This window comes from Dermacentor albipictus, unplaced genomic scaffold, assembly GCF_038994185.2.
Source record: "Dermacentor albipictus isolate Rhodes 1998 colony unplaced genomic scaffold, USDA_Dalb.pri_finalv2 scaffold_11, whole genome shotgun sequence".
Taxonomy (NCBI): Eukaryota; Metazoa; Arthropoda; class Arachnida; order Ixodida; family Ixodidae; genus Dermacentor; species Dermacentor albipictus.
The window spans coordinates 1918146-2164498 of NW_027225565.1; the positions used below are offsets into that span (position 1 = coordinate 1918146).

The following is a 246353-nucleotide window of genomic DNA, read 5'->3' on the forward strand; positions in this document are numbered from 1 at the left end:
TTACTACAAGCTCTTTAAAGGTGGTCACAAGAGAGATGCTGGATTTAATGAGGAACTATAGAGGTTAAAGGCAGCCATGAAAATGTATTAAGAAATTATGCAATGCATAGCATTTACTCAGTTCAGAGAGCTTCCAAAGTTGCCATAAGGCCTTGATATCTGTGGATGAGGGAACAGTTGTAGCTCTATTTGGAGCATGAGAAATCAACATTAAGATCGAAACATAAGTAACAACTCGTAATGCAATTGAAAAATCTTACTGTACTTTTAAAAAGACAGTGAAATGAAATTAGTGACACAATTTCCTTTTCTTTTCACCTCATTTAGGTTCAATATACTGATTTTAGTAACACAAAAAAGCAGAGTGGTGAAGCACATGAGAAAAATGCTAGTCTGTTTTTATATTCTACCTTCTCTAGATTCAAAGTTAAGTAAAGTTAACTTAGAAAGATACGGTGAAGCCGTTGCTTTAGCCTGTATGGTGCATAACAGCAGCAATCGCCAGACTAGCTGCTTGGGTTTACACTGCCTTATTTGTATTGTATACCTTTTAAGTACTGAGCTACTGGAAGATTGATTAAGGTGACCAACATGCTGAACCGGTTGTTTACTGAGTAAAATACATGGAGAAGGGGGGAAAGATAGGACAGAGCACAAGGGATGTATTCCGTGTCCACCTAGTGGAAATGTCCATTTCATCCACTCCTGAAGTTCTGATTGGCTGGGCTGGGGTATGCATGAGAAGGAGACCTGCTCCCCCAGCTAATTTGCACTTCAGCAGAAGAGGATATGGACATATCCATTAGAAGAATACTTACAAAGCTTTTTAATAAAGTACTTCTGTAACCAACATGCCTGCTATGCCATCCTTGCTTTCAACGTCTGTCTTAGTAAAAGTGTGAAAGAATCAGGTTTGTACATGAAACGTTTTCCTGAGGCTGTGTGCCTTGAAGCCCATAGTGGTAGTCACAGGAAACGGGAGTGGATCCAGAGTAGCACCAAAGGGCAAGCCTTCATCGAAACAAATATGGAGGGAAGTGACTGCGTGCTCAACCTTGTCAGCTCACAAGTTTGCCAAGACCAAGTGATACCATAGGTTGATGAAGCCTACATGGTTAATGTATAACCGCTTAGGCCAAAATTATTTAGATACTTTTTATGAGGACTACATATTTACTGGAAATCTCAAATTAATTATGTTAGTGCAGAATACCTTCCACTAGTTGTGACGTCCTTGAAAGAATGAAAATGTTTGAGTTGTACCTGTGTGGTGCATGAAGTTATTTAAAAAAAAAGCTCAGCAATGGAAACAAAATGCAAAGAGTAGTATTCGAAATAAATTGCCACTTCTTTAGGGCTAGATGAATTCAAAGAATATTAATAAGGAAATGAAGATCGGGCATACATTTCGGCTCCCACTTGAAAGCCTTGTTCACAAAGATTGCTAACAAAGCTCCACTTGAGCCAGTTCTTATTTTTAATTTTATAATTGGCATCTAATTTTAAACTACTTACCGTGCCTCTTTCGACCAAACCAGACAGGCTGCGGTGAAACTCTTCACTACTTCAATGCGAATAATTGGAGGTTGGCAAATACATTTTTCCAATAGGAATAGTAGGTAACGAATAGTCAAACACTGATGCATACAGTTACAGCAGGCATATTTATCTTGGAATTAAGCACCACGCTTACATTGTCTAGTAAAAAAAGAACAGCTATCAAGGAAGATTAGGATTATTTTTAAGCAAAAGTAATTATACCTCATATACTTGAAGCAGATGTAGTGCTTCTGAAGAATCACGTCCAAACTGCACACACTAAAATATTAAGCTGGAATATTAAAAAGACAAGTACATGTTTTGCTCGCCAAGTGACTTTTAGTGTGCTCAATTATGTAAAGTGTGCTATTATATGATTGATGTAATTTGCTAATGTAAAGAAAGAACAAGCCAGGTTCTCTTGCTTCATATATATGCGCTGAATCAAGAAGGTAATTAAAGAAAAAGAACACAAGAAATAAATACAAATATTTGAGTGCTTTCTGGCATAAAATAATTCTCATGTAAGCCACATAACATGCTTTCCGAAGCATCCCCTACCTTAACTTCCAGCTGCATCACATGAAGGCACTTTCGAAGAACACACATGCTTCATGATCATTCACTGTGTTAGTGACTCCCACTGAAGTACACCGAGAACATATCTGGACATTGCATTCAGTAGCTGATGTAAAGTGAAAAGAGTGCTGCTTGTAGGTATGAATGAACCAAGTGAATAAGAAATGTAGGTTCTCAAACTTCTAGTAGTAAGTGTGGTAGCACTTAAAAAAATCATATTGCAACTAAAAATTCCAACACATGATGAAATAACTAAAATAGCTAGGGAGAGTTTAATAGACCAATAAACAGGAAACTGCAAATTCCCAACATTTCTTAATACTTTTCTTCACACGTACTCACCTTATAAGTATTACTTCCCTTAATGCTGAAACCTCTGCCTAAATTTAATAATTGCCCATTCTCGCTGCTTCGCTCATCCTGATTGACATCTTGCACAAAGATTGGCAAAAGTAGCTGAGCATGTGCATGTGTTGTGAGGCAAGCTGCCCACATCTAGTAGCCGCATGCCAATTTCTCAGAATGGATGAAAGGGATCATCCACGCCGCCGTGATGATCCGTATAACGTGCAAGTGCATTAACATCGTCCAGTGGCGCACCAACTATTTCTGGTGTCGGGGGGGGGGATGAAACAGCAGGCGTTCTAGACTTTCGCTCTCTCTCCATCTCTGTGTATACGTATTGTAACAGGCGTGCTCGTCTCAGCAACGTAGGCACGCCGTCTGGAAAAGATCCGCTGACGCAATGCAGCCACAGCCCGAACAACTGACAGAGCGAGACACACGAACGTCAGCTTGTTTCTCTGTGCTGGCACAGAGCTGGCGCCGAAGTACTCCTGTACAACACTCCCCCGGTAGAAAGGAGCCAACCTGGTGACCTAGGCAGAAGACAGCACAGGCGGGTTGTAGCATGGCTTAAGCCGAGCGACATGAACTGTTTCGCGCCCTCGGAAACGATTGTCGGGAGCTGGCTCGACCGGCTCGGTGACATAGTTCACGGCCGACGTTTGCTCTAGGACTCTGTAAGGACCGTGTTATTTGGACAAGAGCTTAATAGAAATGCCGAGAGTGACGTACGGAACCCATAGCCAAACCAGCATTCTGGGGGAATAGTGCGCAATAGATGCAGAGGCGTCATGGCGAGATTTTTGACGACGCTGGTCTTGCGTGGTAAATGAACGCGCCAGTTGACGACATTCTTTTGCACAAGCAGCCGCTTCAGAAATAGGTTTCGCTTCATAAACGTCACGTCGGTATGGCAGAATTGTGTCTATGAAGTATGATGGTTAACGTCCAAAGAGAAGAAAGAAAGCTGAAAAACCAGTGGTAGCTTGGGTGGCAGAGCAATAAGCGTAGATTTTAAATGGAAGTACCCGGTCCCAATTCGGGCGATGGTCCGACACGTACATCGCCAGCATGTTGGCAAGGGTACGATTGAAACGTTCCGCCATGCCGTTAGTCTGAGGATCATAGGCTGAGGCGGTGCGATGTACAATCTGATATTACTTTAAGAAGGCTTCGATGACGTTTGAGAGGAACACGCGGCCACGGTCGCTTAGCAATTCATGCGGGAGGTCATGTCGCAGAATGACGTGATAAAAAAACGTCTTTGGCGGTGGCGTTTGACAGCGACGATGTTTCAGCATACCGTGTGAGGTGGTCAACGGCAACAATGACCCACCTGCTCCCGTCAGGTGTGTTCGGAAGGGGACCGAAAATATCTACTCCAACGCGGTCGAATGGGCGGGAAGGCCAATGCAATGGCTGTAGAGGACCGGCGGTGCTGTGAGGAGGTGTCCTACGGCACTCACACGTAGGGCATTACCGAACATACTGGCGAACGTAGCGATACATGCCACGCTAATAGTACCGTAGGCGAAGACTGGAGTGTGTCCTGAATGTGCCAACGTGACCAAATTGGGGTTCATCGTGGAAGACGCTTCAAATGTCCGAGCGCAGATGACGAGGAATAACAAGCAGCCACCTGCGGTGATAGGGTAAGTAATTGCGACGGTACAACAAGCCTTCGCGAACGGGAAAGTGTGGAGCTTGACGACGAAGGGTGCGTGAGAGCGAGTCAGGCGAAGATCGAGATATATGGTCAAGGAGCGAAGCAACCCAGGGATCTTTGCGCTGTTCCGCCATCATGTCGGTGATGGTAAGGGATGACGAATCGCAGGTGGAAGTTCAGTAGAGAGGCTCTGAAGGCAGGGGCGAACGGGCGAGGGCGTCAGCGTCCGAGTGTTTTCTTCGCGGAGCGATAAATGACACGAATGTCATATTCTTGAAGGCGTAAAGCCCAGTGAGGGAGGCGTCCGGTGGGATCTTGCAATGACGATTCCCAACACAGGCCATGGTGGTCGGTGACAACGTCAAACTGACGACCGTAAAGCTATGTACGAAATTGGCCGTTTGCCCAAACAATAGCCAAGCATTCCTTTTTCGTTATGGAGTACTTTGACTCTGCGTTTGTTAGTGTACAGCTGACATATGCCACAACATATTCATCAAAGCCACGCTTGCATTGGGCGAGTAGGGCACCAAGTCCGATACCACTAGCGTCCGTGTGGATTTCAGTAGGTGCGGTAGGATCAAAGTGACGCAGTAATGGAGGGGATGTGAGGAGTCGGTGAAGTGTTGTAAATGACTGATCCATACTAGAGATTCCAAGCCGAGAGGTCAGTGCTGCCGGCAGGTAGCTGCATAAAGGGGACGATAATGGAGGCGAAATTGTGCATGAAACACCGGCAATACGAGTTCAAGCCGATGAAGCTACGGAGCTCCTTTAGAGTGCACGGCTTGGGATAGTCAGGAACCGCACGAAGCTTCGCAGGATCTGGTAAGATGCCTTTTTTCGTGACTACGTGGCCTAAGATAGTAAGTTTACGGGCGCCACAATTACATTTCTTTCAAGTTTAGCTGTTCTCCAGTGGAAGTGAGACACTCCAGAACTTGGTCAAAGCGAGTGGTGTGAGATCACAAACTCTGAAAAAAATACTACTATATCGTGTAAGTAGGCACAGATATGCCTGCCATATGAATGCTCTGATAATAGAGTCCATCATCCTCTCGAAAGTAGCAGGCGCGTTGCAAAGGCCGAAAGGCATCACATTAAATTCATATAAACCATCAGGGGTGAAAAAAGACGTTTTTTGCCGGTCCGATTCAGCCATGGGCACTTACCAGTAGCGGTAGCGCAGATCCAGCGACGAAAAATATTCGATACCTTGACGGCAATCCAAGGCGTCGTCATTAAGCGGTAGCGGATAGACATCCTTGCGTGTAATCTCATTTAGTCGGCGGCAATCGACGCAAAGCCTAATCTAACCATCCTAATTGCGCACCAACACGACCGGAGAAGCCAAGGGACTGTGGGATTATTGAACCACGCCACGTTTCGGCATATCATCGACGTGGTTGCTGATAACGTGGCGTTCGGTCAGTGATACCCGGTAGGCACGCTGGCGCAGTGTTTTTTACCTAACCGATACCAGTTTGTATATGCTAACAACCTTACATCTTGCGTTTCCTCCGTCCTATCTGGTGTACCTCAGGGCACTGTTCTTCGGTCACTCCTATTTATAATCTACGTTAATGACCTGCCATTCACTGTAACCTGTGTAATACGTCTTTTCGCTGATGATTGTGTCCTATACCTCCCTATCAATACTGTCGCTGACGTCTCTTCCCTTCTGGAGGACCTCTTTCATATTCAAGACTGGTGTGCTACATTGCTCATGTCCCTAAATGTTAGTAAGACTGTACACATTTCATTCCATCGTCGACCTGACTACATCCCCCCGGCCTACAAGATTAACAACTGTACTATATCTACTACCGACTTCTTCAAGTACTTAGGAATTCACCTCTGCAATGATTTGACTTGGACAACTCATGGAAGCTACATAATTATTTCAGCTAACAAAATTCTTGGTTATCTTCGGCATAATCTCATCATGGAACGACCACCCGTGAAATCAGTTGCTAATAAAACGCTTGTGCGACCAACACTTGAATATGCTTGTGCCATTGTGGTGACGAGCGACCACGTAGACCGGTAAAGCCTTGGGCTCTCACAGGAGAGAAAGAACCGACGCTCGATGTAGCACTCCTTTTTTTAATCTCCTTCGGAACGCTAGCCCGTGCCGGAGCGTGCCAGCCGCTCGTGCCTCGTGTCGACGCGAGCGTCTACGTCATCTTTTGTGCGACGCCGATACTGCTGCTGCTGCAGAGGGCTCTCCCTCTAGAGAGGAGGAAAGTTCGACGAACGATAGAAAGTCCACGTGACGCGGCGTGTCTTGGCGTTGATCTGGGGTGTCACGTGAGCAGGCGGCGGCGAAGGATGCAGCAGGGTCGTGTCGCATAATGGTGGAGCTGATGGCGCGGGTGCTTCGATGTAGGTGGGTTTGAGACGTTCCAGGGCAATTGTGTCTGATCGGCCGTTGACATTCACAGCAAACGCCGTCGGACGACGCTCTAGAACACAATATGGCCCGGAGTAGTGTGGTTGCACAGGCTTCCGCAGGGCACAGTTACGCACGAAACCGTGGGTAGTAGAGGTGAGTGCGGGAAAAACGTACGGCGGCCTTGCTTCTTGTGAACGTGTAGGCATGGGGCGTATCTGGCTGAAGAAAGCTTGCAGTTCGGCAACGTATTTGGCAAGTGATGGCATAGGCGTTTTGGGGGTGGCGACAAAGAAATCGCACGGAAGGCGTAGGTGAATGCCGTAAACTAGCTCAGCACAGGAGCAACCAAGGTCGCTCTAGAGTGCGGCTCTGATGCCAAGTAAGACGAGGGGCAAATGCAGGACCGGCTTCTCCGGCGATGCATGTGCCATATGGGAGGCCTTGAGATCCCGGTGAAAACGTTCAACTAGTCAATTGGACTGCGGGTGGTAAGCAGTTGAGCGAAAACGTGTCGTTCCGAGTAGTTTGAGTAGCTCGTTGAACAGTGCTGAGTCAAACTGCCGACCGCGATCTGTGATTATTGTGGATGGGCAGCCGGACCTTGCCATCCACGTAGACACGAAAGCTGCAGCAACAGTGGGCGCTGAGATGTCAGATATAGGTGTAGCTTCTGGCCACCGACTATAACGGTCGATGCATGTCAGTATGTAGCAGTAACCTTTCGAAGGTGGGAGAGGGCCGACGAGGTCCATGTGTACGGCGTCAAAACGAGCATCCGGTGGAAGAAAAGACTTGACAGGCGGAATGGGGTGACGCTGGGTCTTTGAACGTTGACACGACAAAGAGCAGCGAACCCAATCTCGAACTTGCGCGTTTAGCCGAGGCCAGACGAAAAGACTGGAAAGAAGCTTCTGTGTCGCGCGTATGCCAGGGTGCGACAGGTTGTGCACGGTTTCGAATAGACATCTGCGAAGGGATGCCGGAATGTATGGTCTAGGTGTGTCGTTAGAAGTGTCGCAGACGACGGACCTACTATCTGGGGTCACAACGACGTCTTCAAATTTCAGGGACGTTGATGAATTCCGGAGTTTACGAAGTTCAATGTCGTCACGCTGTTCACTGGCGAGTAAGTCGGCCTCGATGATGAAAGGTTCCGATGTGGAAACGTGGAAACGACATTGACACGGCTCAGAACGTCGGCTGGAACGTTGTCGGCGCCCTTGATGTGGCGGAACGTTGTTGTGAACTCGGAGATGTAGAAAAGGGGTCGAATCTCGTGGGGCGAGTAACAGGGCGCCAAACGATTCGTTGCGTGCACAAGGGGCTTGTGGTCAGTGAAGACAGTGAATGCACGGCCTTCGAGGAATTGGCGAAAATGTTTGATAGCCAGGTAAACAGCGAGTAATTCACGGCCGAACACGCTGTAGCGGGACTGCGCAGGCTTCAGTTTCTTGGAGAAAAAAGCGAGTGGATGCCATGCATTGTTGATGAATTGCTGGAGAACGGCCCCAATGGCGGCGTTTGAAGCGTCGGTCATGATGGCAGGGAGCGCGTCTGGCTTTGGGTGTCTAAGCAGCGTGGCGTCGGTGAGGGCAGACTTGACTCTTGTGAAAGCGTCGGTGGCCTCTTCAGTGCACTGAAGCACTTGTTTACGTTTGTTTACCAGGAGAGCGTCTAGCGGAGCCCTACGTCATGCGCACTCGGGAATGAATCGGTGGTAGAAATTGACGAATCCGAGAAATTGCCGAATTTTGGTGAGTGTGGTTGGTCAAGGAAGGTTTTCGATGACGCTAATCTTGGATGGCAGAGGTCGAATGCCGTTAGCGTAGACGATATGACCGAGGAGCTCGAGTTCGGGTCGACCGAATTCACTCTTGGCGGCGTTGATGAGAATTCCTTTACTGGCAAGGCATGAAAACAACAACTGCAAGTGGTGAAGATGTTCTTCTGCCGAAGAGCTTGTGACGAGAACAGCGTCAATGTATGCAAAAACGAAAGGCAAACCTCAGGTGACGGAATCGATGAAACGCTGAAAGGATTGGCCCGCGTTCCGTAAACCGAAAGGCATGCGGTGAAATTTGAAAAGACCGAAGGGTGTGGTGATGGCGGTCTTGGGAATGTCTTCTTCAGCGACAGTTGTTGATGGCAGGCGCGAACACGATCAATCTTAGAAAAGATCATCGCACCATGCAACGCTACCGTGAAGTCCTGAATGTTCGGTTGAGGGCAGCGATCAGGAACTGCGACGTTATTGTGTGTCTGGTAATCGCCGCATGGGCGCCAGTCTCCCGTCTTCTTAGGCACCATGTGAAGCGGTGATGCCCAGTTACTGGAGGAAGGGTGGATGATGCCAAGTTGTAGCATGAGTTCGAACTCCGCGCGAGCGATCTTGAGTTTCTCCGGGGACAGTCGCCGGGGTCGAAAATAGACCGGTGGGCCGGAGGTGACGATGTGATGGTACACGTCATGTTGCACCGGTTGCGTCCAGTCCGGCAGGCGCATCAATGTGGAAAGCTCACGTAGGAGCGCGGCGACAGGTTCGTCCAACATGGCAGAAATAGGCGCTATGGGCGATGTGCCTGATGATGGGATGCCGGGAACGGATAGCTGGGTCACGGAGTCGATGAGACGGCGTCGTTGGATGTCCACAAGGAGTCCGTAGTTATGCAAGAAGTCTGCTCCAATGACTGCACGACGGACGTCTGCAACCAGGAAAATCCAGCGGAACGCTCGTCGAAGGCCAAGGTTTAGCATGACGGAGCGTGACGAGAAAACGAATCCTGGTGCTGTTGACGGCTTGCAAAAATGACACAGGTGTCGCTTTTCGGTCGGAGTGCTGTGCGGGGAGAATGCCGACGTCTGCACCTGTGTCGACTAAGAATCGTTGTAACTGTAATCGTTATACCGTAACTGTCCGTCACGTAGGAAAGGCGACTTGTGTGTTGGGCCGGACCACTCGTCACCGTTAGACGTCGGCCGGCCTGTTTCCCTGCCAAGCGTAGGGACGCCGACAGTGACGAGCGTCGTTTCCAAAACGGCGGTGGTAGTAGCAAACGCCAGGCATTGTAGTTGAGGTTTCATTGCGGGTGTCCGTGTGTCTTGATCTGCTGGAACTACGGCTGCGTAGGCGACGAGATGTGTGGCGATGTTCCGCTCCACAGATGATGCGTTCCAGGCGCTCACACAAGGAGTCGAGCGGAGATTGCACTGCGGAAGAGCAGGGAAGAGTTTGCAGAGCGGTTGTATTGTCACCCAGAGACGGTGCCGTGGTTGCGATGGTTGGGGTGGCTACTTCCATGACTTTGTCGGCCAAAGTGGCAAGGCCGGTAAGGTCCATCAGCCAGGACCATCTGCCCGTTAGCCGGGAGTCGTTGCAAAAACAATTCGCGCAACAGCGTGTCGTCGATGGATCTGGCGTTTTTTCCGAGCAGCTGGCTCATTCGGCGAAGAAGTTGACTAGGGCGTCGGTCGCCGAGTTCTTCAGCGGACAGAAGCTGCTGGATGCGAGAACGTTGTGAAGATGCTGTGCGCTGTAGCAGTGTTGCCTTGAGATCGTCATAGGCGGCGGCAGACAATGTGGAGTTCAACAATTCTGCTACCTCGTCAATGGCGGCGGGCGAGAGCGCTGCGACGGCGTAATGGAACTTCGAGGATTGAGAGTGGATACCAGCGTATTGAAATTGCGCTTCGGCCTGAAGAAACGACGCCGAAGGATGCTGGTCCCAGTACTGTGGGAGGCGGACAGCGATGGCGGAACAGGAGGGCTCACCGCGTTCCTCGGAAGGGTTCTGGCCATGAGCTCTCATAGCGTTGGTCTGGTCCATGGTCGTCTCTACCACAGGAGCTTATGGCAGTATAACGTCCGGGTCCCCAAACTGTGGTGACGAGCGACCACGTAGACCGGTAAAGTCTCGGGCTCTCACAGGAGAGAAAGAACCGACACTCGATCTCTTAGAGTAGCATTCCTTTTTTTAATCTCCTTCGGAACGCTAGCCCGCGCCGGAGCGTGCCAGCCGCTCGTGCCTCGTGTCGACGCGAGCGTCTGCGTCATCTCTCGTGCGACGCCGATGCTCTCGTGCGACGCCGACCGTTACCAAACTAATATCCCCTAAAGCCCTTGAAAGTGTTCAGAACCGTACTGCTAGATTTCTTCTTACAGATTACTGATATCACACTAGGGTTTCATCACTATAATCTAAACTACACCTATCGCCTCTTGCCTTTCTTCGTCGCATCTCTCGCCTATGCCTCTACCACGTTTTTTTTTTATTCCATAGCTCGGCCAGCTGGTGCAGCTGGCTCATCGTGTTCGTCGAAGAGGCCATCCGAAATCGGTAATCCCACCACAAGGCCGCACTACTACGCTCCTGCAGTCAATCTTCGTCCGAACTGCCCGAGACTGGAATGGCCGTCCCAGACAAACTGCACTCATCCGCGATACAGCATGCTTTAGATCTGCAATTGAGTGTTCCGACTCATCTTTCTAATTTTATCATCATCAATCCCACCTTTTTCGTGCCCACCCCTCATGTAATGTCCTATTTGGGCCCTTGAGGTATTAATAAAAAAAAGAATATATCGCTCGGCCCTCGGAACATTGTTTCGTACGTCGAACAAATATAAACACCGTGCCTCGCATATTTTACCGAGGATACCGGGTGGAAACAGCCAAATACTGTGTATAACGCATAAATATTGGGATCAAGTGATCAGTCGCTTACTGTTTTCAGAGTACGTAAGAAATATACACAGTGCAAATTTGCGGTACACATCACTAAATAGTGGCCCGCATTTTTTAAACACACGATATACCTGCTGTGTTTGCTCCTGCCGGGAAACATGCAATAGTGTAGCTCCTATTTAGAAACAGCCTGAAAATGAAATCATCAGTCAAAAGTGACACATGTGTTTAGAAATAGCTCAGTGTTCTATTGGTATTCAAATGGCTTTGCGAGTTGGAGAAATGTCATTTTCACGTGCATATCTGCGATAAGTCGTGATTACGCAGTGAAATTCGACAGTTATGCGTGTAAGAGGTTTGATTAGATTTCTTATTGGGATAAGATACTGAAAAAGCAACGCTCCAACGGGCCGAGACTAAATTATTACAGCAGTTGACAATCCAGACAATCCAACAATATTATGCCGTAAGTCACACCAATCGTTGGGTGCGGCTGATTATATTATTTTATCCGCACCTTCCACTCACCTCGAGATTAAATGTAGCAAGCTGATTGTGTTTTAAACTACGGATATAGGGGTGCCAAAAAAACTGGGCATTATGCAAGATCCGCAAACTAATCGAATGGGAACTGCCCAGCGCTACACGTTATCCGCAGCGCGAGCGTCTATGGAGAATCCCGCGCGTCGCCTGCTACAGGGCGTCCCGAGAAGGCACAAAAGACGAGCGTCGTTGTCCAAGCAAGGATATACGTAGTAAAGAAAAGCATTAGTTACGTGGTCACTCTAGTAAGAAACAAAATTCAGCTTGAGCTGTTTTTAATAGACTTTTCTGCTTGCAGCCGAATATGCCGTTGCCCTCTTTCAAAAGTGCGGGGGGCCGCAAATGACATACTTTGCCCCCCCCCACATTTTGCAATAAAGGGAAAGTGCCCCCCTTGCCCCCCTCCCCCCCAGTAAGTACGCCTATGGCATCGTTGCAGCGCGCCCTACGTGTGCTGCATATTCGAGTGTAAGCGTGCGAGGGTGAGCCGACGATGGCGGCTGAATCTCGCGCGCGCAAGGCTGGAAAGCGGGGAGGAAGCGCGCCGTGTTCCGTCCCGCGCAAGGTACGCGGGGGGGGGGGGGAATTGGAGGACAGCTGTGGCGGCGGCTGCGTATGGTGCGGCCGCACAGGCCCTTTGTTCAAAGCGATCTGCCATGAGTACAGAGCCTAGGTGCACCGAGGGCTAATGGATTCGTCGCTTCGCCGCTTAGTTCGCGTCGAAGTGAGAGGCAGCACGGAGGTCAATCCGCTCGCTTCTGCTGCCGCGCTTTCTCGCTCCGGCGTTTTGACAGCGAGTGCGCGAGGTTATCGAGTGAGATGTGTTCATGTTTGATTGTGCGCGCCTGACAGCATACTTGTTAAATTAGTTATTAAGCGAATGTTTACAAGTTAAAACGGTCAATAAAACTAGTATCAAAACTTGGTATAGCAGGCCACTCGTTTGCTATCGCAATTGATCCTTGGCTTTTTGTGTGAAACTGACTATTTCCATGTGATCGGGTTTTCGTGATGAAGCAATGTGTCAGGAGTTTACTACGCAGCCAACGTGTACTTCAATTCGTGCTGACCACTCAAAAAAAGTAGCCATTCTTTTTTGCTCAACCAATCTATTTCTACCTTGTTTTTGCCGAAGACTGCGTAGAGAGAGAGATGAGCTTCTTCCTTCCATTGTTGCTACAGAAGGCAGCACTTCCTTCAAGTGTGCAATCACTGACCACTTTTTGAAGTACCTTGAATTGTTGTTATCGCTGTTTTGTTACTTTATCTTCATATAAGTTTCTTTTGGCAAATGTGTTGGACCCACCGTTCTGTAACGCTTGAGGGGCCTTGAGGGTATACTAATGAATAAATAAATGAATAAAGAAATTAATAAATACATAAATAACTAAAATAAATAAATAATTAAAATAAATAAATAGCTTGTGCGTTGGCGGCCTTAGCTGGCGGCATTAAGACAACCAGGTTTATTCATTCATATCTTCCCTTTTACTGTCTGATGAGCAAATCGAGAAGAAGGTGAAAGCGAGAGCCAACGTTTGGACAGCTCGACATGTCACTTTAAAGGAAAGTTTTTCAAGACAATGCCTTGAAAAAAAAAAAACAAGTCCACTTGTCGAAACTTTGGCTCCCGCTTCTACCTTCTTCTCGTTTTGCTCATTGTCTTGAGTTTCCGTCTCCCACTTTCCCCCTGTTTTCTCTGGAGCTTTACTGCTTGCTAATTTATATACAGCCCTGTGGAATAAACTTCTACATCGATTTGCGTGCCCAGGGGGACATAAATCGTTTTCCCTATCTCTCGATTGCAGATATGTATACAGTTGTAAGGTAGTTTTCCATTTAGAAGTCATGTTGAATAGCGCGAATAACACAAGGACACGAGGAAACAAAACCGCAGACAACAGTGCTCGTCTGTGGTATTTGTTTCCTTGTGTCCTTATTTTATTCGCGCTGCTCATTGTCAGTTCTAAATATGAACCAACTAGCCCTCATCAAGATCTTATTAATAGTTTTCTAGTTGAGGACTTAACTTTGTGATACTCTATTCGACTGAACTCGAAAATACGAGTACATTATTCGAAAAGTATTACTGGAAACAAATTGAAAAATGTGTAAGATGGAATATCATACTTAATAGCAGGCTGGGCAGAGGTGATTATGCTCTCGGAGTGAGTTAGTTGGCGAGTCTAGTACATAAGAGCACATTGTATGTATGTGCGTTTATTATATGGAGCACATGTATTGCGCATATGATTCTTTAGAACAGGTAACCATCGCAATAAGCTTTATACAAAGTATGCCATTTGTGTTCATAGTAACAATGCAGTATTTATATGCCATATGATAAGAAACACTACAGGTGCGGATATCTTTAACAACATTGGCAAGCGACCCCTTTGTACCTCTAACTGCACATGTAGTTTCGGACACATGGCCATACGTCTCTGTGCCCGGCACTGCCGTCAACTGCGCAATTTATTATACAATATAACATTTGCAATACTGTATATTATATAACGTAATAATATTGCTGCCATCAACACAAGCAATATTAATACCGAATATTGCCAGATTTTTGTAAACTTTTTTCATCATTATGAACATCAAATGGCAATGTAATTGCGGTGCACTGGTAATGGCGTCTTTTGGGCGGAACATAACCATTGTATTATGCGAGCAATTCACGAATACCTAGCTTGAAGCTAGCAGTTCGCATTAATTGCCGTTTGGTGCATGATCATATATAAAAGTTATGAAGGGCATCCTTTGAATTTATTCTTATTCTATAAACCTGACAAGTGCGCATCAAATAGAATGTACCAGTCCATTGCTTTTCCTCCTTTTAAAAAAAAGTTTGGATTAACATAATTCGGGTAAACCCGAAAACACGAGCAGATGTTATGATTGGCGTAGTCTGCGCGCACATTTCAGGAAAGCTGCGTGCAACTGATGGTCACAAGAACAAAAATGCAGGCCCGTGAGCTCACAGAGGACATGTCTATTTTCTTCTATCACGACAGAAAAATTCCATTTAAGGTGCTCTTCAGACCTTCAGTCACCGCAGTTTGAATTGTGCCTTATGTTCATGATGGATTCCCTTCAGTAGCAATTTCATATGCAGAAAGAAAAAGAAACCACGCACTGATGGACCGTTTGAATATGAGTGATGTGGTATAGCAAAGAAACATGGCGATACAGTTGTGAGGGGCCGTATTGGCAAATGAGAAGCGCTGTCCAGATGAGACATCAGGAGACAGCCCCCAAATCGCTTCCCGCAAACGGTTTAACACATCAATGTCAGTATGATTTTACTGTCCTGCGGGTGCGTATTCCTGCTGCGCCAAACCTCTAGCATAAAAAAGTTTATGAATATTTTCTTTGGTTTTGATGTTTGTAGCTTACCTGATTGACTGTCGAATATTACACATGCTGCGTGGCCCTGCTTCAAAAATTAGTCCCGCCCCATACACGCACTATGAAACTTTCGCTGTCGCTTTCAATAAGAACATTGTACGGAAACAAATGCTGAAAAGGCAAAAAAAAATTTTATTGCCAATATAAAGCACTACATTTCAGTTCACAACCCGAGCTGCCACTCATGCAATAATTATTGTGCGAGAAAGTGTGAAAGGTTATGGCGTCTCGGGAGCACCACCGGGCTTTTCACACTTCCAAACGCTTCCACTTTTTTCTTTTGCACTCTTTAGATTGTGCACTTTCGACTGCTCTGATGGATTTTGTGTGCCAAAGTTTGGCAGAATGTCCTTCCGAAGAGCGCCCAGTAGCCCAATGAAAGGTGCATAAATGACGGGCTGCGACCGCAAGTGAAACAGTTATACGATGATCAGCTTACAATGCAATAAAACAAACAAATGTTGAAGTAGACACTTAGAAACATCGTTGGTCAATATTTCTGACATTGACCAGCGTATATCAGCTGTCATGTCATCTGCTAATAGCTTTTTCAACCAATATTGCCTCCCAACCAGCGCATCACCGGCATTGGCAGCCAATGAGTCAACTTCTTTAGAGGAGTTACACCTTCACTACGCCATACGACACTTGTAGCTTGTTGCCGGTGATACTAGTAGCAATTAAACCAACTTTCAATAATGCTTAACACATATGTGGGATCACATCTGGCGCTTTCCGAAAGTTCAGCAGCAGTTGTTCTTCGGGTATCTCTCTGTTCGCCGGCTATTGCGTTTCCGTTTCTAGGAAACGATTACGTAAGATCTGATGATAGACATTCATGTTCAATTTCAGTTGTTCTGTTATCATTGGTTCCGAAACACGGTGATCTTTATTTGACAACCGCCTTACACGTGCTCCGTTTACTGCTATGTGGCACTGACAGGTGGCCGACCCTGGAATCGTTTTGCACCCAATCTCGCCTCGCCTACCCCCCCCCCCCCGCGAATGTATTGTGCCATTGAAAGCCACAGCTTTTCGATAATGCTTCGCCACCATGTACTTTCTTAATCACATTCCATGTTTCACAATGGGTTTTCTCCAGCCACACACATAAATCATAAATCTCTACAGAATTCCTGCTCCTCAAGTGACTCATGTAACGTTTACCTAAGTGCGCCATCAAGCGAACAGTGAGTTGGTACACACAACCTTACCGCCTAGCGAGTTTACATGAACATTTATTCAAGCCTATTCAAGACTCTTCTGGCCACATACAGACCGATTCAATAACACAAATTTCTTGAGTTTAAACAACGTAAAATAACAAAATGTGTCCTTGAGCATTTCTGACACAGCATATATATTTAATATGCGCTTGGGCAATTACTCAAGGTTTCCCTCAATGGGGGGGGGGGGGGGGGGGGGCTGGGCAGATCAGGACCCATAAGTAAAGACTGCTTATAGTCTAAATAAATGCTTTCTGCGCATCAACCCCTCATATGTTTTGTCAAGGGATAAAAGGGCTGTTTGCTGCTTAGACATCATTTTTGAATAATACTCTTCCGCTCTCTTATATTTAACTGACTCTTCGAAACATCTATGCAAAAATGGTTCGGATAACATACACTGTCAAAACCACACGTTTCGTAGATTAGATCAACAGAGTGCGCAGCTTAAACAGCACATTGGTACTGCAACGGCCCTATGCTCAGCGTATGTGCTTATTAGCGCCGCTGCATGAGACACCCTCGAAAACTGTACAAGGTGCGCACACTTAGCGCATGAAAAGAACCACGCCCCGCTAGACGAACACGGCGTCGAATCGTTTTGTACCTTGCACCAAGCGATGCAGTTGTGACTGTCCAAATCACTTAAAGGTGGTGAATGTCTGCACTCGTAGTTCTAGTCATGAACCGGTGTGGTGGCGTAGGGACTTTGGTGTTGCGATGCTAAGCCCGAGGGTGCGGGATGAAATCCTTGCCCCGGCGGCCGCATTCCGATGTGGGAGAAATGCAAAATCACCCGTGTATCGTGCATTGAGATCACAATAAAGAACCACAGGTGGTCAACTTGAATCAGAATTCCTCCCGTTGCAGCGAGCCTCGTGATCGAAATGATGGTTTTGATACGCAACACCCGAGAATGTATTTTGCTTTTGTATTTCGAGTAATGAGCTACCGAAAAGTTCGAAAAAAGGTCTTATGGCCTAAGCACGAGACAACTAATTAAGATGGCCACTACAGTCAACGCGACGAGGAGTAAATATGTTGACGCATATGTCAAGAATCCACGACTTGGCGACTTCCCCTTGCATTCACACTCGTGGTAGGAAGTCTGCTTCACTTCCTCCCAGGGCCCCCAGGAACAGTTGTTGACCTCGGGAAACCCCCTTGGGTTCGTGTCATGTTCCTTCGGCCGCACTGCAACAGCTGCGTAGAACTCAAGCTTCTCCAATAGGTTGGCGACCACCTGCGAAGCACGAGGGTCATGATGTTTTCAACCAGCCCGTCAATATAGAGCCAACGCAACATAGAACTGACGTACGTTACACCATATTTCCCTATGAAAAAAAAGGAAGTTATATAAAATGTTTGCTTCCAAAGCAACTATGACGAAATACGATTTGCGCAAAACTAGGCCACCACACATCTAAATGATACGTAGACGACGTATGCATAATCGGCTCTCAGAGTGGTTCACTGACGTACAATGTCTCTGGTACTCAAACAGGGGCGTGGAAGGCCACACAAATTCCATTATAGTAGCGAAAGCAACATACTATTATACCGGATCTTTTCTTTTTGTTTACAAATGCAGAAAATGTAAAAATAATAAAGCAGCATATATCGCGGTGACTGATTTGATAAAGTTTCTCAGAAACATAACACTTTGAAGCTATCCCGTCTCAATTTAATCCTCTTTTTTATGACTGGAAAAAAACCTTTCGCAACCAACTTCTGACACTTCGTTTGTGCTAATAATTATTGATCGCCCATGTGTCCAGTTAACTCAGGTGTAGCACAGCAGACTCTCCTCAGCCCTCTCATTTTTATTCACCTAAACGAGTTTACCTTTTTCCATATAACACTCGTATATGTGCAGACGAGTGCGTTCTCTAGCGTCGTATACTTGAAAGCTTACAACATTCAATTCATCCTCCCTTAACCTGTATTCAATTATGGTGTGAGAAGTGGTTATTGTGCTTAAACGTAAAAATCCGGACAAATCTGATTACACCGCAGACTACCTTACCAGCCGCACTAGTACTCCATTGTCCGACTCCACATGCTGAGAAGATAGCATTTAGGCATTTAGTCAGTTCTTTTCAACGTCGTCATGTTAATCAAAGCCTGGAACTACACTGACTTGCAGCACAAGTCGACGAGGAAAATGTACTGTGGTCTGTGAACTGCGAAGTAGACGCTGCGAAATATGAATTGGATACGTTCATGGGTACTCTACAGGGTGTTTCACGTAACTTGGCCAATCTTTAAAAATTTGCAAAAGGCTACGCAGCTGGACTGAACGAAAGTATTGCTGTTATAGTATTGCATCGAAAGTATTGCATCGTGTAGATGAAATACCTGGTGCGTATACCGCGTGACATAGCCCTGCTATGGCATCAACGCCGGCCACTGAGTAGATATTATTGAGCCTGGCGGGCCGCTTTCGGATCCGGTTGCTCAGAAGGATAACAGTGCGCATGCGCACTCGGACGAGCTTCTGAACACTATCAGTACATTACGTTGTTTGATGCGCGTGCCCTCCCTCCCGCCATGTTCGGCAGAACGCACGAAATGATGCACCCGAACGAACTTAGGCATTCCTCCATATCTGGTGGAGCATTTGGCAGTTAAGTTGAATGACACTTGGCGGCAGTAGGGCAGGAAGCGAAAGCGTCACGAATACTCACATATCCAGCCGTTTCCGGCTACTTACACTCGTTTTTTAAAGCGAAAGCCCTACTACGCCACGTATTTCAAGATCATCGCGTCGCAATGAACTTGACCCGCCGGAGCGCGAGTGTGGCAAGTGTGACGTCAAGCCACGTGATCCGCTGTGCAGAGGCGTTAAAGGTGCCTTCGCCTTGAGACCCTCCGCTGCAGCACCATGGGACTAGGAGAGAGTTAAAAGACTGCTTCGCCGGCGCTTGTTTGCTCAGCCATGCCATGAATGGTGCGCCGGCTGGGCCGTCTGCGCGTGCGCTTCAGCGCTAGCGACATGCTGAATCCAATCATCTGGTAGATATTGCTAGACGGCAGGCTGCGAATTCTCAAGCAAAGGCAAAGTTGCCTGCTGAAACACCGGAGCAAAGAGAGGCCAGATTAGCACGTTATAGAGAAACTTACCGAGCGCATAAGCGTGCCAAGATCTAAGCTACTGCAACCGCCGCCGTTGCTCAGCAAGACGATCAACAAGGAGGATACGAAGCCGTGTATGCAAGCAATGACACTCATAAAAAACATTTGATGAAACCTACCCTTCGGTTGGCGGCAAGCTCGACTGCTACGGCCAGGTTTCACAGCGACTTGACGGAGAAACCCTCCGGTAGCGTGTGTAACGTGTGTTAAATAATGTGGCCTAACTTTTTTGAAACCCTGTGTGCATAGCCTTTGCGAAACCAAGCCAAACAGCCCTTTCGCTCGTGTTTACTAGGTTTACAAAAGTTAAACCTCAGCCAATTCTTTATATGTTCAATTGATGGCTAGTGCTACGCATTCTCGGCATGGCGAGGTATAATTAAATATGATTTTCGTGTTAATACGACATCCAGAAGTAACCTTGTATTTAAAACGTGACCTACCAAAGGTCAAACACTTTTCTCATACATTTGTAGCCTCATCAATTGGACCCATCAAAGGAGAGTGTAAATCGGTGGGAATGAGGTGCTCGAAAGGTGTTTACTTATCTTAGGAAAAGAAAGGATGGTATAACATTGTTTGCAAGGACGCAACTAACCTAATCACTCTTCCTTCACCCACAATCACGTGAAACTTTTAAGGAAGTTTGGCACATGTAAACCTAGCTGGTGACATAATTCTTAACACAAGCTCACATTTAAAAACTCTGTCAACGCTGATCCAGAGGAACGAGAAATAAATATGTTTTAGGTCAGGGTCTGCTCTGTATACTTTTAAAGAATAATCATGAAGGAATGCAGTAACGAACTTAATAAAAAATCGCTAGAAAACTAGTACAAGTCGCCTTCTAATACACCATAGGAATTTCAATCTTAGACTGTGGTACCGGCATCGGTGGCTCCTTTCCTTACCGACGGCCGCTGTGTTGCCAGATTGATCACCTCGCATGGGTCGCGGGACAGGTCGAAGAGGTAAGTGCCCTGGTAAAGCCCGACTGCAGAGACAGAAACGTTTGCCAAATCGCAATGCACCATGGCTTGCTGACGCCATCCTTCAGGAGCGATGAACAAACCATCTTCGCCATGTACTTTCTGCAGTGTCTTCCACGACAGCGACGATGTCATCCGCGAGTCGAGGTAAGCCGCCGCAGTGTTTACGTCGTGACACCAAGGCTGCTTGTTTCCGGGCGTTGGGACATGTTGTTGAAGCCCGGGGTCTTTGAAGGGATTAATCTCCTGACGCCCCTCAGGCTTCTCTATCAAAACGAGCTTGTAGTCGCCATCTCGGTAGGCCGACAGACCGGAGTCTCTGTCGCTGTTTACAAGAAACTCACGGCGAGGCCAAGACTCCGTTTCGCTGCTCTTCGCTGCTGACAAAGCCGGCCACAAGTTGAGCCCATCAATGGCACCCAAGTCGGAGACCTTGCCACCTGGGTGAAATGAAAAACGTGCATTTACGTTGTTCTCGCACTACAGCAAAATCCTACAGTTAGTGCAAAACATTCTCCTATCCTACACTGTTTCAGATCTTTGGTTTCAGTGCATTGGATTTAGGGTTTGCATGTACAGCAAACGAACAGTGTGACATAATTTTTTTCTCCGTTATCGTTACCTAAGCCCACCGTTATTATAGTGCGCTCAATATATGACGCATTATATAACGTTATCAGATCGCGAGCTTTCTAAATTGATATAATTATATACTTTTCATCTTTCGAAATTAAGGTGGTCTGACATAAAACAGTATCCTACCACTACTTTTTCAAAATCTTTATTATGACTTTATTGTGGGGCAACTAATGGCAAACCTATAAGAACTAAATCTATGAGCACTATATATTCGATCTTAAAAATATAGGGCTTTACGTGCATAACCACGGTCTCATTAGAGGCACACCGTAACACGAGACTCCGGATTAATTTTCACCACCTGGGGTTCTTTAAGACACACTTAAATCAAGTACAAGGGTGTTTGTGCATTTCACCTCCATCGAAATGCGGCTTCCGTGGCCGGGATTTGATCGCGTGACCTCGTCCTTAGCAACGCCACACCAAAGCCACTAAGCAACCACGGCAGGTATAGTCGAACTTGTCTTCCCACAATGTCCTCATCTGACTGTTGACTTAGGCAGCCCGACATAACAGAGACGGAGGGGAAGAAAACACAAACAAATCCCATCTTACTCATTCCTTAACCCTTTCGAAGGTCGCTCGCCAACTTTTCTCTTCTCTAAACCGCCTCAGCGTAACCAGATAAGATCAGATGAGAAGATTGTTGATAAAAAAGCTGCAGTTGCCCCGGAAGGTGAAGCACCGATTGCGGTAGCATATCAGTAGAGTGCTATGCGAAGTAAGGATAGCAGTTTTATTGGCCGTACAAAGTTGTAAACATTGGCTTGCCAAATTACTAAATTAACAATTATATAATCTGTAAGCGCGACAGAACGAGGACGCGGAAAGAAACATACCCAGCAACAGCACTGCCTCTGTGGGTCTGTTTCTTTGAACTTCCTCGTTCAGTCACGCTTACATAATTGATCATGGATTCAAACCAACCAGCCCACGAACGTGTTTAGCTAATTTAACATAGTGTCACGCGCGCACCGGTAAACATGAAAACATCTCTCTCCATGAACGCGGAAACTCGCTGTCAATATGCTGGAGTGGGTAATCGCAACAGCTGCAGCGGTCGAATTGACATTCGTGAATACCTCGCTTCAACGCCAACTAGACGTCGTAAGCACAGCGCATACGAAGAGACCGGCACTGCGCACGCCCTACAAACATCCCAGATTGATTTGATGATAGGGCAAGTGCGGGGGCGCGCGTTGGCCACATCGCAGAACATCGCCAGCCACAGGGGTCGACGAGGTTTCCGTTAGGCTGATTAATGAACTAGGACCAACAAGTAAGAAAACTCTGGTGAAAGCAGTGGAAAAATCTTGAACAGATAAACAAATACCAGACAGTTTGCCACAAAGTAGAATGAACTTAATTTATAAAGGTAACAGGGAGAACAACAAAATTCACTCCTATAGACCGTTGATCATAACATCGGTAATATACAGACCAGGAATGCAGGCACTTAAATTAAAGCTTCAAGTATCGGCAGAGAATAATGGCATTTTGGCAGAACTTCAGAATGGCTTCAGAATAGGTAGGCGTTTAGATGATAACTTATTTATTCTTAACGATAGGGACGCGGCACCACGAGTTGGTCGAATTACACTCCCTTTCGACTGGCGTACTTTCTATATAGGACGCCTGCCCTCTTGTAGAACGTTCCGTTCTGTTTGGCCACACCTTCTTTCGCGCCTGGCCTTAGGTTCCGCAGGGTGGAATCTTTTTCCTGTTCAGCAATCAATGTGGCAGGGCTTACATTTAATAACTTTCTTCTACATTCGGCCTCTCGAGAAATTTCAGGCTCCGGTGCATTCTTGACCTCTTCATTAGCTAGTGTACCTTCTGCAATATCCCCTATAGGGCTGTCCTGTTTGGTGCTGATTGGCGAATCCTCCGTAAAACCTGTTTCCTCCACCACTGCACATTTGTACACCGCCTTGGCGGCGAGCTCCCTTGAGTTGGAACGAGTTAAGGCCTGTACTATTCCCTCACTCAAACCGATTCCCCTACGTCGTAGCAAATACTCGGATTTCTTAGAAAACCAGTATGGATACTGTGATGGGAGAGGTGCCGAGACGGTGGTTTCAGTGTCCACGACTCGAAAAGTGCCTTCGATGCGAATCTTTGCCACAGGAAGACAAACACTGGAGTCCTCTACGGCTTGCAGTATCCAAGCACGATCTACCGTGAACTGGCTTTCCTCTACATACGACGGCGGCACCACGTCCATTTTGTGGCTGCCGATTCGCGAAGCACCCGACACGGTTTACCGTTTACCATGAGGTCTCGAAGGCACGGTTTTAGCATGTTCACATTTTCCTCGCTAGTACTTAGTGTCATGACCACTAGTTTGAGACCCCACGGAGATATGCCCCGTTTGCTGGCAGTTGTAGCAAATTAGTGGTTTCTTTGCCTCGAAAGCTTTTTTCTTTCGCCTTTCTGCCCTCTGTTCGGGTGACTCGTCCGTTCCCTTGCTGTTGTTGTCACTATTTTTCCCCGAATCTGACCTTTAATTGATTTATACTGACTCGACTTTGACCATCGCTCTGGCTTGCGGAGTCTGTATTTATTCATCTCCTTCTTGGGACCTTCTTTGCCTTCGAACGCACGGCGAGTTACGTACTCCTCAGCGGGATCGGCCGCTCTCGTGATAGTGTCCATGCATCACCTATCCTGAACCCAATACGTGATGTTTTCTGGCAGCCGGTGGCAGAACTGTTCTAATGCAACGCGCTGCAGTGTCATTTCGGCGTCGCCGAATGCACCCTCTTCTCTGAGCCATTCTTTCAGGTTTACCTCTAAGGTGTATGCGAAATCTGAGTATGACCCACTTTTGGTCTTCTTGACCTCCCCGAATATTCGCCTGAATGCTTCTGCTGATAATCCATACTTTTTAAGCAGGCTCGCTTTCATTTTATCGAACTTCATTGCTTCTTTCCCCATGCGGGCATTGATATCAGCTACCTCACGTAGTAGCAACGTAAGCAAGCGTTGCAGCCATTTTGCCTTCTCACCCGCACGCTCAAACTGCACCAGAAAAATACATATGCCCCCTCCTACTGCGTAAGCTGCCATCAAGTCTGTAATTCGGTGATCGCTTTTTCGTGCCTCTGTGCTACGTCTTTCAGTATTTTGATCCTTCAGAAACTCAATATCTAGGTGCCTCATTTCGAGTGCCATACGGTCGCGCTCTTCTTTGGCCTCACATGCTCCCCGCTCGCGCTCTTCTTGTTCTTTTAGGCACTTATGCTCTTCCACCTTATCCGCAATGCTCCCTAGGCGTTCCTTCAGTTCATCGTCGTCTGCCATGATCGCTTCGATCGCCTCAATGATCTCTGACTTTCTTTTCGATTCGGCAATTTGGTGGTTAAACGCTCTGGCCAAGTTAAACAATTCCGGCTTCTTAAGTGCCTTCAAGTTCATGCCTGCCCTTAGTGCTGCTAACTTTTCACTCTATAACAACTTCAATGTATTCAAAACTTCCGTAAACGGTTAAAGAAAAATGAACGCTTTGTACTTGCGCCCAAAATACCTAAAGCCAAGTGATATCTGAGCGGAGAAAAGCCATGCATTCACCATATGCGGTCATGAATCCTGACACCTTCCTTTCGAACGTTGTTACGAGGACAAAGAGGAGACGATCTCTTAGATGTCGTCCAAAGCTGGGGTACGTTGAGTATTAAAGAGTACGTTGTGGGGTCACTTAAATAGGCCCGCTGAAATCGTAGGCGGGACCTTGCTCACGTCAACGTCACGTGACATTCACTGAGTCTGGTCGGGGATGGGCGGCTGATCCTTTCTCCTAGGCGACGTTCCACGTGCTTCCCTCCTCTGGCGACAACCCGCGGGTCTTGTTTGGTTTGCGAAAAGGGTCTCCTCTAGAGTCGGACAGTTCGCGGAAAGGGTGCTCCCCTAGAATCGCACAGTTTGTGAAAAGGGTTCTCCCCTAGAGTCGCACAGTTCGTGAAAACGGTTCTCCCCTAGAGCCACACACACACAAAGGTGCCTGTAATCAGTGCGGGGCCTGCCAGACGGGCAACCACTCGAGACAACCATACCAAATTAGGAATCTATCCTCCGTTTTGGTTAGGCATGATCTTTAGGCATGTTAGGCATCTTTAAGCAGGTTAGGCATGATCGTGTTACACGCCAAGCGTAACAATGGGTAGTGTGTTCGAGAGCAGCGTGAGTCTCCATTGTCAGAGTACCCTTGTCAAGGCCTTTGTTTTCCCAATCATCCAGCCATTTCAAAAGCATGTGCAAGAAGTCGATTTTTGGATTGTTGTCAACGGAGAACTCTGGTTGTTGGAACTGGTCTCTCAGCCGTTTTCTCTTGCACGGAGTTTTCAACTTTAGAATTTTCCACCACTTGAGTTTGTTCTCAATGAATGTAGCAGTGGCCTCAAAAGAGAGTAGGCTGTGCTTTGCTCCAAGATCACATAACGCTTCAGGTAAGGAAATAATTCAATATTTGTAAGGCAAGCTTTACGTTCTGACTTTCAATGTGCGAAAGGCAGAAGGCTTTTCTCTACAGCCCCTAGCCACGTTTCAGCAGCTGGTCATACTGTTTGCTGTGAAGATCCTCGATTGTCGTAAATAAGGCTGTTTGATTGCGCTTTGACTGGCGCGCATCTGATCGGATCTCAGGGAAGTAGCAGCAAACTTGGTCATTCTTCTGGTTGATCCATTTATTTCGTATGCATTTTAGTATGTGTCCCGGTTCTATAACAAAGAACAGCGGCCTTGCAGGGTCTGACGGGCGTTGATACACAATTCTGTTAGACGGAAGCGATTCGAAGAGGGACATCGCTTTATGTTCACAGACTTGTCGCTCACGACGCACACAACTCGGTAACCAATATTTTCCATCCCGCAAATAACATATTTAACCCTCTTGTGCAGGAACCCTACCTCTACTCTGTGCAGTGGCACGATGTGCGCAAGTTATTTGAATATGCACGTCAGGCTGCGCACCATGAGAACATGCGCACAGTTTGCAGCTTCATTTGCAGCGCCGGTAATATTGCCCCCTTTCTAGTCAAAGTTGGGTTTTATATGTATTTCGTCTCCCATAACTGTGACAAAGCGCTGGTCATCTTTCAGGTCAAGAATTTTTCTCGTCATGTAACGGAGGCATGCATTGCTCTGATGCTCTTGTTGAGGGCTTATGCCATAAGACGAGCACACTGGTCTGATCGTCATAGGATGCAGCAAGGTCATGCTGGCATGGCTGCATATGTAAGCATACGCATGGGGTGATATAGTGAAAAAAATGCAGCAGAACACCACGAAATCAGCAGAGTATCGTCTGAGCTGTTTTATCGATAGGTACCTAGCGACTTGTTCTTTCAAAAAATGGACTGCAGTCGGCGTCGTCTTCTGCTTGGGACGTCGAAAACTGATACAGGAGTAAACAAACAGCCTCGCGAATTTGTGCCACTGAGTTGCACATCTGATCACAGTCCCACTTCCCGTTGCCTTCAAAGAGTTCCACGATACCCCTTTTACCGTTAGCAATTTCGGCAACGCAGATTTGTGCCTAGCTTTCTTAAAGCCGCTTTCATAACATGTAGCGTCACACTGGCCTTCTTTCACGCAAACAGAGTATTTGGGCCACGATGCTTCATCGTCGACGATGTGAATGAGAAGAAGCGTTTCATTTTTTTTTCTATTACGTCCGAAAACTGCATCGCTTGGTTCCTCAAGTGGTTGGTAAGCTCACTCAAAGAAGTTCCTTTATCCTCCTCGCGTGCTCCTTTAAACGGCCCGTTGGGTTTAGCGACGGCTTTCTGGAGGGCAGCATGCTCTATGCGCGCGCGCTTAGAGTCAGGGTCTTCCGTTTACGCAGCTTTCCTAGCCATGTAGCTCGGACAAATCGGGAACTTCGACGGCACAGCGTCCGGCCGAAGGCGCACATAGAGGCACTAAGATAGTGGCACTGTGATGGTGTGGCGAGTGGCTTGATCGGTATGCGAGGCTACTCGGATAATGTCCTCCTCCGTGAAGTTCAAACCGCATACCTTGAAATAAACTTTACCTCCAATGAGCAAACCCATGGGCACTTTACATATAGAAGTGCGGCTTGTGAGCCATCTACAGCTCTATGTATATCTTCTTTCAATGAAATTGTAGCAGCACCAACGAGGCAATGCACCGACAGATGGGACAGAGCTACCACCGACGCCGTCCGCGTTCCCCGCGTTCACGCCAAACGAGCCCAATTTACGATATGCAATTGCGCAAACCCAAGTAAACGCAAATCTACAACAGGAACCTGTTGTATCAAAAACGTAGCGTGATGGAGAAGAGGCAGCGACTTCCGACGCTACACGACGAGTGAGCCCAACTCTCCTTCCCGTGTCTAAACTTGCCGAGCCGCCGTCACAGACGCTCGGTGCAGTTAGGGAAACTGCGCGCGTTCAGCGTGAACACGGAGAAACGCGGATGGAACGCGGACGACGTCGGCGGTAGCTCTGTCCCATCTTTCGGTGTGTTGCCTCGTTGGTGCTGCTACAAAATAACAATGCTATACCAAAAAATTAAGCTTACCCTGGAATTCTCGGTGACCGAAAGGTTTTCCTGCGTCACATCGCGTATTCAAGCATTCCTCAGTGTTTCTTTCCTCAGAAATTAGAACACGGGCACCTTCGTTTCCCCGGCGTAGTTGCCGCGGCATTGCGGTACACAGCCCTTTTCACGTCATTTCAGTGTCCTTCCTTTCACATTTCTAAAGTTCGCAGACACGGAAACACTCACAGCTACACGCAAAACACGAGTAACTGAACGGAGAAGAGATGCACGTCCACAAAGACGCGCCGGGGAATGTCAATGCCGCGGGACAGCAGGGTGTCTTTTCAGCCGAACGTGTGGTACATCGACATCGCCGTGACTGGGCGAACTGTTTTGCCACCACATGCGACCGCCCCATCTACGGACGTAGTACGAGTGGAAAGGGCGAAAAACTAAGGCCTTCTCCCTTTCCAGTTGGTGTTGGATTGAGCCGCGTCCGCCAGCTCAACCTCGCACGGTATCGCTCGCACATCCAGCAAACGGCGCGAGGGACAATTTTGACGCCCTTTGACTTTGTACGGAACCTGACGGTGACGCCAACGGCATTAATGCGTCTCAAGTGTCCATATACTTGCTATCGCAATAAAAACTAATATGGTTTATTTCCTGTGAGAGTGTACACAATTGCGCAGAAACACCTCAGCAAGGGCACGCAGGGTGATTGTAAAATTTTTAGTTCCCTTTAACAAAACCTTGATTTTACGCTTACTAATCTGCCAAAAGATTAAATTACAGAAATTTAAATCTGACTCTCTTGGCCTTGTAAGGCGTGTCAAGTGATAGGTTAACATAGGATTTTAATATAGCCAATCTGTAATAGATATGAAGTAAGGGTTCCTTCAGGTGAGGGTTCCTTTGGGGTTCCTGAATCATCTGGGCACGAAGGCCACATCACCGCAGCAGTTGCAAGTTCCCCTCCCTCGATATACTAGAGGCGCAGCTACCGCTTATCTGTCTTGCACCTGGCGTGGAGGCACGTGGTCACTCATAGAATGATCGACCACCGGGCGTCGCAGGCCACTTTCCACATCTTAGGCTGGTTTCTGATTGCAAACCTGCCTTTAACAAAAAAGGTGAGCGTTACTTTACGTCATACGCCAGAAAAGCCAGGGATAGGCAGCGCTACCGTAATCTAACAAATTATGAGAAGCAAGAATGGTTTGCTCGCTAACGCGCAAAGGAGGAGCTGCCATAAAATGCTTCGCAACACGATGATTTCTCTTCAGAAAGTTCTGTCCTTCTTTTTTTTTCAATAACTCAAACGATGACTGTGTTTTCCAATGTTTCCTCTGTTGATTGAATATGGTGTAATAAACTTTCTTGCATTAGAAGCAGTGCTCCTAAAATCTTTTGTTGTGCTGAGCATAATTGAAATATGAAAATATCTTCCTCATGTTGAGCCTATGGCATAAACTAAAAGCTTGTAATATTAGAGAAGTGTACATTTCGTTTAGAGATTTTTCCACATGCCATCAATTCAGGTCAGAATCTAGCGACTGGAAGTTGGAAGCCAATGGGATCCCATTTGGCTCAGCATTGTAAAACATGCAAATGCAAACCCATGTTTCGTGATACCACAATTTTGAAAAATAGCCGTGACACCACCGCCCGAGAGTTATCGGAAGCATTTTTCATTAATTCATTGGAGTCACAGTGCATTAGTGTGCCTTCCTTAACGCTATACAGCGCTGAATTTCGTTTTTTGGATTCTGTCGCATGAGTGCGCTCTTTGGATCGGATGTTGTTGGTGGCTCCACCGCATGGTGCTCACTGCGCATGTTCCTCTGGTTTGAGCGGTCTATAAAGGAGTGACGCAATAAAATGATGTCGGTTGAGAGTAGCGCCTTGTCCTGTCGTCTTTCTTGTGTGTGTCGTTTTGCGCTAAACAAAGTATTCATGGATTCGCACCAACTAGCCCGCCAACGCATTGTGCTGAACTATCCCTACCAGTTGCGCCACTGACGTCGCGGGCTTTCTCTTGCGTGACATTATCTTACTTCATGGCACCTCGCGACAGCTGCTTACTGACCGTGGTCATAACTTGCTCTCGAAAGTTATCGCCGACATTGTGCGTTCTTGCTCCACTCAACACAAGCTGATACCTCATACCATCCTCAAACCAATGACCTCACAGAGCGGTTAAACCTTACTCTTACCGATATGCTATCCAAGTACGTTTCCAAGGACCACCACGACTGGAACATTGCCCTTCTTTATGCCACACTTGTGTACAATTCTTCCCGGCACGACACCGCCGGATTTTCTCCATTTTACCTACTGTACACTCGCGAACCTACCTTGCCCCTTGACACGGCACTTCCTCCTGCTGCGATCTCAACAAGCGAGTACGCGCGCGACGCCATAGCCCTCACCGACCATGCACTCCAGCTTGCCCGTGCTTGACTGACGGCCTCGCAAACCACTCAGCAGCGTCAGTACAACGCCCGCCACCGTGATGTACAGTTTTCGCCTGGTGCGCTCGTGCTCCTGTGGTCGCCCTCTCGTCACGTCGGACTTTCAGAAAAGCTCCTTTTGCGATATACAGGGCCCTACCACGTGCTACGCCAGGTGACGCCTCTGACGTACGAAATCGCTCCTGTGAGCTCAACCTCGTCCTCTATTCTCGCATCTAGTGATGTCGTGCACGTCAGTAGGCTCAAAGCCTACTACACTGCTTACGAGTCCGGCCTTTAGTCGCTCCGGGACGGCGCTTTTGCCGCCGGGGGTAGTGCTACGTACGGAACAGTATTTCCTATGACGAAGAGGCGAGCTGTGAGAAGACGATGACGATTAGAGGCTAGCGCGGGCTGTTGCATCTTGGCCAAGTGCGGCGTATTTTCTTGTAAATATACTTGTATATAGCTTTTTGTCTGCGTCTTCCTACGCAACAATATTATTGTTGTTTCTGGGGCATCCTACCAAGCCTTCTCAATTACAACACATCGAGCCACCCGACTAAAAAATTTCACTGGTAGTTCTTGTCACTTTCTGCGTGCTCCTCTGCATGCCAAAATCTATCGTATAGTAGAGACGTCCAAAATGATTTTGACCACTAGAGTTTCCGGTGTACCAGAATCACAGCAGCAAGGTATGTTAGACATATGTCCATTGAAACCCCACCACTGTCGCTGGAATGTCAGCCGTCGACTGAGTTGGCAATATCTAATATATATTTTATGTGTTTTTTTTTCAGGGCACTTGGAAATTTGCCTCTCATGAATTTTTGACGTCGTCTTTTGAGCGTCACACCAGATTAGTGGGATTACAAGCCACACAGCGAAAGAAGGGCAGCTATAGCCAGTCTTTGCTTCAGTGCGCGCTAGCAGTGCGAGCATGCGCGTGAGGCTGCCGCGCGGCGTTCTGCAATTTAAAAACCAAAAAAAGGAAAAGAACGCACAGCAAATTAATCTAAAGTAACGTATAAGCAGTCGTATAAGGCAGTTATTTTCAAGGATCACAATTTTTTAGCTAGTTACTGAGTCTATTTATGTAACAGTTTTCCACAATTGGTGGCAAAAAATTAGGGAAACTATGTTGTAGTGCTAGAGATGCACTGCAACATGCAGCTCTAGCCTCTACAGCGTCGCACCCAATGTATTGACTGAGTACAGATAGTAGGCTCGCTCGCTTTCGCACCAGTGATAATCTGTTTTTCTGGAGCGCAGCTCTTAGGTGCCCGTACCTGCAGAGAGCGTCGGCGTCCGCGAGGGTCTAACCGAGTGAACGAGCACAGCGAACGGCGGAGACCAATGAGAGCGGTCCCTTCACTGACGTGCGCGCAGCAAACTGGCGTCATCCGGACCCACCCGACCGCTAAATGCATATTCGTATGTGCTGAAGGATAGAAGGGTTCCAATCCGGGCCAGTTGGTACATGGTTAAAGGAAAAAAATCAGTCAAAACACAAAGGACAAGAGGATAGGTTCACACCACAACGACTGGTGATAACCTGTTTCGTATGTTTCGTGGTGATAACCTGTTATGTGCTCTTAGCCGAACCGCCCGTTTCGTACTATCGTCTGCTCGCGTCAGCTCTCGCTCGCGCTGGTTTGATTTGCTTGGTCTGGTCTCGTTTGCGCTTGTTTCTATTGTCATGGTTTGCGGTTTTGTATTCAGATTGTATACGCGACTCGAATTGTGTAGTACTTCCTGGAAGCCACGTGGCACCAGCGATTCCACCGAAACCTTAGACGAGTCACCTATAAAAGCGGACACGCTTGACACGCAGATCCGATTTTCAACGATTGACGACTCTGCTACATGTTTCTCTAAAATCCTTTGCCTCCATGTATTGCGTAATGAAAACACGTGTAACACTGTGCTCCAATTTCGCATTAGAGAGTATCGCATTCATCCGTGAACTTTTTTTTTTTTGCTCTCAGTAATTTTCAGTTCCATTCTAGGGGAAATGCCCCCGAACTTCATTACCGGCAGCCGAGTAGAGCGTTGGCATCCAGTCGATGACGTGCACCAGCTGCGGCAGGACAATGCGTGGACCGGGCCTCAGAAGTGGACTCCAAACTAGGGCGGGCACGCGGACGCCTCCTTCCCAGAGGGTGCCCTTTGTGCCGCGCAGCGGCCAGTTGGAGCCAGTATTGGAAGACAGGCCCCAAGGAATACCACCGTTGTCACTGGCGAACACCAGCAACGTGTTGGATAACATGCCACGACCATGTAGTGCATTCACTACGCGGCCCACGGACTCGTCTAGCACATCCAAGGTACCTAAGAGAGCGTCGAAGAAATACGGTTAGAATGTTTACATGTATATTCGCACACTGCGGCCATCACGCTTATAGGAGAGCCATAATGAAAGTGATACGCAACAATTCTTGACAAGCTATTATGCTGCACTGAAAGTGAAACTTTCTTTCTAAGTTTTTAAAACTTTTGTTCATTTTCCTTCATAGTGGCCAATCCAGTGCATACATTTTCCCAACTGATCCGGCAGCTAGAATATATCCCTCTCATAGAAATGTGTTGTAGCCTTGTAGAGAAAGCAAAGCACTACTGCGTGGAAAGCCTCTGGTGTCTCGTATTGTTGGCATCTCATTTGATCGCATTTGATGAGGATGCGGCAGTATTTCCCATCAAGTTTATCAATTAATTATCTCTATTTCCAAACGCGAAGAGTGAGAACAAATATTTTCGTGTTGCATGATCACGGTTTTGCGGGTCTCATACCGCCCAATGATCGAACGTAAATTTGCAGTGTTTCAGGATCTGAGCGGCATTGGTTTACTCCTAACCTAACGTTTAAATCGTTCCCTGAACTGCACTGGGCTCAATTTTATAGCGTTCTCGCTATTTCAGTTACAGTTACTCGCGTTTCCGCTTTGCTGATTGCAATAATCGCCTGCATGGTGGCTTCAGTCATGTATGTTAGGGTTACTATACCTATGCTGATCCTAAATACTCGTCTGGTTACCTTTAATGGGACTGGTCCATCTTGCCACTCTTCAAGCTCAGTCACTCATTATCGTATGGGAGCGTCAGTCTGTTATAAATTAATGTAGTTGAACTTTTCTCTTTCATTTATATAGCGTGCTCATGGCTAGATTAGGCATCAATCGTCACTTACAGCGTATACATAGACGGAGGACAAAAAAGGACGATGTAGACAAGCGCTGACTTCCAACTGATTTTTATTTTCAGAAACAAACGTATATACCCTGAAACACCAAGACAAAAGCGCCCTCTACAACCAGCAACCCGACATGAGAATTCATTCAGAATTTATTACCTAAGATGATCGAGAGCGCATGTGCGACGTCACAAAATGACGGGCTTTTCTTAAGAGCGCTAGCACTTTACATATATTGTAACAGGATAGCTTACTAACAAGGTCAAATGCAGTTTCTGGGTAGTGTCCCTGGAGGCTCAAATAACAACCATATGAAGTGCATTTTACGCGATAGAAATTAGTTATCTTTCGTAACCTAAAAAGATAAAATATCCTAAGCATGCGTTTTAATTACGAGTGCCATCAAAGAGGGCACGCAGAATGCATGACCTCCACAATTTTGGACGCCACATTATAGGATTTCTCGATTAACATTCCTCCATCCTCCCTAAATGCACATGAAGCACACCCGCGCAATACTTATATCTCATCAGTTCGTGACAAAGATCCGGTAAGCGCTCCGGGGCAGTAGTCATGTCTGCTGCAAAGTGCGTCGTCGAGGTGAACGCCTTCGTAAATATTGTTCCGTGTTCGGTGCATCGTGCTCACTTGAGAACAAATTTCCCCATTTCACCGATAATTAGTACCTTCGCTTAGGGGATGAAGTTATCCGCCTGCTGAGGGACAGACGGAAAACAGTTATTCCGCAGTTCACAGCAGCATTTAAACGAAGGCCAATCTTGAGCATTGTTTTATAAGCATTTGTTGGATCTTATGACTTGGGTTGGTGGGCCGTACGAAGGTACTTTGCATAGGAACTGGTTAGCGTCGCCAATTACTCGCGGTCGTGGAGACTGCGCCTCCTAAAATGCCAACATATTTTGAACAATATTATAAAATACGAACCAATTACTTCAAAAAATAGGGGCCGTATAACGTAAACTATTCCAATATATTTTTATTTCAATCTCCTGACGTCAAATTTGCGTAATCACCGACGCAAGCATCGGACGCTCACCCGCAGGGTTGTCTGAGCCAACCAATCAAACGCTCTCCTCCATCACAGGAGGTTACTTTTGTTTGCTTGAAAAACGAATAACATTGCCTGCACTGAGCGGCTCGTCTTATCTAATTGGCTCACAAGAGACGAGGAGCATGCTCAAGTGGAAAGGGATTCAATGGCGCCTAGCCACTGCACTGAATATCGATAACCGGGTGAAGAGGGTGGAGCCGGCGTCTGCGATTGGTCCGTTTTCTCTTACTTAGCTTGCGGTGGCTCGCCGACAATTGCGGCGGCATGCTACGGAAGCTTAAGAATGACGCCAAATCGGATCCTCAGCAAAGAAGAGCTGGCAGAACGAGGTCGTAAACATGCCGAAAGTTCTAGAAAACGTTACACGGCCACGCAAAAACTTTTATTACACGAAAATGAACCCATGCTCTCCGTTAGTGGTGAGTAGCCAGTGCCAGAACGATCGGCGGCAGCCATCTTTTATTCCTTTCGGAACAGGGCAGCCTGCGGCTATTCAGAAGAAAATTCAGTTTTTTTCGGCATATTAATGCATCTTTATCGCGTACACGTCACTTTGGCGCGGTGAGATCTTGCGGTTTTGTGAAGTCGCGTGAGAGGCAGATGAAGTGGGTGCAGCCCGAAAACTTTTGACGAATAGCCGATAGCCGAGGGCTAATGGCAAAACGGCGTTGAATCAGAAATAACTATTTTTGTTTTGTTCGGCCAAATTATGCATACTCAGTGTGTACACGTCATATCAGATTGGGAGCTATTGAGGTTTTCTTGACGTCGCATGACAGACGGGAAATGGGGTGGCCCCAAAAAAGTTTTTGACCAATCACGGTGGGCTGATTGCAGAATTGGAATAGAAAAGTTTGGAATAGTTTTACGTTATAGCACCCTAGGTTAACAATGTTAACAATGTTTTCTTGAAGAAGCGAATACCGCATGTACTTTAATACGGTTTCCTGCGCGATCGACTTACCAGCCAAAAGGGTCCGGTTTCTGTCTCCAATGTAAGGGAACTTGGCCAGATTCTCTTCCGGGGCGTCTACGGTGAGGGCGTCCGTCTGCCCATGTGCCGCCAATGTGCTCAAGTACATGAACATGGGCTGCGATGGCGAAAGATTAAGAGGTCCTTTAAAGTTAAGCGCCAAAGGCAAATATGACTTTTGATAGGTAAAAGCACCGCCACGGCCGCATTGGTTTCGTACCTATGGCGTTCTGCCGATCCTTAATTCGTTCAATCAGCCGCCTATAGCCGAATGCTCGCTGGAGTCACTTGATAGCGTCATAGTTAATGTGCTTGACGTGCTCTGCCAAATTTGCACTCGCATCTATTTCACTTCATTCGTGGGCATTAGATATCGCTCCATCCTTCATTACCATGCATTGGTGAGTGAGATATAAATATTGGCATTCTACTCAGATATGTATAGGTCGTGCCGGTGCTGGCTTAGGCGAACGCGACTCTGAAATTTCTTGCCGCCCTCTGAAAATGTCAAGGCAGGCTTACTCGCAGCGCATGGCTTCGCGACCATAACCACATCAGCTGGGATGGTAATTTCTGGGCCACTTCGCGCTGCCCATCGTCTTCATTGGCACCCATAGGGTACCTGCACGTACACATGAAAGGGCGCCGTAGCCCACCGCCTCCTCTCCCCTTTCGTCTTCTCATTATAAATTACGCAGTGGCCAAAACTGGCGCTTATCTCTTGGCCTTTCCCCCTACTTATCCAGGGCGACACCTAGTTGTCCGCTGAACCAGGTGCGTTCGGCAGTAGGGGTTAACCGGGGATTGGGTTGCCAGCAAGGACCGAAGGGTGCATGCAAAGTGCGAGCCTGCTTGGGCTTGCAAAACGTGTTTTACCATGTATAATACTTCGCTTTGTGTCTGGACCACTTTGAGGAACAGCTGGATTCTCAGCTTTGCTAACTTGAAGAGCCACACTCATCTGATCGTAACTCTCTCATTGTGTCCTGCTCCAGGGCCCCGCATGCTATGCTTTCCGATCTCGGTATGATTGCATCTTCTTCCAATAAAACAATCCGTTGGCTCTCTCGGTGACCTAGTCTCGTCTTGTGTATGTACACCGTTTTTCCGTAAGCGCCGCCATGTTGTGAACGCGGTGGCGCCGCCTATGAGCAGTCACCTAGAGCCATACTGGCTTGGTTGAAAGTGGTGTTTTGCATGGTAAGTATACGCTGGGCGGTAGGTTCCGGCGTTTGTTTTCGCGGTCGTGCGGTCTGTTCAGTATGACCTGCGTCTTCTACGTGGTAAATGGTTCTGTGAGACGCGCTGGAGTGGCTTAAGGCGTCATGGCCGGAATTTCTGCTGGCGTTGAGGTGGATGCAACACGCAGCGCGATGTGTGCGCTCATATTTGAGCCTACAATCAGCCTCCGAGATCAACTGTGTATTTCTCGATGTTTCATTCACTAATATGCCCTTATTGCAGTATTATCCTCTATTTCTAAGCTGCGGTTTAGGAGCCATGAAGCATACGCGACGATTGTAACAGCGTGGGTACCGTTCTTCTAAGATAGGAGCTGTGCTGTTACACTTTGACATGCGTTCAAACTGTTCGCTGCAGGTTAAAGTGCGTGACTACTTGGTTCGATGGATGAGATTCCCGCCGCTGAATAAAATAGTTTCGGCAAGTAATAGCAACATACCTTACAGTCTGAATTAAGCTTATCCAGCAAACCGAATATTTACGAACTGTGTGAGTGTCCTAAGCAGTGGTAGGTGTTGGATTACAGGTATCTTTGTTCTATATACCGCATGGTTCAAGCATATGACATCAAGGGTTATATATCTATAAATGTTTTATAGCTCGTTTTCACTTGCATTTTCGAGAAAGAGGATGATAACCGAAGTTTTTTTTCGGCTGTATTCGTACCGCTCTCTACGACGCACTGCCTCGTATTACGGAAATTTTGTCTTCAAAAATAGCCATCGCATTCTTTTTATGCGATCCCTCATATATTATGGCTGTACACAGGCCAAAGAGGCAATGCCGAAGCGCACAGCTTACATATGTATCGTGCAGGGGAACCAACCGCAGTGATCGCTGTGTTGAGCAGCGCCATCGGCCTCATGCAGGAAGGCTAGCGCAAACATAGTAATGTCAAGCCTACTAGACTTGAAATGCGCGAGAACGATGCCGGGGCATCACAAATATTTGATAGCGCCTGCCGCTTAGATGTTTCGTGGTTGCCTTAGGTTGGCCGTGCACGAGCAAGCGCTCTTATGTTTTACTCCCTACGCCAAGCGATCAGACAGTTCAGACAGACATTTACCATTTAATGCTGGTAATACAGAGACACCGGTTTTCTCTGTTGAATTAAAACCAATATAAGCAAAATAGTTCAAAACACATACACACACCACGACTGATAACGTGCGTACACCACGGCTGATAAAACGAGTCACATTTTTGTGCTCCCAAGACGTATTTCCGCCTACTGTAGTTGCCGATGCACCGAAAAGCTTCCCTGACGACCTTATATCAACGAACATGGTGTAAATTTCACGAAGTACGATCTAAAACATCTCGAAGTTGTTCCGCAGCAAGCGACAGCAATACTTTCAAGCAGCGCCGCGCCGGATCGCCCAAGCCCAAATGGTCCACGTGCGTGTGCTACTTGGACGACGTTATAGTATTCTCCCCAACGTTCGCTACGCACCTCGAGCGCCTCTCAGCAGTCCTGGATGTTTTTCTTTGAGCCGGTCTGCAACTCAACGCATCGAAGTGCCAATTCGGCCATCCGCTGATTACCGTCCTTGGGCATCTCGTTGACGCAAACAGAGTGCAACCGGACTGAGGCAAGATCCATGCTGTTAGGCACTTCCCTGTTCTGAAGTGTGTCAAGGATGTGCACAGCTTCATCGGCCTTTGTTCGTACCTCCGCCGTCTCGTGAAAACTTTCGCGCCTTAGCACGACCACTAACCCAGCCTGCGAGTAACAGCGCTAAATGTAGACAAGAGACGAGACAAGAAGACACCACAAGCGCTGTGGTGTGTTCTTGTGCTCCGCTCTTGTCTACATTTTGCGCTGTTACTCGCAGGATGGAAAACCAACAAGCCCAAGCTGCTATTCTAGCACTAACCCAGCTTTTCAGAAAAGGCGCCCCTTTCCAGTGGGGCGATAACGAGGCCTCTGCATTCTCTTATTTATTCGACCTTCTCACAACGCCTCCTGTTCTGGCCCATTTCGATCCTTCTGCGCCTACCGAAGTCCGTACTGATGCCAGCGGTCGCAGAATGGTCGCAGTACTGGCCCAACGCCAGCGCGCAACGACCGTGTTATCGCTTACGCCAGCAGGCTCCTCCCACCCTCGGAGCGCAACTATTTCATAACTGAGCGTGAGTGTCTGGCCCTAGTTTGGGCAGTTGTGAAGTTCCACCCAAACTTATATGGCCGACCTCTTTCCGTTGTCAAAGACCATCACACGCTTTGCTGGTTATGCTCACTGAAAGATCCTTCAGGAAGACTTGGTCGTTGGGCCTCACGCCTCCAAAGAATATTCGTATACTGTCACCTACAAATCTGGCCGACTACACAAGGACGCTGATGGTCTGTCTCGCTATCCGGTAGACGAGCCTGACGATACCGATAGTAGTACCGCCAACGGCATTTTCTCTGTGTCTTCCTTCGCTAACATCGCTGATGAACTGTACCGAGACCTATCGCTGCGAGCACTCATTGAGCGTCTGTGCTCTACACCTGCCGACGCATCCGCTCACCGATATGTTCTACAGGGCGGCATTCTTTACCGAAGGAACTTCCTCCCTGACGGATCTGATCTTCTCCTTGTGGTGCCAAAACATCTACGACCGACTGTGGTCTTTGAGATGCATGACGCACATACTGCAGGGCATCTTGGGGTAACCCGCACGTACGACCGCGTCCACCGCCGCTTCTATTGGCCTGATCTTGCTCGCACTGTCCGACGCTATGTTGCTGCCTGTGATGCCTGCCGGCGTCGCAAAACACCTCGGGTGCTACCTGCCGGTCAGCTCCAGCCCATCGCCGTCCCTGTGGAACCGTTCTTTCGTGTTAGATTATACCTCGTCGGTCCCTTTCCCAGGTCATCCTCTAGTGAACAAATGGGTAGCCGTCGCAACTGATTGCGTCACCCGATATGCTATCATGTGGGCTCTCCCTACGAGTTGCGCCACTGACGTCGCGGGCTTTTTCTTGCGTGACATTATCTTACTTCATGGCGCCCCGCGACAGCTGCTTACTGACCGTGGTCGTAACTTGCTCTCGAAAGTTATCGCCGACAATGTGCGTTCCTGCTCCACTCAAAACAAGCTGACTACCTCATACCATCTTCAAACCAATGGCCTCACAAAGCGGTTAAACCGTACTTGTACCGGTGTGCTGTCCAAGTACACTTCCAAGGACCACGACGAATGGAATATTGCCCTTCTTTATGCCACACTTGCGTACAATTCTTCCCGGCACGACACCGCAGGATTTGCTCCATTTTACCTACTGTACGGTCGCGAACCTACCTCGCCCCTTGACACGGCACTTCCTCCTGCTGCGATCTCAACAAGCGAGTATGTGCGCGACGCCATAACCCTCGCCGACCATGCACACCAGCTTGCCCGTGCTCGACTGACGGCCCCGCAAACCACTCAGCAGCGTCAGTACAACGCCCGCCAGTGCGCTCGTGCTCCTGTGGTGGCGCTCTCGTCACGTCGGACTTTCAGAAAAGCTCCTTTCGTGATACACAGGGCCCTACCGCGTGCTGCGCGAGGTGACGCCTGTGACGTACGAAATTCCTCCTATGTGTTCAACCTCGTCCTCTACTCGGGCATCTAGTGCTGTTGTGCACGTCAGTAGGCTCAAGGCCTACTACATTGCTTCCGAGTCCGGCCTTTAGTCGCTCCGGGACGGCGGTTTTGCCGCCGGGGGTAGTGCTACGGAACAGAATTTGCAATGACGAAGAGGCGAGCAGTGAGAAGACGACGACGATGATTGGAGGTTATCGCGGGCTGTTGCCTCTTGGCCAAGTGCGGCGTATTCCCTTGTAAATATACTTGTATTTAGCTTTTCATCGGCGTCTTCCTGGGTAATAGTATTCTTGTTGGGAAGAAGGAGACGCAGGTGAGTGCTCTCACAGCAAAAGAGATTTCCTTTTTTAAGCGAGGAAGAGCTTTCATTCATACCTCAAAGAAGCTACCCCAGTGTGGCGCGCCACAGCGGTCTCAAAAGTCTACAGGGGTCACAGTCAGTGCTCCCGTAACAAATCCATCCACCCCCTTGGTGACAGGTGCGAGTGCTGGACGATCATCATCAAAGACGGGCCTGCAGAGAGCTGTTCCGCAGCTCGCAAGGCTAACTCGAACGCCCAGGCTCGAGAAGCGTTAAAGGCGCGCGCCTCTCGATCACCCAGCGCCTCGGAGAAGGCGACCGACCTCGCACCCAAAACCGCGGCGTCATCGGCGCCAAAAGAACAGCGCTCAGCTGAGAACTCTAACGACAAGCTACTAGTAGCTGCACCAAAAAAGAGTAGGTAACCTGAGTGGTTGCCGCCCTTCAAACGAGTACTCTTCCTTAACGCATGCCACCTCTTACTTTTAGGTTCACGCACATCTGTAGATTTTTTTTTTAATTCATAATGGTGGCCTTCATCAAACATTGAAACTGAAGACGTGTCTACACAATCTGGGTGACATCAAAGACATCATCAAGTTTTTGCCTGAGGTACTCTATCTAAAACGAATTTAGATTCAAAAATAGTCAAATGCTTAAAGGTGTGACCACTTCCAGCCGTTTGTTAGGATGAGCCACTGTAGCCGTGAAGGGCGGCATTCCTACCTGAAATGTCCAATTGAATACGTCTTCCACGGATGCAGCCATCAGCTGTCTGTTTCACAAGACCACCACTATTTGTTCACTGTACCGTCCACCCCGTACATATTTCACTATTAAACACTTTAAAAATTGAACAAAACAGTTACCACAGCCCTTTGTTTGATAGGAGAGGGTAATGCTCACTGTACTATTTGGGACAGTGACGAAACTGATCAAAGAGGGCAATTCGTTGAAAATCTCATTTTCTGTAATATCTGCCTCTTAAATTCAAGTGCAACGACCTATTTTTTACCGACCTCACGCACTTTTAGCTGTTTAGAAATTTGCTTTATGCTCAACGTCTCTTTTTAGGGATCTTATATTGGAAGGCCTCGACATATCATGTGGTAGTGAACTCTTGCTCACAATCAACAAATTCACCATCGCCAGGAGAAAATGCAGCTAGCTAACTGGCCGGTTTTTATGGATGGCGTGAAGTTTGGAGGTGTCTTTCGCTGGACTTGAACGTTCACAAACTTAACGAAAAGTTCACTGAGGTTATAATTTCAAGTGGAGAAAAGGAGACACCTCAGCCATTCGGTTCTGTGCGCAAGTTAAATCCATGGTGGGCAGACGAGTGTATACATCTAAAAACATAATATAAGGCCTTGAGAATTCTACGAAGATACCCGACCTATAGTATCACCCTAGGCTTCAAACAGATCAATGTTCAAGGACGATTTATCCTAAAAATGGCGGAGAAATCTTCATGGAAAAATACATATCTTCAATGAATAGTTCCGTCACATCTCAACAAATTCGGGACAAGGTGAGGAAGATTGGAGGACAGTACTCGATCCCACAGAGTACCCCTACTTAAGTGTTCAGTCACAGAAGCAACACTACAAGACTAGGCCAACATATCTTACGAACACTTCTACAGCTATAAAGCTCAGCGAATTACTCAAATACATATTTAAACTACAAGGAGTTGACTAAAAACAGAGACTACTAGCTGCGCTTCAAATGAACTTTATAATAACTAAAAAAAAGGGCAACACGTCTTGACCTTGTCCGCTATCCAATGCTGGTAAAGCTATTGCCAGCATTGTAAGAGGGGCTTCTTGAATTTTTCAGAAAAAATATGAGGAACGGTGGTAATGCCTAAAGAATGGGAAAATGCATCAATTGTGCCATTTCTAAAATCTGGTAAACCCTCAGCATCCACGAGTAGCTACAGGCTTATTACACTAACAAGTTGTCTAGCATAATCACATTACAGCATCAACAACATAAGATTCAATCTCATCCTTCGATCAAGTCACCTAATAGACCCTCACCAGTGCGGATTACATAAAGGCTACTCCACCCCTGACTATCTCAACCGACCAGAACATGAAATTGGATATGTGTTTCTGCAGAAACAAGACTGTATCGCTGTTTTCTTTGATTTAGTGACAGCGTCTATATGAAATTTTGAGACTCTTGAGTGACATGAGAATTTGTGCCAGAATGCTAAACAGCCTATCTGATTTCATGTCAAATAGAACATTTAAAGCACGTCTCTGCACAATGCTTTCACGTACATTCAAACAAGAAAATGGTGTTGCACGAGGTTGCATTTCACTGCAATACATTTCATAGTCAAAGTGAACTCTGTTAATAAACCCATTCCATCCTCTGGAATACAGAAATATACTTCGTGGCTGCATGTGGCTTCCCGTGCCTCAAGTATATCAACCTGCGAAAGATAACTACTAATACATTAAATAATCTCCAACAATCGGTTGAGAAAAATTGGTTCCGCTTCTCCACCCAAAAAGCTGTTACAGTTCTAATTTCATAGAATTTCGTTCTGAAAGAAATGACGCAACGTTGCCGGTCAAAAAAGATTGACCGGCAACGTATTTCATGCATTAGGGCGTAAGTTTCGTCATAAAACTGAACTTCATTGCCCACATTAAGACAACAAAAATTAAGGCAGATATAGCACCAAATTTTCTTAAATTGTTATCGCACAAGCACTGAGGATCTGAGTGAACATGCCTACTACGCATTTTCCGGTCCCTGTATGTAGCGTCCGTGACTATGTTTGTGTAGTTTATGGCGCAATGTAATGTGATCATACCCATTAAACTACTTCACTCCATTCATAATCTCAGCCAGCAACTGGGAAGCCCTGGCCACAGAACACCGGCTGTTCTAAGTTTATACGTTGACTATAATGAGCCTTCCTTACAGCACCACATAGCACATCTTACCCTTTCCTATATACTGAGAATTTGGTCATCACCACAACAAATATGCTAAAACAGTGTCACACAATGGAACACACGGTGACAATACACCAATAAACAGAACATAATTCGGCCACCTGTCTCACGAGACGAGGAATACTGCCACATTGATGATATTTCTCACGAGGTCCTGCAGGTCGCTGAAAGGACACAAAGACTGTGGCCCCATGGAGCGATTTTATAAAGCTATGTGATTGGATACTAAATAATATAATGAAAACAGACACCCCTAAAGAGCATATCATGATAAAGTTCCGCGCTATTCAGGAAAAATATAAATACCACACATAATTTTACCCCGATGGTTGTACAACAACAGAAAACGGGGTGTGGGGACCGCAACGAAAAATCGGAAAATTAGTATACGGATACGTAATTTTTCCTCAGCCTTTACCACCAAAGGTTATGCAATATGGATGGCTGTAAAAAGTTATCACCAACAAGGAGAAGAATGCTATCATTTTTAAACATTCGTTAAGTGCACTCAAAGCTTCAAATTTAAACTCCCAGTGTGAACCCCTGCTTGTCAATATATTAGACATGGTGGTTTATAACAAATACGGATGAACCATACGATTTTATTGGACCTCAAGCCATGCATGAATAGCAGGGAATGAAGTAGCAGATAGATGCAGGTTCATTACAGCGTACAACAGCTTAACACAGACAACACTTCCATACAAAGACAGTCGTGAGTCGTTGGAACATTTAACTTTTAGTGATGAGTCAGCGCTCGTGTTACGTCTTTCTTCTTTGTCCGTGTTTGATGCGCGCGCTGTAAGTAATAAAGCAGATGCACTGACTCGCTCAGCTACCAGTCGCACTACAGTTATGAGGAATGCAAAGGCCCCGGCATTAAAAGGCAATAAGAATGGGACTCATGCATAGATAACAAGTTTCATGTAACTAAACCCCTGCTTGGCGAGTGAAAGTCGTGCAGCCACCAGGGACGGTTCTATGAGGTAATCGTATGTCGACATACAATTGGGCACAATCATCTGGCACGCAGTTTTCCACTTCGAAAAGAAAATGTGGTAATTTGCCAGAAGTTCTATGAAACTCTTGCGGTAATGCACGTTGTTATTACATGTCCCCATATTGAAACTGAAGGACGCAAACTCTTCCACAACTTTGCATATAACTTGCACCGTTACACCGCGCATCAATATTTAGTGATGACCCGCTAGTGCCATTCAGTGACTTATTCAACTTTTTAACTGAAGTTGGGGTATTCACGTAGCCTATAAAATAATGGAGTTATTGCTGCCTTAAATTTGAATTTCTAATATGTGTAGGTAGTGCAGCATGGCCTTAGTCGCTTTTGCGCTATTAAACCGGAAATGACTAATTGTAGCAGTCAGAGGAGGTAACTTTATATGTAACTAGTTCCGCTGTGGCGAAAAATTCAAGTTCTCAACCCTCTCCAAATTAAGCCTTTAGATTGAATGTCTGTGCTCTTGGGGTTCTAACATATGCAAGGCCAACAATCATTTAGCAATAGACTCAATTACTTTCTTGATATTTTGCAATAAAACTGGTAAAAACGGGATTCTCAGGTTCGCCAAGCTTATGTAATTTATAGTGACGTCTTTGATCCCCAGGATGCCATGAGAAGACAGAATAACCGAAGCGCCAGCTGAACAGGAAACGCTATCGCCGACGAAATGTTTTTTAACAGCAACGTTTTCAAGTCACTTGATTGGCAAATGGCCTTCAGAATACATAAATGATGAATAATACAATAAAAAATATTTTGTGAAATATTCGGGGCACGTTTGCGCAGAAGACTGCAGGAGGCTTCTAACAACAGGCGAGTAAACGTTTTCTGAATAATAAGTGTTTGAATTTACCATACATTAATTGCGAACTGTTTTGTCACTTGTGGTAGAAAGTAAAATATGATATGCATGGTAACAGGCTAATGTTGGCATGCGTGCTTCATTTAGAACTGATGACCCGCATTCTGTTTCTTACGAGTGCTCTTATCGAACCATCCAGAAATAAAGAAAGCAAGACTGAGCCTTTAATCCTTCGATGCCCGAAACTTCACTGAATAAGATAAACGAAAACGCGGGATTGCTTTACAGCCCATAGGGCATAACCAATGTGGTGTTAGAAAAAATTATCGCCATTTCGGAAGAGACAATAAGGTGCTGCTCCTGGGCAACCGTGGCCACTTGCGGTCGTGCTACTGGGGGAATAACGTGGAAAAATGGCTTCTTGACAGAACACACAAATGTATCTTGTTTTCGGCGCAATAGATAAAAGTATGCCCATGTGCGCAGTGCCCGTAATCTTGTTAAATTGAAACTTATGAGTTATATTGTTCTGCAATATTTAGGCTGCCTCGGGGCTACAGGATGAGTGATATGCTTCAATGAAACAACTAAAAAATCAGCCATAGCCTCTGATTTTCTGGGTCCTCCAGGGCGCTGTAGAGACTGACATCTGACAATTTCTTTCCATTTGGAAGTATGATGATCTCTTTGATTTACCCTTGTGTTAAATATCTGCTTCTTCGCCTCTCTCTCCTCCTCCTCCACCTAGCATATAACAAAAACACATTATGAAATATTTGGAAATTATTATTCGTGATCTGCTTTACGTTGCACCACTAGTGTTCCCTTAGGCAGAGTAAACAAAAAATTATTTAGAAAGCACCTATTTTTCTTGTGACAGCACAAATATACTTAAATACTGTTGACACGTGGTTTGTAGGACGAAACTTCTGTGCGTCCATTGTTCTCCCAGAACATTGAGTAGTTATTGGGCGGCCTGTTTCACGTTGCAACGTTGAAAATATACAGGCGTATCGTGAATTATCTTTAAGGGTATCAGTTCAGAGTAGTTTGCAAGAAAAACATATTGCTTAATTTGATGCTCCTGGGAAGGGCTGGGCATGAAAGAAATAACTGCGCTTTTTGATGCAGGAGCAGTAAACAAAGGCTAACCTTGTTGGTGTCGTGATGAGAGATGATGTCTACAGCTCTGTCCACGATGAGGTGGGTATCGTAAGCACCTCCCGCGTCACTCACAAGGTTTTCATTGTCCCAGAAGTCGAAGCCGCATTTGTTGGCCTGTGCGTCAATAGAAAGAAAAAAAGAACATGAGCGTCTTCATATGAGAAAGCAACGGAATTGCACTATGAGCCCTGATATTCATAGCCTAAGGCGCTCAGGTAACTGGAAAATGAGTTAGCATCATTATGGTAGGTGGAAGTACTGGTTAGCATGAAATACGTTTGCTGAGATCCCCGTATGAACTACATCTAAGGTTTCAAAGCTTCGAAACCGTCTCTATGATTTTTATCCATTTCTCTGTTTCATCATTATCCGCAGTAGAGAATATAACATGAAATCGTTCGTGTGCTGACACTATGTGATTGGGATAATTTTGCTTGGCGATGCAAGCGCGTTTTACGGAGCAAATTATGGCGCAACTCATCTCACGTTGACTGTTGATGTTAATGCAACAACATCGTCTTTCTGAAGTTAAATTTACTGATATTCTATAGTGGTCATTCTTATGCATCTATTGATTCGGTTATACACGACATATCTGCCCAGTCTACCGCGTCATTCGCTTGCCAAGGGCGCCCATGAGCATGGCGGCATGCTCCTGACTGTATGGCGCCGGCGTAGTGACAGCGATTAAATGACAATGACATGGTGACAACCAGATGAAGATTCCTAAATGATCACAATGGTAAAATTACAACAGTGTGACGATGACGACATGAGGACCACAGAATGACTACCGGTTTGTGATAGTATGACGACGATGGTGTGAGAGTGACGGCATGACGAGAGTTGGATGACGAAGCTGGAGTGACGACTATGGCAAGACCATGACGATGGCAGTATGACAACGGATGCATATAGCGACTGACTCATGCCGAAACATTAACGATGATGGAATGACAACGGTAGTATGGTAACAATGGTATGACGAAGCATAATTACGATAGATTGCCGAAGAATGATTGATGTCGATGAAACAACGACTGAGTAGGAAGACGACGGCAAGACAACAATGAGACGATGCTGTGGAAGTGATAACGATGGCCAAACGACGAGGTCATGATGCCAATGGTATGACGACGACCGTTTGACGACGGCGGCGTGATGATGACGGCATGATGTTAGTCATATGCTGTTTGAATGATGGTGATGGAACGACCACAACGGCATCATGACGAAGGTAGGACAACAAATGCATAGTGACAACTGTTTCACTAGACAATGGCCACCATGGCATGAAACGGTATCACGACAATGACATGACGACAATTCTACCCCGAAACCTGTGTGACGACGATGCATGACAAGAGTCGCATGAGGAAGCTGGAGTGAGGACAATGGATTCACCCCGACCGCATTACGAAGGTGATGCTACAAGTGCACGACGACAAAGACATGACGAAAGTCGAATGACAAAAATGGACGGAGGACGAGATGGAATGATGACGATGAAACTACCACGATGGCATCGCAACCACTACCACGTGCATAGCGGCTCAACCAGGTAGGCGAAAACTTGCACCACAGGGTCAACTTAAGAGGGTAAATTAGATAGATAGATAGATAGATAGATAGATAGATAGATAGATAGATAGATAGATAGATAGATAGATAGATAGATAGATAGATAGATAGATAGATGGATAGATAGATAGATAGATAGATAGATAGATAGATAGATAGATAGATAGATAGATAGATAGATAGATAGATAGATAGATAGATAGATAGATAGATAGATAGATAGATAGATAGATAGATAGATAGATAGATAGATAGGATAGATAGATAGATAGATAGATTAAAAAAGCGGCGCGGTGGCGTAGAGGTAGAACACCCGCCACGCGTGCAAGAGGCCCGTGGTTCGAATCCCAGTGCCGGCAATTTTCCACCGGATTAAAAAAAAAATCCACGTGTTGATGAAATTGCACAAGCACGCCTGGAGTGTGGCCTGATCCCGGTGACCAGAACCGGTAACGAGCTCCCTCACCAGAGCAGGATTGGCCACCCTGGTGCAGTATTGGCCACAACCTCCTATATGAACATCACAATCAAACCCCGGCCCTCAGTCCCCAGCAGCTGCGAAGCAACTGGCCACGGCGGCAGTCAGACCTGCGACGCAGCAGAGGGTGCTAAGAATCACTGGCTCCGGACAGGCCGCCATTGGAATATGAACCTGGCAACGTTTAACGCTAGAACGTTATCTAGTCAGGCGAGTCTAGCAGTGCTACTGGAGGAATCAGAGGGTAGTAAGTGGGATATAATAGGGCTCAGGGAAGCTAGAAGGCCAAAAGAAGCATATACAGTTCTAAAAAGCGAGCACGTTGTTAGGTATGGTCAGGCACCACGGGTGATACGTCATCCCCTTACCCTCTACTTGGTCGGACCCCACGGCGCCGAAGAGGTCATTCACCCGATCTTCTCCCAGGATTCGTCGAAAAGAGGATCGACTTCTCCTTCCCGGGCTCGGTAATGCAGGAGGAGGGGCCCTCTCTCTGTGCCTGTCACGTGTCATCGACGGAAAAAAGATCCCGCCCACACGATTGTACAGAGCCTATTTAGGGGCTCCGAAATGTACTTGGGATATACTTCATACTTCTTACATCATGCTTTTCTTATTTTTTTTAACTGCCTTTGAACAAACAGTGCAAGTTTAGCACTAGCAAATCGTCGTCTCGCCCTTGCTCGGTCGCCATTGTCTACCGGATGCCTGCAGCCCGCCGACAACGCTACGCTACTCAATAAGTAATGTCGGTCGAGCTTCGATAGGCAGGCGCCGCTACTTCTCGGCAGCAGTACGGTAGGCTACCCTGGAGTATGCAAGAAACAGGTTGCTAGCAGTGGGATCGCCTACAAACGCAACAAACTGGTTGCTAACGGTGGGATCGCCCCTGAGGTGCAACAACGTCCTGTGCTACCGGGGCTTAGCAGAGAGAAGAGAACTAGGAGTCAGATTCCTGATTAATAAGAATATGGCTGGTAACATACAGGAATTCTATAGCATTAACGAGAGGGTGGCGGGTCTTGTTGTGAAACCTAATAAGAGGTACAAAATGAAGATTGTACAGGTCTACGCCCCTACATCCAGTCATGATGACCAGGAAGTCGAAAGCTTCTATGCAGACGTGGAATCGGTGATGGGAAGAGTGAAAACTAAATACACTATACGAATGGGCGACTTTAATGCCAAGGTAGGCAAGAAGCAGGCTGGAGACAAGGCAGTGGTGGAATATGGCATAGGCACTAGGAATAGCAGGGGAGAATTATTAGTAGAGTTTGCGGAACAGAATAATATATCATTCACTCGCCACTTCCGCAATCGGGATAGCCGAAAGTGGACGTGGGGGAGCCCGAACGGTGAGACTAGAAATGAAATGGACTTCATACTATGCGCAAACCCTGGCATCATACAAGATGTGGACGTGCTCGGCAAGGTGCGCTGCAGTGACCACAGGATGGTAAGAACTCGAGTCCTAGACCTAGGCCTAGACCTAGACCTGAGCAGGGAACGGAAGAAACTGGTACATAAGAAGCCGATTAATGAGTTAGCGGTAAGAGGCAAAATAGAGGAATTCCAGATCAAGCTACAGAACAGGTATTTCGCTTTAACTCAGGAAGAGTACCTTAGTGTTGAAGCAATGAACGACAATCTTGTGGGCATCATTAGGGAGTGTGCAATGGAAGTAAGTGGTAACTCCGTTAGGCAGGATAAAAGCAAACTATCGCAGGAGACGAAAGATCTGATCAAGAAACGCCAATGTATGAAATCATCCTACAGCTAGAATAGTACTGGCAGAACTTTTGAAGTTAATCAACAAGCTTGAGACCGCTGACATAAGGAAGTATAATATGGATAGAATTGAACATGCTCTCAGGAATGGAGGAAGCCTAAAAACAATGAAGAAGAAACTAGGAATTGGCAAGAACCAGATGTATATAATATAATATAAATATATATAATCTATATCTCATCCATATATCTCATCCATATAAAAACCATCCATAAAAACCATCATCCATATAAATATATCTCATCCATATAAATATAATATGGATGAGATAGTTCAAGTGGCTGAGGCGTTCTATAGAGATTTATACAGTACCAGTGGCACCCACGACGATAATGGAAGAGAAAATAGTCTAGGGGAATTCGAAATCTCAAAGGTAACGCCGGAAGAAGTAAAGGAAGCCTTGGGAGTTATGCAAAGGGGGAAGGCAGCTGGGGAGGATGAGCTAACAGCAGATTTGTTGAAGGATGGTGGACAGATTGTTCTAGAGAAACTGTCCACCCTGTATACGCAATGCCTCATAACCTCGAAGGTACCGGAATCTTGGAAGAACGTTAACATAATCCTAATCCATAAGAAAGGGGACGCCAAAGACGTGAAAAATTATAGAGCGATCAGCTTACTGTCCGTTGCCTACAAACTATTTACTAAGGTAATCGCAAATAGAATCAGCAACACCTTAGACTTCTGTCAAGCAAAGGACCAGGCAGGATTCCGTAAAGCTACTCAACAATAGATCGTATTCACACTATCACTCAGGTGATAGAAAAATATGCGGAATATAACCAACCCTTATATATAGCTTTCATAGATTACGAGAAAGCGTTTGATTCTGTCGAAACCTCAGCAGTCATGGAGGCATTACGGAATCAGGGTGTAGACGAGCCATATCTAAAAATATTGAAAGATATCTATAGCGGCTCCACAGCCACCGTAGTCCTCCATAAGGAAAGCAACAAAATCCCAATAAAGAAAGGAGTCAGGCAGGGAGATACAATATCTCCAATGCTATTCACAGCGTGTTAACAGGAGGTATTCAGAGACTTGGATTGGAAAGAAGTGGGGTTAAAGGTAATGGAGAATACCTTAGTAACTTGCGATTCGCTGATGATATTGCCTTGCTTAGTAACTCAGGGGACCAATTGCAATGCATGCTGACTGACCTGGTAAGGCAAAGCAGAAGAGTGGGTCTAAAAATTAATCTGCAGAAAACTAAAGTAATGCTTAACAGTCTCGGAAGAGAACAGCAATTTACAATAGGCAGCGAGGCACTGGAAATGGTAAGAGAATACATATACTTAGGGCAAGTAGTGACGGCGGATCCGGATCATGAGACGGAAATAATCAGAAGAATAAGAATGGGCTGGGGTGCGTTTAGCAGTCATTCTCAGACTATGAACAGCAGGTTGCCATTGTCCCTCAAGAGAAAACTATATAATAGCTGTGTCTTACCAGTACTCACCTACAAGGCAGAAACCTGGAGGCTTACGAAAAGGGTTCTACTCAAATTGAGGACGACGCAGCGAGCTATGGAATGAAGAATGATAGGTGTATTTTTAAGGGATAAGAAAAGAGCAGATTGGGTGAGGGAACAAACGCGAGTTAATGACATCTTAGTTGAAATCAAGAAAGAGAAATGGGCATGGGCAGGACACGTCATGAGGAGGGAAGATAACCGATGGTCATTAAGAGTTACGGAATGGATTCCAAGGGAAGGGAAGCGCAGCAGAGGGCGTCAGAAAGGTAGGTGGGTGGATGAGATTAAGAAGTTTGCAAGGACTACATGGCCACAATTAGTACATGACCGGGGTAGTTGGAGAAGTATGGGAGTGGCCTTTGCCCTGCAGTGGGCGTAACCAGTCTGCTGCTGCTGCTGATGATGATAGATAGATAGATAGATAGATAGATAGATAGATAGATAGATAGATAGATAGATAGATAGATAGATAGATAGATAGATAGATAGATAGATAGATAGATAGATAGATAGATAGATAGATAGATAGATAGATAGATAGATAGATAGATAGATAGATAGATAGATAGATAGATAGAAAGATAGATAGATAGATAGATAGATAGATTCAGTTGCCTACAATGTACAAGAGGGAACCATGGCGCTCAAATCGTTGAGCAAACATGGTTATGATGGACGTACATGATTTTGTCTGATCTTCGTGCTTGTTGGTTCAGACGTTCTTTTGGCTTTGTTTTTACGCTTTGTCTGCCTTCATCGTCATAAATTGCAGAGGAATCTATTCTCCTTGAAGTCGTCAGGCCTGCCAGTCAACTGACGACTCGAGGTAGCCTAGGCCAATCGCGTGAGGCAAAACTGAATGTTAAATAACGCGCGTTTGGAACGACTATTTCCGATCGCACCCTGCAATGATAAATAAGTACGCGTGCTAATACCTTACGTATCGTATAACTGTCATGCAAAACGATAATATTTTGTACCAAACGCATTTCGGCGTTAGTTATTTTTGTGGCAGCGTGAGAAAGTTTACGCGATACTGGTTGACGTCTTGCAGTTCCTAGTTACTTATTACAGTGGCAATCAACAGATGGCATACACATGTGTTATTTCATTCACTGTCGTGTTACATTGCTTGTTAAAATGAAGAAGGATAGGAACATCGCATAAAATATTAGTTCTGCAATCGTAAGCGCTTTGTATAACTTAATGACACTATTTTAAATAGTACATTAGAAATACCTTTTGGTGCCCCGCAATGTGCGGAGTTCGCCTCTTCACGTCGCAAGCAACGCCTACACACATAGGAATACAGGATATCCTGATGCTTTTACGACAATGCAGCTGTCTGGCATTACACAGTTTACTTTCCTATCAATACTGCGTTCTCTCTTCTCTGAGAGTGTCAAATGGTGATTTCTCTACCATGGTGAGAAAAAGTGAGCAATGCGGATACACCTTTCAGAAATATTATCTCGGAAAGGACTGCAAGTAAATCCCGAGTGCTAGTATGCTATGGCCATTAACGATTGGTCCAATCTTTATAGTTGATGCATCTTTAGCAGACAAGCTATGATGCCATTTATAGCAATGTATATTCGCGTACATTATTTTCAGGTTTGAACCGAAACTATCGATACTTACGAGGGATGGTGCTGTTTGCAGTGAATGGCGATTCTACAAGGCTTTCCACAGATAATCACTCGTAGCGGAAGTCTTTTTAAAAATTATTGTGTTCAAATACAACCACCTGTGTCATAAAGATCCCTTCAGTGAAGCAGCAGTACTGACGTCATCAGAATAAACATTGCTTTGTAAACATTGAACATTGCATTTGCATTATGATTCATGTTCCTTGTTCTCGAACAAATTTGCTGTAAGAAGATTCTACTCGAGCATACAACCAGAAGTTGACAGTGAATGATATGTATTTTGATGTTCAACGATGAAACACCTGGTGCCAAAAAACATGAAATACAATATGAAAAATTGATAAGAAACTAGCCCCAGAACTGATTGAACACCGATGAACTCACAAAGTTAAGCATCTGGTTAAAGTAGTACTTCTCCATGTTGAGGTGACCAAAGAAATTATCGAAGCCCCGTCGTGTCGGCGTGTATAGAATGCTCGAGGATCCAAGGTGCCACTGCGAGGAAATTGTACGATTCAAGAACACATTTGACGCAAATGAAACGCATTATTTGTTTGGCAAACATTTGAGCGCCAGCAGACGAGGTCCGAAGGTATACGTGGACAAGCCAATGCTATGTCCACGTTTTCTTTCCGTCCTCGTCTGCTGGCGCTAAAAAAAAAATTTCCAAGCTAGAGTAACACGCCAAACATACAGCACTACTACATTATTTCTGTGATTTTGCATTACTTTTTGGATTTACTCCATCCTTGGCGGCTGTAGTATAGAAGCTTAAGCGCCATGGTCACGCCTTTATTATCGAGTACATACGAACCCATAGCCCACATGCAGAATTGCCGTGAGCCATCCGGCACTATGACAATCGTAGCAGTGCATTGAAAAGTATAACACCCACTGTAGTGACGAACCCGCACACAAATTATCTGATTGACAGCTTTCTCACTGCCTCAGTTTTGAAGCATAAACGGAAAAGGAGAAAGTAGCCCACTGGCGATGGCTAATCAATGTCCTCAAGACGTAGCTTCCTATATATATTGTGCTTTAATAACTGTATGATTTTCATGTGCCTATTGCGCAACTGTTTTTCGAATAAAAACATACGTGGTTGAAATGGGTCTTATCATAGGTTGCAACACTCGTTATTCTCGTGTGCATGCTGCTTCCAGCAAAAATAGAGACATCTTAAAATACAGATATCGAGTGCGTCCAACTACCTTCACAGTTCTACCATTACCACTACCGATAGCGGCCTCCACCGACTACGCATGCCATGAAAAACGTGCTCATGCATAGACGTTGGGATGTGGTAGAGGTAACGCTATGCTAATATAATCTGTTATTGTTTCTAGGACTGGCAATCTTTAGTTCTCTTCCCAAATAGATTAGCACCAATAATAACGCTGCAAGACGGTTTGCACGCCTTTAACCTAGGGCGGTAACTCGGCGACTATGGCACTTCCCTTTAAGGACAAGGTCGCGGGATTGATTCTGGCCGCCGATGCCGCACTCCGACCGGGCCGAAATACAAAAATGATTGTGTACCGTACAATATGCGCAGGGTAAATAACTCGACGTTGTGAAAATTATTCTGACTCTCCCACTGTGGCATGCCTAACAATGACATAGTGGTTTTCGCGCTTAAAACCTCACAACTGATTCGACTTTTTTCCATCGTTTGATTATAATACTCTCACTCATTATACTAGCTCATCACCCTAAAGCAGCGCTACTTACGTCTAAAAGGTATACGTACTTTTCCTATGGCATGTGTCTGGTAGCCGAGCTTTTTGAGCTGTTCGGCAATGGTTGGAACGGTGAGGTTCAAGCCTCCCTGCTCACCGGGAAGCAAAACGTCGTGCTGGAGACCTGCATGTGCGTTTAAGATACTCGCGATGTCACAATCGGTGCACCCAAAAGCATCAAGATTAGAACAAGAAACCCGGGCCGGAATCCTAAAACGGTTCCGAAAGCGAACGGTTCTCCCTGCGTGGTGGCGTAGTGCCTATGGCGTTACGCTACTAAGCCCCAGGACACGGGATCGAATGCCGGCCGAGGCGGCCGCACTTCAATGGGGATGAAATACGAAAATGCCGGTCTACCGCGCATTTGATGCACCTTAATGAACCCCAGTTGGTCATAACCAATCCGGAGCCCCTCATTACGGCGTGCCTCATAATCTTAACTTCGATTTTGCACGTAAAACCCCAGATTTCTCTTTCTTTTTTCTTTCATTTCCTATTTTTAGCGAACGGGTAAGTTCACCCGTTGCGTCACTAAAAAGCACGCTCTCCAGCCGGAGGTGCAAGGCAAGGACGCGGCCAAATTACGATAGGGTGCCGCCTCTGATGTACGCGTCATCATATTGCGCGCTAGTCGAAGAACTCCAGAATGCTTCTGCTTCCCCATTAAACGTAAAATATAAATTAATTATTAGGTAGCGCAAGTTTGAAGTATAAGCATGCGGCGCAGGGTGTTTACGCAATGCTTGAAGTAATAATTTTTTTTTCATTATTGGCCGACAGGTGCGGCTGCAAACGCCACGTGGACTGCTACCAGGAGCTTGCTTGATGCATGCACCAGACACAAACTGCAAGCACTTCCAAAGTAGAAAGTACAAGAGAACCTTTGCGTCATCAGCTCGGACATGACTGGCAAACCACCGTACTGCCGGTATCGCGGCGATCTTCCTCTCGGCACATCGCATCATAAACACAATGGAAAATTGAATCTGCTACGGAGTTTATTGACCGTTAGCGAGAAGCCGTACGCAGGGTCACGTTGGGTCGAGAGCAGAGCAGCCGAGCAGTCCCAGCCAAACGGAAACGCGAGCTGCAACACTGATAGCTCATTCCTCTTCCTCTTCAGCAGGCAAGCACCAGGAGCGATGGTCGAGCTCTCTTCTCCATTACAAATGGAACAATGCATACGGTTCCTGTATTGCCTGCGCGGAGAGCGCGGTGCTGACGGCGGGCACATCCCTGTGCAATCGAAAACGAAAGTGTGGCACTCTCGAACTAGTGCAATGTGGGCAGCGAAATCGGAGATCTCTACGCTCTCATTGTCATCGCTCTACACTCTTATCAGCCATGCACAGGAAGCGCTGGTGCTGCCTGAGTTGAACCCTCCTAGCTGCTGAATGGTGATGTGCGCGTTATCGACGCTGGCGATAGCATTCGCTATTCGATCTCGAGAAACAAATTTCATAAACATAAACATTTCCTTGACATAAAGTCTGGCAGATCAAGCTACAGAACAGGCATTCGGCTTTAGCTCAGGAAGAGGACCTTAGTGTTGAAGCAATGAAATACAATCTTGTGGGCTTCATTAAGGAGTGCGCAATGGAAGTCGGTGGTAAATCTGTTAGGCAGAATACCAGTAAACTATCGCAGGAGACGAAAGATATGATCAAGAAACGCCAATGTATGAAAGCCTCTAACCCTACATCTAGAATAGAACTGGCAGAACTTTCGAAGTTAATCAACAAGCGTAAGACAGCTGACATAGGGAAGTACAATATAGATAGAATTGAACATGCTCTCAGGAACGGAGGAAGCCTAAAAGCAGCGAAGAAGAAACTAGGCATTGGCAAGAATGAGAGGTATGCGTAAAGAGACAAAGCCGGCAATATCATTGCTAATATGGATCAGATAGTTCAAGTGGCTGAGGAGTTCTATAGAGATTTATACAGTACCAGTGGCACCCACGACGGTAATGGAAGAGAAAATAGTCTAGAGGAATTCTAAATCCCACAGGTAACGTCGGAAAAAGCAAAGAAAGCATTGGGAGATACGCAAAGGGGGAAGGCAGCTGGGGAGGATCAGGTAACAGCAGATTTGTTGAAGGATGGTGGACAGATTGTTCTAGAGAAGCTGGCCACCCTGTATACGCAATGCCTCATGACCTCGAGCGTACCGGAATCTTGGAAGAACGCTAACATAATCCTAATCCATAAGAAAGGGGACGCCAAAGACTTGAAAAATTATAGACCGATCAGCTTACTGTCCGTTACCTACATACTATCATACTAGGTAATCGCTAATAGAATCAGGAACACCTTAGACTTCTGCAAAGCAAAGGACCAGGCAGGATTCCGTAAAGGCTACTCAACAATAGACCACATTCACACTATCAATCAGGTGATATAGAAATGTGCGGAATATAACCAACCCTTCTGTACTTATAACGGCTCCACAGCCACCGTAGTCTTCCATAAGGAAAGCAACAAAATCCCAATAAAGAAAGGCGTCAGGCAGGGAGATACGATCTCTCCAATGCTATTCACAGCGTGTTTACAGGAGGTATTCAGAGGCCTGGATTGGGAAGAATTGGTGATAAAAGTTAATGGAGAATATCTTAGTAACTTGGGATTCGCTGATGATATTGCCTTGCTAAGTAACTCAGGGGACCAACTGCAATGCATGCTCACTGACCTGGAGAGGCAAAGCAAAAGAGTGGGTCTAAAAATTAATTTGCAGAAAACTAAAGTAATGTTTAACAATATCGGACGAGAACAGCAATTTACAATAGGTATTGAGGCAATGGAAGTGATGAGGGAGTACATCTACTTAGGACAGGTAATGACTGCGGATCCAGATCATGAGACGGAAATAATCAGAATGGGCTGGGGTGCGTTTGGCAGGCATTATCAGATCATGAAGAGCAGGTTGCCATTATCCCCCAAGAGAAAAGTGTATAATAGCTGTGTGTTACCAGTACTCACCGACGAGGCAGAAACCTGGAGGCTTACGAAAAGGTTCTACTCAAATTGAGGACGACGCAACGAGCTATGGAAAGAAGAATGATGGGTGTAACCTTAAGCGATAAGAAAAGAGCAGATTGGGTGAGGGAACAAACGCGAGGTAATGACATCTTAGTTGAAATGAAGAAAAAAAATGGGCATGGGCAGGACATTTAATGAGGAGGGAAGATAACCGATGGTCATTCAGGGTTACGAACTGGATTCCAAGGGAATGGAAGCGTAGCAGGGGGCGGCAGAAAGTTAGGTGGGCGGATGAGATGAAGAAGTTTGCAGGGACGACATGGCCACAGTTAGTAGATGACCGGGGTTGTTGGAGAAGTATGGGAGAGGTCTTTGCCCTGCAGTTGGCGTAACTAGGCTGATTATTATTATTATTATTATTATTATTATTATTATTATTATTATTATTATTATTATTATTATTATTATTATTTAAGCAGGATTAGCAGGTTCCAGATTAATTTTATTCAGATACGAGTAGAAATGGCACTGATAGTCCGGTGCGCACACGTACCTTTGAACTTCTTTACATTCAATTACATTAGCATGTTCTTACACCAACCAATTACTAAATAGTCCAAAATAAATAAAAGAATATTAGTGTCATTGTTAGTAAACATTTAACGATATATCACGCAATCACCGGCAACAAGTGAATGCGAGACGTCAACGAAGATGGAGGGTCGTTAATATAAATCAGGAAATGTACGGCATTTAGTACTGATCGCTGAACCTTACCAGAGCGAACCTCAATGATGAGTCGTAATTATTAGCAGTAACCAATTTATAGGGGTTATTAAGACAAAGTCAGTGCATTTCAGCATGGTAAGGGTATTTCTATTTCAGATTATTGCCAAGCTTTGAAAAATTCAGCTTGAAAAGAAGTACCTTGTGGCAAAACTTGTCCAACGCCTTGCGAAAATAAATCGATGGAGTCAGCTCAGGAAGGACGATTTAAAATATAGTGTGATCTATAAGTAGAATGTATAATTCGGGTTTCACATGTGTACGTTTGGCCAAAACCATGCTGACATTGACTGCTAGGCTAAACGCGTCACTTTTATCGCATCCACTAAAACAACCAATAAACGAAGTTTTAGCCCACCGTGTTGTCATAATAAACGTAGTTAACTTCGGAAATAAACTTTTTACTTCTTTGTGAGATTTTCAGCTCTGCTTTTACTGTTTTACATAGTGTAGGTGAGTAGATGTGTTTACGATTGCTGCAAAATATTTGTCAGCATTTCCGAACTAAAGGTGCTAGTGCTTGTTAACATTTGGTTAATAATGTACGTACTATTATACGCGGGCGCAGAATCAAGAGACCAATCATCAGTTATCTTTGCAGCACCCTAGGCATAAATTGTTATGGGATGCATATTAAAAAACTTGTATTGTTTTTTTTGTGTGATAGATGAATGTTCGATGAAACGGAACAATTCTTTGGAAATGATTCGTTAAGAACGATTGCGCAAATGTCGCTTGCGTTGACGTCACCTAACGCCTCTTAAAAGATGATGCAGTTATCTCAAGAGGTATGAATGAGAGGCTAGAGTTTTCAGACATCTGAATGAACCATTTCAGGTAAGGTATGAGATCTATAGATTTATTATGGTCTCTAGAATTGTTTAGTGCAGGTAAGTACACTTCATTGGCAGTGTTGTAGGATTCCAACGTGTTTTTCTCGCAGATGATTTAGCTAAACGATACAGTCATTTCTTTCTGTTAGACAGGCACTTGAATAAATGTTGTACCGGAGGGTTTGCTGCTCAGAAGTTATCACACCATTAAGAATGTACTTTATTCTTATTAGGAGTGCCTAGTCTACAATAGGAGTGGCAGTTTGGGCCACGTTGGTAATATATCAAAACGCTAAAGAAGCTAGAACTCGAAAAAAAGGGCACGTGTACGCAAACATACACACGCGCTACTTCGAACAATTTATTATACTGTTGCTATTATTAGCTATTATTATCCTGGTATTATTAGCCTGTTGCTAATTTATACCGAATTGATATCAACGTAATCTGCGCAAATCAGTGCGCAGAATGGAAAATCCACGCCAAGGCTTGAAAACCTATCAGTTCAAAGTATTCCCTGTTGGCACACCCAGAAAATTCAATTATAGTGCTGCTAGCGTGATAGATCCCGTGCTTAGACACAGTTCACCGGGCTTTTTGGTATCTTCTGCTCGGTTAATGTCTCTTGTAAGCTGATTATTTCTCCGGCCAACGTTTCTGCAGGTGTGGAACAACAGATAATCACCACAGGCCGTATGATGCACCAGAAGAAAGCCACTGGCAAAGATTTTTTTCGAGTCTAAGAGTGCTATCACAACGAATCGTACTGGTTTCTACCGGTTTGCCCAACGTAGCTGTGACCACATGAGATGGTTACGCGAAAAACGACATTCTCAGAAAACAATCTACAACATTGTTCTCGTTTTTTTTTTGGCCGCACAAAAATCCAAACCGCACAACAGCGCGTTTGGATTCTTAATCTTTCACAGCTGGTTCAGCTTGTTAGGTCCGGAGAGGACCACACGCGCATATGCGTGCCGATATATTTTTTCTGTAATTATGGAAGACAGTGTATATACACGACACCAAACTTATGCTGCTCCCTCGCTCACTGGCCCTGGCCGCAGATTGCTCAGCAATATGACTGTCTCAATATTTGATCAGTCGCCGAAACCAGCAATAGCTGATCTGGGGATGGCCTTCGTCAACCTGCCTCTTTCCTTGGGGGTCCAAACGACTTTTTTAATTCATTCTCGAAATAAAAATATTATGGCAGAGACTCCCTTCTGGTGAATTGTCATATCGTGCGTAGCATTCTGCGTAACCAGTACTTCGGAAGCCTACGCTCTATCCTTGAAACCGACACTGTCGTACTTTAAGGGAAAAGCAACTCCAAAGAATACCACGCAGCCTATGATGATCTCCCCAGTAAACTCGGTTCTACCACCAACGCTGTTTTTGGTGAATAAAAGAAATGTTGCAGTGCTTTTTTTTTTTCATATAATTTGCCCACTGACACGTTCGCCTGACACGTTCTCCCGGTTGTAAGAGACGCAATTATCGGGTTGCTTGCGTTTTCCGTGCGTTCCTTGCATGCGCCAGCTCTTGCATGCGTTATAACCGCACCTCGACAAGGCTAAATGGAAATGCACAAAGCATCTCAGCATACTCGCTTCCCGCCAGGAATTCTTAAGGGTGTTCTATGCCACTTTTCCATGCATGCAGTTGTGACGTAATGGCTTTAATATCGGGCTTCTGCACCAGACATCGTGTGTTAAATCCTGGCGTCGAACAGGTTCAATGGTGTTTATTTATAAAGCATCACTTTGTTTTGAACGATGAGCTTGCAAAGTCACGAAGCCGTCTAAAGCCAAAAGGGCGAAGTTTGGGCAGATATAGGCGCTTGTTTCTGTCGTCTCCTTGTCCTCATTTAGAGTGATGCTCAAATAACATTTAGCATAAGCTGTGACCAACTACCCCAAACCAGTACCCTACTAAAATTATGTACTAACCATTGCTCCTATGCTTGCCTACAAAATATTGCGTCGCTGGTTCGCGCGCCCGCAAGTAAGGGGCGGTATAAGTGTACAGAAGTTTCCGTATTTACAGAAATTGACCTATTCATTCCTAGATAGCGATGCGTAATTTTTAGGACACGAAACCGGAAGTACGTACGCTACGGAGCATAAAAGAAATCCTGACGCCTAGCCAGCGAAAGCTATGTCACAGAGCCCTTATCAGTGGGTATCAAACTTATCGAAAGCGATCCAATGCTTATCAACGTTATCTAGTGTGGTCCAACCCTTATAAGCCATCATCGGTCCTTATCATTTGAATTTCATCGGACTTGGGCCCACCCTTACCACCCTTATCAGTGCTTATGAGCCTGACAAGGAAAGCTTCGACCATTATAAGCCCCTATGGCTAGTTAGAACCTTATCCATCCACGCCGAACCGTTATAAACCGTACAGTGAGACCCATATAACACCTCATCAGTCGTTATCACCCTTACCAACTCATTGAATGCTTATCAGTGTGTTGCGCAAAGTGAAGCGCATGAGCCTTCAGAAGTCGATGGCATTTGGGTCGGTGAAGAAACGACGCACCGGAACGCGCATCTCGCAAACACAGAAACGCGTAGGGGATGTGGCGTGCTTTGCATTAGTTTTTCCAAAATTGTAATTTACCTATGTCTGCAATGCCCCAGGTAGGCTCTAAATGTGGTCCTAGAGATCAATTTTATTCCACCATTACCAAAGCTTTCAAGAAAGTCTTCATCAAAACTGTTTTCATTTGACATTTGTTTTGTGCCGCCGGTACAACAGATTCATATGGTCCAGGTATATTCACGTGTGCAAGCGTGGGCGTTTAGAGCAGGTTGTCAACCATGACAAGAAACAGCCCATATTGAAACCAGGTATTCATAGGAAGGGTTACCGAACTTAACTTAAAGAAAAAAGTCTTGCTCCCTGGAGGAATGATCATTCTACGGACACGCCTAAGTACAACCCCCCCCCCCCCATCTAGGTAATAACATTACGAATGAGGCGCACGATAATTGGCCACTGGAAACAATGTGTTTATGGATATGTCCCAAAGTTCGTGCCCGTGTCTATCGCGACATGACCGTTGCCGCTGCAACCGCAGCGCCGCTTATACGGTGGTGGGGAGGCAACCTCCCTATTGTTTCGGAGCTTGCTGGACCGGTTGGTCACGTGGGTCCCCAGAGCGTGACGAGGGACGAGCTAGATGCGCGAGCGGGCAGAGTAGTTTGGAAGACGGCTTGGTCGTGCGCCAAGAGATAGCTGAAGGTGTGGTCGGCAGGCTGTAACCCCCAGGCCAGAGTCTTCGCTGGTAGATCGACAGACGGTGGAAGTCCGCCAAGATCTTCGGCAGGAAGGTACCAGCAACCCGACGCTCTTCAAATCAGGATCTCGGCGAGCACGCCCCAGATAAGCCTCGTGTTCCAACCTGCTCTCAGAACTTTCCGCCGGACTCTTTCTTTTTTTAATCGCGTTTCATCTTTCATATTCTTATTCATCGCACGTTCATTTTTGTAAGTTCTGTTAGTGTAGTGTTTGCCGCGTTTATTGTGGCGTGTATTTTTAAGTTGCCCCGCGTATTTTTTTATCATATCGTGAGTGTTGGAAATTCCCACGTGGAGGGCTTTGTGTCGCGCGTCACGTGAGAGTTGGCGTTGCGTGTGGCCCGCATGCTCCGCGAAGCTTGGTGCTATCTGCTTACAGTTTTCTTATTCTTTTGTTTTATCATGTCGCTGGCATGATTTTATTTTATTAAATTGAGCGTTTGTTTTTACACCGCCTCCCGTCTCATGATTCTGGTCCACAGTCGATCAGGCGTGGACCTTATCGCCGGTCAGCAGTCGAACCATCCGTAAATGCACACAGGGGAGGTTTGTTGTCACCCCATCTTCATCGGTTCCGAGAGTGCAAGTAATCATAGCCCAATCTTTGACAGAACGCAGCGGAAACTTCTTTGCGGGAGGCAGTGAAAATATAATCCATACTAAAACAAGCCTTAAGAAAGTGAAAGTCTTCAACAACCACCTTCTAGAAGTCCTAAGGAGCCGGTGGTGCATATCTGACAGATGATGGCGCAACTATTTTAGGAAAGTAATTGATAAGTCGCAGTTCTGACGTCTCTCTTAGAAATGGACTGTTTCATTACCAAAGAAGAATAACCGGGAAAAAGTTGCCCCCAAAAAGATGATCCAGGCCAAGACCCCCACTCTCAAGAGAAAAACTAAGATTATCATGCCGTGTGCCTCTAGATGTGAGCGCCATACATAGGTACCGAACACACGATGCAAAGCTTCCAACCTAAGCCGCGAGCAGTGTCATACCTGCAGGACATAAATCGAGCTGGTAGAAACACTTTGCAGCCTTCAGCTCGGCAAATTATAGAGAACTGCCACCCCTTCCAGTTGTTAACCTTACGTTGCGCTGCAACTTCGGCGAACCTATGTGGATTACAATTGCGGTAATGAGAGAGTGGTACACCTTGGTACTTAAAGCCTTACCTCCACTGAATACTTGCGAAGTGGGTTGGCATCGCACACCATAGACCAAACCAGTATTCTGAACTCTTCTCAAATTCACTGCTGCATCAGAAGCTGAGCAAAACTGTTGTGTTATGGCAAGGGCAGCCTACACTATTCTTGTCAGCATATAAGAAGGCTATGCCATCTGCATAGGCAAGTGGCCGGACCTCATTGTGTAATAATGTAAACCCGTCAAAGGTATGATCCTTCATAATTAGTGTGAAGAGTGGTTCCAAGTGCAAAGCCTAATAAAAGAGGAGACAAGGGACAACCTTGCCATACCTATGTTGTCAGGTTGATAGATTTGGATCGACAACTGCCTCTTGTGTCCACATGCTGAAACGATTGATCACTGTTTTATAGGTCGTAGAGAGGTCGTGTTCTTCTGGGACATTCTCCAAAGAACACCGAAAAAATATTTCAATATCACACCACATACAAGTCATTGGATACCTTTTAAGGGTCCCTGTGACCCACGATCTGATATGGTTACGTGAAGCTGATGCACAAGTCTATTTACAATATATTTACACGCAGACCTACAGTGGCCAAGATGGCGACCCCAATTCAACTGGCGGCGTGTCGTTTACCTGGTCTTCAGCGCAGCCACGCTGTGGCGGCTGTTTGTTCTGTAACATCACCCCCGCGTTAGAATCAGCGTCCTGGTGCTTAAGCTTACATCCATGGTGAAATGTGTGTAGTAGGGCTTAAGCCTCGCTGCGTGAACGATGTCACTTGCAGCTGACAACGACGCGGAGGTTTGGGCAGGTAGAATTCCTTATGTGACATCGGTAACTTGTCGCACCGCATGGTATGGACCAGTGTAAACCGGCAGCAGCTTTTCGGAAAGGCCCACAAGGCGGATGGGTGACAAGAGAAACACCAGAGAACCCGGAGAAAACTGCACGTCGTGATGGTGGCGAGCACAGAGGCGTCGCTCATGCTCCTGTGAGGCCTCTAGACTAGTAGGGGTGAGCTGCCGCACTGGTCTGTGCGTGCAATTGGGTCGCGGGCTTATTCAGGGGCAGAACGTGCAGGAGAGAGCAGCAAGGTCCCCAGGGGAAACGCGGGTTATCGGCCGTATAATATATAGAATCGTGAATAGCCATCGGTGTCGTGACGCGATGAATTATACTCGAACGTCACATATGATAAATTAAGATCCCAGTCGTGGTAGTCGGCCACAACTTACTTCGAAAACATGTCAGTGATGGTGCTGTTGAGGCGCTCCGTGAGGCCGTTGATCTGTGGGCGGCAGGACGTGATGAATTTGTACGTTGTCGAGCAGGAGCGGAAAATGTTGTCAATGACTGTCGAGAGACTGCTACGGCTACGATCAGTTAGTAATTGGCGCGGAGCACCGTGCGTTAAAATGAAGTCGCAGAGTAGAAAGTTAATGATGTCAGTAGCTCAACTTGTCGTTAAGGCTCTTGTGACGGCGTACCGCGTAGCGTAATTGGTAGCGACGGCGACCAATTTATTTCAGGAGCCCGACAGAGGAAACGGCTAAGAAGGTGTAGACCAACACGGAAAAAGGGTTCGGGCGGGACGTGGATTGGTTGGCGACATCCAGCTGGAAACACGGAAGGCTTCTTCCGGTGCTAACAAGGCTCACATGCGGCGACGTAACGCTGCACGGAGCAGGCGAGACCTGGCCAACAGAAGCGACGGTGTAAAGGGTCGTATTTGCGCGACACACCCAAGTGCTCACCCAAGCACGTGCGTGAAGTTGGCGGAGCACAGTCGAACGCAGGTGTAATGGGATGGCGAACAGAAGTTGAGGGCCGTGTGGATCAAAATTACGGTGGTATAGCATCCCCTCCTTGAGGAGAAACATCTGTAGAGAGCTGTCACCAGGGGTTGTGTACAGCCGGTCAACGAGGGCCCATAAAGAAGGATCACGGCGTTTCTAGTTGTCGGTTTAAAGCAACTGGGACACAAAGAAAAGGCAAGCGGTGGTGGTAGCCTCTGCAGGTTCATCCCCGGGGTAGCGGGCAATCAATCGGCATTCTGGTGCAAGCGTACCGTCTTATGTACGACGGAGAAAACATGTTCTTGCAGGCACAAAGCCTAGCGAGCCAGTCACCCTATGGGTTCCTTGAGCGAGGATAGGCCGCAAAGAGCGAGGTGGTCAGCGATGACACAGAATGGGGGTCCGTGCAATTATGAACAATACTTCAAACCCTGCCCACACAAGAGTGAAGTACTCGTGCTCTGTGATCGAGTTATTGCGTTCGGCGGGTGATAGAAGACGGTTGGCACAGGCTATAACGCGATCATATCGAACCTGGCATTGCACTAACACTGCGTCTACGCCGTGATCAATGGCATCCGTTCAAACTTCCGTTGAGGCTGACGTGCCAATGTGGGCCAAGATTGGAGGGGTTGTAAGGAGGGTAGTGAGGTGAAAAAAAGACGCGGCATTATCAGGACCCCAAGAAAACGGGACGCCTTTCTTCAAGGGGTAAGCAAGGAGACGTGCAACTGTCGCAAAATCCTGTACAAAGCACTGGAAATAGGCGCACAATCCTACAAAACTACAGACGTCCCTTGTAGACTGCGGGGCAGGAAAGCTCGTCATGGCGCGAAATTCGTCCGGATCAGGTCGCACGCCTCAAGCTGTCCAAGGACGCTGATTTGGCTGCGAGAGAAGTAATATTTAAAAGAGTTCAAATGGAGACCCGTCCGGCGGAACACATCAATAATTACTGAGAGACGATCGAGATGCGTGTCGAAGATGGGCGAGAAAACGATGACCACGTCCAGATTGCACAAACAGGTGCCCCCGAAGCAAAGATTCCATCATTCGTTCGAAGGTGGCGGGCACGTTACAGAGACCGAAAGGCATAACCTTTAACTGATAAAGACCATCAGGGGTAATAAATGCAGTCTTCTCTCGGTCCATGTCGTCGTGGGCAATCTGCCAGTAGCCGGACCCTAGGTACATAGAAGAAAAATAGGTGGCACCGTACAGGCAGTACAGAGCGTTCAGTAAGCGGCAAAGTGTAAACGTCCTTTTTTTTCGTATGAACTTGTTCAGGTGGCAATAATCTACACAAAATCACCATGTTCCATTCTTCTTTTTGAAAAGTACGACCGGAGAAGCGCAGGGACAACAGAAAGGCTCGATAATGCCATTGGCAAGCATCTTTGTTAATTCCTGTTAGAGAACTGCATGTTCCGACGCAGAAACACGATATGAGCGTCGGTGACTAAGGTTCGCATCGGCAGTATTTTTGCGACGGGTCACGACAGACGTTTTACCTAAGGGTCAATTCGCAGTCAAAAATGTCGGGATAGTCTTCAAGAACGCGTTAGAGGGCTCCGACTTGAGCAGGTTTAAGGTCAGAGCAAAGCATTTCTGTCAAGTAGAGGGAACTGCCGTGGGATGACGTCGCGGTACGGGTTCAGCTGCAAAAAGCTTCGACGGGCTCGACCTGATCATCCTGCAGAGTGTTAATCTTAGCCAATGAAGTCCCTTGTGGACGTACTAGCGCAAAATTTATGAGGGGAAGGCAGGTGCGGTTGCCAGTAATTGTCAGCAGAGTGTGCGAAACGGTAACACCATGCGTGAGCATAACGGCCGGAATTGGCACGACCATGTAATGGCCGTCAAGTATAGGTGGTGTGCAAAATGAGTGGACGTGTGTCACAGATTTTGATCGGAGACGAATAAAATCCATGCAGCTTAAACTGTTTTAAGGAGTGTCCACAGGGTCGGCAAGAATAAGCAAATCAAGGTGAAGTCATCCGGCAGAAAGTCAATCAGGGCAGAAGGAATGGCAAGAAAATCCAGACTGTGAATGAGTTCGCCGGGGCAATGCTTCATGACTGTAGAGAGAGCGGCGGTGGTTCTTTCAGCGATGGTGAGTCGGGCAGAGCACATGCCTGCTATAGCGACAGTCCCCCATTGGGCGACTCTTACGGCTCGGTTTGGGGCAGGTGTCAGAAGTTTCTTGAGCTGAAGACGAAGAGCATCATTCATATTGGACACATGTGTCCCGGTGTCAATCAACGCGCACACAGGAACATAGTCCCCAAGAGCGTCCAACAGATTCTGGTTCGTGGGTACGGCCAAGCGAGGATTTTGTGTCAAAATCGTGAAGGCATCTCCACTTCCGGAAGCTGCACTGTCTAGTTTTCCGATCGGGGGTGCTACGAATATGTTGGAGAAGGAGAACGGCGGAACGGAGGTGTCAAGAGTGACAAGTGTCAACAAAGAAGGAAGACGAGGTAGAAGGAGTGGAGCGAGCGCGTGGAGCTGCCATCTTGGCGAAGGGGCGCGCGCAGGGAAGGACGTGGTGGCCAGCGCGCAGCGTTCCAGGAGAAGACGGCCGGAGATCGCCTCTCTGGGTCCTGCCGCAGTTCCTAGGCGACACATCGACGTCCCACCCGAGTACCAGGCTCGGCGAAGAGATGTCCGACTTCCCCGGAACTACCGCTGGCCCGGACCTACCTGCCAGGACACGTCAGCGTTTGTGCCGCTGAACCTAGACGCGCGGAGGCTTGCTACAGCCAGTCACCGTCCCGTCTAGAGAACTAAGCTGGGCCGGCACGCACCAGGAGCGCCAGCCGGCACGAGCCCCGCTCTGCCGGAGCGCGACAGCTCCTCAGCAACTGTGCCTTCGTCACGTCAGCCGGGGCATCGGTGACGCCGGACACCAGCAACGACTGAAGACGACCAGATTACAACGATGGACCACAGAGCGGGGGGACGCCGATGTCCGCCTCGAACAGAACCGGTACTGTAAGCGCCTCTACTACAGCGAATAGAAGATCGCCGCACAGACGTTAGTAAACGCGCTAGTGCGAGCGTAAAGCTTAGAAAGGGAGGACACATTCCGTGTGCAATAAGTGTCAAACCTTAGCGTGTGTTACTTTTCTTAAAAGTCCATATTGAATGAATGTTGTGTGTGCTACAACTTGCGTTCATGTGTTCCTTCCGCCCGCTCAAGCAAGCGTACCAGGCGTTAACGTGTGCATGACAGGAGGCGAACGGGATTGACGGCAGGAGGGAGAAGGTGAGCGGTTGTAGTGGTGTCCGGTCAGAGATTGCGCAGGGTCAGATGATTGGTAGAGCATGGAAGGAGTGAACGAAAACGACCAACTAGAGGGAAGAGCGTGGCTAGCAAAAGAATGGCGTGTCGGAAAAGTCCAGCGGTGGCGGCAGGGGCGTGCGATATGGCCGATTCATCGGCAGTTAGCACATATCAGCTTGTTGTCAATGATGCGCCGTTCGGACGCGTTGCGATTTCCTTCAGAGTAGTAAGAGAAGCGTGGTTGGACTGCGGGTGAGTAAAAAGGTTCAGAGCGCACGAGACGAACGGCGCGAAGACCGACCTTGGATTATTTTTGGCGCACGACGGTCTCGATCGAGGAAATGGTCGCCAGAGAAGGATTAGATGACGAGAAGAAGTACCCGCCTCACGACGAATGATGCGGGTTAAGTTGTCACATCGTAAAGGCTGGGGAGAGAAGTCGTCACAAGATGACGCAGTGCTGTGTTGTGAAGGCGCGTGATGTGTTGGGATACTCGGTGGCTTTTAGCATGCTCCAGACGGCGGCATTTTGTGAAGATCGCGTCGATCCTGGTGACGTAGGTAAATACGAGCAGACTGAAGGCGTTGTAATTCCTTTGAGGACGTGACTAACCTTATCGTCCTGCTACATGTTCTGGTCAGCCTTCCTACAGAGGGGTAAGACGTCGAGAATGTACCACCCATAGGACTCGGTCGACATGTGGACGCGTGCGGCAAGGGCCTTCTTTGCATTGAGTTGGCGACCAAATTGGTTGCCAAATAGGTCGTGGAGCTTCTCTTTAGAGGGATTCTAGTTCGTGATCCCCTCTTCGTGGGCCTGGAACCATGCCCGTGCTCTGCCGTCGAGATAGAAAAGAACGTTTGCAAGCATAATAATCGGATCCTACCTGTAACTTGTCCTGACACGGTCGCACAACTGGAGCCAGTTGTAAACATCAGGACTGCTGGCACCTGTGAAAATTCCAAAATACCGAGATGGTGAATTGGTGACGTAGGTCGTGGCTTCAGTTGGAGAGGTTTGCGTAGATGAAGTGCCGCAAGTAGGAGCCGACTTTGCATTGTCGGCGTAGTGACCGCTGCGAAGCTCCATGGCGGGTATGGGGAACATCCACCTCCTGCAAATTTTGTTGCCTGTAGCTGATGCACAAGTCTACTTACAATATGTTTACATGTGCACCTACACTGGCCAAGATTGGGAACCTAAATCAATCGGAGACACGTGGTGTTCCTTCTCTTCAGTGCAGCCACACTGCGGCGGATGTTCCGTATCAATGTGTTCATCGTACTTGGCCTACATAGCCTTTGGTGTAGTAGAATGCGGGACAGGCTCACAGAACTATCGCGAAGCACTCGTTACTTTTTCGGGAATCTGCTGCCTACACACATAGTGTACACGCTGCACAAGAAGCAGCGCTGGACGGAATGCCCTCATTAGACGTTTGCATCTACTTGCCTCACTTTTGAATGGGGTTTCAGTCACCTTATGGTTCTGTAGCGCTTCTTAGTTCCCTGAAAATTCTGCTCCCATGTAATTGAGGGGAAAAAGTGGCTGTTTAGCATAATGGGTAAGACACTCGACTTATGAGCATGGCATCGTAGGTTCGAAACTCACCGCGAATGTCTCTCCTTTCAAATTCATTTTGTTTTATACTCATTTCATTATAGCGATTTGTCTTAAGTGGCCGATGGACAGACTGACGGAAGGGTCTCCTGATTGGGCAGGCGTAGAAATGCTTACGCATTTAAAACTTTGCTGGTGGCTTTCTTGCGATGATTTGTAAGCTCCTCGCAGCTCCAATTCGTTGTTTCATTGGTGCTGATTTGTTGGCGAAAGCAAGGATCAGCTTACAATTAGAACAATGGGAAAAGAAGAGATTGAAAAGTGGGGCTAAGTGTGTGTAAGCATGCCATATAAAACGCTAATAGCAAACGAAACTGATTTTCCGGGTGTGCGAACGCGGAATATATAGAACCGATATCCTATCAATGAGTTAGTGAGAAAACTTTATTACGAAACAGAACTATTTGCGTCCAGCGAGTTAGTGGGCTGGGGCACCCGCCGAGGTTACGGCCAAGAGTTCTTGCCTCTCGGCGGCTTCGTTGGCCCGCTGGACTGCCCAGAGCTGGTCTTCCAGGTTCGAGCTGAGCAGCGCGGCCTGCCATCGCGCGCGGAGGCTGTTGATGGAGGCTTCGCTCGCATTGTCCTATATTAGTTCCAGGCATTCCCATAGCATGTGTTCTAGCGTGGCTTTGGTGCCACACAATTTGTATCTATATGTTGTGTATATGTTTGGATAAATAGCGTGCATTAGTATCGGGCTCTTGTATGATTTGGTTTGTGGTTATCACCACTGGACAGCTTGTGATATAGTGAGTTGTGGACGGGGTGGCGGATAAGTGCATCTTTGCATCTTGTAATGGTTGGTGATGTCGTTGAACCTGGTCATTCTGTCTTCCCATTCCCATACTGCGGAGGGCCCTGTCGAGCGGTCTAGGTTCGTCGCAGCTCGGAAAGGTATTCCTCGAGCTACTATGTGTGCCGCCACCTTAGGGTTGTCCTCTCCCGTTGAGTCGGTGTTGTGGGCGGTTATCCATAGGATTTGGACGCATATGTCTTCCCTTGTTGGTTTGCCTTTTCTGAGTATGGTTAGCACCTCAGCTGAGATCCGGCCGTTCGCGAATTTGCGTACTGCCGTCTGGGAACCGCTGATTATATAGTAGGCGTTGGTTTGTGCTATGGCTAACGCTATAGCCGCTTCTTCCGCCGTTTCGAGGCGGGTTGTGTTTATAGTCAAGCTTGTGCAGCGTTGTCTGTTGTGGTTAAGTACTGCTGTGACAAAGCTGTCAAGCCTTTAAGTTTTTTTTCAGTTCTGCGCGCTGATTTACTACGATTACATCGATGTCAGTTGTGTATAATATAGCAACAGGATCCCAAGAATAAACTGCTAGAACTAGCGTCTGTGCGTATGTGTAAGTATGCCTTTTTTGTCTGTGTCCCCTCTCTCCCTGTTTGGCGCTTCTTTAACGTTCTTATAGTCAACATATAAATTCCAGTTAGACTGGACAGAATGTTTATCAACATCAATAAAAATAGTATCAAATGAAGACGTTTCATTTTTGTGTCTTAAAAGTTAGCTTTCCCATAATCATGCCGAACTTTCTTTTGCAGTTTTTGGAAGCAGGCATTAATACAAAAAGTGACTACGGAACGCTCACTAATGTCAGGTAAGTATGGTATAGAGCAGGGCTTTCCAAACTACGGCCCGCGAAGGCCCCCTCACCGGCGCGCTACCGTGAATGGTTCATCTGACGACAGCCGACCCGCCGGAGTGCCCAAAGCTTCAAGTGCACTTCCGCCTGCAAGCGGGGCTCTTCCATAAAACCTTGTGCTATTGCACTTTTTCTTGGTTATCAGCTTTAGATTACTTAGATGATGACGCCACGAGTCCACGTCATTTAAGGCAGCACCAACAAATCAGAAGTCTCATGCGACCACCGCGTCACAAGCGCGTCAGGCTACAATTAGCCAGTCCGAGCCACCACATCAAAACACGCGACGAAGCTTTTTGGACTTCTCCATTATAGGTGAGAAATACACGTACCGAGTTGAAAAAGGAACTGTAGGGGAAATGAAAGTGTTGAAGTTGGCGGATTCTCAATGCCAGTATTTCTACACTGCAAGATTTACGAGCAGGCTCCCTATGGAAAATACGTGAACGTGTCCTGTGATCTGGAATCTTTTGTTTCAGCGACTAACGTATAAGGTGGCATGGGCTCAATTATCACCAGTGTCCTCAATTTCAAAAGGTGATGGGATCTGATTAAGTAACGTACCGCACGGCAGTTCGATGAATGAGCTGCGTAATTTTGTTTTATCTCGTTTCTATAAACTTAGGGACGCAATAGATACTTTCATGCATACAAAGGTTTGTACCAAGCCACTCTATTGCCCCGTTACGAGAGGCTCTATAAGTTGTCCTTTGCGCCGCTTTAACGGATCACATAATCTAAATGGGAAGCTGCAAGGAGCGGTACACCTAATTCCTGACCTATACGGGTGCCTAAAAGACTTCGGAATGAAACTAGTTTTTTGAGAGGCAGATCGCAGTTGAAAAACACCACAGGACATTTCAGTCTGTCGTATATGGAGACGTTCTGTTTCTGACGTTCTGTTGCCTGTAGTGTGACGTCCTGCACTCGGACGTTCTGTAGTTCTTGATAACTATTTAATTAGAATTGACAGAGACCTGTTTAGGGCTATGCAAATTTGTTAGTGCAAAAAAGTAAAAAAAAAAGAACTTTGCCGGGGATTTGAACTTGCGACCGGACGATCCCAACCCAGCATCTTACCACTGTACACACCGAATATGACTATACATGCCTATTTTTCCCATTTCAACTGTAAGAATCTCTGTCAGCGTTGATGTTTACATTTTCATGTTCAGAGCCGAGGTGCACTTTCACTCCGCCGCGTCAACTGTCGCCTTTCTAGAATAGCAAAAGTGTTGTTACCATGAACAAGTACGTCGTGGAAGGCTAGACCATCGATTTTGCTTTACGATGTCTATATCAGTTAAGAAATTCAGAAATATACAGGCGCGACCAATGCCACTGTCGGGTTGTTGCTGCTAATTTCGACAGTGGTCTCTCGCTCTTTACACTTTTGAGTGTGCATATAGTTCATGTGTTCAGTGAAAAATAGCTAAATAAACATTCGTGGATAAGTGTTCATTTAGTCAGCATGCCATTTTCTCACGGGAGCGCCTTGCCAGAGCTCCACCACCAGAGCGAGACAAATTTTTGCGCAACTTTGTGGAGCAACCCAAAACTCCTTTCACGCCTAGCAAAAGCTTATGAAATATTTCTGGGAAATTAACTAATGTATCAGCGTAACAGCACGTGTCAGTCTAGAGCCCTGTGTGCCACATCTTAGCAAATGAAACAGAATGGATACGCAGCCGTTCCCACAGATGCTATGATTTTAATCAGCGGCTGATTTTGAGGAGGCCGGTTGGGCATTGCTGATGACTCGTTGTCAGGGGACAAAAACGGCAATGCGCCGCGTCGACTTTAATACCGGTGTCGGTGCTATCAGCCTTAGCCAGTTCAGAGAACGCATCAATGATTACTGCGCAAGAGAAATGTACAGTGCACGCCACCGATGTGGAACTGACATAAAATTTTAAAGTGTCGCGACGGAAAGCGCTTCTGTGGTGGCGTCTGGACTTATGTCGTTAAGATAGAAAGTGGCACATTTCTAATGCCAGGAGAGAAAATGTCTGTCGTCGCGACAGGGAGTTCTTGTTGGGACGTCAAAATCGCTGTCGCGATAGAAAGTTGTTGCGACTTCAGAACCCTTGTTGTCGTGGCAGGGCGTTTCTATTGCGACTTCCGAACATTTGGTCGTTGTGACGGAATGTATCCGTTGCGACGTCAGAATTTCTGTCGCAACGTCAGAATCACTGTCGCGATTGAAAGATGTTGTTGCAACAGCACGTTTCTGTTGCAACAGAAGCTCTTGGTTTTGGTTTTCGCGACTGAATATATCTGTTGCGACGTAAGAATTTCTATCGTAATGTCAGAAATCTCTGTCGCAACCGCAGAAACATCACGGACTTCTGTCGTACGACAGAAATTTGGGTAATCGCGACAGAAATTTCTGTAGTTGCGACAGAAATTTCTGTTGTCTTTTTCAACTTTGACGTAAAATCAAAAGAGGGAGTATTTCAGCTTCTGCTCAGGGATTACTGCAAGGACAAACAAGAGATTTCTTTCTTCCTCCTACTAAATTCGGCGACAATCCTCGGTGATCTGAAACAACAACTTTGCTAGCAATTGTCTGACGTTGATGCCAGGATGCATATATATGTCACAAAGTTCATTTGGCTACGATATCAATGAACTGCCAGGTTTCTTTCACTTACTACTATATTAACTGCAGCAAACGACATCTTCAAGGACAAGCACAAAGAACCAATCCCATAAATTTATATAAAATATTAGGCTCTGAACAGTTCCCAAGGCTAAAGCAATTTGCCCTCCCGTACATGTGAATTTTTATCACTACCTATGTTTGCAAGCAAGCTTTCACTAAAAGGAAAAACATGATATAAACGTGTAGAAGGTCAATTTATCTATTGAACACCCGAGTTCTGTACGTATTACTAGCTCCTGAAGCTTCCCGCCACATTTTACAGTAATAATAAGGTCGAAGCATGAGGTCCAGAACTTACATTAGCTAACTCCTGCGTCTTCGCAACGGGACGCAATTCTCATGGATTCAAATACAGTGCATTCCAATTAGAAACCTGTGTGGCAGAACGTTGTCGTCACACCCTTATACATTTTCTCATAACTTAATAGTTCAAATACTCGAATATGCGTGTTTGACTATTTTCTTCCTCTCTAATTTTTTGGGATAAAATTTCTGCTCCACATTTATTGCCGTGATTACTACCTCCGATATTTTTGTTTAAAAGGTGTATGTGTTTAATTCTGTTGCAAGTTCTATTTCTTATTACTAGTGCCTGTTTAATAGTACAGTCAGACGTCAACATTCGGCGAATATCTGCCTGGTTTGGGACACTTAAATGAATGAGAAGTAAAAATTGAGCTACACTTTCTTTTAAAAAAACTCACGTTTCGGAGCTGAACTGGCGCCTTCAGGTTTACGACTCGCGGTTTACATAATAATCACGCTGTAATTTTGTGACAAAGGACACATCCATGATGAGTCTATGACACTTTAGTGTGCGTAGAAACCTTACAATAATTGCAGAGAATAATAGATAAATTGAACACGGTTCGCATGGCAATAACAACCTGTGAAAGCACTGAAACGGGTGACGAAGTACAATACGCATGAAACGAGAGAAAAATTACATAGCCACGAAGGCGTTAAATTTGGACTAAAGAATGATGATCACCGCTTATTGCAGCGCGCCAAATATAATACATTGTCCTATCGGAAAGAAAGAGCAGGGAAAGTCCAACTAAAATTTGTTTTAAAAAAACCCCGACGTTTCGGAGACGACCGGCCCCATCTGCAGGGTTGAGATGGGGCGAGGCATGCCGTGCTTATATGCGTTTTCGGCGCTATGCCAGGCGCGCAGACACTTTTCCTAAGCCTTTGGAGTGAATGGCGGGAAGTGTTCCTGACAAACGATTGGTGCTACCCGACGTCTTCTGGGCATGCGAAGATTTCAAAAGGAGCTGTCACTAGTGGCTGTTTCCTCTCTCCAAGACAACAGCGCGCCATCGTAATTAATCTGGTTATCAAAAATCTCGCAATATTCTGCCACAGCACCGCCTTATTTGTTTAGGTGGCAAAGGTCATTCTTGCGATGACGAATTCTTTCCGGAAAGTTTTAGTTTCGCCAATATACGACGGGAGCCATCCGGTGGGGGTAATCTTGTATGCAATCCCTTGCGCCTTTTCTACAGGAGCAAGGTGTTTTCGACAAGGGAGGAGACTAATAACCGTAGACAGAGGCTTATGAGCGACATGAACTCCTGCCCATTGTAGCAGAAGGCTAATGTCACGCTGACGCCCTGAACGTATGGTATCGAAGCACAGCACCGTGGCCTGGGTGGTGCAGCAGCCGCCGTCTTCCTTCATTTCTTGTCGGCACAATGCACGGTGAATGAATGCCTTTGTATAACCGTTCATCCTAAGGTCACGGGTTACTGAGTACTTTCATTTCTTTTGGGGATGCCGTAACAAGCACCTTCTTTCAGCCCTCTTGAGGAGGTTTCGGAAAAAGGAATACTTATTGCTGGTACGGTGATTAGAATGACAGGAAAGATATCGTCCTCTATTTGTCAGTTTTCTGAAACCGCAAAAGAAGACCGGAAAAGAAGAAGAGAACCAGAATTTTCATGTTCCAGCGTAAACTGTATAGCCGGCTATAGAGTTCAAGTTCGCGACCAATTTGTCCACCTAAGATGACATCACGACGCAAAAAAAAAATGCCCACGTAGCACACGAACATTTTCGTCTTGGGACTGAAAGTGCAAAGCGCCTGCTTTTCTATGTCCTCCTTGGCCAGTGCAGCGACTGTGACCGAGAATGCGGCACCGACAACAGTTCCAGTAGTCTGTTTAATTGATTTCGGAGAGGTAAGTGCATGAAAGGCAGAATTTAAATAATGGACAGATGTGATTAATAGAAAGAGGAATGTGGTCTTTCAGTGTCGGGTGGTGGTCGAACACACAGCGTGTCATAGAAAGCTCGGGGAGCACACACACACTAGTGAACAGAGATACCGCATCAAAGGATATGATGCCGTCGTTTTCCTCAGTACTCACGATGGACGCCATTTCCACGAAGTACCCTGAGTGGCGAATGCAGGCTTCTGTTTTACCGTTGAGAGGAAAGAGTATCTTATGAAGGTAGGTGGACAAGGCTCCTAGGAGGGAGCAGGCAAAATCTACTATAGAGTGTAGAGCAATTCCTGTTTTAAGTATCTTAGGGAGGCAGTAGAAGCTTGGGTGCACGCATTCCTGTCCACGCGCTGTGATAGGGTACCCCCTTCCCCGCCTTGGACCGCATGCCCGGTATCGCACAATCTCCGGTACCGGCGCACACATTGCTGTCACTTATAGAGGCGAAAGGTGGCCAGAGTACCCCCCGAGAATGCATGCACGGTACTGCACTATCTCCAGGATAGTGCACGCATTTATATCACCTATACGGACGGAGGCCGGCCAGGGTACCCCCCTCCCCCTCCCCGGGTCGCACGCAGGGGATGCATACAGGGGTTAGAGGTAAACAGCTTCGCTGTAAATTGTTTCAGTGAAGCTCCAGACTGTAATATTGTTGTAATCACTAAAATTGCCCGTTTAAATGGCTAGCATTATGTGCGTCGCACTACAGACCATGCCCAGACCATTATGTGGCTTCAATAGAGCAGCGCCGGTGCATCGGTTTGAGTACATGGCCCGTAAACAGAATGTCATAAGTGCAGCAAGGACTTTAGTTATGTGTCATGAGCCCAGACCAATCTTTTCATTCCCCTAACAGCGTTTTTGATGCAAAAGAAGCCGACAGACAGCCATCCTGAGCGAGGACCACGCTTATAAAATAAAATGGCTATTGCCAATAACATAATCAGTGGGCGATTCATTAGCGACGTATACACGATGTTGAACAGTCTTTTTTCACGCAGCTTCTTGCCTGCCTTAGTTGTCCGGTCCTGAGCGAGCATTCTGTGCAGAATCCGGTTTCTTCAATGGCCACTGGCATATTGACTACCACAGTTCACGCGCACATTTCGAATCCCTTGGGCAACAGAACGCTTGTGTCACCGGTGGAAGGTAATCTCGGCTCGTCAACCTGTCTGCCGGAATCCTGCTGACCGAAAATCGACATGAATTTCACGTATGTGACGTTCCCTATGGTCTTCCAAGTTCCGAGCTCCGCAGCCGTGTGATGTCGGTACCTGTGGGTATGAAGGTGCCGGCAGCAGTAACGGATACACGATGCTGATGCGGTTCTTTTCACGCAGGTGTGTTACCTTAAAGACGCTTGTTCCATTCGCTGCGATAACCGTTGCCTGTTGCTGTTCCCTCGCCCTCGTGGGCATGACCATCGAGAAAGAAATTTAACAAGAGGAAACACTAGGCAAAAACTACCAACAGGGAATACGTCCCACCTAGTGTTAATCCCATCCGTCAGCTGACGCGAGCATGGAAAAAAAAGGATATCAAATGAATTTAGACAAAGTTTTATTGTTTTATTCTTTCCTGCTAAAACTGAAATTTTATGCCTATAAATGAGCTTATACGTTGCGACTTCTCTTTTTTGCGTTACCTAGCAACGAGCTAGCGGCCCGCCAGACGCACCATATGCATGCGTCACGCGACAGACATGCCACCGAAGCGAGCGAGGCCGGCGGCACATGCGAAGTTCGCCTGTTCGGCGACCCGTTTCTCTTGGACGTAGCCTGATTGTTGGGCTCCCGGTGTATTCTTGCGTTCGTTGTGCACTTCAACATGGTGCCACTGCACTATTGGACCAGGGCAAGGTGAGAAATATTTTTTGACAGTCTGCGACGCATTCCAACCAATTTAGGCTTTTATGGCACGGAACCGAGAGTCACGACGCAGTTTGTGAAAAACAGATTGGTTGTCCTGTCGTAGTTAATTTGAGTCAGTAACTCGTACTAGGAGATGTTTCCGACACTTTCTATGAGCCCCAGCATTATTTTAACTTTTTCCAGTAATTTTTGGCAGGCTCGCCGCACCCGCCTTTGTGACGCAGTTAGTTTCGCGTGTACTGAATCTTGACGAAGTTTTGTCCGTTTGTCTGACCTAAAACAATATATTAAATAATTTTGTCATTTGTTGGGATACTTTTCAGGCACGCTGACCACACCTCGCGCCGTGACGCAGTTAGCAAAATGCAACTTGGTCGTCGAAAGAAAGTAAGTTTGGTGTGTACTGAATCTCTGTGGGACAACTTTGTGACGCTTTCTGTGGCCTCGCGTCAACACATACCTTCTTTCGGTTCTCATGCTTGCAAAAACGCGACGAGCGATTGCCAGAAGTGACAACACTGAAATGTGTTGTTTGCGCCAGCAGAACGCGCAAAAGATAACGCATAGGAGGTCAAAAACCAAGAACTTAAAAATTTTGTCTTCTGAACGACTGAAAACAGGCTTTACAACCACGCATTTCTAATGAGTGCGAGTAGGAGGAATTCTGCAAGCGTCTAGCATTGTCTGGCTGAGAGCCTTCTGTATATGTAGCCTACCATCACCTCGGCTGAGGCCCAGTGGTTTTTGAAACGCGCAGTCACCCGTGTATTTGTGCTTTTAAGGTGCACAAAATGATGACCGGGAAATTGGAACGCTTGGGCAGATCAGATGCTTTCATATTTTGTGGTATTCTGTGGGATAAGTCGAGTATTTTCTACGCCATGTGTGCGCAGAAGCGAATTGCTTTGGTTTCTAATGCCACCAATTCTCGGCTTTAGCACGCTTCACCTCTACACACAGAATTCCTAAAAGGTTAAAACATCAAAAATACACATGCTTGTATTTTTTTCACCTAATGCCATTCGGTGGAGCTTCGTACAAGAACTACTGCTGCTAACCTGGCGCCACAACGTTGGATAAACCCACAAAAAGTCCGCAATGAGCATCTATACAGAGCAAAAGAAACACTCCTTATTTACAATGCGTCTTGCATCTGCTTTGAATAATTGCACGTGACACAAAGTCACTGGAGGCTTCTAAAGATCGTTCCCAATCATTTGTACTAAATAAGACGCTTCCGTACTAAGTACGCACGTGGTTCAGCAGCAGAAGCACACACACACACACACACACACACACAAAAATGGCGCACCTATTAGCGCTACCGGTGCAATGTGTCCTAGATGTGTTGAAAACACGCGTGCCCAAAACCGAAACCAGAAAGGTTTAATCCTAGCCGCTTGGTGCTCGACAGTCCATTCGGCCGCTGGGCTCTTTACGAGAGTCCGCTCTTGTTGAATATATTTTTTATGGTATCGCCTTGATCATTTTCGCTTATATTCTCTTGTACTAAATAGGTTCAGCGACTTCCTTTTAAGGAGAGATATTGATATCAGGCCGCTTGGAGTGTGGCCTGATCCCGGTGACCAGAACCGGTAACGCATCCCCTCAACAGAGCACGATTGCCCACCCTGGTGCAGTACTTGGCCACAACCTCCCATATGAACACAACATGAAGCTACAGAACAGGTATTCGGCTTTAACTCAGGAAGAGGACCTTAGTGTTGAAGCAATAAAGGACAATCTTGTGGGTATCATTAAAGAGTGTGCAATGGAAGTCGGTGGTAACACCGTTAGGCAGGATACCAGTAAACTATCGCAGGAGATGAAAGATCTGATCAAGAAATGTCAATGTATGAAAGCGTCTAACCCTCCAGCTAGAATAGAACTCGCAGAACTTTTGAAGTTAATCAACAAGCGTAAGACAGCTGACATAAGGAAGTACAATATGGACAGAATTGAGCATGCTCTCAGGAACGGAGGAAGCCTGAAAGCAGTGAAGAAGAAACTAGGAATTGGCAAGAATCAGATGTATGCGTTAAGAGACAAAGCCGGCAATCTCATTACTAATATGGATGAGATAGTTCAAGTGGCTGAGGAGTTCCATAGAGATTTATACAGTACCAGTGGCACCCACGACGATAGTGGATGCGAGAATAGTCTAGAGGAATTCGAAATCCCACAGGTAACGCCGGAAGACGTAACGAAAGCCTTGGGAGCTATGCAAAGGGCGAAGGCAGCTGGGGAGGATCAGGTAACAGCAGATTTGTTGAAGGATGGTTGGCATATTGTACTAGAGAAACTGTCCACCCTGTATACGCAATGCCTCATGACCTCGAGCGTACCGGAATCTTGGAAGAACGCTAACATAATCCTAATCCATAAGAAAGGGGATGCCAAAGACGTGAAAAATTATAGACCGATCAGCTTACTGTCCGTTGCCTACAAACTATTTACTAAGGTAATAGCAAATACAATCAGGAACACCTTAGACTTCTGTCAAGCAAAGGACAAGGCATGATTCCGTAAAGGGTGCTCAACAATAGACCATATTCACACTATCAATCAGGTGATAGAGAAATGTGCGGAATATAACCAACCCTTATATATAGCTTTCATTGATTACGAGAAAGCTTTTGATTCTGTTGAAACCTCAACAGTCATGGAGGCATTCCGTAATCAGGGTGTAGACGACCCGTATGTAAAAATACTGAAAAACATCTATAGCAGCTCCACAGCCACCGTAGTCCTCCATAAAGAAAGCAAGAAAATCCCAATAAAGAAAGGCGTCAGGGAGGGAGATACGATCTCTCCAATCTTATCCACAGCGTGTTTACAGGAGGTATTCAGAGACCTGGATTGGGAAGAATTGAGGATAAAAGTTAATGGAGAATACCTTAGTAACTTGCGATTCGCTCATGATATTGCCTTACTTAGTAACTCAGGGGACACATTGCAATGCATGCTCACTGACCTGGAGAGGCAAAGCAGAAGAGTGGGTCTAAAAATTAATCTGCAGAAAACTAAAGTAATGTTTAACAGTCTCGGAAGAGAACAGCAATTTACAATAGGTAACGAGGCACTGGAAGTGGTAAGGGAATACATCTACTTAGGGCAGGTAGCGACCGCGGATCCGGATCATGAGACGGAAATAATCAGAAGACTAAGAATGGGCTGGGGTGCGTTTGGCAGGCATTCTCAGATCATGAACAGCAGGTTGCCATTATCCCTCAAGAGAAAAGTGTAAAATAGCTGTGTCTTACCAGTACTCACCTACGGCGCAGAAACCTGAAGGCTTGCGAAAATGGTTCTACTCAAATTGAGGACGACGCAACGAGCTATGGAAAGAAGAATGATGGGTGTAACGCTAACGGATAAGAAAAGAGCAGATTGGGTGAGGGAACAATCGCGAGTTAAAGACATCTTAGTTGAAATCAAGAAAAAGAAATGGGCATGGGCAGGACGAGTAATGAGGAGGCAAGATAACCGATGGTCATTAAGGGTTACGGACTACATTCTAAGGGAAGGGAAGCGTAGCATGGGGTGGCAGAAAGTTAGGTGGGTGGATGAGATTAAGAAGTTTGCAGGGACGACATGGCCAGAATTAGTACATGACCGGGGTTGTTGGAGAAGTATGGGAGAGGCCTGTGCCCTGCAGTGGGCGTAACCAGGCTGATGATGATGATTGAGCGAAATCCTAGCCCTTGCAATACTGCTAATAATGTGGGACCTGGAAGTAACCTGAATCCCGATCGAACGGATGCCGCTGGAACAAGTACTTCGAATGTTGATTGCGCGGTAGATACCGACAAACTTTCAAGTGCCGATATGTTTGCAAGACTGCCTGCTAGTCAGGAACAAATGTCTTCTGATATTAGGTTACTCCGATAGTCTCTTGATTCACGTTTCGAGGCGCTGGAATCTCATGTTAATGCCTTTGAATCTGTTTCGTGAGTAGATAGCTCTGCGCAAATGAGAAATGATGTGCGTTCTTTGCCTCAAGTTAACACTACCGTCTCATGCATAAATGTCAAACATAAGCAGCTTCGGAATAACTTCACTGACACATTGAATAAGCTTGTTTTGAACGTTGATTATTTGGAAAATCGGTCGCGTCGAAATAACGTCATCTTGCATGGATTACCTGAAGTGCAAAACGAAAAAAACGTAGCCCTCCTTCCAAGGGTGTCTTTGTGGTCCTTGGATGTGCTTAAAACGCAGTACCCGCGCACTGACAGATTGCACAGAATTCGTGTCGCTTTCGGAACTAATGCACGTCCTGTGATCATTAAGTTAGTCAAGTTTCATTAAAATAGAGGTACTCAGCTCAAAGGCACTTGCTACACCATTAGGAAAGACTTTTCGAACTGTGTGCGCATAATCCGCAAGATGCTACGGGACGCTACGAAATTCTTTCATAATGATCAGTCTTCTCTACGGATACGCTTTGAGCATGCGTTCATCAATAACGTACCTTATAACTGAGATGAATGTACTAAAAACTTCTCAAATCAGCCAGCCGCACGTCAGATGCTGGCGCACATAATTCCACCCATAATACTAGACGAAATTATCTTACTTCACATAGCAACCTACAAGTTCTTAACCTCAATGCCAGGAGCTTGCTTAATAACCTGACTGACTTTTTTCCGCGCTCGTTACTTGTCTCTCTCCTCATATAAAAGACGTCATAGAAACGTGGATACACGATGACATGCACGATGAAGATATAGCGCCGCCTGGTTTGGATCTTGTTAGAGTTGATAGGAAACATGGCCCAGGAGGTGGTGCAACCCTTTTCCTGAAATGTGACCTACAATATTCTGTAACCCATGCTCCAATTTAACCAGAATATGCTTGGTGTAAAGTATACCTTGGAAAGAGGTAATAGTCTGCATCTTATATCGCCGTCCCGGTTCAACTCCTGAGCTCTTATCTAGTCTGAATACGTTTTTACACGAGCGAAGCTTCAGACAAACTGCTCGTGGGTGATTTTAATGCTTCCGATATATCATGGGCGTCATTAGCACTGCCTCGTCGGGGAGTCCGCTCATCGAAGAAGCTTCTAGAGCTGCGACAGTCGACCGGTCTTAAAGAAAAAGTAGACCAGCCTAGCAGAGGTGAAGCCCTTCTATATCTAGTATTTCTCAGCCAACGCCTTGTGTATGGCGGTTTCGAATGCGAACTCACTGAATGTATCTCGAACTATCGAGAAGTTTCCCTTTGTAATTATCTTATCGTAAAAAAGCCCCACATTTCGTATACCTCACTTTCGAACTTCGATCGTACGGATGATGCTTCCCTCAATGATACCTTGAATGAAAATTTCGACTACTTTGGGAAAATGAGTGCTGGCAGTGATGTTAATGATTTAGTTTCGATTTTCAAAAACCTTATTTTCACATGCATTAACCGTTTTGTCCTTGTTAAAACGAAGAAAAAGACTGAGCTAAACCATGCACCATAAGAAATATTTTACCCTGGTCGCGACGTGTCAATAAACCACGGCGCTCAAAGGGGAGTATTGATCTCACTAAAACTACAATGTTTACCCAGGGGAAGGAGGAACTTCAAGTTAAATTGCCGAAAGACCTCTATTTCAGAGTAGCATTGCCTCAGCTTCTTAAATGCAATCCAAAAAAAATTTTGCCATCCGCCTTTCCTAGTGAGACATATAATACTTTTTTAATTCATGAGGAGTCTACTACAGGTTTTCCACTCAATTTATTCCAAGCCCCAGTGGGCTTTCCACATTGACACAGCTCATTGAGACATTGCACGATTTTTACAAAGCTATGGACAACCGTGAACAAATGGATGTTATATGCGTTGATTTTGCCAAAGCCTTTGATAAGGTTCCCCATCGTAAATTACTTTTTAAACTCTACAAAGCAGGTATAAATGGCGACGTTCTAAAATGGATTGAAAATATTTACCTAACCGCAAGCAGGCAGTTCGCGTTGATGGTTCCGAGTCTGGTTTTGTAGATGTATATTCAGGAGTACCACAGGGGTCCGTGTTAGGGCCAACACTCTTTCTGCTTTGCATCAATGATGTAGCAACCGCTTTAGATAGTTCTGCTAAGATAAAACTCTTTGCAGATGACTGCTTGATTTTTGCGCCGGTATCTTGTTTAGAGGATCAGATTAAGCTCAACCGAAACCTTCAGGCGTTTGGGAGTTGGTGTGACAAGTGGGAAATGCGAATCAATTTTGATAAGACCACACACACGCATATCACTGCAAAAAAGAATATTTTTACTTTTCAGTACGATATTCAAGGCTACAATCTAGTTAATGTTCCTTGTTTCAAATATATTGGTGTCTCTATTTCGCATGATTTAAAATGGCACAATCAAGTAGAAAGAGTGTGCTCTGCGGCACAGAAGAAATTGGGTTTTTTAAGAGCAAAACTGGGGAGGGCAACAAAAGATGTTAAACTGCTGGCTTACAGATCTCTTATTCGACCATCCCTAGAATATGCGTTAGTAGCATGGGCGCCCCATCAAAAGGTAATGTGGGCCAAAATAGATAAGGTGCAACGCCGGGCAGCGCGCTTTATTTGCTCGAAATATAGAAGGACAGAGTCAGTTTCGGCGATGTTAAAGTCTTGCGGTCTTGAACTATTGGAAGATCGGTGCAAGAAGCAGAGATTAAAAACGTTATTTCAAATAATTCATGGTGAACTAAAAATTAATAAAGAGTTGAATGTAAAACCTCCAGGCAGACTGAGCTCCCGCTTAAGTCATAGTGAAGCTATTAAACCGTACTTGTCCCGAACCAATGCCTTTCGTTGTTCGTTCTTCCCAGATTCAATAGAGCTGTGGAACAAGCTGCCTGCAGAAATTGTTCGCAGTTCTGATACTGCATTGTTTACAAATGCAATCAAGGCTCTTTACTAAAACTGTACCATGTGGATATTGTAAAGTGTTTTTCTTTGTTTTTTTTTCTCTTTTTCCTTTTTTTCTGTTTGTGTGCGTGCGGCAGCTGGTTGAACATTTGAATACATGCCTTACAGTCTGTATATAGTATCTTGTATTGTATCCGTAGGACACTGTAGTGTATGTGCATATTTCTTTTGTATCTGGCTGTCGTGCATGAACGTATATGTAACATCCCTCCCTGTTATGACCCTCATCTGAGGGTTGACAGTATTTCTAAATACATAAATAAATAAATAATTTAATCCGAGCGCCAGTCAATTTAATCCAAGCGCTTGTGATTGTAATCCGAGCGCCACTGAATTTAATCCAAGGACCACATAATTTAACCCAAACGCCAGCCGAAATAATCCAAACGCCAGTGAATTTAATCCAGGCATAACAGAATTCAAGAATCTTTGAATTTCAAGATTTCTGAACATTCGTGAACATATAACAAGATAATAGCTTCAAAATGAAAGGGCGAGGTAAGAGACCAGTAGGTATCCTGCCACGTGAATAACGACAACTCTGGGAACTTTTTATTTTCTACTTTGTTATGAGAGCGACACAGCAGATGACAATTCACGAAATCGATTGAGAGGAAGCGTCACCATGAGTAGGTTGAGTTAATGATACACATGCTATTTTGTCAAGGCTATGAAACGGACCAATAACGAGTGATTCGATGATAATCACTAGGCCCTCGACTGGAGGCTTCTTTCGTTAGTGAATACTATTCATTATTTTACTTCATGACGCTATGCTACATAAAAGTACAAGAACACCGAACAGAGCTTATTGCTAGTTATCATTAATGGCTGTGCGATGTGAAATGGCAATGTTTACTCATTAAAACTCTCATTTATTGACACTTTCATTTATACCATTGACGCCGTGCATGAATGATAGCTGTGACCATCCCATTACACAAAGTTATTCTTCATCAATAGGTAATCAATCTTAGTATCTCCTATAGTTAATAAATAAAAGTTATGGAATCGCTGTCTGAATGACATTTAAATTTATATATATGACGCTATTCTGCATGAAAATTGGAGAACATCGCAGTGAGCGCATCACTAATGATCACTAAAAACTCGGTGGTATCAGTTAACACGGGTAACACAAAAGTGCTCATCTTGTTACAGCTTGATTGATACTACTGACGGCACTCACGAGTGAAAGCTGTCTCAGTGATATTAAAATAGGTGAATACTATTCACCAGTGACTTGGCCAACGAGTTTATAGTAGGCATCGTGAGTCACTGGTTTCATCGCATTTCATTGGCTATATATGAAGTTATGTTGTGCAAAACACCGAGAACCCTGAACTGCGCATGATATTTCACTTGTGCTCCCTCGTGACTCGACCAAATAATTTTGGTGTGTTATGCAAATAAATGTTCTTCATGAGCAGTTTAGTCGTATCGATGACAAGGTGTTCGATTATAGGCTGCGTATATCGAGTAGAATAGTGCATCGTTAATCGCTAACGACAGAAGCCTCCCGGCGAGGGCCTAGTGATTATCATCGAATCACTCGTTATTGATCCGTGTCATAGCCATGACGAAATAGCATGTGTATCATTAACTCAATGTACTCATGGTGACGTTTCCTCTCAATCTATTTCGAGAATTGTCATCTGCTGTGTCGCTCTCATAACAAAGTAGAAAATAAAAAGTTCCCAAAGTTGTCGTTAGTCACGTGGCAGGATACCTACTGGTCTCTCATCTCGCTCTTTCATTTTCAAAGTATTATCTCGTAATACGTTCGCAAATGTTCAGAGGTCTTGAAATTCAAAGATTCTGGAATTCTGTTATGCCTGGAATAAATTCACTGGCGTTTGTTTCTTTTAAATTGAGTGGTGCTTGGATTGAATTGGAGTGGCGCTTGGAATAAATTGTCTGGCGCTCGCATTAACTTGACTGGCGCAAGGATTAAATTGACTGGAGCTTGGATTAAATTGAGCAGGAAAACCTGTAGTAACTCCGATACAATAGCATCTGCCTTTAACTCATATTTTCAATCCCTTTTTACTGAAGATAACCTCGAACTTCCTTCTTTTCAATGTGGTACAGCTTCAACAATTAGTGCATCTCGATGTATAACTTGACGGTGCTCTTAATTTAGTATTAAAGCTTGATGGTAAGATTTCCTGTGGTCCTCACGGCATTTATAATGTTTTCCATGTTCGTTAGTCACTTTGGAGTAGTCGTTATCTTACAGTTATGTTGGTACACAGGTTAATGCAATTTTAATAGTTTTTTCTAAAGCGTTCCACATTCTGGTTCACCATAATATGCTGTTTAAACTCAACCTCATCCTAAATAATCCCAAACTAGTTGACTAGATTGCCAGTTTTCCGTCTGAATGTTCCCAATATGTATGCTATTATGCTTCTGACTCCCCTATTACTAATGTTTCCTCTGCCGTGCCACAGGGTGCAGTCCTCGGCCCACTTTCTATTCTACATTAATGACTTGCCAAAAAATATAATTACTAACATACGTCTCTTTGCTGAAGATTGAGTCCTGTGGTTACCATAATATTAAATCCCCTGAAGATCATAGTGTTCTTAACGACGCATGTTCACACTTCGACGCATGTGCAACACCTGGCAACTCAGTATAAACGTCACTAAACGTGTTTTGACGAAATGCACTAAGCATTTAACTCCTTCCGTTTTCCCTTACCAATTCAGTTACTCTTTTCTACTAAGAGTACCCGTATATAGAGGCATCGGACTCTTATTCTCTCACGACATACGTTGCAGCAAGCATAGTATTGACGTAATAACTACCAAATCACTTAAAAACTTGGCTATCTCCAACGCTCCCTTAGTGTCGCCCCTCAAGAAACTAAATTGCTAACATACAAAACAATAATCCACCCAATCCTTGAATATGCATGAATAGTTTGGAAAAACGATATAAACAAGATTGAGTCGGTACAAAAGAAAGCTGTTGGTTGTATGTACCGTCACTAGAACCACGTTTTTTTTTTACCTTCTGCTAACTTCTCTAATCTCAACTTGACCACACAGGTAACACGTCGACACAACAAAAGCATAAAGTTCCTGCACACCTTAATTAACTGCCCACGCTGCACCCGCTTAGATAAATACTTTAGACTTTCTGAACCTTCCCGCACCCGTAGCTCTCACGACCTAAATATTTTGCCACTGCAAACCAGAACTGACATGTATAAACATAACTTTTTTTCCCTGAACAGTTGAACGTTGGAATGCATTGCCTTGTAATGTTCGTACATTGCTCCTGGCCAACGTTTTTGTCTGCAATTGACATATAATGTTATCGCCACTCCCCTTATAGCCCAAGATGGGTTGCAGTGTGTAAAAATAACTTAATAAAATGAATAAATAATGCGTTAGCTGTGCCAAACGCGCAATAACGTGCTTCACTGCTCACTCGAATATTACATACTCATTTTAGCGGCACATGAAAGTACCAGTTATATTATTGAATGTCATTCAAATCTCATTCTTGAAATGTGCGTGCGATAAGTGTGATCAGAATACGGAGTATGCGATAAAACGAAGCCGAGACTTTTCATGCCGCACCCGCTGGAAACAGAAGACGTGGCTACACTAGACGTCTAGAGTTGTTAGAGTTAAAGAGACGTTGTTAGAGTTAACAGGAGTTCACTGGGCCACAGTTTCATTAACTTTTTGGGAGTCTTGATCTTAACATTTGCGAATCACGGTGTGCAATACTAAAAAACTGAATGTGCGTTTGATGTGTGAACATATGTATTTGCCCTCCTTTGTCGATGAAGACTTACCCATTCTCATGGCATAGATTCCAGTCATGAGAGATGACCGGGAGGGTGAGCATGTTTGAAGAGTGTAGTACTGGCTCAGCAGGATTCCTTGGGCAGCCAGTGCGTCCAAGTTTGGCGTAGGGATCTGACATGACCCGAACAGGCTTGTGTCGGCCCAGCCCTGCGTGCACATGAAGATTGGATGGTAACATACACGGTGTCACCAGTGCCGGCACATTTAGAGCTGGCAGGATAGTTCTAAACACTACAAAATGAGCAAGAAAATGCACTATTCCCAGCTAGCACTGCATAAGGATTGAATCTTTAAAAAAATGTAAGGCATTTTACTTGAAAATAATTAAATGCCTTCTGTTCACCGTCGCCTTGATCAGTCGCCAGTAATATTTTCCGTGGTGACATTCAGTTTAATAATAAATTCTGTTTTGTGAATTAATGTTCTGATTGCTGCTCTTATTACTAGCGCCAGTACAGAAATTGTAGATATTTAGGAGTGTCACGGTGCGGCATTATTCGATTCGGCGAAGCACCGTTCAACGGGCGCCAAAAGGGTCGTAGTAATAGGAACCGGCGAGCAAAACGGTTATTGCCGGCCACTCGCACAAGCGACCGAAAGAAGTCGAAGGTAGGTTTAGAGATTATTAGATTTTTGTCGTCGGTGTGACCGTGGCGCCCCGACAGCTTTTTGTAGGAGCACCTGTGCATTCTCTGCCCCGCGCGTGCAATGAGATGCTTACTAAGAAGGCCGGGGGGGGGGGGGTGCGAATATTCCGAAATATGTGGTGTGTATGCACAGTCCTGTGTCCACGAAGTGCTGACAGTGTATGGAGTACCTCTGTGCAATGCTGTGTCCACGAATTGCTCACAGTGTATGTGTGCCGACAGCGCCATAAGTCCAGCTGCCGTAGTTTCTCCTGTGTTTGCGAGGGGACAATGGAGGCTCGCCACGGACTCAAGGGTGTGGGTGTGTGGTGCAATACGTGTGAGCCAACTCTATCAGCGGAGGGGGAGCCCCCATTCCCTCGCACTTAATTAAAGGGGCGCGTACAAGACCTTAGGAGGAGCTGGTATACAATTGGGTGAACTTGATTGCATCGTCACCAATATCTGCCGTCCTCCAACCGATTGAACTAGGCAAAGGAGAAGTTCTTTAAACGCAGGTTTTAGACCAAGCTAAGCCGTCTAGAAGCTGAGCCTACAATCTGCTGAAAAGCGTGAAGGAGCTAGTGCAGTCCAGTATCGCTTGGGCCGCCTAGCCGCGTCTGAATTGCGATTTGCTAGTTGGCGTAACAGACGACAAACCGACCTCTGCAAGGAAGCTCACGGTAGTTCCCCTCAAGTTAGCTCAACCTGCTCGAGGGAAAACGTCAGACCTATACACCCGGGAAACCCAGCCCAGCAATCGCATCCACCGCAACGAGATCGGCCTACCAGCGTTCTTCGGGAAAGCTCTGCCGCCTACTCCACGCTTTATGAACTTGCTGCAACTGCCCGGCCATGCGTACGCCATCATTCGTGTTCTTTTGAACTCTCGTTAGTTGATCACCGTTAAGTGTGTTTTGTGTAGTGTTATTTGCTACATTTACTGTTAACTGTTCGTTGTATTTCTTCTGTTTTCATCATTGATCTGGATTAAGTGCATGTGTTTCAGTATTCTTGTGTTTTTTGTTTCTTTCATTCTTTGTGCCATTGTCAATCGATAAATATTTTTTTCTGCCTTATTCACGACTCTGACCCATTCGCTGTCATCGCTCGAGTACAGAACGACCAACCGGCTTGTATACCCCGTCGATGACTTCACACCGACTGCGAACGGATGACAAGCCGTTCTAAATGGGATGTTTGCACCCCGGTAATATTTGCGGGTTTTATTTTTTCAGGCTGAGAATGCAGGCCCCCGAAGTCAGGAAAATATCACGTGCCTACAGCCTTGCACAAGCATTTGAATGTCTAATAGTTTAGAATCCGATCGAATTAATCAACGTGATTTTAGAACTCAGCGGCTTCACTTCAATAATATGAATATGTCTCCTAAAGAAAATATTCACCACAGTTGTACAGTGAAATTTCGAGAGTTGGCCAGTCAAAATTTTGACATCTCATGCAACTGATGGCTGTGTAATTCACTATTACACAAGAAAGAGTAAAATTGTGCAATCTATCTCAAACCATTTTTAAGATTCCCTTAAAAGGGCCATGTATGATCCCTTCAAAACTGAGAACGCACTGGAATGAGTGCGATGTATTTCAAAACTATTTTCTCAGAAGGTGTCACACAACCAGCGAACAAGGCGCCAACGCCAGGCCAAGTTCCAAAGCCGTCTTATCAGCTTCCGAAAGTAACCCCACGAAAGCACGTACAATTAATAAGGGGATCTCTGGTGCGCCAACGAAGGCCGGTTGTGGTTCAAAGGCTGAGTCAAAGCCCAGAGGTGCAGAAATTCAACAAAATATATTCTTCAAATAAGGCGGTTACATGCACAGATGCACAATTCGGCTAGGCACATCAGAATACATTTGAAATGGGGTGAACAAAACTATGAGAAATAATTAACGACAAGCACTAAGAGTTTGACACATACAGTACAGAACAAATAGGGGCAATAGTGTCCCCTCGTATTAGCTCATGGTGCTCTTGAGCCAGATATCCTCCGCGTCATCACCACCATCATCATCAGCCTGGTTACGCCCACTGCAGGGCAAAGGCCTCTCCCACACTTCTCCAACTATCCCGGTCATGTACTAATTGTGGCCATGTTATCCCTGTAATTTCTTAATCTGATCCGCATACCTAACTTTCCGCCGCCTCCTGCTACGCTTCCCTTCTCTTGGAATCCAGTCCGTAACCCTTAATGACCATCGGTTATCTTCCTCCTCATTATATGTCCTGCCCATGCCCATTCCTTTTTCCTGATTTCAACTAACATGTCCTTAACTCGCGTTTGTTCCCTCACTCAATCTGCTCTTTTCTTATGCCTTAACGTTACACCCATCATTCTTCTTTCCATAGCTCGTTGCGTCGTCCTTAATTTAAGTAGAACTCTTTTCGTAAGTACAGACACCTCCGGCACCGTGAACACCACTATCTGTACCTGATGGCAGAGCTCGCGCAAGTGGTCCACGACCTTCTTCAAGCGCTGCGCTAGTCCTGTCTCTTTCCTGTTTAGGACTTCATTTAGCCCACCTGCTACTATGACAAGGTTGCACACGTGTGCACTTTCCGCGAGCTCCATGACAGAACCCAGCGTCCACCCCGGCAATGTCCCTACTGTCCCTCTTTCATCGCCTTTGACCCTCTCCACAATTGCTTCTGAGTGACTATCTAGGTTTGAGTCGCCGGCGATAATCACCATTTCCTTCTATGCTACCTCTCCCTGCTTCCCTTTGTCCTTTTCAGCGTGATTCGGATATACAAAGGACACTGACCGATGCACTCCTGCACTTTCCACGTGGCGGCCTCAAGGTAGGTATTTGGAAAGATTGGATCCGCTTTGTAGACGATCACAAGGAAGAAGACAGGACAGACGCAAAATAACTGCGGTTTATTCGAGGGAAACACTCAAATATCAGACCATGCCAGTGCAGGCGCATCAAGGTATCAGCAGCAGAAAAGAAGAGGAAAAACACAAAACTAGAAAAAACCAATGGCGTGGCTCAGCTAATCATATTATCTAGGAAACGTGCCTCCCTATTGTAAAGCATGATCAATGTAATATTTATAATATATTATATTATATACCTCTAGAAGTTCCTGTGCTTTTTCGTTACTGCACTTGTGCAGGATCTTAACCTGGTTGAGCAGAAGCCTGCATTTATGATCATGGGTAAATGACGTTTCTCCCGGTTTTTAATTCACCTTTCGTGTGCTCGGATTCGCACGTTCAAACAACGGCCCGTCTGGCCTATGTAAGTTTTGCCGAATGTCAGGGGAATCTGATAACGCCAACTTGGCAATCTACATGGGGGTTCTTGTGTTTCACGCCGCAGCCACCTTGCTTCTTTCTGGCGTGAAGTCTCCCAATGCGGGCGCAAAGGTGACTCAGCTTGCAAGGAGCCGAGAAAAGGAGTGGGACACCGTGCTTGGTTGCTATCTTCTTCAGATTGTGTGCAGTTGTATGGACATATGGAATTAGGACTGGCTTTGAAGCTTTGTTGGTAACATCAGAGTTTACTTTTTGAGGCGCTTTTAGCCTCTTTTCGAGCGTTTCAACCACTGCCAGCACAACCACATCAAGGAATCCAGCCTCTTTCAGCCTAGAAATTTGCATGTCGAAGCTGGCCTGCATCGCATGCGTACATGGCTTCTTCAGAGATTGCTCAATAATCTGTATACCAATGGCCCTGTCGGTGATTTTAGAGTGAGCTGAATCATAGGGTAACAGTTATTTTTGTGTGCGAGGGTAGAAAGAGCAACAAACGTGCTCTTTTCCAAAGGTAAGTTTGAGGTCAAGGAACTGCAGAATGTTATGGACAGGGAGCTCATGTGTGAAGGCTAGACCTAAGGCATTATTCTCAAAGAGATTTAAAATGTCCGCAATGGCATCGTCATACATAGAATGATTTCGTTCATTCAGCAGCACAAGAAAATCGTCAACATACCTGAAAACGTGTGCTACTTTGCCTTTGTCAAGTACACCAAAGAAGGCGCTCTTTCCCGCTAACTCCTCACCGCGTTACACGCATTCCACGTACTTTGCTGGCACTCCCTCCCCTGTCACGTCGGGGCACTGCGTTCCATTGTCACGACCATTTTCGTTCACAATGGCGGCCCTGTTCAGCTTTTCCTCGGCTGCTTCAAGTCTTTTTTCCACCGCCTTGCGTGCATCACGGTCTATATTTAGCTCATTTTTGAGCTCTTCAGCCTGTTTGAGAAGCTTTTTCTGGAAAGTCTCAATTTTGTCCAGCGTAGCTTCGACATCACAATGCGTGCCGATTTTCATTCGTCCCCTCATCTGTCTTGAGGAACCCCCCACGCACTGCCTGGTTTCCCGGCTTTCCTGCCATGTATTGCATGGCTTTTTCTAAAGCAAATACTATAATACTATAATATTGCAGAGCGCGTGCCTTCTGTCAAAATAGCCATACCCACAGGATCTAAATCCTCGAAATGTCGCAAAGTGATTCTCACCAATGTTTTACAAGCAATTAGCGCCACAGAGACTTAAGGAATGACACGTTGGTCAAATGGTTCTGCGAGACGTACTCAAGTGGTTTAAGCCGGTATGGCCGGGCTTTCTGCTGCCGTTGAGGCGGATGAAGCATGCTGCGTGATGTATGCACGCATTTTTGAGCCTTCATTCAGCCTCGGAGATCAATTGTGTATTTCTGAAAGTTCCATTCACTAATGTGACCTTATTGCAGTATTATGTTCTAGTTCTAAGCTGCGGCTTAGGAGCAATGAAACATACGCGATGACCGTAACAGCGTGGATGCCGTGCTGCTACGATAGGAGCTGTGCTGTTATACTTTGCGAAGCGTTCAAACTGTTATATTCAGATTACATTGCGTCACTACTTGGTTCGGTGCATGAGGTTTCCACCCATGAATAAAATAGTTTTCGTTAGTACGTTACAGTGTGAACTGTACTTGTCCAGCAAGGCGACCGTTTACGAACTGGGTGAGCGTCCTAAGTAGTGGTAGGTGCTGGATTAAAGATATCTTTGTTCTCTATAGCTCTTGGTCCAAGCATGCGGCATCAACCTTTATGCGGCCGTTGTGCGCCTGACTATGCGAAGTCGTATTGCGGCGTTAGCACGTTTTCTATTTATTTTTCTAGAAAGAACATGAGAACCGATTTTTTTTTGATTGTGTTCGTTCCGTTGTCTACAACGCACTCACACGTATTACGGAAATTTTGTCGTCAAAAATAGCCCCCCGCCCCCCCATCGCAATCTCTTTATGCGTTATATCTCGGATATTATGATTTTACAGGGCAAAAAGGCAATGCCGCAGCACATAGCCTACATATGTATCATGCTGGTTCACCAAACGCAGTGATCGCTGTGCTGAGCAGCGCCATCGGCTTCATGCAGGAGGCTAGCGTAGACATATAGTGATTTCAAGCCTACTAGACCTAAGTACCTGAGAACGATGCCGGTGCACCACAAATATTTGAGAGCACCTGCCGCTTAGATATTTCGTGATTGCCTTAGGTTTGCCGTGCACGAGCATGCGCTCTTATGTTTTAGTCCCTACGCCAAGCGATCAGACAGTGAGCAAATTTACCATTTAATGCTGGCAATACAGAGACGCTGGTTTTCTTCGTTGAATTAAAACCGATATACGCAAAAAAGTTCACAAGACATACACACACCACGGCTGACAATGCGTGGCACATGTTCGTGCCCCCAAGAGATATTTCTGCGTACTGCTGTTACCGATGCATCGAAAGGCTTATCTGACTACCATATATAAAAGGACATTGCGTAAACTTCACAAAGTGCGAGCTAAAACATCTCGAAATCGTACCGCAGCACGCGACAGCCGTACTTTCAAGCAGCGCCGCTCCGGATCGCACAATCCAGAGAGGAGCAAAGGCTCGCCGCACGCCCTTTCCTCCTCGCCTGATGAAAAGGTACATATTGTCGAAGCTTCCAGTACCCGTTCATCGCGCGGGTTGTCTGGGGCGTACGTGCTCTCTCCCTCTGTCGAAGCTGCCGCGGGGCTTAAGGACTCTTTTGCTAGCTTGGGTGAAACGCGGCGTGCCCTTTTATTATGCGCACTTTTGTGACAGAAGGTGTTCAAACTGACACACCAATAACATAATCAAGAGTGGTCCAACAGGGCGAACAATGTTCGATCTGGGCTACGATGGGAATTGTTGAGAACTTCGTGCATTGGAGGCGTGGTGGCTCGCTCTCCGTCGCGAATGAACTACAGTGTTGTGTCGCATACGTACCCTGAAGTCGTAGACATCGTTTCTCCGCGCTGGCGCTTCCGGGTGTGTACCCGCCAACTCACAAGATTTCAATTAAGTTCCTACGCCAGGCTGTTGCAATGTATGTCGATTCGCTTAACGTGCATTGAGTCACAATCGGGGCCCCTGAACAACGATATAATCAAATAATGAAACTAATAAAACATTAAATGAGCTGCTAACGTTAGCGCCGTGTCTGAGATTTGAGTGGTTCTGGTACGTGTTGACGCTGGCTGCCACTAGATCAAGGCTACGAAAATGCTAGCCGAGAGTGTCCGCCTGCAAATCTCGTGATTACGTATATAACATTTTGGGTTTACGCGCAGGCACTTCGCTTATAGGGAGAGAAGGTTGCGGGTGCTATTGTTTGGTTTGTTTATCATTCATGTGTTTATGGTATCGCCTAATGCGGAAACGGGTTTAAATAGCATTTTATGTATAAAGTCCCCTGGTATGCTGTACCTGGTTGGCTGTACCGTGTCAGCCGTTTCGGTTCCACTTGTCCTCTCAACAACGTCTTCTGCAACAGTTTATACGGCATGGTGAGCTTTTGCTTAATTATGATGATTGCGGAATTTGGTGGTGCAAGGGCCAAGTATAGCCACAGAATGCCAGGCCAATCATAATTAGCTGGCAGTACACCGATGGATTACGAGAGATAGATGTGACGTGGCTCTAAAAGGGCCCGAAAACACTAGCAAGAAAGTACGCGAAATTTATATTTAATAAGGTTATGGCACTTACTTATGATGTGTACTACGAACGCCCATTATTAATGGCGAAGGAATAATATTCTCACGTAGTAGCTGTCTTTTGCGAGTCGGGGAAGACCCCAGATTTGCTGATTACATGGCTTAGAAACAGAAGCTCAACGTGAGCGAAGCGGCACTTTTAAGGCTTCAGAATGAGCCCTGATGACTTGATGGCCTCCACCACTGTCGCAAGTCGCCTAAGGTGATCTTCAATGTTTCCGGCGAAGACGACGACGTCATCCAAGTAAACGAGACAGGTCTGCCACTTCAATCCTGCGAAAACCATGTCCATAACGCGCTGTAACGTTATAGGCGTCGAGCAGAGTCCAAATGGCATAACCTTCAACTCGTAGAGGCTATCTGGTGCGATGAAGGCGGTCTTTTTGCAATCTCTTTCGTCGACGTCTATTTGCCAATAGCCAGACTTGAGGTCCATCGACGAGAAGTATTTAGCGTTGCAGAGCCGATCCAAAGCGTCTTCTATCCGTGAGAGGGGGTATACGTCCTTCTTCGTGATCTTATTCAGACGACGATAATCGGCGCTGAAACCTAAGTTTCCGTCCATTTTATTCACCAAGACTACAGGACATGCCCATGGGCTTTTCGACGGCTGGATGATGTCGTCGCGCAGCATTTAGTCCAATTAGTGCCTTATAGCTTCACGTTCTCGCGTCGAAGCTCGGTAAGGGCTCTGGCGGAGTGGTCGAGCGCACTCTTCGGTGATTATGCGATGCTTGGCGACTGGTGTTTGTCGAATCCTCGATGACGTCGAAAAGCAGCCTTTGTATCGTCGGAGCAGACTTCTGAGCTGTTGCTGCTTGCAAATGGGGAGACTTGGATTGATGTCCAGGTCTGGTTAGGGAACTGTAGCCGTCGATGTAGATGCGGCAGAGTCCGAGAGGACAAACGCATTGCTGGTTTCCCCAATTTCCTCGATGTAGGCGATCGTCGTGCCTTTGTTGATGTGCTTGAACTCCTGGCTGAAGTTTGTCAGCAACACTTTCATTTTTTCTCCGTGCTGTCAAGTGATCCCTCTTGTGACGCATAATTCACGGTCGAGCAGTAGGTGTTAGTCGCCCTCGATGGCAGCTTCTACGTCAACGGCTGTTTAGATGCCGACGGAAATAATAATGCTGGTGCATGGCGGGATGCTCACTTGATTTTCGAGCATACTCCAGGCATGGTGACTACTAGAGCTCTCCGGCGGTATAGCTTGATCTTCCGACAGCGTTATCGATTTGGAGTTCAGCTCGATGATTGCGCCATGTTGGTTCAGGAAGTCCATGCCAAGAATGACGTGTCGTGAACACTGTTTGAGGATAACGAAGGTGGCAGGATAAGTCCGGTCATGAACGGTAATTCTTGCCGTGCATATTCCAGTCGGCGAAATGAGGTGTTGTGCAGCCTTATATTTCTTGAACTGGGCGGCGATGTGTCCGTTCATTACGAAGTAATCAGCCCCTGTGTCCCCTAACGTGGTAACTGCGTGGCCGTGGAGAAGCACGTCGAGGTTGGTGGTTCTTTGTCTTGCGTTACAGTTAGGCCTCAGCACCGGGTCCCGGTGGGTATCACGTTGACCTGTGGCTGCTATGTGTCGTCGTCAGGTCGTCTTTCATCGGCGTATTCTTTGCTTCCAGGCTTCAACGGGACGGCAGCGTTTCGTTGTTATGTCGTCGAGATAGTCTTTTTGGCGTCTTCGTCGGATGCCGAGGATCTTCTTCAGTTCGACGAACAGCAACCGCACCTCCATCGGTTGCTGCTTTTAGTTTTCCGGAAGTGGGCGCGCAGAGCGGCCCCGGGCTGGGCCAGAGTGTGGTGGGTGCCGCGGCGACAGGTAGCGGCCTGGTGATGGTGAACGAGACGGTCGCCGAGGACTGCACTGAGTAGCGGCGAGGTAGTCCGCGATGTCACACGGGCGCTGTCCAAGCTGTGGACGCGGTGCATTGATGGTGAACCTTCTCAATCCCAAGTCGCGGTATGGGCATCAGTGGTTCACATGGCCGACTTCTCCACAGTGATAGCAGAGCGGGCGGTCGTCGGGTGCTCGCCAAAAGGCCGTTTCCTCACGTAGCTGCGCTGGGCGACGGTACATAATCGCGGCGTTACAGGGCCCTGGCGTGGTCGCGGAGGGGGACTTTGATTGCGGACGACGGCGGCGCAAGTCATCACTTCCGGCTGGGGTTGGGGTGATTGTGGTTGCACCTCAGGAACACACAGCGATCGCTGAACCTCCTCTTTGGCGATTTCGGCGAATGAATCTATTGAGAATGCGAGCTTAGGTAGAATTTCTGCAGCTCCTCCCGTACGACCACGCGGTGGCCAGTGATTGAACTCCGTCGTAATTTGTAGAGTTCGTGCGGCGATTAAATTGCCGGTTCCGCATCTCGACTGTCTTTTCGATGCTGGTGACCTCGCGAAGAAACTCGTCGACGGTCTTCGGTGGGCTTCGTACCATTCCACCGAAAAGCTCCTCCTTCACAGCACGCATGAGTAGGCGGACTTTCTTCTCTTGAGACATTTATGGGTCCGCGTGGCGGAATAGGCTCCTTATTTCTTTCCTGACGATCGCAGTGGTCTCATTAGGCAGCTCGAACCACGTCCTGGCGGCGTCTTCCAATGCGAAAAAGACATGTCGCAGTTTGTTGTCGCTGTTCCAGCTGTTAAATGTAGCGTATGACTCATGCCAGTTTTCTGGGTCTTCGAAAGTTGAACCATGGATCGTCGGAGGCTCCCTGGGCTACTGCAGCACGATGGGGGATGCTGGGGCTGCCATTGGGGTTGACTTGGTTACAATCTTCCTGCTTCTCTCAGGCAATAGTCCGTGCTCCGGAGGCAGTCCTTGCAGCCTGCAGCTACCACGCTGCTTCTTGTTGACGTCGGTGTTGTCTTCCGCGTTCGGGCTTGGGCCACGGCTTCGTGGGGGCGTTCGGTACATGAACGCAAAGCACTTCCACCAGATCTCACGTAGTAGTGACAGTGAGGAAAGAAGAAATACTGGGAATGGCGAAACTAGTGTTTTATTGGGGAACTTGTGCCCTCAAAAACACGCTATACTCAAAGAACGCCGACAGCGGCGAACACAGTCGGCGATCGTCTAAAATCTCTTCTGCGGGTCAAGCACATTTGCTTTTGTACATTAGTCGTCGAATGTTCCAGAGTAATCGCAGGGAGCCGGGTCTTCCACAAAGTTCTGCATAATTCGCGTCGCGCATACACGCGATCACATTACACAAAATTCGGTCACTGACAGCGGATGGAACCATCGATAACATTCCAGAAACTTCGTATACATGCCGGTGCGTCCTGCATTATCCGATAACATTTGTTAGGCGGTGAAACGTGGTCGCCCGATAAAGATAAAGAAGTACACGTGTCACTATGGTTTACTAAAATGTATGTCACAGGCGAAAATTTGCAAGGAGCACTGCTGCCTTATCAGAGCCCTTGATTGCCAAAGGCCCTTAGGCATGTGCTATGCAAAACATTACTATCACGCGACATCCACTGGCAAGAGGATGCTCTGAAAATTTTTCTGCCTAATAATATGTAGCCCAAAGTCATTCAAAAAATGTAGTACTGCTGTGGCGTCAAAGAATGGCTCTGCACCAAAAACCATTAGCGGATGCAGAGGGATGTGCTGCCAGTAGGTTAGAGGAAAGTTTTCCTTTCTCTAAGCTGCTTCTTCGCAACAGTCCAGGAGGACTTGGAGACGGTCAGCCTCTCGGCACATCCTCCACAGATTGGATGTTCTTTAAAAGTCAGCAAAAACTGTGCGTGTCACAGATGTGTCCTCTCCTGAGTCAACAGAATAGATCAGTTCGTCGTGCTTTTGTAATGGAGGGCCATGATTGTAGCCGTAGCCTAATTGCGTGAGTAATAATATTTTCTTCAACATCCCAGAAGTGCTGCCGGTGCTTTCTCTGTTTCTTTGGTGGGAAGGGCTTGAGAGCTATGACAGGGCATGTATAGATAGCTTGTGATGCAATTGATGTAGCAATTTGGTCAGCGGGCATATTACTCTCGATGCCCCTCTTCTTAGGCACCCAGCATATAATGACATGCCCGTAAAGACATTTATTTATTTATTTATTTATTTATTTATTTATTTATTTATTTATTATACATACATAGTAGGCACAACAGAAAGGAGGAGTGAAAATATACAATATTTGCCGTATAGGGCAAGAATAGAAAATCAAACATTAAGGTATTTTGAATTGCGATCTTGAAGTTACTGGTGTGGCAAATTGAGACTGTGGAGGCGGGGAGGCGGTTCCATTCCACGGCTGTTCTTGGGAAAAAGGAAGAATGGCACTAGTTCGACAAGATGACACTTCAATTTTGTGTTGATGGTTGATGCGAGACGAGAGGTACCTTGGTGTTGAAAAGATTTTCTTGAAGAGAAGGGTTGAAGTAATATATTTTATGAAAAAGAGAGAGACGAATGTACATGCGACGTGATCAAAGGTCAGGTAGATCTAGGGTTGTTTTCATGGATGTCAGGCTAGAATGATGAGAATAATTTCAGAGACAAATGGGTGGCGCGGCTCTGAATGCTTTCAAGAGAAATGCCAAGATTGATATGAGCAGGGTCTGATATGGCACAAGCATATTCTAATTTTGGAAGGACGAGTGTTTGTATAGAGTAAGCTTTAGTGAGCTGGGTGCTGATGCAAAGTTTTGTCTCAAAAAGCCTAACGTTCGGTTATCATTGTTAGTGACATATGCAGCATGCATATTCCAAGAAAGGCTGCTAGTACCATACAGGCTGAGATACTTATAGGAGTAAACAACCGACAGGCTAGTACCGTTAATAAAATATGGGAATACGTCACAAGAGGAAGAGCTGGAGAAGACGCGCATACTTTTGCATTTAGCTGTGTTAAGCTGCATTAGCAATTTCTTGCGCCAGTTGGATACGCTATCGAGGTCGTCTTGTAGCTTACGAGAATCACTAAGGTTAGTTATTTTGCGATAGATGACAGAATCATCCATGAGCAGCCTGGTGTTTGAATTAGAGATACAGTCAGGAGGGTTATTAATGTAGATTAGAAAAAGCAATGAACCGAGTACCGAGCCTTGTTGTACATAGGATTTAACGGAACAAAGTCTGGACGGAAATTCGTTAGCGGTTACACAATGGGTCCTGTTAAAGAGGACATCATTTAGCCATGCAAATACCTTGGGGTCAATATTAGGAACGGAAAGTTCAAAGATTGTCTTCTAGAACATGTCTGTCACCTGCCTTTTTCAATAATCGAGATGCAGCTTTTGTTATTCGCGACAAACCCGCTCTTTCCATTGAAAATGCGCTAGCGTCGTGCCGGGGCCGCTTGGGGCGCTAGTTGGTCCGTGTCTAGAAAAGCTGGCTATGATGCCTAAGGAAACCTGGATGGAAACATATGCCTACAACATGAGATGTACACTGTTTTCTTAAAATCTTATTGTCGTTGGCCAGGTTTTACACCATTAGCAGAAATGATTGAAGAAATGTTAAAGAAGGATATGATCATTAGGTGAAGTGATTGATTGATAAAGCACGCAGTCGTCCGCGCATACACGTATATTAACAGGTATGTTAGAAGACAGATCATTGATTTACAGTAAGAAGAGTAGTGGCCCCAGAACGGAACCCTGCGGCACACCGGATGTTAAATTAATAGCAAAAGAGTTATTGTTCTTAAAATAAACGCTTTGTGAACGGCCGGTCAGAAAACTTGCAATCCAGTGATTGTTAAATATTGAGTCAAGCTTGCATAAAAGTTTGGAGTGAGTAGCTGTATCAAAAGCTTTGGAGACGTCAATAAAGATAGAATCAATTTGGTAACCTAACTCACACTAATAATCTTTGTGACTAAATTCTATCAATTGAGTGGTAGTACTGTAACCAAGAGGAAAACCATGTTGAAAGTTAGATAAAATATTGTTATTTACAAAGAAGTCTGAAATATGCCTGTGTAGTATGTGCTCCCACATTTTGCACGAGTTAGATGTCGGAGAGCTCGGCCTATAATTCAGCAAACATCGTCTCTCCCCAGATTTTTATCAAAGAATAAGTATTGCTGTTTTCTATGACGAAGGGACAATACTAGTTGATACCGATTTCTTGAATATGAGCGTTAGGTAGCGACAACACCAAAAAGAATAACGATGAAGAAAAGTATTAGGAATCTCATCTGGGCCGAAACTCTTTTAGTATCAAGGTTCAGGATCATGTTAAGAACACCTTCCTCCGACGCAAAGGCATATTTAATAGGGGGATACACATCACTGAAGTAAAGAGGAATTTCGCGGCTGTCTATTGGTATTGAAAATGCTCTGTAAATGCTGTGGCGATTAGCTTAGGATCCCTAGAGGGTGCATTGTTAACGATAAAAGCGTCGCTTGAGCTCACTTTAGAAAAAAATTGTGCTTCAGAATTTTCTAGGATTACTGCGCAATAACTTAGTTAAAGTAGCACTATAATAAAAATCTCTCGCCTCCTTTCACTTAACGCGATATTCTTCCTCACTAATATGAAACTGTGCTGTAGCATGCATGTCACCCGCAAGCTTTAGGTGTCTCAATCTGGAAATACGACGTGACACATGTAGTAATTCTCTAGTCGTCCAAGGGACAATTGGGTTTTGTTTCTTAGTTTTCAGAGGAACAAACCTTCGGATGCATATAAGGAGAATATTTTGAAGGAAGGAAACTAATATATTACCATCGCAGGACAAGCTAAGCCGTTCGAACTGTTCAAAAGAATTACATAACACTTCAATAATTGAGACTTCATCAGCACGACTGAATTCGTGAAAAGTAGTATAGGTACAACTAGATACAGGGACGCTAAAACAAAGGTACAATAGTACATCTTTGTGATACGACAAAGCGTCTACAACTTCACATTCATATCCAGCAACAGGAAAACACGCACTTACGGACACAAGGTTCGTAAGGGTGCTGCAATGAACGACCTGCTTTATACCAAATGAAAGTAAAAGGCCGACGAACTCTTTGCACAATAGGACATCGTGTCCAGATACAGATATACTTGGCCAGTCGATACCACGAGTATTGAAGTCGCCCAATAATATAACATTAGTAGAAGAAGCGCTATGTTCGTTCATGAAATTGCTTAATGTATGAAGATCTGTAGGGGGTGATCCTGGAGGGCGATAGACGACACCAATTACAAGAGCTTTCTTGTGAAGATTAGCCTTACACCAAACTGTCTCAAGCTCATCAAGTCCTTCGAGCCCACAAAAGTTGAAGTCAGACTGCAGGAACAGTGCCACACCGCCGCATCTTGTTCCACCTTTGCGGTCATTCCAAACTACAATAAAACCAGGTGGTGATATCTCTGAGCCACATATTTAATCATACAACCACGCTTCGGTGACTGCGACTATATAAGGCGAGTAAGTTCTTGTGAAGGGTACAAAATCAAAAAATTTTATAAACTTCTGGCATTAGCATTCAAAAGCAAAATGTTATCACAAGAATCTTGGCGTAATTACTATGAACCAGCTCGTTGGGCAGTTGAAGCAGTAGAAGTATTGATTAAGGTTTTGACACTGTCATCCCAGATGTATTTCACGTTGTCAATGACGGCATGATCATAGCGCAATCGGATTGTGCGAGCATTTTTCCTGTAAGAAGTGGTAGCTTCCCACAGACTTTCTGATGGAACGTATGCGAGCCGAACAATCTTCAGGTATATGATTATCAGTGCCCTTCAGTTTAAATGCATCTTTAAGTACAACTAATTTGCTGCGGTAATCCACAAGTTTAATGATGATGGGACGTGGTTGATTGCCATTTCTTTTGCCTATCCTTTGGCATCGTTCGATTTGGGGGCATTCAATCTTCAGTTGTCTTGTAAGTAACTGTGAGACCAGAGCAAGCAAAGCTTCGTTAGTTTCTTCTGTACGTTGATAAATTCCATGCAAAGTAAGATTACTTCTACGTGATCGGTTATCGAGATCCTTGTTCGAAGACACAATTTTTTTCACTATATCTTTCAATGAACGGATTTCAACACCGATGATATTAGTATTATCACAGGAAGTACTGACTTTAGAAGCCGAAGACAGGGACTCAAGATCGGATAATCGTTTCTCAAGTGCATCAAAGCAAGAATGAACTGTATGTTGGAACTGCTTAATGTCGCTGATTTCTTCTGCATTCTCTTTTGTCCTTCAAGTAGCTGAGCAAGCATACTAGCTATGTTAGGATTTACACCGACAGAAGCCATGTCATCAGATTTACCATCCGATGATGCAGAGTCTGTTAAGTCTGGGGTAGAATCACCTCTAGAACGAGTGAACATCTCGGAGTTGTTTTTACAAGGTTTAGGGGGGCCTGGATTCAACTGATCGTCACCCCTCAGAAGCAATGCACTGACACAACACATGAAATAATAGTGCAAAGCAACAAGCAAAAAAAAAACCATGTCCGGGTGGGCGAGGGAACAACAGCAGGCAGCGGTTGTTTGAGCCAATAGTGGAAGCTCCTTCAGGATAACATACCTGTGCAAAAGGCAGAGTGCGGATGAGCATACTGTCGCGGCTGCCGTTGCCTCACTTACTGAATCCAGAAGCGCTTGGTGCGGGTTTCATATCCTGGCTCTAATATGTCACGGGACCTTCCTGACTGGTAACGGAAACGTCCGGAATAATATCATCGATGACGTAGCAATATGGATCGCTTGATGCGCACTTAGACAAGCCAAGACTATTGTTATTCGGGGAGACAGGGACGTCCAGGCCATGGTCCAGGCGGAGGCAGAAGCTACCCACGTTAAAAGTAACGACGCTTCTATTGGCCGTAGATTCCGATTTAGCCACGAAAACATTTTTACTGGGCTATTATTATTTCTTACAGAATGGCATTTGAAACACTTTCACTCAATATGATCCAATAAAGGATTCTCCACAGGATAGCGATATCCTATGGACACCTGTTGTTTCACATTCGATTACTTCTTTCGCCTGCCTAATGCTGCGCTTTTGTTTTTTGTTCACTGCATATTCACCTTTATTCGCTTCCTCATTCACTTCAACTTTCTAGAAGTCGAGAAAACCACTTTTACCTAATATTTCAGCGCCAATTTCTTGAGCCTGTGTGTTGAGTATTACCTATATGACACAACAGTTGGAATTCCTTCGCACCTTTTTTTTTGTGTGTGGGCAAGCCTTGTAAGCATTTTCGGCCACTTACACTCAGATCTGTTGGAGGTACCTACTGCTCTCCAACTGCTTAGCTTGCAATTCCATACTTTGATTAGCTTTGAGGTGGCAAAAGTTCTTCGTCGCGTGCATCATGCATGATAAGGCAATCCCCATTTTACCAGCTGGCAGTGGTCCGAGACACATGGGAGCACTGATTTTTCTAGTCGCATCTTATAGGACCAACAAACATATGCATGTAGCCTAATGGTTTTTCTAGGCGAGAAAAATGTACACTATTGTTTTAGAATACTTGGATGGGCGTTCGTTCGGAAGGCAGTCTTTGTGTAATCTATGTTTGTCCAATTTCAGTCTGCTGGCGAAATGCACGCCTGAAAATTGTTAACTTACCTGAAGGACTTTGTGACGAGTGAGATTACAAATCGGTAGAAATGCAGGAACAAATTTCTCCATGCCGATGCTATTCGCTGGCCAGTAAATAAACCGTCCTTTTGTTTGCACTACACGTGCCCCAGTTCCTCGAAAAGAAACTACAAGTATAGGTTCAATAAGCCCATGAAAATCTTGACACTTAGGCGCACTTATTCTGGAAGTCCATGGGTCTTTACAAGTCCATGCTGCTTCGAACTCTGACCAGCACGTCACTCTCTAGGACATTTTAGAATAGGTGCCTGATGTCAGCAGAAAAAACACACGAGTTCTCTGACTGGCTGCAGGAAATGACGGTTGCACCTGAGTTATGAATATTTGAACGGCCGTCCACAGGTAGCAAGGCAAGATAGTTCTGGAGGTAGGGTGCCACCTTGTCATGCTGAGCATTTCGAGTAGGGCGGGTCCATAGTTATGCCGAAATCATTGTTTGGCCCTTTCCAGAATGAAGGAGTGAAGCAATCGGATGCACATTTGACCGAGTTTTTATCAGAAGATAAAGAAACTCAAAATTTAGAAAATGAGAAACTGCTTAACCCTTCAGAGTGCGCGATTCCAGCTGAAGCTTATAGAAGATTGGAAAAAAAAGGACCAAAGTACGCGACAGTGTCAGATCCTACTTCTTGCGCTTGGTTAATACGACCGAAAGGGTGTAAATTTGTTTAAGGGTGTACACTCTAAAAATAGTTGCACCCTTTGGGCTGTATATTTGCCACGCAACAGAATTCGTCATCTGTCTTGGCCGCATTTTCTTTCCTTAACGCTGCAAACCGCGTACTTCGAAGTCACAAAGGACATGCACGTTATCAGCATGAAATAGAATTCTTAACAAGGAAGTAGAGAGCGCAGTGCTTTCATGAATGGATACGCAAGCAAGAAAGATTACGATAATTGTTGTGTGGCAAATATACACCCCAAAGGGTGAAACTGTTTTTCGAGTGTAGAGCATCTAAAGAGCGCAACAGCGGTTCAAATTTTAAAACTCTTTTAGCACCCTTAAGGGCGACAATTTTTGCTCTGTACCATGAGGCTTCAAGCATAATCATGTCTGCGCCGAAACGCCATCATAAAAAAGGAGCACACCGTGCATCCAAAGATCACAAAGGGGCATTCACCTTTCAGCGCCTCTCCATGCCTTCTACCAAGAGCAAAGTAAAGTACGATGCAGCAACCCTTTCTGAGATGCAGTAGGTGTCCCACGTGACGCACGCAATGTCTATGGCCGGGTGTTTAACTATTCGACTAGACAGGAAAACACGTTATAGCTCAAGCAACAAATAGCAAGGGTATTCAGGACGCAGTTGTAGCCGCCACAAATCTCAATTCCACGTTAAAATCAGGCGTCATCGGTATGCCAGGAGAAGAGTAACGTTATTGTCGCGACAGCTTCTCTAGCCACAGCCCGTAAACTGACTCGCCAGTCGAAAACGGTCAACGCAGCTCCGAGGGAAACGTCGACTGCTTAGCTGCAAGAAAAGAGACCTGCTTGCTCAAACCGGCTACCGTGGTGTGCATCATTTTCGTAGCTAAACGTACGATACACAAACTACATTGCTTTATACTAAACTGGAACAAAACCTTGGGTTTCCAACTTTGCTAGAAAACAAAAAAATAAAAAGAAATTTGAGGACACCTAAGCGATTATGAGTTGTGAAGGCGAAAGCATTCAGAGGCAGAGTCTGAAGTGGTTTTATTTAGGTTAGTGGCTTCATTAAAGTCCAGTTTAACTCACCTGAGCAGTCCTTCGAGTTATGAACTTATTGCGGGCTAGTGAGCACGTTGAGATGTTTGGCCAACGCCTGCTGATAGCAAAAGGTTGGTGCACTTCGATCCGTGATGTCAAGATATCATGCTCGAATGCCATAGAATTCAATGCGGATGCTCCTGAGTAAGCGCGGTAATTTTCATGACACCAATTTTGTGATGCGCGCTTGGCGATGGAAATTTTGGTCCAAGTAACATAATCTCATAAAATAGAGTGCACAGACCTGCTTTCTAGAAGGCGCTCGTTTAGCCCAGTGAGTAAGACACTGGGCTCCTTTGTGTGAGGTCGTACGTCCTAAACTCAATGCCACCAAAGCTTTGCCTTTATAATTTGCTGTTTTTTAAACAGTTATTTCTTTGTAGCGATTACTGAGGCATAGTTAAAACGCAGGCAAGAGCTTGCGTGGACAAGAAACACATGGATAACACACGCTCGGTAGAGCGAGGGTGACGTGGTGCTGTGGCGATGCCCTCTCTGAAAGCAACACCTGGTGGGCCAGCGAAGCAGCAGGTGTCGGCCTTACCTCACTCTTCTCCATCGAGGATTTGGTGTCGCAGCCAATGGAAATTTAGGTGTAAAAATAAATAAATAAATAAATAATTTGGAAGACGCTTAAGCTTTGCCTTTAGGAGTGGAACACCATAGCATTCAATGATCCCTGAGTGCTTCTCGCGCTTCCCGGCAGCTCCAGCATAAGCAACCATAATGTTTACCGGGAAACACTGGCGGCGACCGCTATGCACGAAGGCCAGATTTGTTGTTATTTTTTATAATTATGTGCAAGGAACCGAGAGGCCGCGCCCCTCCTACTAAGACAGACCTCAAATGGCCGCTGGCAAACGCTATCGTCGAACAGTGGTTTATGTTTGAGCACGAAAAAATGAACCTGCCCGCTAGCCTTTGGACTTTCTAATTTACCAATTTCAATTTGACTGTGAGGGTCCCAAGCAATACGTGTATATTCCATCTCTGGCCTTAGTATAGATTTATATGGCGTGAGTTTAACGTCAGGAGTGGCATTCCGTAGCCCCCTTTTTAGGAAACCAAGCTTACGTTGCGCAGATCCGCAAAAGTACTGAATATGTTTGGCCCACTTCAACTTATCGGTAACAGTGATTCTTAGATACTTTACATGCTTGGAACACTTGATTGGTTTCTGGTTAATGCTATATGAATATTGTAGGGAAGGTTTCTTATTTGTAGCTGTCATACAGGTAGCTCTTTTCAAAATTAATTTTATTGTCCCATGTAGCACACCAGTCATTGATAACTTTGACGATATGTAGTGCTTAATGGCGCAAGAGCCAAGTGTGGCCAAAGAGGGCCAAGGCAGCTATGATGAGTACTCAGTGGACTATTGCGTCATATGACGTGGCTGTATAGAAGCCTAAAACAGACAGCTGTATATTGCCTAAAATATATAAGGAATAAAAACACGACAATGACTGAAGTGCGGTATGCTATAAGTATAGGATGTGCAACAAAGGTGCAATAATGTTACATGCGTCATAATGGACAGGTGATTGTTGATGACAACTAGCACAACAGCCTCAGTGGGTACCTTGAGTACAAGGGCCCGGAGTCATGTGCTATAACAAAGGTTGACATGGCAACCATGGTCTCTCGCAAGAGGCCGTGTTACGAATTTCTTCGACAGAAACGTGGAGCGCGTCAATGTCGTTTAAAAAGGATAAAATAGATTTTATGTTAAATAGCGGTTCTCTGTATAGGAACAGTGTCAGGTGAACTGGTCTACATTGAATATATGCTAAGGGAAAGTGTCTTGTCCTCTCGACTTGTGTTTCGCGGCATTCTAGGAAGACAGGCTGAACACTAAGTGTATCCGCACACCTACCACAGATTGGATGTTCACCGCCACTCAACTAAAAGCTATGCGTATCATAAGTGTTCCCTATAATCAGACGAAAGAATAGGACGTCACTTCATCTCGACTTGGTCAGTGATGGCCAGTATCCTAAATGCGGCCTAACTACGTGGAGTTTACTAAGGATTTCTGCATCCCACTTATGCTGTCAGTGGGTTCTCAGTTTTCTCCGTAAGTATGGCTTTAGGTCTGACACCGGAACGGCTGCGGACTGTCGCAAGCTTTGCTGTCTAAGGAGGTAGCAATTCGGTCGGCCAGGACATTATCCTCAAAACCTCTGAGTCCAAGCACCCAGCGTACGGTTAAATGTTGGCCAGAGGCATAAATACTACAGAGCAGAGAGAAAAGATCTGCAATTACTGGATTTCTATGATTACAGCATAACATCAATGTTTTCACAACGCTTAGTGAATCTGTGTATAAGACCGCCTTATGTAGTCTTAACCGCTTGGTCTGTTTTGCAGCCGACCATAGTGCATGCGCCTCTGCTGTAAAGATGCTTGTGTGAGTGTGAAGAACATTGAACTCCGAAAAAGATGGGCCGACGGCTGCACACGGTATGCCAGCATGCGATTTAGTCGCACCTGTGTAATATCCTGGACATGAGTATTTAAGCTGCAATTCTAGAAAATGCATATGAACGTGGGCCTCTGGAGCGTGTTTTGTTACCTCTACAAATGACGTTTCGCAGTCAATGATGTGTTACAACCACGGCGGAAACAGCTTGGCAGAAGCCATTAGATGATTTTCATGAATAGGAACATCCATATCCTCGCTGATCTTTCTCACACGGATCGAGAATGGTTCTCTGGCTGTAGGTCTGTTATGAAAGAGCGTTGCAGGGCTCATATCGTTTATGGTGCGATAACAAGGATGGTTTTTGTTTGCGCGTACTTTCAGAAAATAATTAAAAACAGAATATGACCGCTGCAGATCAAGGGACCATTCATTCTATTTGACATAGAGGCATTGAATCGGACTCGTCCAAAATGCACCGGTGACGAGGCGGACACCAAGATGATGCACAGGATCCAACATCTTGAGAACACTGTCTGTAGCAAAGTGATACACTACAGCACCGTTGTCTAACCGTGATCGTTCAAGGCTCCTGTAGAGGTTCATGAGACATTTTTTGTCGCTTCCTCATGTCCTGTGCAGCATTATTTGGGGCACGTTCATTGCTTTTAGCCATTTAGCTTTCAGATACTTCATATGAGCAATAAAGGTTAGTATTGAGTCGAGTATTATGCCTTAACACTTACGTTCAGTGTTGAGTGGTATGTTACAGCATACCAGTGGTTCTTACAGCATAATATCAGGATCACGTATAAATCCTCTCTTCCTAAAAAAAAAAGAAAACACGAGCTTTTGAGGGGGTTTAGCTTGATTCCATTTTCCTTTGCCTGTTTTGAGACTTTGTTCGGTACGAGTTAGACTTGGCACTCGGAGACTGCAAGGTTACTAGACTTAAATCCCAGTTGCACATCATCCTCATATAATGAAACAAATATTGAGGATGGAAAGGCTTTGTGCAGGGAATTCATTTTCACAATGAAGAAGCTACAACTAAGCACGCCCCCTTATGGCACACCAGCCTTTTGAGTGAAACGCCTGGACAGGGCATTGCCCACTCTAACACGGAACGTGCAGTTAGACAAGCAGTTTTTTATGATTTTTAACATATTGCAGCCTACACACATCGCAGGTAGGTCTCGGAGGATTCCGAATCGCCATGTTATGTCATAGGCTTTCTCGAAGTCGAGAAATGCAGAGAGAAAGAATTCTTTTTGTATATAAGCATCCCTAATGTTTCCGTCAATGTGAACAAGGCGGTCTATTGTTGACCTACCTTCACTGAAACCACATTGAAGGGGAGCAAGCAGAGGGTTGCTTTCCAGAAAATAGATCAAATGCCAATTTACCAATTTATAATATAACTTGCACATACAGCTTGTAACTTCTATTGGCCTATAACGGCTGGCTAATGCGGGGTCGTTGTCTTGCTTAGGAATTGGGATCACAATCGCTTCTTTCCACGAGGATGTAATATGACCAGATACCCACAAGGTGTTGTAAAGAGACAGAAGTGTGTTCAATGTTGCTGGGTGCATATTCTTGATCACTGAATACATTATGCGGTCCCCACCTGGTGCTGAGTTGCTGCAGGAACTGATAGAAGCCTTCAGTTCAGCGAGACTAGACGGACGCTTGTAAGGCTCATCAGCTGCAACCTTTCGTTCAAGACACTCTCGTTCTACGCGTTTCTTGAACTTTGGGAAAGTTGGCGCATAGTGTGATGCACTAGAAATATTTTCAAAATGCTTGCCCAAGAAATGTGCCTGGAGGTCCATGGTGTCACCTTGAGCGTTCACTAAAGGAAGCGGTTGTGTCTCTTTGTCCTTTACTTTGTTCACACTGTTGTACACCTTACCCTCATCATTGTACGAATTGATACTACATATGTACCTTTCCCAACTTAGTCGCTTAGCGCGTCGACGTGGTCTCCTACCCTGTGATTTGGCTCTTTGAAATTAAGGTGGTTCTTCGTAGTTGGAGAGTCACGAAGCAGGGCCCAAGCTTTACTTTGTTTTTTCCGTGCATCTTTGCATTCGTCGTTCCACCAAGGTAAACGACGTTTATTAGCAAGTACGTTAGTTGGATTTATGCATTTTTCAGCGGCGTCAATAATAAAACCTGTCAAATATGCCACAGCATCATCTATGTTTAGAGGAACGAAATCATCGCACTGTAAATACGTAATCGTTTGAAACTTTTCATAACTACACGAGTAGGTTTTCCTTCAGGGACTCTGTGGAGGGCAATTAGCTTGTTTTCTTAAATTTAGCAACATATTGAATAGGTCACTTCAGTAAAGGATTTTGGGACCTTCCAATCAAGGTACGGCATTAGAATGGAGAGGCTACGTTTAGGTCTATTGCAGAATATGACTATGTGGTGCTCTAAAAAGTGGGTTCTTTTTTATTCAGCAGAACTGCACTGTAGCAGAACCGCACCGGTATATAAAAGAAAGTCTTCTACAGTACGCCCTCTGGCATCGCAGCGCGAGTCGCCCAACAGCATGCTATTGGGCATTCACATCACTGGTCAAAATGAATGATTCAGGGAGCTGAGTTACAAGCTTTTCAAGTTCCGTAAGTTGCAAACGATGTTGCAAACGATGTTTGCAAACGTCGATTTTGCAAACGATGTTGGGGTGGTCTGTAGAGTGAACAGACCGTAACCAGCCTGTCGAATAGAATAGCCCTAACTGCTACTGCCTCTAAACTAGTTTGTTGGTGGAGGTGTTGGCAAGGAACTGACTGCTGAGCTATAATAGCCATACCACCAGACGCAGTATGGCCATCATCGCGGTCTTTGCCGAATGATATGTATTTTGTTAGGAAATTTGCATTTGATGTTTTCACGTGTGTTTTATGAGCAGAACAGCCTAGGGTTAAATTTTTCTATTATTTCCTTGATGTCTTCTAAGTTCTTTAGAATGCCACGGGCATTCCAATGAATAATTTGTACAGCGATCTTGCTATTATGAGAAGTGTTCTGTGTTCAGGTGAGTAGTTGTGTACTTTAGGTAACAGGCCCATCGCCTGGCCCCGTTATGAGTTTTTTGTTTGTTTTGGCGCCCAGAGAGCAACGCTGGTTTTTCGGCACTAAACAGTCACGATCCGCCCGGGTACGTGAACGAGGGAGGGCTCGAGGCACCCTTCGTTAGACGGACGCTCAGCAGCGTGGTGGTGACTTACGACGACTGAGCCGCCGAGCAGCTGTGCTCGTCGGTGTTTATTGCGGTGCGGTGACCAATGTTGCCTACCGAGCGTGGCAGGCCACCGAGCCTGGCGGGCTAACGAAGATTATGCCCGAGGGGGCGTCACATGCTTGTTACACCCCCTTCCCCCGAACTTGTTTGGCGAGAACAAACGTCCAAGTTCACATTACGAAGCTCTGCCTCCGCCCTAGCCGGGCCGACAGTGCCTGCTATCCAGGCAAGTACCTATCTGGTGGCCTCCTCGGTCGAGTACTCTGCCTGGGCACCGGTGTTGACGGGCCGGGTGTGGCAACGCCGGGTGCTGCCTGAGATAGCCCCGGTCTACCCGGAGGGTCTGCAGTGGTCAGCGTTGGAAGTGGTGCTGGAGTTGACAGCGGACCAACAGGTGCCGCACCACTGACAACGCTTGCCACCTTCGAGGTGTGCAGTGCTCCACTGGAAGCGACTGGTGTTGCCGCTATTCCTCCTGCGTGCTGAAATTCGGAAGTGGCAGTCGAGGGCGCTGGCCAGGTCCCGAGGTAAAGCCTGACATGGTCGGCGTGTCTGTGCCACGTGCCCCGTCTGGCATGCGGACGAGCAGCGATGAGGCCCTGGCAGGAGACACCACCTGTCCGGCAGACAAGTGTGGGTCAGGACGAAAGTTCCTGGCGAAAACGGCACCCTCGGTCAGCAGCCAGCTTCTGCTTCAGCTCCTTCAGGAGCACGGTGGATCGGATGCCCGGATGCAAGATATCCAAGCTGCTAGTAACAGCGCAAAATGTAGACAACGGACGAGACAAGAAGACACCACAAGCGCTGTGGTGTCTTCTTGTCTCGTCTCTTGTCTACATTTTGCGCTGTTACTAGCAGGATGGAAAACCAACAAGCCCAAGCTGCTATTCTAGCGAAAGATATCTAAGGCTGTCTTGACCATCCGACACAGCAGGAGCTCACAGGGGGCATGACCAGCGGCATCATGGGGCGTGTTCAGGTACTGAAACAGTATCCGGGCAATCTGCGTCCGAAAATCCCCAGTCTGACTCTACTTGAGCTTGTCCTTGATGGTTTACACCACCCACTCGGCTGCACCTTTTGAAGCAGGGTGGTACGGCGGAACCATCATCCGGCGGATTCCGTTCTTCGTCAGCCAGGCCAGGCAATCTGTGCTGGCGGAAGCCGCACCATTGTCGGACACCATGACGTCCGGCAACCTCTGGGAGGCGAATGCCTGTCGCAGCGCTGCAATGGTCGCGCCTGCTGATGGAGTGGTGAAAGGTAGAACCTCCACACATTTCGAAAAGGCGTCCACCACCACCAGGAAGTAATGGCCCTTGAAAGGGCCCCCGAAATCCGCATGTAGGCGGGACCAGGGTCTCTGTGGGAACGGCCAGGGGGTGATTTCCACATGACGTGAGGCCCGCTGATGCTCCTGGCAGATTTGGCAACTCTGCACCATGTGAGCAATGTCCTGGTCCATGCCACCAAACATGGGACCGGGCCACTATCTTAGTCTTTTCCACGCCAGGATGACCCGCATGCACACCTGCAGGACCCTGGACCGGAGACTTGTAGGATCACTACCCTGCAACCCCACAGTAGGCTGCCCTGCTGCAAGCTCAGCTCCGCGGCGTCGTGGCTATAGGCTTGTTGGACCAATTCCTACCCATGGGACACAGCCTTGACTACCTGAGAGAGGACTGGGTCCCGGCTGGTCGCTTGCGATGCTGCAGATCTGGAGAGCACCTGCGGGTACGCGTGCTCCAGCATGAACACTTCAGCAGGTCCTGGAACAGCATCAGGCACCTCTGGCAGGGGTAGGCGACTCAGGGTATCAGCAGGTCTCAGGTCCTTTCCCGGACGGTAAATCAGCTGGTAACTGTAAGCTACCAGCCTCAATGTCCAGCTACCACTCCAGGTGATGCTTACACAGGAACTGCCTTCTCAGACCCCAGCAGCTCCAACACTGGCTTGTGGTCTGTGAGCACCTCGAACTTCCGGCCCCACAAATACTGTTGGAAGCGTTCTACACCGAAAATGAGGGCCAAACCTTCATTCTACAGCTGGCTGTAACGTTGCTCTGCAGCATGAAGCCGGCAAGAAGCAAACGACACAGGCTGTCCCTGGCCATCCTTGTCCCGGTACGCCAGGATGGCTCCCACGCTGTACGGCAATGCATCTACGGTCAAGACAACATGCTCGGCAGGATTAAAGTGTACTAGCACTGGAGCCTTGGTGATTAGCTCCTTGCTGTGCTGGGAGGCCCAGTCCTGCTCTTTCTTCCAGACGCCTTGTCACGATCCACCCGGGTTCGTGATCAAGGGAGGGCTCGAGGCACCCTCTGTTAGACGTACGCTCCGCAGCGAGGTAGCGCCGAACGATGACTGACCGCCGAGCAGCCATGCTCGTCGGTGTTTATTGCGGTGCGGTGACCAACGTTGCCTGCCGAGCTTGGCAGGCCACCGAGCCTGGCGGCGAACAAACATTAGGCCTCAGGGGGCATCACATGCTTGCTACATCCCCTTACCCCCAGTTTGTTTGTGAAATAAAAACAAACATCCATGTTCAAAATATGAGCCTCTGCCTCCAACCTAGCCGGGTAGACGGTGCCTGCTATCCAGGCGAGTAACGGTTCGGTGGCCTCCGCTGTCCAGTACTCCGCCTGGGTACCGGTGTTGATGGGTCGGGTGCGGCAACGCCGGCTGCTGCCTGAGCCAGCTTCGCTGCAACCGGAGGGTCCGAAGTGGTCGGCCTCGTGAGTGGTGCTGGGCTCGAAACCGGGCCAACGGGTGCCGCATGACTGGCTACGGTTGCAGCGTCCGAGGTGGGTGATGCTCCGCTGGAAGCGACTGGTGCTGCCGCTAGTCCTCCTGCGGGCTGGAACTCAAAAGCGGCAGTCGAGGGTGCTTTCCAGGTCCCGAGACCAGGCCTGACATGGTCGGCATGTCTGTACCACATGGCCCCGTCTAGCATGCGGACAAGCAGCGATGAGGTGCTGGCAGGAGATACCACCTGTCCGGAAGAACAGGGTGGGCCAGGACGGAAATTCCTGGCGAAAACTGGAGCTACCGACTCTGGCCAAGGCCCGGGACGGCACCCTTGGTCAGCAGCCAGCTTCTGCTTCAGCTGCTTCAAGAGCACTGTGGATCGGAGGTCCGGATGCAAGACGTCCAAAGGTGTCTTGACCATCCGACCCAGCAGGGGCTCACAGGGCACGTGGCCCGGGACATCGTGGGGCGTGGTTCGGTACTGAAATAATATCCGGGCAATCTGCGTCCGGAAATCCCCAGTCTGGCTCTTCAGCTTGTCTTTGATGGTTTTAACCCCCCGCTCGGCTGCACCATTTGAAGCATGATGGTATGGCGGAACCATCATCCGGCGGATTCCGTTCTTCGTCAGCCAGGCCAGGTACTCTGTGCTGGCGAAAGCAGGACCATTGTCACACACGATGACATCCGGAAACCCTTGGGCGGCGAACACCTGTTGCAGCGCTGCAATGGTCGCGCTTGCTGATGGAGTGGTGGCAGCTAGAACCTCCACCCATTTCGAAATGGCTTCCACCACCACCAGGAAGTAATGGCCCTTGAAGGGTGCCCTAAAATCCACATGTAGGCGGGACCAGGGTCTCTGTGGGAACGGCCATGGGGAGCTTTCCACATGACGCGATGCTCACTGATGCTCCTGGCAGATTTGGCAGCTCTGCACCACATGCAGGCTGGCTTCCCGGTTCTATGGCAGACGAACGCCCAGTGCTTGAATCCCGTTTCGCCCCAGTAGCGTTGGCGACGACTCCTTCGTTAATGAAAGCGTTGCCTCGCGGCCGCCAAAGCGAACGCTGACCTGTGCCTGACCCTAGACTTGGTACAGTTGCCCGGAGGAGCTGCGCAGGATCACGCCCGAAGCTTCGATGGACACGCCGGGGAAAGTGCGCTTGAACCGTTTCTCAGCCATTACTGACCCGCTGGCCCCTGTGTCGAGCTCCATGGAAATGAGGTGCCCACTGATTTCGACGGTCAGCATGTACGGCGGCACAGACGACGGTACAAAGCCTGTGTGCCACATGTGGAAAATCGGCTGGTTTACGTCCACGATGTAGAGCCTGAGCTTGCTTGAGCTTGACAACTTGAGCTTGCTGCCGCCCGCCTCCGCCGCATGCGCTTGCGACGGCTACCCTGGCCGCGGGTTTGTGTGGTACCGGGGCTTGAACGAGGCTGCTGCTGCTGTTTGTTGTTCGTCCTTCCCCTTCGGCATGCACGTGCCAGGTGCCTAGTTTTCCCGCACGTGAAGCATTTTGCTTGAGAAAACTGGCACAGTGATGGGGAGTAGGCACCACCACGGTGACCACAGGTACTGCCCTTTGTCGCCAATTCGTTGAGAAGCGCCTCCGCCGACGGTAAGCCAGTCACGCGGGAAATCTCGGCGGCGTCCTTGGGGCAGCTTTCAGTGCCAGCGCTGCCTTCACGGCATCGTCCAGCGAGGGGTCGGGAAGCTTCAGGTGTCGCATCTGCATGGCGGGGTTCTTGATGCCGAACACGAAACGGTCCCGGAGTAGCGAGTCCTGTTGGGCCCCGAAAACGCAGGCACTCGCTAACCCTCGTAGCACAGCAACGAACTGCCCGAGGGTCTCTCCTTCCCGGCGGCTGCAGTTGTTTAAGCGGAAACGCACCATTAGTGTGGACGGTGCTGGGTTGAAATGCGAGCGCAGTACGGCGAGCAGCTCACCCAGCGTCTTAACATGCCGAGTGGATGGCTTGAGAAGGTCTAGCAAGAGACTGAAGACGCGCGTCCCACAGCTGTTCAGGAAAATTTCCCGCTTTTTGGCCTCGGGACTTGGACACGTGGACTTATTCCTCGTAAATTGCCAGGCGGACCCATCTCCCTCGAAACACTCGAGCCTTCCGTACTGCGGCATGGAGGCAGCAACGGGGGGCGGTGTTTCGCCACTCGCGGTGGCATGGGACGATCCGTGGGTACTCGTCGCGAGTGTCACGATCCGCCCGGGTTTGTGAACGAGGAAGGCCTCGTGGCATCCTCCGTTAGACAGACGCTCCGCAGCGTTGTGGTGGCGAATGATGACTGTCCCACCGAGCAGCTGTTGTCATCGGTGTTTATTGCGGTGCGGTGAGCAATGTTAGCTACCGAGCCTGGCAGGCCACCGAGCCTGGCGGACCAACGAAGATTATGCCCGAGGGGGCGTCACATGCTTGTTACACAAACGTACCGGTGTTCTGTCCATTGCCTCCTGGGAGGCGATGGATGCCCTCGCACGCGGGCTGCTTGTTCGTTTGTCCGACCTCGCCTGGAGAGGCGTGGTTTTAAAGCCCGACGTACCTGGGGTAGCCGGCCTCTGTGTCTCGGTGGTTGATGCGGATTTGACTGCTGCCACCTCGGGAGCGGGGGGTGCGACAGCCAAAGGCTGGCTGTGCGGGGACCGCGCAAGTGGTGCAGGCCGGTGCGGCGCTTCCCCCTTGTGCGTCGCATCTGCATATTTTCGCCTATGGAATGGCAAGCAGCTTTTGCGTGTCTCCTCAACAGAGATGTTCTCGTGTACTTTTAGAGTGATAATTTACTTTTTTTTCCAGTTGGGACAAAATCGGGAGTATGCTGGATGTTCACCATCCCAGTTTACGCAGTGAGGTGTCGATTCACACTTGTCGGAGGCATGACCCTGGACTCCACACTTCGCACATGTGAGTCTACCACGGCAGCTCTGCGGTCCGTGGCCAAATCTTTGACATTGGAAGCATCGTCTGGGATTAGGGTTGTATGGTCTGACAGCTATCTTTGTGTATCAAGTTTGTATGGTTTGTGGCAGATCGCAAGTGACAAAGGTCAGGATTAGGTGCTTTGTAGGAATTTCATTATTTTCTCGTCTGATAATGATGCGCTGTATGCTGGTTACATTTTGCTCTTTCCAGCCCTCCAATAGTTCTATCTCGGGCAAGCCGATGAGATCTGCATGAGACATTGCTCTGCGTGCTGTATTCATAGACCGATGAGGTGAAGTGGTAAGAAAAATCTCTCCAAATGCCACAAGTTTGTTTCGTTTATTGTGCTGTTTTTATCACAGATCTCACACATAGGGTCACCATTCGCCATTTTGGTGATCTTATAACCTGGCCCAAGGGCATTCAAGCCTTTTGCAACAAGAAATGAGGATACGGTTCTAGCTGGCTTTTAGGTTTTTTTCCCTATGTACCACTTGAAATCTGGCAAATATTTCTTTCGATTTGAAGAGGCTTAGGATTTCATCGGTGCGTGCCCTCGTTTATGGGTAACGATCAAGTAAACGTGGAATTGCAGGTGTTCCCATAATACTTTGGTCATTTTCGGCGCCAATGGCGGCCACCCACGACGGAGCCCAACAAGGGGACTCTAGGGGACTCTGGGGGCTCTTAACGTGTAAGGCTGCAGGCGCCAGCCATGCCTTGTTTCTAGAACCTAACATGACATACCCTAGGGAGAGCATATATGCAACGTTAACCCAAGCCGCCTACGAAAATGTAGAAGTAGCAGAAGAGAATAGAAGTCAGGAAAGCTGAGAAAGAATACAGGAAAGAATATGTTCGGAGAGGGGGACAGGAAAAGGCAACCAGCCGATTTCCCCTGGGTGGGTCAGCCCAGGGGTACCGCCTACGTGAAGCAGAGGCCAAAGAGGTGTGTCGCCTCCGTGAAGGGGCCTAAAGGTCCGAACACTCAGCAGTGGCTCACCCCCAGGATCTGCTTTTCCCCGGACACGGCTAAGCCGCGCACGGCTAGACGCGGGAGGGTCCAAACCTCGTGTGTTTGAGTACGTGGTGTCACAACGCACAAAACACCTGCTCACGCGGATGCCATTGCGCTGTATTGATAACTTTCAAAGACTCATTCAAAATTTTTGGTCACTGATACTTTTCGCACAACAAAACAAAACGCAGTCATTCGCGTACAATATCACATCAACCATTGGATGGACACCAGCTGCAATGTCATTATTATACAATAAAAATAAGACAGGTCCAAAACTGACCCTTGTGGGACACCTGACGACACGGGCAATGCAGATGCATGACTTGGAGATATTTCAGCACATTGGTACCGGGTATTCAAGTAGGCTTGAACCCATTTGATTATCTGAGAATCAACACCAAGGTCACACATTTTTTCAATCAGTTTCACGTGACACATCCTGTCGAAAGCCTTTGACAGGTCTATTGCCAACATATCTATTTGCTGCCCGTAGTTAATTGCTTTTGCAAAACTGCGTAGTGCATCGAACAGTTGAGTTGCTGTCGACAGGCCCTTTCTAAATCCGTGTTGTTTGCTTGCAAACAGGCTATTGTTTTTTAGATATTATACTAACTGTTTTGCAATCACAGTGATTGAAGTAAGACGATAATTATCCCTAGAGAGTTTATTACCTGCTTTAAAAGACCTGTACTACTCTCGCTAGTAGCCAGTCACGCGGCACATTTGCTTCGCGGATTGACAAGTCAAAAGAAAACACCCGTGTACTTAGATTTAGGTGCACTTTAAGGAACCCCAGGTGGTCGACATTTCCGGAGTCCTCCACTATGGCGTGCCTCATAATCAGAAAGTGGCGAAAATGTAAACTGGACGTGCCACCTGCACCATTGAAATTGTACAATTTTCGTGTCAGGTAGCTTACCGACAGGAGAAGTGCGGCAGGAGAAGATAGAATAACAGTCAATTTATTCAAAGATGGAGGAGACATATTGCTTGGAAAACTGGCGGCTATTTATACGAAGTGTCTATAAACTGCAAGGGTCCCAGAAAACTGGAAGAATGGAAATAATATTCTAGTCCACAAAAAGAGAGGCATTAAACATTTGAAAAATTATAGGCCCATTAGCTTACTCCCAGTATTATTTAAAGTATTTACCAAAACAATCTCCAATAGAATAAGGGCGACACTGGATTTTAATCAACCACGGGAACAGACTCGCTTCAGGAAGGGATATTCTAGAATGGACCACATGCATGTCATTAATCAGATCAACGAGAAATCTGCAGAGTACAATAAGCCTTTCTCCATGGCGTTTATAGATTAGGAAAATGCATTTGATTCAGTAGAGATACCAGCAGTCATTGAGGCATTACGTAATTAAGGAGTACAGAACGCCTACGTAAATACCTTGGAAAATATCTAGAGAGGTTCTACAGCTACCTTAATTCTACACAACAAAAGCAGGAATATACCTATAAAGAAAGGGGTCAGACAGGGAGCCACAATCTCTCCAATGCTATTCACTGCGTGCTTGGAAGAAGTATTCAAGTTAATAAACTGGGAAAGCTTTGGAGTAAAGATCAACGCCGAATATCTTAGCAACCTTCGCTTGGCCGATAACATTGTTCGATACAGCAACAATGCAGACGAGTTGCAACAAATGATATAGGGCCTTAACAGAGAGAGGGTAAGAGAGGTTGAAGATTATTATGCAAAAGACAAAAATAATGATGAATAGCCGGGCAATGGAACAATAGTTCGGGATCGCCAGTCAGTCTCTAGAGTCTGTGAAGGAGTACGCTTACCTACGGTCGGGTACAACTTTAGAAAAAAGGGGGCGTTTTCTCCACCCAGGCGGATGCACACGAGCATCCGCCAATGGGCACGCTCTCTGGACTGACGTCATGAGCCGGACGGCTGGTGACCCCGCTGACGGAGAAGGTTGCCCGTGCTTCGAAGTCGGCCAAGTCGCGTCAGCTGTCTGCGTCAGCCCCTCGTCACAGTGAATTCCTAAACGGTTTGTGATGGTCTATCATGCCGGAAATATTACTGTGAGCTTACGGTGCGGCATTTGTGCCGCGTACATTTATTCTAAGCCGTGATCCGGTGAAGAAACACTGCAGTGAGCATCGCTGACGCTGCGCTACTCTTTGCCTGAAAACAGGATCCCGCGGCGACCGCTGCAAAGGCACATCCTGTGTGTTTGTTGCATGATTTTTTTATTTCGCTCCCGAGTGATATTACGACGAGGAAAGTTTGCCAAAGTCTGGTGCCTATTGTCAGCGGAGGGTGTGTTCGTGTACTGTGTCGCTGCGTTTTTCGTCGTACGGGTTGAAGCAATGGAGAAAAACCATTCTCAGGAGAAATGATAAAAGAGTGTGCGCGTAAAACAAACCTACGAATGTCTCAACAGAAAATATTTGCAAAAGAAGCCTCCAACGCAAAGATCAGTCCAACGCAGTGCTTAGCGTGAACGATCGCTGTCAGCAGTGAGACAGCCGAGCGTCTAGCAGCGGTGTTCGAGCGTTGTGTAGCCCCATCGATTGATTGCTGTCTACCAGTGCTCACTGCGCGCGCAAGCTGTAGAATGCGTGCTGTGGCACAGTCCCTCATAAGTTGTGTTGCCAGCTCTCAATATGGTTTCCCACCACACCACTACACACTGCTTATCGGTTCTCGTGATATTTCGCAATTAAAACTTCTCAAGACAGTGCGAAGAGAACGGCAAACAAAAAGACATAAGAAGGTAGGCACAGCAGCTTGTGAACCTGCTCTTAATACCTCTACCCGCGTCTGATTGTAAATGTGTGTATTTCTTCTTGCGCTTGTCATTTTTTTTATGTTCCACATTTCTTTACATTTGAGATTTTCTCAGTTCCCGCGTTTGTGCGTGAATATGTGCCTGCTTCTATGCATGTTTGCCCTTACTCTTATTTCTGTTCTTTTATTTTATATTAGCGCTTGTTTTTGCTAGTTTTAGTTCAGCAAAGTCTTTTACACGTTTTCAACAACCAATCTCATTGAAAGCACTAACTCCTGTAAACTGCAGGGCTGGCCTCTTCCATCTCATTAAAGCCTTTCTAACTGGTCTACCTCGTCTTCTCAATCTGCCTACACGCTGTGTTTTCTGTTGCTTGCGCCTTCTGTTGTTGCCGCAGTGTGATTAACCAACTTGCTGAAAACAAATTTTGATCGCTTATGAAAACAGAAAGGTTTCCAGATAGACTTTCTCAAAAGCGTCATGTCGGTTGCACAGTAACTTTGTCTCTTTCCTCTGTTCATGTTTATGCGTCAGTGCATGTGACAGATCGCCAGAAGTGCACATGAAAGGGTGCGTAGCTTGAAACAGTGCCTTGCTATGCTGTTGCATTTTTCGCGCTTTCAGTCTTAGTAAACATGCGGTTTCGCTGCCCATCACATGTGCTGGTAAAAATTTTCAACACAAATAACATTGTGCAGTGGGGTGTCATTTCCTGTCTGATGCTTTCATCGTTACAGAGACATTACATTACATTGTTCAGTGAACAGAGCCCAGCAAAGCAATACACTGAGAGCGTTTGCAACTTTCTCTGTTTATTACTCTACCAATGTCCATGTCTGAACCTGGCCTTGGCTATGTTGATAGCTTGTGAATTAAATAATTGCCTCAATAAAACACATTTCATTCCATTTCATTTCATTTATTGAAGCCTTAAAGGCCCGGAGGCATTACATAAGGTGGGGGCAAAACAAAGTATGAGGAACCCTTCATCACGCTAAAGAGGGAAAAGAGGAAGAAAGATAGACGAAGAATAGAAAAGAAAACAATGCTCAGGAGGGAACCAAGCAACTAGTACTATCATCAAAATCACTGTAAAAAAACCATAATATACAACAAAATACATACTACATAAATACTATTAAAAACATATGCGTGAGAACGAATCACTATCAATTAATTACTTAAAACGGGTCAATAAGCAAATGCATTTGAGACGAACCATTCTAGGTGTAGTGGATTGTTAGTTTCTCACGGAAAGTTGTGTGGGCGGCGGAAGAGACAATACGGTCGGTCAGAGTGTTCCACAGCGCTATTGCATATGAAAAAAAAGAATCCTTCATCGAAGACGTACGGCACTGAATGTGCGCGATTGGACAGCTGTGGTTGAGGCGGGGAGAGATTCTAGACGGGGGTTGCAGTCTAGGGTGTCTGGCTATTTGGTGATAGTAGTAAGAGTGAAGCATGCAGAGACGCGAGAAGATACGACGTGATTGGAGACTGGGAGGATCGAGTGTGCGTTTTAGTAAAGGTATGCTGGTTTTACTTGAGCAGTTTGACATGATAAAGCGTGCAGTACGATTCTGAATGGCTTCTAATTCGTAGGTGAGATATGCTTGCGAGGGGTACCAGATAGATGATGCGTACTCCAGTTTCGGCCGAACGTATGTCTGATATGCAATTTTTTTTTTATAGCGGGCGATGCAGATTTCAGATTGGTACGCAAGAAACGAAGTGTGCGCGAGGCGTTTGTGCATATTGTTTCAAAGTGAGTAACTGATGATAATGATGATGTCAAGTGAACACCTAGATAGTTATAGCAGTCTGTTCGTGGTATTGTAGTTGAGCTTATGTGGTATGCATAATTTGTAATACTGCGCTTACGTGAAAAGGACATACATTGGCACTTATTAAGGTTAAGAGGCATGAACCATTTTTCGCACCATGAAACGGTAGTGTGTATGTCTTCTTGTAGGTCAACGGAATCACCAAGGTTATCGATGACGTTGTAGATGACGCACTCATCAGCAAAAAGACGAAGTCTAGTTTTTGTGTTACATAGCAGGTCATTGATATAGATTAAAAATAACAGAGGGGATATGCCTGCTCCCTGGGGGCACTGGATGTAACATCAGAAAGGTGTGAGTCATCAGAGTTAGCGGATGTGTATTGTAAGCGTCCTTTTAAGAAATGTTCGATCCAAGTTTTAAGTGATGGGGGGATTCCAAGAGTAGATAATTTGGCAAGTAGGTGATTGTGAGGGACGCGGTCGAAGGCGTTCGAAAAGTCTAAGAAGATGGCGTCAATTTGTAGGTGATCTTCTATGTGCTGTAAGATTTCATCGGTGAATTCAGAGAGCTGAGTTTCGCAGGATAATAGTTTTCTAAAATCATGCTGATATGAATAGAAGAAGTTAATATATTCAAGGTAGTGCATTAGATTGGTTGCTATATGTTCCAGCAGTTTAGAGGGGATACTGGTTAGAGAAATTGGACGATAGTTACATGCTTTTGGTCGATCACCAGATTTATGGACAGGAATGATTTGAGCCTTTTTCCAATCGTGGGGAACTTCACCAGTACTGATTGATTGCTGGAAAAGTAGGCTAAGTATTGCGCTTGACAGGGAACTGGTGTTCTTAAGTAATTTCCTCCTGATTTGATCGCAACCAGCCGAGGAGGATAATTTTGGAGCCTGTATTAGCCCAGCTATTCAATCAGCGTTAATCTGTATATTGGGCATTGTGGACAGTGAGTGGAGTGGTAATTCGTCAGAACTGAAGTTTATAGCAGGAGAAAATACTGATGTGAAGAAATTGTGAAGGGCTGTAGCACATTTTTCAGTGTCAATTCGCACATTGTCGTCATCTGATAGTTGTAGCTGAGTTTGACGCTTACGCGAGGAGATAATCTGAAAGAATTAATGATGGTCGGACTGAAGGATTGATAAGAGGTCAGTTGGAAAAAATTTGTTTTGGAAGCTTTCAATTCCTTGATGTATTTTTTGACGCTTAGTTCGTACCTATCCCAAGCTCTGTGGTTATTAGTTAACTTCGCTTTCCGATAATGGCGTTTTTTCTTATTAAGTAGACGTTTAAGGTGTTGCGTAAACCACTGGTTATTTTTGTCGGTATTTATAAGGATAGTCGGAATATATATGTTTTTTTAAGTTTAGCATAGTGTTTTTCTATAATTCCCAATTAGCGTTGACCAAGCGAGTAGAGTAAGACTGTCGAAAATCTTCGTAGAAGAGTGCAAGTTCGCGGTTAAATGCGTCGAAGTTAGCTTTCTTTTAATCAGTGATTAATTTTTGCGTTTGGGCTTTCTTTTTTAATGGCAATGAAATGCCGATATGAAGTACGTGGTCGCTAAAGCTAGGGAGCGAAGTCAATTTTTTTATGTTTTCCGGGCTAGATGTTATTAAGAGATCCAGGGTGTTGTCACCCCTAGTTGGGCATGTTATTGCTTGGTGGAGGTTAAAGTATAGTGTTAATTCAAGAAACTGTTTGGGTTCACTACAGTGTGTTCGGTTGGGTACTGAAAGTAGTGGCGAATCGATGCTGGGATGATTAAAGTCTCCAAAAGGAAGATAGGTGTAGCGGGCATATCTTTTCTATTCTCATATCTATTCAACCTTATTCAGCAGTTTTAGTATAAACAATGCTAACAGAGCTATTCAGGGCGAATAATTGTGCTTACATTCGTGTTATTTGCCCGGTCAGATAAACAAACACAACAATGGCCGCGGCATGACTGTGATTTGACGTGCAGACTTCAAGCGGTGCCTTTCAAGCGAGCCCTCAACTGCTGTTATTTCATCACAAGACTCGTCATGCTCGATGGTGGCTGGCCAATAGAGTATTGTTGGCCTTCTGGCATTGGCATTATTCATCTCAACAAGCTGGAAAAAACAGTAGGGGGCAGCACAACTACCTGAAAGCAGGCCGCCTAATAGGGGCATGTTGCTCTGCATTGCTCTTATTTGTTCAAGTGGCTTGATGAAATGAATGACTGTGCAGTGCAGTAAACCGAGCTGACAGTGTGTTTTTGTTTTTGCTTGGCTGCATGTAATAAGCCTTAAGGGGCTTGTAAAGCTTGACAATGGCTCCAACGCGAGTGCTATTGTTTTCCCTTCGACATGCAGGCTGCGAACAGTGGCTGTCAATTTCGAATTGACTGCTGCTGTTTCACATACGATGGCTACGCATGACTGCGCTTTGAAATGCAGACTGCTAAAGGTGTCTTTGAAACGTGCCCCGACTACTGTTATTTCATCACAGGGCCCATCATGCTCGATGGTGGCTGCCCAATAGAGTATTTCGGGTGTTCTGACATTGGCATTATTCATCTCAACAGGCTGAAAAACAGCAGGGGCAGCACAACTACCTGGAAGAAGGCCGCCTAATAGGGGCATGTTGCTCTGTATTGCTCTTATTTATTCAAGTGGCTTGATGAAAATAAATGACTCCGCGGTGGAGTAAACTGAGCTCACGGTGTGTGTTTGTTAATGCTTGGCTGCATGTATTAGCCTGTAGGGGCTTGTAAAGCTTGACAATGGCTCTAACATGACTGTTATTGTTTTCCTTTCGACATGCAGGCGGCCAATTTCGCCTCGGCAGCTGCTACTTCACCATAGGGCCCGTCAACTCGAGAATGGCTGCCCTAATGAGCACATTTGGCCTCACTAAGTCAATGATGTTTTATAACTGTTCTCTTATTCACATTATTTACCTGTATCAGATAACCACAGAAACAATGCGACCACATGAATGGCCTTTCGCGTACAGGGTTTCTAAGAGTGGCTCTCAATTTCGCGTTGACTACTGCTTTTTCGTGTCAAGCTGGATGTGGATGCCATAAAGAGCATTTCGGGCCCCACATAGTTATTCAGAGTTATTGATTGTATTCGCCTTCTGATTTGCCAGCATTTAAGTACGTTCCCATGCCAATTTTTATATTCAGCACATTCTGTCAAGACGTTACTTTTTCTTAATTGAGCTTCCATTAAAAGGAATATGTCGCCAAATGAACTGCTGATTTGTTTGAGAGGTAACGTTGAATGCTTGGCTGCGCGATGCCATTTTTCCCCTTTGCCCACACGAGCTCGATAGCAATAAATACACAGTGGTACGGCGGGAGCGTGAACACAATGCAACCGGCCCTTTCAGCTGCAATGTCTTAGTACTAGCTCAGAAAGCGTGGCTTTACAGATGCTACCAACTCAAGCAGCTGCTTTTTCACCATCCTTTCGCTGTAGGTTTGCGCCACTCCTGTATTTTTTACTTCTTCCAAGCTGTCGTCGGCGATTTCTCTTCTCACCGGGAAAAATAAGGTGCATGGTCCAAAACCATGACGCTACTAGCAGGCAACTTCTGCAGAACATCATTAAACCACCCCTCGAAGCGACTGCCGTCCATCTCTTTGTGGTAGTCGCCTGTTTTTTGGCCTCGGAACACATCTTAGCAGCCGCTGACGAAGCCATCCTCACTGCCGATGTGCGTCACAATCAGGCGCTGGCCTGTTTCATAAGGTTGTTTCAGACATGTCCACAGGCCATTTGCTCGAGTGTATTGATGGCCACGCTTCTGTACCATGGTGTCTGTCCACACGATTGACCGAGTGTGTCCCGCCGTCACCCATGTCTCTTCCAGGTAAAATATCTTTCAGCCTTCCACCCAGTAGCGCTCCACGTCACGAAGGTAGCGATTCCGCCATTCAGCTATGTCATCCCGGTCAATAAGCAGCGAATTGCGGCTCATCTTCTCGTGCTTGAATCCGATCTGGACAAGCAGGCGCCGCACAGTACACAACTTCAGTGATGGGAGATCCATACGCTTCGAGAACTCGTTAGTTATCTTCTCGACCATCGGTATCTCGCTGCGGCGAAAGAAATAGTGCACACATGACCTTAGCACGCACAACGTGATGTTGTCATATTTCGCGCTGCGTCTTCATTTCCCCGCATTTCGTGGGCGCTTTCGCGAGGGCGTCGACACTTTTCCACCCAAAATATGCGACGCTTCCACCTCTCTCCTCACCTTGAACACTGTGCTTTCGCTGGCACCGAGCATCTCGACGACAAACTTGGTAGTGGCCTCCACGCTGTGTTCAGGCTCCCTGTTACGCCAATACGTGTAACAGCGGATGATCAAGGTGCGTGAATCGCTGTTCAGGATGTCGTCCCTCTTGAGCTTTTCGAGGCTCCTTGGTGGTGTTGACATCGAAACGACACAAGGCTCGTTCGGCAACAAAGAATTGCATTCCGACGTCACCTTGCTGGGCCCCATGTCGGAGAACTCGCACGGAATGCATTGCGCGAATTGGCGGTTATTGCAGGCGTGCAAAAAAAAAGTCAAATGGAAAAAAATTTTGTGAGAACACAAAACAAACAAATATAAATCTTACGCTAACTTAAGCCAAGGGTATTTATTTAAAACGATGAATGAAGTATTTTTGTACCTTTCCTGCCTCGAGTATGCACGCCCCAGGTTTGCAATGGTTGTGATGAATGTATTGTTTTAATAAGTACTTGTTCAATAGCAAATGATTCATTTTTAGCTCGGAAAAGGAGTAATAAATGTGCCGTGTACATGTAAACAAGCGCATGAGCCTTGCAGAGCTGCTCTTTCGACTATTGTCACTTGCAATGAAGCAAATAAGCTGAAGACGCGCATCATTCTAGAAGGCAAGGGGCTGTTTTTTTTTTTTTGTCGCGATCTGTCATGTGTTGTCGCATTCCAATCACGAGAGCTCTACCAAACCAGTCATCAAAATACAAAATCTTCATTGCTGCCTAGAAGTGCGTGTTTTAGAAGCACGGGTTTTTGAGCGGGACTATTTTAGTCGCAGAGGCAATCGGCTGTCGCGCTTCGGTCATCTGGGCGGGCCGTCCCCTTTTTTCTAAAGTTGTACCCACTATAGGTCAAATAATCACAGGAAACCCTGATCATGCGAAGGAAATTCATAGAAGAATAAAAATGGGTTGGATCGCATAGGGCAGACATTGTCAGCTCCTGACTGGAAGCTTACCATTATCATTGAAGAGGAAAGTGTACAATCAGTGCATTTTACCAGGTCTGGCATATGGGGCAGAGATTTGGAGACTGACAAAGAAACTTGAGAACAAGTTGAGGACCGCGCAAAGACAGATGGAACGAAGATTGCTGGAATAGTTCTGCGGAAACCCGAAGATTGCTATGCATAACCTTAAGAGACAGAAAGAGAGCGGTTTGGATCAGAGAGCAAATGGGTAAAGACGATATTCTTATTGACATCAATGGAAAAAAATGAAGCTAGGCAGGTCATTTATTGCGCCGTTTAGATAACCGTTGGACCATTAGGGTTACAGAATAGGTACAAAGTGAAGGGAAACGCAGTCGAGGACGGCAGAAGACTATAGGTGGTGCGATAAAATTAGGAAATTCGCGGGTGCAAGTTGGAATTGGTTGGCGCAGGGCAGGGGCAACTGGGGATCGTAAGGAGACGCCTTCGGGCTGCAGTGATCACAAAACAGGGTGATGATGATGATTATTATGAGCTTATCAAATGGTTGTTATTTTGTTTCAGGGTGGTTACGATAAGTTTGTGGTCTGATACCCCTTGTTCGACGCAGTTTTCAAGCTGAAACGATCCTTGCGATAAAAACAGTAAGTCAAGTAGTGACTGACAGGACCCTTGAACTTGTGTTGGCTGGGTAACACTCTGTAATAAGTCGTACTTCAACATTGTTTCTAACATCCTTTCAGCATGCAACTTATCTAAAGACCCCGGAATTCTATCATCCCAGTCCACGCCAGGTAAATTAAGATCACCTACTAATATTATTTTACTTCTGCTGTTTGCGACATTTGATAAGTGGTCGTCGAGTCTATCAAAGACCTCCCCTGATCTTCCCGGAGGCAGGCGTCCCTGGGCGTCTGTACATCAAAGAATCCACAGACGCAAAGTTCATGGTGAATTGACTACTACGTCATTTCTGGAAGCCTCTCTTCTCTTTCTGGAAGCGCCAACGCACTACTTGACCTGCCTCCCCCCAAATCTAATCATATATAAACACCGACTACATATCGGCCCGGAATTAGGGAACTGGTGGTGGTAGCGGATATGCGGGAGCAGCGTCTATGAACCCTTGCTCACTTTTGCAGTGGCCAGCGTAATTTAAAATATGCGCCATTTACCTGGTTTTAGTAGGCACCACATGTGGAATTCGTGATTTACATTTATACATACTCTTTGCCATTTCCTGGCTTCACTCGTTAATAACGTCGTGCATCAAATTTGCTGGAAGGTGTTCTTATGAACAATGCTGGCGTAAGAACGTTTTATGAGCATATGCCAAAGAAATAAGCATAGCTAAAAATATATAAAGAGGTAGGTAACTCACCACATCGTCGGCTAAAATAAATACGATGTGCGGAGGAGTCTTGGTAGCAAGGACAGGTATCAGCGCCACAGAAACATAGAAGATGAGTGCCAACCTGAAAAAAAGTCACAGAGGTGCCTTTACGAATGCAAGACCTACAGAAGTGAGCAGCCCTGTCTAGAGGGCGCCGCCGGGGCTCTGTGGAGCAAGGCAGCGCCATCTAACGTTAGCATCTCGGTTCGTTAGATGATCACTGCACATACGCAGGAAGAAGAGCCGGGTGCTTACTCATCACTTCCGTGTCCAGTTCACTCCTTGTGCGTCTGCTTCCCGCCGCATGCCTATGCGGCTTTGTTATGACGTTGCCATGACGAACAGCGCAATGCCGTGGCGTGTAACGCGCGTTACAAGACGGCCAGACAAGCATGCGCGAGTGATGGCTGGTGACCGCGCGTTTTATTAAAGCGAAAGCTTTACTGGCCACAAACTTGCGATTTCACCATGACGGTGCTCTGAGGAGGCACATGACGTCACAACGCGCGCCTCGCTGCGGATATTTCTCTCTCGCTCGCTCCCTAGTGACTACTGCGCATGCGCCACTAGTAGCACCGAGCCACAGGTATTCTGCCGCTGCGCAGCACCGCGCCTTTTATCCGCCGCCGTTTGGTATGACGTCACACCATGTTCGTCATAGTTGCGCTCGCCTCCCCTCGCTTCGCCAGCTGCGTCGCATACCTGATAACATGTCGGAGGGCTGAAAAGGAGAGCTCGCGTGCGCCGCAACCACAGTTGAGGCGGCAGTTTGGACGGCGACAATTTTGATAAGCAGGAGGAGGCCTGCAATCAGCATGGGAAAGAGATGAAGAGGCAACGAATCGCCTAGGAAACAGACGGATAGCGCGACGAATGAATGGCTAAACGCCGCAACATAGCTAGACAACCAGACTAACCTGGACTTGCAATCAAGATTAACCAAGGCTAACCATGCTAAGCCTTAGCTTTCACTACGTATATCTTGGCATAGCCGAGCTAAGCCACTGCCGATTTTCGGGATAGGAATTGTCTGAACATTCCAGGCGCATTTCTGCAGTCCTCGTCGCCTTCGTCACCGCGCGCCGTGTGCTGTGCATGGTAAACCTACCTGGCAGCGAAACTGCCATAGAAATCAATACGTTCAAACATGGACATTTATAAAACTCCTTGATAATTTTAATGTAGCGCCAATCTTTGAACCCTGCCGCCACGGCGCGACATCCCTGCCTCCTCCTCGCCCCTTGCGCGTCCTGTCCGCGGGAACTGGTTTTGCGCCCGTTTTTCTGCACGACGGTTAGTCTCCCTGCAGTAGCCCACGGAAACGCGTGGATTTGTGTTTGGCTTACGTTTTTCTGACTCGTTGGCGCCATTTTTCTCATCTGCGCTAGCTCGGCGCAGCGAATGTTGCACGCTGTGTTCCCTGAGGCGTTGTGCTAGTGCTATGCCGTTAGCGTATATAACTTCCGCAGGAAGCCTGAAGAAGGCTATGCAGCTTTTATGATACCACAAGGAAAGCGTGACGGCTTGTGCAAAAAGCAGTGGCTGCACAACCTTACCTGAAAAAACTTTGATCCGACAAAGAACAGCGTTGTTTGAGACGTAAGGCGCCTTTCTTGTTGTATGTGTCAAAGCGTCCTATATTGCTGCATTTTTTAAATTCTTCCGACCTGTTCATCACCGTTTTTCCTACCACAATTCGTACGTTGCATGAAAAACGGGTTGTCTTCAGTATGCTGAATATTCTGCTCGGACTCCATCGCCCCACGTTGTCACATGTTCCTCACTAGGAAATGCAGCGCTATAGGTTCTGCTTTCCGCTATTAACAATTATGGGCCAGGATGCAGTCTTTCGATGGCAATTGCTGTGACTGCTGGGATCCGTTGCCTATTTCACTGAAAATTTAAATAGCGATTTTTAAAGAAGGTTCTTTTTCAGGGTATTTCGATGTGTGCATCATCCACTTAAACAGTGAATGCAAGCTCTTAACAAATTCATCATCATCATCATCATCATCATCATCATCAGCCTAGTTACGTCCACTGCAGGGCAAAGGCCGCTCCAATACTTCTCCAACAACCCCGGTCATGTACTAATTGTGGCCATGTTGTCCCTGCAAACTTCTTAATCTCATCCGCCCACCTAACTTTCTGCCGCCCCCTGCTACGCTTCCCTTCCCTTGGGATCCAGTCCGTAACCCTTAATGACCATCGGTTATCTTCCCTCCTCATTACATGTCCTGCCCATGCCCATTTCTTTTGTTTGATTTCAAATATATGTCATTAACTCGCGTTTGTTCCCTCACCCAATCTGCTCTTTTCTTATCCCTTAACGTTACACCTATCATTCTTCTTTCCATAGCTCGTTGCGTCGTCCTCAACTTGAGGAGAACCCTTTTCGTAAGCCTCCACGTTTCTGCCCCGTAGGTGAGTACTGGTAAGACACAGCTATTATATACTTTTCTCTTGAGAGATAATGGCAACCTGCTCTTCATGATCTGATAATGCCTGCCAAACGCACCCCAGCCCATTCTTATTCTTCTGATTATTTCCGTCTCATGATCCGGATGCGCCGTCACTACCTGCCCTAAGTAGATGTATTCCCTTACGACTTCCAGTGCCTCACTGCCTATTGTAAATTGCTGCTCTTTTCCGAGACTGTTAAACATTACTATAGTTTTCTGCAGATTAATTTTTAGACCCACTCTTCTGCTTTGCCTCTCCAGGTCAGTGAACATGCATTGCAATTGGTCCCCTGAGTTACTAAGCAAGGCAATATCATCAGCGAATCGCAAGTTACTCAGGTATTCTCAATTAACTTTTATCCCCAATTCTTCCCAATCCAGGTCACTGAATACTTCCTATAAACACGCTGTGAATAGCATTGGAGAGATCGTATCTCCCTGCCTGACGCCTTTCTTTATTGGGATTTTGTTGCTTGCTTTACGGAGGACTATGGTGGCTGTGGAGCCGCTATATATATCTTTCAGTATTTTTGCATACGGCTCGTCTACACCCTGATTCCGTAATGCCTCCATGACTGCTGAGGTTTCGACAGAATCAAACGCTTTCTCGTAATCAATGAAAGCTATATATAAGGGTTGGTTATATTCCGCACATTTCTCTATCACCTGATTATAGTGTGAATGTGATCTATTGTTGAGTAGCCTTTACGGAATCCTGCCTGGTCCTTTGCTTGACAGAAGTCTAAGGTCTTCCTGATTCTATTTGCGATTACCTTAGTAAATAGTTTGTAGGCAACGGACAGTAAGCTGAGCGGTCTATAATTTTTCAAATCTTTGGCGTCCCCTTTCTTATGGATTAGGATTATGTTAGCGTTCTTCCAAGATTCCGGTACGCTCGAGGTCATGAGGCATTGCGTATACAGAGTGGCCAGTTTCCCTAGAACAATCTGTCCACCATCTTTCAACAAATCTGCTGTTACCTGATCCTCCCCAGCTGCCTTCACCCTTTACATATCTCCCAAGGCTTTCTTTACTTCTTCCGTCGTTACCTTTGGGATTTCGAATTCCTCTCGACTATTTTCTCTTCCATTATCATCGTGGGTGCCGCTAGTACTGTATAAATCTCTATAGAACTCCTCAGCCACTTTAACTATCTCATCCATATTAGTAATGATACTGCCGGCTTTCTCTCTTAACGCATACATCTCATTCTTGCCAATTCCTAGTTTCTTCACTGTTTTTAGGCTTCCACCTTTCCTGAGAGCATGTTCAATTCTATCCATATTATACTTCCTTATGTCAGCTGTCTTACGCTTGTTGATTAACTTCGAAAGTTCTGCCAGTTCTATTCTAGCTGTAGGGTTAAAAGCTTTCATACATTGGCGTTTCTTGATCAGATCTTTCATCCCCTGCGATAGTTTGCTGGTATCCTGCCTAACGGAGTTACCACCGACTTACATTGCACACTCCTTCATGATGCCCAGAAGATTGTCGTTCATTGCTTCAACACTAAGGTCCTTTTCCTGAGTTAACGCCGAATACCTGTTCTGTAGCTTGATCTGGAATTCCTTTACTTTCCCTCTTACCGCTAACTCATTAATCGGCTTCTTACGTACCAGTTTCTTCCGTTCCCTCCTCAGGTCTAGGCTAATTCGAGTTCTTACCATCCTGTGGTCGCTGCAGCGCACCTTGCCGAGCACGTCTACATCTGGTATGATGCCAGGGTTAGCGCAGAGTATCAAGTCTATTTCATTTCTAGTCTCGCCGTTCGCGTTCCTCCACGTCCACTTTCGGCTATCCCGCTTGCGGAAGAAGGTATTCACTATCCTCATATTATTCTGTTCCGCAAACTCTACTAATAACTCTCCCCTGCTATTCCTAGTGCCTATGCCATATTCCCCCACTGCCTTGTCTCCAGCCTGCTTCTTGCCTACCTTAGCATTAAAGTCGCCCATTAGAATAGTGTATTTAGTTTTCACTCTACCCATCGCCGATTTCAGGTCTTCATAGAAGCTTTCGACTTCCTGGTCATCATGACTGGATGTAGGGGCGTAGACCTGTACAATCTTCATTTTGTACCTCTTATTAAGTTTCACAACAAGACCTGCCACCCTCTCGTTAATGCTATAGAATTCCTGTATGTTACCAGCTATTTTCTTATTAATCAGGGATCCGACTCCTAGTTCTCTTCTCTCCGCTAAGCCTCGGTAGCAGAAGACCTGCGCGCTTTTTAACACTGTATATGCTTCTTTTGGCCTCCTAACTTCACTGAGCCCAATTATACCCCATTTACTGCCCTCTAATTCCTCTACTATCACTGCTACACTCGCCTCACTAGATAACGTTCTAGCGTTAAACGTTCCCAGGTTCATTTACGACAAATTAACGGCAATTTTACCAGTACTCTTGCGAATGATGACGGCTAGCTAGTCCACATTGGATTTTTTTTTTCATTTCTTCAATTTACTTTTAATTGTGCTGCCACGCACGCGTGCTGGAGTGAAGATTATTTGGTTTTCTCACGGATACAGGCAATGTGCAGGGAGCGTTCACACGATAGCTCACGCTTGCTGGCACCAGAATTGTGCAACCGTTCTCTTCAGTTTAGAGACCACAGCGCAAACGGTACGTTCACATTGAAAAGACAAACACACGGATGGACGATGCACTCGCGACGAGTTCGTTATAAGAAGGCACGCTGAATATGACTGCGGAGCACATGCGCGCACAGGCAAGAAAACAAACAGCCAAACATAGAGGGATGTGGCACAAGCAATACTAGATCAGATGCACGAAGTAAAGTATCTCATCATGTAGCAGAAAAAAAAATGAATAGAGTATAGGACTCGCCTTAAAGCTCCTTTTACGTCAGTACGCCCCATTCAAACAAACTTTCTCAAAGCGTTACCTTCAGCAATCTCGACGCTGGTATCACCATTTCACGAAAATTTGTGCACCACTGGGGTGTACAGCTGTCCCAAAATCATGCCCTTCCATCGAATGCTGCGGCCCGTCCATGGAACCCATGTACAAAAAGTATGGCGTGTGCAGTGCGCACAGCCGGTGCGCTACTATAATCGAGGAAGAAAGCGCCGCGTAGAGTGTCGCTACTTTCAAATTATCAAGGGCTTTAGGCGTTCATGGGGCTGAACGACATCTGCGTGGTGGAGGAACAGTTTCAGGGGATCAAAGGTAGTGTGATGCCATAACCGTTAAAAAGCAAAAGTGACGTACCTTTAGTTGTAAATGCGCAAAATTTGTATTCGTGCCCCGTCATTGGAGCTGTATTTTGATATGCCCCGCAATTTGACTTGATTTGACTCAAAACAATGCAGCAAGACGTCCATCACACCGATGTCAAAATCCCGCCCATGCATATAATAATGTTTATTTGCACGCCAAAGAAAGCTTTCGGTGATGTATGCTGGTGGCACTGTCTGAAGCTAACCCCGTCGGCCAGCGCAGTCGCAGGAAGGTGGCTAAAGTAAACACTTCTCTGGTGGTCGTAACTCACTACGTTTGGCTGAACACGTCGAACGACGATGAAACACAGCCGCAAACGCTGCGTCACTAGAATTCAGACACACGTATCAAGCAAAGCAACGTAATGTGTAAGGGGGGCGTAAAGTAGAATGAGAACTTTATGAGCGTGCCTTTCTGCAAACTCCAAGAGTGTATCGCATTGTAATTGGTCACGACGTGAACTCTGCCTTCCATAGGAGGCGCTCGAAAAGGGCCACTTATTGTTAATGACAAAGGAAAATAGAGTTTTCTTTTCTTTTTTCACATCACGTATGTATCCGTGATTAGGAATTTTGTTGTCGTTGAATGAAACAAAAGTATGTCTTGTTTTATTAAAAGAACGGCTTTTATGGCGAAGGCCCTAATTGCCCCATGGGTTGAAAAATCTGAAAAATCCTTTGGCCGGCCTTATAAGAGAACTGACCGTCCGGCGCTATGGCACCTAAATTCAATGGCACCAAAATTGACAGTGCCACCCAGGACCATTTGTGGGATTCAAACCCCCTCCCTTTGGTGGGAGGCGAATCCGCGACCTTCGGTGTTATTTACAGCACATATAATTAAGGTGCAGCTAATTAAAGACTTCATACCACGACCCTTAGAGGGAACCGAAGCCAGGACTGTCGTTGATAATTGAGGCACACTAAATTAAGCTGCAGTTAATTGATGCACTCGTACACACGACCTTTGGTGGGAGTTGAACCGATGACCTTCGGTGATAATTAGGGCACATTTAATTAAGATACAGTATAATGAGGCACTCCTATCCGTGACCTTTGATGGGAGTCGAACCTGCAACCATTGGTGGAATACGAACCTATGACTTTCAGTGTTTATTAGGGCGCATTTAATTAGTACATAGGAACTCGAACCCAAGGAACTCGAACCCACGACCTGAGGTGGGAGCTGAACTCACGACCTTCGGTGCTAATTAAGGTACACTTAACTAGGCACTCGTATCCACGACATTTGGTGCGAGTCGAATCCGCGACCATTGGCGGAAGTCGAACCCACAAATTTTGGTGTTGATTAAGGCACAGGTGATTAACATATAAGGAACTCGAACCCACGACATCTGGTGAGAGCCGGACCCACAGCTTTCGGGGATAATTCAGGCATAGTTAATTAGCGTTCAGTTCATTAAGACACTCGTACCCGTGACCTTTGGTGGGAGTCCAACCCTCAACTTTTGGTAAGACCAACATTCAATGACGCAAGAACTTACGCTGCCACCATTGATGGTCGAACCCACGACCATTGGTGGGGGCCGCGCCCACGACGTTTGGTGTTAATTACGGCGAATTTGAGGCGCAGTTAATTAAGATAGAATTCATTAAGGCACTCGAACCAAAGACCTTTGGTGGGAGTCGAACCCTCCGCCTTTTACCTTCGATCGTTTACGCATCTGCCGCGTTGCCGCACTTAAAGAACACAACACATCGATAAAATCCACAAGCTTTCCTCGTCTAGCTATGCACTGCAGAAACTTCAGAAACTGCAGCAACGCTAGGTGTAAGCTACAGTTAAGCGACACAAAGATTATTTTTAGAAACAAAGATACAGAAACCCGTGAAATAGTAGAGGCATATTATATTGGAAAAAGGGGTAGTGATTGCGTCAGTCAGACAACCATTAAGCTGCACGATAAACAGTATGCGTATCTAGATAGACAAAGATTACTATAGAATTTGGTGGGTCTGAAGTATTGGCGCTGGTGTCATTAGTGTCTCATTTTTTTTTTTTTTTGCTGCGCTTACGCATGAAAACTGCAACAACTTTATAAATGTTTTTCTGTCCATCAATAAATTTATTTGAGAGTAACTAGCGCCGTCCTGTCTACTTCACTGTCTGCGTTCCCGTCCTATGTGCGCTTCAATCAAATTTAAAACATGAACTTCAACAAACTAGCCCAACTCGCCATCTTATTGCGTACCCTTAAGTGCAACTTCGGTGATTTTTCGACCATGTCAAGGTAATAGAATATTTAAGTTTCGCAGACCATCCTGTCACGCTTCTGATATTAAAATTGTTTCACAAATTCGAAAATAATGTTAAATAAGCAAGAAAGCACAAAAACGAAACCGAAACCTCACTACGCAGCCGAGCGAGCCTCTTTGTATGGCGTCATGGGTGTCTCCACCAGGGAAGGCGTGCTAGGCATGCCGGTCTCGCCCGCTGGCAGCGAAGAGGAGACGCTCGGCTGAATAGTGACCGCGCCAGATTTACGGGTGAAAACGTTAGCTGCTCCATCTCTTCGGATCAGTCAAATATCGACAGGTAGGATTCTGATGAATTCGATAGCCACAAATCGCCGTTCGCATTCGACCTGCCATCACGAGAGCTAGCACCCATGCCCTGCATATCTTGCTGCAACATGAGGTCCAAGGGTAGCCCAAACCACTGATTTTACACGTGCTGCTTGGTATTTAAGGTGTTACACCCGTTCTCAGAGAAACGCTTCGCATGCTCATTGTAAGATGTGGAACATGATTTTCCGCGTTTGTATCTCGCAAAAATGCCGCTGCCGGCCCATAATACCGAACTGTGCATTTGTTTACATCGATCGGCATGTGCAGCGACCACTCGTCGTTCGCTTGATATATAATACTAGCCGCTCATCGTTGACATCAAATAATGTCAGCACATATCAAAACAGGCAGATTTTGTGCATGTAAGCACCGTTGCATCACTCTGAATCGCGCTGATATGAGTGACCCCTCACCTTCAGAAACAGTGAGCAGGAGCCTGTAGTACCGGAGCCTTATGCTGTCTACCTATTATTCTTCGTATTCTCTTCATGCGCACAATATGTTTTGTAAAGTGGAAATCGATGAAGATTTTGCTCGTGTGGTCGCTCGCTTAGAGAGCGCGTAGTTTTTATGTGAAAACGCTGATGCCAGTATAGACACCGTTACTAGCTGAACGAAGCGGTTGCTTACGCTGCTGTATCGAAGGGGCCTACGCTCGCTTCTTTATCTTGTAAATAAATGTTATCTATCGTCCAAATTGTGATGGAGGTGTGGGGTAAGCCAGCTACTACCTAGTGCCACGTGAGGGACAGCGGCTGCCAATGACGGAAGCCCAAGAATACAAGCTTCGCCGCAGCCGTCGATTTGTGGGCTTGGCACCACTACCCCAAGACATGCGCTCCAACGGAGACACCCAGCGACTGTCCGCGAGGGTGTCTCCTTACCACTACAGGAAGCTGCGGAACTTCACAGGAAAACACGGCGACGACCTGGATCAGTGCATGAGCCGATCCAATGGTTCGAATGCAGATAGCCAGTTGTCTAACGAGGAGTATTCCTTGATTTCACTGCGTTGGTATGGTTTGCAAATCATGAATACACCTTGAAAACCTGGAAACTATTTGTGGAGTAAATTACGAAATGCTTTGGAGACCGAGAAACGAAGAAGAAACGTGCGGAGCAGACGCTGCCGCTGAGGGCTCAAGTCACCGGGGAGACTCGCAAAATGTACATCGAAGAGATACTGAAGTTCTGCAAGTCGGTGGACGTCCACTTGGTGAAGAAGAAAAGGTGGCCATATTCTCAAACGTATTGCCGAGGTTGTTTATCACTTCCTTATCGGCAAGGAGAGTCTGAAATCAGTGGCTGAGGCCCTTGAAACACGTCGCATAACTTCGAAGTTCGGACGTCTGGCCAACGTCACGACGGTCGCCACCGACGATGTATCCCATTATTCACCAGCTGCTCACCTTTCTTCCGCAAGTCGTCTTATTGTACGCGACGACATACGTCGGCATGCTTCTGTTCCTGCGCTAGCCAGAGACACGCAGTGTGATATAGTATCCACAATTATCAATGCTGCAAGCTTTGACGAGCGCAGCTACTCCAACTGCACGCCTCGGCTGAAAGCTCCACTATTAATGACCTCTAACGTCCAGCCACCTTATGCGACCCTTGAGAGTTATAGCTACAACAGCCAACCGCCTCCTTTCGTACCATAGTGGGAACAGTGTGCCAAGTACACTCACAATACCGCGACTTTTGGTATGCCGCGTGAACGCCCCGTGTGGTACCAGTGTGGTGTTCGTGGATACATTGCCCGGTTCTGTCCAACGCTACGTCACCCACGCACGACATTTTCCGAGTGATCTGCGGCATTCCCGCGGCAAAGCCGACGGCCCGATTGCAGCTACTGGCCTTCAGATTCAACTTTGTAGCAGTCCGTGTACCGGCAGTACGTCCGTACTGCCTCTCCCGCATCTGTACGTACCTTGACACCACCTACAACGCGCCAGTGACGGTCACCATTTCACGGCCCCTGCCGCGGCTTTCATCTCCGTCAACGGGAAACTAGACTGCGTGGCCGATTGAGGTGAGGTTGCTAGACGTACCGCATGGAACACAAGTATGCGTCCACCAGTTTCGACGCTTCAGAACAAGGTTCATAAGCTTGTTGACTATGTTCCCACAATGGCTTTGATAGACACCGGAGCAACTATTCCTGTGATGAGTTTAGTTTTCAAGGAACGACTTGGCCGTAAAGTTGTGTTGCAACTTCACGTGTTTTCGAAGTGCGCGCACCTTTTATTGCCTCATATGGCGATCCTTCAGAGTTCGGGCTATCACTACTAACGCGTGCTCCTTCCTATCTTCCTGCCACTTGGCTACTTATAAATACGCTCTACACCTTTGAATAAACGTTCATTTTGTTCTACTGACTACGCTGATGCTTCAGTGGTCTGGCGTTACTGTGAGCACGCCATGGCTATGCTACAGTGTTGTTGACTACAGTGTTGACTATACGACCAGCTGTTGTTGGGCCTGCTGTCGGACAAGAAGACGCCCAAAATGGACGCCGCATGGATACAACGTTGGGCACTACACCTCGGGGCCTACCGCTACCGACTACAGTACGCACCAGGAAGACAGAAGCTGAACGCTGACGCCCTGAGCCGACTTCCGCAGCGATCTCCGGAATCGGATGACGACGCTGAGCCGCCCGAATATGCGCTGTCGCTAAACCAGCTGAACAATGGCACCATAACAACGCGTGAGCTGAAGGCATTAACGTCTTTTGACCCTGTCCTGGTCGAGGTCAAATGGTACATATTACATGGGTGGCTCAAAAACGCAAACGGAATGGCCTGGGCTGTACTGCAGTTTTTTGACCGTAAGCTCGAACTACCCGTAGCACATGAACTGGTGTACTGGGGTAATAGGGTCATAATACCGAACGAAGCTAGGGAGCGAGTGCTGCATCTTCTACATCAAACGCACCAGGGTTCACCGGCAATGAAATCTGTCGCGCGTTCTTTGTTCTGGTGGCCAGGCCTCGACAAAAATATTGAGAACGTGTCTGCTCAGTGCCAGTACTGTGTACGAAATCTGCCGATGCCAACTGCATCTCCCGTCGTCAACTGGCCTGAAACAGGCGAAATGTGGTCCCGTGTTCACATCGACTACGCGGGTCCGATCTGCGGAAAAATGATGCTCGTAGTAGTCGACGCACACACCAAATGGCTCGAAGCAATACCTTTGTCGCATGCCTCAACGCAGACTACCATTAACTGTCTGCGTGGCATTTTCAGCATGTTTGGAATACCATGCACGACCGTTTCTGACAACGGGACCCCGCTTGCCAGCGTTCGCGTTGTTCGTGACAAACAACAACATTGTGCACCTTCGATGCGCTCCATACCATCCCCAGTCTAATGGTGCGGCGGAAAGGGCAGTGGGAACTATAAAAGATGGCCTTCGAAAAATGAGGAAAGGAAAACTGGAAGAGAACCTAGTATGGTTGCTTTTTAACTACCGGAGGACTCCACGAAAATCGGGTAAATCCCCAGCAGAGCTGCTTATGGGCTATCAAATATGCGCACGCTTGGACACATGCTTTCCTCCAGCACTTCCAGGACTAAAAGAGAACCAAGATGACTGGCTGCCGCTACCTGGAAGTGATGTGTATGCCCGCAATTACGGTGCGGGGAGCAAGTGGACGCCCGGCCATGTGAAGGCGACGTCTGGAGCGAAAATGGTGACGGTGGAAACATCAGACGGAATCGTCAAGCGGCACGTAGACCAGACCCACCCGCGACAAGAAGCACCAGGCGATAAACCGACAGTAACAGCAACCTCCACACATCGCAGTGAGCCGGAGCAAGCAACACCACTACAGCATCCAGAAACGGCGAACCCGGATGAAGGCATAACTGCTCGGCGCATTCCAAATGGCACCCGTTTTCCAAATTTTAGCGGCACCAGATATTGCAGATATTGAATACGGGTGTCGCCCAACAAACTCTGAGACGTTCAACGAGAGAACGCAAGCCAGTGTAACGCTTTCATTTCTGAGGAGGAAAGAATGTTGCAACTTCACGTGTTTTCGAAGTGCGCGCACCTTTTATCGCCTCCTCTAGCGATCCTTCAGAGTTCGGACTATCATTACTAACACGTGCTCCTTCCTGTCTTCCTGCCACTCGGCTACTTATAAATACACTCTACACCTTTGAATAAACGTTCATTTTTTTTCTACTGACTACGCTGATGCTTCACTGGTCTGGCGTTACTGCGAGCACGCCATGGCTATGCCACAAGTTGTTTTATTGAGACAAACCTGCTACCTTTCGCGCAGTGAGCGGCGCGTCTTTATGTGCAGTCAGTGTCTGCCACGTGTCTGTTTCCGTCACTGGCAAGACCTTCAAGGCAGAATTTGCAGTACTTGCTCATTCCACGCAGGATGTTATCTTCTGCATCGACATTTTGCAAGAGTGTCGTACGACTGTGGACTGTAGCGCTGCCGAAGTTCTGTTGTCCGCTCTCGCCCAGCAGCCTCCCTCTCGAATCGACCACCTCGTTGCAGTAAAATATTATGTTATTCCGGCTTGGTCCACATCCAGCGCGCTAGTTAGTGTTTCGACAACCAACCCGAGTACAGGTTCATTTGACATTGTGATTCACCCGTTGCCCTTGCCTAGTGTGAAGAAAAACATGTTTGCACCTCACTGCCTGGTATCGCTTACTAGCGGAAAAACGCTTACTGAACTCTACATTCGAGTTAGTTATGCTCCCGAAGGGTATGAGACTTGCCCTGTTTGAAAAGGAGCGTGGCATCTGCAGTGGAGCCCTAAGCGACTGCGCCAAGTCTGATCCTTCTGATGTGCATGTTACAGAATTGGAGCACTTGAAAATGATTAGCAAGTCTCTTCCCTCGCAGAAGTGCGAAGCCTAAGTCGCATTGTTGGCCAGACACTCTCAAGTATTTGCTTTTGCGCAGAAGGCGCACAGAACTCGGGTACCGAGCTCACGCACTCGTCAGAAGAATGACACCGCATCTGCGCATCCTCTCCGACAGAAGCCTCACCGACTTTTGCTCGTCAGAGCGCAAAGTCATTTCAGCAAAAGTCAGCGGGATGCTAACCACTGGCATTATTTAAGAATCGGTAAGTCCCTGGGCTGCGCCTGGTATGTTGGTTAAGGGAAAGGACGGGCCATGGAAGTTCTGTGTTGACTATCGATGTCCCAACTCCATAACCAAGAAGGACGTCTACCTGCTTCCCGCATCGATGAAATTATCAATTCCTCACATTCGGCGTTTTATTTTTCCTCGGTAGACTCGCGATTCGGGTAGTGACAAATTTCTACGAATCTGACTGACAAAGAAAAGACAGCTTTTGTAACGCCAGACTGTTTGTTTGAATTGAATGTTACGCCGTTGGCTTGTGTAATGCCCCTGGAAGCTTTGAACGATAAATGGACACAATTTCACGAGGCCTCAAATGGGAAATCTGTTTGGGTTACCTAATTGATGCGGTGATCTTTGGCTGGAAATTCGACGAACTAAACCATCCATCATCTGGATCTTGTTCTAACCTGTCTGGGGAAATCTGCACTGACATTGAACCGCAAAACAGTCGTTTTCGAGAAAGCGAAACACTGGTTCTGGGATACTTTGTGCCACAAAAATGGCGTTACACTGGATACGCAAAAAGTCGACACTATCCGTAACTTCAAGAAGCTTCAATCTCCTCGGGACCTACGAAGTTTCTCAGGCCTTTACTCATACTTCCGCCACTTTATTCCAAATTGTGCTGATGGAGCGCAACCACTAACTGACTTCCTGCAAAAAGATGTGCCTTTCCATTAGACACTAGATTCTGACTGCATTTATGCCACTAAAGTTCATGCTGGCATCGGGGACGGTGCTGCGCCCCTTCGATTCTTCTGCTCCTACAGAAATTCATACCGATGTCAGCGAAATTGGCCTCGGCACAGTGCTCGCCCAATGCCATGACAATGCTGAACACGGGGGCGCCTACGCAAGGCGTTCATTGGGCAAGGCAGAGCGAAACTACGCACTGACGAAAATGGAGTGCCTGACAGTCATTTTAGCCAATCAAAAGTTTCGCCTATACGTCTACGGCCGTCGTTTCTCATTCATCACCGACCATATTCCTTTTATTTGTTGGTTGGCCTACATGAAGCCCCTGGCCGACTTGCGCGATGAGAGCTGCGCTTACAAGACTTGGACTTGGTTACCGCTACAAAAGCGGTAACCACCACGCTGACTGCCTATCGCGCCTATTTCTACCTACGATGGAGCGCGACACTGGCAACTTCGATCAGTATATTGACTCTATCGACACACAGTTCCCTAATCTCATGACATTCCGGAAAGCACATCAAGGCTGTGGCTTAGATGCTCTGTTCGCCTCTGCGAATGAGTACGCCAACCAAGCTGCTTCGTGGCCCACGATGACATCCTCTACAAGAAATATTATTCGAGCCAAGGAGCCAGTCTACTTCTCGTCGTTCCACGCACTCTGCGTTTCCACGGTCTTCGCTTCACGCACAACGATGCAACTTGGGGCTACATAGGCGTTGCCCGAACGTGTTACCACATCCCGCAAAGGCTCTACTGGCTTAAGAAATGACATGACACGGAAAAATACGTGCCGGGTTGCGAACAATGCCGACGTCACAAGCGTCCCATGACTACGCAGCCCGGACGTCTTCATTCTGTACCGTATCCTAAGCTTCCTTCGAGGCTCTTGGTGTAGATCTCCTCGACCCATTTCCGCAATGAAATAGTGCCAATCGATAAGTACTCGTTTGTGTCCACCATCTGACGCGCTACACTGAAGCTGCGGTAACACCTGCAGCAACGGCTTTCCACGTATCACAATTTATGCTTCGCTTTGTAATTCTACGCCACGGTCCTCCACGTGCCCTCATCAGCGACCACGGGCGTCAGTTCGTCGCCGACGTCGTTATAAGTTCGTCGCCGACACTAGTCCACAACCGTGGTCTTTGTCGGAGTTTCTTGGCTCGCTTCTCCGGTCCATTCGTCATTGTCGACCGCCTCGTGTGACGTTACCTATGTAATCTCCTGCGTCACAAGGGATGATTGCAGCTCTAAAAGGCACAGTTGACACATATAGCGGGCCATAAGGCACTCTACAGTTGATCTTCTTAATGACTCGCACAGCAGACATCGTTTGCCAACGGGGAAGCGAAACGTGCGAGTGGAGTTTGGATGAAGAGGAGAACGAAGCTGGGCTGGCTCTCGTGCTACGCTGCTAACTGCTTTCGCTAAGTGGAACCTTTGCGTCCTTCGTCTTGTAAATAAACGCAATTCATCTTCACAATACTATATATGCAAGAGGTTCTTCAATGAATGAATTCTGAGATTTTGCGGGCTAAAACCACTATTTTATTACGATGTACGCCGTAGTGGTGGACTCCGGAATATTTTCGACCACCAGAAGACCTTTAACGTGCCTGCAATGCATGGGACACAGGCAATCTTGCATTTTGCGTCCATCGAATTGCGGCTGCCGTAGTCGGGATTTCATTCCGCGACCTCACGTTTAGCAGCGCAACACCGTCGCCTCTAAGCTACCGTTGGGTTATGAGGATGTTCTATAAGTTAGGATAAGTTAGAGTTCCGCAAGTCTCTAGAAATGTGCCACCACTTGAATTGCATATTCCTTGACGCATTTAGTTAACTGGAGGAATCCATCTTAGTTAACGGATATAGAATATTCACTGTTATTCGAAACTTGAGTATTGTCTTCCAGCGCTAATAGATTTTCGCGTACCCACACTCTTCGGTGAAGTAAGCTACTATATAATCTCGTCAGTGCCAACACCAACGCTCCGTTTGTCATGCTTATGAAATGAAACATCAACCGCAAGTGCTTATTTAGCCCGTAGGGAGCATCCTATAACAATGTAAGGAACGCTATCCCTCACCTCGTTGCCGAAAGTTCACTGTGGATGATTGCTTAGACGTAGAATGAAAGACGCCTTTCGATGTCATTGTATTTTTCCTCGGCTGAGTTCACATCAATTCAAACTTGCTGTTTAACTCTGTGAATGATCTTAGTGTATGGCTTACTCAGATATCCATGGTTTATTAACTTAGAACATTTCTTTAAAGGAAAGGCTAGAATATTAACTGTAAACAAGTCTCTAGTGAAGAAATATCTTCCCAGTTGGACATGACTTGCAAGCTAAACCAATGCATTTATTTCACTGACTGAACAAATAAAATAATTAATCTTATTATCCATTACAAATTTTATGCTACGTATGTGTTTACTAGCGGTGCGCTAATAAAGGTGTGCAGCGGTGGCGTAGAAGTAGAACACGCGCCTCGCGTGCAAGAGGTCCGTGGTTCGTATCCCGGTGCCGTGCAAGTTTTCACCGGATTAAACAAAACCCACGTGTTGATAAAATTGCATAAACAGGCCTGGAGTGTGGCCTGATCCCGGTGACCAGAGCCGGTAACGCACTCCCTCACCAGAGCAGGATTGGCCACCCTGGTGCAGTACTTGGCCACAACCTCCTATATGAACACAACAATCAAACTCCGGCCCAAACTCAGGCCCAGCAGCTGCGAAGCAACTGACCACGGTGGCGGTCAGAGCAGTAACGCAGCAGAGGGTGCTAAGAATCCCTGGCTCTGGACAGGCTGCAATGGGAATATGAACCTGGCGACGTTTAACGCTAGAACGTTATCTAGTGAGGCCAGTCTAGCAGTGCTATTGGAGGAATTAGAGGGCTGTAAATGGAATATAATAGGGCTCAGTGACGTTAGGACGACAAATGAAGCATGTACAGTGCTAAAACACGGGCACGTCCTGGGCTACCGGGGCTTAGCGCAAAGGCGAGAACTAGGAGTTGGATTCCTGATTAATAAGAGTATAGCTGGTAACGTACAGGCATTCTATAGCATTAACGAGAGGGTGGCAGGTTTTGTTGTGAACCCTAATGGATGGATGGAAGCAACTTTATTCTGAATCCGGCAAATTTGACGACCCGGGCTCAGGTCTCCCATGAGGGGACCTCGAAGCCTTGCCTCGTCGCCGCCTCTCGGGCTTGCTGGACAGCCCGCTCTTGTGTCTTGAGGTTGGAGCTGCGCAGAGCGGCGGCCCACTTCAACGCAAGAGCCTCCGGAGCTACTGCCATTGTAGCTGATGTAACCCGACACTCCCACAACATGTGTGACAGCGTCGCTCTAGTTTCCTGACATAATTTGCAAAGAGCAGTCGGGTACTGCGCGGGGAAAATGTGCTGCAATCGCACCGGAGTGGGGAATGTTCGTGTTTGCAATTGTCGCCAGATGACTGCCTGGCGACGTTTCAACATGGGGTGAGGTGGGGGCAGCAACCGCCTGCCTAGCTGGTAGTGCTTGGTGATGGCATTGTACCTGACCAGGCGTTCTCGCGTGTTTTCAGCCAGCAGTTCCGAACTCGAAGAGGCGGTCTCCGATTCTGCGCGGCGGGTCAGTTCACGCGCAGAGCGGTGTGCTACCTCGTTCGAGTTAATGAGGCCCTCATCGGTGGGGGTGGCGACGTGCGCTGGAAACCATATGATGGCGGTGTTATCGAAGTGCTGTCGACCAGCTTTCCTTAGAATCTGGAGAGCTTCGGAGGAAATGCGCCCCCGCGCGTAGTTGCGAACTGCGGATTGTGAGTCGCTAAAGACTACCTCGCAGAGGGGGTCGGTAAGCGCAAGCGCAATCGCTACCTCTTCTGCTGTTTCGGGGTATTCCGTTGCGACGCTACACGCGTCCGTAAGCCGGGAGCTCACGTCTACGACTACCGCCGTGAACCGGTGTTCTCGTGTGTATTCTGCGGCGTCTACAAAGCGCGTAGTCCTCTTTCCACCCAAGGAGCGCAGCAGTGCCTTGGCACGGGCCTGGCGTCGGCCCCGATTAAATTCGGGGTGCATGTTTCGAGGTATAGGGGCGACAATCAGCGTGTCGCTGAGGTCAGGTGGAATGACCTGTTTCTGACCGTGTTGAACGTGGTAGTTGAAGCCGAGTTTTTGCAGGATGTACCGGCCCGTGGCTGTCAGAGACATGCGTTCGAGTTCAGAGGTTCTTTGCGCATCCATGATTTCCTCAAGCGTGTTGTATACCCCCAGCTGTAGCAGACGAGCAGTGCTTGTGGACTCCGGTAGGCCAAGGGCGATCTTGTCAGTCTTGCATATAAGGGTGTTGATTTTCTCCCTTTCAGTGACATTCCAGTTGTGGAAGGCAGCCACATAAGTGATATGACTGATTGCGAAAGAGTGTATGAGGCGCATGACACTGTCCTCCTTCATGCCCGTGTGCTTGTTTGTAATGCGTTTGATCAGGCGGGTAGCCGCTGTAACCTTGCCTTCGATTTGGCGAATAGCTTCTATGTTTGACCCGTTGGCTGTTATATGCATGCCTAGGATGCGTATCTTCGGGACTAGGGGAAAGCAGGAGCCGTCTTGCGTATAGAGGATTATGTCGTCACATTGGCGCGATTCAGCTGTAGGCTTGGGCTGGCGGCGCGAGCGGTAGACGAGCAGCTTTGATTTCAGTGGACATAGTCGGACACCTGTGTCTTGGCGGTAGGTTTCGACTGCAGAGACCGCTGCTTGTAAGGTGCATTCTATCTGACCGTCACTGCCCTTGGTGACCCACAGGGCGCGGTCATCTGCGTACAAGGAGTGATGGAGGCCATCGATCTCGTCGAGGTAGGCCGGGAGATCCAGCATCACCAGGTTGAAAAGGAGCGGGGATATGACCGATCCTTGAGGAGTGCCGGTGCTTCCTAGTGTATGTTCGTCGGATGTCATGCTGCCGACCGCGAGGGTGACTGTGCGGCGCGACAGGAAGTCTCTGACGTATTTGTAGCTTCGCTCACCCTAGTTGAGCTTGTTTATGTGGCTCAGGATTGCTGCATGTGCTACATTGTCAAATGCCTTTTCCAAATCTAGGCCGAGGAAGGCCCGGTTGCCACTAGTTGGGTCATTGATAATCTGGTGGTAGAGCTGGAGCATGACGTCTTGAGTGGAGAGGTGTGACCTTAATAAGAGGTACAAATTGAAGGTCGTACAGGTGTACGCCCCTACATCCAGTCATGATGACCAGGAAGTCGAAAGCTTCTATAAAAGACGTGGAATCGGCGATGGGTAAGGTCAAAACAAAATACACTGTACTGATGGGCGACTTCAATGCCAAGGTGGGCAAGAAGCATGCTGGAGACAAGGCAGTGGGGGAAAATGGCATAGGCACTATGAGTAGCAGGGGAGAGTTATTACTAGACTTTGCAGAACAGAATAAGATGCGGATAATGAATACCTTCTTCCGCTAGCGGGATAGCCGACAGTGGAAGTGGAAGAGCCCGAACGGCGAGACTAGGAATTAAATAGACTTGATACTCTGCGCTAAACCTGGCATCATACAAGATGTGGACGTGCTCAGCAAGGTGCGCTGCAGTGACCATAGGGTGGTAAGAACTCGAATTATCCTGGACCTGAGGAGGGAACGGAAGAAACCGGTACATAAGAAGTCGATCAATGAGTTAGCGGTAGGAGGAAAAAAGGAGGAATTCCAGATCAAGCTACAAAACAGGTATTCGGCTTTAACTCAGGAAGAGGACAATAGTGTTGAAGCAATGAACGACAATCTTGTGGGCATCATTAAGGAGTGTGCAATAGAAGTCGGTGGTAACTCCGTTAGACAAGATACCACTAAGCTATCGAAGGAGACGAAAGATCTGATCAAGGAACGCCAATGTATGAAAGCCTCTCACCCTACAGCTAGAATAGAACTGGCAGAACTTTCGAAATTAATCAACAAGCGTAAGACAGCTAACATAAGGAAATACAATATGGATAGAATTGAACATGCTCTCAGGAACGGAGGAAGCCTAAAAGCAGCGAAGCAGAAACTAGGAATTGGCAAGAATCAGATGAATGCGTTAAGAGACAAAGCCGGCAATATCATTACTAATACGGATGAGATAGTTCAAGTGGCTGAGGAGTTCTATAGAGATTTATACAGTAAGAGTGGCACCCACGACGATAGCGGATGCGAGAATAGTCTAGAGGAATTCGAAATCCCGCAGGTAACGCCGGAAGACGTAACGAAAGCCTTGGGAGCTATGCAAAGGGCGACGGCAGCTGGGGAGGATCAGGTAACAGCAGATTTGTTGAAGGATGGTGGGCAGATTGTTCTAGAGAAACTGACCACCCTGTATACGCAATGCCTCATGACATCGAGCGTACCGCAATCTTAGAAAAAGGCTAACATAATCATAATCCATAATAATGGCGACGCCAATGACTTGAAACATTATAGACCGATCAGCTTACTGTCAGTTGCCTACAAACTATTTACTAAGGTAATCGCAAATAGAATCAGGAACACCTTACACTTCTGTCATGCAAAGGACCAGGCAAGAAACCGCAAAGGCTACGCAACAATAAACCATATTCTCATTATCAAACAGGTGATAGAGAAATGTGCGGAATATAACCAACCCTTATATATAGCTTTCAATGATTACGAGAAAGCGTTTGATTCTGTCGAAAGCTCAGCAGCCATGGAGGCATTACGGAATCAGGGTGTAGAAGAGCCGTATGTAAAAATACTGAACGATATCTATAGCGGCTCCACAGCCACCATTGTCCTCCATAAAGAAAGCAACAAAATCCCAATAAAGAAATGCGTCAGGCAAGGAAATACGATCTCTCCTATGCTATTCACAGCGTGTTTACAGGAGTTATTCAGAGACCCGGATTGGGATGAATTGGGGATAAAAGTTAATGGAGAATACCTTAGTAACTTGCGATTCGCTGATAATATTGCTTTGCTTAGTAACTCAGAGGACCAATTGCAATGCATGCTCACTGACCTGGAGAGGCAAAGCTGAAGAGTGGGTCTTAAAATTAATCCGCAGAAAACTAAAGTTATCTTTAACAGTCTCGGAAGAAAACAGCAGTTTACGATAGGTAGCGAGGCACTGGAAGTGGTAATGGAATACATCTATTTAGGGCAGGTAGTGACGGCGGATCCGGATCATGAGACTGAAATAATCAGAAGAATAAGGATGGGCTGGGGTGCCTTTGGCGGGCATTCTCAGATCATAAACAGCAGGTTGCCATTATCCCTCAAGAGGAAAGTTTATAACAGCTGTGTCTTACCAGCACTCACCTACGGGGCAGAAAGCTGGAGGCTTACGAAAAGGGTTGTACTTAAATTGAGGGCGACGCAACGAGCTATGGAAAGACGAATGATGGATGTAACGTTAAGGGATAAGAAAAGAGCAGATTGGGCGTGGGAACAAACGCGAGTTGATGACATCTTAGTTGAAACCAAGAAAAAGAAATGGGCATGGGCTGGACATGTAATGCGGAGGGAAGATAACCGATGGTCATTGAGGGTTACGGTCTGGATTCCAAGGGAAGGGAAGTCTAGCATGGGGCGGCAGAACGTTAGGTGGGTGGATGAGATTAAGAAATTTGTAGGCACGAAATGGCGACAATTAGTACATGAGCGGGGTTGTTGGAGAAGTATGGGAGATGCCTTTGCCCTGCAGTGGGCGTAACTAGGCTGTTGATGATGATGATGATGATGATGATGATGATGATATTCTAAACTTTCGCATAACCGAAAAAATATTGTCCTATGTGAGTCGGTCCTCCAATCAAATAGTAACGTATTGGCTTTGGCACTGAGCATCTAAGGCCGAGGGTGCGGGATGAAATGTCGGCCGCAGCTGGCCCATTTTGACGTGGGCGAAGTGAAAAAAAGCCCGCCTACCCTGCACTGGGTGCACCTTAAGAGCACTGGTCGATCCAAATTATTTCGCAATTTCCCACTTCCGCGTTCCTCAAACCAGATATGATTATTATCTGTTTTTACGTCAAACCAAAGAATCGAAATTAACTTATTCGCAATTCAAATACTTTTGGGTACTTTTTAATGCTTTACATCGACAACTCTCTCATTAAAGCGGGACATCGAAGAGAAATTCAGTAACTTTAATCTTATCTACCATAGAGATAGCGTACTAGAGCACGCTATGTTGCTCCTACAACCAAATGTTTCTTGCTAAACACAATCACTCACAATGAAATGTTGTTTAGGCAGGGCATAGGCCGCGCCTAAACAGTGTTTGTTTGGTAGTGTTTGGTAACAGATGGTAGTGGTTGGTACTATCAATGAATTAGGCAGCTCTGCCTTAGAATATTAAATATCTTTATTTTACCTGCCAAAACCACCATCTCATCATACGGTACGCCGTACTACGGGACAGTGGGCTATTTCTGACTACCTTGGGCTCTTCAGCCTGCATCGAAATCTGAGTTTAACCCCCTCGGATTGCGGCAGTGCTGCAGTGATCGAACCCGCGACCTGGACGCCAGGATTGCAAAGCCGTATACCATTCTACCGCTGCGGGGGTTGGGTGGTGTTGCAGTGCTTAGAATAAGTGTGGTGTCCCTGCGTGATGACCCCCAATTTGGTCAGTGATGTGATCTCTTTAAAATTTTTGTAGCTGTATTTTTCGCAAGTGCTTGGCCACGCTGATAAGTCTGAAAATAATATTTTACAGCGAGTAGCAGTTTTTAGGTAGGATTTTGATGAATTTATGTGGAGTATAAAGAATTTCCTCGGTGGCGTAAGGAGTTAAAGGAGCGTTTACTGATTTGTAAGCTCAGCGCTCTGACCCATTTCCTTTTTTATTGGAATGAATAGTTTATGATTCTAAATGGCAAAAATGCTACCCAATTGCGTAGAATGATATGCAATATAAATAAAACAGCGTCGGCACAGCGAGCATGGCACTATACTTTATTACAAAACAAGCTTTGCACAGTGCTCAATATCAGTCTATCATCCGACACCAAAAAAATAATGAAATTAAAAACCACTGATTCCACACTTTCTGGGAATTAATTTTACACAACGCACCCGATGATCTAGAAATGCCTGGCATTCACGAAGGACTTGATTCGTATGAACACAAATCCATGGCGAAACCTAGCCTTCGAACGGGCAAATGCGCGGCTTTCTTCCTTGAACTAAACCCGTTGCTCGGCGTACTAGAAATCGACTTGCCTTCTTTCAGCGATCTTTTATATACTGAGCACAGAACCAAAATAAGCACATCCATCCTCAATAAAACTTCCGCCTGTTCTTCACAACATCTAAGACGCGTCCGCGAACAAGTACAAGCCGCCGCAGATGCTGCACATCACCTGATAATTGTTCTCCACGAAGTGCTTGGCAGATCGAGCATGTGTTCGTCCGCTGCCTTAATTTGTATGAATACCAGCTGCTGGCATCGGTGCTAAACATATGAAATGATATATTCTTGCTTATTGTTAAGGGTGAACCCTTGCTCCTTCTGCCGTTTAGTGTGCTAAACTACAATGCGCCTTCGTACAACTTCGTCTTTCTTTTACAATGTTAAAAGATGAAATGGCATAGGCACCTGTGCCTGTAGTTAGTCCTTTATGGTGTAGGCGTCTGTGTGCCCATGGACGGCTGAAAATTGTGCCTTTGACATAAATGGCACTTTAGTGCGGTGCCAAATGAAGCAAACGAAATGAACAAATCGTTGATCCATCTTTCTGAGTATAGAGAACACAAAACAAAAACGCGCATTATAAGAAGCAGTGGCAGCTTCGCAGTACATTCACAAATACAAGTGCATTAATGTGCACAGCCTGTTTTTATTAAAACAGTTTCAATCGATGGAAGAAGCAATGGAAGCGACAGCATGCACGTGACGTCTCTGCTGCTTCACAGCTTAAACAGCACTCCGGAGGATACGAGGCCTCATAGGTAGATCACACATGACGGTGAGTGCGCATGTGGCGAAACTGCATCGTTAGAGCTCCGCTGGCCTTACACGCGTGCCCATGCACATGTTCAATGGTGGTGGTGGTGGTGAAAAACATTTATTTGCTCTATTTACATATGGAGTTAGCGGTTCTTCAGATGGCTTCTTCCATCTTGATTTGCAGGGTTGGTGCCCCTAGTCCAGGGCCCCACTGAGGGTAGCTGCCGTGCGAGCACACCTTACTAGCCCTTGCTGGACTTTCAGGATGTCGCTGGAAAGCATCCTCTCCCACTGTTCCGCACTCGGGTTTTCTATTATGGTCATTTCTTTTGCTTTTTGGCAGGCCCACGTGATATGATATAGCGTGGGCTTGTCCCCGCACCAGGGGCATGTGTTCTCATATTGGGTAGGGTAAATTTTGTTTAGAATGTATAAGTTCGGGTATGTGCCCATTTGAAGTTGCCGCCAGATTACGGCTTCTTCTCTGTTGAGTTGTTTGTCTGGCGCCGGGTATCTCATTCTGGCGCCCCTGAAGTAGTTTAGCGTGTCAGCGTATGTTTGGCCTACCGGTTCTGGGTCCTCTATGGCGGCAGTGTTCTTGGACGCCCGGTTTGTTGCGTACCCTCGAGCTATCCTATCTGCCTCCAGATTGCCCTCGACACTCGTGTGTCCCGGTATCCAAACTATCGTGTGTTTGCTTTGCTTGTCTGTGGGTCGGCCGTTAGAGCGGAGAATGTTCAGCGCTTTGCGGCTGATCCTGCCATTCATGTAATTCCGGCATGCTGTTTGCGAGTCGATAGCCCTCCACTGCCGCTAGAGCTACGGCCGCTTCCTCGGCTTCAACTACCGTGCAGTTCCGTATTGACGCGCTGGTGATTTCCCTGAGGTCCGGGCCAATCACCGTCGCCACTTTATGCTTATTGCCTTCTCCTTTGCCGGCGTATGTTGCGGCGTCAACATACACCGTTTCGTTTCGGATGGCCAGTGTCCTTTGCACGTACTCTGCCCTCGCCTCCCTGCGTGCCTTGTGCAGGTTCGGGTCCATATTTCTGGGTATTGGTGCTACCCTGATGGTACTGCGGTACTCGTCCGGCATCGTCATGTTACTTTGTACTTCTCGTAGGGTGGATTCGCCGCCGTACCTGACTAGAAGTCTTCTACCGGTTTCAGTTTGCTGTAGTCTTTGGAATTGTGCGATCCTTTGGGCTTCTTGCAGTTCCTCAAAGCTGTTGTGCAGCCCGAGGGCTAGCAGCTTCTCGGTCGACGCTGTTTGGGGTATTTGAAGCGCCGTCTTGACTGCTTTCCTTAGGATGGTATCGATTTGCTGGATTTCGCTTTTGACGCAGTTGTAGTACGGTAGGCTGTACACCACTCTGCTGACTACTAGGCTTTTTATCAGCTTGAGTGTATCAGCCTCCTTCATGCCATATCTTCGTTTCGACACCCCGTTTATCATTCTGGCCACTTGGTTGACTGCAGTTTTGGTTTGTGCCAGGGCGTATGTGCAACGGTGGTTTGTTTGTACCCACATCCCTAGTATTCTGCATTGCGTCACTTCCGGGATCTGGTGTCCCTCCAGGTAGATCTTCAGGGGCTCGGCCTCGTCGCTAGTCTTGTGTCTCCGGCGTACTCTAAGGAACTCAGATTTCTCCGTTGAGCAAGCGAGTCCTCTTGCCCTGACATATGTTTCTACGCATGCCGCGGCCTCTTGCAACTTGAGTTCTTGGTATCCTAACGGAGCGCTTTGCGTTCAATGGTGAGCCGACGCGTAAGACCGGCGTGAGCCACCGCGGCGCCACACGGTTGTGAGGGATCAACTTGGAAAAGGGGCCAGGAATGCACTACCATCTTTACTATCCTGACAGGTGTCGGGCATTTCAAACTGAAGCTTTCTTTTCCTGTTACTTCGATTTTCCCCCTGCTGCTGGCTGCCGCTACTGGCTGACTGGCTGCTGTGTTGCCGAATACGTGGGTCATACGAAAAGTAATGCCATTGCCACGTCTTCGTCGTCGCGCCATTGTTATCCCTGCTGGCAACCGTCAGAACTCTCGCGCCAGAACTCTCGCGCAGCCGGCATTTTCAGCCATGGCGGATCGAGGGTGGGGGTGGTGGTTGGGCGATCGGCCCTCGCCCCCGAATCCACTAACACCTCCCCTAACACCTGGCCCTCGCTTTCATCTCCCTGGACAGTGATTTTTCGGCACGTACAATTTTTTAAGCTGCGGCGGCGACCATCGCCGTCCGCGGCGAGCAATGCACTCCTCCCTTCTACGTTTTGTTAGGCACGAAACTGGCTAACGCAAACGCCGCCTTTGTAGAAGTGAGCTTACTGCTTCGTTCCCACCTCAAATTTTGCCCCTTGACAGAGTAGCAGTTCGCTTAAGTAAGCGGAGCCATCAGCGTGGCAGCAAGGAGAGAGCCTTTCCATCAACGTGCCTACGTGCTCCCTTATTCCGCACTGCCATGCTAGGAGTTCGTACTGGTACGACTGACCTTTCAGTATCAATAAATCTGGAAACCATTCAGTGTCAATCAAGCTTGCGCCTTTCGTCACACAGAGTGTACTTTATTCATGCTCTGAAAGAGAGCAGCACAAGTTACCTGCACTCTACCTTCAGTGGCTGATGCTGACGCTTGTACTTGTTTATCTTTTTCGGGTGGCCACTTTTCGCCGTCTAACAAACGCTCAGCGCGTGATGTGCCCGCATGTATCGGAGGTTTCTCGAATGCTATTCATGGTTCTGTTGTCACGAAGCTAGTGTAATCTGTATGCACGACGCGAATTGTGTAGAACTTCGTCCAAGACCTGCGGGCACTAGCGATTACTCTTTACCTTTCGATGACTCATGTATAAAAGCTGACGCGCCTGACCGTCAAATCAAATTTTCTGTGATCGCCGACTGTGTTCGCCGCTATCGTCGTTCTTTGAGTGTAGCCCGTTTTCGAGGGCACAGGTTCGCCCAATAATATGCTAGTTTCGTTATTGACAGTTTTGCTGATTTCTTCACCGTCGCTACCACGTGGCAATATAGAACAAACAAATTGGAGGCGACTAACTTGCGCAGCGCGCGGCGTCCAACGCGTAAGCGTTCCGAATTTTTGCCAATAATATTTATTTTCCTTAGAATACAGCGGGTAAAATTTAAGGGAGTGTCTTTGTGAATTACTTAACAAAGTTCCAAACACTGAAAGCCAGAATTTGCATTTATCAGATGTGTTCAAAGAGCGTTTCGTTTGTGGACAGACGTTAGAAACGTAGCGCACTCCATACCTAGTTTGTGGACATACGTTGTGGGAGTTCGGGCTGCTAAGCATGATATCGTGGGATCGTATCCCGGCCGCGGCGGCCATATTTCGATGTGAGCGAAAGACAAAAATACCCGTGTAATAATACTTAGGTGCATGTTAAAGAGCGCCAGGTGGTATAAATTTCGGGAGTTCGCCCCTACGGCATGCCTCTTTACGAGATAGTGCATTTGGTACGTAAAACCCCATCATCATCATCATCATCATCAGCCTGGTTGCGCCCACTGCAGGGCAAAGGCCTCTCCCATGCTTCTCCAACAACCCCGGTCATGTACTAATTGTGGCCATGCCGTGCCTGCAAACTTCTTAATCTCATCCGCCCACCTAACTTTCTGCCGCCCCCTGCTACGCTTCCCTTCCCTTGGGATCCAGTCCGTAACCCTTAATGACCATCAGTTATCTTCCCTCCTCATTACATGTCCTGCCCATGCCCATTTCTTTTTCTTGATTTCAACTACGATGTCATTAACTCGCGTTTGTTCCCTCACCCAATCTGCTCTTTTCTTATCCCTTAACGTTACACCTATCATTCTTCTTTCCATAGCTCGTTGTGTCGTCCTCAATTTGAGTAGAACCCTTCTCGTAAGCCTCCAGGTTTCTGCCCCGTAGGTGAGTACTGGTAAGACACAGCTATTATATACTTTTCTCTTGAGGGATAATGGCAACCTGCTGTTCATGATTTGGGAATGCCTGCCAAACGCACCCCAGCCCATTCTTATTCTTCTGATTATTTCCGTCTCATGATCCGGATCCGCCGTCACTACCTGCCCTAAGTAGATGTATTCCCTCCCGACTTCCAGTGCCTCGCTGCCTATTGTAAATTGCTGTTCTCTCCCGAGACTGTTAAGCATTACTTTAGTTTTCTGCAGATTAATTTTTAGACCCACTCTTCTGCTTTGCCTCTCCAGGTCAGTGAGCATGCATTGCAATTGGTCCCCTGAGTTACTAAGCAAGGCAATATCATCAGCGAATCGCAAGTTACTAAGGTATTCTCCATTAACTTTTATCCCCAATTCTTCCCAATCCAGGTCTCTGAATACCTCCTGTAAACATGCTGTGAATAGCATGGGAGATACCGTATCTCCCTGCCTGACGCCTTTGTTTATTGGGATTTTGTTGCTTGCTTTATGGAGGACTACGGTGGCTGTGGAGCCGCTATAGATATCTTCCAGTATTTTTACATATGGCTCATCTACACCCTCATTCCTTAATGCCTCCATGACTGCTGAGGTTTCGACTGAATCAAACGCTTTCTCGTAATCAATGAAAGCTATATATAAGGGTTGGTTATATTCTGCACATTTCTCTATCACTTGATTGATAGTGTGAATATCGTCTATTGTTGAGTAGCCTTTACGGAATCCTGCCTGGTCTTTTGGTTGACAGAAGTCTAAGGTGTTCCTGATTCTATTTGCAATTACCTTAGTAAAGACTTTGTAGGCAACGGACAGTAAGCTGATCGGTCTATAATTTTTCACGTCTTTGGCGTCCCCTTTCTTATGGATTAGGATTATGTTAGCGTTCTTCTATGATTCCGGTACGCTCGAGGTCATGAGGCATTGCGTATACAGGGTGGCCAGTTTCTCTAGAACAATCTGTCCACCATCCTTCAACAAATCTGCTGTTACCTGATCCTCCCCAGCTGCCTTCCCCCTTTGCATTTCTCCTAAGGTTTTCTTTACTTCTCCCGGCGTTACCTTCGGTATTTCGAATTCCTCTAGACTATTTTCTCTTCCATTATTGTCGTGGGTGCCACTGGTACTGTATAAATCTCTATAGAACTCCTCAGCCACTTGAACTATCTCATCCATATTCGTAATGATATTGCCGGCTTTGTCTCTTAACGCATGCATATGATTCTTGCCAATTCCTAGTTTCTTCTTCACTGTTTTTAGGCTTCTTCCATTCCTGAGAGCATGTTCAATTCTATCCATATTATACTTCCTTATCTCAGCTGTCTTACGCTTGTTGATTAACTTCGAAAGTTCTGCCAGTTCTATTCTAGCTGTAGGGTTCGATGCTTTCATACATTGGCGTTTCTTGATCAGATCTTTCGTCTCCTGCGATAGTTTGCTGGTATCCTGCCTAACGGAGTTACCACCGACTTCCATTGCACACTCCTTAATGATGCCCACAAGATTGTCGTTCATTGCTTCAACACTAAGGTCCTCTTCCTGAGTTAAAGCTGAATACCTGTTCTGTAGCTTGATCTGGAATTCCTCTATTTTCCCTCTTACCGCTAACTCATTAATCGGCTTCTTATGTACCAGTTTCTTCCGTTCCCTCCTCAGGTCTAGGCTAATTCGAGTTCTTACCATCCTGTGGTCACTGCAGCGCACCTTGCCGAGCACGTCCACATCTTGTATAATGCCAGGGTTAGCGCCGAGTATGAGGTCTATTTCATTTCTAGTCTCGCCGTTCGGGCTCCTCCACGTCCGCTTTCGGCTATCCCGCTTGCGGAAGAAGGTATTCATTATCCTCATATTATTCTGTTCCGCAAACTCTACTAATAACTCTCCCCTGCTATTCCTAGTGCCTATGCCATATTCGCCCACTGCCTTGTCTCCAGCCTGCTTCTTGCCTACCTTGGCATTAAAGTCGCCCAGTAGTATAGTGTATTTAGTTTTCACTCTACCCATCGCCGATTCCACGTCTTCATAGAAGCTTTCGACTTCCTGGTCATCATGATTGGATGTAGGGGCGTAGACCTGTACAATCTTCATTTTGTATCTCTTATTAAGTTTCACAACAAGACCTGCCACCCTCTCGTTAATGCTATAGAATTCCTGTATGTTACCAGCTATCCGACTAACCAGGAATCCGACTCCTAGTTCTCTTCTCTCCGCTAAGCCCCGGTAGCACAGGACGTGCCCGCTTTTCAACACTGTATATGCTTCTTTTGGCCTCCTAACTTCACTGAGCCCTATTATATCCCATTTACTTCCCTCTAATTCCTCCAATAGGACTGCTAGACTCGCCTCACTAGATAACGTTCTAGCGTTAAACGTTGCCAGGTTCATATTCCAATGGCGGCCTGTCCGGAGCCAGTGATTCTTAGCACCCTCTGCTGCGTCGCAGGTCTGACCGCCGCCGTGGTCAGTTGCTTTGCAGCTGCTGGGGACTGAGGGCCGGGGTTTGATTGTTGTGTTCATAGGAGGTTGTGGCCAAGTACTGCACCAGGGTGGCCAATCCTGCTCTGGTGAGGGAGTGCGTTACCGGTTCTGGTCACCGGGATCAGGGCCACACTCCAGGCCTGTTTGTGCAATTTTATCAACACGCGGATTTTTTTTTAAAATTCGGTGGAAAATTGCCGGCACCGGGATTCGAACCACGGACCTCTTGCACGCGAGGGGGGTGTTCTGCCTCTACGCCACCGCTGCCTATAACCCATAATTTAACTTTAACCCCATAATTACCCCATAATATAACCCCATAATTTAACTTTAACACGAAAGTGTCCTTCCATAGCACCTGAAGCCATACAATCGGAGAGCTTACCGTAGCTAACGGAGGCCAAAACCATATCCGGCAGCTTTCAGTTGTGTTTCTGCCCGCATTGGTGCCCTTGAAAAAATTGACCGCCCCCACATTTCTTTCGAGTTTTTGGAATCACGTTCGAAAGCAGTGACATAGACCGAGCAGATAGGTGGGACCGTTACCAAGGAACTAAGAATGTTAAGAACCACCCTGTAATCGTAAAGCTAGCTCTGTTCAAAGATAAAGCTAAAATGCTTTGTCTCTTAAACGCTATAAAGTACGTCTTTTTCAATAAAGGAGGATAATTTTTCAGGAGTAAGATTAGAAAGCAGGAAATTTCACGCATTTCCTGTGCAAGCTAACTCGGCTTCCAAGATACTTCTTGATAGAGTGATTATGAACAACAAACGTACGACTTACAAATCATGATAGTGCTGCTGTTGTTGTTGAACTCAATTGGCAGCAGTCGATCAAAACCTGTCACCCACTTTGCAGTTATCGTGCCTGTCCGCATGCGATGGTTGCCACCACGTACCACGCCATGATTGCTTTACTAAGAAATGCACGCAGCTCTCTTCCAAGAAAGCTGCAATAGAAGAAATTCTGGAAGACAATGTCACAGATAGCACCGTATTTTCTAAGTCTTTGTTAACGATGCAATTTAGCTCGCATGCACTTCTAAACAATGGTGGGAAGTACGCTGTTCACTCAGGCTGGACCGAGTAGATAGAAGTATTTAGGGAGTGTTACGTGCAACACCACGATTTGATTATAGGGCACACAGTAGTGCGGGACTGCGGAATAATTTTGACCACCAGGACATCTTTAGTATGCCAGCAACGCATGAGACAAGGGCGCATTTCGATTTCGTCCCCATCGAAATGAGGCCTGCGCGACCGAATTTGATCCCGCAACCTCGTGCGTAGCATCGCAACACCATAGCTGCTAAGCCGCCGTGGTGGATGAGTGGACCGCAAAGGCGGTCGTGTTTCGGTTTTTGTGCAACGAAATATAAAGCCTACAGTAAAGTTTCGTTCGTTCTCCGTCCTCGCTTCACCGTTGGAACTTGAAGCTTCTCGGATGATGTTCGGCAGTTGTTGATCAAACGCAGGCAGGAAACGATGAGGTCAGGGGCGCGATAACGTAACTCTATTCCAAACAAAAAGTGTTCCAAACTCCGGACGTCAAAATGACGCGACAGTTTCTGCGTATGGGGGCGGGAACCAGCGACGTTTTTCAATCTGTCCAATCAGCAGCCTCCATCGTTGCCGGAAGTATGTTTTGCTTGTTTTTTATTTGCAAAGGGACCGTATAGCAAGTGACATAAAGACATAAACGTCTGATAAAACAACAATTGTATGTCGCTGAGAGTAAAAGTGTTTTGTAATCTTTTAACGCAAGAGAAGTTGAAGCGCACTTGAAAGTAAGCACAAATATTTTAATTTTTTGAGTCATAGCCACACACGTGCCAATTCCGCATCCAATCCATTTCGCTACGCACACTTAAGATGGCGGCTACGTGAAAACAGCTGATCGGTCCTGTGGCCCGCACTTGGTGTATATTTGTCCGTAACGTGATTAGTTGAAATCTCGCCGTACGCGGTACTTTCGCCCGAGAAGAATTCTGGAAGCTGTGAACATCATGAAGACTGCGAAAGCGTAGTGCTCGGTGAGTAAACGCATCATTCTTTCTTGTGCTTAGTGACTGAGCAGTACGCTGGGTGATCGCATGGTGTTCACTTTTGCTTTTATTCGCATAGGATACGGAAGAATCGATGAAGGTTGGAAGGCATCTCAACAGATAGCTGGTAAGTAAACGTTTTCTATAAACGATCGCAACTGTCTCCGAATGTAGTCATGATTTAAATCGAGGGTGGTCTGTAAGAGAGGCTCATTTTTGTTTCTTTGCCACACACTGCTGCGCAGTGATCCATTCCCCCGTGCGGGCGGTACAGATGCTTCTGCTGGATATTCGCACGAGAAAAGTTTTTTTTGTTGTTGTTATTCACTTGTGTTAAATTTAACGTGGCATTTATGGCGTGATAAAATAACGACACATTAAATGAATGTAACCGTTATGTTTTAACGACGAATTGATATCTGAAACGGTACGATTTGTTGGTATTAATTCGCTGCGGTCCGGCGAAAATTGAGCGCGAAAAAGAAATGGCGGAGAGTAGCAACAGCGCGCGCGTATCGGCCGCGCAGGCCGCTATGCTAGTGGAGTTTATGGAGCAGCACCCGTACTTGGCGAGAGGCTCCACCAGCCTCTCGCCAAGTATGAGTGCTGCCCAAAAAAGGGATCTGTGGGCAGAAATTGCCGCTGCCTTGAACGCCGTCGGGCCGGCAGTAAAGATAGCCCGGCGCTGGCGCCTGTATTGGGCGCGCATGGCATATGAATGTAAAAAACTCGCGGCGCAGGTTGGCGCCGAAAAGAGGTGAGCCCGCGACTAGCAACGTCTTCGGAACGTATAAGCTGACGGTGTTCATGCATTTGCAGGAAGACGGGAGGTGGAAAGTTGGGCGGCCTAGAGGGTCGAGTGCTCGCCGTGCTCGCCCATACCGGCCCAGCTTCCGCCCCTGCGGATTTTTTTCACGGCGATGCTGAGGTGAGTAGCAATGTTCGTTGCAATGTGTACCGATGTCGGGCAGTTACACCGTGGTGAATATTTTTCCGTTGTGTGCTTGTGTGTGTATTCTTACAATTCAACACACATGCCAGCACATGATATCCGTACTTTGCAAGAACGGAAATGCTGCCCCACTGCTGTTAGAAACACCTTGTCGTGGATTTCATGACTCGTTAATCCGAAAAGCATTAGCGACGAGTTGTCAAAGCTCCAAGGCACTAGTATGTCGCATGATGGATTAGGAATTGCGTGATAAGTGAAATAGACATTGCAACCAGTTGATGGAACTTAATCACATTATGTCCTGTACTTTATTGTTCCAGGAGGACGCAGCCAGTAGTAGTGAGGAGTCCGCTGAAGTGCCCCCTGCCCCACCAGCAGCTGCGCGCGTCTCGGTGGGCACGGAGCCGGGGACCAGTGGCACTGCACGTAAGGCACTTCAGCAGCTATTGCAATACGAACACATCACTCCAAGCATTATCTATTAAGAGCTTAGAAACAGAAATTGTGTATTTATATTATTTACATGGCAAAGAAGAAGTGCCTGCCTAAGGGTCGCTGCAAAATGGAACAATAATGTGACTGTTAACACCATTTGTAATGCAGCGTACAAGCTGAAAGTACTATCAGTGTAGTATTTTATGATGGTGTAGTGCCTTTTTGTTTATGCAAATTGACTGTTCATTTTGTGAACGGTGTGTTGCCGGAATTATTTTTCTGGGCTTCCACCTGATAATGAACCAGTAAAATGTCTATCCAGGATGGAGCGAAATTAGTTTTCTTAACCGCTGTTTACTGATTTTATTTTTACGGACCATCAGCTCGGCAGCAGCCCCGCAGGCCACCCCGACTTCAGGTCCTCAAGGACGCCGCATCAAGGACCGCCGCGGACTATGCCCGGCAGAGCCGGTTAGCTGAGGCGGCAAACGCGGAGGCCGCAAGCTTCCACCAGCAGTTGCTGCAGCAACATCGGCAGGTGCGTACAACTTGGCCGGGTCATTTTTTGAAGAGGTGATTAGGGCACATGGTAATAATGTACATTACAACCATGTTACACATGAGAGGCATGTGTAGTCATTTGGCTCATTGGCTCATGCACGTTTATACATCTCCTTTGAGCTGTTCTTTAACACATAGCAACTTACAAAACATTTCCATGGTTGCATGTATCGCGACAGCATGATCATAATTTGTTTAACAATTCAACTAGTCACCAATACTGCCTTCTGACAGGCAGAGGCAGCTTGGTATGATTTGTTACGTTTCACATGTTTTTAACATAACAGACCATGTACGTTTGCACGGCCATTTGTCATGTCATATGTGAATGATCTCGCTGCCCTCAAGAGTAACTTTGCTGAAACTGCAAGACTTGCAAACAGTGCAAATCGAGCATTTACATTGCATAACCTGTAGCTAACTAAGTGAATTTGTTTCGCAGCTGGTGGAAGAGCAGCGAGCGACGCGGCAAGTCCTCGAGCAGCTGGTGGCCGAGATGCGTGGTTCGCGAGAGGCGACCACTCTCATTGCGACCACGCTGCGCCAGCTGCTGGCTGCCCTGGCCGACCTGCGCGCGCCGCCTCAGCATTAAGGGGCAGCTTTTTTTTTTTGCCATATCATCCTTTAGTGCTTTGTTAGGTACAAGTGTCACCTATCTATGCATGTTTTTTTTTTTTTTTTATGCAGCACTAAAGGATGATATGGCTGTTTTCCGTAATTTCTGTCCCTAATCATATTTTTTTTCCAAGGTAATTTCTGTCATGTTTATTTTAATATCTAGTGCAAGTTTGCCCAAGTGAGGCATTACGTAAGTTATATGTAGAACTTTCGCGTTTCTGTTCATTACCGTGTTTTTTTAGTGTGTCATTTAGTCATTTTGTGTAATTATCTATGTCCAAGTGAGACGGTATAAGGTATATTTACAATTTTTGTCATATTTTTGCGTTTCTGTTTTTTACCGTATTTTTTTCTCCAAGTTCATTTCATGTGTATTATTCTTTGTCCAAGTGTGACGGTATAACTTATATGTACATTTTTTGCCGTATTTTCGTTAGGTGTTGTTCACTTTTGTTTTGCTGTTACTGATATGTTTCAATGTGCGCCGTTCTTCCACGGAATATACACTGTGCAATCACTTTTACGCCAACTATGACATTGTCTCGCACACATACAGGTGCGCTTAATAACTACAATACTGTGATAACTGGAAATCAATTTTTATGCCATATGTATGTCATGTTTGCAATGTATAACCATTCGTGCCTACGCAAAGTAGCCGAATTGGTATTTTTGTTAACACCAAGTGTACACACCCGAGCAGCAGGAAACGAAAGAGCGCTTTATTGCGAGAAGCATGTGTGTTTATACACAGGCAGGCCAGGCTTGCACATGCGTATCAAGATATTCTTGATGATGAAGCCACTGGTCACACCAAGCACCTGTTACCTGTGGTGGTCGCTGTGATATTTCAGGTGTCCTTACCTATGCTAGCAATACAATCTAGTCCCCATTGTAGTTGAGCACAGTTTGCGACGTATGTAACAGAGCCATCGATGTGGCCGCTATTTTGACATTCGCTGCCAGGCTGGTCTTGCAGCCGTTATATGAAATACCGTTTTAGTGCCAAGCATTTTCTCACTTGTCGTTCCTTAGAAGCATGTCATGGCTGCTTTATATTGTGATCTTATTACGGCACTAGTCATTGAAAAGAAACTGTTTTGTGCTACAAACATGCCAACTACATAATAGAGAAGAGATCTTTCTTGCTGTTAAGTTGCTGGATGAAGAAAAATGGTTGTCTGCGAGTTCAAAAAAATGTCATTATGCTCGTGTCATATTTATGCAATTTAACATCTGCCAACGGCCCAGTGGTAGTGCACTGGGTCCCATGTAGTGAACATCACACGGCTATTTTGGCGCCATGAAGCCATGCTCTGTGTACTTGTCTGTCATTTGCTTTGATGAAAGACGGCATTGAAGATCGATCACATGGTTTTATTTACAATGCAGATATAAATAAACGATTTTAAACAATGCAAGTTGCACTTGAAATGAATATTTACAATTTGTGTTCCTTCAATTTCAGAACTATTTACATATGTACACTCTCCCAAGGGAGAATAACGCGCTTGACATGCCAGGCGATCATTTTCGGCATAACTTGGCCTTATGTCAAGGAACTGTGCGGTGGCTGTGTGGCAAAACAGCGCAGGGCCTACAAGGTGCGTGAGCACAGTACACATGGTGGAGCGAGAAGTGTTGTGCTTGGCAGCAGCCCAAATAGGAAGCGAGGAGGCGAAGACCAACATCCTCCCATGCACAGTGCAGATGGCGGTGACAGTGTCGGTGATGACAGAAGCAACAGCAGCAGCAGCAAATCATTTGGCGAACCCCAGCTGCCCAGAGAAGTAGCTACAACATTCTGCTGATGAACACAAAGTGTTCTATCCACAGGTACTAAATGAAAGGCTCTCATGTAGTGTCACAGTGGAATGATGCAATCATCTCCGGTAGTGACAGCTCACTGGCAGAGGACACGTGAAAACGCTGGTTATGATTGAGCAGATTCTATAAAAAAAGCAGCACGCTATCCACTAATTGCACACATTTCTTCACATTGGTTCCTGCTCTCTATTAGATGTGTAGACAGCGGTAATAAACATCTGCCTGCAGTGTCAGGCACATGTTTATTGCTGCTGTCGGTGCTGCTGTCGACGCAGCCGCCTTCGCACCCTTTGCAGGTATCGCTGGTGCTGCTGCCGTGTCGTGCCAAACGAGCTAATAACATTATCCCGGGCAGCACAGCCTCTCATGTACATCATGCGTGCTGCCCTCACTTGGGGAACTCTCTGTGGGGAGGGGTTGCCACTTTCATCGTCACTGCTGCTGTTGCTGCTGTCATCACTAATATCATCCGACAACACGTCACCTTCATCAAGACACAAGTTGTGCAACACTGCACATGCTGCAACGATGTTGGCAGCGCGCTGTTGGTAGTGGAGGGCGCGGTACCGCTGAAGGCAGCGAAAGCGGCTCTTCAGAAGCCCAATGCACCGCTCCACTACGGACCGCATGGCAGCATGTGCAGTGTTGTACCTGCCTTCTGCAGTGTGTACGGGAGGGTGGCCTGTGACTGGGGTCAGGAGCCATGGTTCCAGGGGGTAGCCGCTGTCACCTGCAGGATCATAAAAAATGGTATGAAATCTGCACAAAGTTTAGTAGGCGAAGCATGGGTCATGTAAAATGCACCTACTACAGAAAGGCTGCAATAAAGAAATATACAGGCTGAGCACCTGACCCAGCTGTGATCACAGATAACAATAGCTGGGACACAGCATCCCTATTTGCAGCAAGGCAGCTTTTTGTGTAGTCTTCATTCACAAATGACTGTCGGTGTAAAAAAAGAACGTGACAACGTGTGCACTGAACACTCACATTAAAAATTAGTTTAAAGTAAGGTTTGTTGTCACTTTATTTCGTGCGGATACCATTGGAAAATTTCTACATCTCGCCTATACTTAATAACCTGACTGTAACATAAGGGGTTCGGGCTTCAATATTCTCTTACGCCGCGAGCACGCTTTGCTGCCAGAATTGCAACTGTACAAAATTTTCCCGCTGCTCACCGAGGAGGTGTTCGCCGGCCTTGGCAATATGCCCCTCCAGGAACCGACGACGCAACCACGTAGTTCTCCAGACGTGGGCGTCGTGGTCTGACCCCGGTCGCAGAGGGTCGATGGCGAGGATCCGCATGCCTGCGTCGCAGATCTGACGAGAGCGCGCACAGCATAAGCCACGCGTTGCGATCACGGGCCAATTAGACAAAAATTAAGATACTTACGAACATTGTGTTGAGGGCGTAGTACCCTTTGCGGCACATGAATGCCGCCTTCTGCTCGCCCTTCGGTGCGATGATGGCTATCAGGCTGCCGTCCACGCATCCGATGACGCCGGGAATGGAGCCGCGTCGAAGGAACCCTTCCTTCACGGCCGCCTTCTCCTCCGTCGTCCTCGGGAAATGGACCCACTTGTTGCGGGCCCCGGCGTGGACGATTGCCTCCGCCACGCGTCGCACACACTTGCTGACCGCAGGCTGGGTCACGCCGATCGTCTCCTCGCTCCCTACCGAGGCCTGAAAGCTGCCCGTTGCGAAGAATCGCAACGCGCACAACACTTGCCGCTCCACCGACAGCGCTGAAGTTCTCACGCCTCCGAGTTCCTCCGCCACTTCGTCGCACAGCCACCGCACAGTTTCTTTCTTCAGGCGAAAGTGCCGCCGAAACTGATCGTCTGGCATGTCAAACGCATCCTCGGGCTCTCTCCTCCCGCGCCCGCACAGACGAGCCGCCGCCGCCGCCGCCAAACAAACCACGAAGGCCGCCATTTTTTTCTATTCCAAACGGAACGGGGCACTCACCGGCTATTCCACGAATTTGCCGGGTTTGTTCGGCATAATTTAGCATAATGAGTGCGTAAACGTCACTTTGACGTGGCAGTTTTTGTGCATTCCTGACGTCGCTTGACAGGCAGGAAAAATGGGCGCGGCCTCAAAAAATTCGACCAATGACCGAGCGGTGTCGGCCATGTTGGAATAGAAACAAAACGGAATAGTTTTACGTTATACCGGTCCAGATGTACAAGAAATATTTATACGTGAACTTTTCTATATACATGGCAGGTAAAACAAATACATTACAAACTTGAACAATTGAGAAACAAAGTCTCACTCTTCTACTGTCTCAATGACTGTTAGAGCCCAGACTCGTTTTAACATACATATTACGGAGGCTCACTGATCTATCAGCAATCCTGATTTCAGCCAAGTCTGAGGGACAGCATGTCGTCCCGATTTTTATAGCCCAAATATACAAAGAAAAAAAGGCGGCAGGGCCATTGGCCCGTCCCACAGGTTCAGTTGCCAATCAGAGTCAACCGTTTCAAGCCACAACCCACAGGGATGGGTTACTCTTAAAAATAAACATATTGGAAAACAAAGCTCTTTTCCTTCTTCCCCAAAACTCCGTTGCCCTCTCATTTCTCCGTTGTTAGTGGTGGGCTCAACAAAACATGCCAGGCCCGAACACGTTATCGCTAGACCGCCTCAAATCCCAACGGTGTCTAGGCCGCAAATGTCTCGAAAGCAGGGGCATCGACACCACGGAGTGCCGCTGTACTCAAAGTTTGGCCGTGTGCGAGACGGATGGCCCTCCTTGTCCTTCAAACTTATTGTCTACAAGACAAAGTTCTCCGAGTGCGTGTTTCCGAGACGCCGTCGTCCGAATGCACTCTTTACGTGCGCACCGCATTCCTACAGCGTGCACGGTAAGCTGGCCTTCGACACTACACAGGCAGTCGCACCCAACAACAAGGCTAGCGATTGCGTTCCGGACGCGTAGAAGATTAGGTCCATGTTCACTGCATGCGGCACGGGGTCAGAGTTGCTAAGTCCTTCTTAACCTCGGCGGCGCCTCCAATTAGTCAGGCACTCGGGCGCCAGACCCACAATACCTTGTACAGCAGTCCCTTTTAAGGCTGGTCTGTGTGACCGTCGGCGGACTGCCAACACCGTGCGCACAATACCGACTTCCCGGAATCGGCACTCGCCCTCCTGGCGCCTGCCGCGACGTGTCACCCAACACCGCGCAGTGCCTGTGACACCACATAACACAGAAACGGTTGCCCCGCTGACATGGGGGGGGGGAAGGGCACCCCCTCTCTATACACACAGCACGTGGCCGATTCGTGACACTTAAGAACACGAACAATCAGAGCAACCTTACACCTACTGTTGTAGAAAATTATTGCCATCATGAAATCCACGTTGTAAATTATAGCTTCCCGCTAGCACGAACGTAATTGTTACGCGGGTTACCACCCATCAAGTAGTGATGATTAATTTACTGCCGATTTGAACTACGTGCTTTTAAACATAGGCTACCTATTTAAACCAGCAAATTTGGTACCCACCGGACATTTCGACTTTCTTCACATTAAGTGGAATGATTTGATTGGACTATTGCGTATTACAGCGAACCTTTATATTGATGTCCGTAGACCAAACACCGTGAGCCGATCTCGAAGACAGTGCAAATTCTGAGTCGGCCCATGGTGAACGTGAATCAGGCTTCACACCCTCCGCCGGCTTGCAAAAATAAGCTTAATATCTTGAGTCCTAATGCAACCCGTATCAAATATTAAGCTAATAAGAACAGGTACTAAACTTTGACCCACCTCGGCCGTGTCTACATTCGCACCGGCCTCTCTGTGCCGGTGTTCCAAGCACCTTTCCTTTCCTTCCGCTCTCTCATAGTGGCGGTCCCGTTGTAATGTCACGCGCGTCACGTTTCCTCCGGCTCCCCCAGGCCACGGTTCCGTCGTCCACGTGAATGTATAATAAATATAACCAAATGTATATATAAATATAACTAAAGGAAAAAGTTTGTGGGGAACCAATTTGGTGTGCCCTGTGTTATGTGTGATCGATTGTGGTTTTCGAGTGACCTCCCATCCATTATTGCAATACGGGACGTCAACCGACGCATGATCGCCTTGGCTGTAGTGAAGGAGTGTGTGCCTTCGGAGTGCGGTGAAGCGCGTCTTTTCTACGTGCAGGGATTCCTTAGTAAAAGGTGTCGTGCCGCGTTTTGCAAAAATACATGGGTATGTATAGCCCCCGGTGCCTGATCATCTTCCGAGACTCAACATCGTGGAGGAGCGACTAGTTGCGCCTCGCCTTCTATTTATGTCCATACGGCATTTCACACATGGTAGTGGACAGTTCGCCATTAAGGGGCCCACATAGACAGCTTCGCTGGTAATCTACCTTCGCAGATTGTAATGGCACTGAACCTTTTGTAGAAACTTTCTTGCCTTTGGCGTTGAACTGAATCGGACAATGAGTGTGTCGACTCGTGGTACTGCTACCCTCGACCAATCACTTGTATTAAATCCGGAACTTACTAAATTCCTTCGAGGCATTGACGCCTCGGTAACAATAACATACGACTGTTTAACCTGTCAATTGACATACCCACCTGAAAAACATCACATATGCATCCATGAGTATAATGAGGCCGATTTTCACGAAATTAACGAAGAAATCCAAACTTTTCCGCAGCTTAGTTATTCAGCTTCTTCTAGGACAGTGGATGAAAACTGGTTAATTTCCAAGCAACATCGTCTATCACTTACTTGGAATTGCTTAGAAGCATCTGCCGCGCGTTCGCATTCATGGCAACTTGTAACTGTGGAAGGGTCTTTAACAATTCTGCTTCCTAGAACAATTAAGGCCAGGATATTTTAGTTTTAGAGATGTCTTCACGCGAAAGCCGTTGCAGAAGTACCAATATATCTCTCCTGCTTTTGTTTCGTGCTAAACTTATATTTCTGGGAGATCTAGAAGAAGCAAAATGTACTTGTGATGGTCCTACAGCGACGAGCGTATGCAATATTAGGGTGTCATATTCTTCCTGCCCTGTGATGATATTGTCTACCATGACGATGATAACTGCGATCTCAAACTGGCACAGAGCAAAATAGAAATGAAGAAACAAGCAGAGCCAGCCGGATGAACGACCAGAGCGCTGACTTCCAACTGATTTATTGCCAAGTTGGACGAAATATATAGTTAGAAAAAAGCATGAGGACATCTCGTCACAACACTTCCCAGAATTCACACCGATATAAGGCTACACCATCATGGGTCACAGAACGCAGCGATTTGAGGTCGGGTGGAAGTATATCGAGTCGGATTCAGTACGCGAAAGACAGCGCACGACACACACCGAGGACTATTAGGTTAGCAATTAAAGATGCACTTGAAGAAAAAGGAAGGAAGGAGCCCGGTGTACATGAAGGGAAGTTCGCTAGGGTTGAGGATTGGGCGAGTTTTTGAGGATTGGGCAGGCTCGGCTTCTTTCTTCCTTTCTATAGTGCACTGTGTCAGTTTTATAATGCAATACCAACTCTCCCGATCCTCAACCCTAGATAACTACGATGGTCCCGATTTTCTGCTCGTATCGCCTACGACCTTCCATACCCCAGTTCTCCCCTAATTCTATGATCAGCCAAGAGCTATACACTTCAGAGCAACCCCCCCCCCCCCTCCATTTCCACCAAGTCGAGACGAGGATAACATTTCGCGAAAATAAGGAGGAGAGGGCTGGAGGGGTGTCACAGTTTGGCCTGAAGGCGAAGCAATGATTGAGATAGCATATTAACAAACAGTAGTAGTTGTATCAGCCGTATACACTAGTATACATTCGCTTTCTAACTAAATTGACAAGCATGGTGTCACGAGCACAAAGGAAAACATGAAACCAAGTCATTCGATGCCCGAGGACACTATTGTTATAATGTGCACTCCATCAAATGAACAGTTTGAAAGAAAGCCGTCTGGTCGGAAAGAGACATTGCAACTTGTTGAAAATTCGAAGCCGACTACAATATCGGAAATAAAAAGACGTGTCGGCTTTGGGTCGCGTTTTCAACCTATCTAACCGCCCACGTGCGAGCACAGAAGCCCAAGCAGGCTCTGGTGATGGTAAAAGACAAACTTCCTATTAGAACAGTTTCCAAGAGTTATCTACAGCATCCCTCGCGAAAAGAAAATTTTGAGCAAAGCATAAAATAGCCGCGATACGATAGCAGACAACAGAACGTAGCATGAAACACACTGGTCGAACACGCTGAAACGACGAATCATGGAATCAGTTGGGACGATGCAACAATCATCGCCAAAAAAAAAAGAAGAATTTGGTTTCGCGAGTGCACCTTCAATTTGTGATCACCCAGAGAACTGAGTGCACGCTAAATCGCAACGACGGCAGCTTCCTTCGGGTGAATGCACAGCATGTGCACAGTATTTGCGCCATGTCTTGAAACGCACGTAACCAATTTTCTTCTCGTTCATGGTAATTGTGGAGAATGCTCCTGTCCGGGACTCGAAATGTCTTTTTATATGTAATTCTTATTGTGGATGTTCAATTTTCAACTGTTTACGATGTGAAGTTTATGTGGCGGGGCTTTGACAAAGCCATTAGAAAGCGTCACCATAATTTACCACGACATTACACCTTGCCCGCAAAAAGCAAGTGAATAATTATTGTTTCGGGTGTTCAGAAAAGCACTGTACCACGTCTAGTATAATGTATTTACCATATTTGAAAAGTCCAGCATCGTCTCTTTAACCACAGAATTTTAATACTAATGACATGCATAGTTCGCGGTAATTACTGTGACATTCTAGTCGTTATGAAATCATTAGTATACGTAAATTATTCCTGAAAGTCGTGTTCAGAGTGTGACACGCTGGTCCACGTACCTTTATATGCCAGAAAGAGCAGAACTACGAACGATTCAAAAATGAAATTCAAGTACCTGCTTTTAAAGAATGCAGAATTATCTAGCCGAAGCATCTGTGCTCGCATATAGGCTGTCATGTACTGCAGCAAGAGAGTACGCACATGTGTAGTTTTGCAGCTACACCTTCCTCGGGGCCGACACATGCCAGCTGCGCATTTCCCTAGGCGCTGTTTTGAATTGCGAGGAAAAGCACCGGTTCTGTGTCATGGTTAACTATTTCCCTGCCATGAGGAAAATAGGTGTTTTTTGTAGGTTACGGCAGATTTCGCTTTTTTTAAAATACTGCGCTCAATATTTTATGCAATACATAAATAAAAAGCAGAATAAATGCACTTTTCACCCATTAACGTTTTATTTCCGATATGTATGTCACGAAAAATATATAAATTGCCAGAATCAAGATTGTGGGATAAAACTGAACAAAGTTTGTAAAGACACCCTTGTATATACTAAATAATGTACGTAACAAACATTATGAGATATACAAAATGTATAACCGTCTAATGGGCACTATCTCCGAAAAAAATGATATTTTTTTTACTGAACAGGTATTCCACTACAAAATTTCAACAGCGACCGCTACAGTTGGACGTGGCGGTCTGCGGCCGCGGTTGTTCCAGGATGGTTTGCGTCGTCGTCGCTCTCAGAGACCGACGAATAGGCAGCATCCTCAGACTCGCTGCTGCTCGATCCATTGAAAAAATCAGCCGCAGACGCAGCGGAATCACGAGATCTGCGATATTTCGAAGCGCGCGCTCCACTCCCGGTGGTGGTCATTTTTGCATTCTTCTTTGATGATCGCAAACTTCGGAGCGTATTCAAAAATTACCGCCTGGCTGAAAAAAATGTGACTGCTTTGTAAACATAAATACAGTTCTCCTTCATGTCCAACGACGCCGTGTGTCCGTGAGCGGCGCGTAAGCTCTCTAAAGCGGCGTTTCAAACAATAATAGCGGACGGGCATTCTTGCTTTCTGCTTTGACGATCGTGAAACGTCAAATGGCGTTCAAAAATCACCACCTGGTCGGAAAAAGCGAACTGCTTAAATAGACAAAAATATATATATATATTGTTTTCCTCCTTCACGTCCGATAGCACAGCGCGCCCGTTATCAGCGCGGAAGGTCTTGAAAGCGACGTTTCAAGCTATCGTTAGCGGGCTACAACTATACCCAATGGGCGCGGTACACTCTTAAAATTTTCACACCCTCATGGGTGTAATGCGGGTTTATTTATCTTTTCAGCCTTGTAAACACCCTTGCAACACCCTTTCTAACGGAAAAGAGTGTTTAATAGGAAAACACCCTTTGAAAACCGCAGTATGCTTAACTTACAGCCTAATTTTGCGAGAGTAAGTGAAGAAGCGTACAGTATATGATAAATGAACACTGGCAGTTTACGATATGATATTGGCTATGCGTGAAACGCGCGCTACCTGCGCTTCAATTAGCTAGCTGCAATGATTAGATCGGAACACCTTGGCCGCAGCGCACTGAGTACGCACAGCGGTCAAAAATATATATAGTTTCCCACGAATGTTGATGTCCAAAGGATGACACTAACGCGCCGACTTTGCATACCCAGATATCTGCAAAAGGATTCGCATGATCAATGGCAAAATCTTTACAACGCTATCACTGAATACTCAAAGGTGTGCAACCAGTTAGGCTGGGCATTGTTAGGGGTGAGGGCTAACGGTAAGTAGCTGAACAACTTATGGTTTGTAGATCACATTGGCATACTTAGCAACGCTGCAGACTGTTTGCGACAAACGTTTGAGGACCTTAGCGAAGAAAGTGCAGGAGTCTGATTAAAGTTTAATATGCAGAAGGGAAAAATAATGTTCTACAGCCTGGCGAGAGAACGAAATGTCATGATCGGCAGTGAGCCTCTAGAACCTGCGCAGAAATACGTTTGTTCAGATTAATTACTCACATGGGCCTCTGATCAAGTAAATTAACAAAAATAAAGTTAGTTGGAGAGCTTACGGTAGGCATTAGTAAACCATGGCCATGGATCCTAGTGCTAATCATTGCTTTCTACCGTTACCAACATATGGGACCGAAACTTGGAGGTTACCAAAGAAGCTTGGGAAGGAGTTGGCGACCGCGCAACGAGCGATGCAATGAAAAATGTCAGGCGTGACGATAATAGACGGGAAGACAGCGATGTGGATTAGAGAGCGAACGGGGATAGCTGATATTCCGGTTGACATAAAGAGGAAGAAGTCGTGCTAGGCAGACCATGCAGTCTCTAAGGGAGAGAACCACTGGTCTATTGGAGTTGCAGAATGGGTGCTAAGGGAAGGGATGCTCAGTCGAGGACGGCAGAGAGTAAGGTGGGCGTGATTGAATTAGAAAATTTGAAGTCACGCGGAACCAGTTATATACAGCAGCGGTATTGGTGATCGCGAGATCGCTGGAGAAGCTTTAATCCTGTGATAAACATCCAAACGGGCTGATATGATGATGACCCGACATCCATGCCAGCTCCGTAGCATGTCATTCATGTTGTCATGCATACTTGTCATGCACGTTTTTATAGCTGGATTGCGTCGATTGCGGGGGGGGGGGGGGGGTAGCAAAGTGGGCGGCACGCCGTGCAAGTGTAACGCTTACTAACAGTAAAATGTTTGCTACTATGGAACTGGCCCAGCTCCTGCCCCTTCCACGGTCAATTGGGACATCTCCCCCCCCCCTCAGACGCAAAAGTTTCTGGTCACGCCACTGTGGGGAGGGGGGCCTAAAGTTGCTCTAGACCCCTCCCCCTAACTTGTCGCCGGAAGTGGGGGATGGGAGCTGCTGCCGGGCCGCAAATCTTTGACAGCCCAATTACCGGCTGCATTTCCTTTTGGGCGTGAATACTGCTCTAATGTCATTACACAGTAGGGTTCATGACGGTTCGAGGGCATGCGACAATAAAAAAACTACATACAGCAATCAACACGTCTTAGCTTGAGCAGGTCTTTGGAAGCTGGGCAAGAAGTTCATAAAAAATAAAAGCTTCGCACCCCTCTCACATGCATTGTCCGCTCTGGATCACCACCGACTGCACGTTTCCGATAAAAAATCGCACGGAAACTCCTCTGGGAGTTGTCTAAATATGCGTAAGCATTGCGACACTTGCTCATCTGCATGCAGTGCATTATCATTATCAATGTTATGAGACTATCCGACGAGTGTAAGCGACAGCACTGAGGCGAAACGAGCTGGTGTGGTCAGCGGCGAAAAGTGAATGAAAGAAGCAAAGTACTGCAGGTGGTGATGCCAGGTTGCGCTGATGACTTTCCGCTCATTTTGAGCCGTTATCGATCTTTATGGTGAGTCCACATGACGGATGAATGCGTCTTTTCCGCCGTGGAGGGCACCTCACGTGACTACACGTCCCGGATTCATGCCGTCCGCGCGTCGTCCGCGACCCCCACGGACGGAAAATGCCGGGCTATTTTTCGCATCCGGAGTCTGGAAGTCGAATGCTGCGGAGTTAACCTAGCATGTTTACAGTCTGGCAACAAGCGTGGCTTTGGGAAGTTTCTGAAACAGCTTCATCGCAGTTGATACCACTCGTGCCTGTTCGCACGCGCGAACGACTGCAATGATCTTGAGCGATGAGGCAACTTTCTTCTTGCATCTCGTGGAGCAGTTTGTCCCCCGGGTTGTGGGACGTTAGTCTCACCGATTGCGCGGATACGAAAGAGAGACGATTTGGCAGCAACTGAAGAAGCTGCTCTCTTGTCACTTGAAACATTGAAACAGCCTCCGGTATTCCTCAATGTAACTGACCAACAACTCTCGGTACAAGTGGTTTTGCATACTGAGATGCTTGTTGGCGATATGCTGATTTTGCCAAGACGACCTCTTTCGATGAAACAAGTACTCGTCCTTACCCAATTCGGACAAAACAACATCCACTGCGGCCAACCGCTGTTTGCTCTCGATCTCCATCTTCACTCAGAGTGAAGGAACGTATGACAGTCTTTATTATACCGATGGCGCCATCTAGAGTGTGTAGAAACAAGCAAACATTTGCGATTTTCAGGCACTAAGATCAGCCCAGCCGCCGCAACATCTTCGAGGCCATGTTCAGCTAATACAGCCACTATAAGCCTACATCCTGAGAATATGAGTAGGGCTTTCGGAAACGGTGCCCGCTCATCACGAATACTTTGATGTACAAGCTTCTCGCACACAAATTTAAACCAACTACAAGCCTTAGTTTGAAAGTGACGGGCCACACAGTGGACGACGACGACTTGACAGGTTCGAGGCGGACGGCAGTCGCTTTGGGCGGCGCCGCCATCTTTATTTTTCTGGTGCGGTCGTTTGCTCACTACGGCCGTCGTCTGGATGCGCTTCGCAGCCGGACGGGCGACGGAATAAGCGGGCGGCAGAATTGACGTCAGGTGGAATTACCTCGATTCGGATCCAGTACGCGAAAGACAACGCATGATACACAGCTAGGGCTATTAGGTTAGCAATTAAAGAGGCACTTGAAGAAGAAGGAATGAAGGAGCCCGATGTATACGAAGGGAAGTTCGCTAGGGTTGAGGATTGGGCAGGCTCGGCTTGTTTCTTCCTTTCTATATTGCGCTGCAGCAGTTTTATAATGCAATACCAGCTCGCCCAATCCGCAAGCCTAGATAACTACGATGGTCCCGATCTTCTGCTCGTATTGCCTACGACCTTCCATACCCCCGTTCTCCACCAACTGTATGATCAGCCAATCGCTCTACACTTCAGAGCACCCCCCATTTCCACCAAGTGGAGACGAGGATAACGTTTCGCGAAAATCAGGAGGAGATGGGTGGAGTTATGTCATAGTTTGGGCATGAAGGCTAAGTAATGATTGCAAAAGCATATTATTAAACAGTAGTAGTTGTATCACCCGTATACACTTGTAAACCTTCTCTATCTAGCTAAATTGACAAGCATCGTGTCACGCGCACAAAGGAAAATATAAAACCAAGTCATTCGATGACCGAGGACACTATTGTCATAATGTGCACTCCATCAATTGAACAGTTTGAAAGAAAGCCGTCTGTGCGGAAAGAGACATTGCAACTAGTTGCAAATTTGAAGCCGACCACAAAATCAGAAATAAAAAGACGTGTTGGCTTTGGGTCACGTTTTCAGCCGATCTAATCACCCACGTGCAAGCACAGAAGCCGAAACAGGCTCTGGTGATAGTAAAAGATAAACATTCTATTAGAAAAGATTCCAATAGTTATCTACAGCATCCCTCGCGAAGAATCTCACTGTATGTGTAGGGACATAACAGGAAATTTTCAGCAAAGAATAAAATAGCGACGACGCTATAGCAGGCAACAGAACGTAGCATGAAACACACTGGTCGAACACACTGGAACGACTAATCAACAAATTTGGACTGTCAACAGTGCTACACATTTTGCCGATGTGATCGTGATTACCAGTCCGGTGGTGGTGATCACTGGCGGTTGGCGATCGTCTTGCTTCCCCTGTAATTCCAATTCTATCCTCACTTGAGTTTGTGTGTGCGCGCGTGGTCATCGATTCTCGCGAAATAATTTTTTCTCTCTGTTATCGGCCACTAACTGCATCGTTGTCTTTCTGTAATGAACTGCACGATGTTGTCAATAAGCTGTTCGTCGGATACCCAAAATCGCCCCTCTTCTTACTTGCCGACTTCAATTTTCCTGAGATCAGATGGGAACGATACTCGGTTTCCTTAAAACACAAGTCCGCTCAAAGCAAAGGCTTTTTAACTTTTTGTCACGACTTCAACTTAACTCAGCTCGTTTACCTTCCCACTCGTACGACTCCCACTTTCGCTAATATTGTAGACTTAATACTGACCACTACACCAGACCTAGCTACCGGCCTAACTCATTCATCGGGAATTAGTGATCACTCTATAATTCACTTCACTCTACGGGCAAAAATTTCTAACAAGAAAAAAAAACTTAGGTCATCCAAGAATACGGTAAAGCAGACATAATAGGAATGAATAGGGAATCTCAGGTCTTGGCTGATCGGTTTTTCGCCGGTTTTGAGCAGCGATCGGTTGAGAACTGGTTGCTTTATAAAAAGAAACTCTTGTCTCTTATTGATCGTTTTGTACCTAAAAGGAAAGTTTCATCAAGTACTCACTCTCTATGGTTTATTAACAGGATAAAGCGCATGCGCAACAAAAAGAAGCGGATATTTCGACGCGCGAAATACTCAGCCACAGTTGACCACTGGTCTTGCTATCAAAAATTAAAAAGAATTCTCTGCTGCGCATTCAAAAGCCAAGAAGGAATTCTTTGATAAAACTCTTCTTTTACTACTTCGTTCTAATCCCCGTAAAGTTTGGAGCATTATAAACGGTACTAAAAGGACACATGTTCAGCTAATCCAATCTAATGTTCCAGTAGTTCAAAGCGAATGCTGCAATGTTCTGCACAATGTGTTTGTTACTCATTTTCATAAGAGCACCCCCACAGTATTTCCGCATATGAGAAAAACCAACTTGTTGCCAATGGATTCTATCGCTATTGATGCAGTTGGTGTCGAAATGCTGATTGTCAACTTAAAGGTGTCTTGGTCAGCCGGTCCAGATTGTATCTCATCAAAAATGCTGAAGTGTACACAAGTTTATTCTTCACTGATATTGTCAAAGCTTTTTCAACAGTCAATACAGATGTCTACATTGCCCTCTGATTGGAAGATAGTGAAGGTGGTCCCTCTTTATAAACCTGGTGATGTACATTCATGCAATAATTACCGCCCCATATTATTAACATCTATTCCAGTCAAAATCCTAGAGCATATAATATTGTCACGTGGTGGTGACGCTGAATAACACAGTAGCAATACTGTGAACGACAAAACTAACTTTTATTGGGCGAACCTGGGCACACAAAACAGGCTACACTTATAGCACAACGATAGCGGCGAACACGCTCGGCGATCGTCGAAAATCTGATCAGCGGGTCAAGCGCGTTGGCTTTTATACAGTAGTCATCGAATGTTCCAGACTAATCGCTGGGACCCGCATGCCTTCTACAAAATTCTACACCATTCGTGTCAAGCGATGAAATCAGATAACACAAGGTTCGGCGACAACAGACAGCGGATAGAAGCATCGATAACTTTCCAGCAACTTCGGATACATGCAGGCGCGTCCCGCGCTGTGCGATGACATTTGTTAGTCGGCAAAACGTGTCGCCCGATAAAGACAAGTACACGTGTCAATATACTCTCACCTCATTGAATTTCTTGAGTCCAATTTCTTCTTCAGCAGTTATCAGCATGGATTCAGTTAAGCAGTTTCGTGCGAAACGCAACTGCTATGTTTTACTAACGACTTGTTTATTAACGCGGATCATGACTTTGATACTGATTGCGTGTATTTAGACTTTGCCAAAGCATTTGACTCCGTCTCACACGATCTACTTTTCTTCAAGCTTAATCAACTTAACATAGACCCCCATGTACTTGCATGGATGAAGGAATTCTTCTCTAACAGTAGTCAGTATGTGACGGCTGACGACTTGTCTTCACCTAATTCTGTCGTAACATCTGGTGTCCCGCAATGGTCCATTTTGGGCCCTCTGCTCTTGATTTATATTATTGATCTGGCTACTTGCCTTTTTTCCTCAGCTGTCCGACTTTTTGCAATGACTGCGTGGTTTACCAGAAAATTACTAACCATGCGATTATCTCAACCTGCAACATGATTTAAATAGGGTATTTGAATGGTGCAGCCAATGGCTTATGACACTTAATACAACTAAATGCAAAAGTATGCAGGTTTCCCTCCACAGCACTAATCATTATCCGCGTTCTTACTGCCTGAACAATATTCCATTACCATCTGTTGACAGCTACAAATACCTTGGTGTTCACATTTCTTCTATTCTGTCGTGGAATACGCATGTCGAATATGTAACGAACAACGCCAATCATATGCTTGGTTATCGGCGTGGAAACTTGTTTGATGCCCCATCGTCCCTGAAGTTAACACTTTACAAAAGTTTGGTACGTTCTAAATTAGAGTACGCATGCGCCCTATGGGATGCTACTCAGAATACACTCACTCAACCTCTTGAAGCCATTCAGAATGGTGGAGCACGTTTCATCTCATCGTATTATTCACGTCATTCCAGTGTCACATCTATGAAGAAAACCCTAAACTTACCTGACCTTTCGTTGCGTCGAAAGTCATCTCGCCTTAGCCTTTTTCATAATATCTATTATTATAACAACGAGATGAAGGACGTTCTGTTTCACCCACCTCATTACATATTATCAAGGACCGATCATCGCTTCAAGGTGGGTCAACCTTCTTGTCGTACAAAATTGTGTAATGACTTATTTGTTCCTAGAGCACGTGTCTCATGGAACCACTTTCCCTCCGAAATAACCAGCGCTGATCACAAGTTCATGATCGCTTTACAAGATGCCTTGTAATATGTTGTTTTGTTTCCTACACGCCTTGCTATTTTTCCGCCACTCCTTTATGTTGTGCCTTTGGGCCTGAAAGTATTTTAAATAAATAAATAAATAAATAAATAAATAAATAAATCATAGAATCAGTTGAGATGATGCAAGAATCATCGCAAAAAAAAAGGATTTGGCTTCGCGAGTGCATCTTCAATTTTTGATCACCAAGAGAACTGAGTGCAAGCTCAATCGCAAGGACGGCAACATTGTTGGGTGTACGCCCAGTATTTGGCCACGTCTTAAAACGCACATAACCAATTTTCTTTTCATTCATGGTCATTGTGGAGAAGGCTCCTGTGCGGGACTGGAAACATCTTTTTATTTGTAATTCTTATTGTGGATATTGAATTTTCTACTTCAATATGCAGTTTATGTGACGGGGCTTTCACAAAGTCATAAGAAAGCGTCACCAATATTTGCCATGACATTAAACCTTGCCCGCAGAAAGCAAGTGAATAATTCTTGGCTCGATGTTCAGAAAAGCACTGTACCGCGTCTAGTACAATGTATTTACCGTATCTGAAAAGTCAATCATCATCTCTTTAAATACAGAATTTTAATTCTAATGACATGCATAGTTCGCGGTAATTAATGACATTCTAGTCGTTGTGAAATCACTAGTATACTTACATTATTCTTGAAAGTCGTGTTCAGAAGTGTGACTTGCTGGTTCACGTACAGGAGCCTAACTGCGGCAGAAAGAGCAGAATTGCGAACGATTCCAAAATAAAATTCAAGTACCTGCTTTTAAAGAACGCAGAATTATGTAGCCGAAGCATCTGTGCTCGCATATAGGCTGAGTCATGTACTGCAGCAAGAGAGTACGCACATGTGTAGTTTTGCAGCTACACTTTCCGCGGGGCCGACATATGCCAACTGCGCATTTGCCTTGGCGCGGCTTTGAATTGCGCGGAAAAGTACCGGTTCTGTGTCATGGTTAACTCATTCCCTGCCATCGGGTGAATAGGGTTTTTTTTAGGCTACGCCAGATTTCTTGTTTTTTAAATACTGCACTAAATGCTTTATGTAATACATAAATAAAAAGCAGAACAAATGCACTTTTCAACCATCAAGGTTTTATTACCAAGATGCACGTTACAAAAAATATATATATTGCCAGAATCAAGATTCAGAGAAAAGCCGGGGAATGCGGGAGATCATACCTTATCCATAAGTTCAAGACATTGCAACCAATAGGCAAGAATGTTTCAAAGGGAGCTATAGAATCTATTCGCTATGCTAAACTTCAAGCTATAGACAACAACGCTTAGTTTGATTTTTGGCATATCCTCCCCCTTTTTTTCTTTTTTCCCCTTTCCTTGCCTTTTTTTTTGTCAGCCGGCGTGTCAGACGCCGCTGACACGCCGGCTAACGCGCGTGTGTTGACAGACCAGAGTGGGGGGGGAGGACCCTGGCTTTGACCTTGTACACAGGGTTCCTTTCCTCTCAATTTGACACCCTAACACATTTTCCCTCGTTTCTCCGTCTTCCCGCCTCACACCCTCTCCCCTCTGGAAGAACCCCACCTATATATACTGTGGCGCGGAAAGCATATGTCACCTTGAAGAATACAAGTCCACTTGTCGAAACGTTAGCTCCTGCATTCACCTTGTTCACGTTTTGCTCAGAATCAAGATTGTGGAATAAAATTGAACAAAGTGCTGAAGACACCCTTGTATATACTAAATAATGTACGTAACAAGAATTGTAAGATCTACAAAACGTATTACCATCTAATGGGCACTATCTCTGAAAAAAAAAGATTTTTTTTTATTGAACAGGTCACCATCACCAGCCTGGTTACGCCCATGCAGTGCAAAGGCCTCCCCCATACTTCTCCAACTACCCAGGACACGTACTAATTGTGGCCATGTTGTCCCTAAAAACTTCTTAATCTCATCCGCCCCCTAACTCTCTGCCACCCCCTCATAGGCTTCCCTTCCCTTGGAATCCGTTCCGTAACCCTTAATGACCATAGATTATCTTCCCTCCTCATTACATGTCCTGCCCATGCCCATTTCTTTTTCTTGATTTCAACTAAGATGCCATTAGGCCGCGTTTGTTGCCTCAACAAATCTGCTCTTTTCTTATCCCTTAAAGCTACACCCATCATTCTTCTTTCCATAGCTCGTTGCGTCGCCCTCTATTTAGGTAGAACACTTTTCGTAAGCCTCCAGGTTTCTGCCCCGTAGGTGAGTACTGGTAAGACACAGCTATTATACACTTTTCTCTTGAGGGATAATGGCAACCTGCTGTTCATGATCTGAGAATGCCTGCCAAACGCACCCCAGCCCATTCTTATTCTTCTGATTATTTCCCTCTCATGATCCGGATCCATGGCCTATACCTGCCCTAAGTAAATGCATTCCCTTACCACTTGCAGTGCCTCTTAAAATTTTCACAGCCTTATGGGTGCAATGCGGGTTTATTTATCTTTTCAGCCTTGTAAAAGCCCTTGCAACACCCTTTTTAACGGAAAAGAGTGTTTAATAAGAACACACCCTTGGAAAACCCTAGTATTTTTAACTTGCAGCCTAATTTTACGGGAGTAAGTGAAGAAGCGTACATCATATGATAAATGAACTCTGGCAGTTTACGATTTGATATTGGCTATACGTGAAATGCGCGCAACCTGCGCTTCAATTATCTAGCTGCAATAATTAGATCGGAACACCTTGGCCGCAGCGCACTGACTCCGCACAGCGGTCAAAAATATATATAGTTTCCCACGAATGTTGATGTCCAAAGGATGACACTAACGCGCCGACTTTGCATAGCCAGATATCTGCAAAAGGATTCGCATGATCAATGGCAAAATTTTACAACGCTATCACTGAATACCCAAAGGTGTGCAACCAGTTAGGCTGGGAATTGTTAGGGGTGAGGGCTAACGGTAAGTAGCTGAACGACTTACAGTTTGTAGATCACATTGGCATACTTAGCAACACTGCAGACTGTTTGCGACAAACGTTCGAGGAATTCAGCGAAAGAAGTGTAGCAGTCTGATTGAAGTTTAGTATGTAGAAGGGAAAAGTGATGCTCCACAGCCTGGCGAGAGAACGAAATGTCATGATCGGCAGTCAGCCTCCTAGAACCTGCGCAGAAATACGTTTGTTGAGGTTAATTACTCACACGGCCCTCTGATCAAGTAAATTAAGAAAACAAAAAAAAATAGTTGGAGAGCTTACGGCAGGCATTACTAAATCATTATAATGGAGCCTAGTGCTAATCATTGCTTTCTACTGTTACTAACATATGGGGCCGAAACTTGGAGGTTACCAAAGAAGTTGGGAAGGAGTTGAGGACCGCGCAACGAGCTGTGCAATGAAAAATGTCAGGTGTGACGATAATAGACGGGAAGACAGCGATGTGGATTAGAGAGCGAACGGGGAAACCTGATATTCCGGTTGACATAAAGAGGAAGAAGTCGTGCTGGGCAGACCATGCAATCTGTAAGGGAGAGAACCACTGGTCTATTGGGGTTGCAGAATGAATGCTAAGGGAATGTAAGCTCAGTCGAGGACGGCATAGAATAAGGTGGGCGTGATGGAACTAGAAAATGTGAAGACACGTGGAAGCAGTTAGCAGACGACAGGGGTATTGGAGATAGCTGGAGAAGCTTTCGTCCTGCGATGGACATGAAAATGGGCTGATGATGATGCTGTCACTACATCGATGCCAGCTCACTGGCATGTCATTTGTGTTATGTCATGCATGCGTGTCATGTACGTTCTGATAGCTCGATTGCGTCGATTGCGGGGGGTGGACTAGCGGCGTAGCCAAGGGGGCCATGCCGGGCACTTGTAACGCTTACTAACAGTAAATATTTTGCTACTATGGGACTGGCTCAGCTCCTTCTCCCCCACGGTCACTTAGGACTCCTCGTTCCCTCACACGAAAACTTTTCTGGCTACACCACTGTGGGGAGGGGAGTGTAATGTTGTTCTAGACCCCTCCCCCTAGCTTGTCAACGGAAGCAGGGTAGGGGAGCTGCTGCCCGGCCGCAAACCTTAGGCAGCCGAATTACCAGCTCCATTTCCTTTTGGACGTGAATACAGCTCTAATGTCATTACACAGTAGGAATGATGAAGGTTCGAGGGCATGCGACAATAAGAAAAGTACATACATACGTTAGCAAGTCTTAGCTTGAGCAGGTCTTTGGAGGCTGGGCAAGGATCTCATAAAAAGAAAAGCTCCGCACCCCTCTTACATGCATTGTCAGCCTTGGATCACCACCGACTGTACCTTTCCGATAAAAAAAATCGCAGAGAAACTCCTCTGCGAGTTGTCTAAGTATGCATAAGCATTGTGACACTTGCTCATCTACATGTAGTCCAATGTCATTATCAATGTTGTGATACTTGATCCGACGAGTGCAATAATACACTTAATGTAAACAGACGCCTTGCAAAAATATGGTATAACACATATTTTGTTGTGTCTCACGCTGCATATGGTTCGCACGCTAAGATAACCATTCACGAATGAAAAGGCGCGCACTTTGAAGCACTGGTAGCTACTTATATGCAATTCACACTATAGCAAAGACATTAACTTGAAAGAACATGCGGTGTAAAAAAATAATCATAGACCCCTTTTTACCAACTAGTTAGCTCACTGTATACTAGAAGCGTTTCCCGTGCGGTCAGCCAGTTCTTGCCTCAAGATCCGCTGCGTTAACCTCTCTGGCGATTGGAATGCCATGCGCATCAACCGCGTTCCTGTAGTGGTATAATACGAAAACGATCCTGTCATGCATGTTAAACAACATCAAGTGTTCGAAAAGAATCTCGGGTCCCTATGCAAATGCGTCGTTCAAAGCCCGTGTGTTGTTTCTCTGCGTTGAATCTCATAGCTTGATTGACGTTATGAAACATGTGGGAAGGCGGGGCAAAATGACACGCGCAGCTGAATACGACTTAATTCAGCTGACGTTATCTATCATGAACAAGCTTAATGAGAATAACTTCAACTAAGACGTAGGTTTTTTGTTAGCGTCCTGCTGGAAGTGATGTAAATATCGTAATGATTGGTGGAATGAGTCTTCAGGAATTAAAAAGACGAGTGGTTGCATGAGAGCAGCGCTGTCACCGAAAATGTGAAAAATTCTGCATTTGACTTTTAGAGCCCTGCAGGCGGTGCCTAAAAAACGGTCAGAATCAAGAATCAATTTTTTACTGCACTTTATTTATTAGATCGGGAAATTTCTGACGGAAACGCCTGTTTCTCTTGCTTGGGATGGTAGATTGGCTCTCCAAAACTGTTTTTCCGATGTGCTGGCTGCCGCAACTATTAAAAACTAAACATAGTTTTGTTGAACCCCTTTCAATTGATCAATATTCGTCTTTTTCATTTATTTATTTATTTATTTATTCAAACAACTCACAGGCTCTTTACGAGGGAGGATTATGTTAGTGGGACAATATACATGGAAATCGCAAAAGCATAAGAGCAAACAAAATGATTGAAGAAATACGTTATACAATTGTTAGCCACACACACAAGACATTATACTCGTAAAATCAAGGAAAGCAGTTACACGAATTTCAGGTTTAGAAATGTGGCTATATAAAAACGGAACACCACTTGGCTCTGAACTAAACAAGAACACAGTTTCATACATGTAACACCACATTAGAAGATATTTTGTTTTGGTAGCAGCCAATAAAAACAACGATATTAGTTAGGTATGGCGGTTAGCTTGTCTCTAAATACGTTAGTATCTCTGGTGTCTGTGACGTCATCTTAAATGCTTTAATATGGCAAAAAATGCGCCGAAAGCTAATGCAATTACAAAGACGATCTTATATGCGGCAAGGTTGAGACAACGGCAGCTTGTTTCTCTGAGGACTGAACACCATTTTATGAAATCAACAATCCAGTGCAACCGTTCGACTTGATTCTAAACATGGTAGAGATAGCGTCATCTTCACGTTACACTAAAAAAAAGTTCACACCCTTTGGGGTGTATATCTGCCACACAACGATAATTGTCATCTGCCTTGCTTGCGTTTCCTTTCTTGAAAACGCCGCACCCGCTACTTTCCTGACGGCAGTGCTATGCTTTGCTGATAACGCGCATGTCGTTATCACACAGGGCTCGCAGTGTTGAAGAAAGGAAATGCGGACAAGACAGTTGACGTTTATTGTTGTTTGGCAAGATACGACTGAAAGGGTGTAAGCTTTTCTTAGAGTGTGGAGTGTCGGCGATATTTTTGAGCGATGAAGAGCGTAGCCCGGTTTTGAACGGATTCAAGGAAGCGTGTTTAGTATACTCGGTAGGGCGACCAGATAGGCGGTGCAAATACAAGTTGTGGGTGAACAAACGTTAAGTAACAAACGTTAAGTAAGCTTGTTTCCATGGTGGCTCACCATGGAGATTATATTTTAGATATCCGATAGTACGTGAAGCCTTAGCTACGATTTGATTTATGTGTGTCGTCCAGGCAAGGTTAGGAGTAAAGCGGATGCCCAGGTATTTGTATGGAGATGCTGCCAGACTGGGTGATCGTTAAGCGGGCAGGTGAACGTGGCGTTTCATAGTTTTCGGCTGAAAGTTACTAATTTAAATTTGTTAGTGTTTACTGCGATTAGCCATTTAGTGCACCATTATGATACACGGTCTAGGTCCTTCTGTAGCGGAAGATCATCATTTGTATCAGAAATGTTACGGCAAATAGCACCAACAAACGAATGGTAGAGGGCATATCTCTAGGGAGGTCGTTCGTATATATATATATATATATATATATATATATATATATATGTGTGTGTGTGTGTGTGTGTGTGTGTGTGTGTGTCTGTGTGTGTGTGTGTGTGTGTGTGTGTGTGTGTTGCATAGAGTAATAGGCCGAAGACAGCGCCCTGTGGAACACCAGACGATACCTCAGAGAGGGATGATGAGCAATTATTTATGCAAGTGAATTGCTTGCGAAGTGGCAAAAAATTATAATCTATGATAGTGTTAAAGAATTCACGGGGGAAACCGCGTCGCGGTAGTTCAATTGGTTAGAGCATCGCACGCGCAACGTGAAGACGTCGTTGCCCACCGGTAGCAAGTTGTTTCTTCATCCACTTGCATTGCCATTAATTTATTATTTCTTTCATTGTATTGGTAAGTACAAGTGATCTGCCTAATGTTTTCCTTGGTGTCTTTGTTGGCTTGTCATGATATGATTAATAAAAATCGGGCCCCTCAGTTAACCCCCTTCCTTCTTGTTCTTACATAACGAGTGTGTCGAATTCGGAAACATTGATGCCTTCAGGTAGCATGTGCGGGTTGATTGACCAGTTGCCTTGACCCAGAAAGATGACGCACTCGTGACACCTGTGGCAGAATGGATGTTGCACATTCGCCACCAAGGTTTGTGAGTGGTGGCACTGGCTAACACTCCCAACGTTAGTTCTAGTAGTAACACATAAATACCCAGGCAAGTGGATGGGGAAACCGCGCCGTGGTACCTCAGTTGCATTGAGCATCGCACGCGAAATGCGAAGACGTGGGACCATTCCCCACCTGCGGCAAGGTGTTTTTTCATCGACTTTTATTGTCAATAATTTATCATTTCTTTAATTCAATTGGTAAGTACAAGTAATACACCTATGTTTTCCTTGGTCTCTTTGTTGGCTTCTCATGATTTGATACCACTCACTGGGGCACAACACTACAACAAGCAAACGGTTGTCGGTTTTTACGTGGCGATAGGAGCAGTCACGGTAACTAACTAGGAAGAACATCGGTGAGCTCTCGATTGCAGACGTCATGCTGTGCCCCAGTGCGACCCGATGAAGTGGCGGTAGATATAGCGGGCGTTCCTTGGTGATAGCTTCCTCACGTGTACACCAACCCGGTTGCCAGCAGACGCGGCGGTAGCATTCCAGAAGTGGCCGCTGCGTTCAATTTTTGGGCCGGTCGGTCCAGATAAGGCACTGCATGGGCTCCGTGGATGGTGCATCCGGTGTCGCGGTCAAGAAAAGGGCCTTCAGGGGCGGAATCTTATAAAGGTTCGGAAAACGAAACGCTCAGCTTGCCCTTACGTCAGTAAATGTGCCACTCCCAAGTCGGTGATGGAAGAAGGGGAGAACGCGACCAATAGAGGAGAGAGTGCCACCTCTGAAGTGTACGTCATTATATGACAAGCTAATCGAGGAACTGCAGAATGGTTCTGCTTGCTAAAGAAATATAAAATATAAATTAAATATTATACGACAAGTTCTAAAGCATAAACGTGTGGGGCCGGGCATTTACGCAATGCTCAAGTAATTTATTAATGTCATTTTTTTTAATTCTCAGCTGACAGACGATATCGCAAGCGTAAATGGCAGAGCACAGCCCTATGTCGTCTGCTACGAGGAGGTCGCACGATGCACGCAACAGGAACGCACTGCCAGCACTTCTCAAGCAGTGAGAGCGACAAAACCGTGAACTCGGTCTTAAGGGCACCTTTACTAGCCGACTATATAAATTTTACTTCTTTTTCGCCCTTCATCATTCGCTCGGGCATGACTTGCTCACCGCGGCGCTGCCGATATCTCTGCGATCTGCCCCACAGCGTGTCACGCGATACAAGCAACGGAGCTTGAAATCGAAAATCACGATCTAGGGGCCCTGTATTCCCTGCGCGAAGTAGAGCGAAGAGCATGGTGCTGACGGTGCGTGCTGTGTGGTGAAATTGAGGAGCAAAGTGCGGCACTCCCGAACTAGAGAAAAATGGCAGCCAAATGAAAGATCTTCGTAATATATTCCCGTCCTGACTGTATAGTTTTATCAGCCGAACGAAGGAAGCACTGAACCAGCCTAGGTTAAACCCTTCTGATTGCTGAACGGCAACCTGCGAGCTATTCACGCTGGCGATAGCATTGGGAATTCGATCTCACCATGCAACTATCTTAGCATTTACTAACTATTTACTAAGGTAATATCAAATAGAATCAGGAACACCTTAGTCTTCAGCCAACCAAACGCCCAGGCAGGATTCCGTAAAAGCTACTCAACAATAGACCATATTCACACTATCAATCAGGTGCTAGAGAAAAGTGCGGAATATAACCAACCCTTATGTATAGCTTTTATTGATTACGAGAAAGCGTTTGATTCAGTCGAAAGCTCAACAGTAATGTAGGCATTACGGAATCAGGGCGTAGACGAGTCGTATGTGAAAATACTGAAAGATATCTCTAGTGGCTCCACAGCCACCGTAGTCCTCCATAAGGAAAGCAACAAAATCACAATAAAGAAAGGCGTCCGGCAGGGACATACGATCTCTCCAATGCTCTTCACAGCGTGTTTACAGGAGATATTCAGAGACCTGTATTGGCAAGAATTGGGGATAAGAGTGAATGGAAAATACCTTAGTAACTTGCGATTCGCTGGTGATATTGCCTGGCTTCGTAACTCAGGGGACCGACTGCAACGCATGCTCACTGACTTGGAGAGGCAAAGCAGAAGAGTGGGTCTAAAAATTAATCCGCCGAAAACTAAAGTAATGTTTAACAGTCTCGGAAGAGAACAGCAGTTTACGATAGGTAGCGAGGCACTGGAAGTGGTAAGGGAATACATCTACTTAGGACAGGTAGTGACGGCGGATCCTCATCATGAGACGGAAATAATCAGAAGAATAAGAATGGGCTGGGGAGCGTTTGGCAGGCATTCTCAGATCATGAACAGCAGGTTGCCATTATGCCTCAAGAGAAAAGTGTATAATAGCTGCGTCTTACCAGTACTCAGGTACGGGACAGAAACCTGGAGGCTTACGAAAAGGGTTCTGCTTAAATTGAGGACGACGCAACGAGCTGTGGAAAGAAGAATGACAGGTGTAACGTTAAGGGATAAGAAAATATCAGATTGGGTGAGGGAACAAACGTGAGTTAGTGACATCTTAGTTGAAATCAAGAAAAAGAATTGGGTATGGGCAGGACATGTAATGAGGAGGTAAGATACCCGATGGTCATTAAGGGTTACGGCCTGGATTGCAAGGAAACGGAAGCGTAGCAGGGGGTGGTAGAAAGTTAGGTGGGCGGATGAGATTAAGAAGTTTGCAGGGACAACATGGCCACAATTAGTGCATGACCGGAGTAGTTGCAGAAGTATGGGAGAGGCCTTTGCCCTGCAGTGGGTGTAATCAGGCTGATGATGATGATGATGATGATGACCAAATAAAAGCACTTTGCTTGTTATCTAATTCTCGGACCAATTCAATCAGGGTAATACATCCTAATATATCCATTGCAAGTAGTGTAATCCGTTACACAAGAAAATACGCTGACAAAATAGAAAGTCAATCATACAGGGCAGTCAAGTCGTCCTCGTCCCTTATGACTGCAGCTGGTTCCGCGTTCTTCCTGCGCACCAGGACTGTCCCGTCCGAGTGTCATGCATAATAATACCCAACCCTTATAGCCCGTGCTCATGCTCTCCCAAGGAGAATCCTTGCATGTCTAGTCTCTGCTCTCTGTTACATAGAGGCCCTCACTAGACTACTGGAGAGCTTTCCTCCTCTCCAGCCAGGTGTGGTCTGGTGCCCAAAGGGAACGCTCACGCCCGGTATCCTGCCCAACATGGATGCCATCCTATGAAGGACGGAAATGTCTGCACCAACAAGTTTACCGACACCCAACTTTGTAGCGACATCATTGACTTTAGATAGAAGGTCCTCCCCCTCTTCCTCTGGTATTCCGTGGATTCCAGTATTCAAGCGCCTACTGCGCCATTCAAGGTAATCAACGTCATGCTTTAGCTGGGCAAGACATTTAGCATTACAGACTTCCTCGTTTTTATGAACTCGTCCACGAATACATTTTATGTCGTTCTCGTGCTTGCTTAGACGCTACTCAATGTTATCAAATTTATCAAAGAGCAGTTGAGCTAGTCGTTCCATTTCTCCGAGATTTCACTGACAGGGAGGAGAGAAGTTATATTCTTGTTCATGTGTACTATCATCAGTTTGATGCTGGCATCGCCCGACAGTTCTACAGTCGGTGCATTGTCCTTGGTACCGTCAGGACTGCAAGCCTCGCACTTCATGTTCTTCCTGGCAGTGTCACGTTTGGTCGCAAATGCTTCTTCAGTCATGCCCGAACAGATGGTGCCTTTGAAGCTAAATTCACAAACGCTGCATCTCATAACATTTTTGTCATCATTCGTTACAGCTCGGAAAGTGTAAAACTTAGGCATGCTTGCAATCCAAAGCCCCGGCAAAACAGCACAATTGGTGGTAGCGGCGACAGTAAAAAATAAATAAAGAACAAGAGCGAAGAGTGTGCGCACAGTACACGAGAATCACCAACCTGTAAAGCACAAAAGCACAAGAAGAGTAGTCAGAAGTGCTGCATGCACTGTCGCTGCTTGTGAAATGCGAGCTGCGCACCTGAAGGTACGCCCCTATGCGAAGCGAACATCAGCCGCTATGTCGCTGTTCGTCGTTTACAAACGACGCGTTGGATGACGATTTTCTGCTTGATAATCATTAGGCGCAATAAATTCAATGTTCAGGCATAATACAGCCGGCACAGTTGCTGGTTTAAATGCGATGAAGTTTTGAACACAGGGCCTCTAATGTTATGCGGAAAGCGGGAATTTCATTCCCAGAGTGGTTAAAGGTTCAGCGGTTGGAGCCTATGGACACGACAAAAATTTGTACTCGATTTTTTAGACCAAAACGGTAGCTGTGATAAAACAACGGCTGCTATGGTAAAAGACGTTACGGCGTATGTAGTGCGAAGACTCAGCTTTCGATTGATGCCTATCTTGACTCTCTACACATGGCCTAATACTGTTCCGGAAAGCGATTTTTGAAACCAAGTCATGCAAATTCGCCTGGTATCTAAAAAACCCCAGCGTATCGCTACAACATCGTTGGAAGCCGTCGCCCAATGGTATAATCGCCCGCACATATTGTTCCTCGTCATGCTGGCAGTGGTTCGATTCCACGCTGTGTGGTACTTCTTTAAACGCCACGTAATATAGAGTTCGACAATCTTCGACCGGGTGGCCACAACACTGATTTCGTCATGGTTTATCAGGAGTGCTCTTAAAATATTACATTTTGTATTCTTACTTCCTGAAACGTAGCAATCTATTGCTCTCTTCTTAAGTCATCGCTTTTATACTGATATTTTATTCTTCCATGGACAACATAACAACAAGCATGCGCATGTTCTTGCGTGATGCTAAAAAATACAAAACAAAACTACCGTGTCTTGTAGCATGGACATACTCAGGGATTATGGACATCGCACCTTCACCATTGTTTAAAATTCACGGCAATGCACATACAAGCGTAACTCAATGGGCAAAACCGCAAGTAAAGAACATGATGTCCGTTGAAAAAGGCACACATAGAAAGGAGAGCAGGGTGAGCGTCAGCGTAATCGCCTTCACTACGTGTAGGACACTTACCCCATCCTATTGCCTCAAACTCAAAATTGGCATTCTGCCTTTGAAATCGTCGATCTGTTCCGCCCACTGCTATTGTACACAGAACACTGGAAACGCACCTGCCAGATTTTGAAGTCTCAGCTCCATCGGCATGTCACGCACCTATAAGACGCACGTTGCCACTTGTGCCTGAAATCACAGCATCCCTGGGTGGCATCAAAAAGGCTACGGGAGCTTTGCCCCCTTCCTGCGTTGCTCACACAGCTGTACTAGAATGAGCTTCGACACAGTCTACCCAAGAAACTGAGAACAAATACATAGGCACACCAGTCCCCTACCTTAACGGAGACTCCCTTCCGTCGGCCTTAGGTGACGAGTTCAAAATGAGTCCTAAGTTCAGCCATGAGACGCGTTCTCAGGAACACGAGCATTTCGCAGCAGTGCACAGAGTTGCCAGGAAGGCCCCGCGAGAAGAGAGGAACCACTGTGTCTCGGATGGAGTTCGCTGCCTAATGAAGACCTGGGGAAGCACTAACAGGAGAAGCAAGGACCGGCGACCCTTGATCACCCACTTTGAACAAAATGACCTCATGCTTCTCCAGGCGGATAAAGAAGGTGGATTTGTCGTGTTTCCAACTTCCGCGTTCAAATCGAAGCGACTGAAGCAATCCAGAATAACTTCAGGCCATCACAGTTCAAACCTCAAAAGGCTAACACATTAGCCCTTCGTCTGATCAACCGGCTGAGCTTGGATGGATTGGAGAAAAAGATACGTAAGTGCAAACAAAACGTCTTACCTGTGTTCTTCACTATGAAGGCGCAAAACCTCGACTGTCCATTTAGGGCCACTGTGACTGAAGAGGGCTGTTAGCAGAATCTGGTGTCAAGCATTTTGCAACGGGCCATTAAAGGACTTGCGCCGACTTTTGCTGCACACAGGTTGTTGTCCCTTGTGGAGCACCTTAGCAACGGTTTTCCCAGTACCAATGCTGCATTCTCAATTGACAACGAGGACCTGTTCTGTTCTGTATCCGTGAACGAACTTTTAGAATCAGTGCGAGAATTAATCGAGAATATAGGGACTGTTGCCCCTTATAACAAATGCGGAATTGCACTCGACTCTTTCCTTAAGGGGACAGGGTAGGTCCTATTCTAGCCATGCATTTTAGGCTATGTTCGTGACCCTTTTTCTCGTGATCTGCTGGGGTTTCAACAATTATCTTGGTGGCATTGTAATCAGCAATGTTAGGTGGTGTTACTGAACCAGGATTATTTGTTTTTAGAGGTTAGATTTCTTGTTTTCCTTTTTTACTAGACCCACCAAATTTTAGAGCCAAAATCTGCAGTAAATAGCCTGTCGGATGGATGGATGGGTGTTATGAGCGTCCCCTTTGGAACGGGGCGGTGGGTTGCGCCACCAAGCTCTTGCTACTATGCTGCCTAATATCCTACCTAGGTTAACCAATGAAAAAAGAAAAGAAAAAAAAACACTATGAACTACCACGTCCAAATTTTCTGATCCCCTATTGCGAACTGTGTTTTTGTACGTCTCCGTCTTTTGTCGTTTCACTACTTTTCTGCCACCAATCCTCCAATCGCCTCTTACTAATGCCTATTCCGGACCTGTTTCCTTTACCACTGCTCCCGCTGATCGCAAGGGCTTCAAGGAGGCCAGTACTGCCTAAATCGACCGCTGGGTAGACGTCTTCACATTCTAATAAAATATGCTCCGTCGTTTCCCTAGCTTTACCGCAGCAAGCACATGCTTCTTCTTCCTTCTTATATCTCGCTTTATAGGTGCCTGTTCTAAGGCATCCCAATCTCGCTTCGAAAAGTAATGAGCTTCCCTTTGAGTTATCATACATGGTTTCTTTCCTGATTTCGTTTTTTCCTCTTAAGTAGTTACTCATGGCAGGTTTCTTTTCCATTGCCGCCACCCATCAGATTAATTCAGCCTCTGACTCTGACTTTACACTTGACCTTCTTTGTTGCTGTATTACCCACCCCACAGGCCGCATACTTGCTGGTAAGCTTCCTAGTTCTTTTTCTCCACTGTGAATCAATGTTTTGCCTGTACTGATACCTGAACACTCTCCCAGCCCATTTACTTTCTTCCATATACCTCAGCCGTTCTTCATACTCAATTTTACTGCGAGCTTCCCTCACTTCAATACTAGTCCAGCCAATATCCCCCTGCACAGCTCCATTAGTAGTCTTCCGGTGAGCGCCCAATGCGAGGCGACCCACTGACCTTTGGTTCCCATCGAGCCCTTATTATATCCTTGATTTAAAGCAAACAACCGCATTTCCAAAGGTAAGTTTCGGTTCTGTGCATACAGTGCCATCTTGTGCTATCTACACCAAGCGCCACAGCGGCGAGCTCTTCCTGAACACACTGCCCCTGTTCTAGTACACGGTAATAGAATAAAGAAGACCTCTCTGGGACAACGTTGGTAGCCATACTTCAGTTACAGTGTTCTAGATAGGGGCAGTGTGTTCAGACGGCGCAGCGCGCCACGCATCGCTTTGAAGCCGGGAGCGTAGACAGGTCCCGGATGTATGCGGCGGCGCTGCAGTCGCACGGGCTGTACGGACGCGTTCTCCGTGTGTTGCGTTCTGTGGTGTTGCGGCCAGTTGCAGCGTGCTTGCCATATATGTGCTTGCTCTGAAGGGCTCTGAAGGAATTTCTCGAGTTCACTGTCTCGTTGGGAGTCACATGCAAAATGATTGCATGATTGCAAATGATTGCTGGGCGTGTTGGTAGACTGACTTGGAAAGCATATTTAGCGCCAGCGAACAAGGACAGAAGGGAGACGACACCACAATGCGCTAACTTTAACTTGATTGTCAGGAAACACCCGCCTATTTAACTGTGCATGGGTTAAATATGTGGGCGTTTCCTGAAAATCAAGTTGTTGAAGTTAGCGCATTCTGGTGTCGTCTTCCTACTGTCCCTGTTCGCTGGCGTTAAATATGCTTTCCATTGCAAAAGGACTTTGCGGCTTGGGCCAGTCGACGGCAGATGAGCTCCGTGCGACATTGTGCAGCACTTTGGCTCTGTTAGAATACTTGGAAGGAGAGGGTTTTAAATACCTATTGACATCTAGACTAAGCCACTAAAAGTTGGAGAACTTCTTGTGAGGGGGGAGTAGTCGTGCGGATCCAACGATCACCCAACGCCGCCTCAATTTTTAATTGTTGTGAATTGCCTTTTTATATCTTGGCGAAGGCAATGCAAACAGGGAACACAAAGGTCAGCAAACACTTGGTATCGCTACTTCACTGACTTGATAATTCTGACAAGGAAGGGGACGTTGCGCCACAATTGTTGCGTTCGTTGAAGCTGGAAATCTTACGCTGCTAGAGCAAAGGCTAAACAATACTCCGGCAGAGCACCGGGCTTATGTGGAGGAAAGAAGCGGTGACCGCCTCATCCGTTATATATGGCAGGGTATGTCGCGAAGAAATTTTTTGCTCGCAAGAAATGTGAGGACTGCCGCTCTCTTCTTTTGCAGAACTCTAGTGTCAGTAGCAGTCTCAAAATTCACGAAATTTGTGACAGGGGAGGATTGCTGTATCAGTCCAAGTTGCTTTTCGAAGCACTAAAGAAACTTGAGGGAATATATTCACAACCTTCTTCCGCAAAGAGGAGCTTTGCAGCGACAGCATAGTTGATGTCATGATTCTAGTGAAAGCTTTAAATTTGGCTATGCCATATATGCTGCAAATTACATGCTGATGATTTCACATCAGCAGTTGTGCGTTTTTATGTCCTAACAAGGCTGCACTTTTACGTAAAAAGTGTTAATCAGTGAAGAGAAGCATGACGAAAAAAGAAATTGCACTTTAAAGTTAGCGATACTGGTCTTAGCAGGCTGGTGCATCATATGTATGCTGACCCTTCTTTGTCTTTTTCATCTGAATGCACAACTTTTTCTGGGGCATTCAAAAAGCTAATTTTGTTAATATAATTAAAAACGAATGAAGTAATTTATATGCGCATATTAATTCCGCTGTAGGTCTCCATTGTTTGGGTAGGAATGTACTTGCACTGTTTTTCTGTGTTTTGGCATACTGTGTGTAGTTTTGCAGAGATGCCTTTTACTTAGCGCCTTTCCTACCTGTTTTATTCCTTCCATAGAAATGTAGGATGTCGGTGTGTCTCATACTCGCACATGAGCCTGACGTTCAGGAATACTTCATGATGTAAATAAAAAAAAATCACGAATAAACTTATGTAGTTGCAGGGGGCTCGCGAAACAGAACGAGGGACAAATGTTTATCGCGAAAGAAGGTAAATGCCAAGCAGGGAAGCTCTTTGGCTTTGGGCTATGTACGTACATGTTGTTTTGCCTTCTCTTCTACAACAGCGGCCGAGGAACTAAGCGCTTGACGTTGGGTCGCGGATGCCGCGGCCGCTTTTTTATGAATGAGAACCGCAAAAGAAAATGTGTGCACCTAGAATCCGAGCTGGTTTAAATCAATTCGATGTCCTTTACTACGGCGTTATTTGCAGCCGACTTTTCTGTTCGAATAATTTCTGGTTACGTGGCAACGTGGCTCAAAACAAATTTAACGGCTTTACGCCATTACTTCTGCGTCTGCAAAACCTTTGCTGTCAGGTTAATAAATGCGTCTAATGGGCGTTGAGATGCGCTAGGAGTGCACATACCATTCATCTCTTATATGTAGCGAGTTTCGGGGATGCATCCTAGCATCCGCCGAGCATTTGCACGTCTATTTGATTGCAACAGAAAACGATTATCAAAATATCAGCGTGCAGCGCTGGCACTGCGCCGTACGTTCCGTACAGCCCATGTTTCTACAGCGCCATCTCGTGCTGTCTACATGAAGCGCCTCAGCGGCGAGCGCTTCCTGAACACACTGCCCCTATTCTAGTACACTGTACTTCAGTTTCACAGCTCCGCTCGCCAGATGGCCGAAGTGGTGGTCACGTTAACTAGCGGCGCTGCGATCGCGTCTTTCGTCACTTTTTGTTTCGCTTCTGATAGAAGTTGCTTCATTTCTGGTAGATTTCTGGTTTCCATTTCGAGAAGTAGTTATTTCAAAATTGTTAATTTTGAGCCTCTTTGTAAAAATTTTTCATATCTGAGCTAGGTATTCTAAATGCGTTTCTGCTAATGAACTTGAAACTTGACTTCTGCTTTCACTTTTGGTTGCCTCTTGGTTGCGCTGCATCGACTGCCATTATCCTTCTCCGTTTTGTAGGTGTTGTGTGATGTGTCGTGACTTGCTATCTTGAAAAGCTTCTCGGAGAAGCGTTTCCGCGTCTCATGACAGCAAGAAGTTCCCTATGCCGTGCTGTTTTGCCCCCGGCTGCACCAGCGGCCTGAGACACGATCCCGCTGTTCACCACTCTTTCGCACCGTCGAAAGGCGCTGGAGAGCTTAAAAGTTGGGAACGCGTGCTACACCGAAAAGCCAAACCTTGAAATACCTCAAGCATGTTGTGGGGAACAAAGAAATATTGATTCCTCACGGAAAATGGATGCTTGTTCCCGGCGCACTCCCTCGGATCTTTCCTGGGCTGCCAACGCACATCTTAAAGCCAAAAAATGTGAAGTGAAAACGACGTCCACGAAAAGAACCAGCGCAAGTGCCGGCAAGTATATCGGGCGAAGCTTGTAGTGGCAGCGCTTCAACTTCGAACTTGCTGTTGGGCTCGGAAGAAGAAACTTCAGAAATATGCGCTACACATTTTGTGCTCAACGAACTCACAAACGTGACACTGCCTTCTGCGCTCTGGAAATTCGAAATTGTTAAGGACGACGCAACACAGAAGTGGTGTGCAGTATTTTATATAAGGCAACTGGTAGCCGGGCATATGCGAGTAATGAAAACTGTTGTTCTTGAATAGGTTGGTACTAAGCGGCTAGAACAAAATTCACAAGAGGTTACTTCGAGCTGCGACTAGCATTGCAAGTGTGAAAAGAATCCTGAGAGAAGCAGACAGCTTGAACATATGTGAGGGTGTGAAATCAGGCCAGCGTGACACGGCGACCTCATATAATATGCACCACAAGCAGTGCAATGTACTTACAAAGGAACTAGTCTGTGCGCGTTGTCTACGTTTACAGAGTAAACTTCGACTGAGCATTAAGGCTCCGAGCGCAACGCTCATGTGATATCAGAAACTACGCAATGTGAAGAAAAGGCTGCTTAGGGCGGCTGCTGCGCATCTAAAGCAAAAGAAGGAAATTTTGGCTCTGAAGAAAAAGCTTTCTGAAATGCCCGATAACTGAATCGAGGAAGCGCTGGCGAAACTTCCGCCTTTACAGCAACTTTCATTTATGACAATATTTAAACAGTTGCAAGCAAAGTCTCCGCGTGGCGCGCGGTGCAATGCGTTCTGGCTTCTGAATTGTTTAATGCTAAAGATAGCGAGCCCTCGAGCATATAAGCTTCTATCTGACATGAGCATGCTGCCTTTGCCCTCCCTGAGCCGTCTCACACAAATTCTGAAAGGAATGCCATGCAAGTATGGCTTCAATCCTCTCTGTATGGAACCTATTAGAAAACAGCTGGGCAACAGAGCAGATGAGAGAAATTCGGCACACTGATTTTGGATGAAATGAAGTTACGCCAGCCGTACGATTTCCACAAATCAACCTTCAAACTTGATGTTTTTGTGGACTGCGGGGGTATTTCAAATGAAGGAACTGACCTTTGCCATGAAAGGTGCTGCTCCTGGCAAGATTTTAGCACACCTGGTGTTGCAAGCAGTAATGCAATTGCATAAACATGGTGCCATGGTGGTCGCCGTAGTCATTGACGGGGCTGGGAACAATCGCTCGATGTGGCAGCAGACGGGAATCAGCGGCAGCGTAACCTTACCTTCTCGCAAGATTCGACATCGATGCCTGCCTGAGCGCGCGTACCTTTATTTCCTGTGTGATGTGCCACATGCCCTGGAGCGTGTACGCAACCATTTGCTCAAGCACAAATATGGACAGGTGAGCTAGCATAGTTTATTTCATATATAACCCGTGCTCATTACCGTCGATAACTTATTTTCAGGCTGGAGATTACTGCATAAACTTTGCCCATTATCAACTCCTCTATGAGTGCGAAAGAAAGCATCATCTCAAGGTCGTCCCCAAGCTCTCAGCAGCCGACGTCAACCCCACAAACTTGCAGAGAATGAACGTGCGACTCGCTGCACAGGTGAGCGATTAAAAATACTAATATGCCAAAATATAGAAGGTGGCTCTTTGTTGCGTTGTAAGTTTTTTCAACTGCAACTGTTACACTTTCTTTGCACTCCACAGCTGTTCAGCCGTAGTACTGCTATTGGATTGCAGTTATACAGGGCAGAAAGCGTTCAAGGTCTTTAAGACTCCGAGGGAACAGAAGCGTTTACAATGACAGTGAATGACGTCTTTGATGCACTCAACGCAAAACATCCTGCAGAAGGAATACGAAAGGGCTCCTCAAAAATTGAGGTATGCTTTAAGCCATGTCAGAATTGGGAGCTCAGTCCCATCGCTTGTGATCCGTTGTCAAGATTGGAGTCGGTCATGAATTAGAAGATAGCTGGCCCATGTCATCGTCCAACTTATCCACGCTGAGGACGTTGATGAAGGGAAGGACTGCTTCTCATCGAGAACGAGGAATATGGGATTATTTACAGTTTTTATACCAGTCTAACAGGACTGCTTGAGAAAGTACATCAGCCTAAAATGACTGCTTGAGAGAGAGTTACCTGAGCAGCCGCACAACAGCGGTTTTTAAATACTCGGTCCTCTCCCGATACAAGGTGATGCGAACGTTCGTTTCGTCATCGCCAACTAGCCACCTCCCCGCAGGACGGTCTACACACACAAATGCACACACGTTCGAATATCCGGAGCTGACGTCAGACGGGCCCCGTATAACTCGGAGCCGTTCCAGGTAGCGCGTTGGGGAGTTTGGGAACAATAGTTGGCCCGCCGAACTCATTCCGTCACAGCGGCGATGAGGCTTGAGGTTGGTGTCGGTTTCAGCACAAAGCTTGCTTCATCGAACGCATCCTAGCTGAAGCGACGGAGAGTGGGGAATGCCCATATTGTTCCCGGACACAAAATCGATTTAGTCACGCTGTGGCTAGAAGTTGGCGGTGACGCTCCCGGAATGGCAAACTTGCACTGCAGCTGGCCGTTCTTACAGCTATGTTGCCGCCATAGTTGTAACTGGGTGGCAAACTTGCACTGCAGCTGGCCGTTCTTAACAGCGCCTCCATGGCCCGAAAAATCTCGACTGTCTAGCGCTGACAACCACTGGGCAGGATGAGAACGGCTGGTCGCCAGGGGGTGATTGATGCCTTGGCTCGCAGCGACCACTTGTGTATTGATGTCACCGCCCCAAAACATCCAACAAGGACAGGCAACTGCAAAATGAACCCTACAACACGGCTCTGCGCCGAGATGGCGTACCTTGGCTCCCACTTAGACCCGCTAAGCTTCAAAAAAAAAACTTAAGTGCAGAAACAAAAAAAAATGCTGCATTTCGCTATGCCAATTTCTGAAGCAATTTCGTGTTGACAAATTCAGCAAACATGGAGGGAATCCTACTAAATGAGAGGAGATCTTCTTCGCCTAAAGAAATTAACACTAGTAACCCTAAAATTTAAGCGGGACCCTCAAACGCAGAATTCAAATTAGCCTGCTCAAACCATCCGCATTGCTATGCAACTTTACCTTCTTATATCTAACGGAGAAGTTGTACTCTTGGAGAGTGAGACTCCATCGGAGCAAGCGGCCATTTTTGTGTGACATTTGATTAAGCCACGTCAGAGGACAGTGGTCGGTCTCGAAGATGAATTTCGCTCCATACAAGTAACAGGACAACTTCTGGGCAGCCCAAACTAAACAAGCGCATTCCTTCTCTGAAGCGCTCTAGGCTTCCTCTCTTACATTTAGTTTACGGCTGGCATAGAGGATAGGATGCTCCTCGTTATCGTCGCAGACCTGACTAAGTACCACACCAATACCTCTGTCGCTTGCGTCGCATTGAACTATGAATTCCTTTGTGTAGTCTGGCGCGCGAAGCACAGCACGAGAAACCAATAGCGTTTTCAAACATTGGAAAGCGTGCTCTTCGTCCTTATCCCAGTGTACGTTACTCGGTGCTCCCTTTCGGAGGGCGCCCGTTAATGGACTTGCCATTTGCGAGTAATTCGGAATGTATACCGTTGATAGTACCCCACAAGTCCCAAAAATGAACGAAGGTCTGTTTTCGTGCGCGGCTGAGAAAATTCTCCAATCGTAGCTGTTTTCAGCTCGGCCGGCCGTCTCATGCCCTGACCGACAACATGGCCCAGATAAGTAACCTGCGAACAAGCAAACCTATACTTTTCCGCTTTCATCGTTACGCCGGCTTCCCTCAATCGTGAGAACACCTGTTTGAGGTGCGATACGTGTTGTTGCCAGCTGTGCGAAAAAATTGCTACATCATCAAGATAGGGCAAGGCAAACTCCTTCAAGTCTTTTACGGCAATATCCACTAACTTAGAGAAGCTAAACGGCTGTTCTTCAGCCCGAAGCTGAGTGCGAGAGGGCGAAAAGTGCCTACAGGTGAGATGAATGCGGCATAGCGGCTGGCGTTTTCTGAAAGGGGAACTTGCCAGTATGGTATGGTATGAAGAACTTTATTTAGGTCCTGAGGGATCAGTTTGGGACTGATGCGGGCCACTCCCACGTCGGTACAGAGAGGCCGAGCCCCTCTGCTATCACACGGGCCCTCTGGACAGCCCTGAGTTGGTCCGCCAGCACTTCACTGTGCAGCATTCGCTGCCACCACTGTTCACCTCGAGAACCATCACCGGCCAACGCCAAGCAGCGCCACAGCGTGTGTTGTAAATCGAGCAAACCCCCACACTTACTACAATAGACTGAAACCCCGCAGTCCGGCAAAGGTGCACTAAACACCTTTGCCGACCTAAGATTACTTCCACCATAATATATTCAATCTTGCAATCTGCCATGTGAAGATCATGTCTAATATACGCCAACCTCCTATTAATGAGAATAGCGAGTCCTCTGCCCTGTTCATTATCCTTAACTTCCGCTTTGAAATTCGTTAAGGTCACGTTAGACGTCAGTGTTTCCTGTAACATGATAACTTGAGGCTTGACACCATGCGTTCTAACAAACTGCTGCAGAGACGCCTTCTTATCATTGAACCCCCTACAATTCCACTGCCAAATACTAAATGAACTATTTAATAGAGCCATCTTGACCACGAAAATTTGGTGAACTAGTTTTGAGCCCAAGTCCACTCGGCGACTTACCCTGCTGGGCTAGCGGCTGAGTGCACTCCCGCTCCATAACAGGGACCACTGTCTCGTTTAGATATATTTCAATTTTGCCTAATCTCTGATCCGTGATATTTTCCCGTTCTTCTATCCGCTCCAGTCTACTAATGATCTGATTTACACTTTCTTGCAATGTCGCCATCATTGCTTTAAGCTCGGAATCGGCTTTGCCCTGAATCCGTACGGTCGAGGATAAGGCCCTTTATTTCGGAGCAGGCGTCTCTTCGTCCGCCATGTTCTGTTCCGCGACCTCCACAGACCTGGGTACCTCAACCGAGTCATCATGTTTCCTAGTCTGTCTTAAGCTATCGCTGTTTCCGGAAGGTAAGCCGTTCCTAAGTTCAGCTATCTCTTTGATAAGCCCGTCAATGGCTGCTTTTAAACTACGATTCTCTCTCTCCAATTGCGCAGTCCTATCCCTATCCTTATTACCATCCACATGCTCCTGGCGCTGCTCGCGCGCTCGGCCGGCGCTGATGCCACCTTTGACCTTGTCAGCCCAGGTGGTCTGGCTCCCAGCTGCGCCGCCGCCGCCACCAGCTGCAGGAAAGCGCACCCGCGCCTCCATACAAACGGATCGGCTCCTGGTCGTACGAGTCCCAGAAGATGGCCGCTGCCAGTACCCCCGCAAGAGATCTATAGTTGAAATGTATTTAACAGCGCTAACTCTTTCAATTCGTTCCTCAATGTTGGGTATCGGGTACAGCTGATCCCTAGTGATGGCATTTAACTTCCTGTAGTCAACACACGGACGAGGGTCCTTGTTAGGGGTTTCTACTAGTATTAGCGGTGACGTGTAGTCACTCTCAGCAGGTTCAATAACTCCCAACTCTAGCATGCGCTGTATCTCTGCCTCCATAATTTCTCTGTCTTGGAGACACCCTGTAAGGCTTTGATCTTACTGGCTCGGTTGTTGTCAGCTCAATTTCTTACGTTATTAGTTCAGTTCTACCGGGCCGGTTGCTGAATCTGTCGACATATTCCTCTAACACCTCTTAGCTCATCTAGCTGCTCGGGTCTTAGAGCGTGTGAGCCTACCGAGTGTTCTACTACTTCTTCTAGGCCGATTTCAGAGATCGAGGTCGCCCTACACTCTTTAAACTTGGTACTAGTGCCATCCTGCTCTTTGATGATATAGTTAACGACTCCGCTACGCTCTACATACGGCTTCATCAAATTACCGTGAGATATCTTCACTTCCTTCCTGTGACCGGGCATTTTCAGAGCATGGTTAGTATCTGAAAGTTTGTGCAACGCTTTAACGCGCTCGTCCCAGTGAACTTCAAGTTTGTTCTTTCTTGAAGGTTTGAGGATCATTACCTGGTCTCCGGCGTTAAACGTACGAAGCCTCGCATTCTTGTCGTAATAGAATTCGGCGTTCTTTTGAGCTATTCTCATGTTCTTTCCGGCCAGTTCTTGCGTTGCGCTTAGCCGTTCCAGCAAATTTAGCACGTATTCAACCACTGTTGGACTCTCCCCTCTTTCCTCCCACATCTCTCTTAACATTCTCAGTGGAGAACGGAGTGTCCTCCCATACACTAGTTCTGCTGGCGAGAACCCTGTCGCTTCATGTGGAACCGTTCGCAAAGCAAAGTTGCCGGCAGACAGTTCTCCCAGTCGTCCTTGTGCTCGTAACAGAGCGCACGCAAAACTCGCTTAAGCACTGAATGCCACCTCTCTACACTGTTTGACTGAGGGTGATAGACAGAACTCTGTATTAACTTTACCCCCCACTTTTGCAAGAATGGGGAAGTCAGTGCGCTCGTGAATACTGACCCTTGATCTGCCTGAATTTCGGCTGGAAACCCAACTCGTGCAAAACACTGTCAAAAGCGCGCCTACTACTTTGGTAGAGCTGAGTTTTTTCAGGGGGATTGCTTCTGGAAACTTTGTAGCCGGACACAGCGTGGTAAACAAGTACCTGAAAGTCGACTTTGTTTTTGGAAGGGGCCCTACCGTGTCTACTACAAGTCGTCTGAAAGGCTCTGTTATTAGAGGAACTATCTTCAGTGGAGCTTTCCATGTCTCTCCTGGTTTACCAGAACGGCGGCAGGCGTCGCATAATCTTACAAAATTTTATACGTCTTTGAAACAGCCATTATGCAAAATAGAAGTGAGACGTGCAGACGACCACAAGAGTAGAGAAGCCGACAACACGAGCGCCGACTATAAACTGAAGGCAGCACTGAGGCGAAAAAAATGAAAGGAGACACAAAACTCATCTGCGCATGCTCAGGAATGGTAACACCACGTTCAATCGGGTACACGTGCCGGTCTTCGTGAGAGATAACTGTTAAGGCACTTAATTTCTTCCTTATGTAAAGTAATCGAAGGCTGTCTCACGCATGCACTTCCACCATTATAGATATGCCATACCTCTAACATAAGACGCGTATCTTCATTCTTATGCCTGAACAATATCGCGCATTCATCTAACTCTGGCGTGCAGTTACAATCTCGGCAATGTAGCGAAAGATTAGAAGGCGATCCACCGGTTAACGACCTTTTATGTTCCATTAGCCTCTGATTGATACACCGTCCCGTTTCCCTACGTAGAACTGGCCACAGCTAAGGGAAATTTTATAAACCACACCTATACGACAGTCAGTAAAACTGTTGTTCTTATTGTGCTTCACTGGACAAATATCTGTTCGTTTTTTGCCTTTTACCCGCTCCTTTTTATTCTGTATGGCAGCGCATATCCTACCTAGCTTATTGGGAGCAGTGAAAGCAACATTAACATCATCTCTACTAGCAACTTTTTTAAGCCTGTGCGACACTGAATGAATATACGGAATGGCCATTACTCTTTTTTTGCTATTACTTCTTTTTGTAATCACGTCGGTCCCTCTCGAAACCGACTTCTTTAGGCGCTCAGCCATAGTTGCCACCGCTACACTAGGATAACCTGCTTCTAATTGGTGCCGGACCTGCAAATTAAAACTGGCGCTCATTTTGTGCATGCAAGATCTGGTGAGGGAAGACTTAAGGCACGACATGGCAATTCCGTCTTTTACTACTTTGGAATGCTTGGATTGAAAGTTTAGCAACAGCTTCGAAGATCTTGGGGAGTACTGCCAACAAACATGATTTTGTTCGAAGATCAACGAAATGTCAAGAAACTGAATTACGCGTCGCTGAGGAAATTCCTTGGTAAATTTTAATCCTCCCCCATAAAGTTTAAATTGCTCACTTACTGAGGTAGCAGCGGAATCGAATTCTTCCCTATTGCAGAAAATCAGGTAATCATCAACGTAACGAAATATCTTGATAACGCAATCACCTAAGGCTTTCTCTAAGCAGTTGTCAACCTTACTCAGGTAAAGGTTGCTATGAATAGGGGCAACCTTTGAGCTAATACAAATGCCTGATTTCTGCAGAAATACGCCATCTCTCCAACCAATCAGCGTCGACTTCAAGTACATTGAAAGAATTTCTAGAAAAGCTCCCATGGAAACACCGCATCTGTCAATAAAAGCCGACTCTTGCACTTGTTCTTTAATGCACTCATTTACGGAATTTAGCAATCCGTCATGCGGCAAAGAATAATACAGGTCTTCGATATCCATCATATAACCTATACAATCACCAGGATTTTCCTCTCTCAAATACTGAACTAGTGCCTGAGAATTATCTAGTCAAAAGAGGCCTGAAAAAGCTAGTGAAGCGAGGCAGTTCAGTAGGTAACTAGCGACACAGACCTGCCACGTCCCTATCTCTGACACTATAGCACGAAAAAGAATTTCTTGTTTATGGGTCTTCGCCGAGAAAAACAGTTCTAAGGTGAGGGATTTAGCTTTCTTGACCTTACAGACAAGCCTATCAAGATTATGCCTTGACAAGAGCTCAATCGCACGTTGCTTAACTACTTAACGTACTTAACGTACTATGCCCTCTCCCAGTTTGATCCCTTTGTCACGCAGTAACTGATTCGAACGATTCGAAAAGATGTAAGGGTACTGCAGTGTCAAAAATTTGGAAACTGCAGCCTCAGCCTCTAGCGCCCCGAATGGTCCACTTATTCTGACTTTGGCCATGGGCACACACACGCTGTGTTCTTCTACAACTTCTTTTATCCACGGTACTCCTCCGGTGAAGTCATCTACCGTCACGTAAGACCGATGGACAATGTCCATCATGGCGGCACTGTCTTTTAGCACTCGGCATGGTTTGCCATTAACTTGCAGGTCGTGAGATATGGACATAAAAGTTCCATATTCTCGTCTTTTTCCTCCACGTAGGAGGAAACAACGCTAGGCTTCCCGCAGTTTACAGCTATATGTCCCAGTTTGTGGCATTTGAAACAACGAATTGGTCTAAAAGATTCGAATTTTCTTTTCTTTTCTTTTTGTGCGGTTTCTCCGTTTAGTTTCCGCTCGCTCTTTTCTGCGGGCTTTTTCGCCATGTCTACAGGCTCCGATCGCCTAGTCTGCGAACCCCCTTTGAACGGAAATGGTTTCCGCGGTCAATTTCGACCGTCCAACTTTCCGTCCTCGGCGTTCAACTTTCTACGGGTTGCATACTCTGCGGCGAATTCAGCCGCCCTTTCCAGAGTGTTTACATTCCCTCTGTCTTGCACCCACAGTTTCACAGCTTGGGGGATGGTTTTGTAAAACTGCTCTAGACACATGCATTCAATGATCATGTCTCTGCACTCGTACGCTTCAGCGCTTTTAAGCCACTCGACTAGGTTAGCCTTTAAGCTATATGCAAACTCCGGATAGCCCTCGCTATCTTTCTTGCCTGCGCTCCTAAACCTTTGCCGAAAATCTTCGGCTGAAAGACGGTATTTTTTCACGAGACTAGCCTTAACTTTTGTATAATCATATGCATCCTGTGCACTCAGTCTGGCGATTACTTCCGCCGCCTCACACGGCAACATAGACAGCAACCCCTGTGGCCATGTACTCGGGCCGAAGTTCATCTTTTCGCAAGTCCTTTCGAAATTCCTTAGCAACAAGCCTACGTCGGCCCCGAGCTCAAATGGTTTTTATAGCCTATCCATGCGGTACAATTCTGCCTCACTTCATCGTCCAAGAGTGCCTTCACTTCTTTGAGAGAACTCCAAACGTTTATTTTCAAGTTCCAGTTGCATTTTTCTTAACTCGCGATCTTTATCGCGTTCGTCTCTCTCTCATTTTTCTCTGTCCCGTTCTTCTCTTTCTCTTTCCCGTTTCTCTCTCTTTTTTAGAAGTTTCAATCCCATTTCAATTTCTTCCTCTCTGGCCTGATCGGAAATTAGCTCCAATAACTCCTATTTTAGCATTTCCTTGCGTACATCTAGGCCCAGTTCCTCACCAACAATCAACAACTCGTCTCTCAGCAGTGTCCTTAACTCCATGATTGCTGCTTTACTGCCTTGATCCTGCTCTCTAAATCTAGCTAGGAAAACACAACCTAGCTAACACTCAACAATCTAGCTTCCCTACTGTTCTAAACAGAACAACCACAAAATGGAGCCTAGAGAGTCAAAGCAAGAACCAAGCACTCACCGCAGTCACAGCACCACGTCGCAAAGTCCATCTCACCGCTGCCTGCCAGTTGTCAGGATTGGGGGCTCAACCCAATCCCTCGTGATCCGTTGTTAAGATTGGAGTCGGGCATGAATTAAAAGGTAGCTGGCCCATGCCGTCGTCCAACTTATCCTCGCTGAGGACATTGATGAAGGGAAGGACTGCTTCTCATCGAGAACGAGGAATATGGGTTGATTTACAGTATTTATACCAGTCTAACATGACTGTTTGAGAAAGTACATCAGTCTAACATGACTTCTTGAGAGAGAGTGACCTGAGCAGCCCCGCAACAGCGATTTTTAAACACTCGGTCCTCTCCCGATACAAGGTAATGCGAACGTTCGTTTCGTCATCGCAAACTAGCCACCTCCCGGCAGGACGGTCTACACACACAAATGCACACACGTTCGAATGTCCGGAGCCGACGTCAGAGGGGCACCGTAGAACACGGAGCCGTTCCGGGTAGTGCGTTGGGGAGTTTGGGAACAATAGTTGGCCCACCGAACTCATTCCGTCACAACGGCGATGAGGCTAGAGGTTGGTGGTGGTTTCAGCACAAAGCTTGTGTCAGCGAACGCATCCTAGCTGGAGCGATGGAGAGTGGGCGATGCCCATATTGTTCCCCGACACAGAGTCGATTTAGACACGCTGTGGCAAGAAGTTGGCGGTGACGCTCCCGGAATGTTGCCGCCATATTTGTAACGGGGTGGCAAACTTGCACTGCAGCTCTCCGTTCTTAACAGTGATGTTGCCGCCATTCGCACTTTCCAGCGCCTATAGGTGGCGCAGAGAACGTTCCAATATGGCGCGGAGAGAGGTGATGGAGGCGATACGAAAGCGTGCGCATCTGCAGAAGCAGGCGGCTTACGGGCCTCTGGTATCTCTAAGCGTGATCCTTAATATTGCTAAGGAAACGCAGAGATGTGTTGTAGAGCGAGAGGCTACGTTTAACGCTGGCCATATAATATGGTGTGAAATACGAAAGACGACAAGCGCGGCTGTTCAGGTCGAGTAACTCTGCCTGCAGACAAGCGCCGTGAGAGGCCCCCCGCATACTATAAAAGTTCAAGTCTGCAGTGTAACCGGCGCCGTAAAGGTCACTATGTATCCTTACGCTTTGTAACCTATACGCGATGTACAAGAATTGACACCAAGCAGTTAATCGGTAGCACTCAGATGTAAACAAAGCGCAGTATGCGCTTTATGCCGCTGCATAAGGTAAATGTTGGGTGCATTCACGATGAGATAAATGGCTCGACGCACCGGCTTATATACGGAATGCTTGTAAATGATGCCAGATAATACGTAAACATTTCAGTAGTGCCGATTTACAATATATGAGTGACACTATGACGTGTGCCAGCACGCCCCGTTTTACAGCACGATTAATGTTTTCGCGTGCTGTAGGGAAGCTCGCATGCGCATTCTTCATCAATGACCACTTCAGGTACGTAGTACTGGCCCTTGTTTCTTGCAACATTGTTATAGAAGAGATACTTTAAGACCAAACAAAACTACAGAATCAGAAACACGTGCGCTCGATCCCCGATCAGTACACACCTTTGAATACAGCAAAAGAAAAAAAAAAATCAGCGAACGCCTTGTGCATAGACCGCCTGTTTCGTTCTCACACAAAACGACTACGAACAGTTGCGGAATAGGTTCTCTAGTTTGCAATGCTCGCGACGCAGCGTCAGGCACCGTCGCAGAATATTTGCCGAAACAGCGCCAGTGCAGGCACAAAACTTAATAAATGGTGACACTTGTGTACTTAAATTTACTTTGGGAATCTGTGGAGGGCCTTCTTCGGCCAACGCTAGGTCTCACTTACACCATGGTCTCAGTCTTGCTTCGTGGGACCGCAGCGGGATCTTGTGCAAAGGCACAGCGTTTCTCTTCAGCCGCTATCGTAAGAGCTCGCCACAAAAATAAAATGAAATCATTGAGCAACAGTCAAGTACACTCACCAAGGTGGCCCCAAAAGAAGTTTTTGTTGAAATTCTCGCTACATATGACTATTTCTTCGCTCACTTGCTTCCCGATGCGGAGCTTGATCACCCACAACTTCCTGTCTTTTTTTTGGAAAGTGGTGCTTTTCCCAATGCTTTTCCCAATATTGCACGATTTGTGCATTGTGGCACACTGCACATGCGGTTGCTCTTCGCTCGTCGACTGTTTTTTTTTTCCATATCAAAGAGTACCAAAACGCCAACACAGCTGCAGAAACCGCGTGGGCGGGTATTCCATCACCCCCTCCCGGGTTCCGAAAAAATCCGCGCGGCGGCGCTAGCGTATCTGGAAAGCGCGAATAGTTGTGACTGGGTGGCTAATTTGCACTGCAGCTGGCCGTTCTTAACAGCCAGTGTACATGACGTTTTAATGGAAGCCCTACAGTTTAGTGCAAACGATAAATTAATTTATTTGCGCAGATAATCAAGAAGTTTCTCGACCTGCTCAGCATCAGGGAACACAACTACCACCACCGAAACATTCTTATGTTTGCTTCGCGACAGACAACCGAAGCTTTGCGTGTTACGCTAATGTCGGTACGCGACATAATTGATGAGCTCCACGAAGCTGGTGTCTCCTACATACCGACAGTGAAGATGAACCAAGATCCCCTAGAGGTAATGCGCAAATGCTTGTTGAAATTGTGGAGAGCTGTTGAACTTTTAATGCATGCACAAACCGCAAATGCCAAGTTGGTTTTCTCGTGATCACTTTTATTACTGCACGCTATAGGACCAATAAATTAAAAAGTCCATAGGCAATATCACTCACAGAATGCTTTCTTTATTTGTTTTCGAAATTTTCCGACCCGCCGTCGCTGCTCAGTGGCTATGGTGTTGGGCTGCTGAGCAAGAGGTCGCGGGATCGAATCCCGGCCACTGCGGCCGCATTTCGATTGGGGCGAAATGAGAAAACACCCCTGTACTTGGATTTTGGTGCACGCGAAAGATCCCCAGGTGGTCGAAAATTCCGGAGTCCTCCACTACGGTGTGCCTCATAATCAGAAAGTGGTTTTGGCAGGTAAAACCCCATAATTCAAGAAAATTTTTGGTGTTGTCCGTTCATTTCATGGCGACGAGGACCACCCATCCGTAGTTCAATTCAGCCAGATTTATAGATTGTTGTCTTCGCTCACACCTGTGGAAAATGCAGCGAGAGGAAATCGCTCTGGCGCGCCCGATGGTGTTCTGGTGTCCCTTCGCGACAGCTTGGGGCAAAAGGCGGAAGCTGCTGCTGAGGTGAAAGGTGCAGTTGAAGCAAAGCTATACAAGAAGCTCTGTGGGATGAGTCTTTCAGAAGGCCACATGGATGACTTGTGCGACCACGGGTACCAGAAAGCAGGAACACAAGAAATGGCTGTCTACTACCTGGCTGGATATACATTGAATAATGTTACGAAATCCATGTCTTGCGAACGGTGTGTTGAGTCACTGGAAAGTGCTTGTGTGCCACCAAGTGCGGGTGAGCCACGACCCTCGCATAGCCTTTTGACAGAGCTGAGGTCATTGAAGCCAGGGTGCTTGCGTGAACCGTCTTTCAGAGTGTTCACCGTCATCAAACACATGGGGGAAATAATTCGTGACACACTCGACAGTAATGCAGTTTACGGTGACTTATTTTGAAGCATCCTGGACGGGCTAAGCAATGCCTCTGTACCGGCACTAGGATGTGATAATCATTATGAGGAGGTGACCGCTAATGTCATCAAGTTCTATCTCGTCATGCGCATGCCATTCTTTTCAAAAAAATGAACGGTGAGGCATCGCTGACAGAGCAGGTGCAAGCAGCCAGAAAATAGGCAAAATTTCTTTGAGCAAAAGCAGCTCAAAATAACTTTTTTGTGGACAAAGTAAATAGAAAAGTGTCACGGTGTTTTTTGTTTTGTTCGTTAAAAAAAAAATTAAGCTTTGACCTAAGTATGTTCATAGTATTTAACTTCGTCCTTGTCGCTCCTCACAGATAACATCCAATGCTTTGGCTGTTCCCATAATATCTGCGGACAACTATAAAAAATACATGTGTCAATTAAATTTATTAGGCGAAGAAGCGTTGACGGGGGTGGATCAATTCGCCACAGCGTTGTCCCAAGCCACTGCTGGGCGTGATGCGTTAATGTCCCTACGTCTGTACAGGCGCTCGCCGTCTTTAATTACGACACATCTTAAGAATGAGCAGCAAAAAATAAAGCCCCCTCTGAAGGGAGCACCGTGGTGCTTTTATAGGGAAAAAGTTGGTTGAAAAGCGGAATCGCACTGCGCGACCGCTCATTTGCGGTGTAGTTGCAGCCTCTAAAGACTAGCTAAACATGTCATTAAAAGGTCCTTCGCATAAAATATTGTGCCGACAGCCAAAACACAGTCGTCAAAGAGCGAACGGCACAGGCCAGTTGGGGAAAACGACCCACCGCAGAGGTGGCATTGCAGGAGTAGACGACGCGCGCTGCGTGAGAGATGCGTCACTGCAGCGCCGGTAGTTTCAGTGACACCCGTTGTGGCCACGTCGGCCAGTGGGCTCGCATAGAGAGCTCTAAAAAATTGGAGGACGCTTAAGCTTCGCTTTCAAGAGTGGGACGCGACAGCGTTCCCGTCGACCCGCCAAGGGGTATAAGACAATGCGCTACGGCACAGCAATCACTTACGATGCGCCCCGCATCGGACTTAGCGCCCACCTATCACGCGGTGAGCGTCAAGCAACGCAGCGTTCGGCGCGGCGACGAAACGTGCGCCTGAGCGAACGAAACGAACCAAAGAACTCGGTGTCTCGGAGGGGAAACGATCTACGCCGCCAGAGAGATAGATAGTAATCTAAACCGGAAGCACGGCGAAGCGTCGTCAGGGGAGAGGGAGTCCCGCGACGCGCCTGGCAGCGGTCCCAATGCGCGCGCGGCGCTCCTCCTGTCGGGGCAGCGCCGTACATTGAGAGGAGGGGGTCTTCTGTGTTTGCCGCAAGATGGCTCTGCGTGTGCGGAAAGCGCAGAAGAAATGCAGCGGAAACGCACTTCGCAACTCGTGTAATTGTGACTTCTGTACGTTACATGTTCATAATTACCGATATACACCGCAGTATAACTTTCCACGGCTCGTTTCGAAGGCAACACCGCATTCACTAGAGGCGCGTTTGCACCGCTTGGAAGCATCGAACTCGTGGCTGAGTGGTAGCGTCTCCGTCTCACACTCCGGAGACCTGGGTTCGATTCCCACCGGGCCAATCTTGGAAGTTGCTTTTTATTTATGAAGCGCCTGCCGTGATTTATCGCTCACGGTCAACGCCGCCGACGCCGACACCCGACGCCGACGACACCGGCTTTTCTGCGACACGAGCTCCTTAACGCTATCGCGTTAAAACTGAAGCTTGTCTAGGAACGTTGCTCCAGGAGATGTCAAAGGAGGTTCTTAAAGGAGGGAGGTGAAAGTGGAGGAAAGTGCTGGCCTGCACCCAATACATTGCGAGGGAGAAGAGAGCGAAAATACCGCGCCGGAGAGTGAACACAAGGACAAATTCGCAGCCGGAACAATAAAGGCCAGGTCACACGCAGAATGTTAACATGCTCTTCCGCTCCAGTATTGTTCATATTTTTGCTGGAATGTCTGCCTCCGTGGCGCAATAGGCTAGCGCGTTCGGCTGTTAACCGAAAGGTTTGAGGTTCGAGCCCTCCCGGGGGCGGCGGCGGCATTTTTATTCTTTTTTTTTCTTTTTATTAGCGCTCATTTTTGTCACCTATTTGTCATGTCGACCGCCGCGCTGTGACCCTGCAAGCTAATGTTGCTCTATTTTTTTTTTTCGAAAGAAGGGCTCATACACGAGCACATAACAATTCGATTTCGCTGTTCTTTCTGCGCAGGCGCGAGGAGCAGTGGTCGCGAAAATGAAATGTGGGGACTTTCGATCCTTGAGATTTCTCTTCGCCTGGGTACTAAGGAGAAGAAAGTTGTTAGCTCCGCTTTTCCCTATAGCCTAGCTGGCAACGCAATCGACAGAAATCGCGGCCGGCAAGGCGAAGAAGCCGTGTCCAAAGTGAGTTTGTTACTATTTTATTGCGACGGTAGCATATTAAATTTTTATAGTTGCCGGGGGATACGTTTGGAAGTGACGTGTCTTCTCGGATGACTTTAGTGGCAAAGCATTAGGTCGCGCCGATACATCGTTCATTAGTGTCGTTGAGCATACCACAAACTTCAGGGGAATCGCGGGAACGGAAACAGCTTATGAATTCAACTGCCGTGCCGATGCATTAGTTCCTAATATAACTGAGCATACAACACACTTGTAGATTCGTGGGAATGGAACATTTGGTACTCTGTATGTGAAAGTACTACAACTTGCGTCGCCATGCAATCTGAGCCGCAGATCGTACATGCCACCGACATTGGTGGGTTCGTCCTGCTTTGCAAGACACGCGTAGCTTGGTTGCACCACCTTGTCAGGTCGCTTAAACCTTGTGCTTCGCGTGGTACTTGTCGAAAAGGACGGCGCGGTTACGTACCAATTCGATGAGCATTTCCGGTGTCGCGACGCGTTCGAAGACTGCGATATGACGAGCGCGTCGAGCTTGGCGGCCATGTTTCGAATTGCTGAGACGCGCTCCGATTGGTTCGCGGTGAGGGAATCCGGCGGCAGCTGCCGCAAAAATCGGTCCGGGTGCGACGTGCGTGGAAGGGGCTATTCCGGCGGATCTCGCCGCCGACGACATGGTTTCCGCCGAACTGGGCGCCGCTCCAGACGCCGAATGGCTCAGTGTGAACGCACCATTATGGCGCGTTCACACTGAGACATCCTGACAACTACACTGGCAAAACACTATACCTTGTGGATGAATACGGAACAAATGTATTCTAAAGAAAGATGGTCGTCACGACATTTCATGTATCAATAGACCCTTGTGAATGCATCAGCACGACGCAATGCTTTGCCATTAAAGTCATCCGAGAAAACGCCTCACGTCCAAACGTATTCCCCTACGACTGTCAGAATTTAATATGAAACCACCGTAAAAAAAAAAAACAAAAAAGCAACAAACTCCCATCGGCACGGCAGTCGAATTCATAAACTGTTTCTGCTGCCGCGAATCTCCTACGTGTGCGGTATGCTGACCTTGCCCAACGACACTAATGAACAATGCATCGGCACGGTGTAATTAATGCTTTGCCACTTAAGCATCCGAGAAGATACCTCACTTTCTTCTCCGTAGTGCCCAGACGAAGAGAAATCTCAAGGACCGAAAGTCCCCACATTTCTCTCTCCCGGCCATTGCTCCTCGCGCATGCGCAGAAAGAACGGAGAAACCCAGTTATGATGTGCTCGTGCTCATACCCTGCACAAGCTGAATTGTATTCCAAGGCAGATGTCACGCTGCGCGAATTCGCGTTCGGCACGCTTGCTAACGCGATGGGCAAAACCGCGACAACGCCACCTGTCGCCAAGGCTGCAAAGCGGAAGCGGGCTCGGGTAGGCACTGTTCCCGTCGGCGCCTATGCGCGCTATCATGCTTACGCTCTTGATCGTGATTTAACGCTTCTGTAAGCCGTGAACGCGATGTTTTGAAACGACTGTTGCGTAGTTGGGTACTTTAACACGCACAAAAGCTCACCAGAAACACACTCAGTTTGCGATGTTGCTTCACGAGCAAGAGGGACGGCGGTGGTGGATCGAGCCTGATCGACGGAGAAGATATGAATTCGCGCTTTGTTTGCTGCAGTTTTAGAGGGATGAATGAGTTTTATTTTTTTGCTTGATGTCACTGCACCTTTAGTGAACGCTTCCGCGTTTAAACGTGTATTAGATTAATAGATTATGGGGTTCTACGTGCCAAAAACACGGTCTGATGATGAGGCACGCCGTAGAGGGGTCCTCCCGGTATTTGGACCACCTGGGGTTTTTTAACGTGCACCTAAATCTAGGTACATGGGTGTTTTCGCATTTCGCACCCATCGATATGCGTCCGCCGTGGCCGGGATCAGATCCCGGGGGATCGCGCTCAGCAGCCCAACACAAAACTACTAAGCAAATACGACCGGGTCGTTAAACTAAGTCGTCTCGTCTACAGCCCGCCGAGGATACAATAAACACTACGTTGTTACTGATGATACGCGATGCCCCCTTTAAAAAAAAAGCATGCGAAAATTTGGGCCAGAGAATTCGGAGCGGAGCTGTGAAGTTCTCATTGTGTTGACACGCTTTGAACAAATGGATACGTGGGAAAAAGCAGGTGACCGCGCTTCACAACGGCGTCACGCAATCACCCATGCGGATGTTTGCAAATCTGTACGGTCGATAAAACTACTACCCTTACATCGTATAGTAGTATAGTAAATTGTTATCGCAGTCCATGCTTCGCCTTTTGAGCGAAACTTCGACCTTTTGCTTTTATCCATCAGCACGCTCTTTCACTCTGATCAATCGCGCACGCACATGAACTACAGAGGGTGCGCGAGGTGCCACTTCTGCAGTCGCGGCACATCTGTCGGCAAAGCTCCCGTCACCAGAGCAGCAGTAAAACACTTTATGACATTGTACTAGTAAAGGAATCACTTCGAAGCATAATTTTTATTCATTTACCGAGAAAAGGATGACTATCCACCACTTTCCCGGCTTACAGGCGGCACACCTTTTCATACGTACATGGCAGACGTTGCAATGATCACGGCGCCAACGTCAAAAAAACAAAAAAAAATAGAGGGACAATAGAGATACCATGGCTGAGTGCCCGTCTCTGTAGAAGTACTGAGGCTTGTTGGTACTTTACTACAATTCACGCAATGGTGCGAAAAAGGAAGGCGAGGATATACCAAGAGACACGCAATATGTACATTAAAAGCGCCAAATTCCAAGTAAGTTTATTACGAAAGCGGCATACGTATACGAAATGTTCAAATCTTGGTTCCATTGTCGCTAAAACGTCCATTTACACATTGCCCAATAAGTATGCAACAATCGTCTTCGAAAAGAAATTTGAAAGTTCAAACATATCCTTTTAGGAAGTCCAGATCACTTTGCAACCAAGTCATTTTCGAGAGCGGACTGACAATCCACTCGATGTGCGATGAAACGTCAGTACGAGACTTCCAGTGAGTCGCGAGACGCGTTTGAGTCGCTGAAATAGTTGCCCTCACTTTCGAGAGTATCGTTGTACTGCGGGTAGGATAGGAGGCCATTTCACACAGCTTCAGATTTCCTCTCGTCGCACGGCGAGCGAGTTCCGCGATACGCAGAAGGACAGTAGACATTCAAAGCACCCTGGTGATCTTGTTAACGTGCTCTCAATCACAGGGGCCTATCTTGTTTAATTGAACTCGAAAAGTGTTCGCGTTGAAATGCGAATTAAAGGAAAGTAAAGAAAAAATGGAACTGCAATGTATGCCTTAAATTAGTTATGCAAAGTGTGCATTACCTTGCCGCTTTAGGTTGTACAGCGTTGCTAACTTTTCTATAACCGGTGCAACATTAACAGAGAATGCCGTGATCAATTTTAGCAGAGCAGGTGGACCGCCAGCGAAACGTGGGCTATCCACAAACACACATTGTTTAGCTGAGTGCCATTGTCTTGTTGAATGGCAGTTTGAGTTTCTTTCAAGTAAAAAGGAAGTTTCGGCGCATTTCGTAGAAAATTGAGGTAATGGAGGGCAATATAAAATTAATTCATTGCAGTTAGCGCGTTTCATTACAATAAAATGTAGCCAAATAATTCCCATGGAAGCGCACCGCGTGCATTGCAATATGTGGAGCCGACCGCCTATTTGTATTCACACTAACGCAGCGATGGTGTTGCGACCTGTAGCTCGAAATCGCGGGGAATTGGGGTTCGACGATTCCTTCAACAGCCCCATTCATGCACCTAATATGCAGAAAAAAATATCTTACAAGCACAATATACGTTGTAGTGTCGCGCCCTGGTTCTAGTTTACAGGTTATAGCGTCACGCAGAAAGTATTCATACGATATCGGACCCTGCTGGCATGGAGGAAGTATACAAATTAGGAGGGAGCGTCACCTGACAGTTTTTAAGCCTAGTCATAAAAAGTTTATAGGAATGGAATGATGGGAAACAGGCCCTCACGTGATGGGCAAGTGGTAGATTTAGTCGGGCCTTTTTCGTTGCTTCTATAGACTGCGGAGGTTTTCCAATATGCGCAAATAGTAAGCTTGGCGAACGTGCGCCGAGGTTGAGTACAGGAATTCAAGTATATGAAGCAGTCGAGTCTGCATTATGTCAGTCATGTAACGCACCGAACTGCAACGCGGCTCCAAGGCTGTATACCGAACCAAGGCGTCGGGTAAGCAACCGGCATTGTAACCGTCTACCTGCAATGGCCACCTAAAGGACGACTGGTCGCGTTTCTGGGCGGTATCAGAGAAACGAGGAAACCTTTCGCTTTGCAAACGTGGGAAGGCAATCATGCCGCCCTTCCGACGGTGGTTCGTCGCATTTGGGGACATCTTCTGGGAAATAATATGTCTTTCGCACCTGCAAACATGTTCAGGTGATCAAGGGATCGTCCAGGGTTCGCAGCGACTGCTTTTCCGTGTGAAAAAAACTTGTCTCATTTTGTACCCAACGACCGACCGGCGAGCCGGGGACCCCGACCATATTTGAGGCCGCGCCGGCCCACTGTTTATGGCAGACGGTCCCAGTTGATGCTGTCGTTCCGCTCAATGCCTTCTGCCTCTCAAGAGACCGCCGAATACTCAATAGGTACATCTCAACAGCGTAAGGACGTCCCACACAATCTTACAAAAGAGTGCACCTCAATCTCAAGGAAAGGCGACGACTTCGGCGTACAGAGTGCAGGGTATGCTATTTATTTATTTCACGACCAAAACCACGCAGCAGGACATTTTACTAAGCAAACACGCGAAACATAACTATCCCGCGAAAGATATCGCCTCATCATAGGTAGCTGCAAGACATTGAAAAAAATAGTAGCGAAAAAGTACGCACCGGAGTTCCAGGTACACAACAGCTGATTTGACCAAACAGTCGACCACGCTAGGGTCTGCATGCGCTGGACGGTTTGCGCAGTGATGGCGCCGGCTAACTGTGGTGGTAAGCGCGATTGAAGTTTTGAAAATTATCTCGTTATGGATCTGCTTCTGCAGTCTTTCTGCACGAGTCAAGGCAACGGATTTGAAGCGAAGAACACCGCCCGCGACAGCAGAAACGCACGCGTTATTCTTCCTACGTGCCTCCATGCCTCTGAAGGCAGGCGCCACTAAGCCACCAATCGTTACCCCGTACTACACAAACACGTACCAATGGTCCCACAAGCATGTTGGCCTGTTCCTAACCAGAAAGTGGCGCGCAAGGTCCCTGCGATCAGCAGGGACGGCTTCAGAGGAAGTTGGGTTGCCGAGGCTAGCCGAATCACGTGACTCTCTGTGCTCGTTTTCTTTTCGTTTTCTTTCATTTTTTGTAATTTTGCTTTATTATTTGGCTGCACAAGAAAAATTTTCCAGTACACTTAAGCACTTCCGCCACACAGCAAGTGCCGGCTGCTTGTGTTACAACGTGCCCCGTCTTTGACGAGAGCTCCGCCGTCAGTGTCGGTCTGTCTTTTCGCAAGCGCTATGATCCGACTTTGTTGCGTTGTGGACTGCAAACGTAGTGACTCGCAATATGTCAAGCTGTGACATCGTGTCTCTCTGCAAGATACTAGTCGAGCGGACTGGCTGCAGCGCATCGGACTGCCGATATCCGATCGGCGCCAGGATTTGCGCGACTGCGACCGTCACTTTACACCGGAAGATTACCAACGTTATTGCGTTTCGCGAGTCCGGTATTAGGGTAAACGCAAGCACAAGGGGACAGGGCCTGGCCATATCCCCTTGTGTGTCGTTTCAGGGCATGAACAGAAGCGCAAATGAAAATTGTCTGCATGTTGCAGCCACTTGGTGGCATAGAGCTCAACCACACACAGTAGCAGTAACAAAATGTATTCTTCTTTGCTGCTGGGGTAAATTTTTGCAGGAGTGTAATAGTTAAATCATTGATGTTGTAAATGTTTAAAATGTTTTACACTTGGTTAGAGCAATATTAGCGCTTTCTTTGGCTGGTTAAGCTCTGCGCCAACGGGTGACTAGTCCGTGGAGACCGATCGGGAAGTTCACGTAGGTCTACGCTAATGTTCCTTCATCAGCTTGAGTTTATGCCTCCACCGTTCCGTCGAAACGCTCAGTTAGCGTGTGGTTATCAGGATACCAGACACGTTCGGCGCTGCGATGGAATGCACGCAACGCACGCTGCTTCGAAAGCTCTCGCTTGGGGTCGACGGCCAAGCGGCTAGCGGAGAGGTTTCGCGCGGGCGGGCTCCTAAACAACCGGAAGTGGATGATGTGATGTCGCATTGTGACGCAGAACCAGTGGAGGCGGAGCTTAGCCGCGATCGCTTGGTGAACGAGTTGATGGGCAAAAGCATGGCTAGGGAGGATGGTAACTTGTAATCGCTTGTAACTGCATTAATGCGTAACGCCTCACTTAAATTGTGGTGCGAATGTTCTGCTTAAGCTGTACCCTACGTGTCCACAAAATTTGTCCGAACCGCTTCAGGGGCCCTGTAATAACTGAGACAAATTTTCAATTTTTCTCTAGAGACCTGCGCTGATGAGGAGGCAGTTCGATGACTTGTTTCTCACAACGAACGCTGCAGAGCCTCGCGCTTTTTTCCGCTAATGTCCGACATAGCGCACGGTCACATGATCACAACTGCGGGCCTGTAATTCGTAGTCTTTCGAATAAATCCCAACCGTGACTTTTGTCGTTCTTTTTTTTCTAGAGTGGGTGTTTCTGATTTTACCGAAGTAATTTGAATCGCCACCCATACCTAGCAATAATACATGCTATTTCAATATGAAAAAACGACTTTTTTTGAAGGCAAATATGTAATTTCGGTGATGCCGGCCATTCTGATTGTCATATACAAATATGTGACCTGTTAGTAACTTCCAACTAACGACTTCTTTATTTCTGTAGTTTCCTACGCAAATACTTTTCGAACGGGAGTGTTCACTACGTCACTTAGTTAATTTTCTTAGCCTGGTCGTCAGCAACGCATCCTAATTGCGTTTTTTGAGCAACTTCTAGAGGCATGCGGCGCTCTAAAAAAAAAACACTTTACTAGTTTACTCCGCCGCTTTTTCCGGATGACATCTCGCACAAAATCTCCTGCAAAATAACTTTTCCTCAGCGAATGTTTTTATAAAGCTTCAGATCCACCACTCTGTCTCCCGAAAAACTTTAAAGAATGTAATGTTTCGTTCGAATGAGGTGTTCTATTTGTAAGTGTATCTCTAATTGTGTGACCTCAACCAACTGTCTTCTGTAGCGTGCATGCGCGACGTTTCCTTCGGTGGCGATAGGAAGCAGATACTGCGGCGCGTCATTCCCGGGCATGTTTTTTCGTGGCGCTTTTTTCATTTCCCTCGATCGCATTTCGTCCTCCTGTGGTCTTGGTGGTAACGGCAGCGAGGTGACGATGGAACATGGAATAATGAAACTGTTAGAGCCATTGACAAATGTCGTTGGAAAAACAAGCGAATCGTTACGTGCCATGCCATGTATGCAGGCAGTAGCTCTAGCTGTCGTCACGGTATACATCCTACGGATCCAGATACGGGTGGGCTCGGTTCTTCGCCCCTCCTATCCGCCTTCACCTGCTTGCCCCCTGGGAACAAAACAACGAAGGCGCAGCTGCAAAAACAAAGCGCACCTCGCTCGCTAAATGTCAGTCTGGCGCTTTGCTCGACAATCATTTATTTGCGAGCGGAGGTGTCTGCCTTCGTTGCGCAATCGGCTAGCGCTTTCGGCTGTTAACCGAAAGGATGGAGGTTCGAACCCTCCCGGAGGCGGCAGCGCTGTCTTTTGTTGCCATGTCGATCTTTTTTTTTATTTTTTGTAGGCGTACTCTTGATGCAGAGGGTCGCGCTGCTAACCAAAGATAGTCGCCTTGCGAGCTGAACTCGCGATCTCTTTTTCTCGGAACGGCGGCTCAAAGCTCGCCCAAGCTGAGTTGAACAACCATGCAATTTGTCATTCAGTGCGAGATCGCGTTCTGCTCCCTTGCTGTATTTCGATAAACAGCACCAGCGACGACAATTTCTTCCCTTGAGACACGGATCGTGATTATATATATATATATATATATATATATATATATATATATATATATATATATATATATATATATATATATATATATATATATATTAGGGGTGTGCGAATATTCGAAATTTCGAATACGAATCGAATATTTTCCTTATTCGAAGCGTATTCGATTCGAGAAATGCATATTCGTAAATTCCCGAATATTCGAGGACGGCCGAATAATGGTCGAAACGGCGAATATTCGGACAGACTGTGAATAATTTAGCAATTAACGAATTATGTGCTTGCTACACATTCTCCTAAAAACATGTTTATTCACTGAGAGCTTCACATGATCCGCTCATTATCTGTATGCTCTGCATCAAGATGGCAAGTTGGGCCAGTTTTTTGGGATTCATAGTAAGGTTCGTTACAGCGCAACACAAAACACGGACAAAAAAAGGTACAGAACGACGACACAGCGTTACAGCACTGTGATCTTAAGTGCTGTAACGAACCTTACTATGAATGTGTACGCTCTGTTCCAGTCTATCTGCATCAGGCCCGTGAGACATGATCAGTTTCGATTTTTTTTACCAAGCTTTATTCCAGGGCTCTTTCATAACAATATATGATGTACTTTCGGGCTTTTAAGTATGCGCAATAAAATATGCACCTAGAAAATGTTACCTGGACAAATGTTGTCACAGTGCATAGAGAGTCCTTACTTTCTGAACATGTTGAGCAGTCAATTTTCCTTCGCGATAATCTGTAACAAGCGTTTACCTGACAGAGCATTACCTGACATTACCTGAGTGCATTACCTATAATGAGTGCCTCTTTAACCTGAAGCAGCCTCGTAAAATGCAATATTATTTTCAAAAGGGTAATAAAGCTATTGTTACCTCGTTTTGCAATTTTTTAATACTACACATATATTCGATATTCGATTCGATATTCGAAGACAGTTTTTCGCCTTATTCGTATTCGATTCGTATTCGAAAATTTCAATATTCGCACACCCCTAATATATATATATATATATATATATATATATATGTACACGCAGGGTCGCTGAAGGCACAGCGATGACCAAAATGTTCAGAGAGCGCGCTGTATATTCTCCACGAATACGCGCTGTACGATATCTGCATACTGACGTATACAAAAAAAGCACCTATTACTGCTATAGAGGCAGATCCGTGAACTAATGAATGAAAGAAGAATGGCTTCAATAGGTTCTGGAAGTGTAAACAGAGAAACTAGAAAAAAACGTGAATGACAGCAAGAAAGAAAACTACGAAAACAGCGACGCGATTGTTCACCGTGAGCGCTAGCTTAGCATGGACTGAAATTCAGAAAACGTGTGCCGCTCAGTTATATTTTCACACGCTCTAATATACAGCAAGAATATTCCTCTGGTTCAATAGAAACATTCTAAGAATGCCTGCGTTTGTTCTATGTCGCGTCACTTGTATCGCCTTTCTATGGCTTGGATACAATCCCATAATCGGTTCGTAGCCTACTCAGCGAGCCTACTCTGTGGTAACGCGGGGCACAGAAGGTAGGATGGCGCCAAAAGGCAATGTGGGGTCGCGATCATACAGACAATAATAAGGGTGAATCTCCTGCGGTGTCATGTCGAGACGAGTCATACGCGATGTCACGTAGGCCAGCGTGGCGTCCCCGTCGCGGTGATCGTTAGAAACGTACTTTGACAGCATCTCTGTGAGTGCTCTGTTGAGACGTTCCGTAAGACCGTTCGTTTGTGGGAGGTAGGCGGTGGACAGCTTGTGTTCAGTGGCACAAGAGCGGAGGAGGTCGTCCACAACTCGAGCCAAGAACGACCGGCTGCGGTCTGCAAGTAACTGTCGAGGAGCTGCGTGCTGGAGAATGACCTTCGTGAAGGAGAAAATCGGCGACGTGTGTTGCGCAACTGGTCGGCAACGGCTTTGTTATCGCGTAGCGTGTCGCGCCATCAGTAGCGACGGCGATCCACTTATTTCCCCCAGTCGTCGTCAGAAAAAGCCAAGCCGGTCAAGCGCTACAGGAAAGAATGGTTCAGAGGGAAATTCAATGGGATCGCGTCACCCGACAGGTGGCAGCGGAGTTTTCTTCCGGCGCTGACACAGTTTGCAAGTTGTGACATAACGACTCACAGAGCTGTGAGCAATAGCTCTGTCTTAGCAGTACTCAGCTACGGGGCAGAAACCTGTAGGCTTACGAAAAGGGTTCTACTCAAATTGAGGACGACGCAACTTGCTTTGGAAAGACGAATGATCGGTGTAACGTTCAGGCAAAAGAAAAGAGCAGATTGGGTGAGGGAACAAACGCGAGGTAATGACATCTTAGTTGAAATCAAGAAAAATAAATTGGCATGAGCAGGACATGAAATGAGGAGGGAAGATAACCGATGGTCGTTAAGGGTTACGGACTTGATTCCAAGGGAAGAAAGCGTAGCAGGGGGCGGCAGATAGTTAGGTGGGCGGGACGACATGGCCACAATAAGTACATGACCGGGGTTGTTGGAGAAGTATGGGAGAGGCCTTTGCCCTGCAGTGGGCGTAACCAGGCTGATGATGATGATGATGATCACTCACAGAGCGGTAGAGACCCAGCCAGAAAAACCGGCGTCGTACGCGGTCGTATGTACGCAAAACTCCAAGGTGTCCCGCCGTCGGTGCATCGTGAAGTTGTTCAAGAACGATGGCTCGCAGATGTCGAGGAAGCGCAAGCAGCAAATCAGGGCTGTCAGGGTTGATATTGCTGAGGAAGAGGATTGCGACATGCAGCACGAACATTCGGCATCTGCCGTCGGTGCTGCCAGATTGCACTCCGGCGATGATAGACTGTAAGGATGCGTCGCGTTGTTGTTCAGCGCGCATGTCAGTCAGGTCAGTCAAAGCCATCACGCAAGTCACCTGATCATGCACAACAGGATCGGGAGGATCCACGGGGTGACGCGAAAGGCAGTCAGCGTCCTCGCCTATATAGTTGATAACAAATGAAAATTCCTAGAGCCGCAACGCCCAGTGTCCAAGCCGTCCTGTGGGGTCCCAGAGAGAAGACAGCCAGCAGAGGGCGTAAGGTCTGTTACAACCCGAAAACGTGCGGCCGTAGAAATATGGCCGGAACTTGGCGACAGCCCAAACTCAAGCCAAGCACTCCCGCTCGGTGATGGAGTAATTTCTTTCGGCAGGTGACAACAGGCGGCTGGCGTAAGTTATCACGCACTCCATACCATTCTGCTCTTGCGCCAGAACAGCGCCTATGCCGTGGACGCTTGCGTCAGTGTGGACTTCGGTCGGTGGACTAGAAGCGCTGGCCAAGAACATGCCGGCCGGAATCACTTGAGGCCACAGGCTGAAATTCAGAAGCGGTAGAACGACGTCGTTGTTTGTAACCGTGACCAACGTATGCGGAACACGAACGCTCCGGTTCAAAAGCACGTCGATGATGGGGCGAAGCACATATTCACCGTCAGGAACATGTGGCTGGGCGGTCAAAGTGACGTAAGTAACTGCCTCGGGTGACAGACGCACATCTTGAAGCGAGCACAAGTGTAGTGGGGCGGTGCTCGGAGCATCGGCGAGTTGAGGCAGTTCCAACTGAAGAACACCGGTCGCGCAGTCGATGAGAGCAGAATGAGTGGATAAAAAGTCCAATCCAAGGATAACGTCGTGAGGGCAGTTGTCGATCACAGCAAAGAGAACAGATGTTGGGCGGCCGGCTATAATTAAACGCGCAGTACACAATCCAAGAACAAGCAGCCCGCCGCCGTCGGCCACACGAAGCACTCGGGCAGCAGCTCCGGTGGGGACCTTGTATAAGCGTCTACGTAGGCTGGCACTCATCAAAGATACGTGGGCTCCAGTGTCGACGAGTGCTTGGACAGGTACGCCGTCTGTTTTACCGTCTATTACACTTCTCATTATGGCCACATACAGATGATTTGCTGCTGTAGTAGGGAATGCAGCGCCACCTCCGAGGGCTGCATTTCTTAGTCTTCCGAAAGGATGCGGCCAAACGCCACAGAGGACGAAAAGCGACGTGGCTGCGGCGAACGGGAAGATGGGCGAAATGTTTGCGGTGAGCTAGACTGGTGTCCGCGCGGCGATGGTGAGCGACTGTACCACGTGTTCCTAGCAGAGTGGTCTGCGCTATTAGACTCGGTGGTTGGAGAAACATTGCGGGCATTTTCATCATAACGGCTCAGGTTGGTCGGCGTGGAAGGTATTGAAAGCCTCGGGGGCCGACAGTATCGGACAACATGACCAATGGCGACAGATGCAACATACAGACTGGTCGTCCGCAGTTCTCCACTCAGTCGGCTGGCGATAACTCAGAGAGAAGCGGTGGGGTGGAGGGAAAATAGTAGAAGGGCGTTCGTTAGCTCTGTGATTGGTGACAGCACAGACAGAACGTAATCCAATGTCTTCAAATTCCTGGCGAACGATGGCTTGTTCGAGCGGAAACGAAAAAGTGGTAGCATCAGGGCTACGCGAACAGAAAGCTGCGCGTGCCGTCGCATCCAGTTCAAGTCGAACGATTCACAGCACGTCCTCTGATGGCGACGCATGCTGCTGTGCCGGTTGATCTTCCCACATCCACGTTGCGGCAGCATTGGGAAGCCTGGCAGCTAGTTGCAAGACGCATCGGCTTTTCTGCCTGCTCGAATTGTCGGCACGGTTTAATGGTGGCATCAACTGTAGAACAGCTTTTACACATGAGCAGATTAAAGGCGTCGTCAGCAATTCTCCTAAGCACGTGCCCGACCTTTTCAGCTTCTGTCATGTCGCGATCGGCTTTATGACAAAGTGCCAGCACGTCCTGGATATTCGATACATAGGACTCCGTGGGGGATTGGGCACGGGAGGCCATTTCCTGCTTTGCGGCAATCTTACGGCCAGCTAGTTCGCCAAACAACTCTGTCAACTGCTCTTTGCATCCGTCCCAGCTGGTGAGCTCCCCTTCGTGGTTTTCGTACCACACCATTGCCGAGCCTCGTAGGTAGAACAACAGGTTGGCCAGCATAAGCATAGGGTCCCATCTGTTGATTCCACTCACGTGTTCGTTCATAGCCACCGACTCCTGAACGTCGGCGCCATCAACCCCACAGAAAATTCCAGGATCCTTGGGTTGCTACACCACAACCGAAGGCGACAGCGAAGTAGGTGGTGACGGTGACGTTGGAGGCGGCAACGACGTTCATCCTGCATGCTCACCGTTATTGATTGTGCGGACGGTGATGCGTCGTCCACTGCGGAGCTCCGTTTCCAGCCGCGGTACCACGCACCTCCACCAATATGTTACGGCGATGCCAGGAGTATATGAAGACTGTATTTACAATATATATATATATATATATATATATATATATATATATATATATATATATATATACAGGATGAGTCAGCGTACACAAGATGGATCACCGCCCACAATCCGCAGCAGCCAGCAGCTCACGATCTTATTCCTCTCATCGTTCATCCTCCCGTAACAATATATTTTCATGCATCATCCTAAATGCTATAGTACCGAAATTAATACAGTTAAATGTTTATTTATTTATTTATTTATTTATTTATTTATTTATTTATTTATTTATTTATTTATCTCGTCTGCTAGCCAGAAAGCGTCCAAAATTCTGCCAAGCGAAAATCCACTCGGCAAGAGTGGATTTCCGAAAGGCGCCGCGCGGGGGTCGGAGGAACACAAGAAAAATATGCTCTCTGGAAGGCTCCGATAGTCTGCGGGTGTCGAGAAAAAAAAATTGAAGAGGCTAAATCTGTCGTCACCAAAAAAAGTCAACGTGGAAAAATAAATAAGCACGTAATCACCTTTCCTGGCTTTATTGTTCGACGTGGATACCTTGACACAGGTGAAAAAAAAATGTTGATATTAATTTCTGTGACATGACGGCAAAAATGAACCACCAAAACACTTCGTCTCATTGCACTTCGAAGCCTGCTTTGTCAACTTGTCTGATAGTGTGTTGACTTGGGTTGTCTCGTTGTATGGTCCGATGTACGAATTTGGAAAAGTCAATGCACGTATGGCATCAAGTGTTTATAACAACATTAACCGCACAAAGTTCCGGCACTGAAAATGTAGAGCATGATTTTGCAAAAGTCAATCCACCTTTCGCATCAAAAGTTTATTGGAAATTCATACCTATAAAGATTCAGAGTTGAAATCCATGCGCTCCGTAAGTTCCTCGGCCTCGGCGAAATGCCGCCACGAGCCCGCTCGTCATCAAAGCGCCCTTGAAAGTGTGCTCGGATGGGGCTCCTTGCGTTATGTGATCCCCGGTGCATGGGCACTGCCCCCAAATCCAGCCGGAGTTGGCAATGTCTTTTCGATCGCAAAAAGGACATTCTAGACAAAATCCAGAATTATTTCCGGCGCTGGGGGTTGTTTTGGTCGGCGGTGCAAGACAGCACGAAAGAATTTCAGGAGGGGCTGAAGCTCCATGAGTCCCCCCCTGGCTACGCCCCTGCTACCGACACGATGGAGTGCCACCGCATTCGTCTTCTTCTGCTGTGCGTTTCTTTGATCAGACCGTTCTTTCCTAGTGGATCGGGCGCAGCGGGCACGTTCGGTGACCACCGAGGTCCACAGATTTTTCACCATTGGACTTTTTGCCTTGGGGACATGTAACAAAGGAAGTGCACCAAACAGCCTCAACAAGCCTCCAGGATCTCAAGGACAGAATCGCCACAGCGCTGGCCAACGTTCCAGAGGACATGATTGTGAGTTCGGTACGCTCAGTGAACCATCGCGCGGTTATGTTTTGGTTGCAAGGCCAACATTTTGACCATTCGGTGTGAGCTATTCAGCGTTACTTGAGAGAGATAGAGATAGTGAACTTTAATGAGCACCAGCAGTTCAGTCGGCTGGGCCTAGGCCTCCCAAGTGGGCACGTCGAGGTCCTGCCTCTTCGCCGATTCGTAGGCCTCCTGGGTCGCCCAGAATCGGTCGTCGAGATGGGAGCTGCGCAAGGCGGCGTCCCATCTCGACGAGATGGTCACGGGATTAAGGTATTCGTCTGTAACCAGCGAAGGGTGGTTGCCTGTGCTCTGTTTAACTTGCGGTGAGGGGTGGGGAAGGTTCTTCTTGAGAGGTAAAATGACTTCACAAGGTCGTTGTATCTTGGAAGGCGGTCGCATTCCGCGGGTGCACCTTCACTGTCTCCGGCACGGTTGACTAGTCCTCGTGCTACGGCGTGTGTAACCTCGTTGAGGTTGGTTAGGTGCGCGTGGACAACGCCGGCGTGTGCTGGGATCCAGACTAGGGTGATTTGATTTGCAGACGAATGTGGGGCTTGTAAGATATGGAGTTATTGCTCAGAAATACGACCCTTGATGTCGTTGTTGATTTCTGCGCGAGAATCGCTCAGTACAGTGTGACAGGCTGGATCAAGAGTGGCCAGGGCGATGGCCACTTCCTCGGCCATCTCGGCATTTTGGGGTAGCGATGCTGGCAGCATGTCGGAGCAAGCCGCCTGCTGTGGTAACTACCGCAAAGCGCCGTAGATCTTGGTACTCAGCTGCGTCGACGAAGTTGACGCCCGCGGTGTTGGCTTAAGCTTTGATGAGGGAGTTAGCTCGTGCCTTCCTGCGTTCTTTGTGGCGGTCTGGGTGCATGTTTTTCGGAATGGGGTCGGCGTGTATCCATTGCTGAATGTTGCGTGGTATTGGCTGGTTGTCTCCATGTTGACGGTGGTAGGTGATATCAAGCTTGGTTAGAATCCTGCGGCCCATTACCGTGAGGAGTAAGCCGCTCTTGTTAAGATCGGCGTTGGGCTTCGATTAACTCGTCTAGCGTGTTGTGGATACCTAATTGTAGTACAAGTTCCGTGCTAATGGGGTTGGGTAATCCTAAGGCCTGCTTATAGGCTCCTCTGATGATGATGTCCTGTTTAGACTTTTCAGCTTTGTACCAGTTGAGAAAGGGCGCAACGTAAGTAATGTGACAGATGATAAAAGATTGGACAAGGCGGATGAGGCTTTCTTCCTTCATACCTCCTCATCGGTTGGTCACTCGTTTCAGCGGTCTGAATGTGTTAGAGGTCTGTCGACGGATCTTGGAGATAGCCGTGGAGTTAGCTCCGTTGGCTTCTATGGTCACACCAAGAACGCGGATGCCAGGGACCACGGGTATGGGTCTGCCATCACTCAGGTTCAGCTCTATTTCCTCGTATTGGGGTTTATTCGTGGAGCCCCGTGGGGAGCGTCCATGGAGTTTGGGGCGGTATAGGAGAAGCTCCGACTTTTCAGGGGAACAGCGCAGTTCCGTGCCTTCAAGATCATATTTTACGACGTCAATGGCGTCTCGAGAAATAAAGGAATTTCATGACTGCGGCCACAGTGTAGCTTTGGCTGCATATTGCGAAATCGGTTACTAAATACCGGAGTGCAAAAGCAAGGAAATCTTTTGAAAAGCAACCGCGGTGTAACAGAAAGCAAACCGCTTCGCATCGGGCAATGCATTCGCGCAGTCGCAGGTCAAAGCCGCACGCGTTGCTCGTGATGACAAGCCACATTTGTGCGTGTAAGGAGCTTCCAGCGGATGATGAGCACGACGCCGCTTTCCACTGTTTGGGCAGTAGAAAAAAAAAATGAAGGCTTATCAAGGTTAAGCCCAGTGGATGCGAAGCATCCACTGGGCTTAACCTTAGCGTATCCTTAGCGTTTGGACGCATCTTGACCGCATACACGCCCGGCGCAAAGACGCTGGCGCGGTTGCGGGCACAGAGACTGACGCGACGGCGGGCGCGCGCCGCTTCATCCCTGGCGTGACGTCACATATGACGGGTAGCAGTGATGGTGGCGCCGCCGCCGCGTCGCGCGCGATGGCGCGAACCGAAGCGTGGAGGCCTCCGCCGGGCGACATCCGACGGCGCGATATGAGGCCCCATCTGCAGCAGGTGCGACGTCATCACGTGACGTCATGTCACGCGACCCCACTTCAGGGTCAATGGTGGCCACCGCCGGGCGTCGCGCGAAGGTCCGAAACCTACGTTAATATGCTTCGCATAAAAGAGCGGGACGGCGTGTGACGCGCACCGCTCCGAGTGACATCAGCGCTTGGGCGTGGCCTTGCCGCGCCCAGCTGCCGCAGGACCCCGCTGGTTTGTCTGGAGAGCTCTGCCGTGTCTGGAGAGCTCTTCGCCGCGTGTCCTGTGTACAACTCATGTTGAAGATAGGAGAAACGCACCATCATGTGAGTCCGAAAGGACACGACGTCGCGTTTCAGTGGCTGCCGGGTCATTGCGGTATCTCCGGCAACGACTTCGCCGACGAAGCTGCTGGGAATGCCCACGAAGGGACAAGTAGCTTTATCGAGGACAGACGCAGCCCAACACTTACGCAAACTGGTGAACCGTATGACATCGGATATGTGGAACACCCCTGAATTCCCCCAGCATCGACCGCATTATCTTGACCCATCTATGCAACTGCGGCTTTTACCTGGCCTTCCGTGAAGTGAGGAAACAATGCTGTGCAGCTTACGTCTAGGCGTTGCATTCACCAGTGCATACATACACCTGTTTGATTAGAATGGCTGACAGCGCCGACTGCAATACTGGCGGTGTCTAGGGGACTATAAGACACCCGCTGTTCTTATGCACAGCTTTGGAAAGTTAAAGACCTCTGGACAGCCCTAAATCAGTTGGATAGAAATCCATTCCACTTGAACAAGATCTTACGACCATGGCCTCGCATATCACAGCTACAAGAGGCCGCAAGGGCGCTGCTGCAATTTTTGAAAGCTACCGGATTGAGTGACCGCCGGTGATATGGAACACAAAACTATTGCTACGGGGTGACCGATATTCACAGCGGACTTTCTCCTCTTACTGTGGTGTTTCACTCCCTTTTTCCTATCCCCCAGCGTAAGGTAGCCAACCGGCCTCAGTTCTCGTTAATGTCACTACCTTCCATTTATTATTTTCTTTCTCTCTCTATCATAGAAGAATACTGATTTTTGTTACTACCTCAGGATTAGATGGAAATGTGGCATTACGCAAGAGGGTGGTTTAACACCAATGTTAAATTTTAAGGGATTATGGAATCCTACCGCCGTTTAGAAAGCACCAAGAAACTGCCAAAACAGAGATTGTGTGGCCGAGTAAGACCCTGTTGTACGACATTTTGCTCTATTTTCACATCGGGCTTTAACAAATCACGCATTTGCACAGCACTATACGCTGATGGTGCTCTACAGAAAATAAAGAATAAATACTTAACTGTAACCATTTTGGTACTAAGCATTAAGAACAATGCGTCAAAATATACGAACCGATTATGAGATTGTATACAAGCCATAGAAAGGCGTTACAAGTGCCGTAACATAAGATAGACGCAAGCATGCTTAGAATATTTCTATTGATTATTACATATTACATATATTTATATAATACAGTGTGTAAACTTATACATAACTATCCACATATCTTACAGCACGTGTTATTGGACAATATACCGCTCGCTGTCTGAACATTTTTGTCATCGCTGTGCCGTCAGTATAAACTTTCGCGCACCTGGCGTCAGTCGGTGCCTCCGCATACTCGCCATGGTGTGACGTGTTTTATGAGAGACATTGTGGAGGCGCGGCCTTGGCATTCCTTGAATGCAGAGCGTCGTAGTTGTATGAACGTGTTAGATATGTGAATATATACAGATATATATATATATATATATATATATATATATATATATATATATATATATATATATATATATATATATATATATATATATATATATATATATATATATATATATATATATATATGTACATATATACATATATATATATGTATATATATATATATTGTTGTCGTTTTTGTTGTTTACCGAAATACAGCAAGCGAGCAGAACGCGAAGTCGCAAAGAGTAACAGTCTGCATTGTTGTACAACTCAGCTTGGGCGACCTTTGCGCCGCCGTTCTGAGAAAAAAAAATCGCGACTTCAGCTCGCAAGGCGACCGTGTCAAACATCTTTGGTTAGCAGCGCGACCATCTACATCAAGAGTACTCGTAAAAAAAAGAAAAAGAAAAGAATGGCATTGCCACAAAAGACAGTGCTGACGCCCCCGGGAGGGCTCGAACCTCCAACCTTTCGGTTAACAGCCGAACGCGCTAGCCGATTGCGCCACGGAGGCTTTTTTTTTTCATGGTATTTATTACAGTAGCAACAACCCGATATTCACCAGTTGTGCATAGTCAGAGCATGGAGAGCACACTGACAGTCACTCAGAGAAAAGGCATCGTTCATACTGTGGGTAGAAATGTGGTTTCACTTTAGAAGGGTGGTAAGGTTAGGCACCTCACCAAAATGGGGTACCAGTCTGGCTGGGTATCAAGTTCATCATAAACCTGCTTTAGGTGTAGGGTCATTTGGATGAAATTCACCCTTGTAGGTACAACCGTTTCGGCGTTTCTGTTCATCATTCGCGTTTTCCACAAACTGTGCATTCCGATGAGAAAAAACAAATCAAAAGGTGCACTATTATCAGTGGTCGGCAGCACGTATCGCACAGTATGAGCGTTGATGTCAAAGTCTTTTTTCAAAGTCCGTTGGAGGACATCCCAAAATAGTATGGCGTCGGTGCAGCTAATAAAACAGTGTTCAATCGTCTCTGGCACGTCACAAAGGCGACAGTTAACAGAAGAGACAAAGATACCCTTTTTCTGTAGCCATGTTTTAACCGGTATTGTTTCACTATGAACTTTATAAAAGAATGTTTTGCAGCAAGGGGATATATACATTTTACGAACTCGCTTTAGAACATCGTGACCTGGCCATTGAATGTATAGTGATCGGTAAAGTGGAGGCGGAAAAAGCATGGACAATAGATCTTTGTATAACGTTTTACGCGACACAGAGTACAAGTATTCAGTGGAAAACCGAACTGTCGGGAAACGAACCGTCAAGTAAACTTCTTGCATGAACCCCCACAAGCATAAACGCGAAGAAAAATTCGAAGAAACGATTAAATCAGGTAAAGCATTAACAAGTGTGACTTGCATGAATGACCGAATTATAGGATGTGATGTATCACGAAAAAAGAAGAAACGAGACACTATTTGCCGCACATAAAGATGTACTAAACCCAGCCCTCCTTCACTAACGGGCCTGAAAATATTGTCTCGCCTCATGGGCTCAAAAGTGGAAGACCATACGAAGGTCGCAAAGATTCGGTGAAAGCGTTGGATGTAGAGCCTGGCACAATGTATAACTTGCAATACATAGTAAATTTTTGTTGCCAAGAACTTATTGCAGGCCTCTGCTTTCCCAAAAATAGGAAGTCGATGTGGAATGAATGTCTGGGCGTAACCTTCCAGGGCAGAAACCTGTTCTTTCCAATAGTGTGCGCTTGATTTATATGCGTGTAGCGGCACGCCGAGATACTTTGGCGGGACACCGGTCCAATTAATGCCTGCAAACTGTTCTGGTGTATAGCACCATGCGCCAAACCATAAGCCTAAGCTTTTTGCGGAGTTCATTCGTGCTCCTGATACGCTGCCAAATTCCTCTATTTTTGATACTACCTTTTCAACACTGGACTTATCCGTGCAGAAGAACGCTAAATCATCTGCATAAGCTAAGACTTTTACTTCATTACCCAGTATATTGAAGCCATGGATGTCACTCGACTGAATTACGCTTAAGCATAGCGGTTCCAGATAAAGGGCGGATAGTAATGGGGACATAGGGCATCCTTGTTTTACCGAAGAGCAAATGGAAACTGGTTTAGAGAGTTGGCCATTAATAACTAAACGAGTGGTACAAGACGTATAGCATAGCCTAACGCCTTTAAGCACGACGGAGCCAACATTGGCATGCTCCAGAAGTGTAAATAGATAGGAGTGACTGACACGGTCAAAAGCTTTAGCGAGGTCTACCTGGAGCATTGCAAGCTGTTCAGTGGAACCGTAACAATACTGAAGGAGTGTACGGGCGACATGTATGTTGGTTTGAATGGATCTGCCCCTAATTCCACACGTCTGATGGGAACCAATGAGAATTGACATCGCAAATTGCAATCTATTCGATAAAATTTTAGCAAAAATTTTATAATCTACGTTTGACAATGTGATTGGCCTGTAGCTTTCAACAGAACGCAGTTTCTCCTTATCTGAACTTTTTGGAATTAAAACTGTGTGGGTTTTGCAAAAAGATTGCGGAAGGGCGTCTACCTCTAAGCTTGTAATAAAAATGTCCAATAATATGGGACTGATAACTGATTTGAAAGCTTTGTAAAATTCACAGGAAAGTCCATCAGGGCCGGGTGTTTTCGACAGAGGCAGCTGATCAATAGCTAGCTCAATTTCTTGTATCGTAAGGGTATCACTAATGCATGCACAGTCATCATCCTGTAAAGGTTTTACAAGAGACACGAAACTCTCTAAAACTTTTGCATCGTGATCATCGGGCCGAGCACTAAACAACACACTGTAGTAAGTTTCGAACTTAGAAATTATATCATTCGTATTTGTTAAAAGAGTACCTTCGGAGTATATTTCCGGAATTACTTTGGAAACAGCGTGACGTCGCTCGTCAAGTAAAGCTTGACGTGTTGGTTGCTCAGACTGCAGAGCGCGCATGTTTCGAGATCGAACTCGCGCACCTCTGTAACGCAGTGCATCATACTTAGAAATCATCATACATAGAAAATCTTAAATGTGAGTTGCAAAAGTATGATTGCGCCACGGAGGCAGACGCTCTAGCTCGGACATAAATCGTAGTCAAACAAAGCGAAAGACTGACATTTAGGGTGCGATCTTGTACGCGTTCCAAAATAGAACGGAGGCGGTTCGTTCCACCAAGCCAAATACGATTCGCCAATTTGAACCGTGCCGAACGCCATGACGTCAATTGTGGCGTGATATTTGCTATCAATCATTCCGTTAGAGAGCGACGTGCACTTTGTTTTTGCAGCTGCGCCTTCGTTCTTTTGTTCCCATTGAAACGTGACATATCCGCTCTCTCCGCCCTCGACATGCATTGGGCGCAGGAGCAGACCTAGAGGAACATCCAGGGGGCAAGCACGTCAAGGGGGATAAGAGTGGGGGGGGGGGGGGGGAAGAACCAAGCCCTCCCGTAACTAGATCCGTAGGATGTATACCGTGACGACAGCTAAAGCTACTGCCTGCATACATGAGGTGGCGAGTAACGATTCGCTTGTTTTTCCAACGACATTTTTCCATGGCTCGAACAGTTTCTTTTTAATTCGAAAGCATGCCCTTAGGCATAATACAAAAGATGTTAAAGATACACCAACAGATTCCACTCCTGCAAGAAATCGAGGAGTGAACGATGATGTAGTCCATGGATCCAACCTTCAAGGTCGGGTGGGCGGCCAGGCCGAAGGCCTGTTGCCCGGATGTGATGGAGACGGCTTAGATGAAGACCTGGGCACGTTCATAATAGGTGCGTCACTGTCACATTTTAGATTTCTGTGTTGCAAAATGGGCACGATGAGCAGTAAGGACCATGGTATTGTTGTGGCCAGAGAGCGGTCACAGACAGGGTGAGCGCGACCCCGAAACATAGCCTCCTTAACGTAACCTCCTATCGGCGGGTTAACCCACCAGGGAGGTCTGACCCACACGGACGTATGAGAGCTCGTGTGGTACGTCGGAGGTTTTCCTTTTCCCAGATCAGTCATCCACAGGCGTCTTCAGGAAAATGTGGAAGTCGGTATGTTGTAATCTGTGGGTGCGTTGCCATATCTGCTTCAAGGGGACCCGGCAGGGCTGCTCGAGGCAGCCACTGGACGCGTATGAGTATATCCGTAGTAGCAGCAAGACGAAGAAGGCTATCTGAGAATAGAGTGGACCGAGATACCCAACGTATGTCGTGGATGGCTTGAGTAGAGTCTGTGCGAATGATCAGTTGAGAGTATCGAGCATCTTGAACAGTAGGTAGCAACGCGGCCAAACCGTCTCGTATGGCAGCAAGCTCGGCAAGGTAGGATGGTGGTGCAGGATCGGCAACATACGAGCACGTCTGGCCTGCCTCCGGTATCAATGCACACACGAGAACTGTGTGAATCATGGTGCCATTAACACTGGCATCAGTGTATGCTACAAGAGTCGCATCGTCTTGATTGTCATCGTCACGATGAGGGCTGGAAACATGGGCATTCGCCTGACGAGGAACCGGGCTATGCAGACGACCAAGAGGCTTATTTTCAGTTAATTGTACCCTCTGCCACGGAGCTACATCGCGTCCCGTAGATGCTGGATTTTCTATTCCCTGTCCCTTTTGCCGGGCCAGTGAAGCAGCTGAGCAATAAATATGATGGCTTTAGGGCGCGCACGCATCGACGTTGGTGTACGAGTTTGTCAATAGTGTTGAGTTGGGACTCCGCCTGTAGGGTTGGCAACGGAGTGAGACGTGGTATTTCCGTTATGGCTCGCATGGCTTCATTATTAATGGCATCAAGGCGAGCCCATTGTGCCTTCGTGAGCTGATGAAACTGGGTCTGTAGACGAGTTGTGGTTGCAATACAGGACGGACAAGAAGGCGAGCCATGTTGGTGCTCGCTCCGCCAGATTTCTTCGCAATCCGACTTATCAACTGTGTCGTTTCTGCGGCCTGTTGCTTTGCTTTCTTGAACCAAGGTCCCGCAGATCCGGCGGAATCCATTTCAAGGCCGAGTACACGGAGAGTTGAAACTTCGTGTAATGGTTGCTGATCCAGAGTTAATTGAAGAGGTCGGAGTGCCAGTAGACGGCGCCCATACTTGTTCGCTACTGACATCTGCGTCTTCTTGTCCTTGGAAATGTCAAGGCTTATCTGAGCACACCAGTTGTGCGTCATGTTTAGGGCCTCTTGGAGCGCTTGTTCTTGGTGGCAGATTTCAGGATCAACTGACCAGACAGTGATGTCATCTGCGCACATTATGTACTGTGCGTTATGTATCGTGGCTAGATTTCAACCTAGTGGAAGGAGGGCAATATTGAAAACGACTGGTGCAAGCACAGATCCTTGTGGGACACCCCGATGTGCGACGAACTGACCTGCTGCTTGCCCAGTCAGGCGAATGGAGAAGGTGCGAGCGCACAGGAAGGCTTCGACGAATCTGCAGACACGGCTAGGGAACTGAAGCCAACGGAGAATTCCGACAATTGCTTCGTGACTCACATGGTCGTAAGCTTTACGAATATCCATTACCAGAATCATGCGAATTCTTCAGGAGCGGCCTCCGATACGAACCATAGAAGATAGGTACCCAAGGCCATACTCTGCGCCAAGATGAGCACGCACAGAAACCGATTTGGCCACGATGATACCATGAGTGCCGCTCGAGCCACCATGTATTACGTGTCGCGAGCATACGCTCCATCAGCTTGCCTAACGTTGAGGTTAGTGCTTTTGGGCGCATATGAGCGATATTATCTTGGGGTTTTCCAGGTTTGGGAATAGGGACAATTTCTGCATGCCGACAAGAATCGGCAATAACTCCTGTAGCCCAAGCTTCGTTTATGGCCCTCAACAGCACTTCGAGAACCTTGCCTACCGTGTTTTTATAAAGTTCATACGGTATGCCATCTGGTCCTGGTGCCTTGCATGGCTTTGACAGGTCTATTGCCGCTAAATATTCCGCCGTAGTGAAGGCAGCTTGTATACCCTCGATGTCGGAAAGCGTAAGCGGCGTGGCTGCGTCCGCGGGAAGGCAGTTTTGAACAACGAACGGAGGCGGTGCTGTGTCCAAAGCCGGAAAAAAGGTGTGGGCGACAGTTTCTGTGAATACTGCTGGTGTCTGGCCCGATGGCAACAGGGCGCAGGCTGTGGGCTCTGGAGGGCGCCGACCACATTCGATTACTCGAAAGGTACGCCAAATGGAGGCATTGGACGACGACGGTCCGAGAGAAGAGCACCAGTTCATCTAGCGGCCACGTTCTAAGCGGTGTTCATGGCGCCGAGCTACTGCAGTAAGGCGTTGGGCCTCTAAGCGAAGGGTATTTGATACAGGGTCACGTTCTGATGCAAGTTCTGCTTAGCGGCGCGACGCCCAGAGACGCAGAAGTTCCAAATCAGGAGCGCTTCGTGATTCATCAACCCACGACGTACGTGTCGCCTCAACTAATGCCGCCTTAACACAATAGGACGGGTCCAGCATGAAATTGGATACATTGCTTTCTGATACTGCCCTGTATCGATCCCAGTCCACCACTCGACATAGACGGCGGAGGCGGCCTTTTCCGCCCGAAGATAAGTGAAGGTGAATCGGATGATGGTCGCTAACCCAGCAGTCGGGTTCACATGACCACGAGACGGTTCTTCTTCCTAGCCACCAAGATAAGTCCGGTGAGTGTGGTTGCGCGCGAGGGTGGTCATGCCGACGAGTAGGCATTGACACATTATTAAGCAGAGTGAATTGGGCGTCCATAAATGTGTCCAGCACACATGTACCACGCGCACTGGAAATAGCGTAACCCCATGTGATGCGGGGCGCGTTAAAATCGCCTGCGACCATAATGGGGCAACCAGAATGTTTCTGGCGTAGGTGCGCCAGCCAGCCGAGACACAACCGAGCCGTACGAGTGCTGTAGGGGCGGGCATAGTGCGAAACGATGATAACGTCCGTACGTTGGAGACGAGCCAATACGGCCACGACTTCTTGCCATGGAGTAAACTACCGCGAAAGATCAACGCGAGTCTGATGAAAAGTGCATCTTACATACGATGCAGCCTTTCCTGGAGGGACATCGGGCGTAACACTCCTACGATCCAACATTGAAGGCGATGAGTATGCCACATATCCTGGAATGGGTGGCAGGCCGTTCGATTCTTGAAGCAGTAGAGCCCAAACACGCATCTTCGCATATCTGAGACGCTCACGCAGTTCTCTGACCTTCCCCGCGATGCCGCGACAGTTCCACTGTAAGATGCCTTCTGGCACACTTGAAGACGTAGCAGCCATCAAAGATTAGGATTGGCCAGTAGAACCGAGGTGAGATGCTGGAGCTGTTGCGCAACGAAGCGCAGAGGTTCTTAGGGTGAAAAAGGTTTCGACACAGATGCCGGGTTAGCCATATGAGCAGGACTAGACGTCGATGGCGAATGCGATGGCCGCGCTCTGTCATGATGACGCCGGAGCACTGTACGGCGTTCCTTGAGACGTTGGATTTCCTTTTCAAGGTTGGCAAGGCGAGCGTCCATCTCGAACTCTGCGTCTGCCAAAGGAAGCGGCGTGTCTTCCATCGGTTGTGATGCCCGTTGCGGTATTGAATTCGACGACCTAACAGCTGCGCTATAGGTACGAGTGGCAGCATCACTTGTCGCTGTACTTGCTCTTGTCATCTGGCTAGCGTCCTCTTTCAGCGAGGCCAGAACGGCGTAACGGTTGTAACCGGGACTTCTTTCATTGATGGATCTCGAGTGGTCCTTGCTGGCTGTCGCGATTGGCGTTGTCGACCCTTCTTAGTGGCCTTCAACTTCGTAGGACACGTCGTGGAAGTGATGTCATAATGGTTTGTTTGGCATAGGCCGCATCTAAACGATGCTGACGGTTCAGGCTCCATGGTGTCGTCCTTGGGTGGGTAGGGGCAGGATGATTTCATGTGTCCCTGTTTAAAGCAAGAGTAGCAGTGCACAACGGAAGGCTTGAACGGACGCGGGCGCAGTACGCAGCCGTAATACAGGATACGTTCAGGTGGGGAATTAGAACCTTGAAGCGTGATTAGGCACGTACGACCGCTGCCTAGGTAGCGAGAAGCCGCGACCTTGTGTCTGGGGCACGATAGTACCTGCTCGAGCCTCTCGGGTTCTTCGTCAAGGTTAACACCATTAACCACGTAACGTCTTAAACCGGTAGAACTGGCGAGGTACGCCTGGACTGGAAGGACACATTCTTCCGAGACTTGTACTTGTTGTAGTTCTTCGAGTTTATTAACTAGTGCCATAGCAGACACCCATACTGAGACAATATTAGTGGTTTTGTGTAGAGCAAAACCTTGAAATAGGGAAGTCTCGAGGCAGGCGTCCAGGGCAGCTTGAATGATACTGTTTTGCAGAGTGGACATGTCATATCTAGCTCGAGGCTCGATAACCACTTTACACCACGATGTCGTTGGCGACTCGGGAGACGTGCGTGTCTGTGGTGCGGGCAGGCCTTGTGATGAGCGAAGTCTTTTCGGGGCTGCTGCAGCTACATTT

At 46.7% G+C, this 246353-nt stretch overlaps 2 protein-coding genes, 1 long non-coding RNA gene, 4 other non-coding genes and 1 pseudogene across 8 annotated transcripts; 3 read left to right on the top strand and 5 right to left on the bottom strand.

The window, feature by feature from the left end:
- Nucleotides 1-15271: 15271 nt before the first annotated feature.
- Nucleotides 15272-185778, bottom strand: LOC139051405 (arylsulfatase B-like). Of its 2 annotated transcripts, XM_070528426.1 has the most exons (11): nucleotides 185721-185778; nucleotides 185522-185576; nucleotides 132577-132670; nucleotides 90033-90192; nucleotides 55146-55258; nucleotides 53777-53887; nucleotides 46410-46535; nucleotides 35335-35461; nucleotides 32143-32439; nucleotides 20435-20952; nucleotides 15272-17631 (listed from the first exon to the last, which is right to left on the bottom strand). In XM_070528426.1, coding segments are annotated over exons 2-11 (1818 nt in total). In that variant the 5' UTR covers nucleotides 185524-185576; nucleotides 185721-185778; the 3' UTR covers nucleotides 15272-17361. The 2 variants fall into 2 exon arrangements, with proteins under 2 accessions (XP_070384527.1, XP_070384526.1); XM_070528425.1 differs by lacking the exon at nucleotides 185721-185778 and having other exon boundaries at nucleotides 185522-185691.
- On the bottom strand, nucleotides 26180-30078 carry LOC139051289 (uncharacterized; annotated as a pseudogene).
- On the top strand, nucleotides 164873-169895 carry LOC139051265 (uncharacterized). Its single transcript, XR_011509295.1, has 6 exons — nucleotides 164873-165104; nucleotides 165196-165243; nucleotides 165936-166044; nucleotides 166389-166494; nucleotides 166887-167041; nucleotides 167507-169895. It is a non-coding gene; the product is annotated as an uncharacterized lncRNA (long non-coding RNA).
- On the bottom strand, nucleotides 169942-171571 carry LOC139051342 (putative nuclease HARBI1). The gene is made up of 4 exons (XM_070528366.1): nucleotides 170906-171571; nucleotides 170691-170832; nucleotides 169989-170239; nucleotides 169942-169956 (listed from the first exon to the last, which is right to left on the bottom strand). The coding sequence occupies exons 1-4, from the start codon at nucleotides 171446-171448 to the stop codon at nucleotides 169942-169944; spliced, it is 951 nt and encodes a 316-aa protein (XP_070384467.1). The 5' UTR covers nucleotides 171449-171571.
- Nucleotides 173124-173306, bottom strand: LOC139051410 (U2 spliceosomal RNA). The gene has a single exon (XR_011509382.1). It is a non-coding gene; the product is annotated as a U2 spliceosomal RNA (small nuclear RNA).
- Nucleotides 185779-218690: 32912 nt separating the features above from the next.
- TRNAN-GUU (transfer RNA asparagine (anticodon GUU)) lies at nucleotides 218691-218764 on the top strand. The gene has a single exon. It is a non-coding gene; the product is annotated as a tRNA-Asn (tRNA).
- Nucleotides 218765-226865: 8101 nt separating this feature from the next.
- Nucleotides 226866-226939, top strand: TRNAN-GUU (transfer RNA asparagine (anticodon GUU)). The gene has a single exon. It is a non-coding gene; the product is annotated as a tRNA-Asn (tRNA).
- An 11331-nt stretch (nucleotides 226940-238270) lies between these two features.
- Nucleotides 238271-238344, bottom strand: TRNAN-GUU (transfer RNA asparagine (anticodon GUU)). Its single transcript has one exon. It is a non-coding gene; the product is annotated as a tRNA-Asn (tRNA).
- Between the last annotated feature and the right edge of the window lie 8009 nt (nucleotides 238345-246353).

Excerpts from the sequence above, each read along its gene's own strand:
- LOC139051342 (XM_070528366.1), bottom strand. The coding sequence starts at position 171,448 with ATGGCGGCCTTCGTGGTTTGTTTGGCGGCGGCGGCGGCGGCTCGTCTG. Across the intron at positions 170,833-170,905 it reads ACGCCCTCAACACAATGTTC|ATCTGCGACGCAGGCATGCG; the intron begins GTAAGTATCTTA and ends CGCTCTCGTCAG. Across the intron at positions 170,240-170,690 it reads GGCCGGCGAACACCTCCTCG|GTGACAGCGGCTACCCCCTG; the intron begins GTGAGCAGCGGG and ends ATGATCCTGCAG.
- LOC139051405 (XM_070528426.1), bottom strand. Across the intron at positions 90,193-132,576 it reads TTATTTTAGCCGACGATGTG|GGCTGGGCCGACACAAGCCT; the intron begins GTGAGTTACCTA and ends ATGTGCACGCAG. Across the intron at positions 53,888-55,145 it reads AGACACATGCCATAGGAAAA|TGGCACCTTGGATCCTCGAG; the intron begins GTACGTATACCT and ends ATTTCCTCGCAG.